Source organism: Pseudophryne corroboree, chromosome 7 (assembly GCF_028390025.1).
Source record: "Pseudophryne corroboree isolate aPseCor3 chromosome 7, aPseCor3.hap2, whole genome shotgun sequence".
NCBI lineage: Eukaryota > Metazoa > Chordata > Amphibia > Anura > Myobatrachidae > Pseudophryne > Pseudophryne corroboree.
Window position 1 is genome coordinate 167,553,188 of NC_086450.1, and position 288,358 is coordinate 167,841,545.

Below are 288,358 nucleotides of genomic sequence, written 5' to 3' on the forward strand. Positions count from 1 at the left end.
GTCTGAACGGAACCTGCGGCTGGGACACACTTCTCCACTACGGAGACTCACCTGCGGGATCCTCTTTCTGCCAGTCCGTCTGTGCGGCTAACCGGTGACTTGTCAGCGCCGTTGCTCTCGATCTTTTCTTGCACTTTGCCGCTGTCTGTTGATGTGGATTGGGTGTCCTATATTCTCCAACGCGTTTCAACTGACCACCCTCATCTATATGCCACAAGGGCATCAACCCAGTCATCTGACACACGTCAAACTGATAGAACTACTATTGTAATGGCAGGCAGCAGAACAGTAGCATGGCTAACTACAAATTCCACTTTAAGCAGTGTTTAGGTGTACATTTACAGATATTTCTTTGGCGTAAAGGGGTTCTACCATTTTAGTTTTCCTTTTGTACTATATTTACCAGTGATCCTGTGACATTTTCTATTACCTGACAACCTCTTGAACATCTGTTGTAATTCTGACATCATATACCTGGCCGAATTATGGGGGTAATTCAGATCTGATCGCTGCTGTGCGTTTTCGAACAGTGTGTGATTAGATCTGAACTGCGCATGCGTGTTAGCCGCAATGTACCGGCGCATCACACAACAGCACCGGGCATCGGTACCTAGCGATGGGATGGTGCGAAAAATCCAAACGCATGGGCGTTCGCAAGAAGATTGACAGGAAGAGGCCATTTGTGGGTGGCAACTGACCGTTTTCCAGGAGTATCTGGAAAAATGCAGGCGGGATCAGGCGTTTTCAGGGAGGGTGTCTGACGTCAGCTCCGGCCTCGATCAGCAGGAAACAATCGCAGAGGCTGAGTAAGTCCTGGGCTGCACAGAGACTGCACAAACTGATGTTTGTGCAGCTCTGCTACTGAATCGATCGCACACTTGCACAGCGTTTACCCCTCCCCCTGTAGGCGGCGACTATCTGATCACAGGGCAGCAAAAAACGCAGTCCAGCAATCAGATCTGAATTACCCCCTATATACACTTGAAAATTTAAAATGTGTCACTGACATGAAGGTTTTACTTATTTCAATCTTTAAAGGCTTATAGCTGCTGTTGTACTACAAGTCACAGCAAGGATAAGAATACCAATTTTTGAGATGATAAAAAACAAACAAAATACAAAGAAACAGCTCTATACCCACTATGTACTTTGACTTACTCACAAACACCAACACACACCTTGACAGGTTAGCAATTTCAATACTAAATGGGCATAAAGAAATCTGCAAATATGCAGACTACAGTATATGAATGCAAAGAGGGCATACATTTCTTTGAAAATAATTTTAGTTTATCAGTGGCCACATCCACTACGCAAGTAAAGGAGCCCTTCTCACCTCATGCTGGCTGGCATTGGCAGGACGGGAAAGGTTTCCTCTAAACAGTGATGTGCAGAGCTAACAGCAGGAGTAGTTTAGCTGTCAGCTGCACCATCCTCTTGATGCATCCAGCTGCAGTCATGCTTTCCGGATCCACTATCAATCCTGCAGCACTTCAGTGCCACTAAAGCTACAGGTGAGGGGGCAGTTGAGGGTCTCCCTAAGCCATGAGTGGAGGCATTTTCAGTCAGCTGTACTGCAACTCAGTGACGTGCGGTGAGGTCAGGGGCTGGGGAGGCACTGCAGTGTGGGGTCCCCCTGTCATGCCATTAAACACCCCCCAAACCAGTCAGCCCATGGCTGGTATTCCTCAGAAAGTGTGGCCCCCAAAAAATTAAAATGGGGTCCCCCCTCCCGAGCAATAACCAGCACTGGGCTGATAGCCCAGTGCTATGCCCCGCACCCCTGGTGGCGGTGGGTGCGGGGTTCATTGTATGCTAATACTGTTCTTTACAGGTGGCCTACAGGTCCCAGCAAGCCTGCCCCAGCATGCTGGCACTTGGAGAACCACAAGTGCCAGGATGCCCGGACATAAATGGCCCACTGGCACCTGTAGTCCACCTGTAAAGAATAGTAATATTGTTCTTTACAGGTGGCCTACAGGTCCCAGCAAGCCTGCCCCAGCATGCTGGCACTTGGAGAACCACAAGTGCCAGCATGCCTGAACATAAAGGGCCCGCTGGCACCTGTAGTCCACCTGTAAAGAAAATATTTAAAAAAAAAACACTACACGTACTTTAAAAAAAAACCTTTATTAAACAGGGTCTTCACCTGGGGGCGGCGGCCTTTAAGCTCTTTTGCGTGGCCGCCGCCTTCCCAGGGCTTCTGGCGTCTTCACCTGGAGGGGCGCCACCTCCCCAGGGCTTCTGGCGTCTTCCTCCGGCGTCTTCACCTGGGAGGCGGCGGCCTTTAAGCTCTTTTGCATGGACGCCGCCTTTCCAGGACTTCCAGCATCTTCACCGGGTGGGCGGCGGCTGCTAAGCTCTTTGGCATAGCCGCCGCCCATCCAGGACTTCCGGCGTCTTCGGTCTTCAGGAGCTCTTCTCAGCTCCTCCTCCGCCATCGGACTGACAGCCGCTGCCTCGCGCTGACTTATATAAGTCAGCGGAGGGGGCGGGGCGATGACGCGGCGAGCCATGATTGGCTCGCGGTGGCCATCTTGAATTTCAAAAATGACGCTGAGGCGGCATTTTTGAAATGGGTACCGCTTCTGCTGCCAAACTCTGCTGAACTGTCCGTACTGCCGCATCCCGCACCTCCGCCGCCCGCACCTCCGCCGCCACCGACGCCCACACAGTGATTGACAGCGGATCCAGTGACGGATCCGCTGGCCAATCACTGTGGCCTCACTGACAGGGGACGTGCTTTCATAGGTTGAAAGCACGTCCCTGTAGGAAAGCGGCACCTCTAATGGTGCCGCTTTCCCATGCAATTTCAATGGGCTTTTCCTGCCCATTTCTAGGCCCCGCCCACGCTCGCCCCCTGCTCTCATATCTTTTATCAATCACTACGGGAGGCACCACGATCGGTGCCTCCCAAACTAATTTTACACACTTTAATCATGAGTAAAATAATAAAAAAGATACTTATGTGTCATAAGTATCTTCTTTGTATTATTTTAATCATTAATGACAGGGGAGGCACTGCCTCCCCTGCCTCCACGTCCCTGCTGCAACTGTGCCTGATACAAGCACGCATGGGTGATAAGTGCACAAAGTCCCCATGCATCAGATCCAGGCGTGGAGCGTAGGGTCAGCATTACTTTAGAGCTCCATAGCTATGGCTAAATCAGCCTGCTGTCAGCTACTACTTATGACTTGTTGACCCAAGTTATTTTTGGGACTGTACAACCAGGCTGTGGTACCCCTGTAAGTGCGCTGTGGCCAGTGCCGTAACTACGTATGTGCCAGGTGTGCCTGGCACACAGTGCAGTCGCACTGAGCGCGCAACGGCCAGCAGCTTGTAATGATATCAATTTGACTCATTACAAGCCGCCTGTGCCGGAGGAGGAGAGTGGAGCAGCGGAGAAGGAGGAGGGAGCTGCAGCAGCAGCGCTTTGTAATTAGTAGCGGCGCCGCTGCAGCAGTCCATCTACTTCCGCATTGGCTGGCCCGGCGCTGCTGTGAATGGTGGGATGCGCTTCCCTCATCCCAGCATTCACAGCGGTGGCGGCCAGCCAATGCTGAAGGAGAGGTACAGCTGCATGTGGCGCCGCCGGTAATTACAGTGCGCTGCTGCGGCTCCCTCCTCCTCCTTCTCCCCTGCCACCCGGAGCTGCCAGCACCGAGGAGCCTGACTGCCTGAGAGATGGTAAGTATCATCCATCTATCTATCTATCTATCTATCTATCTATCTATCTATCTATCTATCTATCTATCTGTCTGTCTACCTAATGTGTAAAAGGGGACTCTGTCTGCTGTAATGTGTAAAAAGGGGGATGCTGTCTGCCGTAATGTGTAAAAGGGGACGCTGTCTGCCGTAATGTTTAAAAAGGGAAACGCTGTCTGCCGTAATGTGTAAAAAGGGGTATCTGTCCGCCGTAATGTGTAAGAGAGGTTGTACCTGGTGTAGTGGCGCTACTGTGCGGCGTAATTTGATTAATGGAGACTACTATAATATGTAATGTGAATTGGTATTATTTTGTTGCTATAACCCTTCCTCATGAAGCCACGCCCCTATATTTTTTGTGCGCGCTTACGGCGCGCACTGCCCCTTTTTTACATAGAGGGGGGGCACCGATGCCCTTTCTTGCACACAGCGCTAAAATGTCTAGTTACGGCACTGGCTGTGGCACCCCCACGGCGTACACTTTGAGAACCGCTAGGCTAAGCAAAAGTCCCCAGAAGCCAGAGTTGTCATAAAGAGATGCAGTGAATAGCTGTAATATTGTAAAGATACTACTTACAGCTTATCAGCAGATTGTCGACAAGCATTATGGGGACAATGGAATACAGACTCCATGATGTCGGCAATGGTACTTTTATGTACATTGGCAGTACAACTGTCAACATGATGGTAATTAAACAAGTTGACAGATGTACTGTCGGCAGGTGTAAAATCTTATAAGTAGCATTTCACACATGCTGATATAACAGTGTCCCCGTAATGCTTGTGGGCTTTCTGATGGTTGACAAGCCAATTCTTTCCCAAGAGAAGCTGAGTTGTGAAAAATAAAAGAGAGGCATACTCCTATGAGGAGAGTGAGTGAGAAGCAGCTTAGAGAAACACTTGTGGAGTCATAGGCGGATTAATAGAGGAGATGGCCCATGTACACTCTCCATGCGGGCCCACTTCCTCTCCAGCCAGCACATTCCTACTGCACAGGTGTCAGGCTCTGGGAACATGCACCCATGCAATTTTCCTGGTGATTTCACTACTGTGTATGCACAGATCTTCATATGGACAATTCATATATATTGGGCCTGATGCTGAGTTAAACAGATGCCTCTTTGGAGAGCATTGCATGTTTTAGCATTACGTATGTTACAGAACTTAGGCTATGCAAGATAGAGTCGTACACATTTCAGTTATATTTACACTTACAACTGAAGAGGCGTAACTGGGAGTTCTCATGTAAGCAACGCTCAGTTAAGGCACATTGACACAACTACAGGCTACTCAATATACACAATTAACTTAAACTAATAAAAGAAAAATGATTCCTTTGCGGGGCACTCTTGATTAGCGGAATATATGACTATGACATTAATACATCATTTTTATTTTAACTTTATTAAAAAGATGGGGTGTCAAGATGGTGTAATGGTTAGCTTTATGGGTGTAATAATGGTTAGCAGCACGGATGGTGTAATGATTAGCATTACTGCCTCACAGCAATGAGGTCATGGGTTTGATTCCCACCATGGCCCTAACTGTGTGGAGTCTGTATATTCTCTCCACTTGTGTGGGTTTCCTCTGGGTACTCCAATTTCCAGTAGGTTAATTATAGAGAATCAGGGTGCAGTGCAGAGTATCACAAATGTGCAGCGAACAGAGTATATGCAGCAATGTTTTTTTACCAAACAAGTTAGACACCTCGTTACTTGTAAAGTATATGATAAAAAAGATGAAGGTAAAAAACCTTAGCGCTTACTCTTGAGGGATATTGATTCCAGATTACTGGAATTTAATGTATCTCCCTTAATAAACCACACTCAAATTTTTTGGTATGGATAAAAAGGGGAAGGTACAATTATATTAAATATTCATATACAATAAGCATAAATTGTGGCACAGTGCACAGCTTAGTATATAACATAACAATAAATTATTTAAAGAGTTGTAAAGTGCAAAAAGTGACATATGGTAGGTTACTCCTGGCTCATACAGCTTGTGGCTGGTGGTGTGTGCTTACGATAGATAACGTGTAGGCAAGTTCAGCCACACACCACCCGGCTTTGCACAAGTCAGAATAGTTGAGTCCTCAGGAGTCCATCTAATGTGGCATAGTGTTTGGCACAGCACTTCCAGATCTTGTTGATGATCCTTTTTCAAGTGCAGCATGCTATGCCTCAGTATTTGCTGATATTAAACTGTAGATCCGGAAAATGGTTCTCCCGCCGTTTGCGTTCCACCGCTATTACCGGTAGACGGAAGTATGCGTTCCATCGGAAACCGGAAGTATACGTTGAGCCATGGAGACAATGGGGGTGTGTCATATGCGTTACAATTTATGTATTACACTATTCCGAATGATATGGATTCTTTAGTGGGTCGGTTTTTGTGTTTACCATTCCAGACAATTGGACATATCTCCTGCACCATTCACAACTACCGTGGTTCTTTGTATTCCCGCATTGTCCAACCCTCATTGGTGCATGGAATTTAAAGTACGCATATTTTCAAGTAGATCCAGGAGAAATATGTGAAGAGATAAAATAAAAATGCAGGTTAAAAAACATAATTTAAATTGCATTTTAATTTAAAAACCATTTTAATTCAAAGTTTGAATTCAGCCCATTTGTAAATAGACTATTAATGGAATAGATCTATTGCATCTTTTTTTTTTTGCTAGTCTTTGTTCCAAATCCCTTGTTCTCCAGTATTCCCTAACTTGTTGTATATCTATATATCTTTTAATACATGCCTCTGAACTATTGTAGGTAATTCTAAAATGTTCAGAAAGGGGGTGACTTAACTGTCCCTTTCTGATATTATATATATGTTCTGACATATGTGTTTTAAGGTTCCTGGTGGTTGTGCCTACATATATTAACCCACATGTGCACTCTAGAAAATAAATATCATTTTGAGGGTGGCATGTAACGAAACTGTTGATCATAAAGATTTTATTGTTATTTATCTGAAAAGTGGTGGTTTTCCTTGGATTGTTGTTATTACTTGTTGTTCGGCAAATCAGACATGAACCGCATCTGTTAAAACCTTTAATATTAATCCTTTTTATACTGGTTTTAAAGGTATCTATAAAAAAACAACAACAATCCCTGAAAGACAAGATAGTGCCCAAACTGATTCTTAACCTAAAAGTGAAAGGATTATCAGATAGTCCTTGAAGACCTGTCGACATAGAATTACACAACCAGAAGAGAATACGCGTTTCGCCTTATTGTGCAGTTTCTAGTTCAGATCAGACAAGTTTGGTATCACTCAGAATGCATTCTCAATGGCACGTCCTTTATACCGCCACTACATCTCACTGTGCATGCCAGGACAATGTTTACAGGCACCTGGTTCTCTACACCCGCGTGCAATCAGCATTACTAATTTTGATGTCGGTGATGCTCACTGTATGTGTGGCAGTGTGTGCAGAGAGCAGGGTTCTTGTAAACATTGTCCCAGCACACACAGGATGGGTATGCAGTCATGAGGTCCTCACTCACTATGTGTACAATGAGCCCGCATACCCAGCCCATGTGTACCTTTGTGAGGTTCGACATACTGACTGTATACACAGTGAATGGCAAGCTTCCATTCCAAACCCACAGACTGGCAGCAGATCCCACCATACCTGAGTTTATCCGATTCTACATGTCTGTAACTGATTTTATGCAGACAATGCACCATCACTGCTTTTAGGAGCTTTACATTTATTTCACAACCAACCAACCAACCAACCAACCAACACAGAAGTAAAACCAACAAACAAAAAAACAGTAAAAACAATAGCGTCATCATTACATTTAAACAACCCCCTTTATCTACAACTGAATTCGAATTGGCGTTTGCCCAATAAAATTATGTAATGCAAATATTGGTTAGTATTGTAAGCAAGGCTGGATAGACATCAATGTAGGTTCCATGAAACAACCATATGCCCAACCCAGCCACGGTAATACCTTTCTGAACAGAACATTATCCATACCTCCAAACATTTCAGTTTTTGGTCCATTAAAGGACGGAGTGGCCACCATGCTATGGAGAAAAGACAAAATCAGGATGAGGCATGTCTAGCAGTTTTGAAGCTCTACTCCACCCCAACGCCACTCCTCTAAAAACACACTTGCTTGCCTGGCACTGGAACTTGCAGCACCCCTCTACTGCATACCTACAAACTTTTTTGGCAGGCTAAAAAACCTAGCTGTCAGGATGGTGGGATGGCCCTCAAACCACGTACCCCATTGCTTCCCACCCAAAATCTATAACTCTTAAGGCTTTTCCTATAACTGTATAATGCACCCAAATTAACAAATGTTTCAGTAGGTTCCTTATTTGGGACGTAATAGGAAATACAGGTGGATGACCTGGGCGAACTTCATGTCATATGTTAATCTTTTTTTTTTGGTGTAAACAGTTTTTTATTGAAGTAGTAGTCAGACAAATAAGGCAGTATGTATAAACACCAAGGAACATTATCAGCGAAAGCATAATAAAGCGCATCTAGAGACATGTCGGTGTTTCTTACAATAACATCCAAAAATACGTAACTGTCTACATTTACAATAATGCCATAGTACAAAATACTCATTCAATAAACATAATATCAAAACAGTTGAAAGAACGAAGTAGAGAAAAAAAAAGAAGGAAGAGAAGAAGAGGAAGAAAAACATAAGAAAGGGAGGGCATCCCTAGTGGAAGACAGGACAGTGAATAGGATAAAAACAACATGAGCATCTCTTCCTCCGGTATCTTAAGATGGAAGCGTAAAATAAAGGGCACTAGAGACCAAACTATAAACCTATACATGATCTGTATATGGGTGTCTCTTTAAATTCACACCAGGGCAGCCAAATAGCTGTGAAATTAACGGTCTTTCCTGTAGAAAAAGAGATAAGATCTTCCATTTCTAAAAAATAATCAATCTTTTTAAACCATTGTTTAATCGATGGAGGCGTAGTAGATCTCCAAAGTGCTGGTCTTATGGCCTTAGCTGCGTTATTGAGATGTCTAAGCAGTGAATATTTATAAGTGCGTGTACTTGTAGGAGTCAAGTTGAGAAGCCAAAAACCTGGGTCTTTGGGTACCACATCATTAAGTATCAGTTCCGAACATTTAAACACCTCTATCCAAAAAGGGGATATAAAGAGACATTCCCACCATATATGCAAGAAACTCCCTGGAGCTGTTTTACATCTCCAGCATTGGCCAGATACTGCGGGATACATCTTATTGAGGATTAGGGGGATTCTATACCATCTATATAAGATTTTATAAAGATTTTCCATCATAGAAAGCAGAGAGAACTTGCCTGTGTATTACGAAATATCGAGTCCCAGTTAAATTGTGGAACCAAACCTTGAATATCTCTCTCCCAAGAGGCTAGGAATGAAAGAGGATGGGTAAAAAGGTTTTCAATGATAATAATGTATATCTGGGAAACAGTGTGAGTAGGGGATTGCGGGGAGACACACAATTTTTCAAAAGTGGTTAGATCTCTCGTCATGTCAGAAAGATTTTTAGAGGATGTTAGAAAATGACGTACTTGAAGATATTTCCAAAAATCGGAACTCGGTATGTTCCAGAGTGATTGAATATCAGAGAATGACCGCACCTTGCCAGAGCTCACCAACTGACCTACCCTAAAAACCCCCATCTCAGCCCATTGTGTAAAAGCTGTACCCTGAAAACCTGCAATACAGTCTGGGTTAAAAATGAAAGAAGTGAGAGGGGATATTTTGGAAGATATGTGACCGTCTAAACGAAGCCTACCCCATAATTTAAGAGTGGGGGAAACCGTAGGGTGGGTGATCCTTGGAAGAGTGGGCAGCCAGGGGACAACTTCAATATAATGCGGGAGGAAACCTCTTCCAATAGCACCCATTGTTTACAGTCTTTGACACGCGACCATTCCAGAATCCTGTTGAGCACTACTGCATTATAGTAACTAGGGATGTGTGGAAGTTGTTGGCCTCCCTTATGTTTCCTCATAAATAAAATATCATGTTTAAAAGGTGGTGTGGTGCGACCCCAGACAAATATTCGAATAAGATTCTGAATGGATCGAAACCACGTGGGTGGAATATGTATGGGGAGAGTTTGCAGAAAAAACAATATTTTGGGCAAAGAGTTCATTTTTACCACATTTATTCTCCCAAACCATGACAGACGTAAACGCCTCCACTTCTGGAAATCTAAACGGAGTGTTTTCAGTAATGGTATAAAATTTAAAGAAAACAGTTTGGTTAAGTCGTTGGAGATCTGGACACCTAAATATTTCAGCTTATAATCATGCCACGTAAAAGGAAATTCATTTTTCAAACTATCGACCATGCGGGGAGGAGCAGTTAAATTCATAGCTATAGATTTGGAGTAATTTATCTTAAAATTTGAGAGTGCTCCGAATCTATGAAATTCGGAGATCAAATTTGGAAGGGAAATCGTCGGGGTTGAGATCAGGGCAAGCAAATCATCAGCATATAGAGCCATTTTATATTCCTGTCCTTTAACATACCAGCCTGAAATATTCAGATTAGCTCTAACGGCTCTGGCCAGACCTTCTATACATAGTACAAATAGCAGGGGGTACAAGGGGCACCCCTGTCTGGTGCCATTAGAAATTGTAAAGGATAAGGACAAAGAACCATTAATTCTGATTCGAGTGGATGGGGAGGTATAAAGGGATAGGATTTTATGTAGACAGGCGTTACCTAGTCCCAGATGTCTCAAAATACCAGACATGAAACTCCAATCTACCCTATCAAACGCTTTTTCAGCATCTGTCAATATTACAATAGAGGGGGACGAGGATAGGGTTGCGTAATGAATCATATTAATCACTTTGGAGGTATTGTCTATGGCCTCTCGACCCAAGACAAAGCATGCCTGGTCTCCATGGATCAAATCTGGCAACAGTTTAAGGCGATTCGCAATCAATTTTGCAAAAATTGTAATGTTTATATTCAATAAAGAAATCGGCCTATAACTCAAGCACAGACTACGGTCTTTACAGTCTTTTGGCAACACTGTGAGCCTTAAGAGATTGCGCAGAAAAATGTGACTCTTCTGAAATGGCATTAAGTGCCCTCATGAGAAGTGGGGCCTGTTTCCCCTTAAAAGCCTTATAATAAGCTATAAAGAACCCATCCGGGCCTGGGCTTTCACCGTTGGCTGAGGAATCAATAACTTTCATAACCTCCTCAATGGAAAAGGGTTCATCTAAAGAATCAGCATCTTCCGTAGACAAGGCGGAGAAAATAAGAATTTACTTACCGATAATTCTATTTCTCGGAGTCCGTAGTGGATGCTGGGGTTCCTGAAAGGACCATGGGGAATAGCGGCTCCGCAGGAGACAGGGCACAAAAGTAAAGCTTTTACAGGTCAGGTGGTGTGTACTGGCTCCTCCCCCTATGACCCTCCTCCAGACTCCAGTTAGGTACTGTGCCCGGACGAGCGTACACAATAAGGGAGGATTTTGAATCCCGGGTAAGACTCATACCAGCCACACCAATCACACCGTACAACTTGTGATCTAAACCCAGTTAACAGTATGATAACAGAGGAGCCTCTGAAAGATGGCTTCCTAAACAATAACCCGAATTAGTTAACAATAACTATGTACAAGTATTGCAGATAATCCGCACTTGGGATGGGCGCCCAGCATCCACTACGGACTCCGAGAAATAGAATTATCGGTAAGTAAATTCTTATTTTCTCTATCGTCCTAAGTGGATGCTGGGGTTCCTGAAAGGACCATGGGGATTATACCAAAGCTCCCAAACGGGCGGGAGAGTGCGGATGACTCTGCAGCACCGAATGAGAGAACTCCAGGTCCTCCTTTGCCAGGGTATCAAATTTGTAAAAATTTACAAACGTGTTCTCCCCTGACCACGTAGCTGCTCGGCAGAGTTGTAATGCCGAGACCCCTCGGGCAGCCGCCCAAGATGAGCCCACCTTCCTTGCGGAATGGGCCTTAACAGATTTAGGCTGTGGCAGGCCTGCCACAGAATGTACAAGTTGAATTTTGTTACAAATCCAACGAGCAATCGACTGCTTAGAAGCAGGTGCACCCAACTTGTTGGGTGCATACAGTATAAACAGCGAGTCAGATTTTCTGACTCCAGCCGTCCTTTAAATGTATATTTTTAAGGCTCTGACAACGTCCAACAACTTGGAGTCCTTCAAGTCGTCTGTAGCCGCAGGCACTACAATAGGCTGGTTCAGGTGAAACGCTGATACCACCTTAGGGAGAAAATGCGGACGCGTCCGCAGCTCTGCCCTATGTCGAATGGAAAATTAAATAAGGGCTTTTATAAAACAAAGCCGCCAGTTCAGATACTCTCCCGGCCGAAGCCAGGGCCAGTAACATAGTCACTTTCCATGTGAGATATTTCAAATCCACATTCTTTAGTGGTTCAAACCAATTGGATTTGAGGAAATCTAAAACTACATTTAGATCCCACGGTGCCACCTTAGGCACCACAGGAGGCTGTATATGCAGTACTCCTTTGATAAAAATCTGGACCTCAGGGACTGAGGCCAATTCTTTTTGGAAGAATATTGATAGGGCCGAAATTTGAACCTTAATAGATCCCAATTTGAGACCCATAGACAATCCTGATTGCAGGAAATGTAGGAAAACGACCCAGTTGAAATTCCTCCATCGGAGCACTCCGCTGCTCGCACCACGCAACATATTTTCGCCAAATACGGCGATAATGCTTCGCGGTGACTTCCTTCCTTGCCTTTATCAAGGTAGGAATGACTTCTTCTGGAATGCCTTTTCCTTTTAGGATCTGGCATTCAAACGCCATGCCGTCAAACGCAGCCGCGGTAAGTCTTGAAAAAGACAAGTACCCTGCTGAAGCAGGTCCCTTCTCAGAAGTAGAGGCCACGGATCGTCCGTGACCATCTCTTGAAGTTCCGGGTACCAAGTCCTTCTTGGCCAATCCGGAGCCACTAGTCTTACTCCTCTTTGCCGTATAATCCTCAATACCTTTGGTATGAGAGGCAGAGGAGGAAACACATATACCGACTGGTACACCCAAGGTGTTACCAGCGCGTCCACAGCTATTGCCTGCGGATCTCTTGACCTGGCGCAATACCTGTCCAGTGTTTTGTTGAGGCGAGACGCCATCATGTCCACCATTGGTTTTACCCAACGGTTTAATAGCATGTGGAAAACTTCTGGATGAAGTCCCCACTCTCCCGGGTGAAGGTCGTGTCTGCTGAGGAAGTCTGCTTCCCAGTTGTCCATGCCCGGGATGAATACTGCTGACAGTGCTATCACGTGATTCTCCGCCCAGCGAAGGATCCTGGCAGCTTCTGCCATTGCCCTCCTGCTTCTTGTGCCGCCCTGTCTGTTTACATGGGCGACTGCCGTGATGTTGTCCGACTGGATCAACACCGGTCTTCCTTGAAGCAGAGGTTCCGCCTGGCTTAGAGCATTGTAGATTGCTCTTAGTTCCAGAATGCTTATGTGAAGAGACTTTTTCAGGCTCGACCACACTCCCTGGAAATTTCTTCCCTGTGTGACTGCTCCCCAGCCTCTCAGGCTGGCCTCCGTGGTCACCAGGATCCAATCCTGCATGCCGAATCTGCGGCCCTCCAATAGATGAGCCTCCTGCAACCACCACAGAAGGGATACCCTTGTCCTCGGCGACAGTGTTATCCGCAGGTGCATCTGAAGATGCGACCCTGACCATTTGTCCAACAGATCCCTTTGCATGGAATCTGCCGAAAGGGATTGCTTCGTAAGAAGCTACCATTTTTTCCCAGGACTCTTGTGCATTGATGTACAGACACCTTTCCTGGTTTTAGGAGGTTCCTGACCAGGTCAGATAACTCCTTGGCTTTTTCTTCGGGAAGAAAAACCTTTTTCTGAACTGTGTCCAGAATCATCCCCAGGAACAGCAGACGAGTTGTCGGCATTAATTGGGATTTTGGAATATTCAGAATCCATCCGTGCTGCTTTAGCACCTCTTGAGATAGTGCTAAACCCATCTCTAGCTGTTCTCTGGACCTTGCCCTTATTAGGAGATCGTCCAAGTATGGGATAATTAATACGCCTTTTCTTCGAAGAAGAAATATTATCTCGGCCATTACCTTTGTAAAGACCCGAGGTGCCGTGGACAAACCAAACGGCAGCGTCTGAAACTGATAGTGACAGTTTTGTACAACGAACCTGAGGTACCCCTGGTGTGAGGGGTAATTGGAACGTGGAGATACGCATCCTTGATGTCCAAGGATACCATAAAGTCCCCTTCTTCCAGGTTCGCTATCACTGCTCTGAGTGACTCCATCTTGAACTTGAACTTCTTTATGTACAAGTTCAAGGACTTCAGATTTAGAATAGGCCTTACCGAGCCATCCGGCTTCGGTACCACAAAAAGAGTGGAATAATACCCCTTCCCTTGTTGTAGAAGAGGTACCTTGACTATCACCTGCTGAGAATACAGCTTGTGAATGGCTTCCAAAACCGTCTCCCTTTCTGAGGGGGACGTTGGTAAAGCAGACTTCAGGAAACGGCGAGGTGGCTCTGTCTCTAATTTCAACCTGTACCCCTGAGATATTATCTGCAGGATCCAGGGATTTACCTGCGAGTGAGCCCACTGCGCGCTGTAATTCTTGAGACGACCGCCTACCGCCCCCGAGTCCGCTTGCGAAGCCCCAGCGTCATGCTGAGGCTTTTGTAGAAGCCGGGGAGGGCTTCTGTTCCTGGGAAGGAGCTGCCTGTTGCTGTCTCTTCCCTCGTCCTCTGCCTCGTGGCAGATATGAATAGCCCTTTGCTCTCTTATTTTTAAAGGAACGAAAGGGCTGCGGTTGAAAAGTCGGTGCCTTTTTCAGTTGGGGAGTGACTTGAGGTAGAAAGGTGGATTTCCCGGCCGTAGCCGTGGCCACCAAATCCGATAGACCGACCCCAAATAACTCCTCTACGCATCGCCTGTCCACTGTCGTGTCCATAAGGCTCTTCTGGCCGAAATGGACATAGCACTTACCCGTGATGCCAGTGTGCAGATATCTCTCTGTGCATCACGCATATAAAGAAATGCATCCTTTATTTGTTCTAACGACAGTAAAATATTGTCCCTGTCCAGGGTATCAATATTTTCGATCAGGGACTCTGACCAAACTACCCCAGCACTGCACATCCAGGCAGTCGCAATAGCTGGTCGTAGTATAACACCTGCATGTGTGTATATACCTTTTTGGATATTTTCCATCCTCCTATCTGATGGATCTTTAAGTGCGGCCGTCTCAGGAGAGGGTAACGCCACTTGTTTTGATGAGCGTGTTAGCGCTTTGTCCACCCTAGGAGGTGTTTCCCAGCGCTCCCTAACCTCTGGCGGGAAAGGGTATAAAGCCAATAACTTCTTTGAAATTAGCAGTTTTTTATCGGGGCACCCCACGCTTCATCACACACGTCATTTAATTCTTCTGATTCGGTAAAAACTACTGGTAGTTTTTTCACACCCCACATAATACCCTGTTTAGTGGTACCTGTAGTATCAGCTAAATGTAACATCTCCTTTATTGCCAAAATCATATAACGTGTGGCCCTACTGGAAAATACGGTTGATTCGTCACCTTCACCACCGGAATCAGTGCCTGTGTCTGGGTCTGTGTCGACCGACTGAGGCAAGGGGCGTTTTACAGCCCCTGACGGTGTTTGAGGCGCCTGGACAGGCACTAATTGAGTGTCCGGCCGCCTCATGTCGGCAAACGACTGCTTAAGCGAGTTGACGCTATCCCGTAATTCCACAAATAAAGGCATCCATTCTGGTGTCGACCCCCTAGAAGGTGACATCCTCATATTTGGCAATTGCTCCGCCTCCACACCAATAACGTCCTCATACATGTCGACACACACGTACCGACACACAGCAGACACACAGGGAATGCTCTATACGAAGACAGGACCCACTAGCCCTTTGGGGAGACAGAGGGAGAGTCTGCCAGCACACACCAAAAAGCGCTATATATGACAGGGATAGCCTTATGATTAAGTGCTCCCTTATAGCTGCTTTTATATTAATATATTGCCATTTATTTTGCCCCCCCTCTCTGTTATACCCTGTTTCTGTAGTGCAGTGCAGGGGAGAGACCTGGGAGCCTTCCTGACCAGCGGAGCTGTGACAGAAAATGGCGCCGTGTGCTGAGGAGATAGGCCCCGCCCCTTTTCCGGCGGGCTCGTCTCCCGCTATTTAGTACATTTAGGCAGGGGTAAATATCTCCATATAGCCTCTGGGGCTATATGTGAGGTATTTTTAGCCTTTTTAAAGGTTTTCATTTGCCTCCCAGGGCGCCCCCCCCCCAGCGCCCTGCACCCTCAGTGACTGCCGTGTGAAGTGTGCTGAGAGGAAAATGGCGCACAGCTGCAGTGCTGTGCGCTACCTTAAGAAGACTGCAGGAGTCTTCAGCCGCCGATTCTGGACCTCTTCTTGCTTCAGCATCTGTGAGGGGGCCGGCGGCGTGGCTCCGGTGACCATCCAGGCTGTACCTGTGATCGTCCCTCTGGAGCTTCATGTCCAGTAGCCAAGAAGCCAATCCATCCTGCACGCAGGTGAGTTCACTTCTTCTCCCCTCTGTCCCTCGTTGCAGTGATCCTGTTGCCAGCAGGAATCACTGTAAAATAAAAAACCTAAGCTAAACTCTCTAAGCAGCTCTTTATGAGAGCCACCTAGAATTGCACCCTTCTCGGCCGGGCACAAAAATCTAACTGGAGTCTGGAGGAGGGTCATAGGGGGAGGAGCCAGTACACACCACCTGACCTGTAAAAGCTTTACTTTTGTGCCCTGTCTCCTGCGGAGCCGCTATTCCCCATGGTCCTTTCAGGAACCCCAGCATCCACTTAGGACGATAGAGAAAGTTAAAGATTTGAGGTAGTCAGACACAGCAGTCTGCTGGGATATAGAGTCTACCCTCCCATCTAAGCCTGAGAGATCGTATAAATTAGAATAATAAACCTGAAAGGCCTCAGCAATTTTATGCGTTTCGTGCTGAGTTTAGCCATGATCATCTTTTATAGTATGAATAAAGGTAATAGCACGTTGTTCCCGGAGAGCCGTAGCCAATAATTTACCCAGTTTGTTACCCCATTGGTATTAACGGCTGTGGAACTTACGGTAGGAAAATTTTACATTGTCGGAAAGGAGTTTATTCAAAGAGGCACGGGCCTCTTCAAGGTCAGTGTAGACTCCTTATGTGCAGTTTCTAAGATTTTTATGCTGGCTAATAATTCATCCCTTTGTTTCATCCTTTGCTTTTTCCTGTAGAATCCCAACTGGATACATACACGCCTCAAGACACACTTATATGGCCCGGATATTGAAACCTTAGAAGTTTCATCACAGTCATTATTGCTAATATAGGAATCTATAGCAGAATCCAATTGGGATCTACAGGATGTATCCTGGAGAAGGGTGTCATTGAAATGCTATGACCACGACCTCCGCGGCTGTTTGAGGAGGTAAAGTGTGAGGCTAACAGGAGCATGTTCTGACCATGTAATCTTGCCCTATCAAAGCGCCAGATAATAAATGAAGGTGCCGGAGACTTAGGAACAGATAATCTATTCCAGAATACATTTGACGGGGATGTGAGAAATTAGAATAATCAATGTCTGAGGGGTCAGTCAGTCTCCAAGTGTCTATTAGTTGATGGTCAAGCAAGGTGCGCCTCACCCTTCTATACTCCTTCTTGGGTCTATAGAATTTTTTTTTAGATGTATCATGGAGAGGGTCAAGAGCCCAATTTAAGTCACCGCCGATTACCATTACCCCTTCAAGGAGAGGTTCCACTTTGTCTAAAACAAGACTAAAAGGAGGGCTGTTTCATGTTAGGAGCATTAACATTCTGTCACACATCGCAGGCAGCGGCGGCCGCGCTTGTCCCTGCGGGTGACTTGGACTGCCCAGCGCCTCTCTCCCCCCGGCGGTCTCCGGGTCCCGGCGCCGGGTCGGTGCGTTCCTCCGGCGGTTTCCCGGAGCGAGGGCGCCGCCATCGTGAGTGTGGTCAGGGAGGCGGAGCAGGACTGACGTCACCTGCCTGCTCCGCCAATCAGGCAAGGGCGGGGAATTCAAAGCCAGACGCCGGGCAGAGATCCGGTGCCTGAGTATCATCGATTCTGCCTCAGAAGCTGTGATTTCCAGAGCTCCCACGTTCCTGCGGTCTCCGTGTCTGCATCTCCGTGCCTCCAAGCATCTCCGTGCCTCCAAGCACTTCCGTGCCTCCAAGCATCTCCGTGCCTCCAAGCATTTCCGTGCCTCCAAGCATCTCCGTGCCTCCAAGCACTTCCGTGCCTCCAAGCATCTCCGTGCCTCCAAGCATCTCCGTGCCTCCAAGCACTTCCGTGCCTCCAAGCATCTCCGTGCCTCCAAGCATTTCCGTGCCTCCAAGCACTTCCGTGCCTCCAAGCATCTCCGTGCCTCCAAGCATCTCCGTGCCTCCAAGCACTTCCGTGCCTCCAAGCATCTCCGTGCCTCCAAGCATCTCCGTGCCTCCAAGCACTTCCGTGCCTCCAAGCATCTCAGTGCCTCCAAGCACTTCCGTGCTCCCAAGCATCTCTGTGCCTCCAGCACCTTAGTGCCTCCAGTACCTCAGTGCCTCCAGCACCACAGGGCCTCAGCACTCAGCATCACTGTGCCTCCGGCACCTCAGTGCCTCCCGCACCTCAGTGCCTCCAGTACCTCCAGCACCACAGTGCCTCAGCACTCAGCATCACTGTGCCTCCGGCACCTCCGTGCCTCAATACCTGTGCCTCCAGCACTTCAGTGCCTCAGCACTTAGCATCTCTGTGCCACCGACACCTCCGTGCCTCAATACCGGTGTCTCCAGCACCTCAGTATCTCTAGTACCTCTGTGCCTCAGCATTCAGTATCTTTACAAGTCTTGTCTTTCAGGAAACCTTCAAGTATTCTTCCGTGCTTCCTGCCTGCCGTTTTAATCCTGCATGAGGAAGACCTACATCCGGCCATCTCTACTGCGACCCAGTAGCGGTTCCTCTTCCCGGTCATTGGAAGAAGCCCCGAGTCCACAACATTCCCAAATCAGGTCAGTGATAGTATACTCAGGCCACATGGACCCGGGGAATCGGAACACGGACTCAAGTGCCATCCAGAACCTGGCTTCCCGAGTACAAAGTCAGGAAGCGGCACAAGGTCAGGTAATGCAGTACCTCCAGCAGTTGTCCGGGCGTCTGGATCAGATTCAGGCGTCTCTAGCCTCTGTAATTCCGGCACCTGTTCCAGTAGTTGCACCAGTTGCCGTTGCCAGCAATGTCCAACCATCGGCCGGTACTACCCCGCGCCTTCAGCTGCCTACTCCGTCCCGCTATAATGGGAATCCTAAAAATTGTCGGGGTTTCTTAAACCAATGCGAGGTACATTTCGAGCTACTTGCACACAACTTTCCTACAGACCGGTCCAAGGTAGCATATATTATTTCTCTGGTGGAAGGGTCTGCCTTGGATTGGGTGTCTCCATTATGGGAACGATCTGATCCCATGGTTTCCAACTATACCAACTTCATCACGTCCTTTCGAAGAATCTTCGACGAACCCGGCAGGATGACCACTGCTTCTTCCGACTTGCTCCGTGTTCGTCAGGGCTCCCGTTCCGTGGGTCAGTACGTGGTTCATTTCCAGACCATTGCCTCTGAATTACGCTGGAATAATGATGCCCTGAGAGCTGCCTTCTGGAACGGTCTCTCCGACCGGCTGAAAGATGAGCTGGTTACAAGGGATCTGCCGGATCCATTGGAAGAGTTGATTTCCCTTTGCGTCAAGGTGGATCTTCGGATGCAGGAGCGTGGAAGAGAACGTAGCCGTTCAGATCGTTCCAGGTTCCGGAATCCTACTCCTAGACCGGTGGCTTTGCCTAGCTCGGACGAGCCCATGCAAATTAACCGATCCCGACTGTCTCCGGAAGAACGACAGCGTCGTCGTGAGGGTAAACTTTGCCTATACTGTGGAGCCGCAGATCATTTTCTTAAGTTTTGTAAATCCCGTCCGGGAAACGGGCAGGCCTAGCTTGTTCCGGAGGAGTCAAGCTGGGGGTTACGACTAAAGCTTCTCCAACTTCGGACTGTTTGCTTCCCGTAACTCTGGTCACCGATTCAGCCTCCAAGTCTTGTGAAGCTCTGTTGGATTCCGGGGCTGCGGGGAACTTCGTTTCTTCCTCCTGTGCCCAAAGCATGGGTTTAAAGTTACGGCCTATCGAGCGGCCAATTTCGTTGACGGCTATCAACGGGACTAGAATTTCCAAGGGTCTCATAATGTGGCGCACGGGGCCAGTTAAGCTGCAGGTCGGGGCTCTACATCAGGAAGGTCTGGAACTCTTGGTGATCCCAGAAATGCACCATGATCTGGTCCTTGGAATGCCTTGGCTAAAAATTCATAATCCCCACATTGACTGTAAGTCTTCACAAATTCTGTCCTGGAGTTCCTTTTGTCACGCTAATTGTCTCACTCCTGTTTGTCCGCTCCGTGTCTCCTCCAAGACGGATGAAGAGCATATTCCGGAGGCGTATCAAGGGTACAAGGATGTATTTTCGGAACAAGCAGCTGATCTGTTACCACCTCATAGGCCTTGGGACTGCCCTATTGACCTTGTCCTAGGGAAGACGCCACCTCGTGGTCGCACATATCCCCTGTCACTTCCCGAGACTCAAGCTATGTCGGAATATATTAAGTCCAATCTGCTTAAGGGATTTATTCGCCCCTCTTCCTCCCCTGCTGGAGCGGGCTTCTTTTTCGTGAAGAAGAAGGACGGGGGGTTGAGACCATGCATCGACTACCGCGGCTTAAACGATATTGCTATCAAAAATAAATACCCCTTGCCACTAATCACAGAGTTATTTGATAGGGTTCGTGGTGCCCGCGTTTTCTCCAAACTTGACTTGAGGGGAGCTTATAATCTTATACGCATCCGAGAAGAGGATGAATGGAAGACTGCCTTCAATACCCGAGATGGGCATTACGAATACTTGGTGATGCCGTTCGGTCTCAGTAATGCTCCTGCTGTTTTCCAGGGATTCGTCAACGAAATCTTTCGTGACATGTTATATCAGAGTGTTGTGGTATATTTGGACGACATACTGATCTTTTCCAAGAATCTTGTTGAACACAGGACTCAAGTCAAAGAAGTGCTCCACCGTTTACGAGAGAATCATCTCTATGCTAAGCTTTCCAAATGCACCTTTGAAGTAACATCAATTCCGTTCCTCGGTTATATCATCTCGGGGACGGAGCTTCGCATGGATCCGGAAAAGCTTTCTGCCATTCGTGACTGGACTCAGCCTCTTTCTTTGAAGGCAATACAAAGGTTCCTGGGCTTTGCGAATTACTACAGGAAATTCATTAGAGGTTTCTCCACCATTGTTGCGCCCATTACTGCCCTGACAAGAAAGGGTTCTAATCCAAGTTTGTGGCCTCCCGAAGCCATTGAGGCATTTTCCCACTTAAAATTAGCTTTCATGGCCGCTCCAGTTCTCCAACAACCAAATTTCGATGAACCTTTCTTCCTAGAGCTTGATGCATCTTCAGTCGGGGTTGGGGCCGTTCTCTCTCAGTACTCCTCTGATAAGAAATTACATCCGTGTGGCTTCCACTCTCGTAAATTCTCTCCGGCCGAACGAAATTACACTATTGGAGATCAGGAGCTTTTGACAATTAAATCCGCCTTGGAAGAGTGGAGATACCTTTTGGAAGGGGCTAAACATGTGTTTACCATTTACACGGATCACAAAAATTTGCTGTACATCAAATCCGCACAATGCTTGAATCCTCGCCAAGCGAGATGGGCACTTTTCTTTACTCGATTTTCTTTTGTTATCAAGTACCGGGCCGGGACTCTCAATATTAAAGCAGATGCGCTGTCCCGTTCACAAGTTTCCACAGACGAGGATGAATCTCTTGAGCGGAGTTTAATTCTAAATCCAGTTTCTGTCTCTGCTGCTTTAACTACTCCAGCTCCTCTTCCTGGAAGAATGTCCGTACCAGCTGGATTCCGGCCAAGAATACTACAGTGGGTCCATAACTCCAAGTTTTCCGGTCATCCCGGTGCCCAGAAGATGTACAAGTTTCTGCAAAGGTCTTACTGGTGGAACACCATGAGGAAGGATGTACAAGATTACGTTAATTCTTGTCCACAGTGTACACAACATAAATCTCCTCGTCTGCCTCCTGCAGGGTTACTTCGTCCTTTGCCTATTCCTGTGAGACCCTGGACTCACATTTCCATGGACTTCATCACTGACTTGCCCTGTTCCAAGGGTTGCAACACCGTCTGGGTAATCGTTGACCGTTTTTCAAAGATGGCATACTTCGTGCCTTTGACTGGTCTACCGACAGCTCCGAAACTAGCTCTACTGTTCATCCAAGAACATTTTCGGTTGCATGGGTTGCCACAAGAAATAGTCTCTGACCGTGGGGTACAGTTCACCGCCAGGTTTTGGAAAGCCCTCTGTTCGACTCTACAGATTAAACTTAAGTTTTCGTCCGCTTATCATCCCCAAACGAATGGTCAAACGGAACGAGTCAATCAAGATCTAGAGACTTTACTTCGCTTGTATCTCTCCCCTTCACAGGACAACTGGGTGGAGTTGTTGCCTTGGGCAGAGTTTGCCCATAACCATTCGTTTCATTCTTCCACTGGGGAATCTCCATTCTTCGTCAACTACGGGTTCCATCCACGTGTTCCAGAATTTCTAAGCCTTCCAATAGAAGAGGTCCCAGCTGTAACGTCCACTCTACGACACTTCGGACAAATTTGGAGTAAGGTTCATGCTAATCTTAAGAAGGTTTCAGTCCGGTACAAGTTCTTCGCAGATAAGAAACGGCGAGCCGCTCCTCAATACAAAGTTGGTGACAGGGTATGGCTGTCCACACGTAATCTCCGGTTGAAGGTGCCCACCATGAAGTTTGCTCCAAGGTTCATCGGTCCTTACCCTGTGCTACAAGTCTTAAATCCTGTGGTCTGTAAGCTGGGTTTGCCTTCCCACCTTCGAATACCTAATGCCTTTCATGTTTCTCTCCTCCGTCCCCTCATTCTGAATCGGTTCCACTCAGCATCCCCTAGGCCAACGTCTGTAGTGACTGAAGCTGGAACGGAGTTTGAAATCAAAGCTATTCTTGACTCTCGTTATCTTCATAAAAAACTACAGTACTTGGTAGACTGGAAAGGTTATGGTCCTGAGGAGAGAAGTTGGATTAATGCTACTGAAGTAACGGCTCCCCGACTGGTTCGGATCTTCCACTCCAGACATCCAACTAAGCCCGGAAAGTGTCCAGGGGCCACTCCTGGAGGAGGGGGTACTGTCACACATCGCAGGCAGCGGCGGCCGCGCTTGTCCCTGCGGGTGACTTGGACTGCCCGGCGCCTCTCTCCCCCCGGCGGTCTCCGGGTCCCGGCGGCGGGTCGGTGCGTTCCTCCGGCGGCTTCCCGGAGCGAGGGCGCCGCCATCGTGAGTGTGGTCAGGGAGGCGGAGCAGGACTGACGTCACCTGCCTGCTCCGCCAATCAGGCAAGGGCGGGGAATTCAAAGCCAGACGCCGGGCAGAGATCCGGTGCCTGAGTATCATCGATTCTGCCTCAGAAGCTGTGATTTCCAGAGCTCCCACGTTCCTGCGGTCTCCGTGTCTGCATCTCCGTGCCTCCAAGCATCTCCGTGCCTCCAAGCATTTCCGTGCCTCCAAGCATCTCCGTGCCTCCAAGCACTTCCGTGCCTCTAAGCACTTCCGTGCCTCCAAGCACTTCCGTGCCTCCAAGCATCTCCGTGCCTCCAAGCATCTCCGTGCCTCCAAGCACTTCCGTGCCTCCAAGCATCTCCGTGCCTCCAAGCATCTCCGTGCCTCCAAGCACTTCCGTGCCTCCAAGCATCTCAGTGCCTCCAAGCACTTCCGTGCTCCCAAGCATCTCTGTGCCTCCAGTACCTCAGTGCCTCCAGCACCACAGGGCCTCAGCACTCAGCATCACTGTGCCTCCGGCACCTCAGTGCCTCCGGCACCTCAGTGCCTCCAGCACCTCCGTGCCTCAGCACTCAGCATCACTGTGCCTCCGGCACCTCCGTGCCTCAATACCTGTGCCTCCAGCACTTCAGTGCCTCAGCACTCAGCATCTCTGTGCCACCGACACCTCCGTGCCTCAATACCGGTGTCTCCAGCACCTCAGTATCTCCAGTACCTCTGTGCCTTAGCATTCAGTATCTTTACAAGTCTTGTCTTTCAGGAAACCTACAAGTATTCTTCCGTGCTTCCTGCCTGCCGTTTTAATCCTGCATGAGGAAGACCTACATCCGGCCATCTCTACTGCGACCCAGTAGCGGTTCCTCTTCCCGGTCATCGGAAGAAGCCCCGAGTCCACAACATTCCCAAATCAGGTCAGTGATACATTCAGAAAGGAGAAACGTTGGTTATTGATATCACATTTAACCAATAGGCCCCTGCCTTCCAATATTCTGTGAGAAGTGACATTAAGAACAGGTAAATGTCTTGCTAGCAATATAGCTACCCCCGACGTCTTCCCAGAGGGGAGCCATTTAAGGAGTTTGGATCGATACTCAGGAATGTTTATGCCCTTGATGTTAAGAGTAGTTATATGTAAATTGTCATGCCCCATCACGGGTCAAACCAAGGGAGTACACTATTTGTCACATAAACCATATAACAGCAGAGATATGGAGGCCATTGATTAAAATGCCTAACATAAGGAACATAGAAAGGAAAGTGTGAGGAGACACTAGGGATAAACAATAGAAGACAAAGTAAATGAGAAAAAGTGGGAAGAAAGACTGTTGTACAAAGGGATGTACAGCAGAAGTTGTAGATGTAGTATAAAACTATCAGCAACATGAAAAAAAGGACAGCTGCAAATGGATCAGGAGTGGAAACCTGCCTACAGAGGAAAAGTGGATGCAGCATAATGGGGGGTCTGTCGGGGTACCGAGGACAGCGACCACCCACGCTACAGAGTCAACAATGACTGAGAAAAACTTCTATATCTGGCACATAAGCTTAATTGCAAATAAGTAAGAGTATCATTCCACCAGAACATGTGTAATATAAGCAGACAAAATGCATATAATATCAGAATTAGTAAAAAAGAAAATCTAGGCATATGTCAACAGAAACATGAATTATCTCACCAACATGTAGCATAACATATTAATCAAGTCGGTGCAGAGGGTTGTGGGCCCGTAGGGTGATTCCCCCATTTACGTGGGGACCGTACTTGCTGCCACATATCATCATGATGAGCAATTGAAGGAAGCTCAGGTTGGCGGTGGAATCAGTCCCAATCTGGTAGCTCCAGAGGCTGTATACCAAGGGCGGTGAGGAAAGCCAGTAAATCTGACGGCTTAGAGAGAGTAGTTGATCTGCCGTTATGGGAAACCTGGAGATAGAACGGGAAGCCCCATCGATACTTCAGTTCATGTTTCCGAAGGGTGTCTGTAAGGGGCTTCAGAGCCCGGTGTTGTTGCAGAGTTGACCAGGCCAAATCTGGAAATAGCTGTATCTTGTCTCTTTGAAAGTCTATTCCATCCAACTGACAAGCCTTCCGCAATATCTCCTCTTTTTGGTTGTAATAATGTAGCCGGCAGATCACATCTCGCGGCCGGTCCGATGGCAAGCTTCTAGGTCTGAGGGCGCGATGTGCCCTATCAAATACAATTTCACTGTTGGAATCCAAGTCAATAATTTCTTCAAATATTTTTGTTAGGACGTCTGTGAGATCAGTCTGCTGGATGTCTTCAGTCTGTTGTTCTAACTTCCGCGATTATCCATATCTTCAATGCGAGATTTAAGGAAGGTAATATCAGTTGTCTGTTGCGAAATCACCTCTCTAAATTTAGTTAGATTGTCCACAGTAGTTGTTTCATGTTCCTCCAGCGTGTCCACTCAAGTCGCAAGTTGAGACATATCGTTTTGAATTGTGGCCACTTCTTGTTTGATGGTGGATAACAAGTGGGACTCTAAAGCTAAAAAGTCCTGTTTAATGGGCAGTGATTTAACATGGGACAAGATTTTGCTCATTTCCGCGGTTAGGAAGGAAGCCGCCTGAGGCTGCGTATCACGAGATGAAGAAATACCGTCGGATGATGTAGACAAAGTCGGGGAAGCAGGGACTGCGTTGCCTGAAGATGGATCTGCACTAGGTGATATTAAGAACTGATGCAGATCAGACGAATGGTGGTCAGTAGATCTCGGAGTCCCTTCCGGCTTGGTCTTAGTTTTTTTATTGCCTCTCACCATGAGATCGATCGGTAAGAGATATGCTCAGCAGCCAAATAACGGAGCAGACGTCCATGCGCTAGCCTTGGTATTATGAAAATGCGCGGGTCATCGCTGTGCAATGGCCCTAAGTGGCCATCAGCAGCTGGTCGTCAGCATCATGAGAGCGGTGATGATGATGAGGGCCCTTCTCAATCTGAGCGGGAGGTCATATGGAATATGACTGCTCTCTCCAAGTAATATGTGAAAAAATGGATATTGCAAAACTAGTGGAGTAAATAAGACTGTGCACTGGAATCTTTACAAGTCTGCAGCAAGTCTCCAGAGGGACGGTAAATGCAGGAGCAAGGGACTGCAATGCACAATATCAGGGCTGAGGCAGAAGCAGATATAGCCACTCAGAGCAACTTCTTTCAATGTTTGACATGTATATGGTGGTATAAAAAGGCTGCTTAAGTGAAAGGGTTAATTATAGTGGATGCTGAGCAGCCTGTATCTCCAGCCACTGCTTCTGTTTGCAAGCTGCACTCTGTGGAGCGACAGGCGTCCCCTTGTCTGTGTGAGGCTGCTTTAGATGGCCGCCGTGTGCAGGGACTTCAGACCGGGCTACGTCTCCACAATTCTCAGGAGCCGGCAACCCAGTCCTCCTCCAGAGATGGTCTCCCAGTCAGGTTCCCGCTACAGAGAGCCAGCAGTAGCAAGTGAGTCTGGACGGCTCGAACGGGACCTTTGCTAGTGACGTGGCTGATCGAGGTGCCGCGAATGGCAGCTCCAGTCACGGGTGAAACACAAGCCCCCTGCCTGGAGGTGGAGGAAAGACTGCAACCCACGGGAGCGCACGTAGTGCTCCCCGGCTCCGCAACCCCTCTCCATCACACGACCCCAAGCCTAGGAGAGCTTAAGGAGCGATCATGAGGCCTGGAAGGCAAATATGTAGCGCTGGGCAGCAGTATAAAGCACGGGCCAGGCAGGGGGCTAATAAGTCACACGTCCTCCTCTCATGCCAGTCAGGCCACGCCCCCATGTTCATCTTTTTTATCATTCAGAAGACATACCACTGCACAGCCCTGGTATGCGTGCTTAATGATCTTCTGATGGCAAGTGACCGAGGTGACTGATCAATATTAATCCTGGATCGCTCTGCAGCATTTGATACAGTGGACATGGGATTCTGATTGAGCGCCTGAAAGAATTCTGTGGACTGGATGGCACAGTCCTTCTTTACTGGTTCAAATAATTTCTCACCGGCAGGTCACAGAGAGTGTCATTTGGAGTATACCTTGTCACCAGTGCCACTGCCATGTGGTGTTCCTCAAGGTTCTATACTATCCCCCATGCTTTTTGCAGTATACATGCTATTAATGAGTGAAATAAGCTGACTGGTCTACCACTGCTATGCAGATGTGTAGTGTCCCGGAATGATAAATAGATGGCTTTCATAATAACTGACTACTTCTATTGTACCTTCCTTGTCGATCTCCCAATCACACTGGTGTGGTTTCTTTCTGAGTGTGCAGGGTTTTCGAAGAAGCCTTTCTTCCCTACACAGTCATTACTTGAAACACAAATTGGTTAAGTTTTATTTTAAAGAAGTTGCATTAATAATTACCAAGATTTTCAAGTTAATAATACATACAAATTTTACAATTATTATTATTTATTATTATCCTTTATTTATATGGCGCCACAAGGGTTCTGCAGCGCCCAATTACAGAGTACATATTCACATAATCAAAATAGGAAAACAGTGACTTACAGCTGAAGACAATATAGGACAAGTACAGGGTAACTAAGCATTACAACACCAGTAAACGACATAGAAATAAGTTTCAAAGTGGTCAAAAAACTGCAGGATTTGGGCAGTTGAGGATTATTAAAGTAAGAAAAGGATAAGCGCATGAGGGAAGAGGGCCCTACTCGTGAGAGCTTACATTCTAAGGGGAGGGGCAGACAGACAGGGGTGACATAGATGGGGTACGTAGAGAGCGTGGAACAGAGGATTAATATGAGATTTGGCAGGGTACCAAGTAACACTTTTCACAATTTAAACTCCAAGCTACCGCATTAACGGTTAAGCTAAATAATTGTTTACAAATGCAGTTGACATAATGTCGATATAACAGAAGTGACCCAAAAAAGGTGCAATTGCAATCCTTAGCAATGCAAATGCAGGAGGAGGTGCACTCTGCACCCCAGCTGCTCAGTGTACCCCGCCCCCACACCGCTGACACCAGCAGCCGCATTCTGCCCCAAAGCTGACAGCCACACAATGCCCCCAGCCACTCACTGCACAATGACCCCCCGTCGCCTACACTCACTACACAGCCAGCCCCCATGCCGCCAACTCTCGCCTGTCCCCAATGCTGGTGCAGCATGGAAGCTGGGAAAGACGTCTTCCCCTCCATGCTGTAAGTGGACACTGGGTCTGTCCTCCTCACTGCGTGGCCAACACTGCAGCAGCCACTGTGCAGACGTCTGTCTACAGCCTACTGCCATGGCACCTGCAGCTGTCACTGGCTAAACTGCTCCCCTCCCATGTCCGTGCCGACTTGCTGACCTGCTGTTCATCTCTGGCACATGTGCAGTTAGCTCCTTATGGGCTGAGAATGCGGTATCTGGAGGTACCGCCCTATTCATCAGGATCGCGGAAGGGCCAGCTTTCGAATCTCTCCGTCGGAAGGGTAAGCATTAATGAATTGCTGTTTCCCATCCTTTTTGGGCAGTGGGTGGCTCTGCAGTACAGCTTTTCTCTCTCCCTCTAAACTGCAGTTACTCAGTCCAACTCCTGCTCACTCTCAAGTGTCACTTGTCTCACTGCTCATGTGACCTGCTCCTGCCCTCATTGCCAGCTACAGAGGCCAGCTGGCTGTGACTAAGGGGGACATGTACTAAGCAGTGATAAAAGTGGAGAAGTGAGCCAGTGGAGAAGTTGCCCAAGGCAACCAATCAGCTGCTCTGTATATGTTTTTAGTATGCAAATTATAAATGTTAGGTCAATGCTGATTGGTTGCCATAGGCAACTTCTCCACTGCGTCACTTCTCCACTTTTATCACTGCTTTGTACATATCCCACTAAATCCTGATAAAACAGAGGTCCATATGATAGTACCTCAACATGAAAGAACAAGACTGCAACCAGAAGTTGCAGGGAACGCAACTGCAATGAGGAACCAGAAAGCCCAGCAAGCAATCCCACTACACCAACACCATTTTTAATTTTTTCGTAATTAGGGGTCTATTTACTAAGCCTTAGATGGAGATCTTAGATGGAGATAAAGTGCACGGAGATAAAGTACCAGCCAACCAGCTCCTGTCATTTTTCAAACCCAGCCTGTGACATGTTATTTAGCAGCTGATTGGCTGGTACTTTATCTCCGTCCACTTTATCTCCACCCAAGTCTTAGTAGACCCTATAGTTCTGCCTAGACTTTGTGGCCTGGCAGTTTACTTCCTTACTGGGAGGGATCGGGGTTCAGAGTGCAGAACCGCCCTCAATGTGTGACCAGAGCCACTTCATGGAGAAACCTGGAAGCACATCTACAGTAGCGGCGGCACTGCGCAGCTGACCGACGGATCGTGCTTGGACAATGACACACAGCCATGGTGACGGTGAGACCCTCTCTCCCCTACCATCTGTCCGTCCATGCCCAGGCTCCGTCGATCTACAGTATGTCCCTATATGGTGTTCTGTCTATGGCATCCCACGTTCGTTTGTCCATTTATCCATCTATGCCCCAATATGGTGCTCTGTCTGTCTATGCCCTCCCACATCCATCTGTCCATCTATGCCCCTATATGGTGCTGTATCCTTCCATCTATGCCCCCACCACGTACATCCGTCTGTCAGTCAATACCCCCCTATGGTGTTCTGTACATCTGTCTGCCTGTCTATGCCCCCATATGTTGCTTTGTCCATCCGTTTGTCCATCTTTGACCCCTTCCCCCATATTCTTCCGTCTATGACGACATATGGTACTCTGCCCATCTGTCTGTCTGTCTCCCCATACGGTGCTCTGTCTGTCCATTATGCCCCCATTTGGTGCTCTGTCTGTCCGTCTATGCCCCCCATTTGTCCTGTGCTGTAGTCAGGTAGTGTCTCTCCTGCCCGCTCCGCCTTCCCCCAACACTCTCTCATTCTCCTCTCTTTTTCTCTCTCTCCCAGACAGACACTTCCTCTCTCTCCCTCACTATCTTGTTGACATTCTCTTCCTATCTCTCTCCCTGACACTGTTTCTTTCTCTCTCTCTCTCTCCTGGACACTGTCTCTTTCTCTCTCACTGACACCCTCTCTCCCCCCCGTCTCTACCTGAAACTAACTCTCTCTTGCTTTTCTCTTTCTCTCTCCCTCCCTGACTCTCTCTCACTTCCGCTCGCACCCCTCTGTCTCTTTTGCTCCTCCCCCTCTCTCTGACTCCCTAATACCCTCTTTCTCTCCCCTCTCAACCCTTTCTCTCTCTTTCTTCCTGACACCCTCTCTCTCTCCCACTCCTCTCTCTTCTTCTCTCATGTCCTCTTTTTCCATGAAACCTCTTTCTCGCTCCTCTCTCTATTTCTCTCTCCCTCTCCCCTTGACACCCTTTTTGTCTCTCACTCCCCTCTCTCTCCTGCCCTCTTAAGGGTCATTATACAGGGCCATCTTAACAGCAGTGTACGCCCCAGGGCAAAGCAATGCACTGGGGCCCCCTCCCATCCTCCAGCGTTAGGGGTGGGGGGTGCTATCAGTGGCAGCTTTGATGTTCCGTGGGCGGTAGGGGGTGTTCTATCTTCTGCTCAGAATGTAGGACCTGGAGCAGTAATTTCTGCTAATTACTCCTTTACTGTACAGATGATGGGAGATGGGGCGGGAAGGAGAACACTACTGTAAACTGTAGAAGGGGGCATTGGGCTGAATGAAGGGGCCCTGGTACATAACTTCCAGGGTGGTATGGGGTATTTAATATGCAAGGTAGGGGTGGATAGTGGAGTGTGCTTAATAGTCATCCTTTTCTGGTGCTGTGGGGGGGAAAGCTTGCTTGACTGCAGATAACGCCAGTTCTTGGAACTAGATTTCTTAGCTTTCAATGGGATAAAAAAAACTACAGAGTCCCACCTTTCAGTAGGTACTGGGGACTGTCCCACCTTTGAGTAGGTACTGGGGACTTTGGGGGTCAGAGTTCAGGAGTCAGAGCAGCCCACAGACAAAAATATATAGGGACCAGCTGCTTGAAGGCTGATATCTCTGTTTTTGGGCATAGCAGAGACAAGCTGCCAGTGCCCACCGAACGGGGAGAGTCCCAGCTTTTGGAGTCTACCCTCAGAAAAACGCTACGTCAGGCAGAACCCAAGATATCTGGCTGAGAAGAGCAATTAACAGGCTCGGATGGGGACCACTGCTTTGAAGCCGGATATCTCCGATTCCCCAGGGCCGATTTTCAAAAATCTGGAAACACTGGAAAAAGGGGACCCTCAGCTATCAGCCTCGGAACCTTCTAATCCTGGGACCCATAGGCAACTGCTTATTGAGCCTATACAAAAATACGGCCCTGCCATTATCGTGACAATGGTGGGGGGCTTTCAACATTTTGCTATGTTCTAACAAAATGGTCTAGTTATGCCCCTGACTGCAGCATAGCCAACCACCTGGACTTAAAGTTGGGGCTTCAGAATTACAAATACTGATCATGTGCAAAATCTTGGCATTGTACTGTATGGTTGTTTGACACTTAAGCATCAGGTATCAGCCACAATCAAATCCTAATTCTACACCTGAAAAATATAGCCTGAATCAAGCACTTAATTCCCTCTGAAGATCTGCCAAAAGTCATACATTAATTTGCATAATCTCAATTAGACTACTGCAATGCCCTCTACCTTGGTCTACCAGCAAAAGAATTACACCGCTTACAGCTGGTACAAAACTCAGCTGCCAGGCTGTTAAGCAACCAACCCCGTTCCAGCCACATAACACCCATACTCTACTCCCTCCACTGGTTACCTGTAAGATTGGCTTACTGACTTTCAAAGCCTACATAAGCAGGGCCCAAGGTACCTGAAGCAGCTTCTGATTCCATGCTGCCCCACTCATTTACTGTGATCTGTAGATGACAGACTAATAGCAGTACCTAGAATCTCCTGGACTTAATCTGGGGGTCGAGCTTTTAGCCATGCTTCCCCACACAGTTCGAGAAGCCCCCACATTATAAGACTTTTCTGTTTACTCACACATTTCCTTAATGTGCCTTTAATATCTCCATGCTCTCTGTATTTTATAAAATGCTTTTCTGTACTTCATTGTTTCTGTACTGTATTCTGTTCATTCTGTCTGTTCAGTGTCTTGCTTCTATTGAGGAAAGAAAGAGTGCTATATAAATAAAATTATTATTATTATTATTATTATTATTATTATTATTATAGCTACGGGTGCTCTATAATTGAGCTGTGGAGACCCTTCTTTCAAACTCTTTAGCTGAAAGTTAACCTCTTTATATTGTCACTCTGTAATGTGAAACAAGCATGTACTATATTCTTATCTACCAACACATGATGTCTTACTCTTTACATCAATTTGTTTTGAATATGAGTTGATTTATTGAGGAATTATAAATATCCATTAATTATAATAAATCTTATGAAGTTAATATTTTTTTATTTAACATGTACAGCAACTTTTCTCCAAATTCAGGGATGTATATCATAAAATGAGTGTCCTTTTCTCTGTCATTAAAGTATACATTTCACTGCTTTATGAGAACACACTCTGCAAGAATAAATGTTCAATTAAATTTTGGAAATGGAAAAACAAATTAAATATTCTATAAATTTGCAGAGACAAGCTGTGGAGTGTACAGTGTTTCCAGTGCGGTTTCGTTTGTTGTGAAACTATAGATTTCTACATGTTCAAGCTCAAGTAGAAAAACACGTCACTACGGTATGTGTGCAAACAAGAACAATAATGTAATCCCACAAATGATAATAGTAAACTGTTATATGCTCTATACATCACTCATTTCCGACAAAAAGTAAATAATATCAGACCTTTGTGAGACATTGATGGGTGTGACTGGTCTGACGATGACTAGACAACAATGGTATAATGTAAAAAGGGCAAGTTTGCTGATGTACACAGCTGGGATCAGGGATTTAATATGGAAAAATTAGAAAGCCAAAACCAGAATTATATTGCTTTATGAGCCCTACACACCGGACGATATCTAAGAACGATATTGTTCAGAAATGAACAATATATCGTTCATATCGTTTAGTGTGGAAGCACCAATGATGAGCGATGTGCATCGTTGGTTTTTCAACATTTTTCAATGCAAGCCAATTTGGATGATATTTATCATCATTCATATCCATCATCGTTCAAATCGCACTAATTGTCCAGTGTCCTGTGCAAATACTGAGTTGTTGGAATATATATCACCATCCTGAATTAAACCTTTTTGGCATCCACATTTCTCAACAATGATTATTATACCCATTTCACACCGCTGATTCGACCCAGGTTATTGCTATATCGGGTCACAGCTTGGTGTGAAAGAGTCCCCGGGAACCCAACCCAGGTAGCTACCCTGTTTATGGGGCAGTGTGAACAGATTACCCGGATCATAATACCCTGATCAAACCCTATCAAGAGCCGTCTCACCAGCGCTTGGAGATGATGTCATGATGATGTCATTTCCAAGCATTGGCAGAGGAGAAGCCCCAGCAATAGCCCAGGTCCAGCCTGTGGTGTGAACGGAATTTAAGCTGTTGTGAGACGGCTTGAAAGCCGTGTTCAGTGACCCGGGCAGGACCCAGGATTGCGGTGTGAAAGGGGTATTACAAGAAATTTCAAATTTCATGTTATCTTATTCACAGATTTATATAGTACTTGTGAGCAGCGCACTTAGGTTCCTGATCCAGACATTGTCCATGTGTGCACAGAAACAAGTGTGTATAATAGACTGTGTGCCGAGTTGTACACATCTGGTGCTCTGACCTCTTCCTATCTTTACACTTTGTTATTATCACGAGGGTGCAACTGTACCAGCCAACACTTGGTGCAAGTGATATGCTGGGAAAGAGATGTATTTAAGCTTACATCCGGCTCTTCATAGCCTGCACATGTGGCAACATGCCCTCTCTGATGTGAGAAGTCATGCTACAGCCAAGTACGGGATGCAGTTAATATACCGGCTGTCGGGATCCCGGCTATCAGATGGCAGACACCGGAATCGCGACAGCCGGTGAAATGCCAGCAGACAGAATCCTGACAACTGCGGGTTATTCCCACTTGGTTGGGCCCGAAGCGTGGCGAGTGCAGTGAATGCGCCAGGGAACTCGCTGCCTCTATTCTGGCAGACGGTATTGCGTCAGCCGACATCCCGTCTGCCGGCCAGTCATGAGTGTTGATGCAATTAAAATGCACAAGCCTCCGCACCACCCATTTTTGTGTATGCTATGTTCCGCAGCATGCGCAGAGTAAACAAAATGCAAGATACACTCCGCAAACAGTCATATGTTCAACTCAGCAACAGACTCTAGGCATTAGTATTTGGATATAACCTCTTTATATCCTAAATGACAATAAAGAACATAGAATTGCATCATGCCAATAATAAGTGACTCTAAAAATTGGTTAACAGTGTCTGGAACCATTTTTTTGCTCCACCATTAACAAAAAGCAGGTCTTTCTGTTTGGCGGCCAATAGGCTCTATTCATTTTTTATAGAATGCGTCAGCCCCAGCAATAAGTTATGTGCACTTTACAGAGAATTTGGTAGACAGATGCGACAAGCAGTTTGAGTGGGAATAAGCAGATGCACCTTTCTTGTGAGAAATAATGTTAAGTTCAGAACTGTAGCTGTACAGGGAGTTATGGGACCCAAGAGTCAGGTAACCGTATCATCTAATTAAATCAAATGTAACATGGCTATTTAGCATACCTCACAGGAGTGTCAGCACTTCCTATCTACCAGGTCATCCAATGTCCCGTTCCCTTCCTTTAAATGCACCATTAGAATTTGTGCACACCGTGGCGAGATGCGCCTGTTCATGCTAAGCAGCGGGGAACGGGATGTGTCTCCAAGTCCAAACCTCCACTCATGCTGTTCCAATGGTGATAGAGGGCCAGAGCCCCCTGCCCTGAAATGTCCCTCTTACAGGACAGTTGGGACTGGAGGTATGAAACAGCACTGGACACATATGCCTCACGTGCCTAGTGGGAAATAGCTATAACATAGACTGGGATGATATATATACTGCAGATAGATAGATAGATAGATAGATAGATAGATAGATAGATAGATAGATAGATAGATACACATAGGTATAGATATATATATACACACAGAGATAGATATGAGATAGATCAATATATAGATAAATATTGAAATATTGCAGCCAGATTTGATATAGAAACAGGATAGGTGGATAATTGGATAAATGTTCGGGGTGGGGGGGGGGGGAATAAAACAAACAAACAAACAAACAAATAAATATATATATATATGTATATATATATATATATATATATATATATATATACATACACACACAGAGAGACACACATAATATAAGCAGGCAGGCAGCTCTTCGTGTTTACCTCTGAGAGGAGAGTTCTGATCATGGGCTCCAAAACTTTCCTTTCCACAAGTTTAAGATGAAATTGATCCCCCTCCCTGATCTCCTCTTTGTCAGAACACACAGGGAGGCGCAGACTGGCATTGTCACTGAACCAATAGCGACGTAACATTGCCTTGTTGACCACGCCTGCTGATCGGTGATTGGCTGCACTGTAGAAGCTGAATACCTTGTGTGTGCGTGTATGTAATGTATTCTATTCAGCAGTTCGCCAGCAGCCAGGCTGGAGGCAGCAGCCGCTCTCGCACGATAGACACGGTATCCTTCTGTGTGTATGCCCTCTGTATACTGTATCACTAACATTGCAACCTATGGAGTGACAGCAGGGTGAGTGAGACACTGCGGGGGGGATGGGCTCTGTGCTGCCCCTCAACTACCCTCCTCTATGTTATTACACCCCTCTCTGAATGTAACTAATCTCTTTAATGTAAAATAATAATCCATGTGAATAGGAACTGGCGTAATGTGTGTGCGGTCTGCGGTCTTGTATCCTGAGTAGCAGACTGGATACACGGAGTTTGCGTGCTGGCGGTGGCAGCAGCAGGTGGGCACCGGAGGGGACAGTCACCACCTGACTAGTGTACCATGGGGCAGAGTAATGCATATTATTATAGCTCACCTGACTGTGGACTGTGATCCTGCCTAAACCTAGGAGCTGATACTCATATGGAATGTAAATCCTGCCTCTGCTTTTGTGACATATCTGAGTGTCAATTTTGTAGCTCTTAAAATGACTTTGCATACCTTTAGTATGCCCATGTTGGGGCATTTAAAACGGTATATAATAATAGTTTAATAAGTATTAACTCAATAATAATGATTTATATTTGTTGCATTTAATAGTATGGTCTTATTTAAGTCAATTGTTTTTTGGCCGAACTGGATAATAGTGACCTCAACTGATTCTAACCATGTTGTGACCATATTATCATAACATTAGTCACTTGCTTGCTACATTATATTTTACAGAATAGTGTACTCCAGTGGTTCTCAAACTGTGTGCCATGGCACCCTAGGGTGCCTCGGGACACTTGCAGGGGTGCCTTGGGACATTTGCAGGGGTGCCTTGGATTGGTGGTCAAGGACCAATTCAAATGATTTATGGTTAGTGTAATAGGCAAAACCAGTGCTGGTGTCTGTCAATCCTTAAATATGTAGACAAACCTAGGCAAAGCCTGTCCCTCACCACACAATTGAACCTAAGGATGACCTATAAACAAAATTTACTTAATTTAATATTTCTTTTTCCATTTCTCATTAAGAAACTTTTGGCCTAGGGCTGCCGTGAAAAAAATTCTGATACCCTAGGACGCTGTGATTCAAAAAAGTTTGGGCACCTCTGGTGTACTCTATACAGTATGTAGCCTGGCCTAAAGGAAATTATGGAACGCCGATTACTTCTGTCCTGTGTCGTGCATGATGGTCACTGGCACCGTACATTATATGACATGCTCAATATTTTGAATAATCATGATTTTAATGTTGACTATGAATTTGTTGAATATTCTATGATTTTCTATAAAATTATTCTGCTGCGATACATTGTTTTCTAGATTACAGACAACTAAGCTAATTAATTAGAGTACCTAAATTAACAAAACATCAATTACAGTACTTTGTGTGGGTGCATATATCTACTATATATATAAACACACACATAATTGCAATTATCAAATTTGCTTTTGGGTGTATTGATAAAATGTGGCTGATTTATTTAGGAGCGTTAATGTGTTGTACACATGTTTGCGTATAATTGAATGGCTCTGTTTGGAAGGTTTTGGGCTCTGTCTAGTGTTGTTACATGATGTCATGTATTAGTAGTATTTGTAATTTTTTTTACAGTTATTGTTCTGCAATATTTATCTAACGAGCCGACGAGCCGCAGCTTTATGGATCTAAAGCTTTGTGGATAAAAGGCTTTATGCAACAATATTGGATTAAATCAAAGGCTTTATGTAACAATAAAAATAGTGTGCTCTAAGCCTGGCCGTCCAGGCTGGGAACTTTAGTTCTACAAAATCCGATGACTTACAGTATTAGTAATGGATTTCTGATGTAAGGTTTTATTCCAAAAGTGTAAATAATAAATCATGTAATTATTATTCTTGTATCTGTGTGTGATATTTTTGTTGTATATTAATGGCGATGGGGAATTCTGAACACCATGTAAATAATGATGTGGCTGGTGTAAACAGCCACCACCCCAAGTATGCTGCTTTGTATGCACTGTCAGATCGCTTACAATGATAATATGCATTAACACCTATCTGACAAAACTCATTGTTCATACAGCCAGCCACAGGCCGAAAAGAGAATCCTTTAGAGCTGTATTCAGTTCTTTAATTTGTAGTTTTTAATTAATTGTTCATTTTAAAAGTTTTTTTCATAGTGAAAACTATTTTTACAACATAAAAAAGGTGTATTTTTTTTTTCACCTTCAATTTATCACAGCAGTCTCCTAAGAGATGTTATTGTCATCTAATGTAGAGCACATCCGCTGAAAAATTAAACATTCTGGCTTTATTTCTGTAGTGAATTTTAAAGAATAAAATCGTATGTCTGATTGGTTGCTAGGGGTTACCGCAATATGTGCAGGTAGCGCAATTTCATAAAATATCCACTGCTTTATTAGTTTTGTCTGTGATGTTGCAAGTTTATCACACACATACACATATATTTGTATGCATTTTCTTTTTGTATTAAAATGATGTAGCTTTGCAGATGGTGACCTGCTGATTGGAAATGACACTGAGACACAGCGAATGCACATCCACTTATTTCACACCAATATTTCCAATTTTTTCCAATATGGCTGGTGACTTGTTATCCATTGCTCAGTCAGGGTCCATCTATCAGTAAAGATTTGTTTACTACAAGTTCTTCATCATGATATTCGATGGGAGCATTTTGCGATGTTACTGTGGAAAACATATCATCGGGCTGCTGGCAGTATTAGTAGGAGATGAATGTTTATTTTGGGAGCAGTTGAAGAACACCTGCTGCTAAGTGAGCACATGACAGTGTAGGGTTCATAGACTGATATATTCCTGTGGCGGAATTGTCTATCTGAATGAGAAAGTACTGTGTGACATAAGAGTTCTCTGTGAAGATAGTTTGGTGGAGATTATTTATGTGTGACACGGACTGAAATGACATCTATGTTTTCTAATAAATATAGACTAAATAGGAGCCATGCACTATTGCAGGGGCCTGGAGAAATATCAGTGAATAACCAGAGAGATTGTTGCAGTGCAATCTGATATTGCAATAGACATTCGTCGATTTACACTGAGAAGACTGGTACAGTAACACCTGGAACGTCTGTTAACAGGGCTGGATCAAGTTTTTTTGGGGCCCCTTGGCAATTGACTTTTGGGGGCCCCTATAAATAAAAAATTGTCAATATGATATGAAGGGTGTGTTGTTAAAAAGTACAATGTGTAAATAGTCCCAGCTCCGCAAATTTGTTAAGCACATTGTAGTTCCTCCAGTACACATTATGCCACATACGGTAGAACCCAAGGTTACATAAGCCACAGCGCCCCCTTTGCTGGTGATATAGCTGTGTGTGGGGGGCCTCCCGCATGTGGGGGCCCCTGGACAACCGCCTGACCCACCCTGTTTTTAATCCGGCACTTTGTAAAAACACAGGCACTCGACGATATGCTCGTGTGATGAGGACTGCTTTGGTTTTCAAGTTTTTTAGTCAAGATCATAATTATAGGATTTATTTTGTAGGGAACTTTAATTAAAGAAACGTGTGAAGGCTCAAAACGTATCATCAGTTATTTAAAAGAGCTGACACATTAAATACCAGAGAAACAATAATCTGAGAAATAATTGTAGTTTACAACTATTACAACAATGGGGGTAATTCCAAATTGATCGCAGCAGGAATTCTGTTAGCAATTGGGCAAAACCATGTGCACTGCAGGGGAGGCAGATATAACATGTGCAGAGAGAGTTAGATTTGGGTGTGGTGTGTTCAATCTGCAATCTAATTTGCAGTGTAAAAATAAAGCAGCCAGTATTTACCCTGCACAGAAACAAAATAACCCACCCAAATGTAACTCTCTCTGCACATGTTACATCTGCCCCCCCTGCAGTGCACATGGTTTTGCCCAACTGCTAAAAAATTTCCTGCTGCGATCAACTTGTAATTACCCCCAATATTCACAGGTGCACAAAAAAAATCAGTTTCAAGAAGTATAAATATTTTATTTTTCCTAGACAGAACATGCTGCGTATTATTATGTGGGACATGTGATCTTGGTGTTTACACGTTGCATGGAAGGTTTTTTTATTTAGCACAGCAGTATTGCCAATTGGAATAGTGAGACATACTTATTTGTTTTTCTTTAGCTCTTTGTTTTCCATTGCTTCTTGAGGGAAGCTATCACATAACCCAAAACGTATAATAATATTGCTTTGTCGGTTACATAAACATATACCGGTTATTCAGAGTGCAAAAGATGGGGGCTATATGGCGCTGGTGCAGGGTGTACTGTTTCTTCATTTATTAGTCACTTTGTCACATGGTTGTAATATAATAAAATTGAAAGAAAAAAACTCAAACCCTAAATTGCGTTTTCGTTTTTTTTGTTAACCCCATAATGAATTCACTATTTTATACTTAGTTTACTATGCGGTAGAAATGTAGTGAAACAGTGACACATAATTAATATATAATATTACTAGAGAACGAGTGAGAATTTACCATGCTCACTGTATTATAATACACTAGCAAAGCCACCGTATGTATTTCACTCACCGTTCTGCGAAACAAACTGAAATCACCAGGTATATGAGTACATAATTAGGTTATTGGGCTCTATTCAGGAGGTTATTTTTTTCTGTAAAAAATGCGGAAAGGAGTGTTTCCGTATTTTTAACGCAACCCTGCTATTCAGCAAAGGGTTAATGGAGACGATAACGCAATTATCTTCTCCGTTCATACCCTTTCGCTGAATATCGTATGTTTTTATTATATACATGCAATATTTTATATCTAAAATGTACATATAAGCTACATAAAAATAAATGTATACAGACTAGTATAAAGCCAATATACACATTTTAATCAATTTAGACACTTTTGAAGGCTGAAGCTGGACATATGCTTGCTGCTCGTCACATAGGAGACTATTCGTATTGTTAAGTAAAAGCATGAGTGAGCATGCGCAGAACCGAAAACAGAAGGCTATGTTTTCAGATTTCCGTAAAAACAAAGCCTCCTTGAACTGTGCAGGTACAGCGTGTTACTGCAACAACTGTGCCTGTGATTTTTGCTGAATAACTAAAAAAAAGTATAAAAGAATGTTTTGTGTCAAAATTGGCCAATAATAATCGGGAAAATATCAACATCTTTGCTGAATAGAGCCCATTGTCACAATGACAAGTACTGAGGAAATCTGTACTAGTTCTCCTATATTTTAACACTAGAGGAAAATCAGCTGGTTTTAGGGATAGACACATCATGAGCATTTGTAGTCTTTATATTGGCCCTCATTCCGAGTTGTTCGCTCGGTAATTTTCTTCGCATCGCAGCGTTTTTCTGCTTAGTACGCATGCGCAATGTTCGCACTGCGACTGCGCCAAGTAATTTTGCTATGAAGTTAGTTTTTTTACTCACGGCTTTTTCTTCGCTCCGGCGATCGTAGTGTGATTGACAGGAAATGGGTGTTACTGGGCGGAAACACGGCGTTTTATGGGCGTGTGGATAAAAACGCTACCGTTTCCGGAAAAAACGCGGGAGTGGCTGGAGAAACGGAGGAGTGTCTGGGCGAACGCTGGGTGTGTTTAGGACGTCAAACCAGGAACGACAAGCAGTGAACTGATCGCAGATGCTGAGTAAGTCTGAAGCTACTCAGAAACTGCTAAGTAGTTTGTAATCGCAATATTGCGAATACATCGTTCGCAATTTTAAGAAGCTAAGATTCACTCCCAGTAGGCGGCGGCTTAGCGTGAGTAACTCTGCTAAAATCGCCTTGCGAGCAAACAACTCGGAATGAGGGCCATTGAGTATTACTTTCTGGCTTCTTCTTCTTGTCTCTGCCTGTTTTTCTGGTCTTCTTTTTTGTCAATCCCCCCAAAAAAATGTAAATGACTTCAATTGAAAAAAGTGACCAGGTTAAAAAAAAGCCCACTATACATCTACTAGTCTAAAAAATATATAGCACAAGAAGTTGCAAAAAGAGATTGTGTGCAAGTGCGCAGGCCTAGACTGCAAATCTACTGCAAATGCATCACTGGTTTTTTCAGCTGACTTTTCTGCAATCACTTCTAGTCAGACATCTGTATCTGTATGAGCAGGTTACAGTGTTGACCATGTCTGTAAACATCTCAGCTGTGAATGAAATTCATTTCATGTGACGGATGTAGAGCTTGAATGAATTACAGTATCACTTTACACTACTTGGTGTGTGTGGCAGTGTTACCATTATCACCAGGATACACTCTATCTATCCTCTTACCCTGTATGCTATGATATCAGCACCGATGTATAGTAGTGATTAGTATATTATCAGCAGTACAGTGATATCATTTGTAGTTACTCTCATTGCAAAACTCACAGGACTTTCAATGTTGTACTTATGATAAATAATACAAAATACACACATATATTGTGTGTGTGTATGTATATATATATATATATATATATATATACATATAAAAAAACAGGAATATGGGCACAAGCGACCAATGGTGTCTGTTGTAAAGGAACATAGAAGATTTTATTTTATTTTTTATAAAAAATGCATATTTATTTTACAAAAATACAATAAATAATAGTACGCTTTTGTTTATAAAAGAAAAAATGCTCAAGCATAAAAATTCATAAAAAATGGAGAAAGTTGAGACTAAAAAATATATAAATATAAAAGTACAAGGTACACATCAATTTGTAGTATATGTGTATAAAGTGCTTATCTTAGGTACAGGAGGTAAGTCTGGGGAAGGTCATGGAATGTCCAACGCATTTCGTCCTACTTGAAGAAGTCCTGAAGGACGAAACGCGTTGGGAATTCCATGACCTTCCCCAGACTGACCTCCTTTACCTAAGATAAGCACTTTACACACATATACTACAAATTGATGTGTACCTTGTACTTTTATATTTATATATTTTTTAGTCTCAACTTTCTCCATTTTTTATGAATTTTTATGCTTGAGCATTTTTTTTTTTTTAAACACATTTTATTGGATGGATCATGAAATAAGTACAATGATAACATAACAGAACACCCGAACATCTTGGGTGCTTAAAGAACAGATGTAATTACAGTAAATTGTTACAACAACAAAGTAGATCCTTTTTTGTTTTTGTGTTTTCCCATGTTTAGAGATTCAAGTCTAAGCATAAGAGGTGGGAAACTCTCGGCAACGGAGTGGCCTTCCGTCAGAGAGAGTCAGCAGAGGAAATGAGAGGAAGAGAGTGCTCAGAAAGTGAGCAGGAGGGAACAGGAAAGCATAGGAGGCTGGGCACCTCCGATTGTAGAGAAGAGAAGGGGGAGTAGAGAGAGGGTTGTAGGGTGGGGGGGCAGCCTTCGGGGGCAGGAGCTGAATAGGGCCTTGGCATGCCGTGTCAGGTTATAAATGGAGAGGTAGCCTGTTGTAGGTTTAGCCAAGGGGACCATACTTTATCAAATCGCTTCGAAGTGTTACGAATGACTGCGGTCATGTATTCCATTTTGTGGACATACCATATCCGAGAAATTATCACCGGCATTGGGGAGTAGAGTAATTTATAGATATTTTCTTTAATTCTCACACATATGGAGCTGGCAGCCGCATTGTCCCATATGTCTACCCAGTCCTCATTGTCTATAGTAACTCCCAGTTCCTTTTCCCATGCTGATTCGTGAGGGGCCCGGAATGTTGTGGGGAGGTCGTCCATGAGGAAGTAGATATCTGATATGAGGCCTTTAGTGTTGGTGCGTTTCCAGCTAATGTATTCGAAAGGGGATAGATGTCTGTGGAGAAGGGTAGTGGTAAAGGTGGAGCGGAAATGTCTAATTTGCAGATAGCGAAAGAAGTCCGATGAGGGGATTACTGTTCCTTCACGGATATCTGCGAATTGTGGGAAAGTAGCTGTGGAGGTGATATCATTGATATATAGTATACCACTCGAGTGCCAAGATGTATGCGTGGCTCTATTCATACCTGGCGGAAAGGCTGGGTTGTGAAATAACGGAATTAGCGGGGACGGGTATGGGGCCAGGCTGAACCGTCTATTTGTCAGGTCCCAAATCGCTAGGCAGCGACTTACTACAGGGTGCGATAGGGCCGCGCGGGGACGCCGGTTCCGGTGGAGCCACAATAGGGAGGATAGCGTGGCTAGGCCCGTCTCCTCCGCCTCTATCCCCACCCAGACCTTCCGTGTCCCGCCCTCGTTGCACCATTGTGCACATTGAGCGAGTTGCGCGGCATAAAAGTATTTCTTAAAGTCCGGGATACCCAGGCCGCCGCCTCTGGAGGGGCGTTGGAGCAGTTTAAGTCTGACTCGGGGACGTTTATGATTCCAAATAAAAAGGGAGGATTGGCGTTGTAGGGTCTTGAAGACGTAGGTAGGGACGTAAATCTGGAGGGTCTGAAATAAGTACAGGAGTCGGGGGAGCACGCTCATCTTGACGGAGTTAATTCTGCCTATCCATGATATGAAATAACTGGACCAGTCCACCAGGTCCTCCTTAATTGTCTGTAATAAACGGGGATAATTTGCTTGGAAAAGTTGGTGGTGATGGTGGGTCAGGTACACACCAAGGTATTTAATTTTCTTGGTGTGCCAGTTGCAGGGGAGGGTAGTTTGAAGGCCTTGTTTAAGAGCTGCCGGGATATGAAAGTTGAGGACCTCTGTTTTGTTCACATTTATTTTATAGCCAGAGAGCTGTGAGTATGAGTTAATCTCAGATAGAAGAGCGGGGAGAGATTGGGCTGGGTCAGTGAGGGAAATCAGGACGTCGTCGGCATATAACGCTATCTTGTGTTCGGAAAGGCCTGTGGATATTCCATGGATAGCACTGTTATTACGGATCCTTGCTGCTAGGGGCTCCATGACTAGCGCAAAGATTAAAGGGGAGAGGGGGCATCCCTGCCTGGTACCATTGGTGATTCCAAAACTGGAGGAGGAGACACCGTTAACCATAACCTGGGCCGACGGGGAGCGGTAGAGTGCTTTGATTCCCTCTAGAAAGTTTCCGGAGAATCCCATTTTGTCAAGGACTGCAAAGGCAAAAGACCACGATATGCGGTCGAAGGCCTTCTCCGCGTCGAGCGCCAAAATGAGAGAGGGAAGTTTCCGTTTTTGGATTGAGTATATTAGATCTATTGCCCTTCTGGTATTGTCAGACGCCTGGCATCCAGGGATGAAGCCGACCTGGTCTGGGTGGACCAGGCCGGGCATCAAGGGACCCAGACGATTAGCTAGTATTTTCGCGTATATCTTCAAGTCAACATTCAGTAATGAGATTGGTCTGTAGTTTAAGCAGCTAGTCGGGTCTTTGTCAGGCTTTGGGATTACCACTATGTCGGCCCGGGTCGTCTCCGGTAGAAAGGAGGCTCCCTCGAGGATACCGTTAAATAGGGAGGCTAGGTGTGGTGCCAGTTCCGTCGCGAAGAGTTTATAATATTGGGCTGTGAAACCGTCCGGCCCCGGAGCAGCCGACGAGCGCATAGATCGTATGGCGGCTATTGTCTCCCTCCTCCGAGATTCGGCTATTAAGGGCTTCCAGTTGATTGTCAGATAGGGTTGGGAGTGGGGTATCAGATAGGTATGAGTGCACTCCCCCAGATCCGTCAGGAGACAGCAGGGGAGGGGCGGGTCAGGTAGGTTATAAAGGGAGCTATAAAACAGGCGGAAATCTTCAGCCATCAGTTCAGGGTCGTATGTATAGGTTCCCCTTTGTGACGAGTACAATTTATCTATTGCGCCCAGCGCCTGCTTACGACGAAGTTTGTTGGCTAGTAGGGTATCTATTTTATCCATCTTGTCGTAAAAGCGTTGTTGCAGTTTCCGAAGAATTAGTGCCGCGCGGTTGGAGAGGAGGGTGTTTAGTTGTCCCCGGAGGGAGTCTATCTGAGTGAGTAAAGAGGGGTCGGGGGATACTTTATGTTTGGATAGTAAGGTGGCTATTTCTGATTCAAGGGAGGCTATCTCTTGTGCAGCTTTTTTCTTAATTGCCGACGATTTTGCTAACAAGGTGCCGCGAATCGTGGCTTTGTGGGCTTCCCAAAGGATATTAAGTGGGATGTCAGGAGACATATTTTCGGTGAAATAGTGTGTGATCGCTTGTCTAGTTTCCTCTAGTGCAGAGGGGTGTTGTAGAAGCGAGTCGTTAAGACGCCATTTGTATTTCCTATGAGGTGCTCGGTATATATCTATGAGGAGGTAGACCCCAGCGTGGTCCGTCCAAGTCAATGGTGTAATGCCCGTATCCGAGATCAATGGCACTAGGGCAGAGGAGATGTGGATCATGTCAATCCTGGAGTAGTGTTGATGTGGAGCTGAGAAGTGCGTAAAATCTTTGATGTGGGGGTGTTGGGAACGCCAAGTGTCACAGAGACCGTGGAGTTTCATGGTGGCGGTAAGTGTGCGGGAAGCCCGGGGGAGAGTCGCCATAGAAGCGTGAGGCGGAGGGCTGGATCTATCTAGCAAGGGGTCAATTATGGTATTAAAGTCGCCACCCATGACAATGCTTCCCTGTGCTTCTCGTGATAGGCGTTTAGAGAGAGAATCGAAAAACAAAGATTGGTCTTGGTTGGGGGCGTAGACGGAGACCAAAGTGAGAGCCTTAGAACGGAGGGTACCCATTACCATAAGGAACCGTCCATCTGGGTCTATCACTGTCCTGGAATGGATAAACGGGATATTACGAGGAACTAAGATGGCCACACCCCGTTTTTTACAGTCTGCTGAGGCAAAATAGGACTGGGAGAACCATTTGCCCTTAAGCCGGGTGTGGGGACCGGTGAGGTGTGTTTCCTGCAGGAATGCTATGTCAACTTTCTCACGTCTGCAAGCACTCAGGAACACAGTACGCTTCCTAGGGGAGTTCAGGCCATTTACATTGACCGAAAATATTTTAAGAGACATGATTATTTACGTGGGGAAGTATGGCGTGTTGCCAGGTATAGTCCAGCAAAGTACAATTTGTGCCAGGCGAAGGCCACCCCTCTGAGACAAGCGAGGGAAGGAGCGGGAAGGTCAAGCAGAGGCCACAAGAAAAGAAAGAAAAGGAAGAACATAGAGAAGAAGAAGAAGAAATACCCCATACGGGGAAACATCCCTGAGTTTGTGGGTCCCGTTCAGGGGCCGCACGGAAAAAGCATCGAATAAGTAACATTATAAGCAACAGTAAGGGATTATGGGGGGGTAACCGAGCTACCATGTGAGAGGGTGTGAGTCACCCGGGCCGCGAGGGCCGAGATTGGCTATAACCATTGTACATTTATAGCAGACATAATATAAGATAAGGAGCAGAGAGAAGCGGCGCCGACTACAGAGACGGGGACCGGCGCCTCTGAAGGGACACACCAAGGAAACGGGCACGGGACTGCAGAAACCGGCGGCAGACGATCAGTCTCGCCCCCGGCGGTAAGTGAGATCTCACAGCCCCACACCCGCTACCCATAGCTAAGGACATATGCGAATAGTGTGACAGGCGGGACGCCGCAAACTGGCACACTAGAAAAACACACATACAAACAAACCTACCAGAAGCACATAGGCTCACCACACCTATGGTAAAGGTAACCCACAAATAGGGTACACCTGACATTAACCCCGGCAGGGGTCCTTCTGAGAAGGTATACCATTAGGAAGGTATACTAACAAAGGGTGGTCTGCAAGACACACCTGATAGTGGTAAGTGGACACAATACATAAAGGGCCCCAACACAAGTGTACCATCAAGGAAGGTACACACAGAAAGGGTAGTCTGCAGGACACACCTGAAGAGGGTCCACCAAATTTTACAATCAATAAATTCACACAACCAAGTTCATGGTTTATGTTTCATGTTTCATGCACATCATTGCACTCATTAGATATATTGTGTCAATCCCTATAGCACATATCAATCCCCCATTCCTTTCTCATTCCCCTTCCCCCACCCGATTCCAACAGAGCGCGCTGACCTACCATTTCCATAATATAAGATAGGACTCTGAGAACTGTGTCCAGACAACAAAAATGCAAACATAAAATCAAAAATAGGGAGAGGGAGGGGAGGGGAAAGGGGGGGGGGGGGGGGGGTTTGGCAGGAAAAAAAAAAAAGGGGGGGGGGGGTGAAGAAAAGGGAGGGGGGAGGGGGAATACCACAGAGGTGCAAACAGTCATAACTTGATTATAACATCATTAACCGAGGATAGTTACGATACTGGTATTTGAGCTGAGGTCGAATTCTCCACTGCTCTCACTCATTTCGAGTCGTGGAGGCGTTGCATCGACAGTTCGTGCCCTATACACATCGGGGGGTTTCCCCAGGTCAGGGAGGATCCTTGTCCACATTGCGCTGTCGGGTCACCCGTGTCCAGTCAGGAAGAGGGGGCTGAGGGTGTGGCGGTTTAGATGATGAGGCCGCCATGTCATCTTCAGCTGATGCTGGGAGGAGATCTAGTTTTGCCAGCAATTCCTGTCCTTGGGTTAGGGTCTTGACTGAGTGAACAGAGTTATTAACCGATACGTGTAAGTGGAAGGGGAATCCCCATCTGTATCTGATCTGGTGTTGTCGCAGGATCCGGGTGACCGGCTGGAGGTCTCGCCGTTTTTGGATAGTGGAGGGTGCCAAGTCCTGAAAGATCTGTAGTTGCGTGCCTTTAAACAGGATCTCCGATGAATCTCGAACGGAGGACAAAATTTTCTCCTTCGAGCGGAAGTAATGGAAACGGACAATAGCATCCCTGGGTGGTTGGGCGGGAGATGGTTTTGCCCGGAGTGCTCTATGTGCCCTATCGCAGAGGCATTCTTCGACCGTTTGGTCCGGTACCAAGTGTGTGAAGAATTCTCTCAAGAATGTTGGTAGCGATGGGCCGAGGACCGATTCTGGAACGCCGCGTATGCGCAGATTATTTCTAGGCGAGCGGTTTTCTTGGTCCTCTTGCCGCTCCTTGAGGGTCTCCATTTCCTCGTGCAGTCTAGCGAGTTCACTGTCAATGCGGTGTTGGGAGCGGCAGAGATCGTCTGTCTTTGTTTCCAATGCGTCCGTCCGGTTACCGAGATCTGTAAGGTCCGATTTAAATTCAGCTATAGCGTTCGAGAGTTCCTGCTTGAACGCGGACTGCACTCCCTCCAGTAGGCTCGACATGACCGCCTGTATCTGGGGATCGATACCCGCTTCCGACAAACACGGAGAGGGGGGGGAGCTTGCGGCCATGATGGGGTTCTGTGAGCCCTTAGTCTTTGAGCCAAAAAAGTTAGTCGGAGCTTGCGTTGCTTTTTTGTTTTTGGACATAGTGGTATGTATCAAAAAAGGAGGGTAGGGGTGGGGGTAAAAAAGAAAAGGGAAAGAAAAATTATTGATGGGAGGACACAGGCCAAAGTCCGTTTAATGAGTAGGCAATCCGGTCAGGTCCGATCCTCCAACCGCGTGGTTGGGGGTAGGGTGCCAGAGAGTTATATATGGAGTCTGACCATTTAGCTATGGCACATGTAATATATTATTATTTTGCGTTAAATCATCTTGCGAGTCATCTTAAGGATAGGTCTGAGATGCATGGATCCGGGTGTCATAACGCTGAGACCGTGTCTCTTCCAGGCGCCAACTCCGCTATCGGGGCAGGTCGCAGTCCAACCCCCTACTCAGTGGCCCGGGCACTCATGGTTGGTATTAAAGCACTTCCATAGCCGTCGCCAGTGCCGGCGGTGGTGTAAACAGAATCTGGACTCCTGCAGAGGTGAGGAGTGTGTGGTATAGTGCGGCTTTTCTTTACCCTGTCTGGGTGCCAGAAAGTAAAATGGCGACTCTGGGCTCCTGTCGTGGGCTTCTATGGAGCAGGGGTGCAAATAAGAAATAGGTGCTGTGGCGACAGCAGGTACTCACAATGTTCCAGGATGGCTGGGTGCTGAAGGCAATGCAGCCTTTTTTGGCTGTGTTGTAGAGACTTCTAGGGCTGCAGGTGTGCACAGCCTTTTCCAGTTAAAGCTCCAGGATTTCAAGATGGCCGCCGCAGCATTTACAAAGCTGCTTCTCTCCTCTCTTTCACCCCCTGTGGGGCTGCCTATGGCACAGAGGCTCCTTGGGGATGCTGTGGGGCGTCCAGCCACGCATACAGGGAGGATCCGGGGTCTCAGGGAGCCGTTCGCGGCCGCGCTCCGCTCCCGGAGCTCACGGCCGGGTCGTCCCCGAACTCGAGGCCCCGGCTGTAGGGCGCGTGATAGGCCGCGGCGGCCGGAGGTAGCAGGGGGGCCGCAGACCCGTTTCAGCAGCCGCACAGTGCCGCCGGAGGGATCCAACGAGGGGGTAAGGCCACCGTAGGCCGTTACCAACGGTCCGGAAGGGGGGAGATGAGTGTCCCGAGTCCCGCGGACGGCTCCGGAGCCCGGCCCCGCGACGTGCCGAAATCGAGGCCCCGGCTTCACGGGAGGGGAAAGGCCGCAATCCGCAAGGGCAGCCAAGGCCGCCCTCCGACTCCGCAGCACGTTTCCCCTGGCCGGGTTGATGTAAGCAGAGGCAATGGGGCAAGTGCAGGGGACACCAGAGGACCACAAGGGGTATTTTTAGGGTTTATATCGGCCAGTTAGCAGGAGCCCATGGGAAATGCTTCCTCTCCCATTGCCAGCCAGGCCACGACCCCGCATTTTTTCTTTTTTAAACAAAAGAGTAATATTATTTCTTGTATTTTTGTAAAATAAATATGCATTTTTTATAAATAAAAAAAAAATCTTCTATGTTCCTTTACAACAGACACCATTGGTCGCTTGTGCCCATATTCCTGGTTTTTATAACACTTTTTACAGCAGCTTACCACTGCTGTTTTTATTTAGGGGCCTGCTGACACCCTTTGTACCAAGGGAGTGTAATTTTGGACATATATTCTATATATTTGCTTTGACGGATAAATTATCACAAGTGGCGCTGTTTTTTCTTCTCTATTACATATATATATATATATATATATATATATATATCAAAAATGGTGGATAAGATACTTCAGAGCGACCAATGGTGTCAATGAATATTATAATAGGAGGGTAAAATTTAAAAATTTATTAATCACAATAAAATTTGCACCAATAGAAGATATAGAGACAAACCACAATAAAAAAATATAAAAAAACCACAATAAAAAATCTATTAAAAATTATACGATCAGAGATACAAAAGTCAATACAAAAATATCACCAACATATACAGAAATTTGTTTAAAAAAAAAGGGTATATATGGTAAAACCTAGGAGGACTCAATTTAGAAAAAGTATATAATATCGATTAATAAGATCACCAAAAATTAGCATATTGAAATACTACTTGGATTGCGCTGAGCAGAACCGCTATTATATAGGTCTAATTTGAGCAATATAATAGCAGTACAGGAATCATGACGCCGGAAGTGGGGCGGACGTGATGTCACCCACTGTCCGGACAGGAAGTCCGGGTAAACAACGCTCAGGGAGTTTTTTAAGGCTTCCCTGAGCTCAAATTAGACCTATATAATAGCGGTTCTGCTCAGCGCAATCCAAGTAGTGGATTGAACATGTGTCAGCCTATTTTTTAAAAAGTATTTCAATATGCTAATTTTTGGTGCTCCTAATTGACAGGAAGTGGTGTAGAGATCACTTCCTCAATGACGTGTATATATACCTGTGCTGTCCCACTTGCTCATTGCCCCCTGAGGAAGTCCAGATAGGACGAAACGCGTTGGGGATACCTACCTTCTCTTAAGTTAAGATATTGATTTTTTTACCAATAGTTGATCTTATTAATCGATATTATATACTTTTTTTATATTCCATTTGGGGATGGGGAGAGGGCGATGATGGCCTTTCTTTCCCAAAATGGAAGCGTGTCACGGCCATTGTTGGGGAAGTACGAGGCCATGATATCCATCAGAGAGGGGAGATTTTCTGGCCTCTTACTCGGACCTACAGTGGGTCACACAGCCAGCTGACAGTGTTGCAGATGACCCCATGCTGGCTCCCCCTCCCCCCCCTATTCCCACATCTATGATTACAGATATGCGCAGAATGTAGCCAAAATAAAGGCAATATGAATATATATGCCAGCTAGTGATCTTCTGTCCCACAAAGCAGCAGTGAAATATGTGGCACAGAAATGATCACAAAACAATTATGGGCCTGATTCAGTTTTGTAAGCAAAGCAAAACACGCAAATTGGCAAAACCATGTTGCACTGCAGGTGGGGCAGATGTAACATGTGCAGAGAGATTTCGATTTGGGTGGGTTATATTGTTTCTGTGCAGTGATAATACTGTCTGCTTTTGCATGTTGCCCACTAATGTTAGACTGCTTTATTTTTATACTGCAATTTACATTTCAGGTTGAACCCCCTCCCAATCTAATGCTCTGTGCACATGTTACATTTGCCCCACCTGCTGTGCAACATTGTTTTGCCAAGTTGTGCTTTTTTGCTTTGCTTAAAGACCTGAATCAGGCCCTATATCTGCATCCATAGCCTTGTGTTTCTGACTAGCACTTTTTGCATTTTGCATTCTTATTAGGAAGGATGAGCCCTAAAGCTTTCAAGTCACCTAAACACATGGTCATTGTTCTTTTAAAAATAGTGCATCCCAGTGAAAATAATATATGTGCATAATTTTCATGCTCCTAAAAACTCCACAATTAACAAAGCATCCAGACAAACAATATTTGCACATAGAACAACAGATGTTCATTCCAACTGTAGACTATTGTTCCAACCTCAAATTTCCCTTGGTAAAATAGATACTCTCTATGGAGGTCATTCCGAGTTGTTCGCTCGCAAGCGGATTTTAGCAGATTTGCTCATGCTAAGCCGCCGCCTACTGGGAGTGAATCTTAGCATCTTAAAATTGCGAACGATGTATTCGCAATATTGCGATTACACACCTCGTAGCAGTTTCTGAGTAGCTTCAGACTTACTTGGCATCTGCGATCAGTTCAGTGCTTGTCGTTCCTGGTTTGACGTCACAAACACACCCAGCGTTCGCCCAGACACTCCTCCGTTTCTCCAGCCACTCCTGCGTTTTTTTCCGGAAACGGTAGCGTTTTTTCCCACACGCCCATAAAACGGCCTGTTTCCGCCCAGTAACACCCATTTCCTGTCAATCACATTACGATCGCCAGACCGATGAAAAAGCCGTGAGTAAAATTCCTAACTGCATAGCAAATTTACTTGGCGCAGTCGCAGTGCGGACATTGCGCATGCGCATTAAGCGGAAAATCGCTGCGATGCGAAGATTTTTACCGAGCGAACAACTCGGAATGAGGGCCTATGACACAATAGGAGGAATTCTTTTGAGTGATGCTGCCACACTTTACAGCAGTGGGGATCCCGCTAAACAGTGCTCACCACCCCTTAGGTGAATTCAGCCGGGCGAAGGGGGCAGATCTTGCTGCCGTTGCCGACGTTGAAATGACACATCAACAGCTAATCTGCCCCCTTCGCACCAAATTGAATTCCCCCAATGGGAGAAATTCAGTTGTCTACGAAAAAGCTGTAATTTACCATAGTAAACTTCTCTTGCATATTGGGTGAAAACAGTATGCGTGCTCCCATTTTTCGACTTATCCAATTGCAAATGTGTGAAAATGTGATTCTCTCGATAATTCTCGTTATTTTTTGCCGTCAAAACTAGTGACAAGTGTAGGTGAAAATATGTAAATCTGCCTGTACCCCCCAAAAAGTATATATTTGGGTCATTTTAACCTTTTTACTGGCATGGTTGCATCAGATGCGACCACATCAGCCAGTGCCTTATCTGGTCTGGTCACACACGATGCGACCAGTCAGATTCACAATGGGCTCAATTCAATTCAGAAAGAATTGAACAGCGCCGGGAAGGAGCTCCCGAAGCTATTCAAATTAGTGCGCTGTTATGTCAGAGAATTCCGGTTCTTGTGCCTTAAATATGGTGTTTAGTCGCGAGCTCCTACCCGGCACTATTCAATTCGCGCTGAATTGAATTGAGTTCAATGTTTGCGTTTAAAAAAAAAATTTTTTTTGTTAAGTGGTAAAACTTCTAAAACACTTGCCCCAATTACACAAAGGAACTCCAATATACCTGTCCAATACCTTGTACCCCAATTTACATAATTTGGCACTTTATCACCCAAGAAATGACATGTCAATATTGGCCAATTAAAAATAATTAAAAACTTCTAAGTACCTAATTAGTTTTATAAGGGGGTGTCCCAGTGGTTCTGAATCAAATCCCAACATTTTTACCATAAAATACGGATTTTTCCACAAATATTCACCTGCTCAGGAGGTGGTGAAAAGAAATTCTCATTAATCCTATAGAGAATTATTGCCGGTAATCTTTTATGGACAATTGAATAAAGCCTTTTTGTCTGTCTGAACTTTGGGGGTCATTCCGAGTTGTTCGCTCGTTGCCGATTTTCGTTATACTGCGATTAGTCGCTAACTGCGCATGCGCATTGTACGCAGAGCGCATGCGCTTAGTTATTTTACTAAAAACTTAGCTGTTTTGATGTAGTGTCTGCGGCGCTTTTTAGTCGCACTGGTGTTCGGTAAATGATTGACAGGAAAGGGGCGTTTCTGGGCAGCAACTCAGCGTTTTCCCGGCGTTGGCTAAAAAATGCAGGCGTGTCAGGGAAAAACGCGGGAGTGTCTGGAGAAACGGGAGAGTGGCTGGCCAAATGCAGGGCGTGTTTGTGACGTCAAACCAGGAACGAAACGGGCTGAGCTGATCGCAGTGTAGGAGTAAGTCTCGAGCTACTCAGAAACTGCTAAGAATTTTCTATTCGCAATTCTGCTAATCTTTCGTTCGCAATTCTGCTATGCTAAGATACACTCCCAGAGGGCGGCGGCCTAGCGTGTGCAATGCTGCTAAAATCTGCAAGCGAGCGAACAACTCGGAATGAGGGCCTTTGTGTGTTGTTCACTTTGCCTGTCAAACTTTTAACTCTTTTGGGTCTATTCATGAAGCAGTAAAAAGAGTAGAGAAGTTGCCCATGATAACCAATCAGCTGTTCTGTATAATTTTATAGTATGCAAATTATAAATGTAACGTCAAAGCTGATTGGTTGCCATGGGCAACTTTTCCACTGGCTCACTTCTCCACACTTTTCACTGCTTCATGAATAGACCCCTTAATAGACAAGCTGTCTGTCCACTTATCTGTCCAGCCATTTCACCTCGGCAGCACAAAGCTTTTGTCACCTTAGATCTACTTCCAGGAACGTTCTTATTAATCCGAAATTTAATACACAGTCTTTTGTAAAAAAAAATTCTCATTATTAAGTACATTAAAAAAAGTCACTTAAGGGCTTGATTACAAATATAGGTAAAAGGAACTAAACGACTGTGGATTTTAGTAACACATGTTTTTTTTAAATACGTTTATAAAAAGTTTATCAAGGTAAAAAAAAATGTAACAATGCCATAATAAACAGTTACAAGTGATAGTATGAGACGGTAACAGGTGTCGGGTCAAAAATAAGAATTTACTTACCGATAATTCTATTTCTCGTAGTCTGTAGTGGATGCTGGGGACTCCGTCAGGACCATGGGGAATAGCGACTCCGCAGGAGACAGGGCACAAAAATAAAGCTTTAGGATTAGGTGGTGTGTACTGGCTCCTCCCCCTATGACCCTCCTCCAAGCCTCAGTTAGGATACTGTGCCCGGACGAGCGTACACAATAAGGAAGGATATTGAATCCCGGGTAAGACTCATACCAGCCACACCAATCACACCGTATAACTTGTGATCTGAACCCAGTTAACAGTATGACAAACGTAGGAGCCTCTGAACAGACGGCTCACAACAATAACAACCCGAATTTGTTTGTAACAATAACTATGTACAAGTATTGCAGACAATCCGCACTTGGGATGGGCGCCCAGCATCCACTACGGACTACGAGAAATAGAATTATCGGTAAGTAAATTCTTATTTTCTCTAACATCCTAAGTGGATGCTGGGGACTCCGTCAGGACCATGGGGATTATACCAAAGCTCCCAAACGGGCGGGAGAGTGCGGATGACTCTGCAGCACCGAATGAGAGAACTCAAGGTCCTCCTCAGCCAGGGTATCAAATTTGTAGAATTTTGCAAATGTGTTTGCCCCTGACCAAGTAGCAGCTCGGCAGAGTTGTAATGCCGAGACCCCCCGGGCAGCCGCCCAGGATGAGCCCACTTTCCTTGTGGAATGGGCCTTGACAGATTTAGGTTGTGGCAAGCCTGCCACAGAATGTGCAAGTTGAATTGTGCTACAAATCCAACGAGCAATCGTCTGCTTAGAAGCAGGAGCACCCATCTTGTTGGGTGCATACAATATAAACAGTGAGTCAGACTTTCTGACTCCCGCCGTTCTTGAAATATATATTTTCAATGCCCGGACCACGTCCAACAACTTGGAATCCTCCAAATCGTTAGTAGCCGCAGGCACCACAATAGGCTGGTTCAGGTGAAACGCTGACACCACCTTAGGCAGAAAATGAGGACGTGTCCGCAGTTCTGCCCTGTCCGTATGGAAAATCAGATATGGGCTCTTATATGATAAAGCCGCCAATTCTGATACTCTCCTGGCTGAAGCCAGGGCCAGTAGCATGGTTACTTTCCATGTAAGATACTTCAACTCCACCGATTTGAGCGGCTCAAACCAATGGGATTTGAGAAAATCCAAGACTACATTAAGATCCCACGGTGCCACTGGGGGCACAACCGGGGGCTGTATATGTAGTACTCCTTTTACAAAAGTCTGGACTTCAGGAACTGAAGCCAATTCTTTCTGGAAGAAAATCGACAGGGCCGAAATTTGAACCTTAATGGACCCCAATTTGAGGCCCATAGACAATCCTGTTTGCAGGAAATGTAGGAATCGACCCAGTTGAAATTCCTCCGTGGGGGCCTTCCTGGCCTCACACCACGCAACATATTTTCTCCAAATGCGGTGATAATGTTGTGCAGTCACCTCCTTCCTGGCTTTTACCAGTGTAGGAATGACCTCTTCCGGAATGCCTTTTTCCCTTAGAATTCGGCGTTCAACCACCATGCCGTCAAACGCAGCCGCGGTAAGTCTTGGAATAGACACGGTCCCTGCTGAAGCAGGTCCGGTCTTAGAGGTAGAGGCCACGGATCCTCCGTGAGCATCTCTTGAAGTTCCGGGTACCAAGTTCTTCTTGGCCAATCCGGAGCCACTAGTATCGTTCTTACTCCCTTTTGCCGTATAATTCTCAGTACCTTTGGTATGAGAGGCAGAGGAGGGAACACATACACTGACTGGAACACCCACGGTGTTACCAGAGCGTCCACAGCTATTGCCTGAGGGTCTCTTGACCTGGCGCAATACCTGTCCAGTTTTTTGTTGAGGCGGGACGCCATCATATCCACCATTGGTTTTTCCCAACGGTTCACAATCATGTGGAAGACTTCTGGATGAAGTCCCCACTCTCCCGGGTGTAGATCGTGTCTGCTGAGGAAGTCTGCTTCCCAGTTGTCCACTCCCGGAATGAATACTGCTGACAGTGCTATCACATGATCTTCCGCCCAGCGAAGAATCCTTGCAGCTTCTGCCATTGCTGTCCTGCTTCTTGTGCCGCCCTGTCTGTTTACGTGGGCGACTGCCGTGATGTTGTCCGACTGGATCAACACCGGCTGACCCTGAAGCAGGGGTTTTGCCAGACTTAGAGCATTGTAAATCGCTCTTAACTCCAGTATATTTATGTGAAGAGACATCTCCAGGCTTGACCATACTCCCTGGAAGTTTCTTCCCTGTGTGACCGCTCCCCAGCCTCTCAGACTGGCATCCGTGGTCACCAGGACCCAGTCCTGTATGCCGAATCTGCGGCCCTCTAACAGATGAGCACTCTGCAACCACCACAGAAGAGACACCCTTGTCCGTGGCGATAAGGTTATCCGCTGATGCATCTGCAGATGCGATCCGGACCATTTGTCCAGCAGATCCCACTGAAAAGTTCGTGCGTGGAATCTGCCGAATGGAATCGCTTCGTAAGAAGCCACCATCTTTCCCAGGACTCTTGTGCATTGATGCACAGACACTTTCCCTGGTTTTAGGAGGTTCCTGACAAGTTCGGATAACTCCCTGGCTTTCTCCTCCGGAAGAAACACCTTTTTCTGAACCGTGTCCAGAATCATTCCCAGGAACAGCAGACGTGTCGTCGGGGTCAACTGAGATTTTGGAAAATTCAGAATCCACCCGTGTTGTTGCAGCACTAGTTGGGTTAGTGCTACTCCGTCCTCCAGCTGTTCTCTGGACCTTGCCCTTATCAGGAGATCGTCCAAGTAAGGGATAATTAATACGCCTCTTCTTCGCAGAAGAATCATCATTTCGGCCATTACCTTGGTAAAGACCCGAGGTGCCGTGGACAATCCAAACGGCAGCGTCTGAAACTGATAATGACAGTTTTGCACCACGAACCTGAGGTACCCTTGATGTGAAGGGCAAATTGGGACATGTAGGTAAGCATCCTTTATGTCCAGGGACACCATAAAGTCCCCTTCTTCCAGATTCGCTATCACTGCTCTGAGTGACTCCATCTTGAACTTGAATTTTTGTATGTACAGGTTCAAAGATTTCAGATTTAGAATAGGTCTTACCGAGCCGTCCGGCTTCGGTACCACAAATAGCGTGGAGTAATACCCCTTTCCCTGTTGTAGGAGGGGTACCTTGACTATCACCTGCTGAGAAAACAGCTTGTGAATGGCTTCCAATACCGTCGCCCTGTCTGAGGGAGACGTTGGCAAAGCAGACTTTAGGAACCGGCGAGGGGGAGACTTCTCGAATTCCAACCTGTAACCCTGAGATACTACCTGCAGAATCCAGGGGTCCACCTGTGAGCAAGCCCACTGTGCGCTGAAATTCTTGAGTCGACCCCCCACCGCTCCTGAGTCCGCTTGTAAGGCCCCAGCGTCATGCTGAGGGCTTTGCAGAACCCTGGGAGGGCTTCTGTTCCTGGGCAGGGGCTGCTTGCTGCCCTCTCTTACCCCTTCCTCTGCCCCGAGGCAGATATGACTGTCCTTTTGTCCGCTTGTTCTTATAGGACCGAAAGGACTGCGGCTGAAAAGACGGTGTCTTTTTCTGTTGGGAGGGGGTCTGAGGTAAAAAGGTGGATTTTCCGGCAGTTGCCGTGGCCACCAGATCCGATAGACCGACGCCAAATAATTCCACCCCTTTATACGGCAATACTTCCATATGTCGTTTGGAATCCGCATCACCTGACCACTGTCGCGTCCGTAAACTCCTTCTGGCAGATATGGACATCGCATTTACTCTCGATGCCAGAGTGCAAATATCTCTCTGAGCATCTCGCATATAAAGGAAAGCATCCTTTAATTGCTCTATAGTCAATAAAATACTGTCCCTATCCAGGGTATCAATATTTTCAGTCAGGGAATCCAACCAGACGACCCCAGCACTGCACATCCAGGCTGAGGCGATGGCTGGTCGCAGTATAACACCAGTATGTGGTAGTTTCCATTCTCCTATCAGCTGGATCCCTGAGGGCGGCCGTATCAGGAGACGGTAACGCCACTTGTTTTGATAAGCGTGTGAGCGCCTTATCCACCCTAGGGGGTGTTTCCCAGCGCGCCCTAACCTCTGGCGGGAAAGGGTATAATGCTAATAACTTTTTTGAAATTAGCATTTTTCTATCTGGGTTAACCCACGCTTCATCACATACATCATTTAATTCCTCTGATTCAGGAAAAACTACAGGTAGTTTTTTCACCCCCCACATAATACCCCTTTTTGTGGTACTTGCAGTATCAGAGATATGCAAAGCCTCCTTCATTGCCGTGATCATATAACGTGTGGCCCTACTTGAAAATACGTTTGTTTCATCACCGTCGACACTAGATTCAGTGTCTGTGTCTGGGTCTGTGTCGACCGACTGAGGTAAAGGGCGCTTTACAGCCCCTGACGGTGTCTGAGACGCCTGGGCAGGTACTAACTGGTTTGACGGCCGTCTCATGTCGTCAACTGATTTTTGTAATGTGCTGACATTATCACGTAATTCCATAAACAAAGCCATCCATTCCGGTGTCGACTCCCTGGGGGGTGACATCACCATTATCGGCAATTGCTCTGCCTCCACACCAACATCGTCCTCATACATGTCGACACACACGTACCGACACACAGCAGACACACAGGGAATGCTCTTATCGAAGACAGGACCCCACTAGCCCTTTGGGGAGACAGAGGGAGAGTTTGCCAGCACACACCCAAGCGCTATAATATATATGGGAACAACCTTATATAAGTGTTGTTCTTTATAGCAGCTTAAATATATCAAAATATCGCCAAAAAAATGCCCCCCCTCTCTGTTTTACCCTGTTTCTGTAGTGCAGTGCAGGGGAGAGTCCTGGGAGCCTTCCTCACAGCGGAGCTGAGCAGGAAAATGGCGCTGTGTGCTGAGGAGAATAAGCTCCGCCCCCTATTTCGGCGGGCTTTTCTCCCGTAGTTTTAGATAACTGGCATGGGTTAAATACATACATATAGCCTCAATGGCTATATGTGATGTATTCTTTTGCCATAAAGGTATTAAATATTGCTGCCCAGGGCGCCCCCAGCAGCGCCCTGCACCCTCCGTGACCGCTTGGTGTGAAGTGTGTGACAACAATGGCGCACAGCTGCAGTGCTGTGCGCTACCTTCATGAAGACTGAAGAGCCTTCTGCCGCCTGTTTCCGGACCTTCAATCTTCAGCATCTAAGGGGGGTCGGCGGCGCGGCTCCGGGACGAACCCCAGGGTGAGACCTGTGTTCCGACTCCCTCTGGAGCTAATGGTGTCCAGTAGCCTAAGAATCCAATCCATCCTGCACGCAGGTGAGTTGAAATTCTCTCCCCTAAGTCCCTCGATGCAGTGAGCCTGTTGCCAGCAGGACTCACTGAAAATAAAAAACCTAAAAACTTTTTCTAAGCAGCTCTTTAGGAGAGCCACCTAGATTGCACCCTGCTCGGACGGGCACAAAAACCTAACTGAGGCTTGGAGGAGGGTCATAGGGGGAGGAGCCAGTACACACCACCTAATCCTAAAGCTTTATTTTTGTGCCCTGTCTCCTGCGGAGCCGCTATTCCCCATGGTCCTGACGGAGTCCCCAGCATCCACTTAGGACGTTAGAGAAAAGCATTTTGCAATTTCTAACATGTGTTAGGAAAAAGTAAGCACACAGAGTAATTGGAACAGTACAGATGGTGTAATGGTTAGCATTACTGCCTCACAGCACTGAGATCATGGGTGCTATTCCCACCATGGCCCTAACTGTGTGGACAATAGGGGTGATTCAGACCTGATCGAGGATGTGCTAAATATAGCACATCTACGATCAGTTTCTCTGACATGTGGGGGGACGCCCAGCACAGGGCTAATCCGCCCCGCATGTCAGACCCTCCCCCCCTCCCCCGCACAGGTGCGAAAGCATTGCACGGCGGCAATCCTTTCTCACCCACCAAGTAGCTCCCTGCGCAGCCTAGCAACGGTCCGGACTGCGTCCCCCCAACAGCATCCTAATGCCGTTGGCACACCCCATGCCGGCCCGCGACCGCCTCTGCCTGTCAGTCAGGCAGAGGCGATCGCACCAATGAGATGCTTTCGCACAACACTTAGGGCTTCAGAGTGCTATCGCTGTTGGTGCAGCGATCGGCTCTGAATTAGACCCTGTGTATAGTCTTCCCACATATTGTGGATATATTGTGCAGTTAGCAGTACATTAATGCTTGAGAGAGTGTGCTGCATGTTAAACAGCTTCGTATTTAATTGGTGGGAGTGACACCATTCACTGATATTTGCCTTATTTCCAGTGCACATTTTATTTGTTTGAAAACAAACCCAAAAATAAAATATACATGTGGTAGTGTTTAGGTGCAATATTCCCATTGAAGTCTATGCACTAGCATTTCAGATGTGTTCTATTTATGTAGGAGTGTGTGGCCCAATCCTTAAAGGAAATTGACTGATCATTAAGATTATAACTTTTTTAAAGTAAAAATAATGTAATAATTATAGTGACACTATTTATGTAAATGTCCTTTACTTGTGATAAATTCAGTACTTTATTAGATTTAAATATTGGTCTGTTGAAAATGGCAACGGAAGGGTGTGTGACAACTTTTATATATTTGTTGATCATACTGATTGATTGATGGGGCACAGAGGGGCACCTAGTCACGTTGTAATTAGTCTCTAGATAACATTCTTTCTTATGATAATAAAACGTTAACGGCTAAACCCCTGTTATATGTCACACCTATAATCTAGCAGAGGATTTAAATCCTTTGTGTTGCATTTGGCAGGTGAGGTCCCGGACAATGGGATCTGGAATAGTAATTACGCACGTTTATCTAATGACAACTTTACCACTATCTAGAAAGCAATTTAAATATGTGTAGGGTAAATAGACATGGGCATTTATCAAACCAACTGATTGTTATGGTCAGGTTATTTGAAGTGTAGAAGACATAATTCCTGGGTTTCCACTGATTAAAAACAAAGGCACAGCAGTGATCTGTAATTATAGTAATACATGGGAAGTCTCTTCTAATGGAGTGTGGTATTGAAGGTCGACCACACTTAGGTCGACAGTGTCTAGGTCGACCACTATTGGTCTACAGTAACTAGGTCGACAGGGATTCTAGGTCGACAGGGTCTCTAGGTCGACATGGTCTAGGTCAAAAGGTCGACATGAGTTTTTTAAATCTTTTTTTGGTGTCGTTTTCGCGATACAGTGACCGGGAACCCCAATTAGTGCACCGCGTCCCCTCGCATGGCTGGTTACCGTTCCGAATCATAGTCCACGTGGCTCGTAAAGTATGAAAAATTAAAAAAATTTTTTTTTCTGAAAAACATGTCAACCTAGAGACCCTGTCGACATAGAAACCCTGTCGACCTCGTTGCTGTCGACCCATAGTGGTCAACCTAGACACTGTCGACCTAGAGACCGGATACTCTTCTAATGTATGGCACTAGCTGTTTTCTTGCAAATTCTAATTCAATAAATTTGTCATATCAGAAGGCTTTGTCAACTAACATAATGGTAACGTTCCTAATTACTCACTCAAAGAAAAATTATGTAGTGCCAACAATAAAATTCTGATGCTATTTTGCTTGGGAGAAATGTTTTTTTTTTTCTTTCTATCTATCTATCATACAATGGGGGAAATCAATTCAGCGGGAAGTGGAGCCATGATGTCTGGCTGTGCACTTTATTGGCGATGCCAGCAGGATTCTATATGCCAATCCAGAATGGCACGTGTGTCAATGTGGGGAATTGAATTTCACCACTGATTTAATTGATTTGAAACGTGTAAAGTTTCATAGTACTTTAATTTTGCTATCTTAATGATAGATTTTGTATTTATTATGGTATTAATACTTTTTGATAGTACGTATACAGCAATAAAGTTATACTTATTTTTTTATTAAAGTTTTATACAGTCATTCTTTGTTTCTGCTGATGGGGAAGGAAAAGGAATTGTCACCCACACAAGTTCATGCTTAAAAAGCACTGATTGAATGTAATCAATTATTCCAGAGCTAAATAGCTGCATAGTGCAGTGTTTCCAGGAAATCTGTGCGAAATATCCCCCAAAAACTGTCCACTGGCCAGTCTATCAAGAGTGGTAGAAAAAATATAACTTCCAGTGGTCAGTGGGTTTTGATTAGAATTGTGACTTAACAATTTAAGAAGAGCTTGAGGAATCCGGCGTCAGTGTATTACGAAGAAGGCTGCTTGATTTGGGTTATGGTATGTGCAGACCAGTAACATAACTGAAAGACTGATGAAAAAGAGGCTGGAATGGACAAAAGTATAGTCATTTATCAAATTAAGATGGGAATAAAGTATTGTGTGTGTGTTAAATTACTTAAAATTCCCTCAAAGAACAACATACCTGCTTTTTAAATAAGCACTTTTATTTTTTGCAGGTGTTTTAGCAATGAAAAACAATTTAAATTACGATGGACAAGTCCCAGTTTGTGTGTAGAAACCGTAATGAGAATTACTATAGATTGTGTGATACGCATCATACGGATTACAAACGCCTTATCGGCGGACAGAATGCCGCTGTCGGTATCCTTGCTAAAGGAATAATGCACCAAAAGTATTACTACACTGAGTTTTTGTAGTCCTGTTTGATACCTCAGCTTTTATGGAAAACAGACTGCCTTGCCACCCAGCTATCGCTGCAAGAAAGTTATATTCCACTGTTGTATTCGCCAGGCCATAATCCTATAGAAAATTCCTGAGAGCTGCTAAAATGAGAAATAGCTAAAGAAAAGGTGATAAGTAAGATCCAATTAATAGAAAAAATAATTTGGAACTGGAACCACACTGAAACATAAAATAAATGTCCTTAGATTTCATTGCAAGCATGGTCATGTTGTGTGCAAGCCGTAATAACTGCAAAGAGCATTTCTATCAAATATTAACATTCTTTTTCTTGATTACATTTATCTTTTCATGAAAAAATATTAGCATCCATGTACAGTTTCTAGTAACAATAGGCCTGATTCCGAGTTGGGAATAAAGCAAATTTGGACAAACCACGTTGCAAATTTGCCCCACCTGCAGTGTAACACGGGGGTTAATCCAGACCTGATCGTAGCAGCAAATTTGTTAGCAATTGGGCAAAACCATGTGCACTGCAGGGGAAGGAAGGGGGGGGGGGAGAAAATATAATGTGCAGAGAGAGTTAGATTTGGGTGGGGTGTGTTCAAACTGAAATCTAAATTGCAGTGTAAAAATAAAGCAGCCAGTATTTACTCTGCACAGAAACATAATAACCCACCCAAATCTAACTATCTCTGCAAATGTTATATCTGCCACATCTGCAATACACATGGTTTTGCCCAACTGCTAACAAATTTGCTGCTATGATCAGGTCTGAATTACCCCCTATTTCCCAGGCACCCGAAGCATAATCTTCCATAAGGAGCCACCGGAGCCGTTATATCCGCCCCCCCTGCAGTGCACATGGTTTTGCCCAACTGCTAACATATTTGCTGCTGCGATCAACTCTGAATTAGGCCCATAATCCCCAATAAATGTCGCGTATCGCAGCTAATTGGATAGCTCTGGCCGAATCCATTAGCTGCGGTACCTATGCTCCTATGCATTTTGTCACTTTGACTTCGTCAGAGGGCTCACAAGTGACGAAATGCATAGTTGCGTGGTCTGATTTGAACAAGTGTTCTTTGGAGCTACATGCTGTGCTTGCTGTATTGGCCATTGGTCTTGGTGCAAGGAAGCCGATATACAGGTTCACAACAGACCACAGCTCTGACACTTGGATTACTGGGACTAGTTGTTCCACACTGGACTTGTAGAAAAAATTTACTTTTTATTTTTTTTCATATAGATATAAATTGTGAAGAAGGCTTGTTGCTTTTATTAAGAAAACTTTTTCAAGGCCCATTGGCCTTTTCATCAGGTGCAAACAGCTTTTTTTAATCAATAGTTTTTATTTGGTTTAAATGCGAAAGCAAAAAAGGGTACAGAAAGAAGAGAGGGGGGTAACATACGGGATACATGTATGCTTCCGGTCATAAACATACACACTTAATGAGCGTAGTCCATACAATAAGCAAAAGTAACTCAGGGTCGCGGGAAATCATGGGTCTAGAAATCAAGGACCCACAACAGAGCAACAGCATAAACTCTCACAAATCCGTAACCCCTAAAATACAAAGTGACAAAACATAATACTAAAACAAGGGCTTAGAGCGGAGAAGGGAGAGAGAAGGAATAGGAGAGAAAGGGGTGGGATGCCAGGTGCATGCCAACGTACAACAAGGAGGCTTATGTAGTTAGATGCTACTAGTGAGTGAAGGATCCTGTTGTTCCATGTATTCAGCCCATTTGGAACATTTCTTCAAAGATGTTGAAGCCGACGAGGAGTGTGGGCAGACAGACGTTTCATAAAGGTAATGTTTATGGACTTTAGTAATGATAATGTTAAGGGAAGGGATCAAATCCGATTTCCACAGTTGGGCGATGGCTGCTTTTGTGGCGATTAGAACATGGCCCAGTAGATAGGCATCGCCATCCGTTAAGAAACTTGGGTGGTAATGAAATAAGGCGACTACCGGGTCAGCAGGGATCTCTTCACCCAATACATCCTTACTAAGGGGGTAATTCCAAGTTGATCGCAGCAGGATTTTTGTTAGTAATTGGGCAAACCATGTGCACTGCAGGGGAGGCAGATATAACATGTGCAGAGAGAGTTAGATTTGGGTGGGGTGTGTTCAATCTGCAATCTAATTTGCAGTGTAAAAATAAAGCAGCCAGTATTTACCCTGCACAGAAACAATATACCCCACCCAAATCTAACTCTCTCTGCAAATGTTACATCTGCCTCCCCTGCAGTGCACATGGTTTTGCCCAATTGCTATCAAAAATCCTGCTGCGATCAACTTGGAATTACCCCCAAAGTGCAAACACTTTTAACCACAGGGGTTGTACCTGTGGACAGGACCAGAAAATGTGAAATAGAGAGCCAATAGACCTGCATTTCCTCCAGCAATATTTTGAGGTGTCGAGCCAGATCTTTTGTTGTCTTTCCGGGGTGAAATATGCCCTGTGGCATAATTTATAATACATCTCTGAGTGATTTATACACCTCGAAATTGTAAAACATAGACCGGAGATATGATTCCAATCTTTTATTGAAACATTGTCTTAATAAAAGCAACAAGCTTTCTTCTTCGCAAGTCCGGGGGAGTACCGCCTGTTCCTTTTTGCATGAGGACACCTGCATTGCTACTTTATCGTTTTGGAAGGCACCCCGGCAGCTTCCTCTGGATATATATATATATATATATAGGCCCGCCATCAGGGGGGTGCTGTGGGCACAGATGTCCCTGGCCCGGCCACTCTGACAGAGAGGAGAGGGCCCATGCCGCCCTCCGCCTGTCGCGATGCTCTGCCCACTTTTCATTACCGAGTTCTGGCACTGTCAATGGAGGGGGAGAGGACGCTGCAAGCTTTTATTGTAAACGTCCCTCCAAAAATGTCCGCCGCCTCAGAAGGGACAGTTATTAAAGGTACTAGAGGAGGCGACTCTAGTATCTTTAATAACTGTCTCCTCTGGGAAGTGTTAATAATTTATTTTTATCAATTAACAAAATGTGAAGTAAATGAACAAAAGAGAAATCTACATCAAATCAATATTTGGTGGGACCACCCTTTGCTTTCAACACAGAGTACTTAAGGCCCATATAGACGGGCCGATGTGGGAGAGATGTGTTCTGAACGAACCACTCAGCACACATCTCTCCTGCCGCTCAGCACAGCGCGATGTGTGCTGAGCGTGCGGGGGGAGACGGGGCGTTCATTTCACCCAGCGGGTGAAGTGAGCGACCCACTATATTGGCCTGCATGCAGGCCAATCTTGCACTAGCGATAGCGATGCGCGGGGCTGCGCATCGCTATCGCTGTAGGGGGTACACACGGAGCGATAATGCTTAAATTCTAAGCAATCTAGTCAGATTGCTTAGAATATCGCTCCGTGAGTACACCCTTTTAGACACTGTTACCTCAACACTGTAGTATAAACAAAGTTGTTTGTTTTTCCATTAGGAGCCAGAATAAAAAAGGCTGTTGGATGCCCCACTCTGGAACATGTCACATACAGCTGCCCATGGTGAAAGCAGCAGTGATCCTACTCAGTGGTAGACTTGACTCTGGATTTGTTGCTCCAAAGGATGCCATTTTGGAGAGCAGAGTTATATTTTCGAATGTCTGAGCAAAACACTTTTGATTTACTGTGTGTTCCAGCAACCAGAAACCTAAATGTCTTAGGTGGGTCCAAGAGTGGTGGTAGTTTCACCTTGTCCCCACAGCAACACATACCAGGTGCTTCTCTGCTCCGGGTGGTATTTAGGTTCCCGGCTGTTGGGATTCCGGGCGCACAGTATACTGGCGCCGGAATCCCAACTCCCGGCATACCGATATCTTTTCTCCCTCTTGGGGGTCCACGACCCCCCTGGAGGGAGAATAGATAACGTAGCGCGACACTGTGCCTGCAGCATGGCAAGCGTAGCGAGCCCGCAAGGGGCTCATTTGCGCTCGCCCAGTTGTTGGTATGCCGGCGCCAGTATGCTGGCCCGCGGGACATGTTTCCAATATTTACCTTAGGGTGCATCTCACACTGGATATTTGCTACAAAGGTAAATGCAGAATGTTTAGTCTTTTGATTGTTTTAATCTGAGAACTGGAGTTCTTGCAGCATTAGCAGATTGTCGAATTTATGTTACGGGGTACACACGGAGAGATCCGTGCTGAATTTCTAAGCAATCTAACTAGATCGCTTAGAAATGAAGCACGGTTCTCTCTGTGTGTATGCCCCATAGCGATAGCGCATCGCTATCGCCCTGCATGCAGGCACAATCTAGTAGATCGCTCACTTCACTGCTATGTGAAGTGAGCGTCGTCATCCCCCTCGCTCAGCACACATTGCGCTGTGTACTGAGCGGGGGAGAGATGTGTGCTGAGCGGTCTGTGCTAGATCGCTCAGCACACATCTCCCCGTGTGTACGGGGCTTTACTGCTGAAGACTGAAAGGCTCTCGAGGCTGCAGTTTATACAGCATTGGCTGATAGACCACCAGGGCGGCACTCGCTGTCACAGCGCTGTGCAGGATTTGAGTCACATACTTCAGTGGGCAGAGCATCATGTGTTGGATTGATAGATATAATGGCATATATATAATAGGTGCAGGGCGTGTGGTGAACACAGGGAGGCCCACACCGCAAACCCTGCATCCATACTTACTTATACTTATCTCTCTGCCATCTCCGGAGTCCCACATTGGCCTGGTGCTACGAGCAGCAGAAATCACAGGGAAAATGGCACAACGGGCATTTTTCTGTGATGTGCACATGTGCAGTAGAGAAGTCCCCCAGGAAGTAAGTGTGGACACCATGGGGGTCATTCCGAGTTGTTCGCTCTGTAAATTTCATCGCATTGCAGCGATTTTCCGCTTAGTGCGCATGCGCAATGTTTGCACTGCGACTGCGCCAAGTAAATTTGCTATGAAGTTAGGTATTTTACTCACGGCTTTTTCTTCGTTCAGGCGATCGTAATGTGATTGACAGGAAGTGGGTGTTTCTGGGCGAAAACAGGCCGTTTTATGGGCGTGTGGGGAAAAACGCTACCGTTTCTGGGAAAAACGCGGGAGTGGCTAGAGAAACGGAGGAGTGGCTGGGCGAACGCTGGGTGTGTTTGTGACGTCAAACCAGGAACGACAAGCTCTGAACTGATCGCAGATGCCGAGTAAGTCTGGAGCTACTCAGAAACTGCACAGAGATGTCTTTTCGCAATATTGCGAATCTTTCGTACGCAATTTTACTATGCTAAGATTCACTCCCAGTAGGCGTAGGCTTAGCGTGTGCAAAGCTGCTAAAAACGGCTTGCGAGCGAACAACTCGGAATGACCCCCCATGTTCCCAAAGATCTGTGTATTCGCAGTAGACAAAGCCAGAGTCTACTGTGATGCCAGAGAGGAGGGGGCCCACGCGGAGCCTGCACACCGGTCCTCTCCTCTCACCTTTGGGTAGTAAACTGTGCTGGTGAAACCAGGGCACAATGGACACACTCAGTCATATTTATAGATTGAAGGTCTTTATATATATCAAGTATAGATTATTATAGGGACCAACCTGTTCTGTCCTACAGGCAAAGTTTAAGTTTTAATTAATATACACTAGATGAAGTTTATGTATGAAATAGTAACATACCGGTAGCTTAGTCCGTTGCTGAGAGATCTTTGCTTGTGTCTTAGTAAACTATCTAATAAAATATTTTAATTAGCAATGGCTTACTTTGATTTGTTATATTTATGATGCATTCGGTAGCCAGTTCTTCAGTCTTATACTGTCTGCATCGAATATACAGTGATCTTAATCTAATAGGAAAGTATTTAACTTCTTGACAGAGGACAAGCAGGTACAGGCCATCTGCAATGATCTATCATTATGAAACCACAAAGGCTTTTATCCTGTGATGACTACTCGTTTAACCTGCTTACATAAGACATTTGTCTACTCTACCTGTTCTGTGATGGCCTGAGTGTGATACACCATTGTCATTATCATCTGTTTATATTACAGTTCATAATAGTATGAGTATATGTGAAACAACCGTATACCAGTCCACCAGTATCTGTGACTCCACGATACCATGGAGCTTTGGGTCAAGATCAAAGGGACAGGTCACAACATGACTGCTTAATGTGTGTCTCCATAGACATTTTGAAAACCCCACATAACTGTTTTACGTGTCATAGCAGGTTAACGATAACTTCAACCCATCAGTATCAAGAGTAGAGGACTGTATTTACCTTGGGTAATATAGAGAGCTGGATCTAGTATTGGTAACACAGAGGACTGTATATAGCAGAGGTTCTCAAACTCGGTCCTCGGGGGCACACACAGTGCATGTTTTGCAGGTAACCCAGCAGGTGCACAGGTGTATTAATTACTCACTGACACATTTTAAAAGGTCCACAGGTGGAGCAAATTATTTCACTTGCGATTCTGTGAGGAGACCTGCAAAAGGGTGGTCTTCTGTATGCCGGCGGTCGGGCTCCCGGCGCTCAGTATACCGGCGCCGGGAGCCCGACAGCCGGCATACCGACACTTATTTTCCCTCGTGGGGGTCCACGACCCCCATAGAGGGAGAATAAACGCGCGCCACCGTGCCAATAGCGTGGCGAGCGCAGCGAGCCCACAAGGGGCTCATTTGCGCTCGCCACACTGTCGGTAAGCCGGCGGTCGGCCTCCCGGCGCCGGTATGCTGGTCGCCGGGAGCCCGACCGCCGGCCAGCCGTAGTGAACCCCTGCAAAACATGCACTGTGTGTGCCCCCGAGGACAGAGTTTGAGAACCTCTGGTATATAGCATTGGTAAGATCTGCTTTAACAAAGAGGATCTAGACTTTATTTTTGGAAGGGGTTGTTTTGGATGACCGAGAATCACCACCTCTGCCCTGCCACTGCCCCCTCAGTGACTTCTTACCTAATGTAGAGCAATGTGTCGCTTGGCCTTTACAACATAGCCCAGTGCCCCACCGCTTGCTCATTACAATCATGGAGGAGCAGCAGCAGGCAGCATCACAGGTAGAATATCTGTGCCTCCAAGAAAAATGTTTATCTAGAACAGGGGTGGGGAACCTCCGGCCCGCGAAGCCATTTTCTCCGGCCCACCCGCTTCTCTCAGTGAGACACGCCGCCGCTCAGTCCGGGGGCAGCGTGTCTCAGCTGTCAGGACAGGGACTCAGGAGAAGAGCGCGGCTATTGTCGGGTGGCGGCGGCGGCGGCGTGTAGGACTTGAAACCAGCCGCCGGTTCGTGAGCCAATCAGAGCTCGTGGACCGGCAGCCAATCAGGAGCCGCGGCTGCAGGTCCGCGAGCTCTGATTGGCTCTCGAACCAGCGGCTAGTTTCAAGTCCTACACGCCGCCGCCCAACATAGCCGTGCTCTCCTCCGTGTCCCGCCGAAAGAAGCAGCAGGCCGCGGTAAGCTGCACGGTGGGGGGGGGGGGGGGGACATCTGTATACCTGGCACTGTGGGGACATCTGTATACCTGGCACTGTGGGGACATCTGTATACCTGGCACTGTGGGGGGCATCTGTATACCTGGCACTGTGGGGACATCTGTATACCTGGCACTGTGAGGGGCAATTGTATACCTGGCACTGTGGGGGGCATCTGTATACCTGGCACTGTGGGGGGCATCTGTATACCTGGCACTGTGATGGGGCATTTGTATACCTGGCACTGAGGGGCATTTGTATAACTGGCACTGTGAGGGGCATCTGTATACCTGGCACTGTGAGGGGCATTTGTATACCTGGCACTGTGAGGGGCATTTGTATACCTGGCACTGTGGGGGCATTTGTATACCTGGCACTGTGGGGGCATTTGTATACCTGGCACTGTGGGGGGATCTGTATACCTGGCACTGTGAGGGGCATTTGTATACCTGGCACTGTGGGGGCATTTGTATACCTGGCACTGTGGGGGCAATTGTGGATCTGGCACTGCACTATTGGGGGCATATGTGTATCACGTCCCATTTTAACTGGCCACACCCATTTTTTGGGCGCACGCGCCTCCGGCGCGCACACACAGTGCCTCTAAGGGGCAGACCTACTGGGGGGCAGGGTCATTTTTTAAGTTGAGAATTTTTGTATGGCTCCCGAAGGATTTTATAAATATCCAAATGGCCTTTGGTAGAAAAAAGGTTCCCCACCCCTGATCTAGAACAAGGAAAAATAAGGCAAGTGGCAGCGATGGGTGAGCTCCCTTGGTCTACACAGGCCCTAGGCACCATCTATAAGGTCTAACCCAGGGGTGCACAATAATTTTGGGAAATAGCAGTCATTGAAGTGGCCTCAGTATATTAGCATATAATATATAATTTCTCTGACGTCCTAGTGGATGCTGGGGACTCCGTCAGGACCATGGGGAATAGCGGCTCCGCAGGAGACAGGGCACAAAATTTAAAAGTTTGACCACTACGTGGTGTGTACTGGCTCCTCCCCCTATGACCCTCCTCCAAGCCTCAGTTAGGTTTTTGTGCCCGTCCGAGCAGGGTGCAATCTAGGTGGCTCTCATAAAGAGCTGCTTAGAGTAAAAGTTTTGATAGTTTTATTATTTTCAGTGAGTCCTGCTGGCAACAGGCTCACTGCAACGAGGGACCTAGGGGAGAAGAAGTGAACTCACCTGCGTGCAGGATGGATTTGCTTCTTAGGCTACTGGACACTAGCTCCAGAGGGACGATCACAGGTACAGCCTGGATGGGTCACCGGAGCCGCGCCGCCGACCCCCTTGCAGATGCCGAAGTAAGAAGAGGTCCAGAAACCGGCGGCTGAAGGCTTTTCAGTCTTCATGAGGTAGCGCACAGCACTGCAGCTGTGCGCCATTGTGCTCAGGCACACTTCACACCGGCGGTCACTGAGGGTGCAGGGCGCTGGGGGGGGCGCCCTGGGCAGCAATGTTAATACCTTTCTGGCTAAAAAGAATACATCACATATAGTCCATGAGGCTATATGGATGTATTTCACCCCTGCCAGGTCTCAGAAAAACCGGGAGAAGAGCCCGCCGGAATAGGGGGCGGGGCCTATCTCCTCAGCACACAGCGCCATTTTCCTACACAGCTCCGCTGCTAGGAAGGCTCCCAGGCTCTCCCCTGCACTGCACTACAGAAACAGGGTAAAAAACAGAGAGGGGGGGCATTTTTTGGCGATATTATATATATTTAAGCAGCTATAAGGAAACAACACTTATATAAGGTTGTTCCTATATAATTATAGCGCTTTGGTGTGTGCTGGCAAACTCTCCCTCTGTCTCCCCAAAGGGCTAGTGGGGTCCTGTCTTCTATCAGAGCATTCCCTGTGTGTCTGCTGTGTGTCGGTACGTGTGTGTCGACATGTATGAGGACGATGTTGGTGTGGAGGCGGAGCAATTGCCGGTAATGGTGATGTCACCCCCTAGGGAGTCGACACCGGAATGGATGGCTTTGTTTATGGAATTACGTGATAATGTCAGCACGCTGCAAAAGTCGGTTGACGACATGAGACGACCGGCAAACCAGTTAGTACCTGTACAGGCGTCTCAAACACCGTCAGGGGCTGTAAAACGCCCTTTGCCTCAGTCGGTCGACACAGACCCAGACACGGACACCGAATCTAGTGTCGACGGTGAAGAAACGAACGTATTTTCCAGTAGGGCCACACGTTATATGATCACGGCAATGAAGGAGGCTTTGCATATCTCTGATACTGCAAGTACCACAAAAAGGGGTATTATGTGGGGTCTGAAAAAACTACCTGTAGTTTTTCCTGAATCAGAGGAATTGAATGACGTGTGTGAGCGTGGGTTACCCCTGATAAAAAACTGCTAATTTCAAAGAAGTTATTGGCGTTATACCCTTTCCCGCCAGAGGTTAGGGCGCGCTGGGAAACACCCCCTAGGGTGGACAAGGCACTCACACGTTTATCCAAACAAGTGGCGTTACCGTCTCCTGATACGGCCGCCCTCAAGGATCCAGCTGATAGGAGGCTGGAAAATACTCTAAAAAGTATATACACACATACTGGTGTTATACTGCGACCAGCAATCGCCTCAGCCTGGATGTGCAGTGCTGGGGTGGCTTGGTCGGATTCCCTGACTGAAAATATTGATACCCTGGATAGGGACAGTATTTTATTGACTATAGAGCAATTAAAGGATGCATTCCTTTATATGCGAGATGCACAGAGGGATATCTGCACTCTGGCATCAAGAGTAAGTGCGATGTCCATATCTGCCAGAAGAAGTCTATGGACACGACAGTGGTCAGGCGATGCGGATTCCAAACGGCATATGGAAGTATTGCCGTATAAAGGGGAGGAATTATTTGGGGTCGGTCTATCGGATTTGGTAGCCACGGCAACAGCCGGGAAGTCCACCTTTTTACCTCAAGTCCCCTCCCAGCAGAAAAAGACGCAGTCTTTTTAGCCGCAGTCCTTTCGTTCCTATAAGAACAAGCGAGCAAAAGGACATTCATATTTGCCCCGAGGCAAAGGAAAGGGTAAGAGACTGCAGCAAGCAGCCCCTTCCCAGGAGCAGAAGTCCTCCCCGGCTTCTGCAAAGGCCTCAGCATGACGCTGGGACCTTACAAGCGGACTCAGGGGCGGTGGGGGGTCGCCTCAAGAATTTCAGCGCACAGTGGGCTCACTCGCAGGTGGACCCCTGGATCCTGCAGGTAGTATCTCAGGGTTACAGGTTGGAATTCGAGAAGTCTCCCCCTCGCCGGTTCCTAAAATCTGCTTTGCCAACGTCTCCCTCAGACAGGGCGACGGTATTGGAAGCCATTCACAAGCTGTATTCTCAGCAGGTGATAATCAAGGTACCCCTTCTACAACAGGGAAAGGGGTATTACTCCACGCTATTTGTGGTACCGAAGCCGGACGGCTCGGTAAGACCTATTCTAAATCTGAAATCTCTGAACCTGTACATACAAAAATTCAAGTTCAAGATGGAGTCACTCAGAGCAGTGATAGCGGATCTGGAAGAAGGGGATTTTATGGTGTCCTTGGACATCAAGGATGCTTACCTTCATGTCCCAATTTGCCCTTCACACCAAGGGTACCTCAGGTTCGTGGTACAAAACTGTCAATATCAGTTTCAGACGCTGCCGTTTGGATTGTCCACGGCACCCAGGGTCTTTACCAAGGTAATGGCCGAAATGATGATCCTTCTTCGAAGAGAAGGCGTATTAATTATCCCTTACTTGGACGATCTCCTGATAAGGGCAAGATCCAGAGAACAGCTGGAGGTCGGAGTAGCACTAACTCAAGTAGTGCTCCAACAGCACGGGTGGATTCTGAATTTTCCAAAATCCCAACTGATCCCGACGACACGTCTGCTGTTCCTAGGGATGATTCTGGACACTGTTCAGAAAAAGGTATTTCTTCCGGAGGAGAAAGCCAGGGAGTTATCCGAACTCGTCAGGAACCTCCTAAAACCAGGGACAGTGTCTGTGCATCAATGCACAAGAGTCCTGGGAAAAATGGTGGCTTCTTACGAAGCGATTCCATTCGGCAGATTCCATGCACGAATTTTTCAGTGGGATCTGCTAGACAAATGGTCCGGATCGCATTTGCAGATGCATCAGCGGATAAAATTGTCGACAAGGACAAGGGTCTCTCTGCTATGGTGGTTGCAGAGTGCTCATCTGTTAGAGAGCCGCAGATTCGGCATACAGAACTGGGTCCTAGTGACCACGGATGCCAGCCTGAGAGGCTGGGGAGCGGTCACACAAGGAAGAAACTTCCAGGGCGTGTGGTCAAGCCTGGAAACGTCTCTTCACATAAATATACTGGAACTAAGAGCAATCTACAATGCTCTAAGCTTGGCAAACCCTCTGCTTCAGGGTCAGCCGGTGTTGATCCAGTCGGACAACATCACGGCAGTCGCCCACGTAAACAGACAGGGCGGCACAAGAAGCAGGAGGGCAATGGCAGAGGCTGCAAGGATTCTTCGCTGGGCGGAAAATCATGTGATAGCACTGTCAGCAGTGTTCATCCCGGGAGTGGACAACTGGGAAGCAGACTTCCTCAGCAGACACGATCTTCACCCGGGAGAGTGGGGACTTCATCCAGAAGTCTTCCACATGATTGTAGTCCATTGGGAAAGACCAATGGTGGACATGATGGCGTCCCGCCTCAACAAAAAACTGGACAGGTATTGCGCCAGGTCAAGAGACCCTCAGGCAATAGCTGTGGACGCTCTGGTAACACCATGGGTGTACCAGTCAGTGTATGTGTTTCCTCCTCTGCCTGTCATACCCAAGGTACTGAGAATTATACGGCAAAGGGGAGTAAGAACGATACTAGTGGCTCCGGACTGGCCAAGAAGGACTTGGTACCCGGAACTTCAGGAGATGCTCACGGAAGATCCGTGGCCTCTACCTCTAAGAAGGGATCTGCTTCAGCAGGGACCGTGTCTATTCCAAGACTTACCGCGGCTGCGTTTGACGGCATGGCGGTTGAACGCCGGATCCTAAGGGAAAAAGGCATTCCGGAAGAGGTCATCCCTACCCTGGTCAAAGCCAGGAAGGAGGTGACTGCACAACATTATCACCGCATTTGGAGAAAATATGTTGCATGGTGTGAGGCCAGGAAGGCCCCGACAGAGGAATTTCAACTGGGTCGATTCCTACATTTCCTGCAAACAGGATTATCTATGGGCCTCAAATTAGGGTCCATTAAGGTTCAAATTTCGGCCCTGTCGATTTTCTTCCAGAAAGAATTGGCTTCAGTTCCTGAAGTCCAGACTTTTGCAAAAGGAGTACTACATATACAGCCCCCGGTTGTGCCCCCAGTGGCACCGTGGGATCTCAATGTAGTTTTGGATTTTCTCAAATCCCATTGGTTTGAGCCACTCAAATCGGTAGATTTGAAATATCTTACATGGAAAGTAACCATGCTACTGGCCCTGGCTTCAGCCAGGAGAGTGTCGGAATTGGCGGCTTTATCGTATAAAAGCCCATATCTGATTTTCCATTCGGACAGGGCAGAATTGAGGACGCGTCCTCATTTTCTGCCTAAGGTGGTATCAGCGTTTCACCTGAACCAGCCTATTGTGGTGCCTGCGGCTACTAGCGATTTGGAGGATTCCAAGTTGCTGGACGTTGTCAGAGCATTGAAAATATATATTTCAAGGACGGTTGGAGTCAGAAAATCTGACTCGCTGTTTATACTGTATGCACCCAACAAGCTGGGTGCTCCTGCTTCTAAGCAGATGATTGCCCGTTGGATTTGTAGCACAATTCAACTGGCACATTCTGTGGCAGGCCTGCCACAGCCTAAATCTGTCAATGCCCACTCCACAAGGAAGGTGGGCTCATCTTGGGCGGCTGCCCGAGGGGTCTCGGCATTACAACTCTGCCGAGCAGCTACGTGGTCAGGGGAGAACACGTTTGTAAAATTCTACAAATTTGATACCCTGGCTAAGGAGGACCTGGAGTTCTCTCATTCGGTGCTGCAGAGTCATCCGCACTCTCCCGCCCGTTTGGGAGCTTTGGTATAATCCCCATGGTCCTGACGGAGTCCCCAGCATCCACTAGGACGTCAGAGAAAATAAGAATTTACTCACCGGTAATTCTATTTCTCGTAGTCCGTAGTGGATGCTGGGCGCCCATCCCAAGTGCGGATTGTCTGCAATACTTGTACATAGTTATTGTTACAAAAAAATCGGGTTGTTTATTGTTGTGAGCCATCTTTTCAGAGGCTCCTACGTTATCATACTGTTAACTGGGTTCAGATCACAAGTTGTACGGTGTGATTGGTGTGGCTGGTATGAGTCTTACCCGGGATTCAAAATCCTTCCTTATTGTGTACGCTCGTCCGGGCACAGTATCCTAACTGAGGCTTGGAGGAGGGTCATAGGAGGAGGAGCCAGTACACACCACCTAGTGGTCAAACTTTTAAATTTTGTGCCCTGTCTCCTGCGGAGCCGCTATTCCCCATGGTCCTGACGGAGTCCCCAGCATCCACTACGGACTACGAGAAATAGAATTACCGGTGAGTAAATTCTTATTTTTTCTTTTTTTATGTTTTTGCTATGTTGTAAAGACCCAGCACTGAGATTTTGGGTTCTATTCATAAGGCGGCCATAACTGTGTGGAGTTTGTATATTCTCCCTCTGCTGGCCTGGGTTTCCTTCGGGGTACTTTGATCCATCCCACACTCCAAAAATATACTTGTAGGTTAATTGGCTCGAAGAGAAACAAATCACCCTTGTGTGTTTATATGTTTACATGTAGTAAGCATATTAAGCGGTATATATCGTCCATTCAGTTAAACAGACGATATATCACAAGCTCGTCGGCGAGTGTGTACCCCTGATATGTATGTGAGCTTACAGACATATTGCATCACCTGTGCAGCACAGCCAATGACTGATATAACTACAGATATATATCGGCGCATCTGGCTGTGTAAATGGGCGGTCGGCACAGCTGGTGACTGACTTCTAAGCTGGGCATGCACATTTAAATGCCTGTCCAGTTGTGTCGTCAGACATGGTAAATGTGTATGCACTATCCAATCATCAGATAGGTTGGCTGATCCATTGGCCATGTGTGTACCCAACTGTAGGGAACACAGGGATCCATGTACTATCTGGGCACTTACTGCAGAGTAAAAGCTGATCCTGCTTCACCTGCTACCGCTATTGTTAATAATAGACCCGCCAAGGAGAGTGAGCGCTAAGATACCCCTTTAGTGGTGTAGCAGGCAGCACAGACTCTGGACTCACCAGTGGCGATTCAGTTGTGGTGCACACACCCTACTTGGCGTCTATATGAATGGGCATCTATTGGAGCTATTCATTTGTTGATCTGATCAGATGTCCATTATCCACGGCACACCCATTTTTTCTTGCAGCCTCTTGTGGTGCAAGAAAAAATGTGTGATAAGTCCATAGTTTGAGCGCCCAAAGCACTCAAACTCGGACTTTAGACGCCCAAACACGAACTTTAGATGGGTTTAGCCGCTTTGTGCAGCTAACTCCAGAGCTGACAGGCGCTTAAGATGCTAATGAGCGTCCTTTCAGAGCAACAATTGAATAACTCTGATAGACGCCCAGAGGGGGTGTGCACCACTATTGATTTGCCCCTACCCTGGCTCCAGAGTCCCATCCTATACAGCTGCATTAGAGATATTTAGTCTTAAATAAACTTTATTGACAACCATTCAAAGTGACAAAGCTCACTTCCTGAGAAGTGAGCAGTGAGTGAGAAGTGAGGAGAAGCAGATGTCTGCAGCTACAGCAGGCGATACCAGCGCTAAAGAAGACAACCAAAGCTTAGTGACCTCTCCTCTTAGTAACACCCGGGACACTTAGCGCTCACATTGGTGCCATTGGCGTCCCCCCTTAGTACATGGACCTGATAGATTTTAAGCTCCACCAGGGCAGGGACTGATGTGAATGGCTAAATATTCTCTGTAAAGTGCACTTTTATAAATAACTGGCAATAAAGTAATATATAGTATTGCATAGAAGGCAAGCAAGGTACTGTCCAGAATCACCAAAATCAATAGGGCTTCGTTTACATGGATCAGTTTAATATTTAAATACTTTAGGCCATGTTTATGACTCAAGACTGTTAATTAAAAAATGAGTTGTGATGTAGTTTTAGTAAAGTCTCCCATTGCCTCTGATTCGTACTCCTTTCTGTACAGTAACTGCAGCTATTTTCATCACTTTGTTTTGAGAACTTCTGCCTCCAGTGAGTCAGACTGGGTGGTTACTGTCATTATTTCATTGTGTCTGTCTTTGTATTTGGTAAATGTCATGTTTGTAGAGCACAATCATTTAGCCATGTAATGTGCAAAGATAATTGCACTGACTATGGGCCTAATTCAGACCTGATTGCAGCAGCAAACTTTTTCTCTAAATGGCAAAACCATGGGGGTAACTCAGATCTGATCTCTGCTGTGTGTTTTTGCACAGCGGGCGATCAGATCCGAACTGCGTATGCACCACACTGCGTTGGCGCGTCGCACGGCTGCAACTGGGATCGCCGGTCATCGACAGGATTGTGCAAAGGATCCATTCGCACAGGCGTTCGCAAGGAGATTGGCAGGAAGAGGCCGTTCGTGGGTGGCAACTGACCATTTTCAGGGAGTGTCCGGAAAGACGCAGGCGGGGTCAAGCGTTTTCAGGGTGGGTGTCTGACGTCAGCTCTGGCCCCGATCAGCAGCATTTCTGTCGCACAGGCTAAGTAAGTCCTGGGCTGCGAAGAGACTGCACAAACTGATTTTTGTGCAGCCCTGCAACAGAAGCGATCGCACACTTACACAAGCTGAGTTTCACTTGGGACGTTTCTTACGTTTCCTGCAGGCTGGGGGCACTAATTGAGGTTCCCCGTCACTTTACGAAGAAAACAACACCAAAAACAGTCAAAAAACTCATGTCCACCTTTTTCCATGTCGACTTTGCACATGTTGACCTAATGACCATGTCGACCTAATGACCATGTCAACCTAATGCATGTCGACCTTCAGTGGGCGACCCAATGTATGTCGACCTAATGCATGTCGACCTTATGAACCACATCCCCCGCAGTTACGTGAACACCCCTTTACCCATACTCATTAGACTTAGCCAACATCTGAACACCCCTTTACCATCCAGTTACACCCTTCAGCAGCGAGGGGAGCTTTCATAGCCAGAGCATGCGCCATGTGAAATCATCTAAGATCCACCTGCAAAATGCACTTGTATCAGCTCTGCATCAACTCCAGCATCTGTACATAACATTACAGCAAGGTGATCATTCTTTATTATACATTTCATTTTATCTCAGTTTAGATAAGCAGGATTGCAGAATAAGCCTTCAGATGATCCAAATTATTTAGTTTTGTTACTATATGTGTAAGCTGAGGCTTTATATACTTCCTCTGGAACAGAAGGGAAAGCACACTGCATGTGTATTTTTCCTGGCAAATCGCTGCCATCAGCCACATAAGTAGATTTAACATATTTAAACAACGGTAAAATAATATTTTTCAATACAAGGTCAGTGAGAAGGTTAATGTGACTTCTTAGTCACAAAATCAGTATGGTATGAAAGGACACGTACACACATTTTATATAGGAAACAGGATTATAATGGAAGCTTCTGATTGCTATATCTACTGTGCACAAACACTGATAATACTGTTATGTAAAGGAGGGATCAACAATACATTCTACAGTCTCATCCTAACCACAACAGCTGCAGCAAAATATTCAGAGATTCTCAACAGAACATTGACATGATTTAGTGATATTCAGTCCATCCTCACATGTGACTTTAGTAAATAAATTGTCATTCTAGTAGGCATTTAGGTGTATTCCATCTTCATACGACTTTACTTTATTTGTGAGTAGGCACTAACCTATATTTATTAACTAAATTAATTGCATTGTTTCAGGCATCCTTCTTTTTTAATATCAGTGATACACAACCTGATACACTTTGGGGACCACATTAGGCGTCCCACTAACCTTTAAATAATAGTAATACTTTTATTTATATAGCACTTTTCTCCAGCAGAACTCAAAAGTTGCTTTACATACATAAAATATCAAAGTACATAGGAGATAGTATTGTAGAAAGTATAAAGCCACACAGAATAAAAACCCTGGAGAGCATAACAAAGGACATGCATTACTCTTAAGCTTTGTATAACGGTAGATTAATACTTTGAATCAATGTAACAGACACCTATCTGTAATAAAATATCAGCAGCCCATTTAAAAAATCATTATAAGCTACAACAAACAAAAATGATATGACAACAAAGCAGGAAGGAATTGGGGTCTTAACGCTTGGCCAAAAGGCCGCCTATAGCCCATCATTGTTTTATACAATCTAGGCAAGGTTGTTTGTTTGAAGGGCCTTTTATATGAGACAAAAGTGTTAATAGAATTTCATTAATAACTCAAAGCAGAGCTGACTGGTGTCATATGCAAGGGCAATTAAAATAAACAGCTTTCCACAATTCCATAATGTAAATTCCTTGGTGAAAAAACCCCATTAGTAAGCACAAAAGAAAAAAAGAAAACCCAAGGAAAAAAACATTAATAAGTCAGAAAAATAAAGCAGTGCATTAGATAAAGTTGCCAGAGGGCACATATAAACCAATACATTACATTCCCTGACAATATTAAAATAAATCAGTGTGACATTTTTTGGTGTCTCCCTACTCCCTTTCAGTATCTCACATGTGTTTCTTGCAATATCTATGCAAATACATTAAAACATTCATTAAATGTTCACTCATCTTCAGAGGAATCCTAGCTTCATTTTGGTAAAGGCTAAATATATTTTACAATTTGACCTTCCACCTTCCCTGGGGTGGTGCACAGGCTCATTATCTCACAGAAATCTATCACCCACTGTTCCTGCAGCTGCTTTTCTTAAATTATTTCATTTTCCTTTGATAATATTTGAAACTTGAGCTGTTTTCCCAGTGGCCAGCACCACATGGAGTCGATGGGTAACCCCTGGGTGTTGTGGACAGAGACAGAATTTGGTTCAGACAGATAATATTACAGTGACATTGAGAAACTGTAAGTGGGATTAGCTACAGTAATCCTGTTACTATCTTATTCTGGTTATGGTTACCAGCAAACTATTTTTCTGTTAAACATGTATTAATGTAATTTAACATATTTGGGCCGATTCAATTGTTTTACACCATGGCTACCACTAGGGGGCGCAAAATGGAGCAATTCAATTGTTGCTCCGTTTAGACACCAGCTGGGATGACATTTCTTCCCACAGCTTCCTGAGGTGCGAGAAGAATTGCGCACGAAGTCTGCACTTTGGGCCAGTTTGGAAGCCCAAAGCAGGATTTTAGATGGGTTTAGTTGTTTTATGTGGCTAAACACTGTCTGTTTGGGTGCGACATGCGAGATATGCATATCTCCCAACTGTCCCGTGTTTTTGTGGGACAGTCACATTTTTCACGGACTGTGTCCTGCAGTGAGGGGGAGGGACAGTCGGTAGACCTCAGAGCAGTGATGAATAGATGCTGTGTGCATGCGCACTGTCTATTCACTGGCAGAGAGGGACAAGGGGCATGACCAGCAGCTCACAGAGCATTAAACATGCTCCCATAGTGCCGAAAATGGGGGTCGATGCACTTTCCCCTAGTCACGAGGCCTCGCCCCTAGTCATGAGGCCCCGCCACCTAATTTCGGGCGTGCGTCTGCGGCGCACACAGAAGTACCTCCTCAAGAGTTACAGAATTTGGGAGGTATGGATATGCACATGCATCCAAACATCAATTGAACTGTGGCAAAATGGGAACATTAGATGGCCAAAATAATTGAATTGGCCCCATGGTGTTATTTTAGTTAATTTCCATTTGCACAACATGATTAACACCTTTTCTTTTCTTTTTATTTTTTTTATACCAAAGGCAGTTGTATTGTTAGAACTGTTATTGTATTCTTTCTGACTCTCCTTGAATATCTGACAAAATCCCCCCCCCGAATCCTGATCACTTATGCATCGTAGTAGGTGTGCCAGAGCCATGATTACGTTATTTTCTGTGATTTGCAACATACAGTAGTCATTTCTGCATTTTACAGAGGGATTGTCATTCACAGCACTATGACTCACACAGTTGCCCTTGGGACCTCCCCTCCAGGAGTTGACAACTATGTGTTACTATGGTTATGTATTTAAAGAATTCTTGCAAATCAATGTTCCTATATTAATTTTTGGGTTCATGCTATAGCTTCTGACAGGAAAGCTTCCTTAATACTTTCATGATGATGTCTGCATCCAATTAATCAAAAGAACAAGTATTGTATAAGAGGAGCAGAGATAGACAAACTGGATCTATTATACAGACATCATCATGAAAGTATTAACAAAGCTTTTCTGTACTGTACAAGAGAAGCGGAGATTGAGAAATTGCTCTGAAAAGGAAAAAAGCAACTTCTGTCCATAGTACTACTCCTCTAGAATTCTTCAGAAACAGACTCAAGCCTTACCTGTTTACTCACGCATGTTACTAATGTCTCTTTATTTCCTAAAAGAATACGACCCAAATGCTCAGAGCTCATTTCGGTTAAGCTTATTATACTTTGTATTGTAAATGCAAATGTAAAGCACTTTGAGGGAGGGATCCAATTATCCGTAGCACAGAAAAAAAATTGGGTATCCAATTACCGGCGGGTGCAAAAAAAAAGGGTGTTTTTCACATTTTTTTTAATCTCCCTATCCAGTTAGGTCCTGCGAAAAACACAATTTTTTTAGGTCGAAAATACATAGGTCCCGCAAAAAGCCACGGACCTATGTATTATCGCAGCACTTATAGCAGGTCTAGGGGGTACTTATCGCGGATTATGCTTTGCGCCATTTTTTCCTCACAGCTCCGTTGGAGGAAGGCTCCCTGACTCTCCCCTGCAGTCCTGCACAACAGAAACAGGGTAAAACAAGAGAGGGGGGGCACTAAATTGGCATATTAATATATACAGCAGCTATATTAGGGAAAAACACTTATATAAGGTTATCCCTGTATATATATAGCGCTCTGGTGTGTGCTGGCAAACTCTCCCTCTGTCTCCCCAAAGGGCTAGTGGGGTCCTGTCCTCTATCAGAGCATTCCCTGTGTGTGTGCTGTGTGTCGGTACGCTGTGTCGACATGTATGACGAGGAAAATGGTGTGGAGGCGGAGCAATTGCCTGTGTTAGTGATGTCACCCCCTAGGGAGTCGACACCTGACTGGATGGTCTTATGGAAAGAATTACGTGATAGTGTCGGCACTTTACAAAAGACTGTTGACGACATGAGACAGCCGGCAAATCAGTTAATACCTGTACAGGCGTCTCAAACACCGTCAGGGGCTATAAAACGCCCGTTACCTCAGGTCGATACAGACACTGACACGGACACTGACTCCAGTGTCGACGGTGAGGAAACAAACGTATTTTCCAGTAGGGCCACACGTTACATGCAGAGGCGGATTGGCCATAGGGTCTACAGGGAAGATTCCCGGTGGGCCGACGCCCCCGTGGGGCCTGTTTTGTTTGAGGACATGTGGTCCTTTTTATAGACATAATGAATAAGATGCAAAATAATTTGCATATATGAAAATGACTTTGCCACTTAGCCTGTGATTGCAGATGATCTAGTGTATGCTCTGTCTGCCTGCTTGGCTGACATATAGGATTGAGTGAATAGTGATTGGGATACGGTTGGTGTAATAAGCAAGAAAATATATATTTCTAAAAAATTACATAGTTTCCTAAATTCTGAAGGTGTATCATATAATGTGCTCATAATATTTAATTTTATTTCTTTTTTTACTTCCCCCTTGATGCTGGACATGCCCACTATCTGGAAAGTTTTGGGGGGAGGGTGCTGCTGCCATGGCCCATGGCTAGACCTTACACCTCTGGTGCTGCCCATGTGGGGCCACTAGTACAAATTTTTCCAGGGCCGCTTTTTGTTCCCAATCCGCCCCTGGTTACATGATCACGGCAATGAAGGAGGTTTTGAACATTTCTGATACTACAAGTACCACAAAAAAGGGTATTATGTGGGGTGTGAAAAAACTACCTGTAGTTTTTCCTGAATCAGATGAATTAAATGAGGTGTGTGATGAAGCGTGGGTTTCCCCCGATAAAAAACTGCTAATTTCTAAAAAATTATTGGCATTATACCCTTTCCCACCAGAGGTTAGGGCGCGTTGGGAAACACCCCCTAGCGTAGATAAGGCGCTCACACGCTTATCAAAACAAGTGGCGTTACCGTCCCCTGATACGGCCGCCCTCAAGGAACCAGCTGATAGGAAGCTGGAAAATATCCTTAAAAGTATATACACACATACTGGTATTATACTGCGACCAGCAATCGCCTCAGCCTGGATGTGCAGTGCTGGGGTGGCTGGGTCGGATTCTCTGACTGAAAATATTGATACCCTGGACAGGGACAATATATTATTGACTATAGAGCATTTTAAGGATGCATTTCTATATATGCGAGATGCACAGAGGGATATTTGCACTCTGGCATCAAGAGTAAGTGCGATGTCCATTTCTGCCAGAAGAGGATTATGGACGCGACAGTGGTCAGGGGATGCGGATTCCAAACGGCATATGGAAGTATTGCCGTATAAAGGGGAGGAGTTATTTGGGGTCGGTCTATCGGACCTGGTGGCCACGGCAACTGCTGGAAAATCCACCTTTTTACCCCAAGTCACCTCGCAGCAGAAAAAGATACCGTCTTTTCAGGCTCAGTCCTTTCGTCCCCATAAGGGCAAGCGGGCAAAAGGCCACTCATATCTGCCCCGGGGCAGAGGAAGGGGAAAAAGACTGCAGCAAACAGCCTCTTCCCACGAACAGAAGCCCTCCCCCGCTTCTGCCAAGTCCTCAGCATGACGCTGGGGCCTTACAAGCGGACTCAGGCACGGTGGGGGCCCGTCTCAAGAATTTCAGCGCGCAGTGGGCACACTCGCAAGTGGACCCCTGGATCCTGCAGGTAGTATCTCAGGGGTACAAATTGGAATTCGAGACGTCTCCCTCTCGCCGGTTCCTGAAGTCTGCTTTACCAACGTCTCCCCCCGACAGGGAGGCGGTATTGGAAGCCATTCACAAGCTGTATTCCCAGCAGGTGATAATCAAGGTACCCCTCCTACAACAGGGAAAGGGGTATTATTCCACGCTGTTTGTGAGACCCATTTTAAATCTGAAATCCTTGAACACTTACATAAAAAGGTTCAAGTTCAAGATGGAGTCACTCAGAGCAGTGATAGCGAACCTGGAAGAAGGGGACTATATGGTGTCTCTGGACATCAAGGATGCTTACCTCCATGTCCCAATTTGCCCTTCTCACCAAGGGTACCTCAGGTTTGTGGTACAGAACTGTCACTATCAGTTTCAGACGCTGCCGTTTGGATTGTCCACGGCACCCCGGGTCTTTACCAAGGTAATGGCCGAAATGATGATTCTTCTTCGAAGAAAAGGCGTCTTAATTATCCCTTACTTGGACGATCTCCTGATAAGGGCAAGGTCCAGAGAACAGTTAGAGGTCGGAGTAGCACTATCTCAAGTAGTACTACGACAGCACGGATGGATTCTAAATATTCCAAAATCACAGCTGATTCCGACGACACGTCTGCTGTTCCTAGGGATGATTCTGGACACAGTACAGAAAAAGGTGTTTCTCCCGGAGGAGAAAGCCAAGGAGTTATCCGACCTAGTCAGGAACCTCCTAAGACCAGGCCAAGTGTCAGTACATCAATGCACAAGGGTCCTGGGAAAGATGGTGGCTTCTTACGAAGCGATTCCATTCGGCAGATTCCACGCAAGAACTTTTCAGTGGGATCTGCTGGACAAATGGTCCGGATCGCATCTTCAAATGCATCAGCGGATAACCCTGTCTCCAAGGACAAGGGTGTCTCTCCTGTGGTGGTTACAGAGTGCTCATCTCCTAGAGGGCCGCAGATTCGGCATTCAGGATTGGGTCCTGGTGACCACGGATGCCAGCCTGAGAGGCTGGGGAGCAGTCACACAGGGAAGAAATTTCCAGGGCTTGTGGTCAAGCATGGAAATGTCACTTCACATAAATATCTTGGAACTAAGGGCCATTTACAGTGCCCTAAGTCAGGCAAGACCTCTGCTTCAGGGTCAGCCGGTGTTGATCCAGTCGGACAACATCACGGCAGTCGCCCACGTAAACAGACAGGGCGGCACAAGAAGCAGGAGGGCAATGATGGAAGTGGCAAGGATTCTTCGCTGGGCGGAGAATCATGTGATAGCACTGTCAGCAGTGTTCATTCCGGGAGTGGACAACTGGGAAGCAGACTTCCTCAGCAGACGTGATCTTCACCCGGGGGAGTGGGGACTTCACCCAGAAGTCTTCCACATGATTGTGAACCGTTGGGAAAAACCAAAGGTGGACATGATGGCGTCCCGCCTCAACAAAAAACTGGACAGATATTGCGCCAGGTCAAGGGACCCTCAGGCAATAGCTGTGGATGCTCTGGTAACACCGTGGGTGTACCAGTCAGTGTATGTGTTCCCTCCTCTTCCTCTCATACCAAAAGTACTGAGAATCATAAGAAGGAGAGGAGTAAAGACTATACTCGTGGCTCCGGATTGGCCAAGAAGGACTTGGTACCCGGAAATTCAAGAGATGCTCACGGAAGACCCGTGGCCTCTACCTCTAAGAAAGGACCTGCTCCAGCAGGGACCATGTCTGTTCCAAGACTTACCGCGGCTGCGTTTGACGGCATGGCGGTTGAACGCCGGATCCTGAAGGAAAAAGGCATTCCGGATGAAGTCATCCCTACCCTGATCAAAGCCAGGAAGGATGTAACCATACAACATTATCACCGTATTTGGCGTAAATATGTTGCGTGGTGCGAGGCCAGGAAGGCCCCTACAGAGGAATTTCAACTGGGTCGTTTCCTGCATTTCCTGCAAACAGGACTGTCTATGGGCCTCAAATTAGGGTCCATTAAGGTTCAAATTTCGGCCCTGTCAATATTCTTCCAAAAAGAACTGGCTTCTGTTCCTGAAGTTCAGACGTTTGTCAAGGGAGTACTGCATATACAGCCTCCTTTTGTGCCTCCAGTGGCACCTTGGGATCTCAATGTAGTTTTGGGATTCCTAAAATCACATTGGTTTGAACCACTCACCACTGTGGACTTAAAATATCTCACATGGAAAGTGGTAATGCTGTTAGCCCTGGCTTCAGCCAGGCGTGTCTCAGAATTGGCGGCTTTATCCTATAAAAGCCCTTACCTAATTTTTCATACGGACAGGGCAGAATTGAGGACTCGTCCTCAATTTCTTCCTAAGGTGGTTTCCGCATTTCACTTAAACCAGCCTATTGTGGTGCCTGCGGCTACTAGGGACTTGGAGGATTCCAAGTTGCTGGACGTAGTCAGGGCCCTGAAAATATATGTTTCCAGGACGGCTGGAGTCAGAAAATCTGATTCGCTGTTTATCCTGTATGCACCCAGCAAGCTGGGTGCTCCTGCTTCTAAGCAGACGATTGCTCGTTGGATTTGTAGTACAATTCAGCTTGCACATTCTGTGGCAGGCCTGCCACAGCCAAAATCTGTAAAAGCCCATTCCACACGGAAAGTGGGCTCATCTTGGGCGGCTGCCCGAGGGGTCTCGGCTTTACAACTTTGCCGAGCAGCTACTTGGTCAGGGGCAAACACGTTTGCTAAATTCTACAAATTTGATACCCTGGCTGAGGAGGACCTGGAGTTCTCTCATTCGGTGCTGCAGAGTCATCCGCACTCTCCCGCCCGTTTGGGAGCTTTGGTATAATCCCCATGGTCCTTTCGGAGTCCCCAGCATCCACTAGGACGTTAGAGAAAATAAGAATTTACTTACCGATAATTCTATTTCTCATAGTCCGTAGTGGATGCTGGGCGCCCATCCCAAGTGCGGATTGTCTGCATTACTTGTACATAGTTATTGTTACAAAAATCGGGTTATTGTTGTTGTGAGCCATCTTTTCAGAGGCTCCTTCTGTTATCATGCTGTTAACTGGGTTCAGATTACAAGTTGTACGGTGTGATTGGTGTGGCTGGTATGAGTTTTACCCGGGTTTCAAAATCCTTCCTTATTGTGTACGCTCGTCCGGGCACAGTATCCTAACTGAGGCTTGGAGGAGGGTCATAGGGGGAGGAGCCAGTGCACACCAGCTAGTCCTAAAGCTTTTACTTTGTGCCCAGTCTCCTGCGGAGCCACTATTCCCCATGGTCCTTTCGGAGTCCCCAGCATCCACTACGGACTATGAGAAATAGAATTATCGGTAAGTAAATTCTTATTTTCTCTTACGTCCTAGTAGATACTGGGGTCATGTACTTTAGTACCATGGGGTATAGATCAGGTCCAGTGGAGCCTGGCACTTTAAAACCTTTAGTGTGTGTATGTGTGTGTTGGCTCCTCCCCTCTATGCCCCTCCTACCAGACTCAGTTTAGAAAAATGTGCCCAAGGAGCCGGATGCATTTCTCTGGAGCTCCAGAGAGTTTCCTGTATTTTTATTTTAGTTTATTATTTTCAGGTAGCTCTGGTTGGCAACCAGGCTACCTGCTTTGTGGGACTTAGAGGGGGGGACTGAACCAACCTCCTGAGGGTTAATGGTTCGTAATCCCAGCTGACAGGACACTGAGCTCCTGAGGTACTGGTCACACATCGTTAGTATGTGTGCCCATGCCAGCAGCTAACCGCCACCCTCTAACAGATGCCAAAGTTACAAGGTGTGGTGAGTGTTACACCGGGGTCCCGGTTAGCGGGTCCCCGATTCAGTTTTGGTGGCAAGTCACGCGGCGGTCACGGGTTCGGAGCATGCTGTGCCCGCCGCGGACAAACTGGCTCAGGGCTGTTGCCCTGCAGTGCTCACTGTCTCAAGGCTTTGTATGTACTGTAAAATACATATACTACTGTTTTTTATAACATGGCCCGTATAAACTATGGTAGGGGCCGCGTGCCATTACAAGGGGCAGGGCTTCCCGGAGCGGGACCAGCGTCGGGAAGGCGCCATTTCCTGCTGCTGCGGATCTTAAAGGCTGCATGCACGCTGCTCCTACTGGACCCACGCTGTTACAGACTATAAAACTGGTACCAGGGGGTCTAACAAAGGGGGAAGTACACCAGCGTCAGCGTCGCTGCACTACTATCAGGTCATACACATACTTCAACACATTGTGCTGCTGTGTTCTGTGTGCTGGTGTCCACTCCTAAGTGTCACTCTAGGTGCTCTCTGGGTTCTGTGTGGAGGTGTTGGTTGGTGGGCTGTGCTGTATTACTATTGTGTGAGATGTCTGTTGACATGGTTCTGTGTGCTGCTTGCAACTCTACCCCGTCTTCAGCGGGGTCACTCATGTGTGAACAATGTTCCTTATCTCCACAGGGACCTAGTTCACAGGCACCTGACTGGCTAGATAGCTTTAAAAGCATGATTCAGAATGTAAATTCAGAATTAGCTGCAGCTAAAACAGAGAGACAGGTGTTAAAATACTCTATTGATTTTGTGGCTAAAGCAGCAGATATCAAGAAGGCTTCTCAGCCCCATCTAGTGGTTGCACATAAACACTCACTGCCACAGGTGCTCCAGTCTGTTTCTGATTCTGATCAGCCTGATGTGGATGATGATGATGATATGGATGAGGACAGCTCTCTGTCCCCTGGGGTGGAGGCTCTCATTTTTGCTGTAAGAGAGGTCCTCCACATACCGGATCAGGAGGCAGAACCAGATGAGGAGTTGTACTTTAATGTTAGACCAAAGACATCAGCAACTTTTCCTGTGTCTAAGGAATTAAACTCCCTGGCCAGGGAGGCTTGGTTAAACCCTGATAAAAAAAATTAAATTCCTCAGCGGGTTTTAACTGCTTTTCCCCTCCCAGCTGAGGACAGGAAGGTATGGGAAAAACCCCCGTCAGTCGATATGTCTGTATCCAGGCTGTCTAAAAAATTAGTACTGCCAGTGCCAGGGGCTTTATCCCTAAAACAGCCAGCAGCCTGTAAAATTGAGACCACGCTCAAGGCAATTTATACGGCAGCAGGTGCAGCGCAACCGTTTGTGGGTGGATTTCCAGGGCGGTAGTCAAGTGGTCTGATAATGTTATTGACGGTTTAGATTCTCTGCCCCGGGATGAGGTCATTACTTTGCTCTAATGGGCCCTACACACTTCACAATTGCCGGGCGAGGTGCCCGACGACCGATATGGCCGACGGTCGACCCGGCGGCGCAGGGGGGGGGGGTGATAACGGGGGGGGGGGGAGTGAAGTTTCTTCACTCCCCCCATCACCCAGCTCCATAGCAATGCATACTAATATGGACGAGATTGTCCATATTGGCTTGCATGTTTAAACGAGCCAGCACCAGCGATGAACGAGCGCTGGGCCCCGCACCGTTCATCACTGGTGCCTACACACTGAAAGATATGAACGGTATCTCGTTCATTAATGAACGAGATCGTTCATATCTTTCACTGGTATCAGCCAGTGTGTATGGCCCTTAACATATACAGGATGCTGCAAATTTTATGAGCGAGGCTATTAAGGAGTTGTGTAAGATAAATGGCCGCACTATTGCTATGGCTATTTCGGCGCGCAGAGCTCTGTGGTTTCGTCAGTGGTCGGCAGACGCTGATTTCAAAAAGGGTGTGGAAAATTTTCCCTTTACAGGTGATGCCTTGTTTGGAGACGAATTAAATAAATGGATCTCCCAAGCAACGGCGGGTAAGTCTACCTATCTGCCGTCGGCTGTGCAACCTGCTAGACGCTCTTACACCGGACCTTGCAGTCCTTTCATGTGGCAAGGATCAGAGGCAGGGGCCGAGGGGTCTCCACCACTCCCAGAGGATCTCGTGGTAAGTCCCGTAAACCTGCAACTGCGGTCTCCTTGGACCATTCCACTGGATACCCTGCCGCTAAGCCTTCCGCGTGACTGTTGGCCCCAGCAACAAGGCGACTTTCAGGTAGGGGCTCGCCTTCAACACTTCACCCACGTGTGGGCAGTGTCCTGCCGGGATCCTTGGGTGGGGGACCTAATTTCCCAAGGTTTCCTGGCTGGAATTTCAAGCACTCCCTCCTCACAGATTTTTCAAGTCGGGCTTACCAGCTTTACCCGCAGCAAAAGTTACCTTGTGAGAGGCTATTCAAAAGCTTTTGCAGACAGGGGTGGTGGTTCCGGTACCTCCTCCTTTACGCAACAGGGGTTTTTACTCCAGTCTTTTTGTCGTTCCCAAACCACACGGTTCGGTGCAACCCATCTTGAACCTGAAGTCTCTAAACCCGTATCTGCGGGTGTTCAAATCCAAGATGGAATCCCTGCGGGAGGTGGTTTCCGCTCTGGAGGAGGGGGAGTTCCTGGTATCTCTGGACGTCAAGGATGCTTACCTACACATTCCCATGTGGTACCCTCATCAGGCTTACCTCAGGTTCGCCATATTGGATGACCATTTCCAGTTTCAGGCCTTACCCTTTGGACTATCCACAGCTCCAAGGGTCTTCACCAAGGTCATGGTGGAGATGATGCTGCAACTGCGCATCATGGGAGTCGACATTGTCCCCTACTTGGACGAACTCCTGATGAAGGCTATGTCCAAGGAGCGTCTGCTGCACAGCATCGATCTGACGAGTTGCCTGCTTACGGATCATGGGTGGATTCTAAATTTTCAGTAATCTCACCTGGAACCGACCCAACGTCTTCAGTTCCTGGGAATGATACTGGATACAGTGTCTCAAAAGGTATTTCTCCTGATGGACAAGGCCTTGTGTATCCAGGCTATGGTTCGCTCGGTGCTCAGTCCTCGCAAGGTATCCATACATCTTTGCATCCGAATACTGGGCAAGATGGTGGCTGCTTACGAGGCACTCCAGTACGGCAGATTTCATGCCATATGGTAAGGGGCTCACCTTCACTTGCATCAGGAATTAACCTGATCTCCGAGACCCTGGATTTCTCGGTTATGGTGGCTACAAGTTCCTCATCTAGTGGAAGGCAGGAATTTCAATATCCACTTGTCGATTCTATTGACAACGGATGCCAGCCTCCGGGGTTGGGGGGCTGTGACTCAAGGGGCCCAGTTCCAGGAAATGTGGTTAAGACAGGAATCTGCTCTGCCGATAGAGTCTGGGACTCCAGGTCGACAACAAAAAGGTCGACACACCTTAGGTCGACGCCAATTGGTCAACACACCTTAGGTCGACATGGACAAAAGGTCGACAGGAACAAGGCCGACATTGAAAAAGGTCGACATGAGTTTTTTATGTTTTTTTGGTGTCGTTTTCTTCGTAGAGTGACCGGGAACCCCAATTAATGCACCGCGTCCCCTCGCATGGCTCGCTTCACTCGCCATGCTTCGGGCATGGTGCCTTCGCTCCGCTCCGCTTCGCTCGGCACAGATTACCGTTCCAATCGTAGTCCACGTGGATCGTTAAGTATGAAAAAGTTCCAAAAAAGAAAAAAATTGTGAAAAATTCATGTCGACCTTTTTCCATGTCGACCTTGTTCCTGTCGACCTTTTGTCCATATCGACCTAAGGTGTGTCGACCAATTGACGGCGACCTAAGGTGTGTCGACCTTTTTGTTGTCGACCTGGAGCCCGGTTCCCTGCCGATAAACATCCTGGAACTCAGGTCAATTTACAATGCCCTTTTGCAGGTTTATCATCTCCTGAAGGATCAGGCAATCCAGGTTCATTCAGACAATGCAACTGCGTTGGCATACATAAACCAACAAGGGGGAACAAGAAGCAGGGCGGCAATGCGAGAGGCATGAAGAATCCTCCCCTGGGCGGAGAACAACGCAAGGGCCATCTCGACCATATTCATTCCAGGAATGGACAACTGGGAAGCAGTCTTCCTCAGCAGGCATGACCTCCATCCGGGGGAATGGGGTGATAAAGCTAAATATTTATCTTATATAATACCCTTTATGAGGTCTAAGAACACTGTACGCTAACTACGTATGATGTACCGTAAGGGTACGCACGTTGCGTAACAATCGCTTAGCCGTGGTCGAGACGCTCAAGCGTTACGTTCGCTCACGGCCAAGAGATCACTGGCAGGCACTCTATTGGCTGCCGACTACCGTAATGATTCGCTATAGCGATGCGACCGCTCGAGACCACGAGGAGATCACCCGCGGCGCATACGCTCACAATGTAAAACCTTTATATCTAAACCATAAACAGTGTATTATGCAGTAAACCCTTTGTGTAGTGATATGGTGTAAATGCAACACAGTATAACCTTACTAGCTTAAAAGCAGTTTGAGCGTCACCGACGCTCTGAGAATACTTAACTCTATAAGAAATACACAGATACCTAGGCTTAGGGTCCAACGCCTAATATATATATATATTTTGAATGATATACTTGCAAAAGAATTAATACAAATACAAATCATACACTACAATATAACATAGACTGACTAACCAGGTAACTATACAGTAAATACAATACAATTAAGTTTAAGAGAAAATGAGAGAAAGAGAAGAGAGAGAAAGATATGGCCCATAATAACAAGAGAGAAACAGTATGATTACGGAGAAAAACTTACGCACAAAGGAAACGATCGCATGCGCCTCTGGACATCCAGCTCCCGATTTTCAGCAATGATAACCGTTGAAGAGTGAGCGCTGGATGTGATCGGCCTTTCTATTTATGCCCCACACACAATGCAATTCAATGGTCCCTACAATCTCATTGTTCATTGGACACAGGAATTCGGCTTCGCATTATAACAAAAGGTCATAGGTTGATTCATACAGGTGGGCTGTGACTATTTCCAACAGCTCAGGTGGGAGGGATACTGGGTTTCCCGCCGCATGGGTAATAAAGTGCAAATAAAGTAAATGTTCATAAACTTCTTATGTCCATAACTATTCGCACGAGCGATTGATCTGCTTCAAACCAACACCGGAATATTTCTAATTAAATATTCTTCCGATGGATACTAAACACCACTGTATTACTCCTGTCTGACCCTTCGTATCAAACAAAGAGGGATTTCTCTGTTCATGAACATTCTATATTAACCAAACTTTCAGAATCTATCAAAGGGACCATGATCTAAAAAATACATTATATAGTGAAAATATGTAATGATTGAGTCGCACGCTACGATCACATAAACTCTACCGTAAATACGCATACCGTGCGCCTGCGGGTGCCCGCGACTGTGAGTATGCGCACGTACGGGAGAGCGTACGCATGCGCAGCACGGACCTGTGTGAGGTGCAAATATGGTAGTGTGCATAGAGATATTTTTCTGACTTTGACAGTCCACCCTTTGGCAGTCAACAATAACTGCCACTTCCTGAAAACATTTCAAAAAGAGAAAAATATATGTTAGGGGTTAATACATTTACATGGTTGGGTAAGGGAGGAGAGGAGATGGTAGGAAAAGGGTATGACCTAGTGAGATAGCAGAAGCATGTGTGTATGAATCCGTGCTTGGGGGTCATGTATCATCGTGCCGTACGTGTTTTAAATCAAGCTTCGAGGTATTGCGAAGTATACATTTGAATTCCTTCTTATCCCGTGGTACGGGTCTGTGGATGGGCTGTCAAACTTTACCGAGCTCTTTTCGGCTTTGGTTGTAACAAAATGGGGGAGCACATTTTAGTTGATGATACATGAATGGGGGAGATATGTGATTGCTGATATCTGTGCCTGTATTCCCTATCGACTATGTGTGTCATTACCTGAGGGTTGTAGAAATGAAGAAAAGACATAATTACGGTAAATGCGGTGGTATTCTATGTCAGGTAAATGTACATTCGTCGATTGAGGTCTTGTTTGGTGTCTGTTGAATGCAGTCTTCTTTGTGCTTTTGCTCATAAGGTGCGAGCAAAGCTGTCAATGTCCATAGATTTACAAAAGTGTTGGGCTAGCCTAATTTTAAAATTTCTAGGGAAACTGGGGATCCATGGCATAGTTCATCAAAAATCTGTGTATCAGGTTGTCAAAACTTCTTCTTTAATCCCTCTGTTGTCTGTATATCGGCTTATCAAATTCCTCGTCCAAGTGGGTCTTGTTACCTTGGAGAAAACGGAAAAACAGGTGAAAGAAACGGACCGTAGAAATCGCATTTTCATCACATCATTGTTTCTACATTTGGGTCATAAATCAAGTCCATTGGAATTACAGTTTCCTCACTCCTCAAACTCATTACCCTTGTACGGTGTTTGCACTTCATTAAAGCCTGACCGCATCTAAATATCAATCCAATCGATATGACAACACCTAAGATACATAGGAGAAACTTCCCAACATCCATTATGACTCCTTGAGCCCAGTCTCCTAAACCAGAAAACCAATTTCGCGGGTTCAACCATGACACCCAACCAGTCAGCTCATTACCTACAGCAGCAAGAGTGAGATTGTGTCTCCTGCGAAATTCCCACTTCAATTGGAGAATATCGTCCATCTTTTGGTCTATGACCTCGACCGGATCCTCGGTGCTATTCGTAATATATGTGCAACATTTCACGCCGTATTGTGTTGCCAGTGTGACACAATATCCGCCTGTCACTGCTGTGAGGTAATTGAGAACCATTCTATGCTGTACCAGTTCTGTTTTGTAAGCCTGAAGTTCCCTTCCAGTATACCTAAACGTGTCATCATACATTTCAGTGATATTATCTAACAAATTGGCGAGCGCAGAAATGTATTTATAATTCAGCACTCCTCTAGCGGTGCGGGTGAAATCTAACGCGATTAAGAATTGAATCCCGGTGGATTCACTTATCAGATCAGAGGCCGGATGCTCTGTCTTCTCTATCAGGTGCCTTTTAACAACGTGCTCGTAATGGGTGTGAGTATAAGGAGCTTGGGCACCACGGTGTATGTCTTTCATTTTGTCATGTGATACAGTCATTACTTCAGGCAGTACTTTTCCAATATAACACAATCCTTCAGAGTTTGGGGCAAGCCACTTGTACGCCTTTCTCCCGCATATGAAATATGCATCATCAGGGAGAACATATGGGACGGAGTAGGACATAACCATATTACACACCTTCCATGTGAAATCTCCTGACCCTAATTCTTCCATCTGCTTAGTACACGTATCAGGTTGTACGATATGTGCACAGTATCCTGGTGATACCTCTCCAACTCTCGTAATCCTATTTCCTAAGGTATACCTATACCGGAAAGATTTTCCTCTACTGGCTATGTGGCGTACAAGCTCTGTATCTGTAGGCATTCTATCTGCTCTGTGTGAAAAGGTCATGGTTTGATTACTCCATGACACTTCCCAATTTCCCGGCTTTCGGGGATTGGAGATGTTGAAACATAATAGGGACCTATCCACATGGTATTGGTGGAGCTTCAAACTAGGAGGACTGGAGATATTAAACCTCCTGTCCACCGGTCTCCCACCACTTAACTCAAATACCTCCCCTATCGTTAAAGGAAATGGTACTAGCCCTGATTTGCTATGACCTTGAGGTACTTGGGAGCATACCCAACAATCTGTTTTATTTAACACACTACCCACTAAGGAGTGATAGTCACTCAATGGATGCCGGTCCATATGGATATTAAAACTGGATTGGCATTTCTTTATGCACCCATCCTCAATGACATTGTTACAAAGCCGACAGATACAGTTTTCTTCAGCTAACAATCCTTCACAATTCCTTCTATGGTCAATGCTATCGGATCGTTTTCTGATACTCGCCTTTGCTTGTTGATTATGTTGTTCTCGGAAAACTACGCCTCCATTTCTGTCATCAGAACCCATTCCAGAACCTCTCTCGAACTCCATGGTACTCTCGCCGGAACAGACTGCTCTGGTCAACATCATGGTCAACAGGAAAATCCGGATCACATTCTCTTGGGGCAAGTCCATCTTGTGGGAGGAAACGGAGAAGAATGAGAAGGGGGAAAAAATAATTTGAGGGAGAGGGGATGGGAAGTTGGAGAAAAACAATAAAAGGGAACAGGGGATCGACAACTGCTTTTGGTCTTGTGATTTTCAATGCTCAGGTGTCGCCTCAATCTTCCTGGAACAGACACTCCAGTGATACAACCTCTACCGTCTGTTCCTTATCACGGGACCTCTCTGGATCAGCAACCTTTTTACAGTGGGACGAATGAACCCAAGTCTCTCTCTCAGCAACCTTCAATGCTGTAGTGCTAGTCAATAAGACCTGGTATGGTCCTTCCCATCTGTCAATAAGGCAACCTGAGCGTAGAAAATTCCGTATCATTACATAATCCCCAGGTTCAATGTCATGACAATTACTATCTGGTAAATCAGGAATCACTAACTTCAGATTATCATTTTGATTCCTTAACTGTTTACTCATGTTAATCAAGTATTTTACAGTCACTTCATTGTTACACTTCAAATCATCCTGAGGGTTAATCATGACATGCGGTTGTCGACCAAACAAGATTTCAAAGGGAGACAGATTAAGAGGGGACCTGGGAGTGGTTCTGATGCTGTACAGTACAATGGGTAAAGCTTCTGGCCATGTCAATCCTGTCTCTGCCATCACTTTACTCAGTTTATTTTTAATAGTGCTGTTCACTCTTTCCACCTTCGCACTCGCCTGTGGACGGTATGGAGTGTGCAGCTTGCTATCAATTCCCATCAATTTACACATTCCTTGAAAGACATCACCTGTAAAATGGGTACCCCTATCACTTTCGATAATTCTAGGGATACCATATCTACATACAAATTCCTGCACAATTTTCTTAGCAGTAAACATAGCGGTATTTGTGGCCGCCGGAAATGCTTCGACCCAATTTGAGAAAACATCTATACAAACAAGTACATATTTCAAATTTCGACAAGGGGGTAATTGAATGAAGTCAATCTGTATTACCTGGAAAGGGCCGCCGGCAGGTGGGATATGGGATGGTTCTGTAGGTATTGCCTTTCCAATATTCTTTCTCAAACAGGTAAGGCATGACATGGCTCTTTTACTCGCATGAGAGGAGAATCCTGGGGCGCACCAATATGCTCTTACCAACTTGCACATCCCTTCCTTGCCTAGATGAGTCAGCCCGTGAGCTGCTTCAGCCAAACATGGAAGATATGCTCTGGGGGCCACTGGTTTACCATGTCCATCCGTCCAGAGTCCTGAGGACTCCTGGCCATATCCCTTTGCCTTCCAGACTGCCTTTTCCTGTGTGGAACACAAATTTTGCATTTCACACAACTTCTGTGTGTTGATGGTATTAAATACCATCAATTGTGTGGTGTCTGTCTGTCTGGGGGTAGCAGCTGCTAATTTAGCAGCTTCGTCTGCTCGGCTGTTACCAAGTGATACTGGGTCTTGGCTATATGTATGTGCTTTACATTTGATAACAGCCACTCTGTCGGGTTCCTGTATCGCTGTTAGAAGCCTTTTTATGTGAGCTGCATGCGCTACCGGTGTACCAGCTGCCGTCATGAAATTTCTGAGGCGCCATAGGGCTCCGAAATCATGGACTACCCCGAATGCGTATCTAGAATCGGTGTAGATATTGGCTGATTTGCCCTTAGCCAATTCACATGCTCTGGTTAGGGCGACCAGTTCAGCAACCTGGGCTGAGTGAGGTGGGTCTAGCGGTTCCGCTTCTATGGTGCCTTGGTCATCTACGACTGCGTATCCAGTACACAAGTCTCCCGAGTCTGACTGTCTATGACAACTACCGTCCGTGTAGAACGTAAGTTCTACATCTTCCAGTGGGTTGTCACTGATGTCAGGCCTTGCGGTAAAATTTTGGGTCAAATATTCCATACAATCATGAGTGTCTTCCTTTGTATTAAATCCTCCTTCCCCAGTACTCTCATCCTCCACCCTTTGGGTCTGTCTAGACACACCTGGGAGATATGTTGCAGGATTTAATGCACTGCATCTCCTTATGGTGATGTTTACGGGGGCCATTAGTGCCAATTCCCATCTTGTAAACCGCGCTGATGAGACGTGCCTGGTTTGGGCAGAATTTAACAAGGCTGACACTGCATGTGGTGTATGAATTGTGAGGTTGTGACCTAGCACGACGTCTTCGCTTTTCGTTACTAGCAATGCTATCGCAGCAACGCTTCGCAAGCATGTGGGGAGGGATCGCGCTACCGTGTCTAGCTGAGCGCTGTAATATGCTACTGGCCTGCTGGCATCACCGTGCTTTTGGGTTAGTACGCCTGCCGCGCAACCAGCACTTTCTGTTCCGTATAGTTCAAAGGGTTTCCCATAGTCCGGCATACCTAATGCTGGTGCCTGCGTTAGGCACTGTTTAAGTCTCTCAAATGCTGCCTCAGACTCGTCTGTATGCGAAATCCGATCAGGTTTGTTTGAGGAGACCATCTCCTGCAAAGGTAACGCTAAAATGGAAAACCCTGGGATCCAATTACGGCAATACCCACACATTCCTAAAAACGTTCTGATCTGTTGCTGGGTTTGTGGCAGAGTCATGTCTCTAATTGCTTGAATTCTATCAGCGGTCAGGTGTCTCAGTCCTTGTGTTAAACAGTGTCCCAAATATTTTACCTTAGTTTGGCATAATTGCAACTTGTCTTTGGAAACCTTGTGTCCTGTGTCTGAAAGATGAAACAGGAGCTGTTTCGTATCCTTCAGGGATGCTTCCAATGAATCAGAACACAGTAGTAGATCATCCACATACTGTATTAATACTGATCCACTCACTGGTTGGAAAGACTGTAAACAATCATGCAAAGCCTGAGAAAATATACTTGGGCTATCTATGAATCCTTGTGGTAATCGAGTCCATGTGTATTGGACTCCTCTGTATGTAAATGCAAACAAATATTGACTGTCAGGGTGCAGAGGTACCGAAAAGAAAGCGGAGCAGAGGTCAATAACAGTGAAAAATTTCGCAGTGGGAGGGATTTGCATTAGGATGACAGCTGGATTTGGTACTACGGGGAACTGGCTCTCAACTATTTTGTTAATCCCCCTTAGATCCTGCACTAGCCTGTAACCCCTCCCCCCACTCTTTTTCACAGGGAAGATGGGACTATTAGCAGTGCTGGACGTTCTTACCAGAATGCCCTGTTGTAGCAAGCGCTCTATTACTGGGTAAACTCCTAACTCCACCTCTGGCTTCAGAGGGTACTGTGGGATTTTTGGAGCTATCCTACCATCTTTTACTTGTACAACTACCGGAGCTACGTTTGCCATTAATCCAGTGTCCTGTCCATCTTTTGTCCAAAGTGACTCTGGTATCTGAGATGTCATTTCTTCTACTTGGGAGGGAGTCCTATTTGTCATAGTGGTATGTGACATTAATTTTGACGGGGAGCCTAACATGTCTCGTACTTCCTGAGCGTGATTCTCAGGTATGTCCAAGAATACACCTTCAGGAGTACAATAAATGACGCACCCCATTTTACACAGTAAGTCTCTTCCCAGGAGATTGGTCGGTGCCGATGCAGCCAGCAAAAAGGAATGCTTGGTATGTAACGGCCCTACTGTAATCTCGGCTGGTTTGCTAACAGGGTAGTGCTGGACTACTCCCGTTACCCCTATGGCTGGAATTGTCTTACCAGTGGTTCTCATGCCCACTGTCGAATTTATCACTGATTTGGCCGCCCCTGTGTCTACAAGAAAGTTTAATGATTTACCAGCTACATTGATTGCAATTTCTGGTTCACCTCCAAGGCTTGCAATCAATTTTACTGGCTGCAGATTACAGGTATGGCCACACCCCTATTGGGTATGGTGACCTACCTGAATTCCGCTGGCAGCAACTACCTGTGAAGGGGTTAAATGGGAACTCCCAGAGGCCTGCCAATCTCTGTTTGGGGGGTATCTTTTTGTTTCCCCTGCATGTGGCTCATAACTCCGTTTCTGCGGACCCTGCTCCCAATGTCGTGTGTCGTGTCGTTGTCTAGGGGGTTGATAAGATTTTTGTACATTTCTCGATCTACAGTCTCGTGCAAAGTGTCCCTGTTTGTGACAAAAATAACATGTTACCACATTTGACTTACCCACAGGGTTTGGTGATGTTAACACAGGCTGTTTTGTGGTCAGGGCCTGTATACTTACTGCCATTAACTTATCACCTTGTTGTTCCCTGTGTCTGGTGATGTTCCTATCGTGATCAATAGCAGCCTCTCTCAAAGTAGCCACAGACAGACCTCGCCAACATGGTTGTGTGGTCTGTACCCTAGTCTTTAATGATTCTTTTAAACCATCCATCAGTACCGATACTGCTACTTCTCGATGGTTTATGTTTGTTTTAATGTCCTCTATGCCTGTGTATTTTGCCATTTCTGATAATGCTCTGTGAAAATACTCTGCAGCTGTTTCTGACTCCTTCTGTTTAATGGAGAATATTTTGTTCCATTTAACTACCGCTGGGAAATACTCTTTTAACTGTAAGCTTATTCTTTTTACATTATCTTTGTTGTACACATCTGTAAGAGGTACATCCTGATCTAATCCGCAGTCAGCTAAAAATTGAGCTGCGTCAACATTGGAGGGTAAACATGCTCTCAGCAATATCTGCCAGTCTTTATTGTTGGGCTCTACAGTGTTACCTAAGTCTCTGATGTATTTTTGACTGGCAACTAAGTCTTTTCTAGGGTCAGGGAATTCAGACACTATGGTCCTTAATTCCATTCTGGAAAATGGGCTGTACATGGCAATGTTCCTAACAGGAGTGACTCCTGATGTGTCAGTTTTCCCATTTGGAACAGCTATTACCCTAACAAGATTAACTCTAACAACATCACTCTGTGTGGGTTCTACAGCCTGTGGTGAAATGGCTTCAGCATAGTGTATGGTGCCGTACTTACCTGTAGATATGACCTCACCTATCCCTCCGCTAGGGGCCCTTGTTACTAATCTCGTGGGTGGAGCTGTGCCTACTGTGGTCTCTGCTATGGTGGCTGCTAGAGAGAGCGCTGAAATTGTTGCCGATTCGTCTTCTTGATCACACTCCTGAGGAAAGTTCAAAACAGGGTACAACTTGCACGGGTTAATACTTGCATTGGTTAATTGGTTAACATTATCTTTAACATTTACACAGTTGCTAAGTGTTTGTGTGTTACACCTTAGTGCGTCATTCTCCGCAACCAATTTCTCTCCTGATATGTATGGTGGCGGTGGGGCCGTGGCTATCAGTTTTCTGATTGAGCCGGATCCCGCCGCCTGAGCCAATCCTCTCTGTATGTCACCCTCCTGTTGCCACAACTGCAAATAATCATAATGCTTGATTCGTCTCTTTGCTGATTTAATGAGACATATCCTTCTCCTTAAATTCGTTAACACTTCTGAGCTGAAGCTACCTACTCTTGGGAATTTCTCCCCGTCATGTACTGTCATTCTCTCCCATTCATCACATAAAGCTTCTGTGTGACTTCCGTATTTCTCACACATTACATACCTTGCCGACCCAATTGGTCGGTTCACTGAATCAACCCGAACCGAGGTTGATCGCCCCCTACCTGAACAAGTGGCCCCCATAGTTCGAAGGTGTTGCTTTATTCAACCAACCCTTACGCAAACCAAATGTCCAAAATAGGCTGACGGTGGCGGTTTACCGAGTACCCCACTCACTCGCCCACGCCGACCAATACGACCTGATCACACCGATATGGTGCTGGCGTACTCGACCTAGGGCCCCTGCGACCTGAACCTCTATTTACTGGAACCTGTGAGGGTGATCCGAAGAACACTTACTCTTTCCAGTAACTATTGGTTGCTGGATAGTTCCTGAGTGAGCAGCGAACTTCCCTTAAAATAAAAAAAATTACACAAATCACGTTAGAATGTACAAATAGCGTTTATGACCTTCGTACACAAATAGTACCGGTCAGGTTTACTAATGTACACAATTACGTGCGGTACAATCGTTCAGCACATAAGCAACTAATCTTATGTACGGAGCGACCAGTGGAATCGAAAATTGTGGCTGCGAATTCCTTCAGCAAGAGCTTGTATGGCCTATATGGGTGTTGCACCAACCCTTTCTTGGTGTTGTGCCTGTGGACTGTATAGCGGACTTCCTTGTCTGCTGTACCTGAACCTGTTGGTCTGCTATGACCTCCTGGTCTGTTACAGTATGACCTCCTGGTCTGCTACACTCTAATGCTCAAATTGTATGTTTTAACCAGGGATGCCTCCCTAGCCACCATGTACGTCACTTACACGCATGTACCTCACGAGAACTCGACTTTTCTTGTGGTTCAACCTGTAAAATTGTATACACCACACTCACTCACCACATGTACACTTTTGTTTCTATTTCTATTTCTGCGCAGAAATTTCTCTTTAGACCAGATGTGTTACAAATTAGGAGAAGGATCTATTAATTTAAATTTCGAATTAAAAAAAAAAAATAGATTTGCGCGATTTATCGCCTGGCGTTATTTACCGCGTGGCGCTACTTATCGCGTTGAGAGGAGGGAAAAAAAAAACTTGTGATTTGAGTTACGTGGGCGTACCCGTACGCTCCGTTGCGTAATATACGCTGCGTGCGTCGGCCCTTGGATTGCGTACGCAAGTCTCAGTCTTTTGTTAGAGACACGTGTACGCAAAGCAAAGATCCACCGTAACACAATTTATACGTTTATCAATGTAGATGATCCTTTATCATCTACCACGCACCACACTGACTTCGCCTTATCTCCCAGGCAAAACTGTGTGTTTGTCTATATTTTAACTATGTTACCTTTACTCTTAAACTATGAAATAGTGACAAATCTCTCTAAGCACGTTTATCAACTATAGAACTGGCAAACAGGAGAGTGACATACGAAAATACACCAATGAAAAGGAAATGCAGATGTATATGTGTGCGTGCGTGTGTACGCAAGACAGAAAAATAAACAGTTTTAAAAAGACACTATTGTTTTGTTCTTACCTCCGGTTCCCGGATTCCTTCAGCACCCTTTACTAAGAGAAGCAGACGCTTATCCAAACAGCACTACGAGGAATATGATCTCCCGCCCTTTGCTGCTGGATAATGTCTGCTGAAATTACCTAGTGCAGATATGTGAAGGACAGGACGAGCCCGCAATTGATAAAGCTAAATATTTATCTTATATAATACCCTTTATGAGGTCTAAGAACACTGTACGCTAACTACGTATGAAGTACCGTAAGGGTACGCACGTTGCGTAACAATCGCTTAGCCGTGGTCGAGACGCTCAAGCGTTACGTTCGCTCACGGCCAAGAGATCACTGGCAGGCACTCTATTGGCTGCCGACTACCGTAATGATTCGCTATAGCGATGCGACCGCTCGAGACCACGAGGAGATCACCCGCGGCGCATACGCTCACAATGTAAAACCTTTATATCTAAACCATAAACAGTGTATTATGCAGTAAACCCTTTGTGTAGTGATATGGTGTAAATGCAACACAGTATAACCTTACTAGCTTAAAAGCAGTTTGAGCGTCACCGACGCTCTGAGAATACTTAACTCTATAAGAAATACACAGATACCTAGGCTTAGGGTCCAACGCCTAATATATATATATTTTGAATGATATACTTGCAAAAGAATTAATACAAATACAAATCATACACTACAATATAACATAGACTGACTAACCAGGTAACTATACAGTAAATACAATACAATTAAGTTTAAGAGAAAATGAGAGAAAGAGAAGAGAGAGAAAGATATGGCCCATAATAACAAGAGAGAAACAGTATGATTACGGAGAAAAACTTACGCACAAAGGAAACGATCGCATGCGCCTCTGGACATCCAGCTCCCGATTTTCAGCAATGATAACCGTTGAAGAGTGAGCGCTGGATGTGATCGGCCTTTCTATTTATGCCCCACACACAATGCAATTCAATGGTCCCTACAATCTCATTGTTCATTGGACACAGGAATTCGGCTTCGCATTATAACAAAAGGTCATAGGTTGATTCATACAGGTGGGCTGTGACTATTTCCAACAGCTCAGGTGGGAGGGATACTGGGTTTCCCGCCGCATGGGTAATAAAGTGCAAATAAAGTAAATGTTCATAAACTTCTTATGTCCATAACTATTCGCACGAGCGATTGATCTGCTTCAAACCAACACCGGAATATTTCTAATTAAATATTCTTCCGATGGATACTAAACACCACTGTATTACTCCTGTCTGACCCTTCGTATCAAACAAAGAGGGATTTCTCTGTTCATGAACATTCTATATTAACCAAACTTTCAGAATCTATCAAAGGGACCATGATCTAAAAAATACATTATATAGTGAAAATATGTAATGATTGAGTCGCACGCTACGATCACATAAACTCTACCGTAAATACGCATACCGTGCGCCTGCAGGTGCCCGCGACTGTGAGTATGCGCACGTACGGGAGAGCGTACGCATGCGCAGCACGGACCTGTGTGAGGTGCAAATATGGTAGTGTGCATAGAGATATTTTTCTGACTTTGACAGGGGCCTACATCCTCAGGTGTTTCAACAGTTAATTCACCGGTGGGGCTGTCCGCAGATAGATCTGATGGCTTCTCGTCTCAACAAGAAGCTATGCCGTAACTGTTCCAGAACAAGGGATCTGCAGGCTGTTGCAGTGGATGCACTGACGACACCTTGGATGTACCAGTTTGTATACCTGTTCCCTCCTCTACCACTAAACCCAAAGGTTCGCAAAAGACTAAGAAGGGAAAGCGTTCAGGCAATTCTAATTGCCTCGGATTGGCCTTGACGGGCGTGGCACTCGGACCTCCTATCCATGGCTCTGGAGGATCCCTGGCCTCTACCGCTCCAAGAAGATCTTCAACAAGGTCCGTTCGCCTATCCAGACTTACAGCGGCTACATTTGACGGCTTGGAAGTTGAGAGGGAAATTCTAGCTATGAAGGGTCTTCCCTCCCGGGGTCATTTCCACCATGGTCCAAGCCAGACAGGTGGTTACGTCGAAAAATTATCATCGTATCTGGAAAAAGTATGTTTCCTCGTGTGAAAGTAGAAAGGTGTCTCCCGTGGATTTAGAATCCGTAATTTTCTACTTTTCCTGCAAGCGGATGTGGATATGGGCCTGCGGTTAGTCTCCATCAAAGTGCATATTTCTGCGCTCTCTATTTTCTTCCAGAAGCAACTTGCCGTGTTGCCTGAAGTACAAACTTTCCTGAAGGGAGTTCTTCATATGCAACCGCCCTTTGTACCTCCCACGGCTCCATGGGACCTCAATGTGGTTCTGTCCTTTCTCCAATCATACTGGTTTGAACCCTTACATAGGGTGGAGTTAAAATTTCTCACCTGGAAGACAGTGATGTTACTAGCATTGGTGTCTGCCAGACGTGTCTCTGAATTAGGGGCCTTGTCCTGTAAGAGCCCTTATTTGATATTTCATGAAGACAGGACGGAACTTAGGACCCGTTCTCAGTTTTTGCCTAAAGTGGTGTCGGCCTTTCATGTGAATCAACCTATTGTGGTTCCAGTATTGTCTGACGCTTCCATTGGTCCTGAGGCCTTGGATGTGGTCAGGGCCTTACAGATTTATGTCAGAAGGTTGGCCTGTCATCGGAAGTCTGACTCGCTGTTTGTCCTTTATGATGCCTCCAAGATTGGTCGGCTGGCTTCTAAGCAATCTATTGCTTGCTGGCTCAGGTTGACCATTCAACAAGCATATACCTCAGCGGCTCTACCCTTGCCAATGGCTATTCGGGACCACTCGACGAGGTCGGTGGGGTCTTCCTTGGTGGCTGCCCGGAGAGTATCGGCCTTATAGTTGTGCCGAGCTGCTACTTGGTCTGAAATACAAATATACAAACAAGAATTGTGGGGGTGGTTCAGCTGGCGCTAAGCTGCTCAGATGTAACAGGTCTCTGAATAAATGTCACCACATTTAGATCGCAAATACACAAACCAGAATTTAGAAACACTGTCATACACCACAAGCGCTAAAGAAAGATATCACCATAACGTTCCTTTTTGGACCAGAAGATAGGTTCTATTCTTCTGAGTAGAATCTTCAATTTAGTTCAATACAATATGGAGTTTCTCGAATGTTGATATCATAAAAGACAAAAAATGGCGAGAACAAACCAATGTGTAGTACATACAATCAAGATTTGTTTTCATTCGTACAGTGTCGTGAAATGGATAACAAAAATATGCCCCACTAATATTATACGATTTGAATGTAGACCACCTCAAAGTTTCCTTTTTTGGGGTCAATTTCTTTTTCTATTTATAAAGCCTCCGGAATAGTATAATAGAGTCTCAATCAAACTGGGAGAGGCCTTATCACAGTTTTCTGGAGAAGGCGGATGATGCGTACCCCAACACTCACACTCTGTGTGCTGATGACAAACATATAAAGGTATCTTTCACTCTTTCAGCAATAGAAGTAATCCACTGATCGCGTACCCCAACTTACGGTTTAAAAGGCTTTATAACTCCTATAAGGGTATCTTTGGGTATCTCCTCGGAGGTCTCGATTAGAAGTCTCTGATGTGGTCTCCAAAATGTCAATCACACATGGAAAATAAAGAACAGCCAATGTGTAGGAAGTTCCACTGTTTTCAATGTAGTATGTAGGGTATCTCTAATGAATATTTAAGTAGACATGGAGCGTACCCCACTTACACATGTGTGGGGAACTTTAAACATATAATGGTTTCTTTCTTGTCAGACATACACCAAATTGAAACAAGATTTCAGGGATAAACGATCAATGCGTACCCCAACACTCACACTCGGGCGGTAAGTTAGAAGCATATAAAGGTATCTTTTTCTTCTCTAGATATCAATGGATAATCATTCAATATGGCGTACCCCAACTCACGGTTTATTGTGATGAAGGACTCTTATCAAGGTATCTTTAGACTCCCAGTAGAGGATGAGGTTTATGTACTAAGTCAGGTTTGGTTCCATTAACCCCAAAAAGAAGAAAAAATAGCAGGGCTCATACCGGAATTTGGTAAAAAGGGGTCTACAGATTTTATTTCACAGTACAAGTAGAAAGCTATGTGCAGGAACAACCCCGCATGACAATATTACAAGGAAAAATATGTAGAATTAAAAAATCGGCAAAGAGAGAAGATCAACTCTTGCAGAAAAATTTTTTTTTAAATAAAAAAAAAAAAAAACAACAATTTAAAAAGTATCAGAAAATCCGGATAAAAAGTGGCTACTCACACTCCAATTTGTCTAGACAAATTGGAGTGTGAGTAGCCACTTTTTATCCGGATTTTCTGATACTTTTTAAATTGTTTTTTTTTTTTTTTTTTATTTAAAAATTTTTTTTTCTGCAAGAGTTGATCTTCTCTCTTTGCCGATTTTTTAATTCTACATATTTTTCCTTGTAATATTGTCATGCGGGGTTGTTCCTGCACATAACTTTCTACTTGTACTGTGAAATAAAATCTGTAGACCCCTTTTTACCAAATTCCGGTATGAGCCCTGCTATTCTTTCTTCTTTTTGGGGTTAATGGAACCAAACCTGACTTAGTACATAAACCTCATCCTCTACTGGGAGTCTAAAGATACCTTGATAAGAGTCCTTCATCACAATAAACCGTGAGTTGGGGTACGCCATATTGAATGATTATCCATTGATATCTAGAGAAGAAAAAGATACCTTTATATGCTTCTAACTTACCGCCCGAGTGTGAGTGTTGGGGTACGCATTGATCGTTTATCCCTGAAATCTTGTTTCAATTTGGTGTATGTCTGACAAGAAAGAAACCATTATATGTTTAAAGTTCCCCACACATGTGTAAGTGGGGTACGCTCCATGTCTACTTAAATATTCATTAGAGATACCCTACATACTACATTGAAAACAGTGGAACTTCCTACACATTGGCTGTTCTTTATTTTCCATGTGTGATTGACATTTTGGAGACCACATCAGAGACTTCTAATCGAGACCTCCGAGGAGATACCCAAAGATACCCTTATAGGAGTTATAAAGCCTTTTAAACCGTGAGTTGGGGTACGCGATCAGTGGATTACTTCTATTGCTGAAAGAGTGAAAGATACCTTTATATGTTTGTCATCAGCACACAGAGTGTGAGTGTTGGGGTACGCATCATCCGCCTTCTCCAGAAAACTGTGATAAGGCCTCTCCCAGTTTGATTGAGACTCTATTATACTATTCCGGAGGCTTTATAAATAGAAAAAGAAATTGACCCCAAAAAAGGAAACTTTGAGGTGGTCTACATTCAAATCGTATAATATTAGTGGGGCATATTTTTGTTATCCATTTCACGACACTGTACGAATGAAAACAAATCTTGATTGTATGTACTACACATTGGTTTGTTCTCGCCATTTTTTGTCTTTTATGATATCAACATTCGAGAAACTCCATATTGTATTGAACTAAATTGAAGATTCTACTCAGAAGAATAGAACCTATCTTCTGGTCCAAAAAGGAACGTTATGGTGATATCTTTCTTTAGCGCTTGTGGTGTATGACAGTGTTTCTAAATTCTGGTTTGTGTATTTGCTACTTGGTCTGGTTCGAACACGTTTACTAAATTCTATTGGTTCGATACCTTGGCCAAGGATGACCTTCAGTTTGGTCAGGCGGTGTTACAGGGGTTTCAGCACTCTCCCATCCATTTGGTAGCTTTGGGACTTCCCCATGGTACTAAAGTACATGACCCCAGTATCCACTAGGACGTAAGAGAAAATAGGAATTTGATACCTATCGGTAATTCCTTTTCTCCTAGACCGTAGTGGATACTGGGTGTCCGACTCAGTGCTTCGTTCCTGCTTACCTGTGTAAGTATTTGGTTGGACCAGCGTTGCGGTCCCGTTATGTTGTTGCGATAGCTGTGCTATCCTGGTTAGGTTGGTGTTGCTATCCTCTGTTCTGGTTAGCGCCCTCCTTTCGTTTTCTGGTTCTGTGTTGGCTTGTTGCCTCACCGCTGTTGTATTGTTTCTTCTCTCATATTATGTCTGTCTCCTCGGGCACAGTTTTCCTAGACTGAGTCTGGTAGGAGGGGCATAGAGGGGAGGATCCAGTACACACATACACACACTAAAGGTTTTAAAGTGCCAGGCACCAGTGGACCCAATCTATACCCCATGGTACTAAAGTACATGACCCCAGTATCCACTATGGACTAGGAGAAAAGGAAATACCGGTAGGTATCAAATTCCTATTTTATCCAATATATAAAATACTTCCTGTGTTTAAAGAGGACCTGACATATCTGAGTTGTTTTTTTTATTCTTGAGATTTAGTTCAGAATTGAAAACTATTATAATTAAACTAATTTTCTATTGTAGAGAGTGGGGAATTCCTGCTAATTACTTCCTAGAAAATAATCCATTACTCACAAAATAAACAGATGTAGACTATCTAATCTCTTATAGACAACAAAACTGTCACATATTTTATATGATTGATTTAGCAAAAAGACAAAAATTGATTTTGCTTTGTGATTGAGGCGCACGTTGTATCATTAAATGCTGTCATATGTCCACAGTCACAAGATTAATTTGTGAGCTGATTGTGTTTAACTCCTAATTATGTATTTTTAATTGATGCTGGTCTGCGAAGACTTGGCCCTGACTGTTCAAGGTCCATAAGACAAGGTGCAAGGAGAGAGACAACCAGTAACAGTTGTCAAGGAACATAAACCTCATAATCTTTCCCACGATCCCCTTGTAGTCTGGGATCACATTATATTATAATATTTTTCAGCTCTTCAGGAAAATAAATTATTTTTTGTAGCTTATAAGTGTTTATTACTCTGTGTGTAGCAAAATGTCTATTTTCATGTGTCCTGTAATATATTGACAAATTACTTCAGCAGTCCCGTTTTTGAGGGCATGGTCCTAGTCTCCCACTAACAAAATGTATTTGAGTAATGTCATTAGGGATGTAGCAACAGTGAACTGTGTTTGTATATTGCAGCATTGGGAAGTCTATGATCATTTTAATCTGTTTAATTACTGAAATCACACCTCTAACAGGGAACCTTATAATTTTGAGGTAAAATCAAATATTATTCTTAGACATCAGTGGAAGAGTGCCCCCTACTGGCCATGTTTTAATGATGAGTTGTATTGTGTATATTATCATCAGAGCTGGTTTATACAGTATAACAGCCACTGATGTACTACAACTATAATCATCAAAAACCCTAGGAGTTGTGGATAGGCACGTGTAGATTACTTGTTAAAGGCGTTTTTAGTGATCACAGCAGCGATTACACTGTCATATTCTGTTCCAGCAGTGAACACTCACCGCAATACAATAGCTCTTTCCATTAGTATTTTCAGTGGGAAATACTGCTAATGCTATCTGTAGATAGTGTCAAGTATTGCAGGCCGGCTCCGAAAAACTAAGCTTTTCAGACTAGAGTTTGTTGAATTGGAGAAAAACCAATGTTCCCAACTATGCATCTTTTTCCATCTAATTAGATCTCATCAGTACACTATATAGATGGGTTTTGTGTTGTAGATTGTAGAACATTGAAAAGAGAACATTGAAAAAAGCTGTCTGTACAAGGTCATTATAAATAATACTGTAACAGATTTCATAAAACAAAGTACATTCCTATAGCTTGGGTCGCTGGAGGTTTTCTTTAAACTAGTCTTAGAGGAGTTTCCGTATTCAGATGATTTTAATGTAATGACTTGTATATGAAGTTCTGACCCCCTTTTCTAAAAATGTATTGCATTTTCTTGTGGATTTCTTCTGTGCTTTTCAATTGTGTATTTCTAGTATCGGGTATTGTTTTATTGTTCTTGACTTGGTATGCCAAAACTTTGTTTGCGTGTTTTCATAAAGTGCGTGTTCTGGAGCTGAGCTACACAGGTATGAGCGATGCAGAGTCATAGGCAGCTCAGTCACAACTCCACTGGTGCTATCTGGCCATTTGCACATAGGATAAGCTTAGCTATGGCGAGTTAAGAGATTTGCAGGCTGTGCAGAGAGGCTGTGGTATGGAAGGTAGATAGTAACTAGGTCGACAGTGTCTAGGTCGACCACTATTGGTCGACAGTAACTAGGTCGACAGGGTGTTTGGTTGACAGGGTCTTTAGGTCGACATGGTCTAGGTCGACAGGTCAAAAGGTCGACATGGGTTTTTAATGTTTTTTTTGGTGTCGTTTTCTTCGTAGAGTGACTGGGAACCCCAGTTAGTGCACCGTGTCCCCTCGCATGGCTCGCGCTTCGGGCAAGGTGCCTCGCTCCACTACCGCTGTGCTCGGCACATGTTACCGTTCCCAATTGTAGTCCACGTGGATCGTTAAGCATGAAAAGGTTCAAAAAAAGCAAAAAGTCGTGAAAAACTCATGTTGACCTTTAGACCTATCGACCTAGAACATGTCGACCTAGAGACCCTGTCGACCTAGTTACTGTCAACCAATAGTGGTCGACCTAGATAGTGTCGACCTAGTTACTGTCGACCTAGAGACTGGATCCCGTGCAGAGATGTTCATAAGTGTAATTAGGCCTGTTTTCGGATCTTTTCTGTCAAAGCTGGTGTAAGTGCACAATGATAATTATGAAGCTATGATTCCAAGCGTACCTTTAGAAGTGTTCCAGTTACAGACATGTACTCTGTTTTGCTCAATCCCATGGCAATGAAATAAGCAACTGTGCCTAATGACATAAAACATTACTAAAAAAGCACATACTGTATATTAGAAACACAATGTAATCACTAAATTACAGAAGGGCAGAAGCAGGGTGATGGTTTGATAATTTATTATCTAAATTACACTGTTATGTAATGGATTTAATTTGAGCATACATAATGTGTCATTGATGATTGTAACTGAAATAAGTATCATGCTGGTTTACACTGCAAATGTAGCAAAGGTTTTAACAAGGTACAGAAGGGAAATGCTCTTCAAAGCAAGAGAAGTATTAGAACACAAGGGCATGCACTGAAACTAGACGGAAGTATATTCAGGGGAAATTTGAGGAAAAATTATTTCACAGAAAGGGTAGTGGACAAGTGGAATAGTTTCCCATCTGAGGTGTTAGAGGCTAATACTGTAGAGCAGAGGTTCCCATACTGTGTGCCGTGGCTCCCTGGGGTGCCTCTGGACACTTGCAGGGTTGCCCTGGGTTGGTAGTCCAGGACCAATTAAAATTATTCATGGTCAATATAATAGGCAAAACCAGTGCTGGTGGCTGCCAGTCATAACATATGTGGCCAAACAGAAGCAAATCTTGTCCCTCACTGCATAACTGACCCTAAGGGTGTGTACACACGGTGAGATCCCTGCTATGTCCGATTTTGACTATGCGATTTCCCTTGAACTCCCCCAGAGCACAGATAGCACAGATTGTACAGGTTTTGACTATCTGTGCTTGAGATTTTGTCTATGTACGATTTTGGCTAAGTGCCAATTGTGACTATACTGTGTACTAGATTGTACACTAGATAGTCAAGATTGACTTGCCTGCACAGTCTATCTAGCCTTACGATACTGACCCCACGGGAGCGCGCATCAGGATCCAATCTGTATCGCAAGCTGCCTAGCACCATGAGATATGCACTAACTTTTCATAAGATTTTGACTATATAGTCAAAATCTCACAGATTTATCTCACCGTGTGTACACACCCTAAGGATGATATATAAACGCGATCTACTTATGTAATATTTCTTTCTAAATTACTCAATAAGAAATTTTTGGCCTAGGGGTGTCGTGAAACAAATTCTGATATTCTAGGGTGCCGTGATTCAAGAAAGTTTGGAAACCACTGCCGTAGAGCAATTTATACATGCTTGGGATAGACATATGGATATCCTTACAATGAACTAAGGATCAAATAGGGTTTGAGGTTCCCAGAAGATTACAAAAGGGGCAGACCAGATGGACCAAGTGGTTATTTGCCGTCACATTCTATGCGTCTATACACCAAACACAATCTGTGTTGTTGAATTGGGATGTGGTCAAGATGTCGGCAGCTGGAATCCCGACAGCTGTCAGAATGCTGATTCCGGAATCCCAAAAGGGTCAGGAGACCGACAGCTGGCATCCCGACAGCTGGCATCCCGACAGCTGGCATCCTGATAGCCGGCATCCCGACCTTAAGTATAGCGGGCGGGTTAGGGCATTGCCATTGGGGGGGGGGGGTAAGGCTTAGGCACCACCCGGGGAGGGTTAGGCTGCAAGGAGGGGGGATTGGGGTTAAGCTGTGGGGAGGGGGGTTTAGGGGGGAAGCATGCTATATCCCGGCTGTCGGGATCCCGGCGCTCAGCATACCGGCGCCGGGATACCGACAACTATTCTCCCTCTTAGGGTGTCCACGACACCCCATGAGGGAGAATAAACAACACCCGTGCCCGCAGTGTGGCGAGCGCAGCGAGCCCGCAAGGAGCTCTTTTGCACTCGCCCCACTGCCGGCATTCCGGCGATCGGGATCCCAACAGCTGGGATATCGTAGTAGACCCGGATTAGGGTTAGGCACCACCAGGGAAGGGGGTTAGGTTTAGGCACTAAGGGGGAGGATTAGGGTTAGGCTGCGGGGAAGTGGGGATTAAGTTTATAGATCACTGGGAGGAGGTTAGAGCCAGGCACTAAGGTGGAGAACAGTCTTACCTCCCCCTGTCGGGATTTACACTATCGGGATTCCGGCGTCAGGATTCTGATCACTGGCATCCTGTCAGCTGGGATATCATACTGATTCCGTTGAATTTATCTCTACTGGAGCTCTGTGGAGTTTGTATGTTCTCTCTGCAGTATATTTATGTGAATTATCTCTGGGTGCTCCAGTAACCACCTGCCATAATGTTCCAAACATATTGGTAGGTAGGTAAGTCAGCTTCTGGCAACCCTGTAAGCTACAATGGTGCAGGGGCTGATGTAATGTGCATTATGTGTAAACACTATATAAATAAATCCTCCTAACAACCCTTTATGACTCCCCCATAACTATATATATATATATATATATATATATATATATATATATTGTATGGCCTCTCGTCATACTTGCCTTCTCTCCCAGAACATTAATTCAGTTGGCTGTGAATTGGGCCATATTGGCTTTGTCCCCCACTGCAAATTGTCACAAATTTAAACAGGAGGAGGCAAGGCTGTGATGACATGATGGCCCCTGGGACCTCCAGGATCTCCCAGAGCGGAGTCCCATAAACTTTGCGTTGTATAGCTCTGCATCACCACAGTTCTACTCTTTTATTTACTGTACCATGCTGCATTTTGTAAAAGATAATACAGTACATGTCTTTAGACCTGTCAAATCTGTAATCATGCATACTGAGTTGTCGATAGACTCTGTGCACTACTTGACCAGCACTGGATTGCAACAAACAGATAAACATATTTATATGGAGATATCATAAAGGAGTGAATGGAGGGAAACTTGTTCTTTACTAGCTCGCTCCTTTAAGACCCTGTGAATTAGAAGGGATGTCAGCTGCACCAGAAACAAAGACATCAGCATTTTCTGTCCTGAGTGATCTGCTGACTGAGCTCTTGGCAACACTGATCCATGTCTGCGGAGAGCATTGTGCTATAGGTCAGCGTCAGGGGCTTCTTGCTTAATCCCATAACCAGCAATGTGGTGAACTAAACATGCAAATTCAACTTTGTGGTTTGTAAATGAGCTAAGAGTTTGATATAACAGATGTAATACGTTTTAATTATCTTGACTGCCTTCTGTATAATGAGACCACCAGAATTGTACTGAAAATGTGAATTCAATTGGATCTTAAAGGGCCACACATCCTAAAATGCATGTTGGTTTATGGGACATAAATCCTAATAATATTTACAGATAATGAGATTCATTTGCTAAATTGCAGTTGTGTTGATTAATAAAATTGCAACATGTGTAGGATTGAATAGAACCTTACAATAGCAGAGAACCGTAATTTTATCAGTTTCTAAATGTAGCACATATCTTAATGCGTTTCAAGACTTCTGTACACTAACAAATATCAACGCATTTTACGGCTACCAATTAGTAACAAATTTGTGAATGTTGCCACATGGTTTTTCATATAGGGTTATCTAGGTCCTTTATTTGCTCTTCTTGCGAGTTGTGAACTAATATGTACAGTTCTTTATCTCGCTCCCCCAGAGATGACTTATTGTTTGCCACTCTTTAATCTCTGATCATATATATTAGGCTGTAGATATTTATAAGTGCCTTTATTTGTATTTCAGGCTATGGATGGACTTTCAGAGTTAGTCTATAATGAGAATATTTTGCCATCCAGAGGATTAAAAACGTGAATAGAGTAAGTGCTGAACTACATGTATGGTTGGGAGCCATACAGGATTTCCTGTTCATTGAACTGGTGAGTAACTAAAGATGTTACTTGTATGTTGTTGAAAGTGTGACGTGTATTGCAGCCTTCAAGGCACAATTAGGGAGGCCAATCCCGGGATCGGGATCTACGGGATCCCGGGATTTCGGCACAAAAACGGCCGGGATTGGAAGCTCCAATCCCGGGGATTGAGGGATCAGCGTTGAGCGTCCTCAGGACAGTCAGACGCTGCCCGGTTTCCTACTCCCAGCTCCCCAGCGCAGCGTGACGTGCAGTGAGAGGTCACGCTGCGCTGTCACACGCTGCCGGAGGAGAGTGAAGCGGATGTTTGCCACCCGCCCGTCTTGGTGCTATGGTGAGTTATGTGTGCGGGGCAGGGCGAGGGGAGCGGCCACATAGGCCAACGCCAATCCCGGGTATCCTGATACCCAGGATTGAAACAATGGCACAATAGAGTACAGAGACCACGTCCCACCTGTTCCATGTCTCTCTCAAAAGTTTTAGGAGTCTATTTACTGTATCTGTGCAAAAAACAAGCAAAAACGTACAGAAATGTGTCTTTTTGTAGAATGTAAGGCTTTTGCCTGATGAACCTCATTGGGTAGATTTACTACAGCTGCTAATACAGACAAGTGATGATGTGCCTCAGAGTCTATCTATCATTTGCTAGAATGCAATAGAGAACTGATTAGTCGCTATGGGCAACACCTTTACTTGTCTGTTTTAAACTGGGTACACACTACACGATGTGTGTACCCAGTGACATCATGCATAGCGGGACCCAATGCCGACAGTAATGGAGAGGCGGCGGCAGCCCCCGTTAGTGATGTCTTCCATCAATCCTGCATGTAGAGCCAATAGAGGATGTCGCTGAAAATGCTCAGGATTGCACATTGTCAGCGACATAGTGGGTACACACTAGGCGATGTTCCCGATATGTCGGTCCGATCCTAGACAGTTGGGTACACGCTAGACTTTGCCTAGTGTGTACACAGCTTTAGAAACTTTAGTGAATCTACCCCTAGGTATATATGCTACTGGTGCCGACCTTCATGCATATTGTGATGCTTCGGGTTTAGCATTTGGGTAAACTGACTATTCTTAAATGTATATTGTTTGAGCATAAATTGCGGCCAAATAATGAGCAACTCTGCAACGTGTCCTTAGTGTGCCATTTGTCCCGGACTTTATATGTATAGTTCATGTTTCTAATTTTACAGTTTGTCAGTTTGAAATTAGAGAGTCACATACAAATGTACCACATGCAAGGTGTGTCGCTATCTGACATGGAAAAGCCCTAAGGGTTGTTTTATAAGTCAGCTAAGAAAAGCACAGGCAAAGCTGCTGCTTATATACTCATTTGGCTGCAGTAGCCATTAATATAGGCTCATACACAACCCATTTAGGTACTGTGTAAATAAAAAAATATGGAGCATTATCAATAAAATTGAACTATCACTAAATGCCAATGGAACAGTGTCACCTAGAGTCTATATTATTATGAGAAATAATATAAGACTTGCAGATATTGCTAAGAAAAGGGGAACATTTAATAAAACTAGTGCACAAGTAAAAGTCCTGTAACGCATAGCAACAATCAGATATCTGCTTTCATTGTTTTCTTTGTGCTAGACAACTGGCAGTGAGAATCTGATTGGTTACTATGGATTATGGCTGCAATTACCAGTGCTCCACTTTTCCTAACCATAACAATGAGTTTAGAATAATGAATCTGTCACTCAAGGTAGTGCACTTGTTTTATTTTAGTTACCTTTCAGTACATTGTCCCTTTAAGACAGAACATTGAAGTAATAACTCTGGACATGACAGAAAAGTTATCGGTCAGCAAAGCAGCAATTTACATAAACAAACATCATAATGGGATTTTGTGTTTTGACAGGAGTTTTTTTGGGTGGATTCAATTTGAAAAACATCCTGAAAAAGTGTGCCAAGTAAAACACCACTGCCGGCTTTAACTCAGAGATTAAATGTTATTTTTATTATACGAGTTCTTTAGGTAATGCACATATCCAGGCAAACATAATTAAACAGCTCACACAAAAGTAAACAGCTCTCATAAAAAGTGTTTTATATATACTGTATGTGTATACGTATATATATATATATATATATATATATATATATAATAATTAAAAAGAAAAGAGTGCGCCCACAGTGCAGAGAAATTTATTACATACAATTAAAAAACCCAACAGGTTTACACTTTAGGTACTGTGATGTGCCTCGTACGGAGTTGCTCACCGCTGTGGGCTGGTTACCACAAGATGCAATTGCATAACCACTGCTCCACGGTTATACCGGATCTGCTTGGCTGCAATGAAAGCAGGACTACACACCGCGCCGTCAGCTCACTTCGTATGCCGCGACTCTTCAGGACACTGCTCCACACACAGACCAGAGGACCGGACCGGGCAGGAAATTTGCGTCAGACAAACCACGTCTCTATGCGTTTCGTATCTCACTTCGTCCAAAGGCTGTCGTGATTTTATAGCCCTCACTGTTTATCACATAGTTAAGAAATGAGATGTTTCACTTTTAGTCTCCAGGAACACTTTCCTCTCAGAAAACTCCTTAGTATTAATCCAATGACCATATTATATCGATTGAATGTTAATTTATATTAATTCCTGGAGACTAAAAGTGAGACAGTGAGGTCAAAAAAAGTATTAGTCAAGAAAGCGTTTTGATTTTTTTTTATACAAATATACTGCAATAGTAAGAATCTATAAATTTTTACGAAGTGACTGTATTATCATGGTAGCACTAAACAGTTACAAAGTATTACTGTTCCAAACATGGGCAACATTAGTAACTCATGTAAGCATAAGCTTTCCTGGTTATGGTAGTCACATGATATACTACTCTATTATAGTTGGCAGGCAGGTGCAGGGTTAAGCATTCTCTAAGGGGGGGGGGGGGGTACTGACGGGACAGATGTGTGCTGAGCGATCTTAACACAGACCGCTCAGCACACATCTCTCCCCCCGCTCAGCACAGCGCGACGTGACGGACGGACGCTCACTTCACACAGTGGTGAAGTGAGCGACCTGATAGATTGAGCCTGCATGCAGGCTCATTCTAGCACCGGCGATAGCGATGCGCGGCCCTATCGCTGGGGGGGGCATACACACGGCAGATCCGTGCTTAAAATCTAAGCAATCTAATCAGATTGCTTAGATTTTAAACACGGATCTCTCCGTGTGTACCCCCCTTAACATGTGCAGAGAGATTTAGATTTGGCTGGGTAATATTGTTTCTGTACATGGTAAATACTGGCTGCTTTATTTTTACACTGCAATTTAGATTTCAGTTTGAACACCCCCCCCCCCCCCCCCAAATCTAACTTTCTCTGCAGCTGTTACATCTGCCCCACCTGCAGTGCAACATAGTTTTGCCCAGTTGCTAACTCTTTTGGTTTGCTAACAACTCTGAATGGGAAGCAGTTAGCTTCCAGACGAATGGGATCCCGGCAGTCAATATACCGATGCCGGGATCCTGATGCCAGCTCCCCTCGGGAAGCCGGCATCACATTACCGACAGCCAGCATCCCGATCGTCCTCACAGCGAGTCCTGCCACGCGTAGGGGATGTTTAGGCAGGAGAAGGGGGGTTAGCGTTAGGGAGCAAGGGGGATGGGAAGGTTAGGGTTAAGGACCGGGGAGGGAGGGTTAGATTTAGGCACTTAGAGGGTTATGTTAGGCATAAAGTGGGGAGGGTTAGGTTTAGGCAGCGGGGAAGGGAGGGTTAGGCACCAATCGGGGAGGGTTAGGGTTAGGCACCACCGGGGAGAGTTAGGCACCCCCAAGGGAGGGATAGAGATAGGGTAGGGAAAAGGTGAGGGTTAGGGACCTTAATGGGGGACTGTCAGGATTCTGATAGACGGGATGCTGGTATACTGACAGCTTGCATCCCGTCCATCTGCAAATCATACTGGTCCCCTCTGAATAACCCCCTTTGACTTCAATGCATGTGTTTGGAAGATTTCCCTGCATCTGCTGTCAGCCCTGAGACATGGACCATGACCAAACCTGAGGGGTGAAACACGCGTAGGTCAAAGTTTAAGGGGGTTCCCGTTGTGCGCACACCCGGTCCCCACTTGCACTACCATGTGACACATCTCTGAAGCAAGGTAACACATATACTCCCTTCCTTCATTATTTCTCCCTTTGGGTAGTGAGGCATAACCTTACAAAGGTAATCTATCCCCCATACCCGCATCTAGGAGTTATATTATTTGTGCCTTCCAGTACTTCATTCAGATGCTACACACCGAGCATTCACTGCCCAAGGGCACATGCACGGACATAGCAGCAGAAGTAGATAGAAAGAGAGGCCAGCCTTATTTGAAACCTTTCACTTTCTATCTTCTTATATCCTCATTTGAGAGATTTCATTGAAATTACATATATGTATGAATTGTGTATAGGAGGAGGAGGATGATACTGCTGTCTACACTATATAAGGTACTTACCACACAGACACAGATATTCTATATACTTTAAATATTTTCACCCATTTTGCACCAAGCTAAGCAATTGTTACGTTCACTGTACTTGGTACTCCTGGAACTGGACGAATGAGCCCCAAGTACAGGAACGTAATGCTGCAGTATAAACGAAGCTCGGCAGCACCCCCAAGGATCCCTAACTCCGTTGTCTCACCCTCGTTGTCAGCCTACGCCTGCGTGACTATGGTTTCTTGGGCCCACGGCAGCCGCGTTTGAAGGGCGGATTATGTCTGCCCAACTTCGATGCCCCCCGGTCTTAGTTGGAGACAAGGCATAGACTGAGATGGGGCGATGACATGGGAAACCTCTAACTAGAGAAGGAAGTACCCAGTTAGGGGTGCTACAGAACTAAAATAAAGTATGTGCGGCACAGCAGCCAAGACAAAAACTACAACAAAGGCAGTGCTGTCCACACGCCAACACAACACCGCTGTGTTCCTGTGAGGACAGCACACGCAGAACCCTCTGCAGAAAATCCAAAGCAAAAGCAACAGGTAGCTACGGCCTAGGCTGAGGGACGCGGCAAAGCCGCTACTTACGAAACCAGTCCGAATACTGGCAAAAGGACAGGAACCCCCAAAGTAGCTGACACAGGCTCTCAGGACCGGAGGACAGGCAGAATTCCAAACGACAGACCAGTGGACACCAAGAAGCAGGATACTGGATCAGACACAGGCAAAGCCACAGGACTCTTGGAAAGGAATGCTTCAAGGCAGGATACTGGATCAGACACAGGCAAAGTCACAGGACTCCTGGACAGGGATGCTTCAAGGCAGGAAGCAGCTAGACAGAAGCTATCACCGGCGTCTGTGTCAGGCAGTGAGGGAGAATATAACAAGGAATACCTCCACAGCAGGGACCCTAATTAATTATGTCATGCAGCACGACTCCAAACTGACAGGTGCAATTAACAGACAGGTGAGGCTAGACACATGGAAACAGGCTGCAATAACACAGACTCACCACCGGCGGCCAACAAGTGTCTTCTAAACCAGAGCAAAGGAAATTCTGGCCTGCAAGAGAACTATAACATAAAATACATGAACAGAAAGTAAACAAGAATGAACCACTACTTGTGGTTCATAACAGTACCCTCTCCTTAAGGGTGGACTCCGGACACCCCATATAAGCCAAGGGGAACAGAAACAGAAGAATAACATAAAATACATAACCAAAATGCAAAACAGGAATGAGCCACTACCGTGGCTCATAACAGCAATAAGATTGTTCACTTGCCTTATATATATATATATATATATATATACATAAATCTACACAGTAAAATACCTGCAAATCATATATAACTTACCTTTTTACTTGACTTTCTGCACTCTCATCAGCCCGATATCTCAGGGTTGACAGCAGATACAGGGAAATCTTTCCAAACACATGCAAGTCATGGGGGGATATTCAATTGTTTGAAAAGTTAGTTGGGCGTCTGTTTTTTCCTATCTAATAGACAGGAAAAAAAACAGACACCCAACTGACTTTTCAAACATTTGAATTCCCCCCAAAGACTCTCATTAATGCCATTCTATGTCAACTGGCACATGGCTTAAAAGCAGATCTTAAACTTCTATCATATGCAGGTTCTTTTCCAATCTGTATATATACAAATTCTTGATATGCACATCATGATGTGCAGTCATTTATTACTCTGCACCTGCCTGCCCACTACTATAGAGCAGTATATGCAAATACCATAACCTGGAAAGTATGCTTACAAGAGTTACTAATGTTGCCCATCTTTGGAACAATAATACTTTGTAGCTGTTAAGAGCTTCCATGATAATACAGTCAGCTGGGCAAAAATTGATAGATTCTTACTATTGCAGTATCTTAAAGAAAAATTTCCCCTGTGACTATTTAATACTAACTAGGGTATTCAATTATCCGCAAATTCGCGGCAATTTTTCGCCCGAAAATTTTTCGCGGCAATCGGCCGAAAATTGACGCGAAAACGCTCCGTTTTTGAATTTTTCGCAAATTCGCGGCAATTTTTCACCCGAAAATTTTTCGCGCCAATCGGCCGAAAATTGCAGCGAAAACGCTCCATTTTTCGACCTATTCAATTCCGACCGGGTTTCACGTGAAAATTCTTGCAGTGAAAAGTGCAGGTGAAAATGGGGAAATCAGCCTGTACCCCAAAAAATGCTAAACTAACATAGGAAAACAGAAGAGAAGTGTGTTAGAGATCACATTAGAGAGTTTTTGGGGACTTAAATTGTGTGAAATGGCGGTTATATGCATTTTTTTAATATGCAAAAAAATGATAGAAAGCAAGTTTTTTTTAGCAAAATAAATGCTCTCACTAAATTTGGGGTACATGAAAATGGGTATAAGTATATATTTGGGTCATTTTAGGGTACTTTAAAAAAAAGTGGAAACAGACCGATTACTCCCATCTGCAAGCCTAAAAAACATCTGTCCCACTCATAAAGCACCCCAATATACCTGTCCCATACCTTGAACCCCAATTTCCATCACTTTTTACTTTTTCACCCCAAAAATGACATGTCATTATTGGCCAATTAAAAATAATTAAAAACTTCAACGTGCCTAATTAGTCATAAAGGGGGGTGTCCCAGGAGTTCTGTACCATATCCAAACATTTTTACCTTAAAATAGTGACTTTTCCCAACTTTTCACCTGTTTCAGAGAAGGTGAAGTGAAATTAGTGAAAACATGATCACTGATAAATTTTCCAGGATAATTGAATAGGCTGTAATTGCATTTCACGTGAAAAGTCCGTTATCACTGCTAATTGAATATGGCCCTAAGTAGAAATGTGTGATATGTATGTTATTGTTTTTCTTTGTAAGAGGAAATAAAAGCTAAAGCTGGGTACACTGGCAGATATACCTGCAGTCCAATCGATCTGCAGATTGCCAATGGTGGTTGTTCATACAAAGATATATTGGCCATCTGCGGTGCTGCACAGCAGATACAATATATCTGTGAAAGACGTCGTTCACAGACATTTTGCTTGTACACACCTGCAGATCATGGATACACAAAAAATGAGAGATCACGTCTGCGCTCGTCTAGGAATACTGTACTAAGAGAGGTTGGGTTAACGGTACACAGTCTCTGATGGCTGGACAATTCTTAAATGAAGTGGGTTGACTTATTATGTCCTGTGGTGTCGTTAATAGGTGTTAGGCCTCTCTTCATGTGCCTTTATTTTCACTTTCCCGAATCGGGTCTTGAATAGATTCGTGTCCTCAGTCACGTCACCTGCAGATCAGCAAAAGGGACATGCGGTGATCTAAATGGCTCAGGAGGCACAGGCAAGCACCAGAGCCAGATTTACACACAATATATGCGCCAAAGGGTACATCTGGACATTATACAAAGGTACAGCAGTATAAACTCCTGGAAATTTTATGAGTTTTGATCAGAGATGTGCGGAAAAGTTTGGAAGGTCAAGAAGAATAACCAGATAGTAGTGGAACTTGGCTTTTTTTGCAAAAAGGTCATTACTGACTTTAGCAAGTTCAGTTTCAGTGGAGTGGAGAGGACAAATACCAGGCTGAAGTGGATTAAGCAGGGAGTAGTAGGAAAGAAAGGTGATGAGGCAGTTGTAGACAATTGTACAAAAATATTGGAGGCAAAAAGGAGAACAGAAATGTGGAGGTAATTAGAGTGTTTGGGTCAAGGGTGGATTTTTAAGAATGGGAGAGACGAGAGCATGCTTGAATGCAGAGGGGATGGTGCCTGATGAGAGTGAAAGGTTGGAGAGATGGGAAAGATGGAGCAGGCAATTATAGAGAAGGAGTGGAGGAGGCGGCATCATAGGATCAAGGGGTGAGGTGGAAGGAGGGGGAGAACCAGAGAAGGACAAGGACTTCATCTCCAGAAACTGGGGAGAAGGAAGTGCAGTATGGAGTGATAAGGTGGGGAGAGGCTGGAGGGGAAGGGAGAGGGTGGGGTAAAGTCTCTGGGAGGTGATGTCCTGATGGATGAATTCAATTTTGGATGTCAAGTGGGTGGCAAAGTCAGTTAGGGAAAGTAAAGAGGGAAGACAGTAACGCATAGTTATACTTAATCTGCAACATTATACCAATTCACTCACCATAAAAATATTAATCCTTGTACCTTGTATGCTATAAGCAAAGTAAGATGCAAAATTGAGGAAAAAGTATGCAGTCTGTTTAAAAGGGCAAAAAATAAAACCCCTGTTACGATATGATTGACCTTCGCTATGCATCCTTATACTAAAGCTAAGTACACTATATACAAACTAAGAGACACAAGTTAGGAAATGTGCACAGCATGGGAATGGTATACGAGGACACACCTGCACATAAATATAGTGTTTTTTTATCATTGTTGAGTTCTTTTTAATGAAATACACTATTTTTAGGCCATTTATTTGATGCTCTGTATGTAAGAGGATGGTCAGTCTCTCCCATAGACATCTTCTGTATCTATCATTTCTTTGCTGTAGATGTCTACAATAACACTTCTAATTAGTGATATTTAGAACATGTGTTTTTCCATAAGAGTTACAAAATCTGGATGTGCCAGAAAGGAATAAATACAGTTTTATCATAAATGACTGATACTTTATTTTTAATGTTCAGACGCACAGCAATAGATATTTAAATCAGCTTCACCCTTTGTACTATATATCTTCTGAAACTGATGTCAGGACTTCTGTGTGAATTGACAGGATGCATTCTCATGACTCAGCCCATACTTTTGCCCCCTCCATTGTGTGTAGGCTACTGGAACATTTTGAATGAGAGATTGATTGACACCAAAGGAAGCTGAAAGATTTCTCACAAGGTTGCTCTCTGTCTATGGGCGATCACGTGATGTGGGGGTATCTGTCTGTGAATGCTGCTGGACTACCAACACTGCTGTCAGACAAGAGTAGGCAGCCTTTCCTAATCACACATTTTAAAAAGAAAACCATTGTGAAATCTCTCACTAACTTTATCTAATAAAGTGAAAACTTGTCATTGGGTTTCTTTTAAGCATTACAAATACAGTTCCCACTTTTATCGGTGGCATAGTCAAGCTTATATAAAACACAGCTTAACACACTAGAAATAATTGTATACATATTGTGAGTGGCTTTCTTCAATAAAGACTTTTACATGTTAGTCCATTTTAACAGTCTGCAAGAAATTCGGTGAACTTGGCAATGGTGAGGTTTTGTACCTCTCATTACCTGTAGAAGTGCTTTATGCTATAATACAGACGTCAAAAACATTTGCCGTTTACAGTGTTGGAGAACTTATTACATACTATGCATTTCCTAGGTCGTTTAATGCATCTTTGTGTTATTTACATCTTCAGGGATTATAAGAGGGGCTGACTGATGGCCGTATGAATTGGACCCTGTACTGCGATGGAAACGTGGCCGGCAGTGGCCTGGTTCCTGCTGTTAAGTCATATAGCTGACTGGTTGAAAACGGTCCACTCACGAGACTTTACAGTCCAAGACATAGTATTTCTCTATCCATCAAGTAAGATTTGCTACATCTTCAATTCTGTCATTAATTACACTAGTTATTGCATCAAAGCATACACTGGAGCTGTCACAGTTATATTATGAATTATATTCTCACATTGCATAAAATGAACACTTACTCGCTGCTCCAGCTGGGCAGAGCAAACAAGATATGATTGGGACCTATTAGCCTGAAAACTAATAAATGTGATCAGGGTAGTATTTGCTATGACGCAGATAATGAAGATGCCTTAACAGAGCTTTTGTTGCAGACATAAGACTTTATTTGGAAGATCAGAATTTGACCCTTAAAGTAAGTTGGTTAACCAAGATGATCCTAATGGTGTGTACACACGGTGAGATTTTTTTCTTACGATTTTGACTATATAGTCAAAATCGTAAGAAAAGTTAGTGCAGATCGCAAGGTGAAAGTCACCTTGCAATCCTGATTCAATGCCGATGCGCAGTCCCGCACGGTCGGCATCGCAAGAGTAGATAGACTGTGCAGGCAAGTCAATTTTGACTATCTCTGTAGAAGAGATAGTCAAAATTGACACTTAGCCAAAATCGCACATAGGGGGTAATTCTGAGTTGATCACAGCAGCAAGTTTGTTAGCAATTGGGCAAAACCATGTGCACTGCAGGAGGGGCAGATATAACATGTGCAGAGAGAGTTAGATTTGGGTGGGGTGTATTCAAACTGAAAAAATAAATAAAGCAGGCAGTATTTACCCTGCACAGAAACAAAATAACCCACCCAAATCTAACTCTCTCTGCAAATGTTATATCTGCCCCCCCTGCAGCGCACATGGTTTTTCCCAATTGCTAACAAACTTGCTGCTGCGATCAAGTCAGAATTACCCCCATAGTCAGTATCGCAAGCACATACTGAGTGTGCTTGCGATTCTGACTATGTGCCGACTTAGCCCCTGTCACATAGTGAGAATCAGGCATAGCCCGAATCTCACCGTGTGTATGGGCCTTTAGATTTACTATAACAAATGTTTTTTTTTGTTATTATTTTTTTTTAAACAATGTCAAATAAATACTTGTATAGCCTTAAAATGAATTCATGGTATAACTATGAATTTACCCCACACAATTTTTTTCCCATCAACCATTAGCCACTCATTTACAATAGCAGAGATGCTGCAGAACTCATAATTTGTGTTCTGCCAGTGACCAGTCATGTCTCTCTCACCCTGTTGTAATATAGAGGCCAGGAGATGAGAAAGCGTTGAGACCATGACAGTTGAAGATACTGTACCCCCGCTTCAATGAATAAAACTGAAGTCCTGCGCAATGAATGGAATTGGATTTCTTTGTGCATATGCTGATAGGACAAGTAGTAGAAAATATATATTCCAGGCTGATACACAGTTTGTAATAAATACAGTTACAGTTATATGTGAACCTGGGAAAACCATTTATAATGCTCTAGCATGCATGCTCATGCTGGAGCTTGCACTATTTGTTTTGCATTACACTCCTTGCATGGTTTGTTCAACTGCTAATTATGCTTTAGTGTTACATACTGGGCATTTAGACCTGGTTGTGTCTATTTTCCCTTTGTAGCAAGGACCAGGATGTGACAGCAGAAGAGGGCGGAAGTTCTCTATTGCTCTTACAGCACGTTAATGTTTTAAACATTCTCTGTTTGTTTTAGGGTATTTAGTATCTATGCACCATTGTACTCTCGCGGTTTTGTTTCCCTCGCCACACTTTGGGCTCGGTGTCTCGCTTCACTCACCCCAGGTTACTATTGCAAAGAGTTGGTGACGTGGACCCAGTGGATTATGGGAAAACTAGATGCTACTTTTAGACCTAACACTTTTCCATGTCATAACTATAAGTTGGCTTAAGCTGCAATTTTAAAAGTATCCTAATGTCTGAGACTTATCTAAACTCCTTTGAAAACCTCACAGAAAACAATTTGCCCAAGTGGAAATAGAAAGCAGAACATATTTTGTTGGTCAGCACTGCTTTTGTGACATACTGTTGGGATACAGCTGCATGCTACTACTTTGCAGCGAATTATGGGCCTCATTCAGACCCGATCGCACGCTGCTTTTTTTCGCATTCATGCGATTGGGTCTGTCCTGCGCATGCGTGTGACCCGCAATGCGCAGGCGCGTCACTGCCCGGCGACGGGGATCGCTGGAGAGCGACGGCTTCTACGATGGAAGCGATCGCAGGGGCGATAGCAAGAAGATTGACAGGCAGAAGACGTTCCTGGGCGGCAACTCACCGTTTTCTGGGAGTGTCGGAAGAAACGCAGGCGTGTCCGGCCGTTTCCTGGGAGGGTTCCTGACGTCAGCTTCTACAAGGATCATCACAGCGGGTGAGTAAGTCCTGGGCTGTGCAGACACTGCACAAACTTTTGTTTGTGCAGCTCACTAGACAGCCGAACGCAGCCCTGCAAAGCCCTAACCCCCTCCTCCTGTTGGCGGCGATTACCTGGTCGCAGCAGTGTAAAACATAGCCTGCATGCGACCAGGTCTGAATTAGGCCCTATGAGCCCACACCTATACTCTTTGCCTTGGGCTCTCTAGTGCTTTATAGCATCATTGAATGCGGTTGTGTGGACATGGGCTGAGTTATCCACCCAGTTCTGTCTGACTGAATTCTAGCTAATGAAACTGAGCCCAGGCTTTTCACTTCTGTGGTCTTACTGAATAAAAGCTGTATATTAGATATGTCGCACACAGATTCCATGCTTAACCGCACACTGCTACATGCAGTCAGTCCTTGTGGTTGGCGGCTATTGTTCCTGAGAGTAATTCACACAGCTGTAAACACTGAGAGAGCCTGTGATCACGGGCCAAGTAATATGCACTCACAGCCGGGGCAGAGGACGGATCTTTTTGCCTCTAGGATTGCTTTGATGGACTCTAAAGAAAATTCCATACGTCTCTAAGAAACATATACTGTGCCTGTTACACTGTGTCCCAGGATCAGTTTACAAAATTGAAGTGTCTGAAGCTTCTGTGCAAACGGCTGAGCTATATATGTTTATAGAGATAATACAAAAGGTACAAATAAAGCATTTAGGGGGTAATTCAGACTGCATCGCTGCAGCTTCAGCGATCTCAGTCTGAATTTTTGTGTGGAGTGCGCACTAGAAGCATCTCAGGGCTGCGATCGCCTCTGCCGTTAGAACGCCGTTGGTGGGCATGGTCCAGACAATGCAGGCATGTCCGTACCGTTGGGGGGGTGGGCCGCGGCGGCTGTGTGATGTCACGCAGCCGCTGCGACCGGAAACGCTGCGACCCAGGAGCTGCGCAGACAGGGAGCAACTTGCCGGGTGCAAAAGCCAGACATGCGGGCGGACTAGCCATGAGCTGGCCGTCCCCCCGCATGTCTGAGAAAATGATCATCTACAGTCAGATCGGATTTAGGCCCGTAATTCACTATATGACGCTTGCTTATCTATTCCTCATCATCAGCGAGTACTTATGTCAACCTGTACTTAGTGATGGAATGGGGGGTGCTGTGAAGCTCCGCCTCCTTTCTCTGAGGTTCTGCCCCCCTTTGCAGTCCCGCTCCATGAACCATCAATGGGCCTAATTCAGACCTGATTGCTAGCAAGCGATTTTTGCACTTCTGAGATCACATAGTTGCCGCCTAAAGGGGGAGTATATTTTAGCTGTGCAAGTGTGCGAACGCATGTGTAGCAGAGATGTACAAACAGATTTTGTGCAGTCTATGCGCAGCACCAGGACTTACTCAGCCGCTGCGATCACATCAGCCTGTTCGGGACCGGATTTGACTTCAGGAACCTTCCCTACAAATGCATGGACACGCTTGCGTTTTTACAGACTTTCCCTGAAAACGGTCACTTGACACCCACAAATGCCTTCTTCCTGTCAATCTCCTTGCAGTCGTCCGTGCAAACGGATCCGTCACACAATCCCATCGCTGAGCAGCAATCCGCTTTGTACCCGTATGATGCACCTGCGCATGCGCAGTTTGGACCTGAACGCCTGCTGTGCGAAAATGCACAGCAGCGATCAGGTCTTATTTACCCCCAATGTTGGGAGATATGCTTGTGTACGCTTGTTGCTGGAGAATGCTCCGGGGGAGATATATCAAACCATCAAGAGAGATAAAGTTTAGCTTCTAATTGTCTTTTTATAGATGGGCTAGATAAGTGAAGGCTAGAAGCTAATTGGATGCTGTTGGCAAATTCTCCACTTTATCTCTCTGAGTTGGATACATCTCCCCTGCAGTGTAAAAACATGCAAGATACACTCTGCACACAGTCGCACTTCCAACTCCTTATCAGGCTCTTTATATTTTGTTGTTGGATTATACAGGTAATGTGCATATAAAAATGAATACGGCGTTGTATAAGAATGCTTTGTAATTTAACCATATTGTCATAAAGAGAAATTGTAATAAGGAGAAAAATAAAAGCTTCTACATTTCTATAAAAAAAAGAGAAAAGTAGGAGCCGCAACATTAATCACTATGGTGATGTACAGTACCTGCATTTGCTAACTGTTGGGTGCATTGTTTCCATAGCAACGCCGTACCCCGGGGGTTTCAAATGTTTCACCTGTGAAAAGGCAAAAGATAATTACGAGTGCAATCGCTGGGCCCCAGATGTCTACTGCCCAAGAGGTAAGTGCTATCATGCATGAAATCATATTCTCTAATCCTTTAATGACTGTCACACAATGAACTTTTGCCTTTGTGATAAAAGCACATTTGTTATAGGCGTGCAGTGTGTTGGTTTAGAAAATTGGTTGTTTGTCACCTTAAATCCGTTCCTCCCTGACTTTGTGTACATGGTTAATTATAAGTATTCCTTTTGAAGGATGTTAATCTGTTACTCTGAAGGTTTTGAAGTTGAAAAACTTTGGGAATTCCTTAACTTTAGCATATTAATGCTGCTTTAGTAGCTGATAGTACGGGAATACATAGCAATGTTGTGTATTCTTAGACTTGTTCAGAGTTGCATGCAATTCCATTTGCTTTCGTGCCTTTTGATGTTTCGCAGACTACACATGCTGCGTCGTGGCTTGCATACGGGTGTTCATATAATTTAGCCTCATCCCCTCCATACGGTGCCGAGATTCCCAGTATTATATCCCCATCCTACTCTAGAAGTTGGGCAGGATTGCGCTAGATCCACCTACTCTTCCAGGGGATGCAGGGGGCTACCCCTAATATCGTGAGTCTACTACAACTTCCAGGAGACTAGACATGTAATGCTGTAGGAGTGGCAGATGGAATGTAGTCAACACCCAGATCTAAAATTCAGTATAAAAATAAAGCTGTCCAGTATGTGTGGGCTACATGCAAAAGAATAAAAATAGCAAAAAAAAACCCAAAAACCGTGGATTTGCACCCCTTACACTGCAACAAGGTTTGCTCTAGATACAAAGTTATTTGCCCTCTATGTTTTTTCTGTGTACACAATAAATAAAATAACAAGAAGTTAAAAAAATTTGAGGATATAGGTTGTGTCTCCCATATTCAAAATTACGAATTACGGAATATTCCAAAAATACAGATGATTTTTTTTTTAAGTGCAACTGAAAAAGTGACACCTATTTCTGATGGTCCAATGTACACAAACTTTGTTTAATACATACATTGTTTACAAATATTGCATAAAATGACCTTCGGGCTATGGGGGTAATTCCAAGTTGATCGCAGCAGGAAATTTTTAAGCAGTTGGGCAAAACCATGTGCACTGCAGGGGAGGCAGATATAACATGTGCAGAGAGAGTTAGATTTGGGTGGGGTGTGTTCAAACTGGAATCTAGATTGCAGTGTCAAAATAAAGCAGCCAGTATTTACCCTGCACAGAAACAAAAAAAACCACCCAAATCTAACTCTGTCTGCAAATGTTATATCTGTCCCCCCTGCAGTGCTCATGATTTTGCCCAATTGCTAACAAACTTACTGCTGCGATCAACTCAGAATTACCCCCTATGTGTATAAGGTGTATATGAATCATAAATGCATTCTGTGTTTAGACTTGGGTCAGATCCCCAAGGTATCTCATTATGGTATGCAAATATTCCAAAATACGGAGAAATCAGATATCCAAAATACTGCTGGGCCCAAGCAGTTTGCATATGGAAGATTCAACCTGCATATGATTTAAGCACACAGGGAAGAACAATAGTTATCTGTTGTAATTTTATTGCGGGGATACATTTGTAGATCTATAAAATTAATAGGATACTATATTTTAATGATGGCCCTTATCAAAGAAATTTGTAAATGAAAACTGCAAAAAAATAAACGACATGCCACACAGAAGAGATTATATATATATATATATATATATATATTTATATATATATATTTATATAAAATTATAGACTTGGAAAAAGATTTTAGACAGATTAATGGGAGAATTCAATTAGGCACGTTATTTGTTTGGGCGAAAAAAAAATTTCGGGGAGTTTATCACAATTTTTTGCTGGTTTACATAATTTGTTTTGTTTTTTGGCCTGACCAATTAGCACCCTTTTTTCGGGTTGAAAATGGATAGATGATAAGTTCTCGGACCTATGTGTTTTCGCTGCCAAATGTACGTAAAAAGCCTGATTATTGGGTATTTTTTTTGAACCTGCTGAAGTACATGCTATACACAACCACACACACAACTAGACACTTGATAAACATTTTTCTGCAACCAAATAATTAACTAACTGACATGGAGAGTATTTAAATACCATAAGTCACTCTAGCACTTCACATCCAAACAATGCTTCTAATTCAGATTTCGAAGCTAAGTAAAAACAGAAAAAAAATAAATTAAAAATAAAGAGGAACTTTGCACATGGGCAACCATGTTGCAATAAAAGGGGTGCAAATATATTTACTTTAGCACGCAGGGTAAATACAGATTCTACGGAGATCTTAGTTGCGTATATCTGCAGATATAGGGTTAAGCCCCCAGGCCGATCGACAAGGCTTCTCCGTCACTGGGGGTCCCTAATACTAGGTATGGGTCCGGGGTGCAGGACCCCATCATGCCAGCACAGGTCGGCTACCCCAGGTCAGCACACAGGTGAAAATTAATAAGGGTTAATAAGAAGCACAGAAGTGCTATATAAGTGAAATGTGATTAAAATACAAAAATATATACAAAGTGATAGGGAAAATCATGAGTGTTAATAAAGTGTTTGGGTGTGCCGACCTGAAGCCACCCAGCCATACCGACACAGGGGCCACCGCACCCCACACCCACCCCATAAATAATTACATATATGTCTGGGTCTAAATGCCCAGTGTAAGGCCACATGATAATGGCTCCTACAGCATCTGAGAGCCAGCTTACCTGGAGACACCCCTGGCTTCCCCAATGGCACTCTGGAGTCAGCAATCCCTCCTAATGCTGACCCATATTAACCCTTATTAATTTTCACCTGTGTGCTGACCTGGGGTGGCCGACCTGTGCTGGCATGATGGGGTCCTGCACCCAGGACCCATACCTAGTATTAGGGACCCCCAGTGATGGAGAAGCCTTGTCGATCGGCCTGGGGGCTTAACCCTATATCTGCAGATGGTTTACAACTAAGATCTCCGTATTATCTGATTATTATGTAGTATTATTACTCACTCAGTGTGCATTAGGAAACACAAATAGTTTTCTCTGACGTCCTAAGTGGATGCTGGGACTCCGTAAGGACCATGGGGAATAGCGGCTCCGCAGGAGACTGGGCACAACTATAAAGAAAGCTTTAGGTCTAACTGGTGTGCACTGGCTCCTCCCACTATGACTCTCCTCCAGACTTCAGTTAGAATCTTGTGCCCGGCTGAGCTGGATGCACACTAGGGGCTCTCCTGAGCTCCTAGAAAGAAAGTATATTTAGTTTTCTCTGACGTCCTAGTGGATGCTGGGAACTCCGTAAGGACCATGGGGAATAGCGGCTCCGCAGGAGACAGGGCACATCTAAAGAAAGCTTTAGGATCACCTGGTGTGCACTGGCTCCTCCCCCTATGACCCTCCTCCAAGCCCCAGTTAGATTTCTGTGCCCGACGAGAAGGGTGCACACTAGGGGCTCTCCTGAGCTCTTTGTGAAAGTTTTAGTTTAGGTTTATTATTTTCAGTGAGACCTGCTGGCAACAGGCTCACTGCATCGAGGGACTAAGGGGAGAAGAAGCGAACTCACCTGCGTGCAGAGTGGATTGGGCTTCTTAGGCTACTGGACATTAGCTCCAGAGGGACGATCACAGGTTCAGCCTGGATGGGTCACCGGAGCCGCGCCGCCGGCCCCCTTACAGAGCCAGAAGAGCGAAGAGGTCCGGAAAAATCGGCGGCAGAAGACTTTCCTGTCTTCAGATAAAGGTAGGCGCGCAGCACCGCAGCTGTGCGCCATTGCTCTCAGCACACTTCACACTCCGGTCACTGAGGGTGCAGGGCGCTGGGGGGGGCAGCGCCCTGAGACGCAATAAATCGTTAGAAAACCTTTTATGGCTAAAATAAATGCATCACATATAACTCCTGGGCTATATGGATGCATTTAACCCCTGCCAAAACATACAGAAAAACGGATGATAAGGACGCCGAGAAAGGGGCGGAGCCTATCTCCTCAGCACACTGGCGCCATTTTCCCTCACAGCTCAGTTGGAGGGAAGCTCCCTGGCTCTCCCCTGCAGTCACTACACTACAGAAAGGGGTTAAAAAAGAGAGGGGGGCACAAATTAGGCGCAGTATAAACAATACAGCAGCTATAAAGGGAAAAACACTTATATAAGGTTATCCCTGTATATATATATAGCGCTCTGGTGTGTGCTGGCAAACTCTCCCTCTGTCTCCCCAAAGGGCTAGTGGGGTCCTGTCCTCTATCAGAGCATTCCCTGTGTGTGTGCTGTGTGTCGGTACGTTTGTGTCGACATGTATGAGGAGAAAAATGATGAGGAGACGGAGTAGAGTGTCTGTAATAGTGTTGTCACCCCCTGGGGGGTCGACACCTGAGTGGATGTACTGTGGAAATTGCGTGACAGTGTCAGCTTTGTATAAAAGACAGTGGTTGACATGAGACAGCCGGCTACTCAGCTTGTGCATGTCCAGACGTCTCATATAGGGGCTCTAAAGCGCCCGTTACCTCAGATACAGACGCCGACACGGATACTGACTCCTGTGTCGACGGTGAAGAGACAACCGTGATTTCCAAATAGGGCCACACATTGCATGATTGAGGCAATGAAAAAAGTTTACACTTTTCTGATAATATGAATACTACCAAAAAAAAAAGGGGTATTATGTTGGTGAGGAAAAACTTCCTGTAGTTTTCCTGAATCTGAGAAATAAAATGCGTGGGTTTCCCCCCGATAACAATTGATAATTTCTAAAAAGTTATTGGCAGTATACCTTTTCCCGCCAGAGGTTAGGGTGCGTTGGGAAACACCCCCTAGGGGGGATAAGGCGCTCACACGCTTGTAAGAACAAGGGCTCTACCCTCTCTTGAGATGGCCGCCCTTAAGGATCCTGCTGATAGAAAGCAGGAGGGTTTCCTAAAATGTATTTACACACATACTGGTGTTATACTGCGACCAGCAATCGCCTCAGCCTGGATGTGCAGTGCTGGGTTGGCGTGGTCGGATTCCCTGACTGGAAATATGATATCCTAGATAAGGACAGTATATTATTGCCTATAGAGCAATTAAAAGATGCATTTCTATATATGCATGATGCACAGCGGAATATTTGCCGACTGGCATCAAGTATAAGTGCGTTGTCCAATTATACCAGTAAAGTGGTCAGGTGATGCGGATTCCAAACGGCATTTGGAAGTATTGCCTTAAAAGAGGGGATGTACCCCAGGTCGCCTCTCAAAATAAGACGCCGTATTATCAGGCGCAGGCCTGGTTGGCAAGCGGACAAAAGGGTTCCTCTTTTCTGCTCGTGACAGAGGGAGAGGAAAATGGCTGCAGAGATCAGCCAGTTCCCAGGAACAGAAACTCTTTTCCGCCTCTGCCAAGCCCTCAGTATGACGCTAGGGCTTTACAAGTTCAGGCACGGTGGGGTCCCGTTCTCAATGAATTTCAGTGCGCAGTGGGCTCACTCGCAAGTAGACCCCTGGATCCTTCTGGTAATATTTCAGGGGTACAAATTGGAATTCGAGACGTATCCCCCTCGCCGTTTCCAAAGGTCTGTTTTACCGACGTCTCCCGCTGACAGGGAGGCAGTTTTGGAAACCATTCACAAGCTGTATTCCCAGCAGGTGATAATCAAGGTACCCCTCCTGCAACAGGGAACGGGGTATTATTCCACACTATTGTGGTACCGAAGCCAGACGGCTCGGTGAGACCGATTTTAAAATTTAAAATCTAAAATCTTTGAACACTTGCATACAGAGGTTCAAATTCAAAATTGAGTCACTCAGAGCAGTGATTGCAAACCTGGAAGAAGGGGACTACATGATGTCTCGGGACATCAAGGATGCTTACCTTCATGTCAAAATTTACCCTTCTCACCAAGGGTATTTCAGGTTATGGTACAGAACTGTCACTATCAGTTCGGACGCTGCCGTAGGGATGGTCCACGGCACCCCGGGTCTTTACTGAAGTAATGACCGTAATGATGATATTCCTTCGAAGGAAGGGAATTTTAGTTATCCGTTACTTGGACGATTCCCTGATAAGGGTAAGATCCAGGGAACAGTTGGAGATCGGTGTAGCACTATATCAGGTAGTGTTGCGGCAGCACGATTGGATTCTCAATATTCCAAAATCGCAGCTGGTTCCGACGACTTGTCTTCTGTTCCTAGGGATGATCCTGGACACAGTCCAGAAAGAAGGTGTTTCTCCCGGAGGAGAAAGCCAGGGAGTTATCCGAGCTACTCAGGAACCTCCTAAAACCGAACCAAGTCTCAGTGCATCAATGCACAAGGGTTCTGGGTAAAAATGGTGGCTTCCTACGAAGCAATCCCATTCGGCAGATTCCACGCAAGACTTTCCAGTGGAACCTACTGGACAAATGGTCCGGGTCGCATCTTCAGATGCTTCAGCGGATAACCCTGTCACCGGGGACAAGGGTATCCCTCCTGTGGTGGTTGCAGAGTGCTCATCTTCTAGAGGGCCGCAGATTCGGCATTCCGGGACTGGGTCCTGGTGGCCACGGATGCCAGCCTGCGAGGCTGGGGAGCAGTCACACAGGGAAGGAATTTCCAGGGCTTATGGTCAAGCCTGGAGACATCTCTTCATATAAACATTCTGGAACTAAGGGCCATTTACAATGCCCTAAGTCAAGCGAAACCCCTGCTTCAGGGTCAGGCGGTATTGATCCAATCGGACAACATCACGTCAGTCGCCCACGTAAACAGACAGGGCGGCACGGGAAGCAGGGGGGCAATGGCAGAAGCTGCAAGGATTCTTCGCTGGGCGGAAAATCATGTGATAGCACTGTCAGCAGTGTTCATTCCGGGAGTGGACAACTGGGAAGCAGACTTCCTCAGCAGACACGACCTTCACCCGGGAGAGTGGGGACTTCACCCAGAAGTCTTCCACCTGATTGTAAACCGTTGGGAAAAACCAAAGGTGGACATAATGGCGTCCCGTCTAAACAAAAAATTAGACAGATATTGCGCCAGGTCAGGGGACCCTCAGGCAATAGCGGTGGACGCTCTGGTAACACCGTGGGTGTACCAGTCAGTGTATGTGTTCCCTCCTCTGCCTCTCATACCAAAAGTACTGAGAATCATAAGAAGGAGAGGAGTAAGAACTATACTCGTGGTTCCGGATTGGCCAAGAAGGACTTGGTATCCGGAACTTCAAGAGATGCTCACGGACGAACCGTGGCCTCTACCTCTAAGAAAGGACCTGCTCCAGCAGGGGCCTTGTCTGTTCCAAGACTTACCGCGGCTGAGTTTGACGGCTTGGCGGTTGAACGCCGGATCCTGAAGGAAAAAGGCATTCCAGATGAAGTCATCCCTACCCTGGTCAAGGCCAGGAAGGACGTAACCGCAAAACATTATCACCGCATTGGCGAAAATATGTTGCGTGGTGGGAGGCCAAGAAGGCCCCTACAGAGGAATTTCAACTGGGTCGTTTCCTCCATTTCCTGCAAACAGGACTGTCTATGGGCCTAAAATTAGGGTCCATTAAGGTTCAAATTTCGGCCCTGTCGATTTTCTTCCAAAAGGAACTGGCTTCAGTGCCTGAAGTTCAGACATTTGTAAAAGGGGTACTGCATATACAGCCTCCTTTTGTGCCTCCAGTGGCACCTTGGGATCTCAATGTTGTGTTGAGTTTCCTAAAGTCACATTGGTTTGAACCACTCACCACTGTGGACTTAAAATATCTCACATAGAAGGTGACGATGCTGTTAGCCCTGGCTTCAGCCAGGCGTGTGTCAGAACTGGCGGCTTTATCATATAAAAGCCCTTATTTAATATTTCATTCTGACAGGGCAGAATTGAGGACTTGTCCTCAATTTCTACCTAAGGTGGTTTCTGCATTTCACATGAAGCAACCTATTGTGGTACCTGCGGCTACTAAGGACTTGGAGGATTCCAAGTTGCTTGACGTGGTCAGGGCCCTGAAAATATATGTTTCCAGGACGGCTGGAGTCAGAAAATCTGACTCGCTGTTTATCCTGTATGCACCCAACAAACTGGGTGCTCCTGCTTCTAAGCAGACGATTGCTCGTTGGATTTGTAGTACAATTCAGCTTGCACATTCTGTGGCAGGCCTGCCACAGCCAAAAATCTTAAAATGCCCACTCCACAAGGAAGGTGGGCTCATCTTGGGCAGCTGCCCGAGGGGTCTCGGCTTTACAACTTTGCCGAGCAGTTACTTGGTCAGGAGCAAATACGTTTGTAAATTTCTACAAATTTGATACCCTGGCTGAGGAGGACCTGGAGTTCTCTCATTCGGTGCTGCAGAGTCATCCGCACTCTCCCGCCCGTTTGGGAGCTTTGGTATAATCCCCATGGTCCTTACGGAGTTCCCAGCATCCACTAGGACGTCAGAGAAAATAAGAATTTACTTACCGATAATTCTATTTCTCGTAGTCCGTAGTGGATGCTGGGCGCCCATCCCAAGTGCGGATTGTCTGCAATACTGGTACATAATTATTGTTACCAAAAAATTCGGGTTATTGTTGTAGTGAGCCATCTTTTATAGAGGCTTCTCTATTATCATGCTGTTAACTGGGTTCAGATCACAAGTTGTACAGTGTGATTGGTGTGGCTGGTATGAGTCTTACCCGGGATTCAGAATCCTTCCTTATTGTGTACGCTCGTCCGGGCACAGTATCCTAACTGAGGCTTGGAGGAGGGTCATAGGGGGAGGAGCCAGTGCACACCAGGTGATCCTAAAGCTTTCTTTAGATGTGCCCTGTCTCCTGCGGAGCCGCTATTCCCCATGGTCCTTACGGAGTTCCCAGCATCCACTACGGACTACGAGAAATAGAATTATCGGTAAGTAAATTCTTATTTTTTTATTTTACAGTGAGATCTGCTGGCAACAGACTCACTGCAGCGAGGGACTAAGGGGAGAAGAAGCGAACCTACCTAACAGGTGGTAGTTTGGGCTTCTTAGGCTACTGGACACCATTAGCTCCAGAGGGGTCGACCGCAGGACCCGACCTTGGTGTTCGTTCCCGGAGCCGCGCCGCCGTCCCCCTTACAGAGCCAGAAGCATAAAGAGGTCCGGAAAATCGGCGGCAGAAGACTTCGGTCTTCACCAAGGTAGCGCACAGCACTGCAGCTGTGCGCCATTGCTCCTCATGTACACCTCACACTCCGGTCACTGAAGGGTGCAGGGCGCTGGGGGGGGGTGGGGGGGGACATGGGGGGGCGCCCTGAGGGCAATATATGACACCTTGGCTGGCAAATCTACATCATATATAGTCCTAGAGGCTATATAGATGTAAAAATACCCCTGCCAGTATTCCAGAAAAAGCGGGAGAAGTCCGCCGGAAAAGGGGCGGGGCCATCTCCCTCAGCACACTGGCGCCATTTTTCCCTCACAGCTCCGCTGGAAGGAAGCTCCCTGGCTCTCCCCTGCAGTCTGAACACTACAGAAGGGTAAAAAAGAGAGGGGGGGCACTAAATTTAGGCGCAGGATATATATATATATATATATATATATATATATATATAGATATATATATATATATATAGATATATATATATATATATTGATATATAAAAAGCAGCTATAAGGGAATACACTCATTTATAGTGGGATCCCTGTGTTATACAGCGCTCTGGTGTGTGCTGGCATACTCTCTCTCTGTCTCCCCGAAGGGCTTTGTGGGGTCCTGTCCTCTGTCAGAGCATTCCCTGTGTGTTTGCGGTGTGTCGGTACGGCTGTGTCGACATGTTTGATGAGGAGGCTTATGTGGAGGCGGAGCAGATGCCTGTAAATGTGATATCACCCCCTGCGGGGTCGACACCTGAGTGGATGGTGCTGTGGAAGGAATTACGTGACAGTGTCGACTCCTTGCATAAAAGGTTTGACGACATACCTAATGTGGGACAGCCGGCTTCTCAGCCTGTGTCTGCCCAGGCGTCTCAAAAGCCATCAGGGGCTCTAAAACGCCCGCTACCTCAGATGGCAGACACAGATGTCGAAACGGATACTGACTCCAGTGTCGACGACGATGAGACTAATGTAACTTCCAGTAGGGCCACACATTACATGATTGATGCAATGAAAAATGTGTTGCACATTTCTGATGTTACCCCCCGGTACCACAAAAAAGGGTATTATGTTTGGAGAGAAAAACTACCAGTAGCTTTTCCCCCATCTGAGGAGTTAAATGAAGTGTGTGAAGAAGCGTGGGCTTCCCCTGATAAAAAGCTGGTAATTTCTAAGAGGTTACTAATGGCGTACCCTTTCCCGCCAGAGGATAGGTCACGCTAGGAAACATCCCCTAGGGTGGATAAAGCGCTCACACGCTTGTCAAAGAAGGTGGCACTACCGTCTCCGGATACGTCCGCCCTGAAGGAATCTGCTGATAGAAAGCAGGAGGCTATCCTGAAATCTATATATATACACACAGGTGTTATACTGAGACCGGCTATTGCTTCAGCCTGGATGTGCAGTGCTGCTGCTGCATGGTCAGATTCCCTGTCAGAAAATATAGATACCCTAGACAGGGACACTATATTGCTAACCGTAGAGCATATAAAAGACGCACTTTTATACATGAGGGATGCACAGAGGGATATTTGCCGGCTGGCATCTAAAATTAGTGCAATGTCCATTTCTGCCAGGAGAGGGTTATGGACTCGGCAGTGGACAGGAGATGCAGATTCCAAAAGGCACATGGAAGTTCTGCCTTATAAGGGTGAGGAGTTGTTCAGGGATGGTCTCTCGGACCTCGTTTCCACAGCAACAGCTGGGAAGTCTACATTTTTACCCCATGTTCCCTCACAACCAAAGAAAGCTCCGTATTATCAGGTACAGTCCTTTCGGCCCAATAGGGGCAAGCGGGTTAAAGGCGCGTCCTTTCTGCCCAGAGGCAGAGGTAGGGGAAAGAAGCTGCAGCATACAGCCAGTTCCCAGGAGCAAAAGTCCTCCCCCGCTTCCTCTAAGTCCACAGCATGACGCTGGGGCTCCACAGGCGGAGCCAGGTACGGTGGGGGCCCGTCTCAAATATTTCAGCAATCAGTGGGCTCGCTCACGGGTGGATCCCTGGATTTTTCAGATAGTATCTCAGGGGTACAAGCTGGAATTCGAGACGTCTCCTCCCCGCCGTTTCCTCAAATCTGCCTTGCCAACCACTCCCTCAGGCAGGGAGGCAGTGTTACAGGCAATTCACAAGCTGTGTTCACAACAGGTGATAGTAAAGGTACCCCTACTTCAACAAGGACGGGGTTACTATTCCACAATGTTTATGGTACCGAAACCGGACGGTTCGGTGAGACCCATTTTAAATTTGAAATCCTTGAACACATATATAAAAAAATTCAAGTTCAAGATGGAATCGCTCAGGGCGGTTATTGCAAGCCTGGACGAGGGGGATTACATGGTATCACTGGACATCAAGGATGCTTACCTGCATGTCCCCATTTACCATCCTCACCAGGAGTACCTCAGATTTGTGGTACAGGATTGTCATTACCAATTCCAGACGTTGCCGTTCGGTCTATCCACGGCTCCGAGGGTCTTTACCAAGGTAATGACCGAAATGATGATACTCCTTCGAAAGAAGGGAGTTTTAATTATCCCGTACTTGGACGATCTCCTGATAAAGGCGAGGTCCAGAGAGCAGTTGTTGGTCGGAGTAGCACTATCTCGGGAAGTGCTACAACAGCACGGCTGGATTCTAAACATTCCAAAGTCACAGCTGGTCCCTACGACACGTCTACTGTTCCTGGGGATGGTTCTGGACACAGAACAGAAAAAAGTGTTTCTCCCGGAGGAGAAGGCCAAGGAGCTGTCATCTCTAGTCAGAGGCCTCCTAAAACCAAAACAGGTGTCGGTGCATCACTGCACGCGGATCCTGGGAAAAATGGTAGCTTCCTACGAAGCGATTCCATTCGGCAGGTTTCATGCAAGAACCTTTCAGTGGGACCTGTTGGACAAGTGGTCCGGATCGCATCTTCAGATGCATCGACTGATAACCCTGTCTCCAAGGACAAGGGTGTCTCTGCTGTGGTGGCTGCAGAGTGCTCATCTTCAAGAGGGCCGCAGATTCGGCATACAGGACTGGGTCCTGGTGACCACGGATGCCAGCCTTCGAGGCTGGGGGGCAGTCACACAGGGAAGAAACTTCCAAGGACTATGGTCAAGTCAGGAGACTTCCCTACACATAAATATTCTGGAACTAAGGGCCATTTACAATGCCCTAAGTCAGGCAAAACCCCTGCTTCAAAACCAGCCGGTACTGATCCAGTCAGACAACATCACGGCGGTCGCCCGTGTAAACCGACAGGGCGGCACGAGAAGCAGGACGGCAATGGCAGAAGCCACAAGGATTCTCCGATGGGCGGAAAATCACGTGTTAGCACTGTCAGCAGTGTTCATTCCGGGAGTGGACAACTGGGAAGCAGACTTCCTCAGCAGGCACGACCTCCACCCGGGAGAGTGGGGACTTCATCCAGAAGTCTTCCAAATGATTGTAAACCGTTGGGAAAGTCCACAGGTGGACATGATGGCGTCCCGCCTAAACAAAAAGCTAGAAAAGTATTGCGCCAGGTCAAGAGACCCGCAGGCGATAGCTGTGGACGCTCTAGTGACACCGTGGGTGTACCGGTCGGTTTATGTGTTCCCTCCTCTTCCTCTCATACCAAAGGTACTGAGGATAATACGGAGAAGAGGAGTAAGAACTATACTCATTGTTCCGGATTGGCCAAGAAGAGCTTGGTACCCGGAACTTCAAGAAATGATCTCAGAGGACCCATGGCCTCTACCGCTCAGACAAGACCTGCTGCTGCAGGGGCCCTGTCTGTTCCAAGACTTACCGCGGCTGCGTTTGATGGCATGGCGGTTGAACACCGGATCCTGAAGGAAAAGGGCATTCCAGAGGAAGTCATTCCTACGCTGATTAAGGCTAGGAAAGAAGTAACCGCAAACCATTATCACCGCATATGGCGAAAATATGTTGCGTGGTATGAGGCCAGGAAGGCCCCAATGGAGGAATTTCAGCTGGGCCGTTTCCTGCACTTCCTACAGTCAGGGGTGACTATGGACCTAAAATTGGGTTCCATTAAGGTCCAGATTTCGGCTCTATCGATTTTCTTCCAGAGAGAACTGGCTTCACTACCTGAAGTTCAGACTTTTGTTAAGGGAGTGCTGCATATTCAGCCCCCTTTTGTGCCTCCAGTGGCACCTTGGGATCTCAACGTGGTGTTGGATTTCCTAAAGTCACATTGGTTTGAGCCACTGAAAACCGTGGATTTGAAATATCTCACGTGGAAAGTGGTCATGTTGTTGGCCTTGGCTTCGGCCAGGCGTGTATCAGAATTGGCAGCTTTGTCATGTAAAAGCCCTTATCTGATTTTCCATATGGATAGGGCAGAATTGAGGACTCGTCCCCAGTTTCTCCCTAAAGTGGTATCAGCGTTTCATCTGAACCAACCTATTGTGGTGCCTGCGGCTACAAAAGACTTGGAGGCTTCCAAGTTGTTGGACGTAGTCAGGGCCTTGATAATATATGTTTCCAGGACAGCTGGAGTCAGAAAGACTGATTCGCTATTTATCCTGTATGCGCCCAACAAGTTGGGTGCACCTGCTTCAAAGCAGACTATTGCTCGCTGGATCTGTGGTACGATTCAGCTTGCACATTCTGCGGCTGGACTGCCGCATCCTAAATCAGTGAAGACCCATTCCACGAGGAAGGTGGGCTCTTCTTGGGCGGCTGCCCGAGGGGTCTCGGCTCTTCAACTTTGCCGAGCAGCTACTTGGTTGGGGTCAAACACGTTTGCTAAATTCTACAAGTTTGACACCCTGGCTGAGGAGGACCTAGAGTTTGCCCATTCGGTGCTGCAGAGTCATCCGCACTCTCCCGCCCGTTTGGGAGCTTTGGTATAATCCCCATGGTCCTTACGGAGTCCCAGCATCCACTTAGGACGTCAGAGAAAATAAGAATTTACTCACCGGTAATTCTATTTCTCGTAGTCCGTAGTGGATGCTGGGCGCCCATCCCAAGTGCGGATTGTCTGCAATACTTGTATATAGTTATTGCTTAACTAAAGGGTTATTGTTGAGCCATCTGTTGAGAGGCTCAGTTGTTATCATACTGTTAACTGGGTATTGTATCACGACTTATACGGTGTGATTGGTGTGGCTGGTATGAGTCTTACCCGGGATTCAAAATCCTTCCTTCTTGTGTCAGCTCTTCCGGGCACAGTATCCTAACTGAAGTCTGGAGGAGGGTCATAGTGGGAGGAGCCAGTGCACATCAGTTAGACCTAAAGCTTTCTTTATAGTTGTGCCCAGTCTCCTGCGGAGCCGCTATTCCCCATGGTCCTTACGGAGTCCCAGCATCCACTACGGACTACGAGAAATAGAATTACCGGTGAGTAAATTCTTATTTTTTCTTACACAGAATTACCCCTCCCTTTTAGCACCTGACTGATATTACATCTGATTGAGCAGCTTTTCAATATTTGTGCATTAAATACAGATTCTGCATGAAGCTCATATTAAAATTATTTATGGTCAATGTAATGGACAAAACCAGTACTTGGGCTTTCCATCATAAAATATGTGGACAAACTGAAGCGAATCCTGTCTCTCACCACATAACTGAGCCTAAGGATGACATATAAACACAATTTACGTAATTTTATATTTTTTTCTGAATTTCTCAATAAGAAACTTTTGGCCTTGGGGTGCCATGAAAAAAATTCTGATATTCTAGGGCACCGTGACTCAAAAAAGTCTAGAAACCACTGCTTTGACCCCTTTGCTGCAGAGAGTCTATTTTGCCACTTTTAAGTTGGTCCCATTGCAACATCAGTATCAGTCATAGAACCGACACAAATAATACCTTTTTCTGCTGCGGGGTACACTGGGCTCCACAAGGATAGACATTGGGGTGTAGAGTAGGATCTTGATCCGAGGCACCAACAGGCTCAAAGCTTTGACTGTTCCCAGAATGCACAGCACCGCCTTCTCTATAACCCCGCCTCCCTGCACAGGAGCTCAGTTTTGTAGTTGATGCTGCAGTAGCAGGCACTTAACAGAGGGGCTGCTCCAGGCAGACCTAAGAAGAGCTTTTTTGGAAGAAAAAAGTGAAGACTACAAGGGCAGCAGCGGTGGTAAATGTCAGGAGACATTCACTGCTGCAGCTACAGCTCTCCCCAGCGGCGCTGTACACTCCCGAGCCCTGGTTGCCGGGTAACTACAGCAGGAGGCTCCGGTTTTCTTCTCAGTCAGGCACACACGACGGGGGCTCTCCGAGATCGCGTGGCCGCGCTTCGGGAGGTGGTGAGTGGGTCCCGCTTGCGGGTCCCGGTCTTTATCGCGATCCGGCGCGGTCAGTGGTAGGCAGGCCGCGCGTGCTGGCGGTGGACACTGTGGCAGTACAGGCGATCCCACTAGATCACCAGGGCATGGGTGCAGGTCAGGTTTTCTCTCTAAACCATTTTCAGTAGCCCACAGTACCTGGTGGTTTTGCCAGCAAGGGGATAAGGCTTAGACCTGAAGCCCCTCCCCCAGCCACAGGGCGCCATTTCCCGCAAATGTTCCCGCCCTGGAGCTGCATATCTGTCTCTCCCTCACTCCCTGTCAGTGTCTGGGCGCCATTATTTCTCAGCTTCACTGTTCCTGGGACTGCTTGGGCAAATCCTTTTGTGTAAAGCCGCTTGGTTGTCAGTGCTGTGACTTTACATGACACTTAAGTATTCCACCTGCCTTTTAAGACAGTGCTAGTTAAGAAAGAGTGCATTTAGTCAGGGTTTTCTAGTACAATTACCCTGTGATATACATCCAGTTCTTACTGTGCAGTGTTATATCTATTGACTACATAGCTATATATATAAGCTAGTCCAGTGCAGTATTATTGTTAGTAATAACCTCTGCATTGTACAAACTGTGACTATCTGTGTGTGCATTAGCTAGCTGAGTGGTGTCCATTTCGTGTCTTTCACTCAACTTACTTATCCCTATATTCTATAACCTGAGGGGGCTTGGTGCGTCAGATTTTATATTGATATATTTTCACAAAGATATACTTTAATACGTATTTTTCTCTGTGATTTAGTCACCATATCTCTCCTTTATCTCTGCTAGTGCTGACTACACTGCGCAGGGGTTTGGGTAAGAGGTATTGTGCTGTTGCCAATTGTATACTGTGTTACCTGATACTGCAAGTTATATCATGTCTGCTTCTGAGGGTAACGGTTCTGGGGCTGAACACACTGCCGGTGTTGCTGAAGCCACAGATCCCTATGAGGAAAATATAGCAGCTATGGGCTCTGGTTCTGGGGGCTCCTTGCCCCCCCAGTGAGACTGTGGCAACGGAGGTACATAATGACCCACCGTGGGCCGCTTTTTCCATGCTTCTACATAGGCTAGTTAATAAACTAACACCCCCTATGGAACCCCCTATGCCGGTACAACCGTATGTGGTCCCTGCAGCTAACCCGCCGTGGGCAGACGATTTATCTGCTCAATTGAAGACGTTGAACCAGTCCCTGACTACTAAAAAGTCTGACCATCGCTCGCCTTAGTCCAAGGGGTCCTCTAAGCGAGCTCTGGTCTCCTCACAATCCACTGCTGTCACTGACACCTCCTCTGATGAAGACGGCACTTACACTGACCCCACAGGTTCTGACTCAGATACTGCTGATGGGGAGGGTAATTCACATGTGGATGTTCCTGATCTTTTGGAGGCTATTAAGTTAATTCTACAGATTACGGATGATCCCGAGCCATCCGTCCCTCCTAAGAAACCAGATAGGTTCAAGCGTCAGAAGGTGATTAAACAAGTTTTACCTCACTCTGACCACCTAGTGGATATACGTCAGGAACCCTGGGAAAACCCGGGTACGAAGTTTGTGCCTCAAAAGAAGATGCTGGCTCGCTATCCCCTCGCGCCACAGCTGTCTAAGAATTGGGAAACGCCTCCTCCAGTAGACTCATATGTGGCTAGGATGGTGGTTTCCTCAGCTCTACCTGTCACTACTGTCACGTCTCTAAAAGAGCCTACGGATAAACGTGTGGCGGGTTGTCTGAAAGCGATTTACACCCTCATGGGTGCTGCAAAAAGGCCTCTACTACGTCAGTCCTGGCTCGCCGGATATTGTGGCTGAGATCCTGGTCGGTGGATCTGGACTCTAGAAAAACCCTGGAGGTACTCCCTTCCAAGGGAGATATTCTGTTTGGGGAAGACTTAAATAAGATAGTGGCTGACTTGGCTACTGCCAAAACTGCCTGTCTGCCAAGTACCGCTTCTTCTGTGTCGAAGGCTAAAGGTACTTCCTTTCGCCCCTTTCTTCCTTCAGGTAAAGCAAAAGGTCAGGCGTACAACAAGCAGGCCCGCACTTCCAAACCTGGTAAGCCAAAGCCCAATAGAGCCTGGGCGGCCCGTCAGCCAGCTTCCAGGTATACCCAGGAATGGTTGAAGACCACTTCAGATGCCTGGGTACGGGAAGTTGTCACTCGAGGTTACGCCATAGCATTCAAAAACCGACCCCCTCATTGATTTTGCTGGACAGACGTCCCGTTGGACCAGACAAAGGCAAACACTCTACATTCGGTGGTACAGACCCTCCTGGATACAGGAGTCATAGTACAGGTGCCTCTTGCGCAGAGGGGCCGGGGGTACTATTCTCCGCTGTTTCTAGTCCCGAAACCGAATGGGTCCTCCCGGCCCATTCTCAACCTCAAGGCATTGAACAGGTTTGTGAAGGTTTCCAAGTTCCGTATGGAAACCCTTCGCTCTATAGTTCTGGCCTTGGAACCTGGGGACTACATGGTCTCCCTGGATATACAGGATGCTTACCTGCATATTACTATAGCAGCGTCACATCAGCAATACCTGAGGTTTGCTATTGGCAACCTCCATTACCAGTTTCGGGCATTACCTTTTGGTTTAACAACGGCTCCATGAGTCTTCACTAAAGTCATGGCAGTGATGACGGTGGTACGCCGCTGTCAAGGGGTCAGGATACTGCCGTATCTGGATGACTTGTTAATCCTGGCAAATTCCCCAGAACTTCTCCTACGTCATCTAGATATGACGGTCCAGTTTCTACAAGCCCACGGGTGGCTCATCAACTGGAAGAAATCCTCCCTAGTCCCTGCTCAGAGCATGGTGCATCTGGGAGCGCTATTGGACACTCACAACCAGAGGTTGTTCTTGTGTCAGGAGAAAGTCCTGAAGCTTCAGGACAGGATTTGTTGCTTCCTTTCTCGTCCACAAGTGTCGATACATTCGGCGATGCAGGTGCTGGGCCTCATGGTGTCAGCATTCGACACGGGTGGAGTATGCTCAATTCCATTCTCGCCCCCTCCAGAGGCTGATTCTAGCCAAGTGGGACGGCCTGCCTCACCAGATCAGGTCTTAAATGATCTCATTGACTCCGGAGGTCCGTCTGTCGCTGCTCTGGTGGCTCCAGGACCAACAATTGTGCAGGGGCCGTTCCTTCTGGATATCCAACTGGGTCCTGTTGATGATAGATGCCAGTCTAAGAGGTTGGGGCGCGGTACTGGAGCAACACTCCCTTCAAGGTCAGTGGACCAAGGAGGAGTCCCTCCTCTCAATCAACATTCTGGAATTGCGGGCGGTCTTCAATGCATTGAACCTAGCCCAGCATTTAATTCAGAACCGTCCTGTTCAGGTGCAGTCGGACAACTCCACCACAGTGGCTTACATAAATCATCAAGGCAGCACTCAAAGCCGTCTGGCAATGAAGGAAGTCTCACGGATTCTACATTGGGCGGAACGCCATCTACCGGCCATATCGGCAATCTTCATTCCGGGAGTCCTGAATTGGGAAACAGACTTTCTCAGTCGTCAGGACGTACATGCCGGCGAGTGGGGCCTCCATCCAGAAGTGTTTCAACTCCTAGTGGAAAGATGGGGCCTTCCAGACGTAGATCTGATGGCGTCTCGACACAATCACAAGGTTCCGGTCTTCGGAGCAAGGACAAGGGATCCTCAAACAGCATTCGTGGATGCGCTGGCGGTGCCGTGGAGGTTTCGGCTGCCGTACGTGTTCCCTCCGGTGTCACTCCTGCCCAGAGTAATTCGGAAGTTCAAGCAAGAAAAAGGAATTCTGCTTCTCATAGCTCCAGCGTGGCCCAGACGCCACTGGTTCTCAGACCTGCAAGGCCTATCGTCAGAGCGTCCAATTCTACTTCCACAATGCCCAGACCTCTTCGTTCAGGGCCCCTGTGTCTACCAGGACCTAGCCCGGCTGTCTTTGACGGCGTGGCTCTTGAAGCTTCCGTCTTGAGGGCTAAAGGGTTTTCTGAGGCGGTCATTCAAACTATGTTGCGGGCCCGGAAGCCGGCTTCTGCTCGTATTTACTATAGGGTCTGGCATTCTTACTTTGTTTGGTGTGCATCTAACAATTATGACGCTTCCAAGTTTAGTACAGCCAAGTTGTTGGCTTTTCTTCAGCAGGGCCTGGACTTAGGCCTGCGTCTGGCCTCCCTCAAGGTTCATATTTCTGCCTTGTCGGTGTGGTTTGAGAGAAAAATTGCAACCTTACCTGATGTGCATACCTTTACTCAGGGTGTGTTGCGTATCCAACCTCCCTAGGTCCCGCCTGTGGCTCCTTCGGACTTGTCAGTGGTTTTGGAGGCGTTACAAGAGTCTCCGTTTGAACCTCTTGGTTCAGCTGATCTTAAGTGGCTTTCCCTTAAGGTGGTGTTTCTGCTGGCTATTGCTTCAGCCAGAAGAGTGTCGGATTTGGATGCCTTGTTCTGTAGTTCCCCATATCTGATATTTCACCGTGACCGGGCGGTTCTTAGGACTCGTCCCGGATATTTACCTAAGGTGGTTTCCTCGTTCCACCTTAACCAGGAGATTGTGGTATCGGCACTTGTTTCTCCTGATCTGTCTCCCAAAGAGAGGTCTTTGGATGTGGTACGGGCTCTCCGTATCTATGTGAAGAGAACTGCTTCTATTAGGAAATCTGATTCTCTCTTTGTACTGTTTGGATTTCACAAACGTGTCTGGCCTGCTTACAAACAGACTTTGGCCAGATGGATTAGAATGGTGATTGCACATGCTTATGTGAAGGCTGGTCTGTCAGCTCCTGCTCACATTACGGCCCATTCTACTCGGTCTGTTGGACCTTCTTGGGCGGCCCGCCATGGTGCGACCCTTGAACAATTGTGCAAGGCGGATACGTGGTCCTCAGTGAACACGTTCATAAGGTTCTATGCCTTCGATACTGCCAATTCCCAGGATTCTTCCTTTGGACGCCGGGTTCTTGTGCCCGCTACAGTGCGTCCCCTCCCATAAGGAACTACTTTAGGACATCCCCAATGTCTATCCTTGTGGAGCCCAGTGTACCCCGCAGCAGAAAACAAGATTTATGGTAAGAACTTACCGTTGTTAAATCTCTTTCTGCGAGGTACACTGGGCTCCACAAGGCGCCCACCCTGACGCACTTAGCTTCTTTGGGTTGGTATGGCATTAGCCGCTGACACTTCTCTTGTCGTGAGAGTATGGTGTATGTGGCTACTAACTGTTGTCGTCTCTTTTCCTGCTACTGCATTGGGCTGGTTAACTAAAAACTGAGCTCCTGTGCAGGGAGGCGGGGTTATAGAGAAGGCGGCGCTGTGCATTCTGGGAACAGTCAAAGCTTTGAGCCTGTTGGTGCCTCGGATCAAGATCCTACTCTACACCCCAATGTCTATCCTTGTAGAGCCCAGTGTACCTCGCAGAAAGAGATTTAACAACGGTAAGTTCTTACCATAAATCTCATTTTATTTTGGTTCTGAAGGCTTTGAATTTCCAGAAAATAGCATCTTACTGCTTTTATATGTAAATGGCGAGTCGCACCCGGGTTTTGTACACGGCTCCTTTCCAGGTGTGACTCGGCGAGACTTCTTTCAGATAGGCGGCCTAACCCTGCAATATGCTTGTGGAGGCTGCGTTTTTAGATCAGATGATCCCCAAGCAGTGAACGGGTGCCGGGTCAAATTGACCTGGCTAACCTGTTTACACTGCACTGCAACCCGGGTAATTCCAGGAACCAATAATGCAAGCTAGCCGGGTTGGATTCCAGGGTCACTGGACCCGAGTAAACCCTTTTACACTGAGCTGATCCTGGGTTATCACGGAAGTAACCTGGGTAAAAGGGGTATTTAGTTGCTTATTTCTCCTCACACTGCAAAAACAATCTAACAAAATGACCAAAAAAGTGCATTTTTATCTACATTTTTATCTAAATTGCAAGTGAACTAAAACAGAATGTGTATATTTTTTCTTACCAATAAGAAATACGTTATGGTTCTTGCTTTGGCATTAATCCACCTTTTCTCATATGTCCTAGAGGATGCTGGGGTACACTTCAGTACCATGGGGTATAAACGGTTCCGCAGGAGCCATGGGCACTTTAAGACTTTTCAAGGGTGTGAACTGGCTCCTCCCTCTATGCCCCTCCTCCAGACCTCAGTTTAGAAAATGTGCCCAGGCAGACTGGATGCACTCCAGGGGGACTCTACTGAGTTTCTCTGAAAAGACGAATGTTAGTTTTTTTATTTTCAGGGAGAACTGCTGGCAACAGTCTCCCTGCTTCGTGGTACTGAGGGGGCAGACGTAGGAACCAACTTCCTGAATAGTTTCATGGCTCTGCTTCTGGCTGACAGGACACTATTAGATTCTGAGGGGAACTGAACGCTAGGTGCGGCTAAGTGCTCACTCCCACAGCCCGCCGTCACCCCCCCTTGCAGAGCCAGAAGACAGGTGAGTGTTAGAAGAAAAAATCTTCAATCAAAGTGACGGCTAAAGGTACCGCGCGGCTGGCATGTAACCTACCAAACTGGCTAGAATAAGGGGCATAAGTTGCTGAGGCACAGTCCTACCCCCGCCAGTATAAATATCTGTATCAAAGAAGTTGAGGGGCGGGGCTTCCTCCTCAGTCAGCCAGCACACTGCTCAGCGCCATTTTCTCCTCAGGCTGCAGAGACAACGCTGGTCCTCCTCCACAGTGAAATTTGGTCCTATATATAGTGTGACATGCCTGAGGCAGGCAGTTCTTCCCCTGAGGGAGCCATTTTAGGGACACAGAGTTGTAATGTGGTGGCGCTGCCGACACTCCCCGAGCCTGAATGCGTGAAAGAATTATGTGATAGCGTGAATCATATCAGTAAGAGATTGGATAAGTCTGAGTCTCATGCAGAAAGCTGGAGAAAATCAGTGGAAGATGTGATTTTTCATAGTTCTGCCTTGTCATCCACGGGCGACCCCTCTGGGTCACACAAAAGACCTTTTGCTCATATTGGTCCTAATTCTGAGTTTATCACAGCAGCAAAATTTGTTAGCAATTGGGCAAAACCATGTGCACTGCAGGAGGGGCAGTTATAACATATGCAGAGAGAGTTAGATTTGGGTGGGGTGTATTCAAACTGAAATCTAAATTGCAGTGTAAAAATAAAGCAGGCAGTATTTACCCTGCACAGAAACAAATTACCCACCCAAATCTAACTCTCTTTGCAAATGTTATATCTGCCCCCCCTGCAATGCACATGGTTTTGCCCAATTGCTAACAAACTTGCTGCTGCGATCAACTCAGAATTACCCCCATTGTACAAAATGATACCGACACGGACTCAGATCCCTGTGTCGACGATAGTGATTACAGGGGAGTAGATCCTAAATTGGCGAAAAGCATTCAATACATGATTGTTGCTATAAGGGAGGTCTTGGAAGTTACGGAAGCCCCTCCTGTACCTCAGGAGACGGCTTATTTTTATAAGGAAAATTAATGTGACTTTCCCCCCTTCTCACGAGCTAAATACTATATTTGAGGGTGTTTGGGCAAACCCTGAAAAGAAATTTCAGATTCCCAAAAAGATTCAGGTTGCTTATCCTTTCCCGGCAGACAACAGGAAAAGATGGGAGTCACCCCCCGTTTTGGACAGTGCCCTGTCACGGTTAACTAAAAATGTGATTCTCCCTGCACCTGGGACGGCTTCACTAAAAGAGCCGGCGGACCGCAAGATGGAGACTACGTTAAAATCTATTTATGTGGCCAATGGTACACTGCACAGGCCCACCATTGCCTGCGCGTGGGTGAGTAGTGCTATCGAAAAATGGTCAGGTAACTTGTCATCTGAAATTGACACGTTAGATAGAGACGAGATACTCCTAACGTTAGGTCATATAAAAGACGCTGCTACATACATGCTAGAGGCCATGAAAGATATTGGACTCTTGGGTTCAAAAGCCGCTACCATGGCAGTCTCGGCTCGGAGGGCGTTGAGGATTCGCCAATGGAATGCTGATGCAGATTCCAAAAGAAATATGGAGGCTCTCCCGTACAAAGGTGAGGCCTTGTTTGGAGATGGGCTGGATGCGTTGGTCTCTGCGGCTACCGCAGGTAAGTCGACATTCTTGCCTTATGCTCCTGCACCGGCGAAAAAGACACATCACTCTCAGATGCAGTCCTTTCGGCCCAACAAATACAAAAATGCCAAAGGCTCTCCTTTCTTTGCAGGAAGAGGAAGGGGAAGAGGAAAGAAATCCGCAGCGTCTCCATGATCGCAGGAGCAGAAACCAACCTCTGCTTCTGCCAAATCTGCAACATGACTCTGGGGCTCCCTCGCAGGAGTCCTCTCGGGTGGGAGCGCGTCTGAAACTTTTCCGTCAGATCTGGCTTCAATCTGGTCAGGACCCATGGGTCTTACAAATAGTGTCCCTCGGATACAAACTGGAGTTTCAAGATGTTCCCCCGTGCCGATTTTTCAGATCACCCTTGTCAGTTTCTCTTCTAGACAGAGAACTAGTAACAGCTGCAATTCAAAAATTATGTCAGGATCAAGTCATCGTCCTGGTACCCTTGTCACAGCAAGGAGAAGGGTTTTATTCAAGCCTCTTCGTAGTTACGAAGCAGGACGGATCAGTCAGACCAATTTTAGACCTGAAGAATCTAAATCTTTACCTTAAAAGGTTCAAGTTCAAGATGGAATCTCTGAGAGCAGTGATTTCCAGTCTGGAGGAAGGGGACGTCATGGTGTCGGTAGACATAAAAGATGCTTACTTGCATGTTCCCATTTATCCTCCTCACCAAGCTTATCTGAGATTCGCAGTACAGGATTGCTATTACCAGTTCCAGACGTTGCCGTTCGGACTCTCCACGGCACCGAGGGTATTCACCAAGATGATGGCAGAAATGATGGTCCTCCTTCGACAGCAAGGAGTCAATATAATTCCTTACCTGGACGATCTCCTGATAAAACCGAGATCCAGGGAAAAGTTGGTGCAGAACATTGCACTCTCCCTGTCAGTACTCCAAAAACACAGTTGGAACCGACGACATAATTGTCTTTTCTGGGGATGATACTGGATACAGAAGTACAGAGGGTATTTCTTCCACTGGAAAAAGCTCTGGAAATCCAGAGAATGGTCAAACAAGTTTTGAAACCAACAAGAGTGTCGATACATCAATGCATTCGGTTGTTGGGAAAGATGGTAGCGGCCTACGAGGCCATACAGTTTGGGGCCTTGTCTCACAGGAGCCCTTACCTGATCTTTCATGAAGATAGGGCAGAGTTGAGAACTCGACAACAATTTCTTCCGAAGGTGGTTTCGTCTTTCCATATAAACCAACCTATTATGGTGCCAGTGGCTACTGACACCTTCACTGCGTCAAAGTCTCTTGATGTGGTTAGAGCTTTGAAAATTTATGTTGCAAGAACAGCTTGGATAAGGAAAACAGAAGCTCTGTTTGTCCTGTATGCTCCCAACAAGATTGGGGGTCCTGCTTCTAAGCAGACTATTGCGCTCTGGATCAGAGGGACGATTCAGCACGCTCATTCCACGGCAGGATTGCCGATACCGAAGTCGGTAAATGCCCATTCTACTAGAAAGGTGGGCTCATCCTGGGCGGCTGCCCGGGGGGGTCTCGGTGCTACAACTTTGCCGAGCAGCTATTTGGTCAGGGGCAAACACGTTTGCAAAGTTTTACAAGTTTGACACCTTTGCCAATGAGGACCTCAAGTTTGGTCAATCAGTGCTGCAGGGTCATCCGCACTCTCCCGCCCGTACTGGAGCTTTGGTGTAACCCCATGGTACTGAAGTGGACCCCAGCATCCTCTAGGACGTATGATAAAATAGGATTTCTCTGACGTCCTAGTGGATGCTGGGAACTCCGTAAGCACCATGGGGAATAGACGGGCTCCGCAGGAGACTGGGCACTCTAAAAGAAAGATTAGGTACTATCTGGTGTGCACTGGCTCCTCCCTCTATGACCCTCCTCCAGACCTCAGTTAGATTTCTGTGCCCGGCCGAGCTGGATGCACACTAGGGGCTCTCCTGAGCTTCTAGAAAGAAAGTATATGTTAGGTTTTTTATTTTACAGTGAGACCTGCTGGCAACAGGCTCACTGCAACGAGGGACTAAGGGGAGAAGAAGCGAACCTACCTGCTTGCAGCTAGCTTGGGCTTCTTAGGCTACTGGACACCATTAGCTCCAGAGGGATCGACCGCAGGACCCGTCCTTGGTGTTCGTTCCCGGAGCCGCGCCGCCGTCCCCCTTACAGAGCCAGAAGCATGAAGATGGTCCGGAAAATCGGCGGCAGAAGACTTCAGTCTTCACCAAGGTAGCGCACAGCACTGCAGCTGTGCGCCATTGCTCCTCATACACACTTCACACTCCGGTCACTGAGGGTGCAGGGCGCTGGGGGGGGGACGCCCTGAGCAGCAATAAAAACACCTTGGCTGGCAAAATAATCACAATATATAGCCCCAGAGGCTATATATGTGATAATTACCCCTGCCAGAATCCATAAAAAAGCGGGAGAAAAGTCCGCGAAAAAGGGGCGGAGCTATCTCCCTCGGCACACTGGCGCCATTTTCTCTTCACAGTGTAGCTGGAAGACAGCTCCCCAGGCTCTCCCCTGTAGTTTTCAGGCTCAAAGGGTTAAAAAGAGTGGGGGGGCACTAAATTTAGGCGCAATATTGTTTATACAAGCAGCTATTGGGGACAATTCACTCAGTGATAGTGTTTATCCCTACATTATATAGCGCTCTGGTGTGTGCTGGCATACTCTCTCTCTGTCTCCCCAAAGGGCTGTGTGGGATCCTGTCCTCAGTCAGAGCATTCCCTGTGTGTGTGCGGTGTGTCGGTACGGCTGTGTCGACATGTTTGATGAGGAGGCTTATGTGGAGGCGGAGCAGATGCCGATAAATGGGATGTCGCCCCCTGTGGGCCGACACCAGAGTGGATGGATAGGGGGAAGGTATTAACCGACAGTGTCAACTTCTTACATAAAAGGCTGGATGACGTAACAGCTATGGGACAGCCGGCTTCTCAGCCCGCGCCTGCCCAGGCGTCTCAAAGGCCATCAGGGGCTCAAAAACGCCCACTCCCTCAGATGGCAGACACAGATGTCGACACGGAGTCTGACTCCAGTGTCGACGAGGTTGAGACATATACACAATCCACTAGGAACATCCGTTACATGATCCCGGCAATAAAAAATGTGTTACACATTTCTGACATTAACCCAAGTACCACTAAAAGGGTTTTATGTTTGGGGAGAAAAAGCGGGCAGTGTTCTTTTCCCCCATCAAATGAGTGAATGAAGTGTGAAAAAGCGTGGGTTTCCCCGATAAGAAACTGGTAATTTCTAAAAAGTTACTGATGGCGTACCTTTTCCCGCCAGAGGATAAGTTACGCTGGGAGATATCTCCTAGGGTGGATAAGGCGCTCACACGTTTGTCAAAAAAGGTGGCATGCCGTCTTAGGATACGGCCACTTTGAAGGTACCTGCTGATAAAAAGCAGGAGGCTATCCTGAAGTCTGTATTTACACACTCAGGTACTAGACTGAGACCTGCAGATAGTGCTGCTGCAGCGTGGTCTGTAACCCTGTCAAACAGGGATACTATTTTGCGAACATAAGACGTCGTCTTATATATGAGGGATGCACAGAGGGATATTTTGCCGGCTGGCATCCAGAATTAATGCAATGTCCATTCTGTCAGGAGGGTATTAGAGACCCGACACTGGACAGGTGATGCTGACTTTAAAAGGCACATAGAGCCTTATAAGGGTGAGGAATTGTTTGGGGATGGTCTCTGGGACCTCGTATCTACAGCAACAGCTGGGAAGAAATTTTTTTTACCTCGGGTTTCCTCACAGCCTAAGAAAGCACTGTATTATCAGGTACAGTCCTTTCGGCTTCAGAAAAGCAAGCGGGTCAAAGGCGCTTCCTTTCTGCACAGAGACGAGGGAAGAGGGAAAAAGCTGCACCAGTCAGCCAGTTCCCAGAATCAAAATTCTTCCCCCGCTTCCTCTGAGTCCACCGCATGACGCGGGGGCTCCACAGGCGTAGCCAGGTACGGTGGGGGGCCACCTCAAAAATTTCAGCGATCAGTGGGCTCGCTCACAGGTGGATCCCTGTATACTTCAAGTAGTATCTCAGGGGTACAGGCTGGAATTCGAGGCGTCTCCCCCCCGCCGTTTCCTCATCTGCCTTGCTGACAACTCCCTCAGGCAGGGAGGCTGTGCTAGAGGCAATTCACAAGCTGTATTCCCAGCAGGTGATAGTCAAGGTGCCCCTACTTCAACAAGGACGGGGTTACTATTCCACACTGTTTGTGGTACCGAAACCGGACGGTTCGGTGAGACCCATTTTAAATTTGAAGTCCTTGAACACATACATAAAAAAATTCAAGTTCAAGATGGAATCGCTCAGGGCGGTTATTGCAAGCCTGGAGGAGGGGGATTACATGGTATCCCTGGACATCAAGGATGTTTACCTACATGCTCCCATTTACCATCCTCACCAGGAGTACCTCAGATTTGTGGTACAGGATTGCCATTACCAATTCCAAACACTGCCGTTTGGACTGTCCACGGCACCGAGGGTCTTTACCAAGGTTATGGCAGAAATGATGATACTCCTTCGAAAAAAGGGAGTTTTTAATTATCCCGTACTTGGACGATCTCCTTACAAAGGCGAGGTCCATGGAGCAGTTGTTGGTCGGAGTAGTACTATCTCGGGAAGTGCTACAACAGCACGGATGGATTCTATACATTCCAAAGTCACAGCTGGTTCCTACCACACGCCTGCTGTTCCTGGGGATGGTTCTGGACACAGAACAGAAAAAAGTGTTTCTCCCGCAGGAGAAAGCCAAGGAGCTGTCATCTCTAGTCAGAGACCTCCTGAAACCAAAACAGGTATCGGTGTATCACTGCACACGAGTCCTGGGAAAAATGGTAGCTTCTTACGAAGCAAAATTCCATTCGGCAGGTTCCATGCAAGAACCTCTCAGTGGGACCTCTTGGACAAGTGGTCGGAATCGCATCTTCAGATGCATCGGCTGATAACCCTGTCTCCAAGGACCAGGGTATCTCTACTGTGGTGGCTGCAGAGTGCTCATCTTCAAGAGGGCCGCAGATTCGGCATACAGGACTGGGTCCTGGTAACCACGGATGCCAGCCTTCGAGGCTGGGGGGCAGTCACACAGGGAAGAAATTTCCAAGGACTTTGGTCAAGTCAGGAGTCGTCCCTACACATAAATATTCTGGAACTGAGGGCCATTTACAATGCCCTAAGTCTGGCAAGGCCACTGCTTCAAAACCAGCCGGTACTGATCCAATCAGACAACATCACGGCAGTCGCCCATGTAAACCGACAGGGCGGCCCAAGAAGCAGGATAGCGATGGCAGAAGCCACAAGGATTCTCCGATGGGCGGAAAATCACGTCTTAGCACTGTCAGCAGTGTTCATTCCGGGAGTGGACAACTGGGAAGCAGACTTCCTCAGCAGACACGACCGACACCCGGGAGAGTGGGGACTTCATCCAGAAGTCTGCCAACTGTTGGTAAACCGTTGGGAAAAGCCACAGGTGGACATGATGGCGTCCCGCCTAAACAGAAAAAACTAGATATTGCGCCAGGTCAAGGGACCCTCAGGCAATAGCTGTGGACGCTCTAGTGACACCGTGGGTGTACCAGTCGGTTTATGTATTCCCTCCTCTGCCTCTCATACCAAAGGTACTGAGAATAATAAGAAAACGAGGAGTAAGAACGATACTCGTGGTTCCGGATGGGCCAAGAAGAGCTTGGTACCCAGAACTTCAAGAAATAATATCAGAGGACCCATGGCCTCTACCGCTCAGACAGGATCTGCTACAGCAGGGGCCCTGTCTGTTCCAAGACTTACCGCGGCTGCGTTGGACGGCATGGCGGTTGAATTCCGGATCCTAAAGCAAAAGGGCATTCCGGAGGAAGTTATTCCTACGCTGATAAAAGCCAGGAAAGAAGTAACCGCAAACCATTATCACCGTATTTGGCGAAAATATGTTGCGTGGTGTGAGGCCAGGAAGGCCCCAACAGAGGAATTTCAGCTGGGTCGTTTTCTGCACTTCCTACAGTCAGGAGTGACTATGGGCCTAAATTTGGGTTCCATTAAGGTCCAGATTTCGGCTCTGTCGATTTTCTTCCAGAAAGAACTGGCTTCACTGCCTGGAGTTCAGACATTTGTAAAGGGAGTGCTACATATTCAGCCCCTTTTTTGTGCCTTCTGTGGCACCTTGGGATCTCAACGTGGTGTTGAGTTTCTTAAAATCACATTGGTTTGAGCCACTTAAAACTGTGGATTTAAAATATCTCACGTGGAAAGTGGTCATGTTATTGGCCTTGGCTTCGGCCAGGCGTGTGTCAGAATTGGCGGCTTTGTCATGTAAAAGCCCTTATCTGATTTTCCATATGGATAGGGCAGAATTGAGGACTTGTCCCCAGTTTCTCCCTAAGGTGGTATCAGCTTTTCACTTGAACCAACCTATTGTAGTGCCTGCGGCTACTAGGGACTTGGAAGATTCCAAGTTACTGGACGTAGTCAGGGCCTTAAAAAATTATATTTCCAGAACGGCTGGAGTCAGGAAAACTGACTCGTTTTTTATCCTGTAGGCACCCAACAAAATAGGTGCTCCTGCTTCTAAGCAGACTATTGTTCGCTGAATTTGTAGCACAATTCAGCTGGAGCATTCGGCGGCTGGATTGCCGCATCCTAAATCAGTAACAGCCCATTCCACGAGGAAAGTGGGCTCATCTTGGGCGGCTGCCCGAGGGGTCTTGGCTTTACAACTTTGCCGAGCTGCAACTTGGTCAGGGGCAAACACGTTTGCTAAATTCTACAAATTTGATACCCTGGCTGAGGAGGACCTTGAGTTCTCTCATTCGGTGCTGCAGAGTCATCCGCACTCTCCCGCCCGTTTGGGAGCTTTGGTATAATCCCCATGGTCCTTACGGAGTTCCCAGCATCCACTAGGACGTCAGAGAAAATAAGATTTTACTCACCGGTAAATCTATTTCTCGTAGTCCGTAGTGGATGCTGGGCGCCCATCCCAAGTGCGGATTGTCTGCAATACTTGTATATAGTTATTGCCTAACTAAAGGGTTATTGTTGAGCCATCTGTTGAGAGGCTCAGTTATATTTCATACTGTTAACTGGGTATAGTATCACGAGTTATACGGTGTGATTGGTGTGGCTGGTATGAGTCTTACCCGGGATTCAAAATCCTTCCTTATTGTGTCAGCTCTTCCGGGCACAGTATCCTAACTGAGGTCTGGAGGAGGGGCATAGAGGGAGGAGCCAGTGCACACCAGATAGTACCTAATCTTTCTTTTAGAGTGCCCAGTCTCCTGCGGAGCCCGTCTATTCCCCATGGTCCTTACGGAGTTCCCAGCATCCACTACGGACTACGAGAAATAGATTTACCGGTGAGTAAAATCTTATTTTTAATACCTACCGGTAAATCCTTTTCTCGTAGTCCGTAGAGGATGCTGGGCACCCGACCCAGTGCGTACTGTCAAAGTCAGAAAAATGTTTCTATGCACGTTGCCATATTTGCACCGCACACTGGTCTGCGCTGCGCATGCGTACACTCTCCCGTGAAGGCGCATACCCGCAATAGCGGCGCACGGTATGCGTATTTACGGTAGAGTTTATGTAATCGTAGCGTGCGACTCATTCGTTACATATTTTCACAATTAATGTAGTTTATAGATCATGATCCCTTTGATAGTTTCTGAAAGTTTGGTTAATATAGAAAGTCCCGGAATGGAGGAATTCCTCTTTGTATTGTAGGAAGGGTCTGGCAAGAGTCATACAGCAGTGTTTGGTACCCATCGGAAGAGTATTTACTTAGCAATATTCCGGTGTTGGTTTGGAGCGTATAAATCGCTCGTGCGGATAGTTATGGACATAAGAAGTTTATGTCCATTTCTATTATTTACTCATACTCAGGTATGCGGCGGGAAACCCAGTTTCCCACCCACCTGAGCTGTTGGAAATCGTCACAGCCCACCTGTATGAATCAACCTATGACCTTTTGTTATGATGCAGGGCCGAATTCCTTCGTCCAATGGACAATGGGATTGTAGGGACTATGAGATTGCATTGTGTGTGGGGCATAAATGGGCAGGCCGACCACATCCAGCTCTCACTCTTCAACGGTTCTCATTGCTGAAAATCGGGTGCTGGATGTCCAGGCGCATGCGATCGTTTACCCTTGTGCGTAAGTTTCACTCCGTAATCATATTGTCTTACTGTGAGCCAATCTCTCTCTCTCCGTCTCTCTCTCTCTCTTCTCTTTCTCTCGAATCTCCCATTGACTAGTATTGTATTGTATTAGATCAGCATAGTATTGTAGTGTATTTCTTGTATAGTTATTTGGTTAGGAAGTCTCTGTTATATTGTAGTGTATCATTTGTACTGTGATTCTTTTTGCAAGTATAATAGTTATAATACAGATAATAGGCTTTGGACCCTAAACAGGTATCTGTGTATTTTCTCATAGTGTTGTGTTCACTTGAGCGTCGGTGACGCTCAAGCAGCTTTGTAGTTAGTCAGGTTACACAAGGTTGCACTTACACCCTGTATTCACATTAAGGTATTCTGTGTATTTCATTGATAAAAGGTTTAGTCATAAAGGTATAGCGTTGTGAGCGTCTGCGCCGCTGGTGATCTCCTCGTGGTCTCGAGCGTCCGCTACGCCGTAGCGAATCATTACTCTAATCATAGCCAATAACGTGCTGTCCTGTGATCTCTGGGCCGTGAGCGAACGTGACGCTTGAGCGTCTCGCCTACGGCTGAGCGATCGTTACGCAACTAGCGTACCTTTACGGTACTTCTTAAGTAAACAGCGTACTGTGTTCTTAGACTTCATTAAGGGTTGTTTATACGACAAAGGAATTTAACATTGTCAGTACTTTACCTGCAGTTGTTAGTTGTTGTTACACGAGTGTTGTGTTACGTTTATTTTCAGCTTGTTGCTGCAATTGTTCATGCCAGTTGGCGTGTGTTAAGTTGAATGCCATGTTGTGCGGCATGGTTGAGGTGTGAGCTGGTATGAATCTCACCTTTAGTTTAAAAGTAAATCCTTTCCTCGAAATGACCTTCTCCCTGGGCACAGTTCCTATACTGATGTCTGGAGGAGGGGCATAGAGGGAGGAGCCAGTTCACACCCTTGAAAAGTCTTAAAGTGCCCATGGCTCCTGCGGAACCGTCTATACCCCATGGTACTTAAGTGGACCCCAGCATCTTCTACGGACTAGGAGAAAAGGATTTACCGGTAGGTATTAAAATCCTATTTTCAAACACACAGAAAAACCAGATTCTGCCCATAGCTTTTTCATTATAACGTCTGCACTTGAAAATGTTATTGCATTAATTTTTTATGCGTTTGAATGAAATCCATGTAATGTTTAGGAATAATACAGTAGCTCAACAAGGCACGCCAGTTTTTAAATAGACACTACTGTATTGGTTAAAAAAAAATCGGTCCTTGAGGCACGGTAACAATCCACGTTTTAAAGCTATAAATGACTAGCTAACTATCTGTACATCCTCTCTATGACACTGGGGGCAAGCGGATAGCTAGAAAATAGAAGTTTGTTGGCTATGTAGGCTGGGGTGCAGGCTGATGATCCGATGTGTCATACTGTCTGTTGCTGTTTCTCGCTGACAGTGAGTCCCTGCCGGCACTGATTGCGGGGCAGTTATGGTCAACGTTTGGGGGGCAGTTGGTGTGGCTTCCCTATTTACATTTTGGACTGCACTGCAGCATTGCCATAACAACTGCCACTGTTGGAAAATATCACATTCTGCCCCAAGACATCATCAAAACCAACCTCCTCTCGGGGACAAGTGACAGCAATTATAAGAGGGGGTGACTTTAGGTAGCCTCCTCACACACACATGCTTTGAACCCCTGCAGTGCTTAGGGCATGCCCATCTTGTCATGGTCTGTGAAGGGGCTAAAGGGGAAGTTACTTTTTTGTAAATTATTATTATTATTATTTCTTTTGAAGTGGTATTTGCCTGAAGTGCTGTACACTGTTCTGACCTTCTCAATTTAAAGTTAATTATGTTTTTTTTTTTAACCAAATTTGGATGTGCAAGCAAAAATTGGCAATGTTTGCATATTTTCACCAAGGAATTATTTGGATTAAGGGGCATATTCAGGTTTGTTAGCAAACCAAAAAAGTACACTAGTGGGCAAAACCATGTTGCACTGCAGGTGGGGCAGATGTAACATGTGCAGATAGAGTTAGATTTGGGTGAGTTATATTTTTTTTGAACAGGGTAAATACTGGCTGCTCTATTTTTACACTGCAATTAAGATTTCAGTTTGAACACACCCCACCGAAATCTAAATCTCTTTGCACATGTTATATTTGCCCCATCCGCAGTGCAACATGGTTTTGCCCATGTTAAGTTCGTTTAACTTTCAGGAAAAAGCAGTACCTTATTACACAGAAGTTCGGGCCGCTGCGGCTGCTGAATGCAAACTGTAACCCTTGTAATGTGTACGCACTTTGCGTACACACACCGAATAGGACGCTGAATATACACTGAAACCCCTGTACTGTGTACGCACTTTGCGTACACACTCCGACACGCTGTGAGCACACTGCAGCTACACGTGTGGCTGAAATACACTTTAAACCCTTAACAGAAATGGAATGCGACACCAGGGGGTAAATTTACTAAGGTGGGAGATTTTTAGAACTGGTGATGTTGCCCATGACAACCAATCAGATTCTACTTACCATTTATCTAGCTGCTTCTAGCAGATAATAGATATAATCTGGTTGCTATGGGCAACATCACCAGTTCTAAAAATCTCCTACCTTAGTAAATTTACAACCAGTTGTATATGTTATGTTGTGGTCCAACGCAGCAACAACTATTTACTAAAGGGGGATATACAAGGAAATACAACAATATCACAGAGAAGAAGCTACAACCAATAGTACATACGTTTGTTCGCCTGCGCCACCTGGATCCGGTCCTCAGTCGGGCTAGCAAGATGACCTTCAGAGAATAGACTGGGACCAGCCAGGAGGCCTTACTTTTATACAATTGTCCAAAACACAGTACAAAGGAAACTGTATGCTCTTCATCCACAGGTCTAGGGGCAGGTCATTTACAGTACGTGAGGGGTCATAGGTTGGTTTGAATAGGTGGGCGATGCTTGGTCCAGGTGCACTTGCAGATGTCTTCCACTGGGTTCCCGCAGAATATGAGGAGTACAGTAATTACAGTAAGATATGAATATTGTATTCCTGCCCATATCTATGCGCAGGAGCATGCTATAATCTGCAAACTGCAACCGGAATGTAGCCCTTGAAATACTGTACATCTGGATACCAAACACTATGTCCTAACCTAATTCTGTCCCCTCACATCCTGTAAAGCTCGATATCTCTATTGTTCTATTTCCCAAGTAAATGTAACTTGCTGGTATGGTGTGCATAGACTATGTGTAAATTCTGCACTATGTGGATAAAATATCAGATATGTCTTTGTGGCTTTTCTATGCGAATGCGTATGCCACCGTAATTACTCATACCATGCGCTAATACGCAGGGCTTCGCGAGCCAATGTACGCAGCGTGCGGGTATGCGCACTCACGGCAGAACAAGTACACGCACGGAGGCCACTCTGTGTGGTGTTTGTACATGTTGGATGTGAGTATAATATTTTCAACTTCGACAACCATTAATGTGAATTTTTTATTTACTAACAAACCTAAATAAGGCCCTAAATCCCTTATTAATATGCTTGTGTTATTTTTGGGGAAGGTGAAAAAGCATTATTCTCTCCTAATTAAATCATTCCAAGAAACGTTTGATGCTGTCCTTCCCGAAGAATCGTCATCAGCAGGTGCTGGGGAGAGATTGCTTTTTTAAAAGTGTTTGGTTGGCCGCATCAGGTAGTGTATGCTATACCACAGCCAATTGATGGACATTCCCCTGTTCCTTCACATTGCAAGGAACGGGGAAATGTCTCCTCCGCGGGGGGCAGAGTGCTCACATCACATGACATACTGTACACTGTGAGAGAGCTTACAGTGTTTGTTCCTGATATCGGCAGGATTAGATAAAAAAAACCTGTTGATCTGACAGGCATTTTATCTGACCGTGTATGCCCACCATAAGTGACAATATATTCTGAAGCAATGTGGAAAATAAAAAAATCAATAGATAAATAAATAAACATTTGCCAAAAAAATAAGAGGCTAAAATGTATTTCAAAAGTAAAAACACATGGGAGCAAATTAATTGGTTTTACTATATAGGAATTATGTAAAGCTTTGTGAAGAGAAGTACCATACCGTAGTCCCCTTTGTCAGTAGATGACATGACCCTTGTGTTAATATTTCATTGGATAACATATTTTTTTAAATAAAATTACAGTACCTGTCCCACATTGAACCACATGATGTCTCTTATACATTATATAAGAATTGTATAACTGTGTGAAATTAGCAAAAAACACCTAGAATTACATGTTTAGGGACCTATGTATAAATAATCGCAGCACTGCCTCAATTATTAACAGTCTGTATTGTGACAGATGTTTTCATTTTGAATGACAATATCCCGCAATGTATTGATGATGTAGGAATCAGCTGCCAGCAAAGAAATGGGAGAGAGAGAATCAGGTCCTCTTTAAATAGGGAAGCTCCAATAACTTTATTTTATTGGCTTGTGCATACCCTAGTGTGACTTTTTCTCAACTAGTCGTCTGTGGTGTCCCCCAAGAGTTCAGTTATATGTTCCATCCAAGGATATAGGGGAATAAACAGCTTAGTCTAAAGCAGTGATGGGAATCAGGTGGCACTACAGCTGCATTCTGTCCTCCGAGCCTTCATCTGCGGCCTGAAGCTCCTGCTTTAGTGTTAGATGTGTGTGCTGCAGCATGCAATGCTTGTTTAAAATACCTGCTGATATGTTATTAAAAATATTTTACATTTCCTTTGAATACATATATTGTGTTAATTACTGAGATTAAGGGTAATTTCCAGCCCTTTTGAAGCTTATAGGGTCAGCTATGTGGCCCATTAAGTATATTAGGATTCCTGTCACTGGCCTAGAGGATCCAGAAGTTGAAAATACATTTCATGATGTTTACCAAGCACATATAAGGCTTAATACTGAATTGAATGTACGCCTATTTATGGAGCATATCTTACATGGATTGTCACATCTCTACTTGCAGCTGGATGGGTAGCGCAACTGGTTGTAACGAGGCATTCGCACAGTGGTGGAAATTCCGGAGGCAATGGAGTCGGTTGCCACCAGGCTCCAGCTCTGAAGGGGGCACTTGGCCTGACCTTCTCCATTGCCTCTGGTGAGCTCCAGCCTCTTTGTGCAGTGCAAGAGCCCTCAGAACAGTGCTGTGTATTGCAGTGCACTCAATAATCTCAGTGGTGGGAGGCGGCGGGGTTTGCCGGCAGTGCTAGGCAGCGCGCCCGCCTCCTCACTGCGTTCCACTGCATTCTTGATACCAAAAGTGGAAGTCATGTCACGTTCAGAGTCACACTAACTAGGTCTTGTGCAGCCTCCGCATATTCAAGAAAAATCACGATCAGCCGCAATACCGAAAGTACCTGCGGTGGAACGCACTCCAAATACCGGAAGTCACATTCAGGGTCCCACTGACTATAAGTCCATAGAAACATAGAATTTGATGGCAGATAAGAACCACTTGGCCCATCTAGTCTGCCCTTTTTTTTACCATATTTTTTTAACTCAAACCTTATTTGATCCTCATTTCTTTGTAAGGATATTCTTATGTCTATCCCATGCATGTTTAAATTGTTCTACTGTCTTAGCCTCTACCTTCTCTGATGGGAGGCTATTCCACTTGTCCACTACCCTTTCTGTGAAGAATTTTTTTCTCAAATTTCCCCTGAACCTCCCCTTCTCCTCCAGTCTCAGTGCATGTCCTCGTGTCTTATTGCTTCTCTTCATTTGGAGAATGTTCCCCTCCTGGACTTTGTTAAAACCTTTGAAATATTTGAATGTTTCTATCATGTCCCCCCTTTCCCTTCTCTCCCCCAAACTATATATATTGAGATTTCTTAGTCTTTCTGGGTATGTTTTGTGATGTAGGCCATGCACCATTTTAGTTGCCCTTCTTTGTACAGTCTCTAATGTAATAATATCCTTTTGAAGATATGGGGGTATATGCAATAGCGGGCGAATCGGCAAAAAAGGCGAATTCCGGGCCGTTTTCGCCTCCAAAAATCAATTCGCCTATGCAGTGCAGTCATTTTTCGCAAAAAAACGGCCCGTCAAAATTCGCCTTTTCTCAATTCGCGTTTTTCCGAATTCGCCTTTTCTGCAATGGTACAGATGCTGCAATTCGCCTCCAGCATATTCAGTTCAAGTTTGGAAATTCGCCTGCAGTGCTTTTAGACAGCAAATTCGCGATTTTCCATCCGCCACACTTTGGAGGGTGAAAACAAATAAAAAAATTTTAAACATGGTTTTTTTGGTGTTTTTTTTTTTTGGAATAGTAGATCTATTTATATTAGAAGGGATTAGGTTTTTTTTTTTTTTTTTGGGGAGGCACAAATATTATTTATATATTTTTTAAAATATTTTTTTTTTATTTTTTTTTTTTAATTGCTGGAACGGTAAAATCAGGAAAAAAAATGGCGTGGGGTCCCCCCTCCAAAGCATAACCAGCCTCGGGCTCATTGAGCTGGTCCTGGTTCTAAAAATGCGGGGGAAAAATTGACAGGGGATCCCCCGTATTTTTAAAACCAGCACCGGGCTCTGCGCCTGATGCTGGTGCCAAAAATACGGGGGACAAAACGAGTAGGGGTCCCCCGTATTTTTAACACCAGCATCGGGCTCCACTAGCTGGACAGATAATGCCACAGCCGGGGGTCACTTTTATGCCGTGCCCTGCGGCCGTGGCATTAAATATCCAACTAGTCACCCCTGGCCGGGGTACCCTGGGGGAGTGGGGACCCCTTCAATCAAGGGGTCCCCCCCCCCCAGCCACCCAAGGGCCAGGGGTGAAGCCCGAGGCTGTCCCCCCCCATCCAATGGGCTGCGGATGGGGGGGCTGATAGCCTTTGTGTTCAAAAAAAAGATATTGTTTTTTCCATTAGTACTACAAGTCCCAGCAAGCCTCCCCTGCAAGCTGGTACTTGGAGAACCACAAGTACCAGCATGCGGGCGAAAAACGGGCCCGCTGGTACCTGTAGTACTACTGGGAAAAAAATACCCAAATAAAAACAGGACACAGACACCGTCGACAGTAAAACTTTATTACACACTGCCGACACACACATACTTACCTATGTTCACACGCCGACATCGGTCCTCTTCTCCATGTAGAATCCCGGGGTACCTGAAAAGCAAAGTTCAATATACTCACCTCAACAGGCTCCAGAGATAAATCCACGTACTTGGCAAAATAATAAAACGCATTTACCCGCTCCATAACGGACTGAAAGGGGTCCCATGCTGACACATGGGACACCTTTCCACGATTAAGATCTGTCAGTGACAGTTGTCACTGACAGGTCTCTAAGCCAATCAGGAAGCGCAATTGCGCTCACCTGATTGGCTGCTCGCTGTGACAGCGCATCGCACAGCTCCCTCCATTATATTCAATGGTGGGAACTTAGCGGCTAGCGGTGAGGTCACCCGCCGGTCAGCGGCTGACCGGCGGGTGACCCCACCGCTAGCCGCTAAGTTCCCACCATTGAAAGTAATGGAGAGGCTTTGCGAGGCGCTGTCAGAGTACAGACGGCGTCCAGCCAATCAGGTGAGCGCCACGGCAATAGCGCTTCCTGATTGGCTGAAGGGGCATCAGTGACAAGAGTCACGTGATGTCCCGGCATTCGGGAGAAAGGAGTGTAATGTGAAAACATTACACTCCTTTCTAGTCCGGTATGGCTCGCTGATCGTTTTTTTTTTTTACAAAGTACGTGGATTTACCTCTGGACCTGGACCTCTGGACGGACGCTGGAAGGTGAGTATAATTTTTTGACAGGTACCCTCGGATCGTCGGAGATCGTTGCAGTCGGCGTGTCAACACAGGTAAGTATGTGTGTGTCGACGTATGAAATAAAGTTTTACTATCAAGGTGTGTGTGTCCTGTTTTTATTTGGGTATTTTTTTCCCAGTAGTACTACAGGTACCAGCGGGCCCGTTTTTCTCCCGCATGCTGGTACTTGTGGTTCTCCAAGTACCAGCTTGCGGGGGAGGCTTGCTGGGACTTGTAGTACTAATGGAAAAAACAATATCTTTTTTTTTTACACAAAGGCTATCAGCCCTCCCATCCGCAGCCCATTGGATGGGGGGGGACAGCCTCGGGCTTCACCCCTGGCCCTTGGGTGGCTGGGGGGGGGGGACCCCTTGATTGAAGGGGTCCCCACTCCCCCAGGGTACCCCGGCCAGGGGTGACTAGTTGGATATTTGATGCCACGGCCGCAGGGCACTATATAAAAGTGACCCCCGGCTGTGGCATTATCTGTCCAGCTAGTGGAGCCCGATGCTGGTGTTAAAAATACGGGGGACCCCTACTCGTTTTGTCCCCCGTATTTTTGGCACCAGCATCAGGCGCAGAGCCCGGTGCTGGTTTTAAAAATACGGGGGATCCCCTGTCAATTTTTCCCCCGGATTTTTAGAACCAGGACCAGCTCAATGAGCCCGAGGCTGGTTATGCTTTGGAGGGGGGACCCCACGCCATTTTTTTCCCTGATTTTACCGTTCCTAGCTATTGGGCAGGAAGGCGAATTCAGTACGCCCACTGCTCGCCGATTGGCCGGAATCCGCCTGCGGGAGGGGCGAATCAGTTTTACATTGAATATAGTGAAACCAGGGTCCCGGCGACAGGGCTGCAGCTGGCGATAGCGGGCGAATCATACAGAGGCGGATCTAATGCCGCGATTCGCCCGCTATTGCATATACCCCATGGCCTCCAGAACTGAACACAGTATTCTAGATGAGGCCGTACCAATAACCTATTCAGTGGCATTATTACTTCTTTCTGCTGATGATTCCTCTCCCAATGCAGCCAAGCATCTGACTAGCCTTCCTCATTGCTTTGTTATATTGCTCACCTGAAATAATGACGCCTAGATCCCTTTCCTCCTCAGTAGTTTCCAGTATAGTGCCATTAATACTATATTTAGCCTTTGGATTTTTGAGACCCAAGTGCATGATTTCACATTTTTTGGGCATTAAACTGTAATTGCCACACTCTTGACCATTCCTCTAGTCTACCTAGATCCTCAATCATTTGTTTTACCCCACCTGGTGTGTCTACCGTGTTGCATATCTTTGTGTCATCTGCAAAAAGGCATACTGTCCCTTTAATGCCATTTGCAATGTCACCAATAAAGATATTAAAAAGCACTGGTCCAAGTACAAATCCATGGGGTACTCCACTGGTAACATTTCCCTCCTGTGAATGCACTACATTTACCACAACTCTCTATTTTCTATCCTGCAACCAAGATATTATCCATTCAATAATCCTAGTATCCAATCCCAAACTTTCAAGTTTATTTAGCAGTCTGCGATGTGGAACAGTGTCAAAAGCCTTACTAAAGTCTAGATAAGCTATATCCACGGCTCCACCTTTATCCATCACTTTAGTCACACAGTCAAAAAAATAAGATTTGTTTGACATGATCTCCCCCCAGTGAATCCATGCTGTTTGGGATCCTGTAAATTGCTGGATTTGAGATAGTCTACAATTCTTTCTTTTAAGAGTGTTTCCATCAGTTTCCCTACTACTGATGTAAGACTCGCTGGTCTGTAGTTGTTTGCCTCTTCCTTGCTTCCACTTTTGTGCAGTGGGACTACTTTTGCTCTTTTCCAGTCCTCTGGACTTACTCCTGTAGCCAATGACTGGTTGAATAATTCTGTCAATGGTGCTACCAGCACCTCTTTAAGTTCTTTTAGTATCCTTGGATGTATCCCATCTGGCCTCATAGATTTGTCCACTTTCAGCTTTGAGAGTTCTGTTAGGACCTTCTCCTCTGTAAATGTACTTATTTCATTTTCCTGAATATCCCTGCAACTTAACTGTAGCCCCATCCCCTCTCTTTCAGTAGTGAATATTGAGCAAAAATGATTATTAAGATGATCTGCTATTACATTGTCTACCTCAACAAGACTCCCAGTGTCTGTGTTTAGTTTTAGTATTCTGCCTTTTGTTTTTCTCTTTTTGCTTATATACCTAAAAAAAAGTTATGCCTCCTTTACCCACTGACTGGGTCATTTTCTCCTCAACTTGTGATTACCTTCTTATGGTGCCCATACACTTGTGCAATGCCCCGCGATGCGACATCGCGGGGCATCGCACTGGCAGTTCAGCTGCTATGAAATCGCACCTGCACTGCCAAAGTGATTACCATGCGATAGATCGCATTGTAATCACGTGATGGGCACGTCACTGCCGAGAGGGTGCCCATCGCACATCGCAGTGCGATATATAGAATGTGTTTTTAAAAACACATGCGTTCGCACTGCGATTAGATAAATATTAAGTGCAGCACATACTCTCTTGAGACGTGAGATTCGACCGGCGTGCCCACGCATCGCGTTGAAAGGTACCTAAAATGTGCATACAATCCTTCGATTTCTCTCACAGATGCGGTCGAAATTGAAGGTTAGCACCGATTATCTCACAAGTGTATGGGCACCATTAGTCTCCTTCTGTCTAATAAGAGTTATCTCTTTGTCTTCATTATTTTGTATCTGCTTATATTTCCTAAAAGCCATCCTATTTGCTCTCACAAAATTTGTGACTTCTTTTGCAAACCACACTGGCTTCCTTTTCCTTTTTTTTTCCTAACACTTTTGATACAAAGGTCTGTTGCCTTTAATATTGCACTTTTTAATGTTTCCCACCTGCACTCCTTCCAAGTTCCTCCACTCTGCCAAAGAATCGCTTACACATTTTCCCATCCCTGCAAAATCAGCCTTCCTAAAATAGTCCTGTGCTGCTATTGTCAGAAGATTCCTCTTCAATAGGTGAGGAGCGGCAGCGGTGGCTGTAGTGTTAGGGTCACGGGCTGTGTGTGGGTCTATATGGAGCTGTGTGTATATGGGGCTGTGTGTGTGTATATCAATATATATATGGAGCTACGTGTGTGTGTATATTTACGAGGCTATGTGTGTGTATATGGGTGTGTGTGCTTATGGGGTTATGGGGGTAATTCCAAGTTGATCGCAGCAGGGAATTTTTTAGCAGATGGGCAAAACCATGTGCACTGAAGGGGGGGCAGATATAACATTTGCAGAGAGAGTTAGATTTGGGTGGGTTATTTTGTTTCTGTGCAGGGTAAATGCTGGCTGCTTTATTTTTACACTGCAATTTAGATTGCAGATTGAACTCACCACACCCAAATCTATCTCTCTCTGCACATGTTACATCTGCCACCCCTGCAGAGCACATGGTTTTGCCCAACTGCTAACAAAGTTCCTGCTGCGATCAACTCAGAATTACCCCCTATGTACGTATATGGGGCTGTGTGTATATGTATATGGGGCTGTGTGTGTGCGCACTTGAGTATGGAGTGTGAGTATATGTGGCTGTGTGTGTTTGTATATATGTGGCTGTCAGCATATGTGGTTGTTTTTGTATATGGCTGTGTGTGTGTGTGTGTGTGTGTGTGTGTGTGTGTGTGTGTGTGTGTGTGCGCGTGTATGGCTGTGTGTGCACATTTGAAGCTGTGGGGAGGGGGGACCATTGTCTAATTTGCCTCCGGGCATCTGGTTTAAACTTACGCCCCTGCATTCGCACATAGGTTTAGTTTAGCATTTTAAGCATACTGTACACCTGTATATGAAGAGGTGGAACTAGGCTGTAACAGTGAATACTCATATAGCTGAAGTTAAGTGAGAGCATGACGCAGGAACTGCGGACTATGCAGAGTTGGTCAGAAGAGTAAATACATACGCCCGTTTCCAGGTGTATCATTTGCACAGACTGGTGTAAGTGTACTCTGATGATAACTGTCAGGGCTGGATTAAGGCCGGAGGGGGCCCCCAGTAGTAAAATTACTGGCAATCCCTGAGCATCTCTCCGTCCTCCCCCTTGTACCGGTAAAAAAAAAACAACAACCCACACACACTCACTTCTGGACGCAGTAGACACCAGACACACTACCTGGATGCAGCAGCATGGATAGAGACAGTGCGGCGCAGATGCAGCCGGCTCAGGGCCAGTGTCTCCTTAATGTGGGGGAGCCCCGGGATGACCACCCCTGTCGTCTCTCCCTTAATCCGGTCCTGATGACCAGTATCAAACCAAGGGGGAGATTTATCAAATATTGGAGAGAGATAAAGTAGAGTGAGATAAAGAACCAACCAATCAGCTTCTAACTATACTAGTAAAATGCCAGAAGGTGACTGTTTGGTACTTTATCTCTCTCCTCTTTGTCTCCGATATTTGCTAAATCTCCCCCCAAGTGTATAGATGCGGTCTGCTTGTGTAAATGTCTACAGCCCTGCATATGGGCGAAAAATATGCATTTAGCTCCGAGCACACAATATGGGAGGAATTACAGAAGTGTCCCTTTATACCGTAGATTCAGTTGCGCCAAAAAGCCCATTAGAGCCCCAGGTCCTGGGCTAATCTGTCGCGCCAATCTTCTTCTCTCTCAAAATGTGCGTCTTATAAGCCCTACAGACTCGCCGAGCTGCCCGACTGCCGATACGGCAGATGGGCGACCTGGCGGCGGGGGGGAGTTGACAGGGGGAGTGAAGTTTCTTCACTTCCCCCGTCACCTGGCTCCATAGCAGTGCAAGCTAATATGGACGAGATTGTTAATATTGGCCTGCATGCATAAGCGTCGGGGCACCAACGATGAACGAGCGCGGGGCCGCGCATTGTTCATCGTTGGTGCCTACACACTGAACAATATGAACTTGTTCACTTAAATCTTTCAGTGTGTAGGGTCCATTAGCCGCATAAATGAAACTGCTGGAAGTGACAGAGCTGTATTGCTAGCACATGCAGATCACTGGGATTTGCAACATATGTATATTTGTGTGCAGTCTAGTCTACTCTGAATCTGTGCAAAAAGAGCTCCAGATGGGAATAGCCACAGCACACATTTCATTGTTGTGTGGCTAAACGGCAACTTTGTACGTGTGTAAAGGGGGGTACACACGGAGCGATGTTTACTTAGTTTCTAAGCAATCTGACTCTAGATTGCATAGAAATTAATAACACATCACTCCGCGTGTAGAGGTACCGGCGACATGCGTCGCTATCGTCGTTGCTAGATTGACCTGCATGCAGGCACAATCCAGCACATCGCTTATTTGCAGTGTGCTGAGTAAGGGGGGAGAGGTGTGCTGAGCGGTCTGTGATAGATTGCTCAGCACACTTCTCTGGGGAAATCTACCTGTCTGTACTACCGTGTTTCCCCGATAATGGCCCTCATTCCGAGTTGATCGCTCGCAAGGCGAATTTAGCAGAGTTGCTCACGCTAAGCCTACGCCTACTGGGAGTGTATCTTAGCTTCTTAAAATTGCGACCGATGTATTCGCAATATTGCGATTACAAACTACTTAGCAGTTTCAGAGTAGCTTCAGACTTACTCGGCATCTGCGATCAGTTCAGTGCTTGTCGTTCCTGGTTTGACGTCATAAACACACCCAGCGTTCGCCCAGACACTCCCCCGTTTCTCCAGCCACTCCTGCGTTTTTTCCGGAAACGGTAGCGTTTTTATCCACACGCCCCTAAAACGCCGTGTTTCCGCCCAGTAACACCCATTTCCTGTCAATCACACTACGATCGCCGGAGCGAAGAAAAAGCCGTGAGTAAAAATACTATCTTCATTGTAAAATTACTTGGCGCAGTCGCAGTGCGAATATTGCGCATGCGTACTAAGCGGAATTTCACTGCGATGCGATGAAAATTACCGAGCGAACGACTCGGAATGAGGGCCAATAAGACACTGTCTTATTTTTTTTTTCGGTCCAAAAAACACCATTGGGCTTATTTTCGGGGTAGGTCTTATTTTAATTAACATTGACAGCAACTTCAATAAACAGGTAAGTGTGAGCAAAAAAATCTACCTTTGTTCAAAAATAAAAAAATGCTCCCCCAGTCCTGCTTTTATCCCCATCATGCCCCTCAGTCCTGCTTTTATCCCCATCATGCCCTTCAGTCCTGCTTTTATCCCCATCATGCCCCTCAGTCCTGCTTTTATCCCCATCATGCCCCTCAGTCCTGCTTTTATCCCCATCATGCCCCTCAGTCCTGCTTTTATCCCCATCATGCCCCTCAGTCCTGCTTTTATCCCCATCATGCCCCTCAGTCCTGTTTTTATCCCCATCATGCCCCTCAGTCCTCCTTTTATCCCCATCATGCCCCTCAGTTCTGCTTTTATCCCCATCATGCCCCTCAGTCCTGCTTTACAATACTGTACTTACCGTTTTTTTTGTCTTCACTTTCCTCTTTTTCTGTACTCTCCTCCGCGGCGCTGCTGTAAATGGCGCTGGCATGCACGCCAGCATCATTCACAGAAAACGAGGGGAGGGTACGCGCTCACTGTGAGAGAGTGAGACGCTGCAGCTGTGATTGGATGCCACTGTTAAATCTTTAACAGCGGCATCCAATTCATGCGGGGGAGGGGGGGGAGCTGGCGGAGCTGGGGGCATTGTAGTATAACGCAGGGACCGGACAAAATGGGGATTTAGCTAGGTGTTATTTTCGGGGTAGGCCTTATTTTGGACCGTTTTGCAGAAGTAAGGGTAGGTCTTATTATCGGGGAAACACGGTAGGCTTAAAAGCAATTCCTGTGTGGTTAAAGTCACAGCCGTGCTTCTGTAGTACACTGAGAGGAGCATGTTACTGTGTCTGCAGTGCAACTAATGGTGCATACACACAGTACAATGCACTCAATGCCCGACATTGACTATGCGATGTGGCCGGAGCCTGGTCTGTTTTGCAGGACGGCGCATCGGCATTGCAAGCTGTGTTCACATGGTGCGATATTCACTAACTTTCCACACAATTTTGACTATATAGTCAAAATCATCAGGAAAGTTAGTGCATATTGCACCGTGTGTGCAGCTTTAGATGCAAATTTTAAAGAAAAATACGGTTCACGGATGATCTCAGCTGATAGAAGATATGAGGGAGTCAGTACAATCTAATCAGATATTAATCTGCACAGCGGGATATTCTGATATCCACTTAATGTCTCCGATCAGATAACAGATTTCTTATATTACATGAGGTTTACTCAAGGTCAGGACAGATGAACTCAACTTAGTGTTGTATACAGTTGTAGTGTATCATTCCTTTAGATATCATCCAAGTCTCACATCCCACAGTTGTCTATTTGAGCTGCACATACTGTAGACAGTGTCTGGGTATTTTATTCCCATAGTCAGAAGCCAGAAAAAAAATATCAAACATTTTTTTTTAAATCAACAGCAAAATCCATTTGTAAGACTTGGGGCAGCTTTACTAACATTTCTAAAGAGACTAAAAAGGAAAAGTGAAGTGTTGCCCTTAGCAACTGATCAGATTCCAGTTATCAGTTATCTAGTGTAGTCTAGAAAATTATACCTATAGTCATTTTAGAAGTTTCAGTAAATCTACCCCAGTGTCTCCTGCTTATTGACAGCAGACAGACAGGTATTTGATGCTCTGTTGAGGGACCTTCATATAAGCAATTATTCCCTGTTCTGCTGAAGCCTGGGACAGGGGATCTGCAAAATCCAATATGTTGGATAATCCTGGTTTACAGATTCCGACCCAAACATTTTTGGAATCGGCTAGTCGGGAATTTTTAATATGTAGTATTTTGCTGATCCCCTGAGAAATCGATGATCATCGGAATTCACCAGTTGGCAAATAGGATCGCCAATTGACAGATTGAATCAGTAGCAGGGAAGTACCACTTACATGTATGGGCTGCATTACTTGGCAGTCATTTTATTCAAATTCACAGTGTTCCTAAACTCTGCAGCTCCCGTTAATGTGAATTACAATGGTGTAATAAAATAGATTCTTTTAACTTCAATAATGCAAAATATTAAAATAAGTTTCTTTGCTATTATCCAAAATGAAACCCACTTTAAATAATTACAACCTGCTATAAATATACTTTAAGTTATATTTAGCTTAATATATGCTGATAGAATGCTGACTTATAGGAGGAGTGGCTCTAGCCTGCACACTAGCTGCTTGTAATTGGAGGTGCTACCTTGCTGAGATTTATAGTACTATACATATATAGCCAGATTAAGAGGTGGACGTAGGGCATAATGTACCCAGGGCCCTCCTTTGTCAGCCCTTCCCCTCCCCCTCCAGCCAGAGCACACTGACATCACTAGCTTTTCCTCTTATGCAGCAGCAGAACCAGGCAGCCAGAATGCTAGTATGTAGTACAGGCAGAGACACAGGAGTATCAGGTTTCATGAGCTACAGATGGAGCTTTACGACCAGATGATAGGAGGGTGGAAAGAGCTGTGAGTGACACAGGAATCTCAGCTTCTCCTCCCCGCCTTTGTGTCTGGGTCCTGTGTAACCTGTTATCTAATGAGGGTCTAGAGAGAGACCTCCTGAGTCCTGTCCCAGTGTGTAATTAGTACAGAGGCTGCTGCTATTCTTGCATCTCACAACATATTATAGATTTTATTTTTCTATGTGTATTTTTAGGTTGTTTAAGTTGTCTTTGTTCCACTATAAGAACATTTTATAAAATAGTTGTCTTTCATTTAGGTGGCGCTATAAACAGTACCCAGGCATTATTAAACTATTAGTTTACATCAGATATACACCAATGATTTAAATTGAATTTACACAAGCCATACACCCCAACATGACTCATTCCAGGAGGGACAAAATGCTCTCTACCCGGACTTCCTTCTAAGTTATGATTGCAATCACCTGTGTTGAAAAACCTTTCTTATTAATTAAATAGTTTAACACAGGTGACATCAATCATATGTTAAGAGAGAGGTCCAGGTAGAGAGCATTTTGTCCTTCCTGGAATGGGTCATGTTGGGAGGTAAGCACAATCTAATATACACCCCCTCTTCCACCAGGGCCCCCCTGTCTTAAGTGCCCCAGACATCCCCAAGGCCTAATCCGGCCCTGTATACATAGAAAAAGGAGGATGCAGGTGCACATTGTATTTATTACTACTCAAAATTGAAATAAATATTACAATTAAATATCATATAAGTGCTTGTTAGCATGAATTTGGGCAAAAATATTGACTTTCCCACCAATGTCCAGGTCACCTCTTTGTCAGGCAAGTTCCTAACATTCTAGGGTTTCACATCTGGGGCGCAGGGCACCCCCAAACCAGCTAAGACAAAATTTCACCCAGGGCACCGCACAAATAAAAGATAGCAGCGAAGTGTTACAGAGTATCAGATAAGTGAAAGCAGCTACTCAGTGTTAGGAGTGTTAAAAGAATGAAAAATATGTGAGAAAATATACATACTGTAGTTAAAAAAAGAAAAGAAAAGAAAGTGATATAAAATGTTAACATAAGTGTTAAGTGGTGATTGCCTGAAGTGGCCCAGCCACAGCAGCTCAGGGGGGGCGCTCAGCTCGGAATGCTGGTTTAAAAAGGAATTTGGTTGTATTTTGTGCCTTGCAGCTGAACTTCAATGGAGAAGTATGTATATAGGACAGTGGTTCTTAAACTGTATGCCTAGGCACCCTCGGGTGCCTCGGGATACTTGCAGGGGTGCCATGGGTTGGTGGTCCAGGACCATTAAAATTATTTATGGTCAGTGTAATAGAGAAAACCAGTGTTGGTGGTTTCCAGTTATAAAATATGTGGACAAACAGAAGTGAATCCTGACCCTTACCACATAACTGAGCATAAGGATGACATATAAACACAATTTACTTAATATTATATCTATTTTTTACATTTCTCAAGAAGAAACTTTATGCCTAGGGGTGTTGTAAAAAAATTCTGATACTCTAGGGTGCCGTGACTCAAAAGAGTTTGGGAACCACTGATCTAGTCTGTCCAGAATAAAGGACAAATAGTCAAACAAACAAGTGTGGTGCTCTTTGTTACCTGTACTCCATTTTTGTTATTTATTTACTGTAATGCTAAAGTTCCGTCTCCCTGTACTGTCCTTTGTACGAAGCTGCAAAACACTTGTGGCGCCTTATAAATAAAATGTAATAATAATAATAATAATAATAGCACACTGAAGAAAGGCAGTCCTGAAGTCTTCTGAACCTCATGGTTAATTATTGCCATAAATAAGGCTAAACCAATCAGAATTTAAAACAAAAATATAGTATTTAACAAAAAGTGATAGTTCTAAAGTGTTAGAAGGCTGGACATTTATGTTAGAACTTAGTGGAATGTGCTGCTGCGCATTCGCTTACAAAATAGCTCCTCTGGGAAAACTAAATTCCCTTACCAAGATGGCTGCTGATAGTGTATCTGCGCGGAACCATCTTGCGACTATGTAAGAGTGACATGGCAGAGGGTCCTGAGATCCACAACTTTACCCCATGTTGGGCCTAATTCAGACCTGATCGCTGTTGTGTGAAATCGCACAGTGGGCGATTATCGAATTACTGCGCATGCGTATGTAAAACAAATGCACACGCGTGAGCCCAAACAGCGACAGAATGGTGCAAAAATTTAAATCGCTAGGCGTACGCAAGGTGATTGACAAGAAGTGGACGTGTGTGGGTGGCAACTGCCTATTTTCTTGGAGTATGAAACACAATTTTTTTGAAAAAGTACTAGTAGGCGCAACACCAAGAAAAAGCTGCCCACTCTCTCAATGTAAAGTCACCCAACTTTTCGCAGTAAGATAAATACAAACAAGAGTGTGACAGTAAGCAGTGTATGTATGATCTAGGGAATATTGTAAATTGAGACCCAAGTTGGAGCTGTGGTCAAAGATTTACAATGCAGAACTAGTATATTTCTCAGCAAACAGGTCACTTGGTTAAGTGACAATGAAATACTTTTTTTTTGTGTTTAAATTGACACCCAAGGACTGTGCCCCAATCACAGAGTGCAGGATTCAGGCTGTGGGGGTCATTCCGACCCGTTCGCATGCAGCGGTTCTTCGCTGCGTTGCGAATGGGTCGGAACTGCGCATGCACGGTGGCCGCATTGTGCACGTGCGTTGTTGCCCGCCGAGTTGCCAGCGACCAGAATAAAGAAGAAAGTGATCGCTAGCGCGATCGCAAGAAGATTGACAGCGGGGAAACGTTCCAGGACTCACCATTTTCCGGGCATGGAGATTCCGAACACATGCGTGTCCAGGCGTTTGGAGGGCAGATGTCTGACGTCAATCCCGGGACCTTCGTCGCTGGTTCTGTTGCATAGGGTAAGTAAGTCTGACCCTGGTCTTGTTTTGCAGGAAACTTTTTTAGCATAGCAGGGCTGCAAAAGCGATCACAGCCCTGCTATGCTAAAATACACTCCCCCGTAGGTGTCGTCAAGTTGATTGCACGAGCAGCAGAACGTTGCTACGTGCGATCAACTCGGAATGAGGGCCTATGTTCTTTGGGCTTTTACCAAGTAGAAGGGTAATGTTTTCTCCTTCCCAAGAAACATAAGTCCCCTTTGGTTGAAACATGTCAACTTCCTTTGCCAAAGTTAGTGGTGCCCTTTGAAATCCTCCACCACAGGGAGCACTAATGCTTCCTAGGGAGAGAGGCCTTCAGAACAATTTCTGCTGCAAGCTTGGCCAAATGACCTCGGCCAACGTAGGTCTGCAGTTTGTAGAATATAAACAACATTTGATCATTTGACAAAAGACTGAAAAGTAAAGAACTGCTGTTATTGCATTTTCATTCCATAAGAGCAGTTTATCAGACATCCAAATGCAGCCACTACTGGTAATTAGAGCAGATGTAATATGCAGTGCACCAAATTAAGGGCAACTGGAGGCTTACATACCAAAACAAGAATTTCTGGGCTATAGAAGCTGTTGAGGGACAAACAAGCAGTTAAACTGAATGATGATGAGCTACATTCAAATATACACCCCATACAAAAGTCATTGCTTGTACATGTTTACAGCTGTGAGTGACACGTAACTGGATATTCATTTATGTTTTATTGACCCAGGACATGCTCTAAAATATGTATGCAGAAAAACAAACCCAAGGGAAGAAGAGACCCTTTTTTATTTATGGCGTCTCAGTGAAAGTTCAGGAACAGATTTTCCTGCTACCTTTAGGGCACAAAACCTCCGGTGTTTGATTTATCCAATTTTCACTGTAAATCTTCAGTAAAATATGCTGGGAAAGTATGGTGAGAGCAAACGTCGGCGCTGATTGGTATGTTAGATGCGACTACTAAAATACACACTTCAGGTTATTGTAGTGATTTAGGGCCTAATTCAGACTGCAGCGGCAAGGTTCACAGTCCAATGTCCGGTGAAGTGTGCGCACGTGCAGAAGCCGTACTGCGCGTGCGCACACAGTGAGATGCGACGGGCAGAGGCGGGAGGGGGCGTTGCAGCAACATTGGAGGGGTGCTGGGTGTTTGCGGGGCAGGCTGCGACGGCTGCGTGACCCTAAACATGGCGGGTAGCCGCCTGCCTTCGCAGCTAGGCTGCGTAGGCAAGGAGCTACTCGGCAGGTGCGAAATTTGCAAAAATCTCAAAAAAACTTTTTTCACATTGTCATTATGGGGTATTGTGTGTAGAGTTTTGAGGGGAAAAAATAACTTATTCCATTTTGAAATAAGGCTGTAACATAACAAACACAGGAGGTTTTGTGCCCCAAGGTATTTATTTATGGCTTTTTTTTATTTATGGCGTTTCAGTGAAAGTTCAGGATCAGAATTTCCTGCTACCTTTAGGGCACAAAACTTCCGGTGTTTGATTTATCCAATTTTCACTGTAAATCTTCAGTAAAGTATGCTGGGAAAGTATAGGGAGAGCAAACGTCGGCGCTGATTGGCATATTAGATGCGACTACTAAAATACACACTTCAAGTTATTGTAGTGATTTAGGGCCTAATTCAGACTGGAATGCTGCAGCGGCAGCGTTCGCAGTCCAATGTCCGGTGAAGTGTGTGTACGTGCAGAAGTCGCACTGCGCGTGCGCACACAGTGAGATGCGACGGCATCTCACTTGTGTTATCACCTCTGCCTGATTGACAGGCAGAGGCAGGAGGGGGTGCGTCGGAGGCGTTGTGGCGGCATTGGAGGGTTGCTGGGTATTTGCGGGGCGGGCTGCGATGGCTGCGTGACCTCACATGCAGCTGCTGTGACCCTAAACATGGCGGGTAGCCGCCTGCCATCGCAGCTAGGCTGCGTAGGCAGGGAGCTACTCGGCAGGTGCAAAATTTGCAAAAGTCTCAAAAAAAAACTTTTTCACGTTGTTATTATGGGGTATTGTGTGTAGAATTTTGAGGGAACAAATTAACTTATTCCATTTTGAAATAAGGCTGTAACATAACAAAAAGTGAAGCGCTGTGATTACTTTCCGGATGCACTGTAAGCTATTCATTTTGGGCAGCATCGAACTCTTCATGGTGGCCCTAACCTATGTAGATTGGCAGCATAGGTTCCTGATTCGACTGATTCCTTGCTGTGAGTGGCATAGCAAAGGTACCGATAATCGCTCAATTGCAACACCATCGAAGTTGCGACCGCATCTGAATGAGGCCCACTGTGCTGCTGGTGTCCTATCAGGAGAGGTGCAGCTTTTATGGTGAAACAGGGACACCCATAAAATACAGCCATAATTTCTGTACTTAAAATAATGGGGATCATTCAGATCTGATCGCTGGGCTGCAAACTTTGCTGTCCTGCATTCAGATAGTCGCTGCCTCCTCCAGGGGGAGTGTATATTTTCCGTGTAAGTGTGCATTCCTATGTGTACGCCGAGCTGCTAAAAACACTTTGTGCAGTGTGTGTGCAGCCCAGGAGTTACTCCTACAGTGCGATCAGAACAGGCCAAAGATGATGTCAGACGCCCTCCTGAAAACGCTTGGGAACACTTGCATTTTTCTGGACACTCCCAGTAAACTGTCAGTTACCACCCACAAACAACCCCTTCCTGTCAATCACCTTGCGAACGCCCGTGCGAATGGATTTTTTGCATCGCATCTCATCGCTGACCAGCGGAGCCCTTTGTTGCTGTCCGATGCGCTTGCACATTGCGGTGCATATGCATGCGCAGTTAGTACCTGATCGACCGCTGTGCGAAAATGCACAGCAGTGATCAGATCTGAATGACCCCCCAATGTTTGGTTACTTATTAACCCTGAACTGGTGGAGGACAAGATGACAATAAAATCTGACACCTGTTCAATATTTTGCAGTATATTTTGTGGAACATGTAGGTTTTCTCATAGTGTTTAGTCCCATAGTTTTTAGTCATCGAATAATCACAACCATTATTTTATTGAAACATTTAGAAGTTCTGCCTAGACCAGTGATTTTCAACTCACGGCACACCAAAAAAGATTTTAAAATTGCCAAGGCACACCATCAGTCCCCCATGGGGAAAAAACACAAACATTATCCCCCACAGGAAAAAAAACAATCACACTGTCCATATAGAAAACAATAAAACACATTGGCCCCAAGATAAAAAACAAAACTAAAACACATTTTCCCCTACCTGTCAGTAACTCAGTCGTCTCTGAACCCTTTTCAACTCCTCCTCAACTGTGGGAGTTGCTGCAGACCACGGAGTAACACTACCAACAGCCAAGACTTGGAGCCTTAAGTCAGAGCACTGTGTGGGCCGGCAACATGGCGTGTGACCTATGATGTTATGCTGCCAATCTGCATAGGTTAGGGCCACCATGAAGAGGCCGATGCTGCCCAAAATGAATAGCTTACAGTGCATCCGGAACGTATTCACAGCGCTTCACTTTTTTCACATTTTGTTATGTTACAGCCTTACTTCAAAATGGAATAAGTTCAATTATTTCCCCCTCAAAATTCTACACACACTACCCCATAATAACAATGTAAAAAAGTTTTTTTGAGATTTTTTCTAATTTATTAAAAATAAAAAACTAAGAAATCACATGTACATAAGTATTCACAGCCTTTGCTCAATACTTTGTTGATGCACCTTTGGCAGCAATTACAGCCTCAAGTCTTTTTGAATATGATGCCACAAGCTTAGCACACCTCTCTTTGGGCAGTTTCGCCCATTCCTGTTTGCAGCATCTCTCAAGCTCCATCAGGTTGTATTAGAAGCGTCGTTGCACAGCCATTTTCAGATCTCTCCAGAGATGTTCATTCAGATTCAAGTCTGGTCTCTGGCTGGGCCACTCAAGGACATTCACAGAGTTGTCCTGAAACCACTCCTTTGATATCTTGGCTGTGTGCTTAGGGTCGTTGTCCTGCTAAAAGATGAACCGTCGCCCCAGTCTGAGGTAAAGAGTGCTCTGGAGCAGGTTTTCATCCAAGATGCCTCTGTACATTGCTGCATTCATCTTTCCCTCTATCTTGACTAGTCTCCCAGTCCCTGCCGCTGAAATACATCCCCACAGCATGATGCTGCCACCACAATGCTTCACTGTAGGGATGGTATTGGCCTGGGGATGAGCGGTGCCTGGTTTCCCCCAAACATGACGCTTGGCATTCACGCCAAAGAGTTCAATCTTTGTCTCATCAGACCAGAGAATGTTATTTCTCATGGTCTGAGAGTCCTTCAGGTGCATTTTGTCAAACTCCAGGAGGGCTGCCATGTGCTTTTTTACTAAGGAGTGGCTTCTGTCTGGCAACTCTACCATACAGGCCTGATTTGTGGATTGGGCAGAGATGGTTGTCCTTCTGGAAGTTTCTCTCTCTCCACAGAGGAATGCTGTACCTCTGACAGAGTGACCATCGGGTTCTTGGTACCTCCCTGACTAGGGCCTTTCTCCCCTGATCGCTCAGTTTAGATGGCCGGCCAGCTCCAGGAAAAGTCCTGGTGGTTCTGAACTTCTTCCATTTATGGATGATGGAGACCACTGTGCTCATTGGGACCTTCAAAGCAGCAGATATTTTTCTGTACCCTTCCCCAGATGTGTGCCTTAAGACAATCCTGTTTGGGAGGTCTACAGACAATTCCTTTGACTTAATGCTTGGTTTGTGCTTAGACATGCACTGACAAGCGTGGGACCTTATATAGACAGGTTTGTGCTTTTCCAAACCATGTCCGATCAATTGAATTTACCACATGTTGACTCCAATTAAGCTGTAGGAACATCTAAAGGATGATCAGTGGAAGCAGGATGCACCTGAGCTCAATTTTGAGCTTCATGGCAAAGACTGTGAATACTTATATACATGTGATATCTTATTTTTTTATTTTTAATAAATTTACAAAAATCTCAAAAAACTTTTTTCACGTTGTCATTATGGGGTATTGTGTGTAGAATTTTGAGGGGAAAAAATAAATGTATTCTATTTTTGAATAAGGCTGTAACATAACAAAATGTGGAAAAAGTGAAGCGCTGTGAATACTTTCTGGATGCACTGTAACTGGTGGCAGTGGCTTGCCCTGGCACAGGCTTCTCTGGCTTCGGCAGCACACTTGAGAACTGCTCATGGCACACTAGTGCAGTCACTTTTTGATGTGTTCGCTAATTCCCCACAGTGCCATCTAGACTTGCATAACCAGTGCAAACACAATGATATTGCATATGGACAGACTCTGCTTTTGTTGTGCCCTATACCACAATCCTGCTCTATGAATGATTTCTAATGTGTCTGATGTACAGAATCTTACAGCCAGATAAGTGGCCGGGGAAGTATATTTACTAAGGTCCCGATTTCATTCGTTTTTCTTTTTTTGTCTAAGTGTGATCACGTGAATTTACTAAACACAAATCTCTGCAGTGTTAGGGCTATTGTTTTAACCAGGCAAAGTTCACAATTCGGTAATTTACTAAGAATTCGTATTCTCAATCACTGCCGACAATAGCCAAACACTGCCGGGAAAGCATATAATTCGTAAAAAAAAGTGGAGCTTTCAAATAGAACTGCTTTTTGCAGTGAGATCTGTGCATGTTTCTCTGTGTAAAAGGGTCTGAAATAGTTAAAAATGGAGAGAAAAAAATTGTGTGGGGTCCCCCCTCCTATGTATAACCAGCCTCGGGCTCTTTGAGCCGGTTCCGGTAGTTTAAATACCAGGGAAAAATTGACTGGAGTCCCCTAGTATTTAGACAACCAGCACCGGGCTCTTGGGCTGGCACTGGTTCCCAAAATACGGTGGACAAAAGACGTATGGGTCCCCCGTATTTTTAAAACCAACAACAGGCTCCACTAGCCAGAGAGATAATACCACACTTTTATACTGGTCCCTGCAGCCGCGGCATTACCCCCCCAACTAGTCACCCCTGGCCAGGGTATGCTGGGAGAGTGGGGACCCCTTAAATCAAGGGGTCCCCCCTCCAGGCACCCAAGGGCCAGGGGTGAAGCCCACAGGCTGTCCCCCCCCCCATCCCTGGGCGGTGGATGGGGGGCTGATAGCTCTCCCCAGTGTAAAAAAATAATAGTCTTTTGTTTTAGAACTACAAGTCCCAGCAAGCCTCCCTCGCTTGCTGGTACTTGGAGAACCACAAGTACCAGCATGCGGGGAAATAATGGGCCCGCTGGTACCTGTAGTTCTACCACAAAAGAAATACCCAAATAAAAACAAGACACACACACCGTGACAGTAAAAATGTATTTACACACTTACACACTCATACATACCTACATCCCACGCTGCCCAATCACGTCCCCTTCTGCAGTAGAATCCAATAGGGGTACCTGTGAAACCCCCCCCCAAAATACTCACCTATTATCTGGTGAAATTCTATCCTCTTCGTTCCAGTAGGCAATCCAGGGTTAATAAAATAACAAATCGAAAACCCGCTCCAAACGAACTAAAGGGGATCCATGTTTACACATGGATCCCCTTTTCCCGAATGACGGGACCCCCCGTGACTCCTGTCACTACAAGTGCCAGCAGCCAATCAGGGAGCGCTACATCATAGCGCTCTCCTGATTGGCTGAGCGCTCCTGCCCTGTCAATCAGGCAGAGCGCAGCGGCTAGAATGGAGCTTAGCGCAGCTCCATTCTGGCCTATGATGGGAACTTTGCAGTCTGCGGCTAACCGCAAAATTAATTGGGGTCAACCACAAGAGTGACCCCAATTAACCTCGCGGTTAGCCGCATTCCGCAAAGTTCCCATCATAGGCTAGAAGGGAGGAGCGCGATCCTTCATTCTAGCTGGTGCGCTTATCCTGATTGACAGGCTCCCTGTGGCTGCTGGGATCTCCAGTCACGGGGGGTCCCGGCATTCGGGTAAACATGGACGCCTTTAGTGGCGTGGACCGGGATTTTTTTAATTTTTTTTTCAGGGCAGAGGATTACTTTAGGACAGAAGAGGACAGATCATCACTGGATTGTTTGTAAGTATATTTTTAATTTTTACAGGTACACGATTGGATTCTACTGGACGAGTGGATGTGATTGGCCGGCGTGGGATGTAGGTAAGTATATATGAGTGTGTAAGTGTGTTTTAATAAATTTGTACTTTCACGGTGTGCTGTGCTTTTATTTGGGTATTTTTTATTGTTGTGGAACTACAGGTACCAGTGGGCCTGTTATTTCCCTGCATGCTGGTACTTATGGTTCACCAAGTACCAGCAAGCAGGGGGGGCTTGCTGGGACTTGTAGTTCCACAAAAAATATCTATTTTTTACACACAAAAAGGCAAAAATGCTATCTGCCCGGCACCCACCGCCCAGGGGTGCTGAGGACAGCCTTGGGCTTCACCCCTGGCCCTTGGGTGTTTGGAGGGGGGGACCCCTTGATTTAAGGGGTTCCCACTGCACCAAGGAACCCCGGCCAGGGTTGACTAGTTGGGGGGTAATGCCACGGCCACAGTGACCTATATAAAAGTGTCCCCCAGCTGTTATCTCTCTAGATAGTGGAGCCTTGTGCTGGTTTTAAAAATACAGGGGACCCATACGTCTTTTGTCTCCCGTATTTTTGGAACCAGGACCCCTCTCCAATTTTTCCCGTATTTAAACAACCAGGACTGGCTCAAAGAGCCCAATGATGGTTATACATAGGAGGGGGGATCCCACGCAATTTTTTTTTTTACTTTTAACACTTTAAATACTATACACAATGAAGCCCTGCACGGATCTCACTGATCCGGCTGGGCTTCATTGTGTTATGTCCGGCAGTGTTTTACTAATCACTCCCGTAAAACACTACCCGACAATACGAATGGCATCGGCATCGGAAAATACGAATTACAGAAACATGGTAGCTTAGTAATTTACCGATTACAAATTCAAAAAGTTGCAATTTTGCACGCCCATTGTCATTCAAGTTCAATTTCGACTGAAATCGGCAGAAATACGAATCTTAGTAAATATACCCCCAGGAGTATTTCCTATGGGTTTTCTTATGTATGCAGTGTCACAGGAAACACAGTACATTCACACAGTCTAGGAGCCTAATTTAAAGTTGCGCATTTGCACAACATAACGGCAGTTGTGTCTACATTGTGTACGTGTTTAGAGTTTCACTATATTGGACTTTGGTAAATTGCAGTTGGTGAGGTGGATCAGGGTGTAAACATGTAAATGTTGTAAGGACGTGCACATGCAACTTACGTACACCCCTATCACACATACTGTATGTTTTATTTTCAGTTACTCAGATCTTAAACTATGTGGGTAATTCAGACTGGATCGCTGCAGCGATCCAGTCTGAATTACTATGCGCAGTGCGCACGCGCAGTGGGCAGACTGCACATGTGCAGCCAGTGAGATGCTTTCAGCATCTCACTGGTGCGATCGCCTCTGCCTGATTGACAGGCAGAGGCGGGAGGGGGGCGTAGTTGGTGGGGCGTGGTCCAGACAACGTAAGCGTGTCCGGACCATTGAGGGGGCGGGCCGCAGCGGCTACGTGACGTCACACGCAGCCGCTGCGACCCCGGGATGCGGCGGGTAGCTCCCTGCCAGAGTGCAGGAGCTGCGCTGGCAGGGAGCTGCTCGCCAGGTACAAAAGCATCTCCAAAATGCAATGCTTTTGTACCTGTGCGGGGGAGGGCAGGGACTGACATGCGGGGCGGACTAGCCCTGTGCTGGCCGTCCCCTCGCATGTCAGTGTAACTCAGTGATGGCTAACCTTGACACTCCAGCTGTTGTTGAACTACACATCCCAGCATGCCCTGCATCAGTTTTAGCATGGCCAAATAGCAAAACTGTAGCAGGGCATGCTGGGATGTGTAGTTCAACAACAGCTGCGCATCTACGATCAGCTCTGAATTACCTCCCATGTTGCCTATGAGACTGGAATTTTGCATGCATCTAAATTCACTTGATTCAAGTTTTGGAGTCGGGGGAGATGATTATTGCATTGCTGCTCTGAAGTCATCTACAGTGTATGCTAGTTAGAGAAGTTTATACATACAGGAGGCATTCATTTTGCCGGCTGTCGGGATCCCGGCTGTCAGGATACCGACGCCGGAATCCTGACACCCGTCGAAATACCGGCGGTTGGGATTTGCAGTTAGAAGTCCGACCGCCGGCCAGAATCCCCACTCGGGTGGTGGTCCACGCTACCACCAGAGAGGGAAATATAACCCTGTGGCGACCTAAGGTCGCCACTGGGACCGAAGAATGGTGAGCGCAGCGAGCCCACAAGGGGACATGCTGTGCTTGCCGCCGGTATTCTGGTTGTCGGGATATCCTACTGAATCCATCCATACTTGGATCACCATGCTCTAATCTGATGTCATCTGATGCTCCTTCACAAAGGTAACGTGTGGCTCCTGGCAGGGCTGTAACAAAGCTCTCTTCTCTTATGTCTTTGGTCATTTTTTGTGCTGAACCAGAGGCAAGAGGTTTAGGGGGTTGCAGTCAATATACCGGCTGTCGGGATCCTGCCAATCAGGAGACCGACACTGGAATCCCGACAGACCATGAAATGCAGATGCCCGAAATCCCGACAAACGCTCGGAATTCCCACTTGGTTGGTGGGTCCATGCCACCAACCGAGTGGGAATAGAACCTGTGGTTAGCGAAGGGTTGTGGTTCAACAAATCAGAGGTGTGACAGGGAATGGGGAATGTAGAGACCATTTGTGCGGCACCTGAATCATCTTTTGTTACCTGTCCCTGCGTTATTCATGGTAGACCTATTCAACTTAGAAGGACTTGTCAGCCTGCATTCATCCCGCCACTGAGGCATACTATTATGTTATTAATATTATTAACTGTTTGGTTGAAAGAGCTGTTACATTACTGTTGGTAATTTGAAGATAAACACTTTTCCCTCTGGTGATTTGCCTTCCTTTTGTACTAATCTCCAGCCATATTCATGCCCCCAGTCTGCTGACAGCTCCGGTGATTTATGCCCCACCTGCTGCGTATCTCTCATCACCTCACCTGGCGGCTGCTACTAGTGAGGAGACCATGTTTCAGCGCGGCCTCTGAGTTTTCTTTACGTCCAGGAGGAAAGTTTTCTTCCATTGTAAACCTGTATTTACCAAACATCAACATCTGTAAAGAATGTGTTTTCTCCGCATGATAAAATATGTCTGGAAACCGCACCACAGTAATTAATCAATGCACAATAGTTTTCCGCTCAGAGCAGATAACATTTGTAAACTATGATAATACTCAGTTGCTTCATTTTAAGTGAACTTGGCAGCAGATTATAATCACTAGTAGAGTGATGAGATGAAGGATAAAAATTAGGTTAGAGGGCCTAACATGAGGCTCATGGAGTGTTACCCAACAGTGCACTAAGCTACGTATCCATATAAACAGGGACTCAGCTCTGCACGCAAGCCGGCCGCATTTGCACCCGCAAACCAAAAACACACACTAATGGGCAAAACTATCTGCACTGCAGGTGGGGCAGATGTAAGATGTGCAGAGAGAGTTAGATTTGGGTGTGGTGTGTTACATACATACTGTACATACTGTACATAGTAACTAAGGTTGAAAAAAGACAATTGTCCATCGTGTTCAAACTGAAATCTAAATCACAGTGTAAAAATAAAGCAGCCGGTTTCATGCACCAGCCCTGTAGTAAGAGATCGGCCTGAGATCAGACAGATCTCTGTGTATGCACAACTCAGCATAGCCTGCAATACTTCCTACACTCCCAAGGCACAACCTCACTTTAATTAGACTACATGAGAATGCTCCTTTACCACTCATTTATGCCCATTCAGCTGCAATTGGAGTTGCGACTGCCTTCAGAGCCTACACCATGCTGAATATTGCAGCATATGTCTGCAGAACTGCTTGCAACTCAGAATCAGCCTATTAAAGGGCTTAATTCAGATCTGATCGCAGCAGCAACTTTGTTCGCTAATGGGCAAAACCATGGGGGTCATTCTGAGTTGATCGCTTGCTATCAACTTTTTGCAGCACTGCGATCAGGTTAAATCTTGGCAAAACTGAGCATGCGTATGCACCACAATACGCAGGTGCATCGTACGGGTACTAAGAGGATCGGTGCTGGGTGATGGATTTAACGAAAAATCTATTCGCACAGCCGATCGCAAGGAGATTGACAGGAAAAGGGCGTTTGTGGGTGTCAACTGACCGTTTTCTGGGAGTGTTTGGAAAAACGCAGGCGTGTCCAAGCATTTGCAGGGTGGGTGCCTGACGCCAATTCCGGGACCAAATAGACAGAAGTGATCGCAGCGGATGAGTAATTCCAGAGCTACTCAGAAACTGCAAAAAAAAAATTTGTGCCGTCGGCTGCAAAAGCGTTCGCACACTTGCAAAGCTAACATACACTCCCCCATAGGCGGCGACTATTTGATCGCAGCGCTGCAAAAAGTTGCTAGTGAGCGATCAACTCAGAATGACCCCCATGTGCAGTGCAGGGGGGTGGGGGCAGATATGACATGTGTAGAGAGAGTCAAGGGCCCCATACACTACAACGATTTTGCACGATTTTATGCGATTTTGACCTTTCGGCCAGATATATCTTATGAAAAGTGTCAAATTGTATGTGTTTTACATCCAATCCAATCCAATGAGCGGTCCCGTGAGCATCAGATCGGAGCCCCTAGGTTGTTGTTGCTGCACTATTGATATATCGGAATTGGATGGAAAAAGTGTGGTTTTTGTGCATGTGATATATCGCATGGGATGTATCACAGGGAAGTTTGACTGGCATTCTCAGGATACTCACAGCCCCTCTAGACATCTAATTCAGCCCATAAGATATATCATATGGTACAATTGTATGCCATACGATATATCACGTGCAATTTATAGCGGCTTCATCAATCGCATGCAATATATCTTATGCAAAAATAGCACAAAAGTACCAAATCGTATGGAATCACTCCCGGGAAAGTCCCGGGGGAGTTCAAGGGAAACTGCATCCGACTTCATCCTCAGACATATCGCTGTAGTGTATGGGGTCCTTCAGATTTGGGTGGGATATATTGTTTCTGTGCAGGGTAAATACTGGCTGCTTTATTTTTACACTGCAATTTAGATTTAAGTTTAAACACACCCTACCCAAATCTAACTCTCTCTGCACATGTTTTCTCTAACGTCCTAAGTGGATGCTGGGGACTCCGTAAGGACCATGGGGAATAGCGGCTCCGCAGGAGACTGGGCACAAAAGTAAAGCTTTAGAACTACCTGGTGTGCACTGGCTCCTCCCCCCATGACCCTCCTCCAAGCCTCAGTTAGTTAGATTTTTGTGCCCGAACGAGAAGGGTGCACACTAGGTGGCTCTCCTGAGCTGCTTAGTGAAAAGTTTAGTTTTAGGTTTTTTATTTTCAGTGAGACCTGCTGGCAACAGGCTCACTGCATCGAGGGACTAAGGGGAGAAGAAGCGAACTCACCTGCGTGCAGAGTGGATTGGGCTTCTTAGGCTACTGGACATTAGCTCCAGAGGGACGATCACAGGCCCAGCCATGGATGGGTCCCAGAGCCGCGCCGCTGGCCCCCTTACAGAGCCAGAAGACAGAAGAGGTCCGGAAAATCGGCGGCAGAAGACGTCCTGTCTTCAACAAGGTAGCGCACAGCACTGCAGCTGTGCGCCATTGCTCTCAGCACACTTCACACTCCGGTCACTGAGGGTGCAGGGCGCTGGGGGGGGGGGGGGGCGCCCTGAGACGCAATAAAAACACCTTGGATGGCAAAAAATGCATCACATATAGCTCCTGGGCTATATGGATGAATTTAACCCCTGCCAGAATACATAGAAAAACGGGAGATAAGGCCGCCGATAAGGGGGCGGAGCCTATCTCATCAGCACACTGGCGCCATTTTCCCTCACAGCTCCGTTGGAGGGAAGCTCCCTGGCTCTCCCCTGCAGTCACTACACTACAGAAAGGGTTAAAAAAGAGAAGGGGGGCACTAATTACGCGCAGTATTAAAGATACAGCAGCTATAAGGGGAAAAACACTTATATAAGGTTATCCCTGTATATATATATAGCGCTCTGGTGTGTGCTGGCAAACTCTCCCTCTGTCTCCCCAAAGGGCTAGTGGGGTCCTATCCTCTATCAGAGCATTCCCTGTGTGTGTGCTGCATGTCGGTACGTTTGTGTCGACATGTATGAGGAGAAAAATGATGTGGAGACGGAGCAGATTGCCTGTAATAGTGATGTCACCCCCTAGGGGGTCGACACCTGAGTGGATGAACTGTTGGAAGGAATTACGTAACAGTGTCAGCTCTGTATAAAAGACAGTGGTTGACATGAGACAGCCGGCTACTCAGCTTGTGCCTGTCCAGATGTCTCACAGGCCGTCAGGGGCTCTAAAGCGCCCGTTACCTCAGATGGCAGATATAGACGCCGACACGGATACTGACTCCAGTGTCGACGGTGAAGAGACAAATGTGACTTCCAGTAGGGCCACACGTTACATGATTGAGGCAATGAAAAATGTTTTACACATTTCTGATAATACGAGTACCACCAAAAAGGGGTATTATGTTCGGTGAGGAAAAACTACCTGTAGTTTTCCTGAATCTGAGAAATTAAATGAGGTGTGTGATGATGCGTGGTTTTCCCCCGATAACAACCTGATAATTTCTAAAATGTTATTGGCATTATATCCTTTCCCGCCAGAGGTTAGGGTGCGTTGGGAAACACCCCCTAGGGTGGATAAAGCGCTCACACGCTTGTAAGAACAAGGGCTCTACCCTCTCCTGAGATGGCCGCCCTTAAGGATCCTGCTGATAGAAAGCAGGAGGGCATCCTAAAAGGTATTTACACACATACTGGTGTTATACTGCGACCAGCAATCGCCTCAGCCTGGATGTGCAGTGCTGGGTTGGCGTGGTCGGATTCCCTGACTGAAAATATTGATACCCTAGATAGGGACAGTATATTATTGCCTATAGAGCATTTAAAAGATGCATTTCTATATATGCGTGATGCACAGCGGAATATTTGCCGACTGGCATCAAGTCTAAGTGCGTTGTCCATTTCTACCAGTAGAGGGTTATGGACACGACAGTGGTCAGGTGATGCGGATTCCAAACGGCATTTGGAAGTATTGCCTTATTAAGGGGAGGAGTTATTTGGGGTCGGTCTTTCAGACCTGGTGGCCACGGCAACAGCTGGGAAATCCACGTTTATACCCCAGGTCGCCTCTCAACATGAGAAGATGCCGTATTATCAGGCGCAGTCTTTTCGTGGGCAAGCGGGCAAAAGGTTCCTCATTTCTGCCCCGTGACAGAGGGAGAGGAAAAAGGCTGCAGAAATCAGCCAGTTCCCAGGAACAGAAACCCTCTCCCGCCTCTGCCAAGCCCTCAGTATGACGCTGGGGCTTTACAAGCAGAATCAGGCATGGTGGGGGCCCGTCTCAATGAATTTCAGCGCGCAGTGGGCTCACTCGCAAGTAGACCCCTGGATCCTTCAGGTGATATCTCAGGGGTACAAATTGGGATTCGAGACGTCTCCCCCTCGCCGTTTCCTAAAGTCGGCTTTACCGATGTCTCCTTCTGACAGGGAGACAGTTTTGGAAGCCATTCACAAGCTGTATTCCCAGCAGGTGATAATCAAGGTACCCCTCCTGCAACAGGGAACGGGGTATTATTCCACACTGTTGTGGTACCGAAGCCGGACGGCTCGGTGAGACCGATTCTAAATCTAAAATCTTTGAACACTTACATACAGAGGTTCAAATTCAAGATTGAGTCACTCAGAGCAGTGATTGCGAACCTGGAAGAAGAGGACTACATGATGTCTCGGTACATCAAGGATGCTTACCTTCATGTCCCAATTTACCCTTCTCACCAAGGGTACCTCAGGTTTATGGTACAGAACTGTCACTATCAGTTTCAGACGCTGCCGTATGGATGGTCCACGGCACCCCGGGTCTTTACCAAGGTAATGGCCGAAATGATGATCAAAGGAAGGGAATTTTAGTTATCCCTTACTTGGACGATTCCCTGATAAGGGTAAGATCCAGGGAACAGTTGGAGGTCGGTGTAGCACTATCTCAGGTAGTGTTGCGGCAGCACGATTGGATTCTCAATATTCCAAAATCGCAGCTAAAAGATTCCGACGACTCGTCTTCTGTTCTTAGGGATGATCCTGGACACAGTTCAGAAAAAGGTGTTTCTCCCGGAGGAGAAAGTCAGGGAGTTATCCGAGCTAGTCGGGAACCTCCTATAACCGAGCCAAGTCTCAGTACATCAATGAGATGGTTCTGAAAAAAAAATGGTGGCTTCCTATGAAGCAATCCCATGCGGCAGATTCCACGCAAGAACTTTGCAGTGGGACCTGCTGGACAAATGGTCTGGGTCACATCTTCAGATGCATCAGCGGATAACCCTGTCACCAAGCACAAGGGTGTCTCTCCTGTGGTGGTTGCAGAGTGCTCATCTTCTAGAGGGCCGCACATTCAGGACTGGGTCCTGGTGACCACGGATGCCAGCCTGCGAGGCTGGGGAGCAGTCACACAGGGAAGGAATTTCCAGAGCTTATGGTCAAGCCTGGAGACATCACTTCACATAAATATCCTGAAGCTAAGGGCCATTTACAATGCTCTAAGCTCAGCAAGACCTCTGCTTCAAGGTCACCCGGATTTGATCCATTCGGACAGCATCACGGCAGTCACCCACGTAAACAGACAGGGTGACACAAGAAGCAGAAGGGCAATGGCAGAAGCTGCAAGGATTCTTCGCTGGGCGGAAAATCATGTGATAGCACTGTCAGCAGTATTCATTCCGGGAGTGGACAACTGGGAAGCAGACTTCCTCAGCAGACACGACCTCCACCCGGGAGAGTGGGGACTTCACCCAGAAGTCTTCCACATGTTTATAAAACTCGACAAGTATTGCGCCAGGTCAAGGGACCCTCAGGCAATAGCTGTAGATGCTCTGGTAACACAGTGGGTGTACCAGTCAGTGTATGTGTTCCCTCCTCTGCCTCTCATAACCAAGGTACTGAGAATTATAAGATGGAGAGGAGTAAGCACTATATTCGTGGCTCCGGATTGGCCAAGAAGGACTTGGTAACCGGAACTTCAAGAGATGCTCACGGAGGATCCGTGGCCTCTACCTCTAAGAAGGGACCTGCTCCAGCAAGGACCCTGTCTGTTCCAAGACTTACCGCGGCTGCGTTTAACGGCAGGGCGGTTGAACGCCGGATCCTGAAGGAAAAAGGCATTCCGGATGAAGTCATCCCTATCCTGATCAAAGCCAGGAAAGATATAACCGCATAACATTATCACCGCATTTGGCGAAAATATGTTGCGTGGTGCGAGGCCAGTAAGGCCCCGACGGAGGAATTTTCAACTAGGTCGATTCCTACATTTCCTGCAAACAGGAGTGTCTATGGGCCTGAAATGGGGGTCCATAAAGGTTCAAATTTCGGCCCTGTCAATTTTCTTCCAAAAAGAACTAGCTTCAGTCCCTGAAGCTCAGACGTTTGTGAAAGGGGTACTGTATATACAGCCTCCTTTTGTGCCTCCAGTGGCACCTTGGGATCTAAATGTAGTTTTTGGGTTCCAAAAGTCACATTGGTTTGAACCACTTAAATATGTGGAGTAAAAATATCTCACATGGAAAGTGGTCATGCTGTTGGCCCTGGCCTGGGCCAGGTGCGTGTCAGAATTGGCGGCTTTATCCTGTAAAAGCCCTCATCTGATTTTCCATTCGGACAGGGCGGAATTGAGGACTTGTCCTCAGTTTCTCCCTAAGGTGGTTTTCAGCGTTTCACCTGAATCAACCTATTGTGGTGCCTGCGGCTACTAGGGACTTGGAGGACTCCAAGTTGCTAGACGTTGTCAGAGCCCTGGAAATATAGGTTTCCAGGACGGCTGGAGTCAGAAAATCTGACTCGTTTGTTTATTCTGTATGCACCCAACAAGCTGGGTGCTCCTGCTTCTAAGCAGACTATTGCTCGTTGGATTTGTAGTACAATTCAGCTTGCTCATTCTGTGGCAGGCCTGCCACAGCCAAAATCTGTAAAAGCCCATTCCACAAGGAAGGTGGGCTCATCTTGGGCGGCTGCCCGAGGGGTCTCGGCTTTACAACTTTGCCGAGCAGCTACTTGGTCAGGAGCAAATACGTTTGTAAAATTCTACAAATTTGATACCCTGGCTGAGGAGGACCGGGAGTTCTCTCATTTGGTGCTGCAGAGTCATCCGCACTCTCTCGCCCGTTTGGGAGCTTTGGTATAATCCCCATGGTCCTTACGGAGTCCCCAGCATCCACTTAGGACGTTAGAGAAAAATAAGAATTTACTTACCTATAATTCTATTTCTCGTAGTCCGTAGTGGATGCTGGGCGCCCATCCCAAGTGCGGATTGTCTGCAATACTGGTACATAGTTATTGTTACCAAAAAAATCGGGTTATTGCTGTAGTGAGCCATCTTTTCTAGAGGCTCCTCTGTTATCATGCTGTTAACTGGGTTTAGATCACAAGTTATATGGTGTGATTGGTGTGGCTGGTATGAGTCTTACCCGGGATTCAAAATCCTTCCTTATTGTGTACGCTCGTCCGGGCACAGTATCCTAACTGAGGCTTGGAGGAGGGTCATGGGGGGAGGAGCCAGTGCACACCAGGTAGTTCTAAAGCTTTACTTTTGTGCCCAGTCTCCTGCGGAGCCGCTATTCCCCATGGTCCTTACGGAGTCCCCAGCATCCACTACGGACTACGAGAAATAGAATTATCGGTAAGTAAATTCTTATTATTTCCTCCTTCCCCCCACCCCTCCTGCAGCGCACATGGGTGGTCATTCCGAGTTGTTCGCTCGTTGCCGTTTTTCGCAACGCAGCGATCAGGGGGAAAATGCGCATGCGCTTGGTACGCAGCGCGCATACGCTAAGTAATTTAACACAAAACTTTGGAGATTTGCACAAGCTCGAGCAACGTTTTTTCAACGCTAGAGTGATCGTAGTGAGATTGACAGGAAGTGGGTGTTTCTGGGCGGCAACTCAGCATTTTCAGGGAGTGTGCTAAAAAATGCAGGCGTGCCAGGTAAAAACGCAGGAGCGGCTGGAGAAACAGGGGAGTGGCTGGCCGAACGCAGGGCGTGTTTGTGTCGTCAAACCAGGAACTAAACAGTCTGCAGTGATCGCAATCTAGGAGTAGGTCTGGAGCTACTCAGAAACGGTAAGGAATTATTTAGTAGCAATTCTGCTAATCTTTCATTTGCTATTCTGCTATGCTAAGATACACTCCCAGAGGACGGCGGCCTAGCGTTTGCAATGCTGCTAAAAGCAGCTAGCGAGCGAACAACTCGGAATGACCACCATGGTTTTGTCCATTAGCTAACAAATTTGCTGCTGTGATCAGGTCTGAATTAGGCCCGGAGTATTGCTCATTTTTTGTGAAAGCATCAGCAGAAAAGGTTTACTAGCATTGGCAGTTATGTTGTGAGCACATCATTCCAGCATTTATTGTGCGATGATCTCTTGTGTGCAAATCACTTACCAGACTCGTGCGCTGCCAGAATTCTGACGTCGTTTGTTGTCCTACTTACGCCAGTAAATATTTCTTTTAGAATGATAGTTTTGTGTGTTGGAAACACATAGATGAGAGATTTGTCAGACAGCTTGTAATAACACCACTCTGTGGGTTCTATGCTAGTTTGTAGGGGAGGTTTGATTGGCATTGTTTTGTTTCAGGATTGGTTGAGATCATTGTGGTTTGAGATCATCAGTGTAGATTACTCTTATTTGTGAAATGTTTTCAGACTGTGATAAGTATCTAAAGCAGTGATACGCAATAGACGACTCCCTTTGAGCCTTATGATCCCCAGCTCCTTCTTGCATTGTTGTCATATTTGTTTGTTATTGCTTGTAACACTTGTTTCAAATGCCTGCTGATACATTATCCTACAGTGCTTTGCTAAATTATTCACCCCCCCCCCCCCCCAACCCGGTTTTCTTTTCCTATTTTGTTACATTACAACCTGTAATTACATTTTTATTAAATCTGAATTTTATGTAATAGAAATGCACAAAATAGTCTAAGTTGGTAAAGTGAAATGAGAAATATTTATATAAAAATTAATTTTTATAAATAAAAATTTGAAAATTGGTAGAGATGAGCGGGTTCGGATTTACTCGGTTCTTTACGCCAGATTTTTCTTGGCTAACCAAAACACATGACGTCCGATAGCCAATAAGGAGATTCAGGTAAATCCGAGTAAAACTGAACCCGCTCATCTCTAAAAATTGGCGTGTGCATATGTATTCACTAGAGATGAGCGGGTTCGGTTTCTCTGAATCCGAACCCGCCCGAACTTCATGTTTTTTTCACGGGTCCGAGCGACTCGGATCTTCCCGCCTTGCTCGGTTAACCCGAGCGCGCCCGAACGTCATCATGACGCTGTCGGATTCTCGCGAGGCTCGGATTCTATCGCGAGACTCGGATTCTATATAAGGAGCCGCGCGTCGCCGCCATTTTCACACGTGCATTGAGATTGATAGGGAGAGGACGTGGCTGGCGTCCTCTCCATTTAGATTAGGGTTGAGAGAGAGAGAGAGATTGACCTGAGGCTGTGATACTGTAGAAGAGAGTGCAGAGTTTAGTGACTGACGACCACAGTGACCACCAGACAGTGCAGTTGTTTGTTTTATTTAATATATCCGTTCTCTGCCTGAAAAAAACGATACACACAGTGACTCAGTCACATACCATATCTGTGTGCACTGCTCAGTCCAGTGTGCTGCATCAATGTATATATATATCTGACTGTGCTCAGCTCACACAGCTTATAATTGTGGGGGAGACTGGGGAGCACTGCAGTGCCAGTTATAGGTTATAGCAGGAGCCAGGAGTACATAATATTATATTAAAATTAAACAGTGCACACTTTTGCTGCAGGAGTGCCACTGCCAGTGTGACTAGTGACCAGTGACCTGACCACCAGTATATATAATATTAGTAGTATACTATCTCTTTATCAACCAGTCTATATTAGCAGCAGACACAGTACAGTGCGGTAGTTCACGGCTGTGGCTACCTCTGTGTCGGCACTCGGCAGCCCGTCCATAATTGTATATACCACCTAACCGTGGTTTTTTTTTCTTTCTTTATACATACATACTAGTTACGAGTATACTATCTCTTTATCAACCAGTCTATATATTAGCAGCAGACACAGTACAGTGCGGTAGTTCACGGCTGTGGCTACCTCTGTGTCGGCACTCGGCAGCCCGTCCATAATTGTATATACCACCTAACCGTGGTTTTTTTTTCTTTCTTTATACATACATACTAGTTACGAGTATACTATCTCTTTATCAACCAGTCTATATATTAGCAGCAGACACAGTACAGTGCGGTAGTTCACGGCTGTGGCTACCTCTGTGTCGGCACTCGGCAGCCCGTCCATAATTGTATATACCACCTAACCGTGGTTTTTTTTTCTTTCTTTATACATACATACTAGTTACGAGTATACTATCTCTTTATCAACCAGTCTATATATTAGCAGCAGACACAGTACAGTGCGGTAGTTCACGGCTGTGGCTACCTCTGTGTCGGCACTCGGCAGCCCGTCCATAATTGTATATACCACCTAACCGTGGTTTTTTTTTCTTTCTTTATACATACATACTAGTTACGAGTATACTATCTCTTTATCAACCAGTCTATATATTAGCAGCAGACACAGTACAGTGCGGTAGTTCACGGCTGTGGCTACCTCTGTGTCGGCACTCGGCAGCCCGTCCATAATTGTATATACCACCTAACCGTGGTTTTTTTTTCTTTCTTTATACATACATACTAGTTACGAGTATACTATCTCTTTATCAACCAGTCTATATATTAGCAGCAGACACAGTACAGTGCGGTAGTTCACGGCTGTGGCTACCTCTGTGTCGGCACTCGGCAGCCCGTCCATAATTGTATATACCACCTAACCGTGGTTTTTTTTTCTTTCTTTATACATACATACTAGTTACGAGTATACTATCTCTTTATCAACCAGTCTATATATTAGCAGCAGACACAGTACAGTGCGGTAGTTCACGGCTGTGGCTACCTCTGTGTCGGCACTCGGCAGCCCGTCCATAATTGTATATACCACCTAACCGTGGTTTTTTTTTCTTTCTTTATACATACATACTAGTTACGAGTATACTATCTCTTTATCAACCAGTCTATATATTAGCAGCAGACACAGTACAGTGCGGTAGTTCACGGCTGTGGCTACCTCTGTGTCGGCACTCGGCAGCCCGTCCATAATTGTATATACCACCTAACCGTGGTTTTTTTTTCTTTCTTTATACATACATACTAGTTACGAGTATACTATCTCTTTATCAACCAGTCTATATATTAGCAGCAGACACAGTACAGTGCGGTAGTTCACGGCTGTGGCTACCTCTGTGTCGGCACTCGGCAGCCCGTCCATAATTGTATATACCACCTAACCGTGGTTTTTTTTTCTTTCTTCTTTATACATACATAGTTACATAGACATCTCTTTATCAACCAGTCTATATTAGCAGCAGACACAGTACAGTACGGTAGTTCACGGCTGTGGCTACCTCTGTGTCTGCACTCGGCAGGCAGTCCATAATTGTATACTAGTATCCATCTCCATTGTTTACCTGAGGTGCCTTTTAGTTGTGCCTATTAAAATATGGAGAACAAAAATGTTGAGGTTCCAAAATTAGGGAAAGATCAAGATCCACTTCCACCTCGTGCTGAAGCTGCTGCCACTAGTCATGGCCGAGACGATGAAATGCCAGCAACCTCGTCTGCCAAGGCCGATGCCCAATGTCATAGTACAGAGCATGTCAAATCCAAAACACCAAATATCAGAAAAAAAAGGACTCCAAAACCTAAAATAAAATTGTCGGAGGAGAAGCGTAAACTTGCCAATATGCCATTTACGACACGGAGTGGCAAGGAACGGCTGAGGCCCTGGCCTATGTTCATGGCTAGTGGTTCAGCTTCACATGAGGATGGAAGCACTCAGCCTCTCGCTAGAAAAATGAAAAGACTCAAGCTGGCAAAAGCACCGCAAAGAACTGTGCGTTCTTCGAAATCCCAAATCCACAAGGAGAGTCCAATTGTGTCGGTTGCGATGCCTGACCTTCCCAACACTGGACGTGAAGAGCATGCGCCTTCCACCATTTGCACGCCCCCTGCAAGTGCTGGAAGGAGCACCCGCAGTCCAGTTCCTGATAGTCAGATTGAAGATGTCAGTGTTGAAGTACACCAGGATGAGGAGGATATGGGTGTTGCTGGCGCTGGGGAGGAAATTGACCAGGAGGATTCTGATGGTGAGGTGGTTTGTTTAAGTCAGGCACCCGGGGAGACACCTGTTGTCCGTGGGAGGAATATGGCCGTTGACATGCCAGGTGAAAATACCAAAAAAATCAGCTCTTCGGTGTGGAGGTATTTCACCAGAAATGCGGACAACAGGTGTCAAGCCGTGTGTTCCCTTTGTCAAGCTGTAATAAGTAGGGGTAAGGACGTTAACCACCTCGGAACATCCTCCCTTATACGTCACCTGCAGCGCATTCATAATAAGTCAGTGACAAGTTCAAAAACTTTGGGTGACAGCGGAAGCAGTCCACTGACCAGTAAATCCCTTCCTCTTGTAACCAAGCTCACGCAAACCACCCCACCAACTCCCTCAGTGTCAATTTCCTCCTTCCCCAGGAATGCCAATAGTCCTGCAGGCCATGTCACTGGCAATTCTGACGAGTCCTCTCCTGCCTGGGATTCCTCCGATGCATCCTTGCGTGTAACGCCTACTGCTGCTGGCGCTGCTGTTGTTGCCGCTGGGAGTCGATGGTCATCCCAGAGGGGAAGTCGTAAGCCCACTTGTACTACTTCCAGTAAGCAATTGACTGTTCAACAGTCCTTTGCGAGGAAGATGAAATATCACAGCAGTCATCCTACTGCAAAGCGGATAACTGAGGCCTTGGCATCCTGGGTGGTGAGAAACGTGGTTCCGGTATCCATCATTACTGCAGAGCCAACTAGAGACTTGTTGGAGGTACTGTGTCCCCGGTACCAAATACCATCTAGGTTCCATTTCTCTAGGCAGGCGATACCGAAAATGTACACAGACCTCAGAAAAAGAGTCACCAGTGTCCTAAAAAATGCAGCTGTACCCAATGTCCACTTAACCACGGACATGTGGACAAGTGGAGCAGGGCAGGGTCAGGACTATATGACTGTGACAGCCCACTGGGTAGATGTATGGACTCCCGCCGCAAGAACAGCAGCGGCGGCACCAGTAGCAGCATCTCGCAAACGCCAACTCTTTCCTAGGCAGGCTACGCTTTGTATCACCGGTTTCCAGAATACGCACACAGCTGAAAACCTCTTACGGCAACTGAGGAAGATCATCGCGGAATGGCTTACCCCAATTGGACTCTCCTGTGGATTTGTGGCATCGGACAACGCCAGCAATATTGTGTGTGCATTAAATATGGGCAAATTCCAGCACGTCCCATGTTTTGCACATACCTTGAATTTGGTGGTGCAGAATTTTTTAAAAAACGACAGGGGCGTGCAAGAGATGCTGTCGGTGGCCAGAAGAATTGCGGGACACTTTCGGCGTACAGGCACCACGTACAGAAGACTGGAGCACCACCAAAAACTACTGAACCTGCCCTGCCATCATCTGAAGCAAGAAGTGGTAACGAGGTGGAATTCAACCCTCTATATGCTTCAGAGGTTGGAGGAGCAGCAAAAGGCCATTCAAGCCTATACAATTGAGCACGATATAGTAGGTGGAATGCACCTGTCTCAAGCGCAGTGGAGAATGATTTCAACGTTGTGCAAGGTTCTGATGCCCTTTGAACTTGCCACACGTGAAGTCAGTTCAGACACTGCCAGCCTGAGTCAGGTCATTCCCCTCATCAGGCTTTTGCAGAAGAAGCTGGAGACATTGAAGGAGGAGCTAACACGGAGCGATTCCGCTAGGCATGTGGGACTTGTGGATGGAGCCCTTAATTCGCTTAACAAGGATTCACGGGTGGTCAATCTGTTGAAATCAGAGCACTACATTTTGGCCACCGTGCTCGATCCTAGATTTAAAGCCTACCTTGGATCTCTCTTTCCGGCAGACACAAGTCTGCTGGGGTTGAAAGACCTGCTGGTGACAAAATTGTCAAGTCAAGCGGAACGCGACCTGTCAACATCTCCTCCTTCACATTCTCCCGCAACTGGGGGTGCGAGGAAAAGGCTCAGAATTCCGAGCCCACCCGCTGGCGGTGATGCAGGGCAGTCTGGAGCGACTGCTGATGCTGACATCTGGTCCGGACTGAAGGACCTGACAACGATTACGGACATGTCGTCTACTGTCACTGCATATGATTCTCTCAACATTGATAGAATGGTGGAGGATTATATGAGTGACCGCATCCAAGTAGGCACGTCACACAGTCCGTACTTATACTGGCAGGAAAAAGAGGCAATTTGGAGGCCCTTGCACAAACTGGCTTTATTCTACCTAAGTTGCCCTCCCACAAGTGTGTACTCCGAAAGAGTGTTTAGTGCCGCCGCTCACCTTGTCAGCAATCGGCGTACGAGGTTACATCCAGAAAATGTGGAGAAGATGATGTTCATTAAAATGAATTATAATCAATTCCTCCGCGGAGACATTGACCAGCAGCAATTGCCTCCACAAAGTACACAGGGAGCTGAGATGGTGGATTCCAGTGGGGACGAATTGATAATCTGTGAGGAGGGGGATGTACACGGTGATATATCGGAGGGTGATGATGAGGTGGACATCTTGCCTCTGTAGAGCCAGTTTGTGCAAGGAGAGATTAATTGCTTCTTTTTTGGGGGGGGTCCAAACCAACCCGTCATATCAGTCACAGTCGTGTGGCAGACCCTGTCACTGAAATGATGGGTTGGTTAAAGTGTGCATGTCCTGTTTTGTTTATACAACATAAGGGTGGGTGGGAGGGCCCAAGGACAATTCCATCTTGCACCTCTTTTTTCTTTTCTTTTTCTTTGCATCATGTGCTGATTGGGGAGGGTTTTTTGGAAGGGACATCCTGCGTGACACTGCAGTGCCACTCCTAAATGGGCCCGGTGTTTGTGTCGGCCACTAGGGTCGCTAATCTTACTCACACAGTCAGCTACCTCATTGGGCCTCTTTTTTTCTTTGCGTCATGTGCTGTTTGGGGAGGGTTTTTTGGAAGGGACATCCTGCGTGACACTGCAGTGCCACTCCTAGATGGGCCCGGTGTTTGTGTCGGCCACTAGGGTCGCTAATCTTACTCACACAGCTACCTCATTGCGCCTCTTTTTTTCTTTGCGTCATGTGCTGTTTGGGGAGGGTTTTTTGGAAGGGACATCCTGCGTGACACTGCAGTGCCACTCCTAGATGGGCCCGGTGTTTGTGTCGGCCACTAGGGTCGCTTATCTTACTCACACAGCGACCTCGGTGCAAATTTTAGGACTAAAAATAATATTGTGAGGTGTGAGGTATTCAGAATAGACTGAAAATGAGTGTAAATTATGGTTTTTGAGGTTAATAATACTTTGGGATCAAAATGACCCCCAAATTCTATGATTTAAGCTGTTTTTTAGTGTTTTTTGAAAAAAACACCCGAATCCAAAACACACCCGAATCCGACAAAAAAAATTCGGTGAGGTTTTGCCAAAACGCGTTCGAACCCAAAACACGGCCGCGGAACCGAACCCAAAACCAAAACACAAAACCCGAAAAATTTCAGGCGCTCATCTCTAGTATTCACCCCCTTTGCTATGAAGCCCCTCAAAGGTTCTGGTGTAACCAATTACCTTCAGAAGTCACATAATTAGTGAAATGAAGTCCACCTGTATGCAATCTAAGTGTCACATGATCTGTCAGTATAAATGCACCTTCTCTGAAAGGCCCCAGAGGCTGTAACACCACTAAGCAAGAGACACCATGAAGACCAAGGAGCTCTCCAAACAAGTCAGGGACAAAGTTGTTGAGAAGTACAAGTCAGGGTTGGGTTCTAATAAAATAATCCAAATTTTTGATGATCCCCCAGAGCATCATCAAATCCATCATCTTCAAATGGAAAGAACATGGTACCACAACAAACCTGCCAAGAAAGGGTTGGCCACCAAAACTCACAGACCAGGCAAGGAGGGCATTAATCAGAGAGGCAGCACACAGACCAAAGGTAACCCTGAAGGAGCTGCAGAGTTTCACAGCAGAAACTGGTGTATTTGCACATGTGACCACATTAAGCCGTACACTCCATAGAGCTGGGCTTTATGGAAGAGTGGCCAGAAAAAAGCCACTACTTAATGTTAAAAATAAGAAGGCACATTTTTAGTTTGCCAAAAAGCATGTGGATAACTCCCCAAATGTATGGAGGAAGGTGCTCTGGTCAGATGAGACTAAAATTTTACTTTTCTGCCATCAAGGAAAACATATGTCTGGCACAAACCCAACACATCCCATCACCCCAAGAACACCATCCCCACAGTGAAACATGGTGGTGGCAGCATCATGCTGTGGGGATGTTTTTCAGCAGCAGGGACTGGGAAACTGTTTTGATTTGAGGGAAAGATGGATGGTGCTAAATACAGGGATATTCTTGAGCAAAACCTGTTTCAGTCTGCCTGTGATTTGAGACTGGGACGGAGGTTCACCTTCCTGAAGGATAATGACCCAAAGCATACTGCTAAAACAACACTCGAGTGGTTTAAGCGGAAACATTTATATGTGTTGGAATGGCCCAGTCGAAGCCCAGATCTCAATCCAATTGAGGATCTGTGGTCAGACTTGAAGATTGCTGTTCACAAGTGGAAACCATCCAACATGAAGGAGCTGGAGCAGTTTTGCCTTAAGGAATGGTCACAAATCCCAGTGGCACGATGTGGCAAGCTCATAGAGACTTATCCAAAGAGACTTGCTGCTGTAATTGCCGCAAAAGGTGGCTCTACAAAGTACTGACTTTAGGGGGGTGAATAGTTATGCACACTGAAGTTTTCTGTCATTTTGTCTTATTTGTTGTTTGCTTGATTGCTTCACAATAAAAAAAATAAAAAACATCTTCCAAGTTGTAGGCATGTTCTGTGAATGAACTGATGCAGACCTTCAAACAATCTAGTTTAATTCCAGGTTGTCAGGCAACAAAACATGAAAAATGCAAAGGGGGGTGAATACTTTAGCAAGACACTGTATATAATAAAAGGCTAACGCTGCTCCTCACCTCTATGGGGGAATTAAAGTGTCTTGTGCGCTGGCAGCCACTAGATGGCACCCAACGGAGCAATTTAATACCCCTTTTCCACTAGCTCAAAAAACACGGGTAAATGCACGGGGGCGCGCATTTACCCGTGTTTTTTGCAAGTGGAAAAGGGTAAACCCGGATCAAGTGACCCGTGAATCCTACCCGGCTGTTTACCTGGGTAGGACACGGGAATGATCCGGGTAGGGTTGTAGTGTAAACGGGAGCCGTGTCGATGCGACACGGCTCCCATTACACTGTATGGAAGGGCAGCGCTGGGAGATCATGTGATCTCCCTGCGCCGCCCTTCCATACAGTGTAAACGGGAGCCGTGTCGATGCGACACGGCTCCCATTACACTGTATGGAAGGGCAGCGCTGGGAGATCATGTGATCTCCCTGCGCCGCCCCTGCCGCGTCACTAGAAGCGTCACCAACCCGGCATATGCCGGGTTGTAACTGCTGATGGGAAACGGGCCGAGCACGGGTCGCAGCAGGGGGCAGCTCCCGTGTCAGGCTCCCGGCTGCGACCCGTGCTCGTAAGTGGAAAAGGGGTATAAGTGTTGCTCCATTCCAGCGTACTGACATTACTGTTATGTTTTTCCGTCAGTTTGATGGGCTAGTAACTAGTTACAGATAAATGTATATTGAATTGAATTAACATTACTGATATTAAGAATAATTTGAGGCCCATTTTACAGTTAGAGCGCTTCCCACGCATCTCCCTAGGTGTATCAGGTTGCCTGTCACCGATATAAGACATCAAAGTCATTTATTAATTTACCCACATTAATTATACAACAGAATAGTATATGATGTGTATTGATGCCTGTATGAGTGGGGGCTATAGATATAGGCATCCAGCAGCTTCTAGATGTCAGTGACGCTTCCTTAAGGGTGGTACACATGGAGAGATCCGTGCTTAATTTCTAAGCAATCTGACTAGACTCGTGACCACGGTTCTCTCCGTGTGCAGGCCTGCGCGTCGCTATCGCCGGTATGTGTGCTGAGTGGGGGGAGAGATCTGTGCTCAGTGATCTGTGCTTGATCGCTCAGCACACATCTCCCCGTGTGTACGGGGCTTTCGTCCATACTTTCCAACATGTTGACCCAGAAATTAGGGGAAGGGGGTAATTGCATCACAGAGGCAAACATACACTATTTTCATGTGAGTCCAACTCAGCATCTGCCTCACATCTGGTGAGTGCAAGTTTTGTTTAGTAATTCAATATTTATCAGTGTAAAAAACCCTGTGGATTGGGTCTGACCCAGTTTTATTATTTTTCTGCCTGCATTATGGTTGTATACGTAATAATAATGTGAGATTGATAATGGAGATATATAGAAGCATACAATTTGATGGCAGATAAGAACCACTTGGCCCATCTAGTCTGCCCATGTATACGCACACACTAGGGTTCATTTTTGTCAGTAGCTAATTAACCTACAGTATATTTTTGGATTGTGGGAGGAAACCAGCTCAAGCACGGGGAGAATATACAAACTCCACACAGTTAGGGCTGTGGTGGGAATCAAGCCCAATGCTTTGAGGCAGTAATGCTAACCACTACACCATCCGTTCTATGAAATATTAATAAAGTGTGTTTCTTTAACAGATACAAGATATTGTTACTCTCAGCACGTCATGGATGCCTTGGGGGAGAGTTTGTTGGTGACAAAGCGCTGTGCCTCATTGGAGCACTGTCTGAGCACAGGATGCAGAGAAGATGGGCATCAGGGTCACAAGGTATGAATCTACATTATTATTACTATTATTATTATTACTAATAAGTGGGTGATTCAGACCTGATTGCTGGGCTGCTAGGTTATCTGTCCTGCGTTGATAGTCACCGCCCAAGGTGGAGTGTAAATTCGCTGTGGAAGTGTGCGATCGCGTGTGTACGCCGAGCTGCAAAAATCCACTGTGTGCAGTCTGTGCACAGCCCAGGACTTACTCCTACAGTGCGATGAGAACAGGTTGATCGGGGCCGGAGCTGACGTCACATATCATCCCTGAAAACGCTTGGGAACGCCTGCATTTTTCCAGACACTGCCAGTAAATGTTCAGTTACCACCCACAAACGGTCTCTTCCTATCAATCACTGTGTGAACGCCTGTGCGATCTGAATTTTCATACCATCCTGACGCTGACCGGCGATGCCCGTTGTTGTTGGCCGACACACGTGTGCCTTGCGGTGCATACGCATGCGCAGTCTATTGAGATCGCCCGCTGTGTCAAAACGTACAACAGCGATCAGGTCTGAATCATCCCCTCAGTCCCTTCCAAAATCACCACTGAGCAGCTCAATTATTTTCTCTAGATGAAACTGATGGTCCCAGCAAGTCCTAATTGTAGTAATGACTTTACATAGCACTTATATGTCTATTCTGAAAAATAAAGTGTGTTAACCCCTTCAGAATGGCCACTTTCTATCATTAATATCAGTCATTTGTTTATGCAGTGCCCACACAAAACGAGTTTTATGGTAAGAACTTACCCTTGTTAAAACTCTTTCTGCGAGGTACACTGGGCTCCACAAGTCTGGACAATGGGGTGTAGAGTAGGATCTTGATCCGAGGCACCAACAGGCTCAAAGCTTTGACCTTCTTCCCAAGATGCATAGCGCTGCCTCCTATATCACCCCGCCTCACAGCACAGGAGCTCAGTTTAGTTAACCAGCCCAATGCAGTAGCAGGAAAAGAGACGACAATGGTTAGTGGCCACATACACCACACTCTCACGACAAGAGAAGTGTCAGCGGCTAATGCCATACCAACCCAAAGAAGCTAAGTGTGTCAGGGTGGGCGCCTTGTGGAGCCCAGTGTACTTCGCAGAAAGAGTTTTAACTAGTGATGAGCGGATTCGGTTTTACTCGGTTTTACTCGGTTCTCAAAACCGAATCTTATTGGCTCACTGATGTCACGTGTTTTGGATAGCCAATAAGATTCGGTTTTGAGAACCGAGTAAAACCGAGTAAAACCGAATCCGCTCATCACTAGTTTTAACAAGGGTAAGTTCTTACCATAAAACTTGTTTTCTGCTGCGGGGTACACTGGGATCCACAAGTCTGGACAATGGGGATGTCCTAAAGCAGTTCCTTATGGGAGGGGACGCACTGTAGCGGGCACAAGAACCCGGCGTCCAAAGGAAGCATCCTGGGAAGCGGCAGTATCGAAGGCATTGAACCTTATGAAAGTGTTCCCGGAGGACCACGTAGCCGCCTTGCACAATTGATCAAGGGTCGCACCACGTTGGGCCGCCCAAGAAGGTCCAACAGACTGAGTAGAATTAGCCGTAATATGAACAGGAGCTGACAGACCAGCCTTCACATAAGCATGCGCAATCACCATTCTAATCCACCTGGCCAGGGTCTGCTTGTGAGCAGGCCAGCCACGTTTGTGAAATCCAAACAAAACAAAGAGAGAATCAGGCTTTCGAATAGAAGCAGTTCTCTTCACATAGATACGGAGAGCCCGTACCACATCCAAAGACCGCTCTTTGGGAGACATATCAGGAGAGACAAAAGTTGGAACCACAATCTCCTGATTAAGGTGGAACGAAGAAACCACCTTAGGTAAATATCCGGGACGAGTCCTAAGAACCGCCCGGTCACGGTGAAAAATCAGATATGGGGAACTACAAGACAAGGCACCCAAATCCGACACTCTTCTAGCAGAGGCAATAGCCATCAAGAACACCACCTTAAGGGAAAGCCACTTAAGGTCAGCTGAACCAAGAGGTTCAAATGGAGGCTCCTGCAACGCCTCCAAAACCACCGACAAGTCCCAAGGAGCCACAGGCGGGACATAGGGAGGTTGGATATGCAACACACCCCGAGTGAAAGTATGAACATCAGGTAAAGTCGCAATTTTTCTCTGAAACCACACCGACAAGGCAGAAAAATGAACCTTGAGGGAGGCCAGGCGCAGGCCTAAATCTAGGCCCTGCTGTAGAAAAGCCAAAAGTTTGGCTGTACTAAACTTGGAATCGTCATAATGGTTAGATGCGCACCAAACAAAGTAGGAATGCCAGACCCGATGGTAAATCCGAGCAGAGGCCGGTTTCCGGGCCCGCAACATAGTTTTAATGACCTCTTCAGAAAAACCTTTAGCTCTTAAGACGGAAGCTTCAAGAGCCACGCCGTCAAAGACAGCCGGGCTAGGTCCTGGTAGACACAGGGGCCCTGAACGAGGAGGTCTGGGCGTTGTGGAAGTAGAAGTGGATGCTCTGACGATAGGTCTTACAGGTCTGAGAACCAGTGGCGTCTGGGCCACGCCGGACCTATGAGAAGCAGATTTCCTTTTTCTTGCTTAAACTTCCGAATTACCCTGGGCAGGAGTGACACCGGAGGGAACACGTACGGCAGCCGAAACCTCCACGGCACTGCCAGTGCATCCACGAATGCTGCTTGAGGATCCCTTGTCCTTGCTCCGAAGACCGGAACCTTGTGATTGTGTCGAGACGCCATCAGATCCACATCTGGAAGATCCCACCTTTCCACGAGGAGTTGAAACACTTCTGGATGGAGGCCCCACTCACCGGCACGCACGTCCTGATGACTGAGAAAGTCCGCTTCCCAATTCAGGACTCCCGGAATGAATATTGCCGGTAGATGACGTTCTGCCCAACGTAGAATCCGTGAGGCCTCCTTCATTGCCAAACGGCTTCGAGTGCCGCCTTGATGATTTATGTAAGCCACTGTGGTGGCGATGTCTGACTGTACTTGAACAGGACGGTTCTGAATCAAATGCTGGGCTAGGTTCAACACATTGAATTCCAGAATATTGATCGAGAGGAGAGATTCCTCCTTGGTCCACCGACCCTGCAAGGAGTGCTGCTCCAGAACCGCGCCCCAACCTCTTAGACTGGCATCTGTCGTCCACAGGACCCAGTTGGATATCCAGAAGGGACGACCTCTGCACAATTGTCGGTCCTGGAGCCACCAGAGCAGCGACAGACGGACCTCCGGAGTCAAAGAGATCATTTGAGACCTGATCCGGTGAGGCAGGCCGTCCCACTTGGCTAGAATCAGCTTCTGGAGGGGGCGAGAATGGAATTGAGCATACTCCACCATGTCGAATTCCGTTTTTTAGGCATTCAGATCTCGTCATGTTTGACTTGGTCTGAGCACCTGTTATTGATAGGGAAAAAGGCTCAACAACGACTTTTCTTCCTGCGGCGTTTAAGGGCCGCAGGTGTTGGTGCTCAGACCATGTTAAATTTTTACAGGTGCTCGATAGAGAGCATTCTTAGTTATGGGATCGTGGCTTGGTATGGTGGTTGTACTCTAAAAGATCGATGGGCATTAGAAAGAATAAGGAAAATGGCAAGTAAAATCATTGGTATGCCACTGCCTAGTTTTGATGACTTGTACAGGAGTAGGGTTTTAAGCAAAGTCAGGTGTATTTTACTAGATAGTGCGCATCCTTTTAATATGCTTTTTGTAAAACTTCCTTCGCTAAAGAGATTTCGTTCTCTGATAGCTCGTACCAACCGGTTTAGGGTTAGTTTTATTCCATCTGCTGTACGTATGTTAAATGAATGATTCATTTTTATGTCTGTTTTATGTTGTCACCTGCTACTACTTGATGCTTTGTACAATGTAATTTCGTCTGTCAACTTGTTTTAGCTGATGACAATAAACTTGAAACTTGAATGCTGATACTATGAGGCCCAGCACCTGCATTGCCGAATGTATCGACACTTGCGGACGAGAAAGGAAGCAACGAATCCTGTCCTGAAGTTTCAGGACTTTCTCCTGAGACAAGAACAACCTCTGGTTGTGAGTGTCCAACAGCGCTCCCAGATGCACCATGCTCTGAGCAGGGACCAGGGAGGATTTCTTCCAGTTGATGAGCCACCCGTGGGCTTGTAGAAACCGGACCGTCATATCCAGATGACGCAGGAGAAGATCTGGGGAATTTGCCAGGATTAACAAGTCGTCCAGATACGGCAGTATCCTGACCCCTTGACGGCGGAGTACCACCGTCACCACCGCCATAACTTTGGTGAAGACTCGCGGAGCCGTTGTTAAACCACAAGGTAACGCCCAAAACTGGTAATGGAGGTTGCCAATAGCGAACCTCAGGTATTGTTGATGTGACACTGCTATAGGAATATGCAGGTAAGCATCCTGTATGTAAAGAGAGACCATGTAGTCCCCAGGTTCCAAGGCCAGAACTATAGAGCGAAGGGTTTCCATACGGAACTTGGAAACCTTCAAAAACTTGTTCAGTGCCTTGAGGTTGAGAATGGGCTGGGAGGACCCATTCGGTTTCGGGACTAGAAACAGCGGAGAATAGTATCCCCGGCCCCTCTGAGCAAGAGGCACCTGTACTACGACTCCTATATCCAGGAGGGTATGTACCACCGAATGCAGAGTGTTTGCCTTTGTCTGGTCCAACGGGACGTCTGTCTGGCAAAATCGATGAGGGGGTCAGTTTTTGAAGGCTATGGCGTAACCTCGAGTGACGACTTCCCGTACCCAGGCATCTGAAGTGGTCTTCAACCATTCCTGGGTATACCCTAGAAGCCGGTCCCCCACCCTGGGATCCCCCAGGGGGAGGCCCGCCCCATCATGCAGCAGGCTTATCGGACTTGGCTGCTGGCTGACGGGCAGCCCAGGCTCTTTTGGGCTTCGGCTTACCAGGTTTGGAAGTGCGGGCCTGCTTATGGTACGCCTGACCTTTTGCTTTACCTGAAGGACGAAAGGGGCGAAAGGACGTGCCTTTGGCCTTCGACACAGAAGGAGCTGTATTAGGCAGACAGGCAGTTTTGGCAGTAGCCAAGTCAGCCACTATCTTATTTAAGTCCTCCCCAAACAGAATATCCCCCTTGAAAGGGAGTACCTCCAGGGTTTTTCTAGAGTCCAGATCCACAGACCAGGATCTCAGCCACAATATCCTGCAAGCCAGGACTGACGTAGTAGAGGCCTTGGCTGCTAGGATACCGGCATCAGAAGCCGCCTCTTTAATATAGCGAGAAGCTGTGACAATATATGACAAGCATTGTCTAGCATGGTCAGAGGAGATTTCAGCTTCTAACTCCAAGGCCCATGCTTCAATAGCCTCTGCCGCCCATGTAGCTGCAATAGTGGGCCTTTGTGCAGCACCCGTGAGGGTGTAAATCGCTTTTAGAAAACCCTCGACACGTTTATCCGTAGGCTCTTTTAGAGACGTGACGGTAGTGACAGGTAGAGCTGAGGAAACCACTATCCTAGCCACATGTGAGTCTACTGGAGGAGGCATTTCCCAATTCTTAGACAGCTCTGGCGCGAGGGGATAGCGAGCCAGCATCTTCTTTTGAGGCACAAACTTCGTACCCGGGCTTTGCCAGGGTTCCTGACATATATCCACTAGGTGGTCAGAGTGAGGTAAAACTTGTTTAATCACCTTCTGATGCTTGAACCTATCTGGTTTCTTAGGAGGAACGGATGGCTCGGGATCATCCGTTATCTGCAGAATTAACTTAATAGCCTCCAAAAGATCAGGAACATCCACATGTGAACTACCCTCCCCATCAGCCGTATCTGAGTCAGAACCTGTGGGGTCAGTGTATATGCTGTCTTCATCAGACGAGGTGTCAGTGACAGCAGTGGATTGTGAGGAGACGAGCGCTCGCTTAGAGGACCTCTTGGACTTAGGCGAGCGATGGTCAGACTTTTTAGTAGTCAGGGACTGGTTCAACTTCTTTAATTGAGCAGATAAATCGTCCGCCCATGGCGGGGTTAGCTGCAGGGACCACATACGGTTGTACCAGCATTGGGGGTCCCATAGGGGGTGTTATTTTATGAACTAGCATATGCAGAAGCGTGGAAAACGCGGCCCACGGAGGGTCAGTATGTGCCTCCGTTGCCAGTCCCACTGGGGGGCAAGGAGCCCCCAGAACCAGAGCCCACAGCTGCTATATTCTCCCCATATGTGCCTGTGGCTTCAGCAACACCAGCAGTGTGTTCCGCCTTAGAACCGTTACCCTCAGAAGCAGACATGATATAACTTGCAGTATGAGGTAACACAGTACAATTATTAGCAGCACTATATCCCTAAACCCAAACCCCTGCGCAGTGTAGTCAGCACCAGCAGAGATAAAGGAGAGATATGGTGACTAAATCACAGAGAAAAAATAAGAATTTACTTACCGATAATTCTATTTCTCGTAGTCCGTAGTGGATGCTGGGCCTCCGTCAGGACCATGGGGAATAGCGGCTCCGCAGGAGACAGGGCACAAAAGTAAAAGCTTTAGGATCAGGTGGTGTGCACTGGCTCCTCCCCCTATGACCCTCCTCCAAGCCTCAGTTAGGATACTGTGCCCGGACGAGCGTACACAATAAGGAAGGATTTTGAATCCCGGGTAAGACTCATACCAGCCACACCAATCACACTGTACAACCTGTGATCTGAACCCAGTTAACAGCATGATAACAGCGGAGCCTCTGAAAAGATGGCTCACAACAATAATAACCCGATTTTTGTAACAATAACTATGTACAAGTATTGCAGACAATCCGCACTTGGGATGGGCGCCCAGCATCCACTACGGACTACGAGAAATAGAATTATCGGTAAGTAAATTCTTATTTTCTCTGACGTCCTAGTGGATGCTGGGACTCCGTCAGGACCATGGGGATTATACCAAAGCTCCCAAACGGGCGGGAGAGTGCGGATGACTCTGCAGCACCGAATGAGAGAACTCCAGGTCCTCCTCAGCCAGGGTATCAAATTTGTAGAATTTTGCAAACGTGTTTGCTCCTGACCAAGTAGCAGCTCGGCAAAGTTGTAAAGCCAAGACCCCTCGGGCAGCCGCCCAAGATGAGCCCACCTTCCTTGTGAAATGGGCATTTACATATTTTGGTTGTGGCAGGCCTGCCACAGAATGTGCAAGCTGAATTGTACTACACATCCAACTAGCAATCGTCTGCTTAGAAGCAAGAGCACCCATTTTGTTGGGTGCATACAGGATAACAGCAAGTCAGTTTTCCTGACTCCAGCCGTCCTGGAAACCTATATTTTCAGGGCCCTGACAACATCTAGCAACTTGGAGTCCTCCAAGTCCCTAATAGCCGCAGGTACCACAATAAACTGGTTCAGGTGAAACGCTGACACCACCTTAGGGAGAAACTGGGGACGAGTCCGCAGCTCTGCCCTGTCCGAATGGACAATCAGATATGGGCTTTTGTGAGACAAAGCCACCAATTCTGACACTCGCCTGGCCGAGGCCAGGGCCAACCGCATGGTCACTTTTCATGCGAGATATTTCAAATCCACAGATTTGAGCGGTTTAAAATGTGATTTGAGGAATCCCAGAACTACGTTGAGATCCCACAGTGCCACTGGAGGCACAAAAGGGGGTTGTATATGCAGTACTCCCTTGACAAACTTCTGGACTTCAGGAAGTGAAGCCAATTCTTTCTGGAAGAAAATTGACAGGGCCGAAATTTGAACCTTAATGGACCCCAATTTGAGGCCCATAGACACTCCTGTTTGCAGGAAATGCAGGAATCGACCGAGTTGAAATTTCTTCGTGGGGCCTTCCTGGCCTCACACCACGCAACATATTTTCGCCACATGTGGTGATAATGTTGTGCGGTCACCTCCTTCCTGGCTTTGACCAGGGTAGGAATGACCTCTTCCGGAATGCCTTTTTCCCTTAGGATCCGGCGTTCCACCGCCATGCCATCAAACGCAGCCGCGGTAAGTCTTGGAACAGACATGGTACTTGCTGAAGCAAGTCCCTTCTTAGCGGCAGAGGCCATGAGTCCTCTGTGAGCATTTCTTGAAGTTCCGGGTACCAAGTCCTTCTTGGCCAATCCGGAGCCACGAGTATAGTTCTTACTCCTCTACGTCTTATAATTCTCAGTACCTTGGGTATGAGAAGCAGAGGAGGGAACACATACACCGACTGGTACACCCACTGTGTTACCAGAACGTCCACAGCTATTGCCTGAGGGTCTCTTGACCTGGCGCAATACCTGTCCAGTTTTTTGTTCAGGCGGGACGCCATCATGTCCACCTTTGGTCTTTCCCAACGGTTCACAATCATGTGGAAGACTTCCCGATGAAGTCCCCACTCTCCCGGGTGGAGGTCGTGCCTGCTGAGGAAGTCTGCTTCCCAGTTGTCCACTCCCGGAATGAACACTGTTGACAGTGCTATCCCATGATTTTCCGCCCAGCGAAGAATCTTTGCAGTTTCTGCCATTTCCCTCCTGCTTCTTGTGCCGCCCTGTCTGTTTACGTGGGTGACTGCCGTGATGTTGTCCCACTGGATCAATACCGGCTGACCTTGAAGCAGAGGTCTTGCTAAGCATAGAGCATTGTTTTATGTGGAGAGAAGTCTCCAGACTTGATCACACTCCCTGGAAATTTTTTCCCTGTGTGACTGCTCCCCAGCCTCTCCGGCTGGCATCCGTGGTCACCAGGACCCAGTCCTGAATGCCGAATCTGCGGCCCTTTAGTAGATGAGCACTCTGCAGCCACCGCAGAAGAAACACCCTTGTCCTTGGAGACAGGGTTATCCGCTGATGCATCTGAAGATGCGATCCGGACCATTTTTCCAGCAGATCCCACTGAAAAATTTTTTGCGTGAAATCTGCCGAATGGAATCGCTTCGTAAGAAGCCACCATTTTTCCCAGGACCCTTGTGCAATGATGCACTGACACTTTTCCTGGTTTTAGGAGGTTCCTGACTAGCTCGGATAACTCCCTTGCTTTCTTCTCCGGGAGAAACACCCTTTTCTGGACTGTGTCCAGAATCATCCCTAGGAACAGCAAATTGTCGTCGGAAACAGCTGCGGTTTTGGAATATTTAGAATCCACCCATGCTGTCGTAGAACTACTTGAGATAGTGCTACTCCGACCTCCAACTGTTCTCTGGACCTTGCCCTTATCAGGATATCGTCCATTTTCTTTGAAGAAGAATCATCATTTCGGCCATTACCTTGGTAAAGACCCGGGGTGCCGTGGACAATCCAATCGGCATCGTCTGAAACTGATAGTGACAGTTCTGTACCACGAACCTGAGGTACCCTTGGTGAGAAGGGCAAATTGGGACATGGAGGAAGCATCCCTGATGTCCCGGGACACCATATAGTCCCCTTCTTCCTGGTTCGCTATCACTGCTCTGAGTGACTCCATCTTGATTTGAACCTTTGTATGTAAGTGTTCAAATATTTCAGATTTAGAATAGGTCTCACTGAGCCGTCTGGCTTCAGTACCACAATATAGTGTGGAATAATACCCCTTTCCTTGTTGTAGGAGGAGTACTTTGATTATCACCTGCTGGGAATACAGCTTGTGAATTGTTTCCAATACTGCCTCCCTGTCGGAGGGAGACGTTGGTAAAGCAGACTTCAGGAACCTGCGAGGGGGAGACGTCTCGAATTTCCAATCTGTACCCCTGGGATACTACTTGTAGGATCCAGGGGTCCTGTACGGCCCCAGCGTCATGCTGAGGACTTGGCAGAAGCGGTGGAGGGCTTCTGTTCCTGGGAATGGGCTGCCTGCTGCAGTCTTCTTCCCTTTCCTCTATCCCCGGGCAGATATGACTGGCCTTTTGCCCGCTTGCCCTTATGGGGACGAAAGGACTGAGGCTGAAAAGACGGTGTCTTTTTCTGTGACTTAGGGTAAAAAAGGTGGATTTTCCAGCTGTTGCCGTGGCCACCAGGTCCGATGGACCGACCCCAAATAACTCCTCCCCTTTATACGGCAATACTTCCATGTGCCGTTTGGAATCTGCATCACCTGACCACTGTCGTGTCCATAAACATCTTCTGGCAGATATGGACATCGCACTTACTCTTGATGCCAGAGTGCAAATATCTCTCTGTGCTCTATAGTCAATAAAATACTGTCCCTGTCAAGGGTATCAATATTTTCAGTCAGGGAATCCGACCAAGCCACCCCAGCGCTGCACATCCAGGCTGAGGCGATAGCTGGTCGCAGTATAACACCAGTATGTGTGTATATACTTTTTAGGATATTTTCCAGCCTCCTATCAGCTGGCTCCTTGAGGGCGGCCGTATCTGGAGACGGTAACGCCACTTGTTTTGATAAGCGTGTGAGCGCCTTATCCACCCTAAGGGGTGTTTCCCAATGCGCCCTAACTTCTGGCGGGAAAGGGTATACCGCCAATAATTTTTTATCGGAGGAAACCCACGCATCATCACACACTTCATTTAATTTATCTGATTCAGGAAAAACTACATGTAGTTTTTTCACACCCACATAATACCCTTTTTTGTGGTACTTGTAGTATCAGAAATATGTAACACCTCCTTCATTGCCCTTAACATGTAACGTGTGGCCCTAAAGGAAAATACGTTTGTTTCTTCACCGTCGACACTGGAGTCAGTGTCCGTGTCTGTGTCTATGTCGACCGACTGAGGTAAATGGGCGTTTTAAAGCCCCTGACGGTGTTTGAGACGCCTGGACAGGTACTAATTTGTTTGCCGGCCGTCTCATGTCGTCAACCGACCTTGAAGCGTGTTGACATTATCACGTAATTCCTTAAATAAGCCATCCATTCCGGTGTCGACTCCCTAGAGAGTGACATCACCATTACAGGCAATTGCTCCGCCTCCTCACCAACATCGTCCTCATACATGTCGACACACACGTACCGACACAGCACACACACAGGGAATGCTCTGATAGAGGACAGGACCCCACTAGCCCTTTGGGGAGACAGAGGGAGAGTTTGCCAGCACACACCAAAACGCTATAATTATACAGGGACAACCTTTATATAAGTGTTTTCCCTTATAGCATCTTAATATATAATCATATCGCCAAATAAGTGCCCCCCCCTCTCTGTTTTAACCCTGTTTCTGTAGTGCAGTGCAGGGGAGAGCCTGGGAGCCTTCCCACCAGCAGTTCTGTGAGGGAAAATGGCGCTGTGTGCTGAGGAGATAGGCCCCACCCCCTATTCCGGCGGGCTCTTCTCCCGGTTTTTCTGAGACCTGGCAGGGGTGAAATACATCCATATAGCCTCAGGGACTATATGTGATGTATTCTTTTTAGCCAGAAAAGGTATTAACATTGCTGCCCAGGGCGCCCCCCCCAGCGCCCTGCACCCTCAGTGACCGTTGGTGTGAAGTGTGCTGAGAGCAATGGCGCACAGCTGCAGTGCTGTGCGCTACCTCATGAAGACTGAAAAGCCTTCAGCTGCCGGTTTCTGGACCTCTTCTTACTTCGGCATCTGCAAGGGGGTCGGCGGCGCGGCTCCGGTGACCCATCCAGGCTGTACCTGTGATCGTCCCTCTGGAGCTAGTGTCCAGTAGCCTAAGAAGCAAATCCATCCTGCACGCAGGTGAGTTCACTTCTTCTCCCCTAAGTCCCTCGTTGCAGTGAGCCTGTTGCCAGCAGGACTCACTGAAAATAAGAAAACTATCAAAACTTTTACTCTAAGCAGCTCTTTATGAGAGCCACCTAGATTGCACCCTTCTCGGCCGGGCACAAAAACCTAACTGAGGCTTGGAGGAGGGTCATAGGGGGAGGAGCCAGTGCACACCACCTGATCCTAAAGCTTTTACTTTTGTGCCCTGTCTCCTGCGGAGCCGCTATTCCCCATGGTCCTGACGGAGTCCCAGCATCCACTAGGACGTCAGAGAAATCCGTAATACAGTATATCTTTGTGAAAATCCTATATTAAATAACACTTGACGCACCAAGCCCCCTCAGGTTATAGAATATAGGGATAGCAAGTTGAGTGAAAGACATGAGATGGACACCACTCAGCTTTCAATGCACACACAAATAGTCACAGTTTGTACAATGCAGAGGTTATTACAGACAATAATACTGCACTGACTAGCTTACACAGCTATATAGTCAATAGATATAACACTACACAGTAAGAAACTGGATGTATATCACAGGGTAATTGTACTATAAACCCCTGACTAAAGGTACTCTTTCTTACTAACACTGACTAAAAAGGCAGGTAGAATACTTAAGTGTCATGTAAAGGCACAGCGCTGACAACCAGGCGGCTTTACATAGGAGGATTCGCCCAAGCAGTCCCAGGAACAGTGAGCTGAGGAGTAATGGCGCCGCAGACACTGACAGGGAGGGAGGAAAAGACAGAGATGCAGCTCCAGGGTGGGAACACTTGCTGGAAATGGCGCCCTGGGGCTGGGGGAGGGGCTTCAGGTCTAAGCCTTATCCCCCTTGCTGGCAAAACCACCGGGTACTGTGGGCGATATTAAAATCGGTTTTAAGAGCAAACCTGACCTGCGCCCATGCCCTGGTGATCTAGTGGGATCGCCTGTATCCACAGTGTCCACCGCCAGCGCGCGAGGGCCGCCTCCCACTGACCGCACCGGATCACGATAAAGACCGGGTCCCGCGAGCAGGACCCACTTACCACCTCCCGAAGCGCGGCCACGCGATCCTGGAGAGCCCCAGCCGTGTGTGTCTAACATGAAGAAAACCGGGGCCTCCACTGTAGGTACCCGGCAACCAGGGCTCGGGAGTGTACAGCGCCACTGGGGAGAGCTGGAGCTGCAGCAGTGAATGTCACAAGACATTTACCCCTGCTGCTGCCCTTGAAGTCTTCACTTTTTACCTCATAAAAAGCTTTTCTCAGGGCTGCTTGGAGCAGCCCCTCTGTTAAGTGCCTGCTTACTGCAGCACCAACTGACAAACTGAGCTCCTGTGCTGGGAGGCGGGGTGATATAGAAGGCGGCGCTATGCATCTTGGGAAGAAGGTCAAAGCTTTGAGCCTGTTGGTGCCTCGGATCAAGATCCTACTCTACACCCCATTGTCCAGACTTGTGGAGCCCAGTGTACCCGCAGCAGAAATTGCACTTTGTACGCCCACTATGATGCTGCACCAGATCTTCTCCCCATGCCTGCAACACAGAAGATTTTAGAGGTAACAGCATTGTGTTATATTCTGATTGGAAGCCATGGTTATTCTTCAGTAACTGAACGTCACCAGAGATTCACTTTATAAAGAAACATAATCATTTATGATCTATGATCTTACAGATCTTACATTAATACCGTGTTTCCCCGATAATAAGACACTGTCTTATTATTTTTTTTCCAACAAAAAACACCATAGGGCTTATTTTCGGGGTAGGGCTTATTTTAATTAACATTGACAGCAAATGTAAAAAAACAGGTGCCACCATGCCCCCAGTCCTGCTTTTACAGCCCCCAGTCCTCCTTTTACAGCCCCCATGCCCCCAGTCCTGCTTTCACAGCCCCCAGTCCTCCTTTAACAGCCACCATGCCCCCAGTCCTGCTCCTCACCTACAGCACTTTCCAGTTCCAGTTCTTCTTCTTGCTTTCTGCCAGCGCCACTGCTACTCCGCTCCCGCCGTGTACAGAAGCCGCGTGATGTGCGCGGTGACATCATGTGCAGGGCGCAATGCATCCCTGGGACTTGGAGATGGAGTCTTCAGTACTGTACAGCATCCCTCAAGCAGGGCGGCGGTGAAGGGGGTTAGCGGGGGTGGAGCTGGGGGCATTGAATTTAGTGCACGGACTCGGGTAATAAGAATTTTGATAGGGCTTATTTTCGGGGTAGGGCTTATTTTGGACCAGTTTCCAAAAGCAAGGGTAGGGCTTATTTTCGGGGTAGGGCTTATTATCGGGGAAACACGGTATCTGTGTGAACCTAGGGGTTCATTCCGAGTTGATCGTAGCTGGATCATCTTCCCTGACATGCGGGGGGGTGCCCAGCACAGGGCTAGTCCGTCCCGCATGTCAGTCGGCCCTCCCCCCCCCCCCCCCCTTCCCACACAAATACAAAAGCATCGCACAGCGGCGATGCTTTTGTATTTGTGGAGTAACTCCCGGCCAGCGCAGCTCCTGCGGCTGGCCAGGAGTTGACCCCCCCCACTGGTCCGGCCACGCCTGCGTTGGCCGGACCGCGCCCCCTAAACGGCGGCTTAACGCCGCCGTCCAGCCCCCGATCTCAGAGGCGATCGCTAGGCAACGACGGCTGCCATGCCTAGCGATCGCCTCTGATGCGCAGTTCCGACTCGATCGCTGCGCTGCGACAAACTGCAGCGAGCGATCGGGTCGGAAAGACCCCCCTAGTCTCTTGTGCATCATAGATGTGCAAACAATTATGGGCAGACTAGATGGGCCAAGTGGTTCTCATCTGCCGCCAGAATTCTATGTTTCTAATTTTAGTTCCTCTTTTGCTTGAACGATATGATCCATATTGGATATGCAAATGATGGAATTGGCTTTTGGGCTGTATACTGTATTATCCTCATTTGCAGGCCGCATCCTATAGTATTTCACCCCACAACTGCCTGGGAGAGAGCTTACACCGTGTGTAAATGACTGAACTCTTCTTTTGAGTCAGACTGTATTATGAGTTATGCTTATGCCTGGGTGGCTTTTGTTCATGCAGTTCCTTTGCCCCATGATCACTTGCCGTCAGGATCCATGTAGGAATGAGCATTATGTAGTATTTGAAAGGTGGTGTTTCATTCTTGTTTTTCCCCCCATACCTATAAAGTTCACAGTGCGCAATGTAAGAACCTCATTCTGTTACATGTGACACTCTTTAAGTAACCTTGAACTGTCTTGAGGTTGTAGATCTAAACCAGCCATAAGGTTGCAGTGAATGCTGTGACTGGCACAGGAGAGGCACTGGTTGCCAACCTCTGATATAGGGTTTAAATTGGGCCTGTTGCCAACACACATTAGAGCAATGCATTTTTCTCTAACGTCCTAAGTGGATGCTGGGGACTCCGTAAGGACCATGGGGAATAGCGGCTCCGCAGGAGACTGGGCACATCTAAAGAAAGCTTTAGGACTATCTGGTGTGCACTGGCTCCTCCCCCTATGACCCTCCTCCAAGCCTCAGTTAGATCCCTGTGCCCGAACGAGAAGGGTGCACACTAGGGGCTCTCCTGAGCTTAGTGAAAGTTTTAGTTTAGGTTTTTTATTTTCAGTGAGACCTGCTGGCAACAGGCTCACTGCATCGAGGGACTAAGGGGAGAAGAAGCGAACTCACCTGCGTGCAGAGTGGATTGGGCTTCTTAGGCTACTGGACATTAGCTCCAGAGGGACGATCACAGGCCCAGCTTGGATGGGTCCCTGAGCCGCGCCGCCGGCCCCCTTACAGAGCCAGAAGGCAGAAGAGGTCCGGAAAATCGGCGGCAGAAGACGTCCTGTCTTCAACAAGGTAGCGCACAGCACTGCAGCTGTGCGCCATTGCTCTCAGCACACTTCACACTCCGGTCACTGAGGGTGCAGGGCGCTGGGGGGGGCGCCCTGAGACGCAATAATAAACACCTTGGATGGCAAAAAATGCATCACATATAGCTCCTGGGCTATATGGATGCATTTAACCCCTGCCAAAATACATAAAAAACCGGGAGATAGGCTCCGCCCCCTTATCGGCGGCCTTATCTCCTCAGCACACTGGCGCCATTTTCCCTCACAGCTCCGTTGGAGGGAAGCTCCCTGGCTCTCCCCTGCAGTCACTACACTACAGAAAGGGTTAAAAAAGAGAGGGGGGCACAAATAAGGCGCAGTATTAACTATACAGCAGCTATAAGGGGAAAAACACTTATATAAGGTTATCCCTGTATATATATAGCGCTCTGGTGTGTGCTGGCAAACTCTCCCTCTGTCTCCCCAAAGGGCTAGTGGGGTCCTGTCCTCTATCAGAGCATTCCCTGTGTGTGTACTGTATGTCGGTACTTTTGTGTCGACATGTATGAGGAGAAAAATGATGTGGAGACGGAGCAGATTGCCTGTAATAGTGATGTCACCCCCTAGGAGGTCGACACCTGAGTGGATGAACTGTTGGAAGAAATTACGTGACAGTGTCAGCTCTGTATAAAAGACAGTGGTTGACATGAGACAGCCGGCTACTCAGCTTGTGCCTGTCCAGACGTCTCATAGGCCGTCAGGGGCTATAAAGCGCCCGTTACCTCAGATGGCAGATATAGACGCCGACACGGATACTGACTCCAGTGTCGACGGTGAAGAGACAAATGTGACTTCCAGTAGGGCCACACGTTACATGATTGAGGCAATGAAAAATGTTTTACACATTTCTGATAATACGAGTACCACCAAAAAAAGGGGTATTATGTTCGGTGAGGAAAAACTACTTGTAGTTTTCCTGAATCTGAGAAATTAAATGAGGTGTGTGATGATGCGTGGGTTTCCCCCGATAACAACTGATAATTTCTAAAATGTTATTGGCATTATATCCTTTCCCGCCAGAGGTTAGGGTGCATTGGGAAACACCCCCTAGGGTGGATAAAGCGCTCACACGCTTGTAAGGGCTCTATCCTCTCCTGAGATGGCCGCCCTTAAGGATCCTGCTGATAGAAAGCAGGAGGGTATCCTAAAATGTATTTACACACATACTGGTGTTATACTGCGACCAGCAATCGCCTCAGCCTGGATGTGCAGTGCTGGGTTGGCGTGGTCGGATTCCCTGACTGAAAATATTGATACCCTAGATAGGGACAGTATATTTTTGCCTATAGAGCATTTGAAAGATGCATTTCTATATATGCGTGATGCACAGCGGAATATTTGCCGACTGGCATCAAGTCTAAGTGCGTTGTCCATTTCTACCAGTAGAGGGTTATGGACACGTCAGTGGTCAGGTGATGCGTATTCCAAACGGCATTTGGAAGTATTGCCTTATTAAGGGGAGGAGTTATTTGGGGTCGGTCTTTCAGACCTGGTGGCCACGGCAACAGCTGGGAAATCCACGTTTGTACCCCAGGTCGCCTCTCAACATGAGAAGACGCCGTATTATCAGGCGCAGTCTTTTCGTGGATAAGCGGGCAAAAGGTTCCTCATTTCTGCCCCGTGACAGAGGGAGAGGAAAAAGGCTGCAGAAATCAGCCAGTTCCCAGGAACAGAAACCCTCTCCCGCCTCTGCCAAGCCCTCAGTATACGCTGGGGCTTTACAAGCAGAATCAGGCACGGTGGGGGGCCCGTCTCAATGAATTTCAGCGCGCAGTGGGCTCACTCGCAAGTAGACCCCTGGATCCTTCAGGTGATATCTCAGGGGTACAAATTAGAATTCGAGTCGTCTCCCCCTCGCCGTTTCCTAAAGTCGGCTTTACCGATGTCTCCTTCTGACAGGGAGACAGTTTTGGAAGCCATTCACAAGCTGTATTCCCAGCAGGTGATAATCAAGATACCCCTCCTGCAACAGGGAACGGGGTATTATTCCACACTGTTGTGGTACCGAAGCCGGACGGCTCGGTGAGACCGATTCTAAATCTAAAATCTTTGAACACTTACATACAGAGGTTCAAATTCAAGATTGAGTCACTCAGAGCAGTGATTGCGAACCTGGAAGAAGGGGACTACATGATGTCTCGGGACATCAAGGATGCTTACCTTCATGTCAAAATGTACCCTTCTCACCAAGGGTACCTCAGGTTTATGGTACAGAACTGTCACTATCAGTTCAGACGCTGCCGTATGGATGGTCCACGGCACCCCGGGTCTTTACCAAGGTAATGGCCGAAATGATGATATTCCTTCAAAGGAAGGGAATTTTAGTTATCCCTTACTTGGACAATTCCCTGATAAGGGTAAGATCCAGGGAACAGTTGGAGGTCGGTGTAGCACTATCTCAGGTAGTGTTGCTGCAGCACGGTTGGATTCTCAATATTCCAAAATCGCAGCTGGTTCCGACGACTTGTCTTCTGTTCCTAGGGATGATCCTGGACACAGTCCAGAAAAAGGTGTTTCTCCCGGAGGAGAAAGCCAGGGAGTTATCCGAGCTAGTCAGGAACCTCCTAAAACCGAGCCAAGTCTCAGTGCATCAATGCACAAGGGTTCTGGGTAAAATGGTGGCTTCCTACGAAGCAATCCCATTCGGCAGATTCCACGCAAGAACTTTCCAGTGGGACCTGCTGGACAAATGGTCCGGGTCGCATCTTCAGATGCATCAGCGGATAACCCTGTCACCAAGGACAAGGGTGTCCCTCCTGTGGTGGTTGCAGAGTGCTCATCTTCTAGAGGGCCGCAGATTCGGCATTCAGGACTGGGTCCTGGTAACCACGGATGCCAGCCTGCGAGGCTGGGGAGCAGTCACACAGGGAAGGAATATCCAGGACTTATGGTCAAGCCTGGAGACATCACTTCACATAAATATCCTGAAGCTAAGGGACATTTACAATGCTCTAAGCTTAGCAAGACCTCTGCTTCAAGGTCAGCCGGTGTTGATCCAGTCGGACAACATCACGGCAGTCACCCACGTAAACAGACAGGGTGGCACAAGAAGCAGGAGGGCAATGGCAGAAGCTGCAAGGATTCTTCGCTGGGCGGAAAATCATGGGATAGCACTGTCAGCAGTATTCATTCCGGGAGTGGACAACTGGGAAGCAGACTTCCTCAGCACGACCTCCACCCGGGAGAGTGGGGACTTCACCCAGAAGTCTTCCACATGATTATAGACCGTTGGGAAAAACTCGACAGGTATTGCGCCAGGTCCAGGGACCCTCAGGCAATAGCTGTAGACGCTCTGGTAACACCGTGGGTGTACCAGTCAGGGTATGTGTTCCCTCCTCTGCCTCTCATACCCAAGGTACTGAGATTGATAAGATGGTGAGGAGTAAGCACTATATTCGTGGCTCCGGATTGTCCAAGAAGGACTTGGTAACCGGAACTTCAAGAGATGCTCACGGAGGATCCGTGGCCTCTACCTCTAAGAAGGGACCTGCTCCAGCAAGGACCCTGTCTGTTCCAAGACTTACCGCGGCTGCGTTTGACGGCATGGCGGTTGAACGCCGGATCCTGAAGGAAAAAGGGCATTCCGGATGAAGTCATCCCTATCCTGATCAAAGCCAGGAAGGATGTAACCGCAAAAACATTATCACCGCAATTGGCGAAAATATGTTGCGTGGTGCGAGGCCAGTAAGGCCCGACGGTGGAAATTCAACTGGGTCGATTCCTACATTTCCTGCAAACAGGAGTGTCTATGGGCCTGAAATTGGGGTCCATTAAGATTCAAATTTCGGCCCTGTCAATTTTCTTCCAAAAAGAACTAGCTTCAGTCCCTTAAGTTCAGACGTTTGTAAAAGGGGTACTGCATATACAGCCTCCTTTTGTGCCTCCAGTGGCACTTTGGGATCTCAATGTAGTTTTGGGTTCCAAAAGTCACATTGGTTTGAACCACTTAAATCTGTGGAGTTAAAATATCTCACATGGAAAGTGGTCATGCTGTTGGCCCTGGCCTGGGCCAGGCGCGTGTCAGAATTGGCGGCTTTATCCTGAAAAAGCCCTTATCTGATGTTCCATTCGGACAGGGCGAAATTGAGGACTCGTCCTCAGTTTCTCCCTAAGGTGGTTTCAGCGTTTCACCTGAACCAACCTATTTGTGGTGCCTGCGGCTACTAGGGACTTGGAGGACTCCAAGTTGCTAGACGTTGTCAGGGCCCTGAAAATATATGTTTCCAGGAGGGTTGGAGTCAGGAAATCTGACTCGCTGTTTATCCTGTATGCACCCAACAAGCTGGGTGCTCCTGCTTCTAAGCAGACTATTGCTAGTTGGATTTGTAGTACAATTCAGCTTGAACATTCTGTGGCAGGCCTGCCACAGCCAAAAATCTGTAAATGCCCACTCCACAAGGAAGGTGGGCTCATCTTGGGCGGCTGCCCGAGGGGTCTCTGCTTTACAACTTTGCCGAGCAGCTACTTGGTCAGGAGCAAATACGTTTGTAAAATTCTACAAAATTGATATCCTGGCTGAGGAGGACCTGGAGTTCTCTCATTTGGTGCTGCAGAGTCATCCGCACTCTACCGCCCGTTTGGGAGCTTTGGTATAATCCCCATGGTCCTTACGGAGTCCCCAGCATCCACTTAGGACGTTAGAGAAAATAAGAATTTACTTACCGATAATTCTATTTCTCATAGTCCGTAGTGGATGCTGGGCGCCCATCCCAAGTGCGGATTGTCTGCAATACTTGTACATAGTTATTGTTACAAAAATCGGGTTATTATTGTTGTGAGCCATCTTTCAGAGGCTCCTCTGTTATCATGCTGTTAACTTGGTTCAGATCACAGGTTATACGGTGTGATTGGTGTGGCTGGTATGAGTCTTACCCGGGATTCAAAATCCTTCCTTATTGTGTACGCTCGTCCGGGCACAGTATCCTAACTGAGGCTTGGAGGAGGGTCATAGGGGGAGGAGCCAGTGCACACCAGATAGTCCTAAAGCTTTCTTTAGATGTGCCCAGTCTCCTGCGGAGCCGCTATTCCCCATGGTCCTTACGGAGTCCCCAGCATCCATTACGGACTATGAGAAATAGAATTATCGGTAAGTAAATTCTTATTTTTTTCCACTGAAACAGTATACAGACTAAAAATACACTAGGAACTCTTAGCAATGCTGGTTACAGAGCTGTAGAGGGGGGCGGGAAAGTGGGTGTAAAATACCTAAGCCTGTCTGGGGGCCCGAGCTAGCTAGAGAGGCTCCCCTTCAGTGATGGTATACACAGGCAGGGTTGTCACAGGGGTCAGGGACACCCCGTGCACTGAAAAGGGGGCGTGGACTCATGGGAAGAGGGCCTTGCACCCCGACCCTGGTTGGAGCGTGCCTAGCATTCCTGGAGTTGCTGGGCTGCCCCCGGAGACTCGTCTGGCTGCAACGCTGGCTCCTACACTGTGACAGAAGCCCAGTGCTGCACGATAATGTCACAGTGCAGTACCCGGCTCCCTGTTACTGAGGAGGAGCCTGTATTTTGGTGTCACCCGGGTGTGGTCCGCAATCCCCTAGTGACGCCACTATTCACGAGCATCATTGTCTCACCTCCTTCGCACTTGCTCACAGTCCTTAGAAGCGAGACCCTGTAGATCACCTGCTGGCCCTTAGCAGGACACTACATGACTTCTACTCATGAAGTACTGTTTTAAAGTAAATTGATTTGTTTATTTTTCAATAATTTAAATACTGTTTCCTGTCACTGTATGGCTGTGTTGTGTGAAGGTGACACGTCCACTTTAACTTAGCCCCCACCTGCCAGCAGTCCTGTGGTGAAATATAAAATTAGCTTATGCAGATCGTTCAGTATTAATTAATCTGTTTGTGGGCTTCATAAGAAATTTTAAAAACTGTACAATTGTGATGGCTTGTAGCCCACTGATCAATTACAGCCTCTCATCTGCACACACTTCAAGCCAACGACACAGAAATTTGAGTGGTTTAGTTATAGTATAAAATTGAACTTATTCTTGAGGGCATCATTACAAAATGTAATCAACTTTTTATTTTTAAGTATAAGGAATGTAATGCCCTTTAATGTTAAAATAACATGAGCTCACTTTGTTCCCCCAGATGTGCACTTCTTGTTGTGAAGGGAATATCTGTAACCTGGCGTTGCCTAGAAACGAGACGAATGCCATCTTTGCAACAACATCTCCCCTCAGTAACTCTCAGAGACATTCGCTCCACATCTTCAGCCTCTTATTATGTATTTTATACACCTTGTGGATTCTCATAACGTAGATTTCAAAACCGTCAACAAGAATGGGGCCAACTATTAAACTGTATAAAGGGTTTATTTATGCCACTTTCCGTGTAATGTAGGTTGTACATTTTGTAGATAATCTTTTTTTTATGTTCTGATCATTTAAAAATCACTAGATTGTTTTGCAAGAACAAATGTATTATTGCCTAGTGGTTAAATGATGTTTATATAAGTTTCATGAGACTAGAACAATGGCTGCCTTTAAAGGGGGGTACTCACGGAGAGTTCCATGCTTAAAATCTAAGCAATCTGACTAGATTGCTTAGATTTTAAGCACAGATCACTCGTGTGTACCCCCCTCAGCGATAGCGATGCGCGGCCTCGCAAATCGCTATCGCCGGTGCTAGATTGGCCTGCATGCAGGCCAATCTAGCACGTCGCTCATTTCACCCGCTGGGTGAAATAAGCGCCCCCCCCCCCCCCGCATCGCTCAGCACACATCTCTCCCGTCTATATGGGCCTTAAGAGTCTTTTTCTAATTGACTCAAGAAACAAAATTACTTTTGAATGTGCTATATCTGGTATCGCTCATGTTGTCTACACATAGTATAGAAACACATTTGGTCAGCAGAAGTTTTATTGACTATGCAGACTTTTTTGCACTCCTGTCATGGTTCCCAGAGAAAGAGATAGTCTATTTTCTCAGTGATGTCATTGGTTCCTTGTAAATGGTTAGACTGCATTCTCAGTGATGTCACTGGATTGTTGTGAATGATTAGGCTACACTCACTGGTTTGTTGTGAGTGGATAGGCTGCATTTTCAGTGATACTGTTGTTAGTGGATAGGCTGCATTTTCAATGATGTCACTAATTTGTTGTGAGTGGATAGGCTGCATTCTTAATGATGCCACTGGTTTCTGGAAAATCAATATGCTGTATGATCAGTGATGTCACTGGTATCTAGTGAATGTATATACTATATTCTCAGTGATGTCATTGATTTCTGGTAAATGGTTAGGCTGCATTCTCAGTGATGTCACGGGATTGTTGTGATTGGATAGGCTGCATTTTCAGTGATGTTGTTAGAGTGGATAGGCTGCATTTTCGGTGATGTCAATGGTTTGTTGTGAGTGGATAGTCTGCATTCTCAGTGATGTCACTGGTTTCTGGTAAATCAGTGGGTTGTGTGATCAGTGATGTCACTGATATCTAGTGAATGTATACGCTGTATTCTCAGTGATGTCACTTGTTTCTGTTAAATTGATCAACTGTATTTTCAGTCACGACAGTGGCTTCTGGTGAACAGATAGAATGTATTTTCAGTCAAGTCACTGGCTCCTGGGTTGCATGTTCATGAATATTGCTTTATTGCACAAAGTTGTTGCTTTCACTGGTTTTAGGGCATTGGTTCACTTTAAATGAAAAAAAAAAAAAAAGTTTTATCTTTTGTACAAATTAGGGAGCCACGACTACAAACTTTGCTTGCAGGAAATATTACTTTATTTTGTGGTATGTAAATACAATCCGTTTTAGGGCCTCTGCTTGCTGCGTGGATGGGTGCACAGATGTTTCTGTTCTACCAGCTTGAGTTTTGCAATAGCTCAGAAATGGTGGAAATTGGGCCTCATCCAACACTTCACATTGGACATATTTTGCACCTTCCAGTAGCACTTTGGCAAAAACGCACATTTGCCCAGTTTGAAAAAAAACTTCTAACACCCATGCAATACCACTGTCCCCTCACAGTAATTCATTTAGGACATAAATGAGGGTGAACGGAACAGTGTTTTGGGTAGAAATGGAAACTATTGATCTAATGAAACTTCTTCATGGTGCATCACCACATATGTGTCCTCCTCCCCTAGTAGTAGGCATGTATTGTGATCTACTAAAGCACCCTGTGATCCACATCCACTATGCTTCACGATAGCCAGAAGCAATCAGTATACAGGTTGAGTATCCTTTATCCAAAATTCAAAATCCCACATTTTTGGGTCCCCTACTGAGTTAGTGACATATATATTATATATTATGTGTATATGTATAGATATATAATATATATATGTATATGTGTCATTATCTCAGTAGGGGAACCAAAAATGTGTGATTTTGAATTTTGGATAAGGGATACTCAACCTGTATATTCATCTTATACAGTCACTACACACTACTGAATCACTGAGGCAAAAGCTACAGGTAGCCACATGCCTCAGTGATGTCACGTGTTCCAAGTGACTTGTTCGGTCGAATATTGCTTTAATCCTCAACGGCTTTGTCTGCAGTACATAGGTGCACAGGCTTTACATGCTGTTTTACTATCCTTGTTGAATCAAATAAGAAACACTTTGTTGTGCGTTATTATATTTTACATTATACTATAATTGTCCCTTTTTTTCTTCTAGAAATCTTTTAAATGTGCAACGCATATTTACCCATATTTCCAATTCTGTATGCTCTCAAACTAATCATTTGTTTGGCAACCAAAAGAAAGCATGGGATGGATTTTATAAAGTTAGACAACGTCAGGTGACATGACTATCATACTGTATATTGCAATTTCAAAAATGATTCTGTTTCGCCTATTCAGCCTTACAAATGCTGCTCACACTCGGAACAAGTGTTTGAAAACTCAGTATCTGCGAATTGTAACCTGGTTTAGATACCATTGCTTGGGTCTACAATGGTAAAAGACAGAACATTTTATACTTTCATATAAATGTGTACTTTAGGCTTTTTGCCACTGTGAAATTGCGGACTGCACATCCCCCACCATCATTATATATACTGTACGTATTCTGCTAGTATATGTTTTACTGTAAGTGCTTTTTAAAACTGTGTTAAATGTCCTTTTGTTATTATTCCAAACCTAATGAACATAATGAACAAATGAATCTATGCACTTAATAAATAGGTTGAATTAAATAACAGGGTCTATAATAACAGTAAATATTTTTAATTTATCACTAAAGGGAAAAGATGTCGTCATTATAACAACCAATCTTGTGTTCTTTAATTTTCCAAGCCACACCAGTAAATGTCTTCAATCAGCTCAATGAGGATCATTCAGGTGCAGTTGGATTTGTTATCACGGTGATAGCGCTGTATGTAAATGCAGCAGGAGGCGTTTCTCACAAGCAGATGCCTCCTGCTGCACTAGTGATCTGAACTGTGTCCTAGGACACAGCATCGGATCAAAGCACCCGCCATCGGGCGGCTTGCAGCACCTGTGGTGCCACGCAAGCCACCTGTCGCAGAGGCCAGGAAATCTCTGATCTACGACGGAGATCCCTGGCCTCTTCCCACCCCTTAAATAGCGGCAACATGACTCCTTTTTTTTCAAACAGAGCCCGTTGCTGTCCCTTTCCCGCCCCCGAAACAGCATCAGACTTGTCAATTAATGACAGTCTGATGTCGGCCGGCTTCCTATGCTGCAGGACCCATTTGTGCATGCCGATGGTCTTAGGTACAACCGCACCTGAATGACTCCCAATGTTTGTAATGTAACTGGGCAGTGTTTTTGCTATCCTGATTACTGTAATGTAAGGACTGCATTTGATTTATCTAAAGACCTCTTTTGTCTCAAGGGAGGTAAATCCACAGAGATAAAAACACAATCAAATCAAATGTAAATGTTGTTTCTGCAAAAAAAGCACACACAAACGGAACGTTTTGTATCAGGGCATGGTTCCAGATTACACTGGTATTCATTCCCATTAGTATTTTGTCCAGATGAACTAAGTAGTTTGCTTATCAGATGCAAATTGTGTACTATTGGCACAAATAACCATTTAAAGAAAACCAGGAGTGAAGAAAGAGACGGCTGAAGGGGTGTACCGACTAAATGGTCACAATGGATTCTTAAAGTATGTATTTATTATGATTCCAAAAGTGTAGTCAGGATGAAGACTTGCGTATAAGAAAATTCTTGTGTTTATAAAATCAGCATTGGCAACATATAGACAATGTAAAACATGTCAGAGTAACACAAAAATGATAAATGTAAATGATACCTAGATTTGTAACATTCCCCTGAACTGGCATCAAGCCAGAATGCAAGTGATATAGGGGTATATGCAATTCACGGCGAATCGCGGCAATTTTTCGCCGTTTTTTAATTCGACTAAATTCGCCAGGTGAATTCCGGAAGGTGGCTTCCGGAATTCACCATATTCAATGAAAAACGGATTCGCCAGAATCGCGGGCGAAAATCGGCCGATTTGGCGGATTTTGCCGCGATTTTAAAAAACGGGAAAAACCCGGAAAAAAAAATGGCGTGGGGTCCCCCCTCCAAAGCATAACCAGCCTCGGGCTCTTCGAGCTGGTCCTGGTTCTAAAAATGCAGGGGAAAAATTGGGCAGGGATCCCCCGTATTTTTAAAACCAGCACCGGGCTCTGCGCCTGGTGCTGGTGCCAAAAATACGGGGGACAAAAAGCGTAGGGGTCCCCCGTATTTTTAACACCAGCATCGGGCTCCACTAGCTGGACAGATAATGCCACAGCCGGGGGTCACTTTTATGCCGTGCCCTGCGGCCGTGGCATTAACTACCCAACTAGTCACCCCTGGCCGGGGTACCCTGGGGGAGTGGGGACCCCTACAATCAAGGGGTCCCCCCCCCCCAGCCACCCAAGGGCCAGGGGTGAAGCCCGAGGCTGTCCCCCCCCATCCAATGGGCTGCGGATGGGGGGGCTGATAGCCTTTTGTGATAATAAAAAGATATTGTTTTTTCCATTAGTACTACAAGTCCCAGCAAGCCTCCCCCGCAAGCTGGTACTTGGAGAACCACAAGTACCAGCATGCGGGAGAAAAACGGGCCCGCTGGTACCTGTAGTACTACTGGGAAAAAAATACCCAAATAAAAACAGGACACAGACACCTTGATAGTAAAACTTTATTTCATACGCCGACACACACATACTTACCTATGTTGACACGCCGACTGCCACGGTCTCCGACGATCCGAGGTACCTGTGAAAAAATTATACTCACCTTCCAGCGTCCAGAGGTACATCCAGGTCCAGAGATAATCCACGTACTTGGCAAAACAAAAAAACGAACACCGATCCATACCGGACTAGAAAGGGGTCCAATGCTTTCACATCAGACCCCTTTCTCCCGAATGCCGGGACATCACGTGACTCCTGTCACTGAAGTCCCTTCAGGCAATCAGGAAGCGCTACTTCCGTGGCGCTCATCTGATTGGCTGTGCGCTGTCTGTGATGTGACAGCGCATCGCAAAGCCGATCTATTACTTTCAATGGTGGGAACTTAGCGGCTAGCGGGGGGGTCACCCGCCGGTCAGCCGCTGACCGGCGGGTGACCTCACCGCTAGCCGCTAAGTTCCCACCATTGAATATAATGGACTGGGCTGTGCGATGCGCTGTCTGCTCAGACGCACAGAGCCAATCAGATGAGCGCAACGAAGTTGCGCTTCCTGATTGGCTATAGAGACCTTTCTGTGACAGCTGTCACTGACAGGTCTCTCTGCATTCGGGGATAGGGGTCCCATGTGTCAGCATGGGACCCCTTTCAGTCCGTTTGGTCGGGTATTTGCGGATTGTTATTTTCTACAAGTACGTGGATGTATCTCTGGACCATGGCTGAGGTGAGTATATTGATCTTTTTTTTCAGGTACCCCTGGATTCTACATGGAGAAGAGGACCGATGTCGGCGTGTGAACATAGGTAAGTATGTGTGTGTCGACGTAAGAAATAAAGTTTTACTTTCACGGTGTGTGTCCTGTTTTTATTTGGGTATTTTTTTTCCAGTAGTACTACAGGTACCAGCGGGCCCGTTTTTCTCCCGCATGCTGGTACTTGTGGTTCTCCAAGTACCAGCTTGCGGGGGAGGCTTGCTGGGACTTGTAGTACTACTGGAAAAAACAATATCTTTTAATTATCACAAAAGGCTATCAGCCCTCCCATCCGCAGCCCATTGGATGGGGGGGGACAGCCTCGGGCTTCACCCCTGGCCCTTGGGTGGCTGGGGGGGGGGGACCCCTTGATTGAAGGGGTCCCCACTCCCCCAGGGTACCCCGGCCAGGGGTGACTAGTTGGATATTTAATGCCACGGCCGCAGGGCACGGCATAAAAGTGACCCCCGGCTGTGGCATTATCTGTCCAGCTAGTGGAGCCCGATGCTGGTGTTAAAAATACGGGGGACCCCTACTCTTTTTGTCCCCCGTATTTTTGGCACCAGCACCAGGCGCAGAGCCCGGTGCTGGTTTTAAAAATACGGGGGATCCCCTGTCAATTTTTTCCCCGCATTTTTAGAACCAGGACCAGCTCGAAGAGCCCGAGGCTGGTTATGCTTTGGAGGGGGGACCCCACGCAATTTTTTTTTCGGATTGTACCGTTCCAGCAATTAAAAAAAAAAAAAAATATATATATTTTAAAAAAATTATAAATAATATTTGTGCCTCCAAAAAAAAAAAAAAAAGTACCTAATCCCTTCTAATATAAATAGATCTGCTATTCCCGAAAAAAAAAACACAAAAAAAACCATGTTTAAATTTTTTTTATTTGTTTTCACCCTCCAAAGTGTGGCGGATTGAAAATGACGAATTTGCTGTCTAAAAGCACTGCTGTCGAATTTCCAAACTTGAATTGAATATGCTTTGGTCGAATTGCAGCACTTGTATCATTGCAGAAAAGTCGAATTTGCAAAAATTCGAATTTCAAAAAGTCGAATTTTGGTCGAAAATGACCCGAAATTCGACAATTTCGGGAATTCGACCGCAATTGCATATACCCCATAGTAACTGGGGATGGTTAGCTCATAAAACAGCAAGAATAAAAATAAATATAAAATGCAGAACATCCACTTAAACACCAGCCTCAATGGCTCCAATTGTCCCCAGACCTGGGTGTCCTGCCAAATAGGCCAATATGAAATGTTAATAGTCAAAAGGAATGCCTATTATGGGGAGGCTGTTTCCTCAGGCGATGTGTCCATAGAACTGAAGAGTATTGGTTGTACTTACAGTTCCAGCACACCTGCTGTTGCTCTATTACACGTCCTCCCTCTGGATATGGTAAGTTTGGCTGCATGTTTCCCATACTTTTTGCTCCCTATTAGTAGTGTGCTCGATGGCAATCTCAGCCGCTCTATTGCTGCCGCGTACAGGCTCCTTATGTCCGTTGCCGTATGGTCCGTGGCTGCTGGGGGACAGGTGCTGTGGCCTGGACGGGGTATGACCACCCCGCTTCGATACTCCCCTGGAAGTCACACGACACCGCTCCACACCACATCCCAAACGAGAGGGGAGTATCGCAGCGGGGTGGTGATACCCCAGCCAGCACACAGCAGAAGCATTGCACCTGTTCCCCAGCAGTCATGGACTATACAACATTCGGCCAGTAGACATAAGGCGCCTACACACACCGGAAGCATGGCACCTCTTCCCCAGCAGCCATGGACTACCCACATTCGGCCAGTGGACATAAGTTGCCTGTACGCTGCAGCAATAAAGCGGCTAAGATCGCCATCCAGCACACTACTAATAGGAAGGTGCATCCCCCAGCAGGACAGAGCATCAGTGCCTGGGCAAACATACAGCTATACCATATCTGGAGGGAAGACGTGTAATAGAGGAACAGCAGGTGTGCTGGAACTGTAAGTACAACCAATACTCTTCAGTTCTATGGACACATCACCTGAGGAAACAGCCTCCCCATAAAAGGCATTCCTTTTGACTATTAACATTTCATATTGGCCTATTTGGCAGGACACCCAGGTCTGGGGACAATTGGAGCCGTTGAGGCTGGTGTTTAAGTGGATGTTCTGCATTTTATATTTATTTTTATTCTTGCTGTTTTATGAGCTAACCATCCCCAGTTATTATATTACTTGCATTCTGGCTTGATGCCAGTTCAGGGGAATGTTACAAGTCTAGGTATCATTTACATTTATCATTTTGTGTTACTCTGACATGTTTTAAATTGTCTATATGTTGCCAATGCTGATTTTATAAACACAAGAATTTTCTTATATGTAAGTCTTCATCCTGACTACACTTTTGGAATCACAATAAATACATATTTTAAGAATCCATTGTGACCATTTAGTCCGTACACCCCTTCACCCGTCTCTTTCTTCACTCCTGTCTTTCTTTAAATGCTTCTTTGCGCCAATAGTACACAATTTGCATCTGATGTCAATAACAAATCTTCTGACCCTGTTTCCTACTACAGGTTGACTATCCCATATCCAAATATTCCAAAATACGGAATATTCCGAAATACGGATTTTTTTGAGTGAGATAGTGAAACCTTTGTTTTCTGATGGCTCAATGTACACAAACTTTGTTTAATTCACAAAGTTATTAAAAATATTGTATTAAATTACCTTCAGGCTGTGTGTATAAGGTGTATATGAAACATAAATGAATTGTGTGAATGCACACACAATTTGTTTAATGCACAAAGTTATTAAAAATATTGGCTAAAATGACCTTCAGGCTGTGTGTATAAGGTGTATATGAAACATAAATACATTCTGTGCTTAGTCTTAGGTCACATCCCTATGATATCTCACTATGGTATGCACTTATTCCAAAATACAGAAAAATCCGATATCCAAAATACTTCTGGACCCGAGCATTTTGGATAAGGGATACTCAACCTGTAGTAAGAAGTACTAGTACATTCTGTAGTAGCATCCCATTTTCTTCTTCTTTTGTAACACCTCTTAAAGTATATGCATAGTTTGCTTATAGCTTCGATTTTCTTCCTTGCCTCTTACAGTATTTTATTGATACTTTTCTCTGACGTCCTAGTGGATGCTGGGGACTCCGTCAGGACCATGGGGATTAGCGGCTCCGCAGGAGACAGGGCACAAAAATAAAGCTTTAGGATCAGGTGGTGTGCACTGGCTCCTCCCCCTATGACCCTCCTCCAAGCCTCAGTTAGGTTTTTGTGCCCGTCCGAGCAGGGTGCAATCTAGGTGGCTCTCCTAAAGAGCTGCTTAGAAAAAGTTTTTAGGTTTTTTATTTTACAGTGAGTCCTGCTGGCAACAGGCTCACTGCAACGAGGGACTTAGGGGAGAAGAAGTGAACTCACCTGCGTGCAGGATGGATTGGCTTCTTAGGCTACTGGACACCATTAGCTCCAGAGGGATCGAACACAGGCCCAGCCATGGAGTCCGGTCCCGGAGCCGCGCCGCCGACCCCCTTGCAGATGCCGAAAAGTGAAGAGGTCCAGAAACCGGCGGCAGAAGACTTTTCAGTCTTCATGAGGTAGCGCACAGCACTGCAGCTGTGCGCCATTGTTGTCACACACTTCACACCAGCGGTCACGGAGGGTGCAGGGCGCTGCAGGGGGCGCCCTGGGCAGCAATGAGAATACCTTGTTCTGGCTAAAAAATACATCACATATAGCCCCTGGGGCTATATGGATGTATTTAACCCCTGCCAGGTCTCAGAAAAACGGGAGAAGAAGCCCGCCGAAAAGGGGGCGGGGCCTATTCTCCTCAGCACACAGCGCCATTTTCCCTCACAGAAATGCTGGTGGGAAGGCTCCCAGGCTCTCCCCTGCACTGCACTACAGAAACAGGGTTAAAACAGAGAGGGGGGGCACTTATTTGGCGATATGATTATATATATTAAGATGCTATAAGGGAAAAACACTTATATAAAGGTTGTCCCTGTATAATTATAGCGTTTTGGTGTGTGCTGGCAAACTCTCCCTCTGTCTCTCCAAAGGGCTAGTGGGGTCCTGTCCTCTATCAGAGCATTCCCTGTGTGTGTGCTGTGTGTCGGTACGTGTGTGTCGACATGTATGAGGACGATGTTGGTGAGGAGGCGGAGCAATTGCCTGTAATGGTGATGTCACTCTCTAGGGAGTCGACACCGGAATGGATGGCTTATTTAAGGAATTACGTGATAATGTCAACACGCTGCAAGGTCGGTTGACGACATGAGACGGCCGGCAAACCAATTAGTACCTGTCCAGGCGTCTCAAACACCGTCAGGGGCGTTAAAACGTCCTTTTACCTCAGTCGGTCGACACAGACACGGACACTGACTCCAGTGTCGATGGTGAAGAAACAAACGTATTTTCCTTTAGGGCCACACGTTACTTGTTAAGGGCAATGAAGGAGGTGTTACATATTTCTGATACTACAAGTACCACAAAAAAGGGTATTATGTGGAGTGTGAAAAAACTACCTGTAGTTTTTCCTGAATCAGATAAATTAAATGAAGTGTGTGATGATGCGTGGGTTTCCCCCGATAGAAAATTATTGGCGGTATACCCTTTCCCGCCAGAAGTTAGGGCGCGTTGGGAAACACCCCTTAGGGTGGATAAGGCGCTCACACGCTTATCAAAACAAGTGGCGGTACCGTCTTCAGATAGGGCCGCCCTCAAGGAGCCAGCTGATAGGAGGCTGGAAAATATCCTAAAAAGTATATACACACATACTGGTGTTATACTGCGACCAGCGATCGCCTCAGCCTGGATGTGCAGCGCTGGGGTGGCTTGGTCGGATTCCCTGACTGAAAATATTGATACCCTTGACAGGGACAGTATTTTATTGACTATAGAGCATTTAAAGGATGCATTTCTATATATGCGAGATGCACAGAGGGATATTTGCACTCTGGCATCAAGAGTAAGTGCGATGTCCATATCTGCCAGAAGTTGTTTATGGACACGACAGTGGTCAGGTGATGCAGATTCCAAACGGCACATGGAAGTATTGCCGTATAAAGGAGAAAAAGACAACGTCTTTTCAGCCTCAGTCCTTTCGTCCCCATAAGGGCAAGCGGGCAAAAGGCCAGTCATATCTGCCATGGGATAGAGGAAAGGGAAGAAGACTGCAGCAGGCAGCCCATTCCCAGGAACAGAAGCCCTCCACCGCTTCTGCCAAGTCCTCAGCATGACGCTGGGGCCGTACAAGCGGACTCAGGTGCGGTGGGGGGTCGTCTCAAGAGTTTCAGCGCGCAGTGGGCTCACTCGCAAGTGGACCCCTGGATCCTACAAGTAGTATCCCAGGGGTACAGATTGGAAATTCGAGACGTCTCCCCCTCGCAGGTTCCTGAAGTCTGCTTTACCAACGTCTCCCTCCGACAGGGAGGCAGTAGTGGAAACAATTCACAAGCTGTATTCCCAGCAGGTGATAATCAAAGTACCCCTCCTACAACAAGGAAAGGGGTATTATTCCACACTATATTGTGGTACTGAAGCCAGACGGCTCGGTGAGACCTATTCTAAATCTGAAATATTTGAACACTTACATACAAAGGTTCAAATCAAGATGGAGTCACTCAGAGCAGTGATAGCGAACCAGGAAGAAGGGGACTATATGGTGTCCCGGGACATCAGGGATGCTTACCTCCATGTCCCAATTTGCCCTTCTCACCAAGGGTACCTCAGGTTCGTGGTACAGAACTGTCACTATCAGTTTCAGACGCTGCCGGTTGGATGGTCCACGGCACCCCGGGTCCTTACCAAGGTAATGGCCGAAATGATGATTCTTCTTCAAAGAAAATGGACGATCTCCTGATAAGGGCAAGGTCCAGAGAACAGTTGGAGGTCGGAGTAGCACTATCTCAAGTAGTTCTACGACAGCACGGGTGGATTCTAAATATTCCAAAACCGCAGCTGTTTCCGACGACACGTCTGCTGTTCCTAGGGATGATTCTGGACACAGTCCAGAAAAAGGTGTTTCTCCCGGAGAAGAAAGCCAGGGAGTTATCCGAGCTAGTCAGGAACCTCCTAAAACCAGGAAAAGTGTCAGTGCATCATTGCACAAGGGTCCTGGGAAAAATGGTGGCTTCTTACGAAGCGATTCCATTCGGCAGATTTCACGCAAGAACTTTTCAGTGGGATCTGCTGGAAAAATGGTCCGGATCGCATCTTCAGATGCATCAGCGGATAACCCTGTCTCCAAGGACAAGGGTGTTTCTTCTGCGATGGCTGCAGAGTGCTCATCTACTAAAGGGCCGCAGATTCGGCATTCAGGACTGGGTCCTGGTGACCACGGATGCCAACCTGAGAGGCTGGGGAGCAGTCACACAGGGAAAAAATTTCCAGGGAGTGTGATCAAGTCTGGAGACTTCTCTCCACATAAATATACTGGAGCTAAGGGCAATTTACAATGTTCTAAGCTTAGCAAGACCTCTGCTTCAAGGTCAGCCGGTATTGATCCAGTGGGACAACATCACGGCAGTCGCCCACGTAAACAGACAGGGCGGCACAAGAAGCAGGAGGGCAATGGCAGAAACTGCAAGGATTCTTCGCTGGGCGAAAAATCATGTGATAGCACTGTCAGCAGTGTTCATTCCGGGAGTGGACAACTGGGAAGCAGACTTCCTCAGCAGGCACGACCTCCACCCAGGAGAGTGGGGACTTCATCGGGAAGTATTCCACATGATTGTGAACCGTTGGGAAAGACCAACGGTGGACATGATGGCGTCCCGCCTGAACAAAAGACTGGACAGGTATTGCGCCAGGTCAAGAGACCCTCAAGCAATAGCTGTGGACGTTCTGGTAACACCGTGGGTGTACCAGTCGGTGTATGTGTTCCCTCCTCTGCTTCTCATACCCAAGGTACTGAGAATTATAAGACGTAGAGGAGTAAGAACTATACTCGTGGCTCCGGATTGGCCAAGAAGGACGTGGCACCCGGAACTTCAAGAAATGCTCACAGAGGACTCATGGCCTCTGCCGCTAAGAAGGGACTTGCTTCAGCAAGTACCAGGTCTGTTCCAAGACTTACCGCGGCTGCGTTTGACGGCATGGCGGTGGAACGCCGGATCCTAAGGGAAAAAGGCATTCCGGAAGAGGTCATTCCTACCCTGGTCAAAGCCAGGAAGGAGGTGACCGCACAACATTATCACCACATGTGGCGAAAATATGTTGCGTGGTGTGAGGCCAGGAAGGCCCCACGAAGAAATTTCAACTCGGTCGATTCCTGCATTTCCTGCAAACAGGAGTGTCTATGGGCCTCAAATTGGGGTCCATTAAGGTTCAAATTTCGGCCCTGTCAATTTTCTTCCAGAAAGAATTGGCTTCAGTTCCTGAAGTCCAGAAGTTTGTCAAGGGAGTATTGCAACCCCTTTTTTGTGCCTCCAGTGGCACTGTGGGATCTCAACGTAGTTCTGGGATTCCTCAAATCACATTTTAAACCGCTCAAATCTGTGGATTTGAAATATCTCACATGAAAAGTGACCATGCTGTTGGCCCTGGCCTCGGCCAGGCGAGTGTCAGAATTGGCGGCTTTGTCTCACAAAAGCCATATCTGATTGTCCATTCGGACAGGGCAGAGCTGCGGACTCGTCCCCAGTTTCTTCCTAAGGTGGTGTCAGCGTTTCACCTGACCCAGCTTATTGTGGTACCTGCGGCTACTAGGGACTTGGAGGACTCCAAGTTGCTAGATGTTGTCAGGACCCTGAAAATATAGGTTTCCAGCACGGCTGGAGTCAGGAAAACTGACTTGCTGTTATCCTGTATGCACCCAACAAACTGGGTGCTCTTGCTTCTAAGCAGACGATTGCTCGTTGGATTTGTAGCACATTTCAACTTGCACATTCTGTGGCAGGCCTGCCACAGCCTAAATCTGTCAAGGCCCATTCCACAAGGAAGGTGGGCTCATCCTGGGCGGTTGCCCGAGGGGTCTCGGCATTACAACTCTGCCGAGCAGCTACGTGGTCGGGGGAGAACACGTTTGTAAAATTCTACAAATTTGATACCCTGGCTAAAGAGGACCTGGAGTTCTCTCATTCGGTGCTGCAGAGTCATCCGCACTCTCCCGCCCGTTTGGGAGCTTTGGTATAATCCCCATGGTCCTGACGGAGTCCCCAGCATCCACTAGGACGTCAGAGAAAATAAGATTTTACTTACCGATAAATCTATTTCTCGTAGTCCGTAGTGGATGCTGGGCGCCCATCCCAAGTGCGGATTGTCTGCAATACTTGTACATAGTTATTGTTACAAAAAAATCGGGTTGTTATTGTTGTGAGCCGTCTGTTCAGAGGCTCCTACGTTTGTCATACTGTTAACTGGGTTCAGATCACAGGTTGTACGGTGTGATTGGTGTGGCTGGTATGAGTCTTACCCGGGATTCAAAATCCTTCCTTATTGTGTACGCTCGTCCGGGCACAGTATCCTAACTGAGGCTTGGAGGAGGGTCATAGGGGGAGGAGCCAGTGCACACCACCTGATCCTAAAGCTTTATTTTTGTGCCTTGTCTCCTGCGGAGCCGCTAATCCCCATGGTCCTGACGGAGTCCCCAGCATCCACTACGGACTACGAGAAATAGATTTATCGGTAAGTAAAATCTTATTTTTTTTTCACATGCTACTTTTATGTCTTCTATTGATTTGTATTTTCATGCTTATTTAGTTTGCAATGCATTTATGTTTTAAACTGCATTGGCTTCCCTTTCTGTTTGCCTAGATAACACAATAGGTTTATTTGATTAGTGCTGTGCACTGTATTCTTTGTTTTTTTTTCCCTATGTATATGGATTGGTCACTATTATGCTTTGGGGTGCTTTTTGCTTTATAGGTGACCTATATCTTAAATTAACACATTCCTTTTTACTAGTTCCAGTTACTGTTTTTTTCCATAGATCTACAGAGATACTCATTCTACTAATTCTTCAAGCATTATTACAATGAATACATAACAGTTGTGTCTGCTATACTTTCTATAAAGATGGCACACACAGGGGCATCACCCTTCCATTGCTTAACGGCTCCATGTTCTCTTGTACTTGATTAGCAAGATGCATAAAAAGATACTACATGTATGAGAGAAACTTTATAGTCATTGGGGGAATTCACCTTGGCAAAGTGGCTTTGAATCCCATCTGAAACGTTCATACAGGTCAGGTGCCGATGATAATTAGCCATGTTTGGCTACCGTATTAAGTGGTAATGTGTGCAGCTGAACATTGTGGTGACACATTGAGCTGAATTGGATTCTCCCCCCCATGTTCTCACCTAGTGTAGCATGGTGGATAGATGCTGTTACATTGTTATAGCAGCATTTACCTATTGCCACCGAAAATGATGTATTTATTAAATAAGTTCGATGAACTTTAAATAGACTGTGCTAAGAACACAGCGATGCAGATATATAAGTCTGAAGGGCCCCATACACTACTGCGACATGTCGGACCATCATGCCACAGGCGATCACCCCGGCAGCCTCCGGGGCGGCAGGATCGCCCAAGATACATCGTATGCTGTCCTTTTGCATACAATATATTTTGGGCGATCCCAGCCATGCCCGCCGGGTCTGAAATATCACGAGTGCGGCACGTTCAATCTGGAGGATCCGATCCGATGCTCACGGGAACGCGCATCGGATCGGATCAGAAACACATCCAAAATGCCCGATTTCACCCGATATATCGGGCCGAATGCCCGAAATCGGATGAAATCGGGCATAATCGTTCTAGTGTATGGGGCCCTTAACACAGTTGTATTATTCATGTAATGTACAAAAAGATATTTATTTGTTTAAAACTGTATATATTGTAAAGCTTTGTATTTTTATTACAACTCTTGTTTGTACACTAGTTGCTACAATGTTAAAATATAAAATAAACTTTCATCCATATTTAAAAGGCATTGTATTTATTAAGAAGACCTGTATTGCTGGAAGGGAAACCCTTTTCACATGTAGCAAGGTTCCCATGTTTTTGCCGGGGCTCAGCCAAACGACCGAGGTCTCGCTTATGTCTGAAGCTATTAACCAGGGTTTTCCCCAGGACTCACATTCCAAGGAGACAACCCGGGTTATGTGTGAATGGTGCAACCCGGCATTTAACTCCCGGACTGCCCATAGAAGCTCTTGATTGGCCGGCCAAGGCTGCTGGGAGGGGGTGGCGCTGCCAGGAAGGGGACGGGACTGGCAGCTGTCACCCTGGGCTGTGTGCCATTGGGGGTGCGCTTCCTGCTTCTCGCCCTGTGTGTGTATGACTATGACATGGGTGCGTGTATGACTATGACATGAGTGGGTGTATGACATGTATGTGTGTGTATCAGTGTGACATGAGAGCAGCCTGGATAGAATGCCAGAGCAGACTTATGTTTGAAAGTGGTTGACCTGGAAATTTCCCTGGTCTCAGGAGTTGTGTTAAAGGGGTTCTTGGGCAAAAACCCGGGTATTACTGAGGTGAAAAATCCAGGGTCTGAGCAGGGAAATTCCGTGTCTGAAAGTAGTATAAATTTGTCTGTCTGCTTGGAGAAATTGAGAATGAAAAGAGATAACTTTGAAAATGTAAAAGGGAGATTTCTTTGGGGACAATTAAAAGAAAAAAAAGGATTTATTATATGATTATCAGGTTTGTATAAATGGTATATATTATAGCAAGGGATATATGTGCAGTATGTGTAATATCAGGAGTGGTGTTTTCAATTTGTTATTAAAATGGTTATATACTCTACATTTATAGGAGGACTATAATGTACTGAATATAGTATGTTATAGCAAAAGTGATGTATGCAAGGGGAATATATATTGTACAGTATATCTTATAGAAGTGGTAATATAATGCAGTATATGTTATAGCAGTGATGATTTAAATCGTTTTTTTTTATTACAGGGATGATGCTTACAGCATGGCATATACAGCATAGGATATAGCAGGAGTGATATAGGTAGTATATGGTACAGCAGGAGTAATGTGTATACTAGATAATGACACCATAAACAATGCCTGACTTGTATTAAATAAATAATCAGAGCAAAATAATATTATTTTTAGTTCCATTAAGTTCTTATGCATTACTCAGGAAACATACATCAATGTAATATTTTGTCTACAGAATCATTCTAGGAGGAGTTGCCACAAGATAAACACTTTGCACCTGCACAAGTAATATTTATGAACCTAATGACTGTTCTGCCACACTCTTTGATCTGCTGAGTATCTAGTAGGAAGACTAATGAGATCTGTAGATAATATTTCTTGCAACTGTCAGACTGAAGCTATTGGTTCATTCCCGATGCATTCATTAGAGAGGTGACAGCACACTTTCCTTTCCGTAGTGTTATCTTTCCGGATATTTTTTCCATGATTAAGAGAACTAGAGCGGGGAAACATTTGCTTTATTAGATGGCCGGATGAAATTGATGATTCATTTTTTTTTAAATGTCTACTGTCAATTTTAGTTTGTCCCAGAAATAGGATGATCAAGAGCTTTTCATAATTACAGAAATTCCTAAACTGCGGCTTTGACTTTAGAAGTTTACATGTGAATGACAGCTAAAAGGATACAGAGCGGAAGATATTTATTATTGGATTAATGGGTTACTCTGAGGATATTAAAGTCACAAGTGTTGTGTTTGAACTGAAGTTGTGAAAGGGATATAATACAGGTTTGTAGCTACATTTTCAAGTTATTTTCCTCCCTAGATTTGAACTCAGGGATAATTAAACTGCATTTACTATGTTCTAAGTGAATCTGTTGAAGCTACAGAGTAGAAGCTGCCATTTTATGGACTTCACCAGCATTCATTGGAATTTGGTGATGTCATTGATTCACTGTGTAGAGATTGGCTGCAATCTCAAGGAGGTCACTATTGCTAGTGAATGGATAGACTGCATTGAAGGTCGGCTCAGCACACAAAATCTCTGCGGATGGTATTTAGTAAAAAAAAAAATGGTTTTAACATACTCGGTATTTCAGATTGCTTCCTGAGTGAACGAAAGACTACCTTTTATATGCTGTAGTACAGATATAGCAGTAATTTGTCTCCCGTGACACCACCATAACATTACTGTTAAGTTTTACTGTCTATGTGAAATGTTTATTTCTCTCCTCACTATATATACCAGAGCTCCAGCCATTAAGCAAGTAGAATAAATCTGACTTGGTAAGTTAGGTATCACAAAAGAATTTCTTGTCTCCTCCTTAAAAGCTAACATTTACATGTACAATGTGATCACTCACGTGGGGATATCATGTTTTGCCTACACTACTTTAAATTATATTTATTTTATAGAATGACCTATGGAAATGCTCACTGGATCAGAATTATCTTAAGTACAAAAAAATGGCAAAGTCCATACATGTACACTGCTCAAAAAAATAAAGGGAACACTTAAACAACACAATGTAACTCCAAGTCAATCACACTTCTGTGAAATCAAACTGTCCACTTAGGAAGCAACACTGATTGACAATCAATGTCACATGCTGTTGTGCAAATGGAATAGACAACAGGTGGAAATTATAGGCAATTAGCAAGACACCCCCAATAAAGGAGTTGTTCTGCAGGTGGTGACCACAGACCACTTCTCAGCTCCTATGCTTTCTGGCTGATGTTTTGGTCACTTTTGAAAGCTGGCGGTGCTTTCACTCTGGTGGTAGCATGAGACGGAATCTACAACCCACACAAGTGGCTCAGGTAGTACAGCTCATCCAGGATGGCACATCAATGCGAGCTGTGGCAAGAAGGTTTGGTGTGTCTGTCAGCGAGACAGGCCAGTACATCAGGAGGAGGCCGTAGGAGGGCAACAACCCAGCAGCAGGACCGCTACCTCCGCCTTTGTGCAAGGAGGAACAGGAGGAGCACTGCTAGAGCCCTGCAAAATGACCTCCAGCAAGCCACAAATGTTCATGTGTCTACTCAAACGATCAGAAACAGACTCCATGAGGGTGGTATGAAGGCCCGACGTCCACAGGTGGGGGTTGTGCTTACAGCCCAACACTGTGCAGGACGTTTAGCATTTGCCAGAGAACACCAAGATTGGCAAATTCGCCACTGGCGCCCTGTGCTCTTCACAGATGAAAGCAGGTTCTCACTGAGCACATGTGACAGACGTGACAGAGTCTGGAGACGCCAAGGAGAACGTTCTGCTGCCTGCAACATCCTCCAGCATGACCGGTTTGGCAGTGGGTCAGTAATGGTGTGGGGTGGCATTTCTTTGGGGGGCCGCACAGCCCTCCATGTGCTTGCCAGAGGTAGCCTGACTGCCATTAGGTACCGAGATGAGATCCTCAGACCCCTTGTGAGACCATATGCTGGTGCGGTTGGCCCTGGGTTCCTCCTAATGCAAGACAATGCTAGACCTCATGTGGCTGGAGTGTGTCAACATTTTCTACAAGACGAAGGCATTGATGCTATGGACTGGCCCGCCCGTTCCCCAGACCTGATTCCAATTGGGACATCATGTCTTGCTCCATCCACCAACTCCACGTTGCACCACAGACTGTCCAGGAGTTGGCGGATGCATTAGTCCAGGTCTGGGAGGAGATCCATCAGGAGACCATCCGCCACCTCATCAGGAGCATGCCCAGGCGTTGTAGGGAGGTCATACAGGCACGTGGAGGCCACACACACTACTGAGCCTCATTTTGACTTGTTTTAAGGACATTACATCAAAGTTGGATCAGCCTGTAGTGTGTTTTTCTATTTTAATTTTGAGTGTGACTCCAAATCCAGACCTCCATGGGTTAATAAATTTGATTTCCATTGATATTTTTTGTGTGATTTTGTTGTGTGCACATTCAACTATGTAAAGAACAAAGTATTTAATAAGAATATTTCATTCATTCAGATCTAGGATGTGTTATTTTGGTATTCCCTTTATTTTTTTGAACAGTGTATATTGAATTGGCAGCAAAATGCTATGGTTAATTTAGGATTTAGGTCCTTATTCAGGTTTGTGAGAAAACCAAAAAAGTTAGCAATTGGGCAAAACCTAGGGGGTCATTCCGAGTTGTTCGCTCGGTAAATTTCTTCGCATCGCAGCGATTTTCCGCTTAGTGCGCATGCGCAATGTTCGCACTGCGATTGCGCCAAGTAAATTTGCTATGAAGTTAGGAATTTTACTCACGGCTTTTTCATCGTTCAGGCGATCGTAATGTGATTGACAGGAAGTGGGTGTTTCTGAGCGGGAAACTGGCCGTTTTATGGGTGTGTGCGGAAAAACGCTACCGTTTCTGGGAAAAACGCGGGAGTGGCTGGAGAAACGGAGGAGTGGCTGGGCGAACGCTGGGTGTGTTTGTGACGTCAAACCAGGAACGACAAGCACTGAACTGATCGCAGATGCCGAGTAAGTCTGGAGCTACTCAGAAACTGCTAAGAGAGGTGTAATCGCAATATTGCGAATACGTCGTTCGCAATTTTAAGGTGCTAAGATTCACTCCCAGTAGGCGGCGGCTTAGCGTTAGTAAATCTGCTAAAAACAGCTTGCGAGCGAACAACTCGGAATGACCCCCCATATTGCAATGCAGGTGGGCAGGGCCAGATAAACAATAGGGCTGTGGATCTGCAGTTCCAAGACCCCCATGAAAACAGGCCCACAGGATCTGCTGAAGACAGTGTTGACAAGAAAAAATAGTTCCTATCACCACCAGCGGCCATCCGAATTCCTGCACACTCACCCCCTCCCAATTCAAAACTCAGCTTCGCTCGCCCGGGTGCCTGAAGCCCTGCCCACTCATCCATGGCTGTCTGAAGGCAAAGCTCCAGTCACCAGAAGCCCCGTCCACTCATTACGTCGTCTGAAGCCCCAGCCCTCTGTCCTCCCGAAAGTCCATTCAATCTCCCACCCAAAGCTCTGCCCATGCATGTTGTTTGAAGCCCCGACCCCAGACAACCAAACCTGTCCCATTCATTTTTGCTGCCCAAAGTCACACTGTAAAGCATAGCCACCAGAGGAGCCACTGCCTAGTGACGTAGAACTAGTACTAGTAAGTCTTTCTTGCTAAACTGTTTTTTCAAATAGTACTGCGACAGTAGCCATGGGACCCTGCAGTTTAATCTCCCAATGTGATTTTGATGTTCCTGCACTTAGCAGTAGCAATCAAATTAAGATATTGTTAGAGCTATAATGTATTTTTTTTCTTCCTGTGGCAGACAGCGTGTGTCTTTGTTTTTTTCCTTTGAGAGACAATCTGGGGTATTCAACTGGCCGCAGGGTTTTTAGTATGGGGTACTCAGTTGCCACGCTTGAGGTATTTAATTAGCACTGCATATCCCACGTGCGATTTCCTGCATGCGGACTGAACTATGAGGTAAAGTCAGTGTATAAAAACCCACAAAATAGGGTCTCGCACAGGAGAAAACCTCATTGATTCCACAGTTTAATCGGAATCAGTGAGTTTCTATGCTTGAGTTCCTATTTTTCGACTTGGGAAAATGACCGATTGAATAGCGTTACCCCGCACCACAGGGAGTTTTGCCGGAAATTAGTCACAGGGCAAACCCCGCAGCTTATTGAATACCCCCCAATGTGTGTGTTTTTTCCTGTGGCAGACAATTAGGGGAATTCACTTAAACATGGGAGATTTAAAAATAAACCCAGTTTTTTTTCCTGCAGCCGTGGGGTTTTGCTATTCAATTTCAGGAGAGAAAATGAGGCACGATAGAATTCACTGCATCTTTTTACACACCTCCAGAGCAAGCCTGATTTTTCCTAAAATTTTTATTTTTATGAAAAATCACCAGGGCTTGCTCTGGCACCCTTGTGGTACCCCCCCCCCCCCCCCTTGAGGAAACAATTGGAAGTTTCCAGTTAGCTTAATTATTCTATAATTACTCACCTTCTGAAGCGGTGTCTTCTCCTGCAGCAGCAGCGGGTTATAAAAGTGTGTGTGAGTACATGTAAGTATACGTTAGTGTGTATGTGTATGTGAACCCCCCCGTGTGAAGATGGAGGGGAAACCACTGGAGCCGTGAAGGTCACCAGTGGAGTTAGTTTTTCATACACAGCAGGGTTAACAGTTCTGAGGACTAAGTTTTTTTTTAATTGTATACTGCAAGTATCAGGAAATAGCATACCAAAATTGGGCACAAGGGTTTTTTTGCAGTGAAAAACCTTGCTCTAAATTGAATTCCCCCCACTGTGTGTAGTTTTTTTTTGGCGGACAATGTGTGTGGCTTTTACTGTGGTGGACAATTTGTGTGTGTTTTTTCTGTGGGGGACAATGAGTGTGTGTTTTTTTCCTTTGGGGGATAATATGCGTGTGTTTTTTTCCTGAGGTGGACAAAGTGGTTTCGGTATGAATGGTCGACCATGTTATGATCGACAGACATTAGGTCAACCACTATTGGTCGACATTGACATGGTCGACATGGACACATGGTCGACACATGAAAATGGTCGCCACATGAAAAGGTCGACATGAATTTTTTTAAACTTTTTTTGGTGTCGTTTTTTGCGTAAAGTGACGGGGAACCCCAATTAGTGCACCGCGTCCCCTTCGCTCGGCACGGATTACCGTTCCAATCGTAGTCCACGTGGATCGTTAAGTATGGAAAAGTTCCACAAAAGAAAAAAAATGTGAAAAACTAATGTCGACCTTTTCATGTGTCAACCATGTGTCCATGTTGACCATGTCAATGTCGACCAATAGTGTTCGACCTAATGACTGACAACCATAACATGGTCGACAATCCAAACGGATACCGGACAAAGTGTATGTGTTTTTCATAGAGGGACAATGTGTGTAGTTTTTCCTGTGGCGGACAATGGGGGTAATTCCAAGTTGATCGCAGCAGGAAATTTTTTAGCAGTTGGGCAAAACCATGTGCACTGCAGGGGGGGCAGATATGACATGTGCAGAAAGAGTTAGATTTGGGTGTGGTGAGTTCAATCTGCAATCTAAATTGCAGTGTAAAAATAAAGCAGCCAGTATTTACCCTGCACAGAAATAAAATAACCCACCCAAATCTTACTCTCTCTACACATGTTATATCTGCCCCCCCCCTGCAGTGCACATGGTTTTGCCCAAATGCTAAAATATTTCCTGCTGCGATCAACTTGGGAGTAGCCCCAATATGGATTATTCAGAGTTGTTAGCAAACCAAAAAAGTTAGCAATTAGGCAAAACCATGTTGCACTGCACGTGGATCAGATGTAACATGTGCAGAGAGAGTTAGATTTGGGTGGGGTGTGTTCAAACTTGGGGCCTAATTCAGACCTGATCACAGCAGCAAATTTGTTCTCTAATGGGCAAAACCATGTGCACTGCAGGGGGGGCAGATGTAACATTTGCAGAGAGAGTTAGATTTGGGTGGGGTGTGTTGAAACTGAAATCTAAATTGCGGTGTAAAAATAAAGCAGCCAGTATTTACCATGCACAGAAACAATATAACCCATCCATCTAAATTACATCTGCCCCACATGCATTGCAACATGGTTTTGACCAACTGCTAACTTTTTTGGTTTGCTAACAACTCTGAATAACCCCCAATGTGTGTGTTTTTTCCTGTGGGGTATCATGACGGGTGTGGGTCATTAGATTGACAGTGTCTAGGTCGACAATGTTTAGGTCGACAGGGTTCGAAGGTCGACTCGGTTTCTAGGCCGACATGTTCTAGGTCGACAGGTCAAAATGTCGACATGAGTTTTTCATGTTTTTTTTGGTGTTGTTTTCTCTGTACAGTGACAACTGTACAGAGAAAACACTAATTGGGAAGCCCAATTAGTGCACTGTGTCCCCTCGCATGGCTTGCTTCGCTCACCATGCTTCGTGCAAGGTGCCTCGTTGCGCTCGGCACAGGTTACCGTTCCCAAACGTAGTCCACGTGGATCGTTAAGTATGAAAAAGTTAAAAAAAAAGAAAAAAATGTGACAAACTCATGTCGACATTTTGACCTGTCGACCTAGAACATGTTGATCTAGAACCCCTGTTGACCTTGAAAACATGTCGACCTAGTGACTGTCAACCTATAGTGGTGGACCTAAACATTGTCGACCTAGACACTGTCGATCTTCAGAACGGATCCCATCATGACTTCTCGGAATTTCTTAAGTTGTCTTCTGTGGAATAATTTAACTATTAACTTTTTCATTTAATAAATGTATTAATTATTAATATAGCTGGATTTGGTGGGGGGTACAGTGTCATGCGCACAGTGTCTGTTTCCAGAATCAAAGCCAGATGGAAGCTGCGGGAAAGGGATTTGAAGATCTCCCTCCTGCGAGTATGCCTCCATAGGTTTAAAGCAGTTTGCTGCAGCTGAAGGTGGTGTAAACTAACGAAGTATATAGGGGTCATATTATAGCCCCATTGATAATAATGGGTACTGCGATCGTTTTTAGCCTTCTGCAGGAGTTCTCTGTGAAATCTCATGCATTAGGATATTCAGTACATACCATTTCACAAAAAAATACATGATTTTTGGTATAGCTTCACTATAGAGTGGTTGATGGTGGCCACTAGTTATGCCCTCCATGGAGATAGTCAGACCCCATGGAACAGGCCACACACACACCTGTACAGACCACACCCACACAGCACTGGCCACACCCCCACCTCACTAGTCACACCACCACAGTGATGCTCACACCACTTGTAGCAGCATACAATAGGCCCTAAGTAAATTTCAGCTCCAGGCCTATTTGGACCTTAATCTGGCACTAACGTGCAGAGAGAGTTAGATTTGGGTGGGGTGTGTTCAAACTGAAATCTAAATTGCAGTGTAAAAATTAAGCAGCCAGTATTTATCCTGCACAGAAACAATATAACCCACCCAAATCTAACTCTCTCTGCACATGTCACATCTGCCCCACCTGCAGTGCAACATGGTTTTGCCTAATTGCTAACTTTTTTGGCTTGCTAACAAACGTAAATAACCCCCTTAGTCTGGAGTCCTGTTCTCCTTTTCTCAAGTGCTGCTGGGACTGTGACATCGGATAGATGCAGCAGAGGTGGCTGTGGATGGAAAAAAATCTATATCCTATGCCCAACCCTGTTAAAACAATAAGATGTTTGTTTTTTTAAGAGATTCAGGTACAGTTAAATGCACTGTTATATAGTGTGGGCATTTACAATGGCTTAAGCCAGTAGTTCCCAAAGATTTGTGAATCATGGCACCCTAGAGTATCAGAAGTTTTTTCATGGCACCCCTAGGACAAACATTTCTTTTTGAGAAATTCAGCAAAAGTTATTAAATGAAGTAAACAGTGTTTATGGTTCTTACGATTAAGTTGTATGGTGGTGTACAGGGTGGCGCTTCTGTTTGTCCATATATTTTATAATTGGCAGCCACCAGCACTGGTTTTGCATATCGCATTAATCACAAATAATTTGATCTGGCCCTGGACCTGAAACTCGTGGCACCCTCACAAGTGCCCCGCAGCACCCTAGGGCACCCAGTTTGGGAAGCACTGGCTTAAGCCAAGATGGATACCATGGAACTATTACATTAATTCCTACACCTGAGACATGCAAAATTAGATGATTAGATTAATGACATCAATATGTAGTGATAGTGTTTTATAACTGTCCCCTAAATGGCACCCTCAGCTTTTTCTAGGTCTTTTTCACAACCACTATTTATCTCATTTTTTTTTGGGGGGGGGGGGTGGTATGTGCACCGCAGTATTTATTCAGAAATCTTGACAGTTGTAAATAGAGAAAACATAGGGCCTAATTCTGAGTTGATCGCAGCAGCAATTTTGATACCAATTGGGCAAACCATTTGAACTGCAGGGGGGGGCAGATATAACATTTGCAGAGAGAGTTAGATTTGGGTGGGTTATTTTGTTTATGTGCAGGGTAAATACTGGCTGCTTTATTTTTACAGTGCAATTTAGATTTCAGTTTGAATACACCCCACCAAAATCTAACTCTCTCTGCACATGTTATATCTGTCCCCCCTGCAGTGCACATGGTTTTGCCTAACTGCTAAAAAATTTCCTGCTGCGATCAAGTTGGAATTACCCCCATAGCCCGGAAAAGAAAATTGTCAGGTGTGACATTATGGCTTCAACAGACTAAAGCAGCTCAAGCATTTCCAGGAAAGTGTTATGCCGATATTAACATGTAAGAGACCAGAATCCACTGAAACTGAATATACAGAAGTAAGCACTAAGACATGTTCAGCAATTGGCGGGTTACACAGCACAGTGAGTGGGGCTGTAATTTGTACAGGTGTTTATCATAGTGTCAGCTATTTCCCCATTCATACATGCTGCGTAAATCAGTGCCTTTAGTATTTACTTGTAGCAAAGATTCATTTTTCACCTGTAATGAATTTGTGCAGTCAGGAATGTCACCTCTGACCCTCCATAGCTCTTACACTTCACACCTTGTAAATGGTTCCTGTCAGGCAACTCCCCAGCCCGCGGTGCTGCCTCCGGCTCAACATCCACTGCTAATGTTCTTACAAATATCTCTTTTATTGCCTGAACCCCATTCCTCATTTTCCTGCATTCTGTGGCAGGAGACGCACTCCATACAGTCAGTGAACAAAGCCCTTTACAAAATGTAACATGCAGTGCCCTCTCCCCTCATGTGCTTTTCCTTCTCTAATACCCCTTGTACACCGCCAGCTTCTAACATGGGTTATTGCACATGAGCGTGCATAACCCGTGTTGCTGTGCGGTGTAAAAGTGCCCAGTTAGAATAATCTGGGTCGAGCTACACGGTATTACAACTCGGGTAGCTTGCAGGGCTGAACATGGGTTCAACCCGGCTCGCTGTGCTGTGTTAACGGGAAGCTGGGTCGATGCGATGTTCTCCAAGCCCTGCCCCCGCCGCATCACTGATGACGTCACCAACCCAGCAATATGCCGTGTTGGAAACAGCGGCAGAGACAGGCCTGAGGCGGGTCGCAGCCAGGAAGCACCTGTGTCAGGCTCCCGGGTGCGACCCGCCTCATTTGGTATAAAAGAGGTATCACTTAGACTATCCTCTTCTCCACACTTCCTACAATGGCACCTAACCCTCCCTGATGCTTGTTTCAGTGTCATGTCCCCTGAAGCAGCAATATTATATACCATGTACTTGTCCTGCATTGTCTTGCACTCTAAGTCGCTGTTTTTCTTGTTTTGCTCATTTGTTTATATACTTTTGTAGGTGCTGCGGAACCCTTGTAGCACCATATAAATAAAGTATGATGATAATAAAGCATCTCACAAACACTTTCACATACACATAACATACCTCCGAACATTGGGAGAAGCTAAGGAGGGACTCCCTGGCGGGCCGTCCGAAAAAGGGTTGTGGCCTATTGGAAAGGGGCGTGGCTTTGAGGGAGTGCCGCAATCGTGAGCCACGCCCCATTTCCCATCACTGTGTAGGCATACCCAGTGCTCTGTGAATAGCTCCTGTCTCCTGTGAATAGACGTTGTGTGCATGCACAGTGTCTATTCTTCGCTATGCGCACAGCGTCTATTCACTGCTGCTCTGCTAGAGCAGCGACTGACAGGAGCCTCCCAACAGCCCCCCTCCCCCACCATGGGACACTGCGGCCCGCAGGTGGGACGGCGGAACAGTCCCAAAAAATGAGACTGTCCCGCAAAAATTGGGACAGTTACACACTATATACTTTAATAATGCTCTAACTGATCCTTATTATTATTGAGGGTTTATAAACTGCCAAGTGTACAATTTGTAAGGTACAGTATGGGGATGCGGTCAGTATCCCGGCAGATCTCAATGGTCAGAATCGACAGTATCACTGGTGATAGTGATAGGGTTAGGCACTAGCGGGAGGGTTAGGATTAGGCTGCACGGGTGGGGAAGGTTAGGGTTAGGCTACAGGGGCATTAGTGTCAGGCCGTGGGAGCGGACAGTTAGGGTTAGGCTGCGGGAGGGGTGGGTTAGGTGTAGGGTTAAAATAATGCAATATTTCGGCATTTTGACTGTTGGGATGTTACTGCCGCCATTGTGACCGCAGGGATTCTGAATGCCGGGATTTTGTACCAAACCCACAATATGTACAATTTGTACGACACAGTTACACACTGCAACAAATAGACAAAAGAAAAGGGGGAAAGGACGCATTGGATTCCCTTTTGGGAATCCAATATGTCAATCACTGTACCTGCCATTTGGCAAAATAGGCCACGGACCAGGTGTGGTGTGAAAAGTCGACATTCACTAAGTCCACAGATTCTGAATGTTGTCACTCAGCATGTTAACCTGGACAGTATAGCATGTGAACAGACAATATGACAAATGTCCACATATTGTTTTTTGTTTATTTTAGCCTAACCCCTAACAATAAAAATATCCCAAAAATGTCATGCTTCAACGTATAACATGTTGACAATACAGTATGAATATTATGACCATGCTTACATTAGTGGATGCTGACATTTTGTACATTGAGCTATTGTCCGTACTGACCCTCTGACGGGATCCTCCATGCACCAGTAAATTGGGACTGTTGGCTGGTATGCTGTGTGGCCAGTGCCTGACTTAAGGAGAAAGGTGGGTATTATAGGTAAATGACTTCTGCTCTCACTATAGAGAACATAACTCTCCGAAGCATAATAGGGCGCAGCAATGGCCTGCCCGAACCATACCCAGATCTGCCCAAACAATGCCCATATTAACCTAACTGTGACAACATTCTCCCCAGGCCATGGCCCATGTGCCTGAAAACTGTGTCAGTCCCTGGTAAATGGGGACTGTTCTAAAATGTGCATAGAGGGAAACCATGGGGGTGATTCAGATTTGATCGCTGCTGCACGTTTTCGCACAATGGGTGATCAGGTCATAACTGCGCATGCGTATGGACCGCAATGCGCACGTGCGTCAGAAAACAACAAAGGGCATCGCCGGTCAGTGATGAAATGGTGCAAAAATTCCAAACGCACGGCCGTTTGCAAGGTGATTGACAGGAGGAGGACATTTGTGGGTGTTAACTGGGTGTTTATTGGGAGTGTCTGGAAAAACACAGACGTGCCCAAGCGTTTTCAGGCAGGGTGTGTGACGCCAGCTCCGGCCCCGATCAGCCTGTTCTCATCGCACTGTTGGAGTAATTACTGGGCTGCACAGAGACTGCACATAATGGATTTTTGCAGCTCCCTGGATTTTTGTTAGCTGTCTGCAACTATGGACTTGCGTTACCAGCAATGCATCTTCCATGATTGCCGCCATATTGATGCCTAATATTACCAACAGCATTTATCCGACTTCTGCATACCTCCCAACTGTCTCGATTTTCGCGGCACAGTCTCATTTTTCTGGGTCTGTGCCACTGTCCCTCCGGTGGGACGCAGTGTCCCACGGTGGGGGAGGGGCAGTTTGGGGGCTCCAGTCACTCGCTGCTCTGCTCAGTTCAGAGCAGAGCTGCGGTGAATATGCGTTTATTCCTGCGAGGCAGAGGGACTGGGGTATGGCCAGCAGCTCACAGAGCACTGCCCATGCCCCCACTGTGACTAAAATGGGAGGCATCCCTGTGAAGCCACGCCCCTTTTTGACGCAGCTTCGCCTGTCAGAATGTCCCTCTTTACCTCCTGTGAATGGTGGAAAGTATGCTTCTGTGCATTGAGGACTATTACTGACTTTGTGATACCTACTCTGTGTTCTTACATTGGGTTATCTGATTGCTGATATTTAAGTCTACTACTATCTGCCGCTGTGATTGCTTTACCTGTGTGCTTAATAAAAGACTTACCTTTTACACAATCCTCTCTTATCCTGGTCACTCCTTCGGGCGCATGCTCCAAGGGTATCTTACATGTCTAGGAACTCTATCCAGCCATCCAGGTTCAACTACACGTCTGCCCCTACACCTGAGGCTTCCCCAGTTCAGCCTCTGACCTCAGGCGTGACACCATACAATACATAGTGTATATCACGGTGACTGCCATATAATAAAGAAAATATCAAGGACTGCCTAAATTAATATATTTAAGCTCCTTGCAATAATTACATACATAATCCCTATTATTAATTAGTTCCAGCATTATCACATTATTCCATTTATGTACATTAACCCACTAATCATCTCTCTCAGGGTGGGATGCATCCAGTATCACAAATACTTTTTACTACCAGTATACATGAAAACTTACCTGCTGGTACAGCTCTCCTGATTTAGAGCTATCCTGGCTATTCCGTCTTTATGACCCAGGATCCCTAATGAGCATGCATACCTTCCTGTCACCCTTTTCTCTAACTTACCTGGGGGTCTATGTACAAAGTCTTGGAAAGAGATAAAGTACCAGCCAATCAGCTCCTTTCAGTTTTCAAAGAAAGCCCGCAACATGATTGTTAGGAGCTGATTGGCAGGTACTTTATCTCCAATTTATCCTCACCAAGCTTTGATAAATATCCCCCCTTCTTCTGTCTCTCTCCTGTTGCAGCCACTGTGATCAGTACGCATCCTAAAGCGGCTACGTGTCAGGCAGATCAACGGAGGCTGCTGCTACCAGTTTAGAGGAGGCCGGGTCATGCAGAAGCAGGATCTCTGCAGCCTCTTGCTGTAGAGCACAGTCCGTGAGAGGACACAACTGTGTGCTGGCTGTCCGTCCTCCCTGTTCTCCTTGCGTGATCGCAGTTGCTGAGGCAGATGCAGCTCCAGCTAACTCACTAGTGCCCCCCCACAGTCTCTTCCTTCGGTCACATGAGGCACATGCCCTGCCTGCTGCCCCTCTCCAACTGTGCCCTTGTTCAAGTTGTAAATCCAAAAGTCGTATTGCCTTATTCATACACATATCAAAGTGTCATAAACTGAAAAGAGAATGTTGGTGTTATTAATTAATGGCAAAGTTACATTTTCACTGCTTTGACTTGTGGGGGAGTTGTGGTCTATGTGAAATTCTGTGCTATTCCTGCATTCGGGGAAGAGAAGCCGGTTTCTGATGGATAGCTTCCACATAGCATGGAGCTGGTGTTAGTGCCCATACCAATGGTGATAGCTGCAGTGGCTGGTGTAAAATCAGTGGGGGGCACTGAGTTCCGCTTGCAAATGCACAGACCCCTGCATTAGCCATACAGAGCTCGCATTAGCATAAGTAGTAATTCAGGTTTTTACGACTGCCGCAACTACAGCCACTTAGCAAGCAACTCAGACTCTGCAGGAGTAAAGGGCTACACATCTATGTATAACATGCTCCAATCTGAATTTGGATGTATTTTGGTATACACATCCTGTAAGTAAATGTGCATTTTTACACCCTATGAGTAGACATTTGTCCAATTATAAAATTAGGCCCTGGGTGTAAAATCTGCACTTTGAAAATCCATTTTTCGTTGAGGATGTAAAATGTACAACCTGAGTCATGGAAGGGCGCAGCCAGGCCCAGCTCTAACGTACACAGTAAGAAAAGATCTGTCTGTATGTGCTGCTGCATGCAGTAATGTGTACTGTAACACGGGTACTGTAAATAAGGACTCGCAGACAGGTATTCCACTACAACCACAATGTCTTTACTGGCATCAGCACTGTAGTACAGCATACACAGGCTGGGCCTGGTCACACAGGTACATACAGAAAAATGAAACAAATGAACTTAAAAGGTCCTAGCACTTCCTGTACTCACAAGTCATTTTGCTGCAGTGGCTTGCAGCTACACATGCCATGTTCTCCTGGCATGGCCAATATCCACAGTCCCTGGCGCTATAAACTCAGCCCTGCTCACTGGCCTCTAACAGGCACCAATGCAATGCATTGTGGGTAAATGGGATTTTTAGACCCCTCTCCTGTAACTGACTTCCTGCTGTCTCAGGGTGAGCTGGAAAACCCGGACCTCTTTTTCTCCAGCTACAGCTGTGCAATGTAGAAAGCCTGGAAATATAAATCTCAATTACAGGTGCAGAATGTGCAGGCCTTGTTTTCTTCTCCCCTGGAGGAAGCTGATTCCACCAGAATGTGGGCACTTGTGGTGAGACATAAGCCCTCTCACCACAGTACCATATAGAGAGAGAGATGTGCACGGACCCCCATGTATTGGTTTTGGTTCTAATTCATCATCAGGTTTTGGCAAAACCACCCTCAAGCGTTTTGGTTTGGATTCGGTTTTTAGTTTGGTTAAAAACTTAAAAAAATAAATAAATTGAAAATCATTGATAAAAATCTATAAACACTTGTCATTTTTGCAATCCAAAACCCGAAATTTGGATTTAAAATCTGAATTCCAAACCGCGAGAAGATCCGAACTGGGACTCAGTTTGGATCAGATCTCGTCACGAGATCCGGACTGGTTTTTAGTTAAATTTACATATATGTAGAATTCGAGTGGATTCAGATTTCCGGAGAGCAGAGTTGCACATCTCTAGTAAGATTTGCTGTGCATGCAAAAATGTCTTTGTATGTTCACCCTTCCAACATAACACGATTTGCTTGGCTGCAAAACATGCATCCAGGCTAGTTTTGTACCAAGCAGTACCTCAGGCCCATTGTCTGCTAAAGCCAGACTAAGTGAATCTGTCCCTAAAACGTTTTGATGCATTATATACACTGTATGCCTTTTCTGGGTTATATTTGTTTTGCTCTCTGCTTTTCAAACATTATATAGATGGTCATAACATCACAGAAAAACATGATTTCTTCAGGGTGTGTTGGAGGACGTGAACTTTTGAATGAATATCAGAAAATTGAGCTGAGTAAATATTAGCTAGTTAATGCTACTCTGTAAATCTAGAGTCAGCTTTGCATAGTATAGAATTGTGTCACCTCATAGCACTCCAGCATGTTTACCTTCCTCTTTATATGTATTTGTTGTAATAAAACTGCAGTGACTTCAAAGAGCAGAAGATGCTGTATATAACATATATATTATTATTTATTGAGATCATAAACCAGAATGCTGGTTTTGTGACCTGGGAAACATTCAGTTGCAATGTACTGAGTGGCAATTTACAAAAACACACAAAGGGTGTGTCGAAGTCAAAAATATTACATAGAGAGAACATACAGACTCCACACATTATGAGTCGCTAAGCTTGCAAATAAGCGCAGCGAGCACAGCAATATATGGTAACATACGCATTTACACATACATGCCACAAAGATATATTCGACACATATTTCATACAGCACATAAATTGAACATATCAAGCGCCAGACATCATAAGGTTTTTAAATTATATAATGGAGTAACGTCATGTATGTGTATTATTGGAACGGAGCGAGATGGACACGTCGTGCTTGGTGTCACAGTAACCAGATTAATGTGCAGATTCATTTGATGCCTGTTATTAAGTTGTAGCACATTGCCTTTAGTAGATATGATTAAATGTATGAAAGCTAAAGTCACTCTTATTAGAACAATGGATTTCCTGGAAGACAGCATGCCTGACCAGTGGCTATCTCCTGTAAGTACACCATCAAGGCTGGACGTCGCTTGCATATGAACTGACCAGTGACTCATCATGAATGAGAAAGTTCCCTCCCCAGGCCACAAGAGATCTGTGCACGCCCCCAAGAGACTCAGTGTATTGCTGAACACACACACACATACAGATGGCCCTGTTTGTCCCAGATGATGGTGGAGATGCTGACTGTCCAGTGGCTGCATGATTTTACTGAGAGAGAGAGAGTGATATGGAGTGGAGACTTTATTTGAGCAAAATTGGTGATGTATTGCTGGCCATCTATGTATTTGGATTAGTTTGTAATAACTGCTTACTGTGTAAATTGTAACCATGTAACTATATATATATACTGTACATTGTGATATATTGAATACATATCCTTTTAATAACAAATATATACATCAATGAGCTTTGGAACTCAGATAATGTTTGGGTGTATTGTTTTCTCTTATGGGATGCAGTGTTTTGCGATGTGTAGCCCACATTCATTGCACATGGTAATAAGATGCGCAGGCGTCCACAATTTATATTAATAGCTGGCATTTTAAATATTTGTTAGAAAGCAAAACTACTTTTACAAATGGGGCCGCGTCCGCGATATCACGTTCTTGATAATGCACTGTACAGGTGCCGCTGTGATCGACCAGCTAACGATGGATGCATTGCGACGCTGACGAATCACATCCGTGTGTTCTGTTGTGTTACCAGTAAGCCGCTGATATGAAATTCAAGGGACAATGTGTTTCTCACAATACTTAAGATGCTACAGCGTATTTTTATTGTTGCAAAACGAAGTTCAGAAAAGTCATATTGTGTTTGATTCAGATTGGATTGTTTATCTGTTAAGTAGATTTAAAGTACATTTAAAAGTTGCTGCATAGCCATAATATAGCTGTGTTAGCATGCTGAGAAAACAGGATTATGATACCTACCGGTAAATCCTTTTCTCCTAGTCCGTAGAGGATGCTGGGGACGATATCAAGACAATGGGGTATAGACGGGATCTGCAGGAGACATGGGCACTCTAAAGACTTTCATTGGGTGTGAACTGGCTCCTCCCTCTATGCCTCTCCTCCAGACCTCAGTTGTAGGAACTGTGCCCAGGGAGACTGACATTTCGAGGAAAAGATTTACTTAAATTAGTGGTGAGATATCTACCAACTCACATCCTCAACCAAGCCGCACACATGGCATTCGACATAACACACGCCAACAGGCATGAACCAATTGCAGCAACATGCTGAAAACTAAGATAACACAACTTGTGTAACTCTAATAACTAAAACTGCAGGTAAAGTACGCACTGGGACGGGCGCCCAGCATCCTCTACGGACTAGGAGAAAAGGATTTACTGGTATGTCCTAGAGGATGCTGGGGACGACATCAAGACCATGGGGTCTATACCAAAGCGCCAGTACGGGCGGGAGAGTGCGGATGACCCTGCAGCACCGATTGACCAAACTTTAGGTCCACCTCGGCCAAGTTGTCAAACTTGTAGAACTTAGCAAATGTGTTTGACCCTGACCAAGTAGCTGCTCGGCACAGTTGTAATGCCTAGACCCCCCAGGCAGCCGCCCAGGATGACTCCACCTTCCTAGTGGAATGGCCTTCACCGACGTCGGTAACGGCAATCCAGCCGTAGTATGAGCTTGCTGAATCGTATTTCTGATCCACTGTGCAATAGTCTGCTTGGAAGCAGGACACCCAATCTTGTTGTGAGCATACAGGACAAACAGGGCCTCTGTTTTCCGCATACGAGCCGTTCTAGCAACATAGATTTTCAAAGCTCTCACCACATCTAGAGATTTTGATTCAGTGAATGTGTCAGTAACCACTGGCACTACAATAGGTTGGTTTATGTGAAAAGATGAAACCACCTTAGGAAGAAAATGTTGTCGAGTTCCCAACTCTGCCCTATCTTCATGGAAGATCAGGTAAGGGCTCTTGTGAGACAAGGCCCCCAACTCAGACACCCGTCTTGCAGATGCCAAAGCCAGAAGCATCACCACTTTCCAAGTGAGAAACTTCAACTCTATCTTTTGTAGAGGCTCAAACCAATCCGATTGAAGGAACTGCAATACCACGTTAAGGTCCCATGGTGCCACTGGAGGCACGAATGGAGTCTGGATGTGCAGACCCCCTTTCACGAAGGTCTGAACTTCTGGAAGAGAGGCCAATTGTTTTTGGAAGAACACTGACAAGGCCAAAATCTGAACCTTGATTGATCCCAATCGGAGGCCCGCCTCCACACCATCCTGCAAAAAATGGAGGAAAAGCCCTAAGTGAAACTCTTCTATAGGAGCTTTCTTGGATTCACACCAAGACACATATTTTCTCCAAATATGGTGATAATGTTTCGACGTTACTCCTTTTCTGGCCTGAAAAAGGGTGGGGATGACTTCCTTGGGAATACCCTTCCTGGCTAGAATCCGGCGTTCAACAGTTATGCCGTCAAACGTAGCTGTGGTAAGTCCTGGTACACGCACGGCCCCTGCTGCAGCAGGTCCTCTCATCTTCTATGAGTAACTGCTGAAGATCTGGGTACCAAGCCCTCCTTGGCCAGTCTGGGGCAATGAAGATTGCTCGAACCCTTGTTTTTCTTATGATCCTGAGTACTTTTGGGATCAGTAGAAGTGGAGGGAAGACATACACTGATGGGAAAACCCACTGGGTCACCAGTGCATCCACTGCTACTGCTTGAGGGTCTCTAGACCTGGAACAGTATCTCTGAAGCTTCTTGTTGAGGCGAGACGCCATCATGTCTATTTGAGGAACTCCCCAAAGACTTGTCACCTCTGCGAAGATTTGTTGGTGGAGGCCCCACTCTCCTGGATGGAGATTGTGTCTGCTGAGGAAGTCTGCTTCCCAGTTGTCTACTCCCGGAATGAATATTGCCGACAGAGCTTGTAGATGTTTTTCTGCCCAGCGGAGGATTTTTGTCGCCTCTGCCATTGCTGCTCTGCTTTTCGTTCCGCCCTGCCTGTTTATGTACGCGACTGCTGTTACATTGTCCGCCTGGATCTGCACGGGACGGTCTTGAAGAAGATGTACCGCTTGTTGAAGCCCGTTGTAAATGGCTCTTAGCTCCAGTACGTTTATGTGAAAGCAGGCTTCCTGATGTGACCAACGTCCTTGGAAGTTTTCTCCTTGAGAGACTGCTCCCCAGCCTCGGAGACTCGCATCCGTGGTTACCAGGACCCAGTCTTGAATCCCGAACTTGCGTCCCTCTAGTAGGTGAGAGCTGTGTAACCACCACAGGAGCGAAATCCTGGTTTTTGACGACAGGATTATCTTTCGGTGCATGTGTAGGTGTGACCCCGACCACTTGTTCAACAGGTCCCACTGGAATACTATGGCATGGAACCTGCCAAATTGTATGGCCTCGTAGTCTGCCACCATCTTCTCCAACAACCGAATGCACTGATGGATCGACACACTCGATGGTTTCAATATCTGTTTTACCATTTTCTGGATTTCCAGAGCCTTTTCCACCGGAAGAAATACTCTCTGAACTTCTGTGTCCAGAATCATCCCGAGGAAAGACAACCTTGTTGTTGGTTCCAATTGTGACTTTGGGTAATTTATGATCCACCCGTGTTGTTGGAGTATTTACAGAGAGAGTGATATGTTTTGAAACAACGGCTCCCTGGATCTCGCCTTTATCAGGAGATCATCCAGATAAGGAATTATATTGACTCCTTTCTGACGAAGGAGGACCATCATCTCCGCCATCACCTTGGTGAATACCCTCGGCGCTGTTGAGAGGCCAAAGGGTAACGTCTGGAATTGGTAATGGCAATTCTGATCCGCGAATCTCAGATAAGCCTGGTGAGGAGGATAAATGGGAACATGCAGGTAGGCATCCTTTATGCCTACCGAACCAAGTAGTCCCCCTCCTCCAGACTGGCAATCACCGCTCGAAGTGATTCCATCTTGAACTTGAACCTTTTTAGATAACAATTCAGATCCTTTAGATTTAGGATCGGTCTGACTGAGCTGTCCGGCTTCGGAACAACAAAGAGGCTTGAATAAAAACCCCTCCCTTGTTGTGACAACGGTACCAGGACTATGACCTGGTCTTGACATAACTTTTGGATTGCCGCTGTTACTGCTTCTCTTTCTGGCGGAGAAACTGGCAAGGTCGAGTTGAAAAATCAGCATGGGGGAACGTCTTGAAACTCCAGTTTGTATCCCTGGGATACTATATGCAACATCCAGTGATCCAGGCCAGACAAAATCCAACCTCGGCTGAAGAGTTTGAGACGTGCCCCCACCCGAGCGGCATCCCGCAAGGGAGCTCCAGCGTCATGCTGAGGATTTTTCAGAAGCAGTGGTAGATTTCTGCTCTTGGGAACCTGGAGCCGCTGTGGGCTTCTTTCCCCTTCCCCTTCCCCTACCTGCAAAGAATGGGGAACCTCTTGTCTTTTTGTATTTATTGGGCCGAAAGGACTGCATTTGCGGGTGATAGGTCTTTTTTGCCGGTGCAGGTGCATAGGGCAAAAATGTCACCTTTATTTGGGAGCGCTTGGGAACCTGGAGCCGCTGTGGGCTTCTTTCCCCTTCCCCTACCTGCAAAGAATGGGGAACCTCTTGTCTTTTTGTATTTATTGGGCCGAAAGGACTGCATTTGCGGGTGATAGGTCTTTTTTGCCGGTGCAGGCGCATAGGGCAAAAATGTCACCTTTATATGGGAACGCTTCCATGTTTCTTTTGGAATCTGCATCCGCGTTCCACTGGCGAATCCACAGCGCCCGCCTAGCCGATACTGCCATGGTAGCGGCTTGTGAACTCAAGAGTCCAATATCCTTCATTTCTTCCAGCATGTAGGCGGCAGCATCCTTGATATTCCCTAACTTGAGTATCTCATCTTTATCAATCGTGTCAATTTCTGATGACACGCTTTCTGACCATTTTTCAATAGTGCGACCCACCCATGCACAGGTGATAGTGGGCCTGAGTAGTGTACCATTGGTAACATAAATGGATTTCAATATCGTTTCCATTTTGCGGTCTGCCGGCTCTTTAAGAGAAGCCGTGCCAGGAGCATGGAGAATTACCTTCTTTGTCAACCTGGAAAGCGCACTGTCTAACACAGGGGGTGACTCCCATTTTTTCCTGTCCTCAGCCGGGAAAGGGTAAGCTATCTGAATCCTTTTGGGAATACGAAATTTCTTATCAGGATTCACCCACATCCCTTCAAACAGAGCATTTAGTTCGTGTGAAGGAGGGAACGTGACTTTGGATTTCTTTTCTTCACATAAATAAGCCTCCTGAGGTACAGGAGTGGTTTCTGTAACCTCCAACACGTCCCTTATAGCCACAATCATATATTGTATACTTTTTGCCAATTTATGATCTATCTCTCTGGAGTCACTATCATCGACACAAGAATCTGAGTCCGTGTCAGTATCAGTGTTTACAACATTCGCAAACGGTCTCTTATGTGACCCAGAGGGGTCACCCGCATAAGGAATAACAGCATCCTGAAAAATCACATCTTCCACAGATTTTCTCCAGCATGCAGCCTTAGATTCAGACTTATCTAATCTACGGTTAATCAGATGCATACTGTCATGTATCTCTTTCACCCATGCAGGCTCTTGGTGTGCCGGTAGTGCCACCACATTACAACTCTGTGTCCCTAAAATGGCTTCCTCAGGGGAGGAACTCCTTGCCTCAGGCATGCCTCACATGTGTACAGCACACTCACAGATACACTGGGACTTGTTTGGGGACAGACCCACAGTAAAATCTGTCCGAGGGACACAGGATAGGAGCAGCCAGTTCACAATCCCAGCGCCAGTATTGACTGAACACAGTATGCCCACAGCCCAATAGCGCTTTTAAACAGTAATTCACACTATTAAAATGCACCACAATCGCTTTTTGTCACCCCTTAATAGCACCCTGTACTTGTCAGAAGTGGAGGAGAGGACCAGCGTGTTCTCTGCAGCCTGAGGATAGAGAGAAAATGTCACTGAGCAGTGTGCTGGCTGCCTGAGGAAGAAGCTCCTCCCCCACAATGGCGCGTCCTTACACTCAGTATCCATGACAATATTTATACTGGCAGGGGTAGGGCTGTGCCAGCGGCATTTTATGCCCCCTTTTAACCAGTTTGAGGTATATTTCTTGCTGCCCAGGATGCCCCCCCCCACGCCCTGCACCTTGCAGTGCCTGTGTGTGTGGGCGCAAATGGCGTGCTGCGCTCCCGCCAGCCGCGCCACACCTCAGCCGTCACTTATTTGATAGAAGATCATTCTACTCATACTCACCTGTCTTCTGACTTCTGGCTCTGTGAGGGGGGCGACGGCGTGCTGTGGGAGTGAGCATCTAGACACGGCTAGCGTTCAGTTCCCTTCAGGAGCTAATGGTGTCCTGTCAGCCAGAAGCAGAGCCATTAAACTCTTTAGGAAGTTGGTTCTGCTTCTGCCCCCTCAGTCCCACGAAGCAGGGAGTCTGATGCCAGCAGATCTCCCTGAAAATAAAAAACCTAACATAAGTCTTTTCAGAGAAACTCAGTAGAGCTCCTCAGAGTGCATCCAGTCAGCCTGGGCACATTTCTAAAACTGAGGTCTGGAGTAGGGGCATAGAGGGAGGAGCCAGTTCACACCCAATGAAAAGTCTTTAGAGTGCTCATGTCTCCAGCGGATCCCGTCTATACCCCATGGTCTTGATGTCGTCCCCAGCATCCTCTAGGACGTATGAGAAAATTTGTATACTTTTTAAACTCAGGCCTAAAGTAACTCTTGGTGCCTGTGTGGAGTATGATTTCTTTGTGACAAAGGAGCCACATGGTCTGTCCTCCATTTTGGCCTAGCCACATGGCCTGTCCACCATCTTATGTAAGCCTCATGGATGTGGAAGGGAGAGGAGCAGTGGCCATTTTAGGAAGGTCACTTTCTAAATAGCTGATTTTCAGTCTGGTTAGAACAATCAGTTTCCTTTGTCACAGAGTTTCCACATATCTACAAATCCAGCACCATTTATGAGTTACCAATGAATTTATTTAACCCATGCCATAATAAATTATAAATATTTTCAATTGGACCTAGTGAGAGTAAATGGTGAGATAAGTGAATGTTTTTTCCTTCTTCTTGTCTGTGTGTAATTACCTTACATCAAGTGGGGGGTTGCACACAGATAGAAAAAGGAAAGAGAGGTTTTGTTTTGTTTTTCTTTCTGTTCTTCCAAGATTTGTGGAGTCTGTTTACTAGGGTAGGATAGCCATTGAAATGCAAATTAACTTGTGTAACTACTTTTTTTTTTTAGCATAGGCAAGGCATATATCTTTGATATGCAAATTAGAGGCAGTGAAGAGGTGAGGTGTCTCATAGGAGTGCAGTAAATGGTATATATATATATAATATTATAATTATGTGTATATTTATATTAGTGTATGTTCTGCAAAATAGCTATCCAATCTGAATCATATCATTTAAATTATAGATTATTGCAGTCATTATAGATCTGTGTGAAATCGGATACATTTATTTGCTATATATATAAATTTTAAATAAGTATTAAGGGTGTAATCATAAAACATAAAACGCAGTTCTGGCCTAGTCGTTAAAGGTTTATACAGAACAAGTGTGGGTTGTGTTAGTGAGCGATAATAGTTTGTATTGCTCACATTTATAGAGATTTGTGTGGTTTATTGAGTTTGTACATGTATGGACAAAGTACAGGAGCTTGCACGTGGCGCAGGGTCGCACACGTGACGTAAAGGCACGCACAGTCGCGTGGTTACGTAAGGTTGCATAGGATTGCGGATGCAAAGTAAAACCACACGATAGTTGTTCAATTAAAGGTGGGATAGTTAAAACCATCAATCGGAGGGAGTGAAATTTTCTGTACAGAAAAGAAAAACAAGGTGTATCTGAGTGAGTGAAAGTAAGAGTGAGTGGAGTTGAACCCCGGAAATTCGGGTCCCGTGGGAACACTGGGTTAGTAGAGGCCCGGTGGCGTAAGGTTCGCTACCTTACGTGAACATAAAGAATGAAATACGCAAGTTGTGAGGAGACTTGCACAGGAGCGTAATTAGGAATTGTGAATTGAAGTAAAGGTGAATCCTAAACATATAGATTTTTTTTGTTACGCTCCGGCTGAGGAGCGCAGCTTGTGAATTCGACTCCCGCGATCATAGGGCATATAGATATCTATAGGCTGTGCGATTGAACCGCACATCCGTGTGTTTTACACAGCACAAAGTGATATTATTGTATCATATGCACTGTGGAGAGCATACGCAGACGTGATTGTGTAAAAGGAAAGAGAAAGGGGTTTTTCTTTGATAACGTCGGGAAATCTCCCTGGTGGGCTTCCACTGGAAAGGGTGAGAAATAGTTATTAGGAAACTGTTTTTTCACCCTACAAAAATTCCAGTGGAAAGATACCGAAAAAGGAATTTTTCGCTGCCTCTCTCAGGAAAATATTCCAACAGAGCCTCCACCGAAAAGAAATTGCGGTGCTGTAAGGTCTTATAGGAGCCCTAGGTTGGGTACATTGCGATCCACTATCGACAGTGTATCGTTGTACTGGCCAACGTGGGCGAGAGCGGGTGAAGTGCGCTCGGAGAACTTTCACCGTCTGCTTGCATTGAGTATTTTGGTGTTTGTGGGAAAAGGCCCACAAATATGGGAGCCAATTGCTCAAGTGAGAGACGTTCAGTATGCAGGGTTCAGGCTGGAGAATTGCAGCCCAGGGGGTCAGCAAGGTTTATTAATGTGTGGGAAATATGGTACACACACAAAGACTTTTTGCAATGAATGGGTACGTATGACTGCTGAAGATAGGGCATCATTCCCTGGGGTTGGTGAGTTTGATCCTAAGGTATTGCAGGTGGTATGTCTAACCAAAGTCATATAAGACAAGAACGGAAATATAAGAACTATTTGAACTAGTAGCAACAATAAACAATAAACAAAACAAAAAAGAGAAAGCAAGTACACCGCCATATGTAGATGTGGAAGCAGTTACGGCCAGCATACAAACTATAGAAAATAATAAAAATATGAAAAATATGAATGTAACCTATATATGTACTAATGAATGTCGAAGTTTTATCTAGGAGGAGAAGGCGACCTGACTGGTTTCAGCCATTTCTCATGCACTCAGAGGAGTATCCAACCGGTAAAAGAAGAGCAGTAGCCTGCAGGGGAAGTGGCTGAGACCAGTGGAACTGGTAAGTATGGTGTCATTCGTGTACATATATAGTAAAACCCAAAAATAAAATAAAAATCAAGAAAGTAAACTCAGAAATGGAGAAAAACCTGTCCGCACATTAGTATTTGCCAGTAGGAAAGCGGACAGAGACATGGTAACCCCCGGGTATTTCTTTTAGTTACCGTATTCATTCCTAGTAATGCCCCTAGTAAAGATGAGCTCGGAAATGTTTGTTGGACCATGTACAGACCCTTAATACGGGATGAGAAGGATTGAATGAATACTTTGCATGACCTAGAAGCTTGTTAAAAAAAAATTTTTTATGTCTTTTGCAGTAACAGAAAATTCTCCGTCTGGATAAGATCACTGGTAAACACTAATTCGGCAATGGGAGTAACAGGAACGGTGCAACAATACCCTTTGAGTAGACCTGCAGAGATTACGATAGGGCCCTTGCAGACAAAACATTCCTTTCTGCTGGCTACATCGGCTCCGACTAATCTACTCGGCAGAGACTTATTGTGTAAAATGCGGTGTGTCATATATTGTACTCCTGAGGGTGTCTTCTTGGATATACCTGAGAACCATGCTCAAGAAGTGCAAGATATACTAGACACCCCTCAAAGGCTAATGTCGCATTTTACTGTTATAAACACGTGTCCATCGCAGGTAGAGGAAATGATCTCACAAATACCAGGTTCCCTTTGGACCAAAGATGGACAGGACAATGGATTGATGGCGAATGTAGCCCCAGTAGCAGTACAAGTAAAATATGGTAGGATAGCTCCAAAAATTCCCCAGTATCCTCTGAAGCCAGAGGTAAAATTAGGAGTGTACCCAGTCACAGAGCGGCTGCTATAGCAGGGCATCCTAGTCAGGACGTCCAGCACAGCCAATAGTCCCATCTTCCCTGTGAAAAAGAGTGGGGGGAGGGGTTACAGGCTAGTGCAGGATCTTAGGGGGATAAACAAGATAGTTGAGAGCCAATTCCCCGTAGTGCCCAATCCAGTTGTCATTTTAATAAAATCCTCTACAAACTTATCTGTCACCCACCTCTATTCTGTTTCTCCACAGTTTCCTCTTCATCTTTTGCATTCACACAGGGTGGTACAATACATGGACCAGATTACAGTTCAAACACTACATGCCAAATTGGTCCTTCAGAGTTCTGCCTGTACCCAGTGTATCTCACCAGCACGTCAACACTAGTATTACTGCAGTGTGCCTTGTCATGTACAAAGGGTGGAGGAAGGATGAGAATACTGGTGAAGGGAAATTTTGTATAGACACTGATATGCCCGTTGGTGAACGCAGACCTGATATTTTCTTCTTCTTTCTCTCCTCTAGAGGTGTTTTTTTCTTTTTCTCATACGTCCTAGAGGATGCTGGGGACACTTCAAGAACCATGGGGTATAGACGGGATCTGCAGGAGACATGGGCACTTTAAGACTTTGAAAATGTGTGAACTGGCTCCTCCCTCTATGCCCCTCCTCCAGACTCCAGTTTTAGAATAGTGCCCAGGGAGACGGGTCACACACAGGGGAGCTCTACTGAGTTTCTCTGAAAAGACTTTATGTTAGGTTTTTTATTTTCAGGGAGGACTGCTGGCAACAGTCTCCCTGCATCGTGGGACTTAGGGGAGAGAAGTCAGACCTACTTCTAATGAGTTTAAAGGCTCTGCTTCTTGGCTACAGGACACCATTAGCTCCTGAGGGTTTGGAACACTAGGTACGCCTAGGGGTTCACTCCCAGAGCCCGCCGTCACTCCCCTTGCAGAGCCAGAGGTCAGAAGACAGGTGAGTAGAAGAAGATAGAAGACTTCAGTGACAGCTTTCTGAGGTACAGCACAGCAATCGCGCTGCACGCCATGCTCCCACACACACAGTGGCACTACAGGGTGCAGGGCACGAGGGGGGTGCCCTGGGCAGCATAAAATCCTCATTTTCAGGCTGGCAAAAGTGGAATATAGTGCCTGGGCACAAAATCTGAACCCCCGCCAGTATATTATATTAAAAAACTAGCGGGGCTAAAGCGCGCCATTAAGGGGCGGGGCTTAGCCCTCACAGCTCTCAGCAGCACCATTTTCTCTTCACAGAAGCTGCAGAGACGCTGGTCCTCTCCTCCAAACACTGCTGTACAAGTATCAGGGTGCAAAACGGGACGGGGGGGGGGGGGCACATAATTTGGTGCAAATATAAAAGCGCTACTGGTCTGGGGCTTTATATTAGAGTTTCAGATCAGGGATTGAGTGCTGGGTTGTGAGCTGGCAAACTCCCTCTGTGTTTCTCTGACAGGCTTTACTGTGGGTCTGTCTCCTATTTGCCCAGTGTGTCTGTGGGTGTCGGTACACGTGTGTCGGCATGTCTGAGGCTGAGTTCTCTACCCAGGAGGAGACTGTGTTAGGGACAGAAACGGCTGTGGGAGTGACCCTGTCTGCACCGCCGACCCCTGATTGGGTAAATGTGTTGAATGCCTTGAATGCTAATGTGGCGCTTATTAATATGAGATTGGATAAATCTGAATCTCAGAACCAGGCATGGAAGAAATCTGTGGAGGATGTGTTATCACAGGTCCAGACTCCCTCGGGGTCACATAAACGTTCATTTGCTCAGTTGGCAGACACAGATACCGACACTGACTTCAGTGTCGACTATAGTGATGCCAGATTAGACCCAGAATTGGCAAAGAACATTCACTACATGATTGTGGCAATAAAAGACGTGTTACATATCACTGAGGACCCTGCTGTTCCTGATACTAGGGTCTGTATGTATAAGGGAGAGAAACCTGAGGTAACATTTCCGCCCTCTCATGAACTGAATACCTTTTTTGAAAAAATGTGGGAAAATCCTGACAAAAAGTTTCTGATTCCCAAAAGGATTCAGGTGGCGTATCCGTTCCCCTCTGGGGATAGAGAAAAGTGGGAATCATCCCCCATTGTGGACAAGGCCCTATCACGGTTGTCTAAAAAGGTGGCTTTACCGTCTCCTGACACGGCAGCCCTTAAGGATCCTGCGGATCGTAGACAGGAGAATACGTTAAAATCCATTTACGTTGCCACAGGTACACTGCTCAGACCAACCATTGCATCGGCGTGGGTGAGTAGTGCTATTGAAAAATAGGCAGAGAACTTGTCATCTGATATGGATACCCTAGATAGGGATAGCATCCTGTTAACTCTGGGTTATATCAGGGACGCTGCGGCCTACCTAAAGGAGGCGGCGAGAGATATTGGCATTTTGGGATCAAAAGCCAATGCCATGGTAATTTCAGCTAGACGAGCATTGTGGATTCATCAATGGAATGCTGATGCTGACTCTAAGAAAGCTATGGAGTTGCTCCCATATAAAGGTGTTGTCTTGTTTGGTGACTGTCTCACTGAGTTGGTATCTACGGCTACCGCGGATAAGTCATAATTTTTGCCTTATGTTTCTCCACATCAAAAGAAAGCCCATTTCTCTAACGTCCTAGTGGATGCTGGGAACTCCGAAAGGACCATGGGGAATAGCGGGCTCCGAAGGAGGCTGGGCACTCTAGAAAGATTTAGGACTACCTGGTGTGCACTGGCTCCTCCCACTATGACCCTCCTCCAAGCCTCAGTTAGATTTTGTGCCCGGCCGAGGTTGGATGCACACTAGGGGCTCTCCTGAGCTCTTAGAAGAAAGATAGTCTTAGGTTTATTATTTTCAGTGAGACCTGCTGGCAACAGGCTCACTGCAGCGAGGGACTAAGGGGAGAAGAAGCGAACTCGCCTACTTGCAGCCGGATTGGGCTTCTTAGGCTACTGGACACCATTAGCTCCAGAGGGATCGACCGCAGGCCCAGCCTTGATGTTCGGTCCCGGAGCCGCGCCGCCGTCCCCCTTACAGAGCCAGAAGCAAGAAGATGGTCCGGAAAATCGGCGGCATGAAGACATCAGTCTTCACCAAGGTAGCGCACAGCACTGCAGCTGTGCGCCATTGCTCCTCTCACACTTCACACTCCGGTCACTGAGGGTGCAGGGCGCTGGGGGGGGGCGCCCTGAGGCAGCAATAAAAACACCTTGGCTGGCAAAAATACCTCAATATATAGCCCCAGGGGCTATATATGAGGTAAATACCCCTGCCAGAATCCAGAAAAAAGCGGGAGAATAGGCCGCGGAAAAGGGGCGGAGCTATCTCCCTCAGCACACTGGGCGCCATTTTTCCCTCACAGTTCCGCTGGAAGGAAGCTCCCTGGCTCTCCCCTGCAGACTACTCTACAGAAAAGGGTAAAAAAGAGAGAGGGGGGGCATTTAATTTGGCGCAGTATATAGTTTATATTAAAAAGCAGCTATAAGGGACATAACTCAGTTAGTCCCTGCCTTATATAGCGCTCTGGTGTGTGCTGGCATACTCTCACTCTGTCCCCCCAAAGGGCTTTTGTGGGTCCTGTCCTCTATATTGAGCATTCCCTGTGTGTGTGGAGTGTGTTGGTACGGCTGTGTTGACATGTTTGATGAGGATAATGAGGTGGAGGCGGAGCAGATGCCTTTAGAAGGGATGTCACCCCCTGGGGGGCAGACACCTGAGTGGATGTGCTTATGGAAAGAAATGAGTGTACGTATAGACTCATTACATAAGAAATTTGACGACATGCCGACTGCGGGGCAGCCGAGTTCTCAGCTCGTGCCTGTCCAGGTGTCTCAAAAGTCATCAGGGGCGCTGAAACGCCCGCTATCTCAGATGGCACAAGTAGATGTCGACACGGATACTGACACCAGTGTCGACGACGAGGAGTCAAATTTAATGCCCATGAAGGCCATTCACTGCATGATTGAGGCAATGAAAGAGGTGTTAAATATCTCTGATTTACATCCAGGTACCACAAAAAAGGATATTATGTTTGGGGAGAAAAAACTACCTGTAGTTTTTCCCCCGTCAGATGAATTAAATGAAGTGTGTGAAGAAGCGTGGGCTTCCCCTGATAAGAAATTGGTAATTCCTAAGAAGGTACTAATGGCGTTCCCTTTCCCGCCAGAGGATAGGTTACGTTGGGAAACACCTCCTAGAGTGGATAAAGCGCTCACACGTTTGTCTAAAAAGGTGGCACTACCGTCTCAGGATACGGCCGCCCTTAAGGAACCTGCTGATAGAAAGCAGGAGGCGATCCTGAAGTCTGTATATACACACTCAGGCATTATACTTAGACCAGCTATTGCGTCAGCATGGATGTGCAGTGCTGCCGCTGCGTGGTCGGATAAACTGTCAGAAAATATTGACACACTAGACCAGCCTTTTTCAACTGGTGTGCCGCGGCACACTAGTGTGCCGCGACCAGTTGCTAGGTGTGCCGCCACTCGCCGCCCACCCCCGCCGCACGGACCCGCTCTCTGCCGCCAGTAAGACCTGTCACTGGCGCCAGCCGCCCCCGCCGCACGGACCCGCTCACTGCACCAGTAAGACCTGTCACTGGGGCCACCCGCTCCCGCTGCACGGATCCGCTCACTGCACCTGCCAGATCGCCTCACGCTGCCGCCCGCCTGCCTCACAGACAGACCCGCAGCAGTTCATTCCGCAGAGTCAGCCGGACCGTGACCTATGACTCACCAAAGGCCACGGTCCGGTTGTTGCTGCGCCCGCCCACTCACACCCTGCTTTCTGCTCAGTGGTGAGGTCCCGGCACTCCTCACCACAATATATTATATATATAAAAAGCACGTTTGGAACTAATGGGGGAGCTGGTAAGGGGGAGCTTGTGTGTGGAATTACTAAGGGGGGGGGGGAGCTGGTAAGGGGGAGCTTGTGTGTGGAATCACTAAGGGGGGGGGAGCTGGTAAGGGGGGAACTGATGTGAGTCATTACTAAAGGGGAAGCTGGTAAGGGGGGAGCTGGTGAGGAATTACTAAGGGGGGGAGCTGGTAAGGGGGGAGCTGATGTGAGGCATTAATAAAGGGAGAGCTGGTGAGGAATTACTAAGGGGGGGGAGCTGGTAAGGGGGAAGCTGGTGAGGAATTACTAAGGGGGGGGGCTGGTAAGGGGGATCTTGTGTGTGGAATTACTAAGGGGGGGAGCTGGTAAGGGGGAAGCTGGTGAGGAATTACTAAGGGGGGGAGCTGGTAAGGGGGGAGCTGTTGTGAGGCATTACTAAAGGGAGAGCTGGTAAGGGGGGGATCTGTTGTGAGGTATTACTAATGGGGGAGCTGGTAAGGGGGGGATCTGTTGTGAGGAATTACTAAGGGGGGGGAAGCTGGTAAGGGGGGGGAGCTGTTGTGAGGAATTACTAAGTGGGGCATGTGTGTGGAATTACTAAATGGGGGAGCTGGTGTGTGGAAATATGAGGGCATGTGAGGGGCATTACATGGGGGGGTGGCGGTGTGTGGTATTACTGGGGGGCAGGTGTGTTGCATTAATATGGGGGTGGCAGGTGTATGGAAATATAATGAGGGGCATGTGTGTGGCATTACTATGAGGTGCATGTATGTGGAATTACAATGGGGACATGTGTGTATAATTACACTGGGGGGGCAGGTGCGGAATTACAATGAGAGACGTGTCGAATTACAATGGGGACATGTGTGTAAAATTACACTGGGGGCAGGTGTGTGGAATTACTGGCGGGTTGACAATGTGTTTTATTACAATCATTGGACGAGGACTTGAGGGTATGCTTGTCAACCATCCGTCCTCGACCGAGAGACATCATGAGACATCACCAAGCACAGGTTTCCCACTGATATTCTTATGTAAGTAAAACCTATTTATTTCTACTAATTTTAAGAGAAATAATAACAAATATCAACATATATTAAATATATGTCGATATTTATTATTATATCTATTATATTTGATTTAAAAAAATGATGGTGTGCCTTGGCAATTTTAAAATCTGTTTTAGTGTGCCACGAGTTTAAAAAGGTTGAAAATCACTGCACTAGACAGAGACACGATTCTGCTAACAATTGACCATATCAAAGACTCAGTCTTATATATGAGAGATGCACAGAGGGAAGTCTGCCGGCTGGCATCTAAAATAAGTGCATTGTCCATCTCTGCTAGGAGATGCTTATGGACTCGCCAGTGGACTAGAGATGCAGATTCCAAAAGGCACATGGATGCTCCCTCAGACAGGGAGGCGGTGCTAGCAGCGATTCACAAGCTGTATTCCCAGCAGGTGATAATCAAGGTACCCCTACTTCAACAAGGCCGGGGTTACTATTCCACACTATTTGTGGTGCCGAAACCGGACGGTTCGGTGAGACCCATTTTAAATTTGAAATCCTTGAACACATACATAAAAAAATTCAAGTTCAAGATGGAATCGCTCAGGGCGGTTATTACAAGCCTGGAGGAGGGGGATTACATGGTATCCCTGGACATCAAGGATGCTTACCTGCATGTCCCCATTTACCATCCTCACCAGGAGTACCTCAGATTTGTGGTACAGGATTGCCATTACCAATTCCAGACGCTGCCGTTTGGACTCTCCACGGCACCGAGGGTATTTACCAAGGTTATGGCGGAAATGATGATACTCCTTCGAAAAAAGGGAGTTTTTAATTATCCCATACTTGGACGATCTCCTAATAAAGGCACGATCCAAGGAACAGTTGTTAGTGGGAGTAGCACTATCTCAGGAAGTGCTGCGCCAGCACGGCTGGATTCTGAATATCCCAAAGTCACAGCTGGTCCCGACGACACGTCTAATGTTCCTGGGAATGATTCTGGACACAGTCCAGAAAAAAGTGTTTCTCCCGGAGGAGAAAGCCAGGGAGTTGTCTTCTCTAGTCAGAGACCTCCTAAAACCAAAACAGGTATCGGTGCATCACTGCACGCGGGTCCTGGGAAAGATGGTAGCTTCTTACGAAGCAATTCCATTCGGCAGGTTCCATGCCAGGATTTTTCAGTGGGACCTGTTGGACAAGTGGTCCGGATCGCATCTTCAGATGCATCGCTTGATAACCCTGTCCCCAAGAACCAGGGTGTCTCTTCTGTGGTGGCTGCAGAGTGCTCATCTTTTGGAGGGCCGCAGATTCGGCATACAGGACTGGGTCCTGGTGACCACGGATGCCAGCCTACGAGGCTGGGGGGCAGTCACAAAGGGAAGAAACTTCCAAGGACTATGGTCAAGTCAGGAGACTTCCCTTCACATAAATATTCTGGAACATTTACAATGCCCTAAGTCAAGCAAAATCCCTGCTCCTACACCAGCCGGTGCTGATCCAGTCAGACAACATCACGGCAGTCGCCCATGTGAATCGACAGGGCGGCACAAGAAGCAGGATGGCAATGGCAGAAGCCACAAGGATTCTCCGATGGGCGGAAAATCATGTACTAGCACTGTCAGCAGTGTTCATCCCGGGAGTGGACAACTGGGAAGCAGACTTTCTCAGCAGGCACGACCTCCACCCGGGAGAGTGGGGACTTCATCCAGAAGTCTTCCAAATGATTGTAAATCAGTGGGGTCGTCCACAGGTGGACATGATGGCGTCCCGCCTAAACAAAAAACTAGAGAGGTATTGCGCCAGGTCAAGAGACCCTCAGGCGATAGCTGTGGACGCTCTAGTGACACCGTGGGTGTACCAGTCAGTTTATGTGTTCCCTCCTCTACCTCTCATACCAAAGGTATTGAGAATAATAAGAAAGCGAGGTGTAAACACAATTCTCGTGGTTCCGGATTGGCCAAGAAGAGCGTGGTACCCGGAACTTCAAGAGATGATCTCAGAGGACCCGTGGTCTCTGCCGCTCAGACAAGACCTGCTACAGCAGGGGCCCTGTCTGTTCCAAGACTTACCGCGGCTGCGTTTGACGGCATGGCGGTTGAACGCCGGATCCTGAAGGAAAAGGGCATTCCGGAGGAAGTCATTCCTACGCTTATTAAAGCTAGAAAAGAGGTTACAGCAAATCATTATCACCGCATATGGCGGAAGTATGTTGCATGGTGTGAGGCCGAAAAGGCCCCAACAGAGGAATTTCAACTAGGTCGATTTCTGCATTTCCTGCAAGCAGGAGTTAATATGGGCCTAAAACTAGGCTCCATTAAAGTACAGATCTCGGCTCTGTCGATTTTCTTTCAAAAAGAACTAGCTTCAGTACCTGAAGTTCAGACATTTGTGAAAGGAGTGCTGCATATTCAGCCCCCATTTGTGCCTCCTGTGGCACCTTGGGATCTCAACGTGATGTTGAGTTTCTTAAAATCACATTGGTTTGAGCCACTAAAAACCGTGGATCTGAAATATCTCATGTGGAAAGTGGTTATGTTATTGGCTTTGGCTTCAGCCAGGCGTGTGTCAGAATTGGCGGCTTTATCATGTAAAAGCCCTTATCTGATTTTCCATATGGATAGGGCAGAATTGAGGACTCGTCCCCAATTTCTCCCAAAGGTGGTGTCAGCGTTTCACCTGAACCAGCCTATTGTGGTGCCTGCGGCTACTAGGGACTTGGAGGACTCCAAGTTGCTAGACGTTGTCAGGGCCCTGAAAATATATGTTTCCAGGACGGCTGAAGTCAGAAAATCTGACTCGCTGTTTATCCTGTATGCACCCAACAAGCTGGGTGCTCCTGCTTCTAAACAGACTATTGCTCGCTGGATTTGTAGTACAATTCAGCTTGCTCATTCTGTGGCAGGCCTGCCACAGCCAAAATCTGTAAATGCCCATTCCACTAGGAAGGTGGGCTCATCTTGGGCGGCTGCCCGAGGGGTCTCGGCTTTACAACTTTGCCGAGCAGCTACTTGGTCAGGGGCAAACACGTTTGCAAAATTCTACAAATTTGATACCCTGGCTGAGGAGGACCTGGAGTTCTCTCATTCGGTGCTGCAGAGTCATCCGCACTCTCCCGCCCGTTTGGGAGCTTTGGTATAATCCCCATGGTCCTTTCGGAGATCCCAGCATCCACTAGGACGTTAGAGAAAATAAGAATTTACTCACCGGTAATTCTATTTCTCGTAGTCCGTAGTGGATGCTGGGCGCCCATCCCAAGTGCGGTTTATCTGCAATACTTGTACATAGTTATTGTTAACTAAATCGGGTTTTTGTTGAGCCATCTCTTGAGAGGCTCAGTTGTTTCATACTGTTAACGGGGATTCATATCACGAGTTGTACGGTGTGATTGGTGTGGCTGGTATGAGTCTTACCCGGGATTCAAAATCCTTCCTTATTGTGTACGCTCGTCCGGGCACAGTGTCCTAACTGAGGCTTGGAGGAGGGTCATAGTGGGAGGAGCCAGTGCACACCAGGTAGTCCTAAATCTTTCTAGAGTGCCCAGCCTCCTTCGGAGCCCGCTATTCCCCATGGTCCTTTCGGAGTTCCCAGCATCCACTACGGACTACGAGAAATAGAATTAACGGTGAGTAAATTCTTATTTTTCAGATGCAGTCCTTTCGGCCAAATAAATACAAAAAAGGCCAGGGTTATTCCTTCCTCGCTAATAGGGGAAAAGGTAAAAGATCTCTGGCCGTCGCAGGTTCCCAGGAGCAGAAGTCCTCCCCGGCTTCTGCCAAATCCACCGCATGAGGCTGGGGCTCCTCTGCGGGAGTCCGCACGGTGGGGGCACGTCTCTAGCTCTTCAGTCAAATCTGGGCTTGTTCGGCCCTGGACCCATGGGTTTTTTAGAAATAGTGTCCCAGGGGTACAAACTGGAGTTTCAAGACGTTTCCCCTCACCGATTCTTCAAATCAGCCTTACCAGCTTCTCTTCCGGACAGGAAGGTTGTATGCGATGCAATTCAAAAGTTGTGTCTAAATCAGGTCATTATCAGGGTTCCCCCATCTCAACAGGGAGAAGACCTGTTTGTGGTCCCGAACCTGGACGGTTCGGTCAGACCAATTCTGAACCTAAAGTCCCTCAACCTTTACCTAAGAAAATTCAAATTCAAGATGGAATCTCTCCGAGCAGTGATCTCCAGTCTGGAGGAAGGGGATTTCATGGTGTCGGTCGACATAAAGGATGCCTACTTACACATCCCCATTTATCCTCCACATCAGGTTCACCTGAGGTTTGCTATTCAGGATTGTCATTACCAATTTCAGACGTTGCCGTTTGGTCTGGCCACGGCTCCGAGGATTTTCACCAAGGTAATGGCAGAAATTATGGTTCTCCTTCGCAGGCAAGGAGTCACAATTATCCCTTACTTGGATGATCTCCTGATAAAGGCGAGATCCAAAGACAAGCTGGTGCAGGACATTACGCTATCCCTGACAGTTCTACAACAACATGGTTGGATCCTAAACTTGCCAAAGTCACAGTTGAATCCGACAAAACGGCTGTTGTTCTTGGGAATGATTCTGGACACAGAATTACAGAGAGTGTTTCTTCCAGAAGAAAATGCTCTGGAAATCCAGAGTTTGGTCAAACAGATTCTGAAACCGGTGAGCGTGTCAATCCATCAATGCACTCGTTTGCTGGGAAAGATGGTGTCGGCCTACGAGGCCATTCAATTTGGCAGGTTCCATGCCAGAGTGTTTCAGGGGGACCTGTTGGACAAGTGGTCCGGATCCCATTTGCACATGCACCGTAAAATAATCCTGTCCTCCAAGACCAGAATCTCACTCCTGTGGTGGCTGCACAGCTCTCACCTCCTGGAGGGACACAGGTTCGGGATCCAGGACTGGATCCTAGTAACCACGGATGCGAGTCTCCGGGGCTGGGGAGCAGTCACACAGGGGGAAAACTTCCAGGGAAGATGGTCAAGCCAGGAAGTTGGTCTACACATAAACGTTCTAGAGTTAAGAGCCATTTACAACGGTCTTCTTCAAGCGGAATGTCTCCTTCGAAACCTGCCCGTACTAATCCAGTCAGACAATATAACAGCAGTAGCGCACATAAACCGCCAGGGCGGAACAAAGAGCAGATGACAGAGGCCACAAAAGTTCTCCACTGGGCGGAAAGACATACAAGCGCTCTGTCAGCAATCTTCATTCCAGGAGTGGACAACTGGGAGGCGGACTTCCTCAGCAGACACGATCTCCATCCAGGAGAGTGGGGTCTTCATCAAGAGGTCTTTGCAGGTCGAGGGACCCTCAAGCAATAGCTTTGGACGCGCTAGTGACACCATGGGTGTTTCAGTCGGTGTATGTGTTTCCTCCGCTTCCACTCATACCAAAGGTGCTAAAGATAATAAAAAGAACAAGGGTACAGGCGATCCTCATTGTTCCGTACTGGCCAAGGAGGGCTTGGTATCCAGATCTTCAGGAATTACTCATAGGAGATCCCTGGCCTCTTCCTCTACGAGAGGTTCTGTTACGGCAGGGGCTGTGCGTATATCACGACTTACCGCAGCTACGTTTGACGGCTTGGCGGTTGAACGCCGGATCCTAGCCCGAAAGGGTATTCCACGTGAAGTCATTCCCACACTTCTTCAGGCTAGAAAAGAAGTAACGACAAAACATTATCACCGTATTTGGAGAAAATATGTGTCTTTTCATGTGAATCCAAGAGGGCTCCTACGGAAGAATTTCAGCTAGGGCGTTTTCTCCATTTTCTACAAGCAGGTGTGGATGCGGGCCTAAAGTTAGGCTCCATAAAAGTGCAAATTTTGGCATTATCGATTTTCTTTCAAAAAGAATTGGCCTCCCTTCTAGAAGTTCAGACTTTCGTGAAAGGCGTATTGCACATCCAACCTCCTTTTGTGCCCCCAGTGGCACCATGGGATCTTAATGTGGTGTTGCAGTTCCTTCAATCTCACTGGTTTGAACCTTTACAGAAGGTAGAGTTGAAATTTCTCCCTTGGAAAGTGGTCATGTTATTGGCCTTAGCATCCGCAAGGCGGGTGTCTGAGTTAGCGGCTTTGTCTCACAAGAGTCCTTATTTAATCTTCCATGACGATAGAGCAGAGTTGAGGACTCATCAACAATTTCTGCCGAAGGTGGTTTCATCGTTCCACATGAACCAGCCTATTGTGGTGCTGGTGGCTACTGACGTCTTTGCTGAGTCAAAATCTCTCGATGTGGTCAGGGCTTTAAAGATTTATGTCACCAGGACAGCTCCACTTAGGAAAACAGAAGCTTTGTTTGTCTTGTATGCTTCCAACAAGATTGGAAATCCTGCTTCCAAGCAGACTATTGCGCGCTGGATCTGTC

At 46.1% G+C, this 288,358-nt stretch overlaps 1 protein-coding gene and 1 long non-coding RNA gene across 2 annotated transcripts; one reads left to right on the forward strand and one right to left on the reverse strand.

Annotated features, from left to right (window-relative positions):
- Positions 1-5,127: 5,127 nt before the first annotated feature.
- Positions 5,128-35,589, reverse strand: LOC134943479 (uncharacterized). Its single transcript, XR_010181563.1, has 3 exons — positions 35,508-35,589; positions 32,141-32,258; positions 5,128-7,750 (listed from the first exon to the last, which is right to left on the reverse strand). It is a non-coding gene; the product is annotated as an uncharacterized LOC134943479 (long non-coding RNA).
- A 167-nt stretch (positions 35,590-35,756) lies between these two features.
- Positions 35,757-233,640, forward strand: LYPD6 (LY6/PLAUR domain containing 6). The gene is made up of 6 exons (XM_063932303.1): positions 35,757-35,872; positions 117,268-117,401; positions 127,206-127,375; positions 131,884-131,982; positions 211,401-211,531; positions 233,066-233,640. Exons 3-6 carry the CDS (start codon positions 127,258-127,260, stop codon positions 233,234-233,236), a joined length of 519 nt encoding a protein of 172 aa, XP_063788373.1. The 5' UTR covers positions 35,757-35,872; positions 117,268-117,401; positions 127,206-127,257; the 3' UTR covers positions 233,237-233,640.
- The last annotated feature ends 54,718 nt before the right edge of the window (positions 233,641-288,358 follow it).

Bases quoted from the DNA above. Each gene is read 5' to 3' on its own strand.
- LYPD6 (XM_063932303.1), top strand. From the start codon at position 127,258: ATGGAAACGTGGCCGGCAGTGGCCTGGTTCCTGCTGTTAAGTCATATA. The intron at 127,376-131,883 runs GTAAGATTTGCT...TTGTTTCCATAG, and splicing joins AGTATTTCTCTATCCATCAA to CAACGCCGTACCCCGGGGGT. The intron at 211,532-233,065 runs GTATGAATCTAC...TTGTTCCCCCAG, and splicing joins ATGGGCATCAGGGTCACAAG to ATGTGCACTTCTTGTTGTGA.